The following is a 219,198-nucleotide window of genomic DNA, read 5'->3' on the forward strand; positions in this document are numbered from 1 at the left end:
GAGCGATTCAGGTGGTACCCCCCAATCTGATGAACCAGGGTTTTTATTCCCGGTATTTTCTGGTTCCAAAGAAAGGCGGCTCTCTCCGCCCTATCTTGGACCTTCGAGTGTTGAACAAACATTTGAGGAAATACACCTTCAGAATGCTGACACAGGGCGCTCTCGCCCGTGCCATAAAACAGAACGACTGGTTCACATCAGTCGATCTGAAAGATGCTTTCTTTCACATAAGCATTTATCCTCCGCACAGGAATTTTCTTCGTTTTGCTTACCAGGGCATATGTTGCGAATTCACAGTTCTTCTGTTTGGACTCAGTTTGAGTCCCCGGTCTTTCTGTCTGTGCGCGGAGGCGGGCTTTACGCCTCTGAGAATAACAGGTCTGAGAATCCTGACTTACATAGACGATTGGCTCATCATAGCTGAATCGAAGGAGAAGGTGTTGCAGGACACCGGCCGTGTGCTCGCGCACATCACATCGCTCGGGTTCCAAGTGAACGTGGGCAAGAGCAATCTCACGCCCAGTCAGAATGTCAATTTCCTGGGTTTGGAGTTGAACTCGGTTGCCATGCGAGCGCGCCTCTCTCTAGAGCGCGTTCGCTCTCTATGAGCTGTCTGTCACAGTTCAGAGAAGGGGCGAAAGTGCAATATCGCACATGTCTCAGGATGCAGGGTCTCATGGCTTCATCCACCCAAGTTGTGCCATTAGGACTCCTTAAGTTGAGGGCGTTCATGAAATGGGTTTTGTCGCTACATTTCAGCCCGATTCGCGACCTTTGCCGCTCGGTTACAGTGACGCGCGCGCGTGCACTGCAGCCCTGCGCCATTGGAAGAACGCAGACTTTTACGCACGGGGAACCCCTCTCGGGGCGGTTACGATGCGGAAAGTGGTGACGACAGATGCATCCTTAACAGGCTGGGGTGCCACCCAGGAGGGCAAAACGGTGAACGGTCTGTGGCCAAACAGACTACGTTCAGCACATATAAATTATTTAGAGCTTTTTTACCAATTGTAAAGCTCTGAATCATTTTCTGCCTCGCCTGCAGGGACATCATGTGCTGGTACGGTGCGACAATACCATGGCTGTGGCATATATCAACCGTCAGGACAGCTTGCGCTCGTCGAAACTTCACCTCCTAGCTCACAAGCTCTTGGTGTGGAGCAGACGGGTTTTCTTGTCGCTACGCGCGACTCACGTCCCAGGCATTCTGAACGTCGGCGCATCTGCTGTCAAGGGGAAACCCAATCTACGGGATTGGCGTCTTCATCCGCAGATAGTGGAAATGCTATGGATGAGATTTGGACGGGCGAGCGTAGATCTATTCGCCTCGCGCGGAAACTGCCATTGTCCTATGTTCTTCTCTCTAAGGGACGTGGACGCGCCCCTCGGGGTAGACGCACTGGCCCACCCATGGCCTAGAGTGCTCCTGTATGCTTTTCCTCCCCTGTGCCTGATATTCCCACATTGGCCAGGGTGAGAGAGCAGGGCCTGTCTCTCATTCTGATAGCACCCAGATGGCCCAAAGCACCGTGGCTGGCGGAGATAATCCCTCTGTTATACGCCGAGCCATTGTGCCTTCCCGTTCGCACGGATCTATTATCCCAAGCCAACGGTGAGATTTACCACCCCCAGCCGGACAGGTTGGCTCTCTGGGCCTGGCCCGTGAGAGGACGAACCTGAACGCACTTGGGCTTTCGCCGCGTGTGGTCACCACTATTCAGAATGCCACGGCCGTCTCTACACGGCCCTTATATGGCTGTAAGTGGCAAGTGTTCGAGGGGTGGTGCGATGGGCGCGGTTTCACATCTTATCAGTGTTCAGTTCCTGATATTTTGTGTTTCCTTCAAGACCTCATGGATAAAGGCAGGTCCTTTTCCACCATTAAGGTCCACTTGGCTGCTATTTCAGCCTTTCATGTGGGTTTTGAGGGCTCGACCGTCGGTCAGCACCCTCTAATCCGTAGATTTATGAAGGGTGCACGCCGCTCTTTGCCAGTCGTCAGGAGAACTGTCCCGGAGTGGGACCTCTCCATGGTGCTGGAAGCTCTGTCTCAACACCCTTTTGAGCCTTTGGATAGTATATCCCTTAAGCTGCTGTCTCTCAAGACAGCTTTGCTTTTGGCCTTGGCATCTGCTAAACGTGATCAGTTAGCTACATGCACTCTCGGTTCATCCTTCGTGCTCTAGTTCTCTCTTAGTGGAGATAAGGTCTTCCTTAAGCCTAACCCGGCCTTCATGCCGAAGTGCTTCCCTGCGTTCACTTCGGAGGTGTTGGAGCTGTCCGCTTTTCACCCTCCACCTTTTTACCTCTCTAGAGGATCAGAGGCTGAACGCTCTGTGTCCAGTCCGTGCCTTACAGGCATATATGACCAGGACGAATGCTTTCCGGAAGAGCGACCAGCTCTTTGTTTCATGGGCTCCCCCTCACTTAGGGAGTCCAATTTTGAAGCAACGCCTCTCACATTGGGTTGTGGATGCTATTACCATGGCTTACAAAGCAAAGAGAGTGCAGCCCCCTAGGGGCATCAGAGCTCATTCCACAAGAGGTTTAGCCACCTCTTGGGCTCTGTTTAGGGGAGTGTCACTGCAGGACATCTGCTCCGCTGCCAGTTGGGCTTCTCCTCATACCTTCGTGCGCTACTACCGGCTGGATGTCACCAGTACCTCGGTAGCACATTCGGTTCTAGGGGTCGGGTCGTCTTAGCCCCTCCCTGCTGTAACCCTGTTGGTATATATATACCATTAAGAGTGAATGGGCTGACTGGCCATGTTCATTCCTGTCACCTATCATTTCTTCCCCTTTCGGGTATAGATTATGTCTTGGTGGGTTGGGGTTACTATCTCGCATGTGTCCTATGCGTATTTCATGTCCTGCTTGTCCACATTAGTTAGGTGTGGTTTCACCATCGCAGGCTCATGATTAAGGGACGTGTCAGGCACCGCCTCCCCGAGGTGACCGTCCTTCTCTGGCTTCAGAACCTCACTGTGAGTGTATTGGGCAATCGGGGAGCTGTCCATGTCTCTCCCATAGGTGGATCTCGAACACGAGATGATGAAAGAGAACAATAGGTTACTGTCGTAACCCCGGTTCTCTGAAACATCGAGTGGAGAGATCCACCAGCTTTGCCCCGCTTGCCGCACGAGAAGCGAATATACTTACTGAGGAATAGCAGCGCGCCCAGATGTTATATGCCCGTGGGTGAGGGGTGTGGCCTCATCGGGCACTGGCCGCGCGCTTCTGTCTGTCTAGCCAGACTTGGTGCAATTGGATGCTTCTGCAGAGGTCAGGTACGGATGCCCTTCCCATAGGTGGATCTCGAACACGAGATGATGAAAGAGAACCAAAAGATATCTGGGCTTTGATGCTGTATTATTTCTTGTAAAAACTTAATAAAGCTCTAGATGTTAATGTTGCGTCATCCATTGTTTTGCATTATTCTCTACATATTTTTCTGCACAAAAAAAAAGTTGTCTGTAATACGTGTTATGAATTTGTGCGAATGCCTTCTTGAACCTGTGGAAACGGAGCAACTCTCAAGTTTCGGAGCAGAATGTTCTTCAGTACCAAAAGCACTGTGAGCATCAGCAGTCCTGTAAGCACACAAAGGACAGCCAGGACAGCAATAAGCGCTGGCTCACTGGACTGTAGTATTGTCCGAGGAGTGAATTCCACGTCTCTAGTTGTGGTCATTGAACCAGTAGTAGCTGATGCTCCTGATTGCTGAACTGTTGAATTCTCCACACAACCAGGTTCCTTTTCTGTGACTGGACTGTTGGGTATCTGGGTGTGCTGAGGTCTAAAATTAGTCAAATTTAGCAAGAGGCAGTCTTCGTAGCTCAGTCTCTCTATAGTGGGCTGGTCTGACCCAAAGAAGGACCGTGATATTGTGCTCTCGGGTAGTTGTAAAGATTTTTTACATCTAAATGAACTTGTGTTGCATGCAATATCAGATCTAACCAACATCAGTACACTTGAGCTCTGATCTATATGGCTTTCAACCACTTTTCCAGATTCTGTGGTTGTATTCACAGACGACATTCTCTCAACTGGCTTAAAAAGTTTTGGACAGATGGCCATGACTGACAGAGTTAATAGCAACCTGTGTGCAAGGTGTAAAGGAGCTGTACATACTAGATCTGATGCCATCCGTAACCTGTCCATCAGAAGCCACCTATAAAGATACATGATGTCACACTCACAAACCCACAGGTTGTTGGCTAGTTCCACGGACCGGAGACGGGACAATCCATCAAAAGCCTGCTCGGGTATAGAGCGTAAACAGTTACTGTTAATCTTTAACACTTGTAAGTTCACCAACGCACCCAACGAAGACAGATCTAGGGCAGAAATGCAGTTCACCGACACGTCGAGGTGCGTCAGCGAAGAAGGTAAGTTAGATGGCAGATGAGACAATCTGTTCCCCTTAAGAGTCAAGGTCCTCAGTTTGGTCAGACCTAGCAGCGCCCCTGGCTGAATCGCTCGTATCCGGTTATCCTCCAGGTCCAGGCGTGTGAGGTTCCCAAGCTGCCTTAGAGATCCAGCTGTGATGTAGGTGATCTGATTCTCTTGAAGCTGAAGGGTCTCAAGACTTGGCGGCAGCCCCCGAGGGAAACGGACCAGCTGGTTGTGGCTGAGGCTCAGTTCCTGCAGGCCCAAGTACGGCTGGAACACGTTATCCACATTGCAGAGCCGATTCCGGGCTACGGAGAGGACGGCGGTGCTCAGGGGGACAGAGCGAGGCAGAGTACGTAGACCAAGAGACTCACACAGAACCAGAGCACCAGAATGGGGACAGCAGCAGCCGTTGGGACAGGGTGACACAACCAGGCCGGCAAAGAGAGATGAACAGAGATACAACAAGAGACAGCAGAGACGACTAGGACGCATGGCTCACTTGAGGGAAGAAGATTAAGAGGGATGGATAAGAGAAAGAGAAATGAGAAGTTAGTAACTGCTTTTCTTTTACCGCAAATGAATCTGTTGAACAAACTTAATTACCATGATGGACTCTGCGGTTCCTCCAGGTTGTATTTCCTTTCATGTGCGACGCATTATCAAATGTGTTACTTAGGGATACATAGGGATGTGGTACTCACCATTATTGCCCATTTTCTGCTGACCCCTCGCTTTCACTTTATCTGCTTCACGTCCTTAACCTCTTTCCTCTTGTCCCTTCCAGAGAACGGTCCGTGCTCACCCTGAAAATTCTGGGTAGCAGCCCATCAAACTTTAATGGCAGCCTTAAGGTTTTGAGTTACCGGTTTTGTATCTTCTTCTCAATGTAAATTAACTGGGCACTCCAGTTGCTTTTCCCATGACACAGCTGCACTGGGTTCGTAGAGCAGGTTTCTGTTAGGAACCATTCTGTGGACGTAATGTGTTATTTTATCATCTGCAGAGCAAAACTAGTTTAACCACAAGTAAACTGTACAGTTATGTCAACCATGGCTGGCCAAAATCATATTTAAGTCAAAATTGAATCATTTGGGAGTGATGAGAGCACATTTCACTATCTTTTTTTAGCTCCTCATGGACAAAAAAGGGTAGAAATGGAGCTACGGCTCTTTTTAGTGGCTCAAGTTTCTCATTAAGGCTTCACTCGTATCTTTGAGGTTTACTCTTTGGTGACAACATGCCAAAGTACTAACACTTGACCTTGCGCCATGGCAGTGGGGTTTTAATTTCAGGTATGTGGCTAATTTGCATTTAGCTGGCTATTAATCAATGATAGGCTGATAGCATCACTGTAACAAAATCTGCATATCTGCATAGCTAACTGTTGTGAGCATTGTTTTTACTGAGAAATAACTTGCATGGAGGAATTCAAATTCAACTTGGATATTCTATATTGAGTATATGCATTCGGTTTCACGGATAAATCTTCAGCCTAGTGAAAAATGCATGTTTGGGCTGTTTCAACTGAATACAACTTGCACTGACATCTTAAAATATGCCAGTACCATTGTTTTGTCTCCAGAATTTTTTTTTTCCTAAGGCAGTTTTTATGAAAGGCAATTAAATGTCCCAATTGAACAAAGGCTCAATCCTGCCTTAATCAAAACTCTGTCTGTGGAACCAGGATATGAAGTTATCCTCAAAAAGTTTTAATACAGCATAACATAAAAAAAAAAAAGTCTGCTTCTGTCACAACCAGTACATTTCCATTAAGGCCTGACATTTCCAGATCTGTCTGACAAGCCTATTGGAATAAGCTTCTGAAATATTGATTGGATCTTGTATGGATGTGACAAAAGCTCTGTAGCTGCCGCCGTTATGCTCTGCTGGGCTTCTCGAGTTTCATATGCTTCAGCCAAGCCAACACAATTCTTTTGACAAACCACACCATTCAAGACAAACAGAGAGGACAGAAGGCTGTTTGTCTGATATCTAATCTATTGAATACAATTTTATTAAATGTATATATATTTATACTTCTGGTCTCTCTATCGAAAACATATTACAGTAAGTAAGAACTGTTTTTGTTTTTTTGAAAGAAAGTAATACTTTAATTGAGCAAGGATACTTTAACTTGATCAAAAGTCACAGTAAATACATTTATAACGTTAAAAAAAATGTATTGCCGTTTCCACAAATAATGTTAAGCAGCACAACTGTTTTCAACATTGATAATAAGAAATGTGTCTTGAGCACCAAATCATCATATTAGAATGATTTCTGAAAGATCATGTGACACTGAAGACTGGAGAAATGCTAAAAATAGAGCTACACGCTAAAAATGTAGCTTTGCCATCACAGAAAAACAACCAAGTGTATTAGAATATTTAACCAAAAAAAGCTGTTTTAAATTATAATTATATTTCACAATATATGTATTTTTTTGTATTTGTGCTCAAATAAAAGCAGCTTTGGTGAGCATAATGGATTTCTCAAACATTTATAAAATCTTACTGACCTCAAACTTTTGAACAATATTGCATCTGTATCAGAAACAATGCATTTATTTGGAGCAGAGCAGGAGAGTAAGTGTTTGGAGAGTTTATTTTCCTTTTGGAAAAATCATTTAAACATATACCTGACAAAAATCAATTAGTAATTCAGAAGTTATTTAATTCAACACTGAGAAACTGAGGAAAGTTTACAGAAAATAACAGTCTTGTACAAAACCTGACAACATCTTCAGAAAATACAGCATAAATTATGGGTTACACTTACCATGCATCTAGATATTTCATGTGTAAAATATAAATCAAAATGAAAAAGAAAAGGTTTGAAAAGACATTTTCTCAAGTCTCTCAAAACTAGTGATTCACAAAATAATTTCAAGTTTGTCATATGAATAGTAAAACTGTTAATTAGTTGTTTAATTATTTTAAGCAAAATCGTTTTTAAAGAAACTAAATAAGTTGAACAAACATTTTTCACTCTTTCTCTGATGAGTACATATGAAGAGTTCAGATGCAAAAGCCTCTAAGTGCCATTTGAAATTTTCTTCTAGAATTATCATTTTTATCAAGCTTGTATATTTAAGTTCAGTGATTTCACTTAAATGGCAATGATAACTACCTATTAATTGTTATTTAAGTGAAATTACTGAACTTAAATATCCAAGTTTGATAAAAAATCATCATTAAAGAAGAAAATTTCAAATGGCATTTAGAGGCTTTTGCATCTGAACTCTTCATATAGAGAACACAAACCAAAGAGAATGAGGGCATCATATCTACCAAAAGATTCATAACAGTAAAAAAAAGTTTGAAATCAAGGTCATTCCTGGCCATTAAAGAAAAAGCTCTCACGCTGGGGTGTGATTGGCCTTTCTGAGGTGGCACGTACAGACCATTGGCTGACTGGAAGTGGCGTTTGAGGTGGTTGGCTGAGGCTCCACTTTCTTCTTGGGCTCATCTTTCTGCATCTCCACCTCTTCAACATCCTCCACCTTTTGGACCTCTTTCGGCTTGGGCCGGGGGTCTTTTCCTTCCTTCTCCCCCACCAATGCTTTAGTAGGTTCTCGTAGGTTCTTCGCAGCGGTCGTCTTGCCGTCCTGGATCTGACTATGAGGTTTCTCCATTGCTTTACTAGGTTGGCTCATGTATTTCCTGGGTGAGTAGGTCTTCGGAGGATAGTATGCCTCGAGCTTGCGTTTGTGGCTCATCGCTGAAGCACAGCAGACGATGAAAATGATAACTACCAACAGAGAGGTCACGACAATGATGAGAAGCAAGTTCTCCTTCAGGAAGTCTACCACCTGGTTGAAGATGAAGTCTTTGATGCGAATGAAAGTTGCCGTTATGTTGGGAGATGGCGAAGGAGATGGGGGTACGTGGGTGGTACGAGCAACGGGGAAGATGAGTTCGGGTTCGTCCCCGCTGCCCTCCATGGAAACGTTGAACGGGGCCGGCTTGGCGAAGCACACGCTGCCCCAGAGAGCAGTCAAGAGAAGACAGACAAAGCGCAAAGAGAGTGACATGCTTCCTCAAAAGACCTGTAAGAAAATGGACACAAATGTGGCCTTTACTAGTCATTTCTAAACTTGTGCAAGTGTAAGTTGCACTTGTGTGTCAGTGCAAGTACTAGCCTTTACTAGAAAAAGGATCTGAGCATTTTTATGTTTCATCAAAGTGGTTACACAACAGGGTTTTTTTTTTTTACAGTAAGTTATACTTTGTAAAATAAAACAAAAAACAAAAATACATAATAATATATAATAGCTTAAAGTAGCACTATATATATATATATATATATATATATATATATATACGTATATATATATGGTATTAACATGTTTTTTTTAAATACCTTGTATCATGTAAATATTAATATTCAGTACCATGGTAGTAGCATAGTACAATAAGTATTATTGTTATTTGATTACATGTAACGTACAATCTGCACTCTTAAAGGGATAGTTCACTTTTTTGAAATTCATTTTTGGTATGTTTTAACTTACCTCAAGGGCATCCAAGATGTAGGTGTCTTTGTTTCAACAGTATTTTCAATTTTTATATTTTTAGGTCAAACCGTTCTTGTCTGTCAGTCATATAATGGAGGTCTATGGGGTCCACCTCAAAGAGCATGCACAGAGAAGTCCAAATTAAACACGATTTAATGACTCGTAAATGTAAGTACACATTGATGGCCTAAGACACTAAACGAGCTGTTTGTGTGAGAAAACGAACTGTATTTATATTGTTTTTACCTCTTGTAACCACAGCCACGTCCAAGTGATCTGAGGGCACGGGCGCTTCGGTCTGCGCAAGCGGCGGAAGTTATCTCTTGCATGGTTGCGAAAAAAAAAATAACGTTGTCTGTTATATATCAAATTCGTCTTCCGTTGCAATTTTCTGTATATCTAAATATGTTTAGATCTTCACAGTGAAGGGTAAGACTTCTGAAATCTCTGTGTAAACAATGAGTGATGTACACACAAGAGAGATCACTTCCGGGGCTTTCCGGCACTTGTGCAGACAGAAGCGCCCTCGCCCTCAACCATATAAAAACGATGTAATTATTGTTAGTTTTCTCACACAAACCGCTCGTTTCGTGTCTTACTTAGGCCATCAATGTGTACTTACATTTACAAGTCATTAAATCATGTTTAATTTGGAGATCTCTGTGCATGCTCTTTGAGGTGGACCCCATATACCTCCATTATATGACTGACAGACAAGAACGGTTTGACCTAAAAATATCAAAATTGAAAATACTGTGATAAAGGCACCTACATCTTGGATGCCCTTGAGGTAAGCTAAAACATATCAAAAATTAATTTCAAAGTGAACTATCCCTTTTAAAAATAATGGTTCTTCAATGGCATCTATGGTCCCATAAAGACCTTTTAACATCCAAAGAACTTGCATTCCACAAAAGGTGGTGGCAAAGTTTCTTTAGATTTTTTAAAAATGTTTTTCACACAAATGAACAAAAAAGTTATTAAAAAAAAAAAAATCACTGATTTTTCACGGTTCTCCTAAGTCAGACATCACTGCAAAAACTCCCGTTGGAACCTTTTTTTAAAGCGTGAACATTTTTCCACCTTCAGTAAATGTAAAGAGACATCTAGATGGTCAGCAGTCTAGCTACACGCAGAGAACTACTATCGGTATTATCTGCATCTTGGGTTTTCTTTGAGTAACAGGAAGGAAGCTGCATGTATCAAACTACACAAAGCACATTTTCGTGTTTCTGTTTCTTCGCAGGAGAGGAGCTATTCCTGTTATATCCAGTCATTACTTATTTGGGGTGGAGGCAGAGGGAGTCCAGGCCTAGTTTGTAATTTCCCTGCCTGGCTGATGCCACCCACTCACCACAGAAAAGCAAAAGCAAGGCCAGATATATATTTGTGAGGGTGCAGCAAGGAGTGGGACAGCCGCAGCTCACAGGCCTGTATTTACAGCCCAGCTGCAATGAGACTATTTCTGCTCTGCGCAAGAACATATAATGTTCATACGTGCGTCATGTTTCAGAAACACTGCATAAATGGAGGTTGGAGCAGGCTTCACTCAAAGTTTATATCTCAAATTGTTTTAAGAGTGCTGGCCTAATAATGACAATGCATGTATGGAAGAGAGAGGCCGCACTTTGCATATATAGTTTTATTACACAATTTGTGTAATAAAACTATATATGCAAAGTGCGGCCTCTCTCTTTCAGAAACACTGCATATCATAGGCAGAATTTATTACATTTTTCATATTAGTTTGTCAGAAAGAGAAGCCATTTTAACCACTACACTTTTAAGTTGCTCTTAGAAGGCAAGAACAGGGAATAGGGAAATTCCCAAATGAACACCACCAAAAATGGCAGTGGAAAAAACAACAACATATTGAGTATGATCTAATAGTCATCTATTAAAAACTTTTACTTCTTTAAAACTTAAAATAAAACATTTCCCCTTCAGTGCCAACCACACCGACTAACTCTATGACTACATTCTGCAAATAAGGTATTACACTCCAATATCTCAGCAGTGTGTAACAAGAATGTTACTGTAATCAAGAATAAGTATCTAAATAGAATATGTGGTATCTTTTGCATAGACCACAGCAAAAACCAAATACAAAAATCAATATGAGAATGAATTAAGAAAAATAGCATTTCAGATTAAAAAATAATGTATTGATTTTTGAAAATCAGATTGTTAAATATTGGCCTTTGCTAGCACAGCATTAGACAACATGAGAAACTTTATTTTATGTAAAGGGTAAATGAAGGTCAATAGAAAATGTAACAAAGGGGTAAAAAAGTAAACACTCAAGACACAAAATATCATCATCGAACCATCACAGGTTATATATAGTTAATGTGATGAATTACGTTAGTTAACACATGACTGGGTTATAGAATTAGCAAAAAGATGGTTCTAATAATCTTGCAGATTTTATATTTTGTATTTAAAACATACACATTCTTATACACTTTTTGATGCTACGATATTAGGAAAATATTAAGCTCATAATTAAAAAGCATTTTTGAGTGACACTGACATTGTAGTGTGCCAACAAATGAATTATGAATAATGTGCAAGATATCCTGTCAGTGAAGGAAATATAAAAATACTCACTGCTCGTCTTACTTCCGTTCTCTGATCCAATTTTACAGCGACACCTCAAGTTAGGCACTTCAAGGTAGGCAAAATTAATAAAGACAACAGTTGTAAAGGAAAAATCTGCCTCTGTGTTGTCCTCAAATGCTTATGGGAGCTTCTGGCCATGTGGGTTTTCCTAAAAAAAAAAAAAGATAATTGCACAAGGACATTCCCCTCCTCTCTCTCCATCTCCTCCCTTTTTCTGTCCTTCTCTTTCTCTCCTCTTGAACACATGGAAACATTTTAACATTTTATCACTGTATTCTTTCACAGTTTTATTTTTACCTGCTCAGCCTTTGATTGGTTAAAAACAGACTCTTTGTTAATTTACTTTGTTACTTTTATTAGTGCATTTATTAGTGCATGCTTTTCCAAATATTTTTTTTTCTAGCTTCACAATCTTTACTCCTTTTCAGAACCTTTTAACCAAATGTTGTTAATAATAACAATGTTCTGGTCAAATCTGGTATGTACACTGTAAAAAATTATCATGTAAAAAAAAAACGGTAAACTACTGGCAACTGTAGTTGCCAGCATCATACTGTAACTGTACGGTGTGTTACTGTTTTTGTGTTAGAGCATATCGCTGATTAATTCAAGTTTTATACTATAGCTGACAATACGGTATTTAGCTGCTAATTTCAAAAACAGTAACACACCGTATTTTTACATTCTGATGCTGGCAACCACAGTTGCCAGTAGTTACAGGATTATTTGCCCAATTTTCACTGCCCAATCTATTCCCAATGAACAGAATTAAGAAATTACTGTACATCACATTGTGGAAGTAAAATGGGTTGGATACAACAATTTACACTGACTTTAAAGTTGATTTAACATTTATTAAACTAGTTGGGTATACCATACCCATACCAACTTTATTTGTTTAGCACTTCACAACAACCAAAGTTGACCATAGTGCTGTACAGAAAACATAAATGTAAAATTAATAACCCTACATTCATTAATAACAAACATTTTATGAAGTCGACATCTTGCTAGGTGTCAAAAGCCAAAGAGAAATGATGGGTTTTAAGAAGGGTTTTAAAAACAGGTAAAGAAGAGGCCTGCTTAACATGGGTATAATTGGGTTAACAGTGCACAATGACTTTCATGTCATTTTGCACAACATTCATCAGTTAGGTGCTTTAACGCATTCATACTAGAGTCGACAAAGTATAGAATGTAAATAGAACATATAATTAGCTATACCGCATAAAATATATACAAAAGTACCACAATATAAAACCAAAGAAATTAAAGGTGAAAACAGAAAAAAAAAAAAAAAAAAAACTGTTGCTTTTCTCATTGCTAATCTTTAATTGACACGATGGAAAGTGTGTAACTTCAGCACAAGAGCAAAACATTTTTGGGAACTTGTGAAAGCATATATTTTATGTAAATTTGCAATGATAACATGTTATATTCAGACTGTGATAATCTCCAAAATCACGCTGTTCAAGAAAATTATACAGCGCTGGTTGAACCACGGGCAGGAATAGAACACATTCAGCAGTATGTCCTGCCAAACCTCACTAATGCCTGAGCTCCTCGGAGAAAGTAGCATTTCTGGAATGATTACATTAAAAGATTCAAACATGCAAAAACAATTAAAATATAAATGTTCCACTGATTAAATAAAAGATAAAAAAAAACTTAAGACATGCATACATTTATATATACTCTTAGAATAAAAAAAAAATCCCTTTTTTAAAATCCATACAAGTACAGTATGAAAGACGGCTATAGTTAAAGGGGTAGTTCACTTTTAAAAAAAACTTTTGCTGATAATTTACTCACCCCCATGTCAGCAAGATGTCCATGTCCAAAAGAAATTAAGGTTTTTGATGAAAACATTTCAGGAATTTCTCCATATGATGGACTTCATTGGGAACCAAATGGTTCAAGATCCAAATGAGAGTTTCAAATGGCTTTAAATGACACCAGGCAATGAATAGGGGGCTAATCTAGTGAAACGATCGGTTATTTAAAAAATAAACAAAAAAGTTTAAGTTTTATAAGCATGCTCGCCTTGCTGAACTCTTCTGTTTGAGCTCATTAATCAAAACGAACAAATCTTTTTTCGAGTCATTTCATTCGTTGAATGAACAAATTGACTCGAAAAGATTCGTTCATTTTGATGACAGAGTTCGAACAGGAGAGTCACAAACATGCATCACAGAACAGAGCAAGGCGACCATTTGTGCTTATAAAACTTATTTATTTTTGAAATGACTGATCGTTTCGCTAGATAAGACCCGTATTCATCATCTGGTGTCGTTTAAAGCCCTTTGAAGCTGCACTGAAACTCTCATTTGGACCTTGAACCGTTTGGTTCCCATTGAAGTCCATTATACAGAGAAAAATCCTGGAATGTTTTCATCAAAAACCTTAATTTCTTTTCAACTGAAGAAAGAAAGACAAGGACATCTTGGATGACATGGGGGTGAGTAAATTATTAGCAAAAGTTTTTAAAAAAAAAAAGTGAACTACTCCTTTAATCCCAAAATATAAAAAAGCACAACCAATCTAGATCATGCTAGAAAACATGCTATTTACATCAAATGGTTGTTTCGAAAGGCACTTCAAAGCCAGTGAAGACAACCAGTAGCACAGATATGCTGTGACATAACTTGATTTTTTGACAGTGCAAACAATTCTAGAGCTGGGTTTCTGTCAAACCTGAGCACTGACTTAAAACCAGTGTTAGAGTAAACATTTCCACACAGTGCACACAGCAGGTGAAAGGTTTAAACTTCTAAAGAGGGCCCTCAGTATCAGGAAGAAAGCTGTTTAGAGTAAGATTATCTCCGTCAGGATCTCCATCCTCAATGTTCGGGATCAGTGCTCCATTACTTTTGGGGTGTCGCCTTGGCTTTGGAACAGGGTGCTCTGTATCATTCATAAGGGCAGAAATGCAAACCATCTCAGTCTCCTGGAGAAGATGCGCCTTGTGCCTGTATTTGTATCCCGAAAGTTTTGTAGCCAGACAGATGGTGCTGACGATAAAGATGGTCGTGAACGCAGCCATCGCGGCAATGGCAATGAGGCACCGACTCACAAGTCTGTCATCTTGGGAAGAGGCAGAGGAACACGAGTGGGTCGTTACCGTGGTTGATTTTCTAGTGTCCACTGAGATAACAGCTGTGGTACGTCTATCCGTATCTGTGGACGTTCTCGCTGTCGTTTGCTTCTCTGTTACCTTGCCTGGCTCAAGCGATGCAGGAAATGTGGGGGCAGAACTTCCTGCTTGTGAAATGTGTCCATGACTATTACTTATTGTGGGAAGTTGGGTGTACAAAGTACTCTCGTTATCTGATGTCTGGTAGACTGTCAGGTTCTCAGTTCCTGCAGAGTACTTCTGTTGGGTGTGGTTCGAATCTGGAGTACCACGGTAATCTGTAGTTGCAGAGACATTTAAAGCCAATGGACCAAGAGTCGTGCTACTTGTATTCTCAGCTTCAGCTACCCCTGTTGTACTGTGTGTGACGCTGCTGTTTATCGATGTTGTGTTGTGACCAGTTTCCCTTTTCATCCTAAGATATCTTGATGTAACCAAACTACTCAAAGTCAGCAGCAAAACAAGAACTGGTAAACACCCAAGTCTGTTAGTCACCATCGCCATCTGCACAAAAAAAAGACAGAATGTTGCAATAATTCTTTTGACACAAAATATAAAAAAAATTCACAAGCATACTCGTATATTGGTAATTCCTCTTCAGACATTAAGCTTATTCAGTGGAGAGGAGGAGAACAAAACAATAATGGAAGAACAGGTTGTCGTAACATTTAAACATGTTGCTCATACTTTTGCAAGCTCATGTGGCTGTTTGTGACTCTAGCATGTGGTTGGACCATTTGGCTGAAATACTTCCTTTTAACTGTTAAGTGTAATTGTTGTATTCTTAACAACACTTTACAACTCGACTTTAAATATATTACAATTACTGTCATGGTAAAACTTTAACAATTTTCTTGTCGATATTCACCTACTCTCCACAGTTTGAAAAAATAAATAAACCACAAATTCATATAAAAATAGCATCTTATTTTAAAGACAAAGCAAATTGACAACAAAACTACGTACCATCGGTTTCTACTCCCGAAAGGATCTTGATCTGCAGTTCGATTGAAAAATCAGCTCCCCTCACACACTCAAAATGCAGGCTCAAACCTACTCAATGCACAAATACAGGAAGTCAAACCTCATGAAGCGTTAGGCTAAAGCTGGTTCAAAAACTCTGACGCAAACACGAATGAGCAAGAGATACTTAAATATCACATCTCAGTTCCTAAAACAGTAAGGTACAACTTTTAACCAACCAACCAACCTTGCTTCCACAAAGAGAGGTTTTATAATTAGAGAAAAAAAGAGAGAGACAAATGCCAAAATTTCTGTTTATTTCTTTTTTTATTTTCCTGGTAAGACTCTTTATACTTAAAGCAGATGAATGAACAAAAATGGAAGAGTTATGCACAGAATTGAATTTCTAGATATCCTTCCTTTCGAATTTTATCATTGGACAGATAAAAGGCTCACAGTGTGCATATGTTAAGGATGGGGCAAAACGGGGGGATTCCTTAAAATCATCAAACTCCAAATGATGGACAAACACCCTCAAGAAACAGCCAAAGAAAATAAAGGAAAATGAAAACTAAAAACATTTATTTACAAAGCATCGAAATCAATCACTACCATCCAGTTTTCTTCCTGCATTCTTTTTTAACCTACTTAAATCCCTTTTCACTTTATTCATTCGCTCCTTAGAAACCACACACTCGACGGTGCATCACAGATGCCTCCTGAGGCCACTTAAACACTCAATATGGATTCATCACACATCCTGAAGTTGATCAAGCTTGGCACATCCGTACCCACACGGTCCCTACGTTTTCAAACCCTTCACTTTAAAACCTCACCCAAAAGAGAGAGAGAGCAAGAAGAGCAAATGCAAATGACAGAGGTATTGAGATCTGAAGACTCGTTTGAAATGAACAACTTGTACTCTGTTGGTTCTGAGGAGAGGTGGAGGCTATTTTAGACTAAAAAACATGTGCAGAAGGAAAGGTGCTTTTTCGAACCAAGAAAGAGGCACTAGGGAGTGATACAGAAATGAGATCTGTCGAAGCGTCAACATGAAAACCACAAGAGAACATTCTGACGTAGGATGTAGCCGAATCACAGTTTCCTCTCTTGCAATGAAAAAAAATGCATAACCAAACTAAAAAAGAAAATGTCATCACCTCAACCTTGTGGCACACGTAATTCAGCCGTAAAAAATAGGACCATCTATAGACGTGAACCGCCCCTTGAGAGAATTGGTTCTGCTTGGCTAGGAGAGCGCTGTAGACATCTTTACATAGACATAGCTTGTCGCAAGATGACATTAGGAAAAGGAAGTCAGTCATGACACATTTTGCTGGTCGTCACGGTCTATAATGCACAGCAAACACATGTACAGACAGACAAAGCTGTTGAACTGAAAGTTTGGTTTCTGAGATGGTATGGACGACACAACTGAAGATGAGATTTGAAGGAAATTAGAAAGCAAAGCAAACCCAACCGTTTCTTAGACCTGAACAATGCCTGACTGGAACAAAGTCAGAGTAAAAGCGATCAAGCCGGTACACAAGATTTGCTGCTAAAGCTAATGCTATTCTGAGCTCATATCCTCATGTTTTGCTTGCATTTACCATTATGATGGACAACTGCTGCCATCAAGAAAGTGTTTGGAGTTGTGAGAAGAGTACACAATAACTGAGTTCATCATAGCAACCACCAGAACCAGAATTATTTCGCTTATTTTCCTAGTTACTATTTTTATACATACATGGGTACCTGAATAACAAAGAAACATCTTTAGTGGAATATTTTAGAGCACCTGTATTTGTTTTCCAGTAATGTTTTGTAAACTTTTCCCAATTTTCAACTTTTACATGTTTGCCAGGTTGATTAAAATCTTTATTTTTTTCTTTAGAAAGACACCTAGAACATTGACAAATGGTTCCAGTGATTTCCTCTCCTTGCATTACTAGCATATTGCTTTGTCCCTTATAAGCACTAATAGAAAAGCTAGTCAAATACTGTCAGGGAGGTGAATAACTCCTCTATAAATTTGGCAACTCAGAAGAGCGAGAGAGGAACTGCAACACTGAAGCTTCAAACCTTGAGCTCATCAAGTTTATGTAACTGCTTCATAATGCAATTTTCTTGGTCACAATTTTTAATAAGAAAAACAAAACAAAAACTTAAGACCATTCAAGAAAACCAGATAAAACACAGCCTTTGCAGAAAGAATTGGAGTGAGATTTGGAGTAAAAGCTAAACGGGTCAAATTTTGAAATAACGTTTGTAAGTTTGCCAAATGGCTATGAGGTGTAAACAGGTTTTTGGGAATGCAAAAGGAATAATTGATCATCTTGGAATGTTGGTTGGAGTCTTTGCAAGGCAGGTTTCAGACGGAACACTGTCATGATGATTGGCAGTGACGGGTCCCGCCCACCTGGCCAATGGGATATCCTGAATAGAAGGGGAGGGGATTGCAGGGCCCCTTTAGATGTCCATTTTAGACAACTGCTCCTCAAGTTTGGCAATTCTTTTTTCCTGACTGCTGACAAGCTCTCTGAGAGATTTCATTTCTTTCAAAACCTCGTCCAGCTTAGCTTCACTTTTCTGTTGAGGAAGAAAAAAAGGCAAAGACAAAATGTTAAGAGCAATTGTCTAAATTAAATATTCAAATAATAATAAAAACCTTATTGTTTTGTGCCAATATACACTGCCCTGACAAAAAAAAAAAAAAAAAAAAGGCACACTAATATTTTGTTGGATCACACTTAACTTTGATTACAGCATGTATTCACCATGGCATTGTTTCGATAAACCTTTGCAAATGTCAACTTTTATTTCAGTCCAGTGTTTTGAGGATGGCAGAGGCGAACGACAGCGACAGCGTAACGTCTTTTTTCCAGCACATTCCAAAGATTTTCAACTGGGTATAAAGACCGGGACTCCATGTGTTGATGAAAATTATGTCTCATGCTCCTTCCAATCCATTGATGGGAAAGCCTGGTCATCCACTATATTCATTTTAGAGCCACACAATGTTGCTGAACCTATGCCTGACCAGGTGATGCAACCCCAGATCATAATAACACTACCTCCACAAACTTGTACAGTAGGGACTAAGCATGATGGCTTCATTCGCCTTCCCAGATGCGCCCATGGAACAGGGTCAATCTGGACTTTTTCTCCATTGCTCCAGAGTCCAATATTTATGCTTTCTAGCGAACTACATCATGATTGATCTGCAACTGGAGCTGACGCACTACAGAATTTGACAACAACTCTGTCACCCAACGATTCAATCTCATCTACAAGCGTTCGCAGGGATACGGCCCTGATCTTAATGTCCTCAACAGTAAAGTCTAGAATTAATAAAGAAAATGCATTATTCATTAATTCTCAGTTATGCACCCCCACTAATTCTTTTGTTTTAATTCTCAGACTAAACTAAAACTAAATATGACATATATATATAAATATATCCTCTTACTTCACAATATAATATATCACAACAAACAGAATTACAGTAAGATTTAATGTACATTTCCAATAACATTTTGCTCACTGTTTGAGGGCGTTTGTGATTTCTGTCCACCTTTTCTCTTTCTGGATGCGGTTGTGGTACATCTCATGTCCAACATCATAAAGGCATTCATGCTCCTGCCACAGTTCGATTCAATTTTGATCTAAATCTTGAGTCCATTGCTTTCTTGACATGTTGCTGATCTTTCTGCAAACTCCTATCGGACGTGTTTGTTCGAAAATCGCGCATTTCGCGTATTTACCCGGTGACCTCAACCCATACCTTGCTCTGATTGGCTCTAGCTCATGACATCACTGAGATTGAGTCGCGCGACAGCTCTGGATATCTAGCATGCTAGATATTTTTCTGAGCTCGGTGACCTGTCTGCGAGGTGTCTGCGAGCTGTCTTTGATGCGTTGTTGGCTCTTTCATACTAACAGATTGGCGAGCGTTAATCGTCCGCTAATCGCCCGCGATTTGCACGCGATAACACCCTGACTTGTCGGTGACTCAACGATTTGCAAATCGGGCTTAAAATCATGTAGTGTGAACTAGGCTTTAGACAGTAGCCGTGAGTTCTACAGTCGATTTTCTATTATTTGACTTCATAAAACATTTACGTGATCACAGCCATTCAAGATTGTTTTCTGACTACACTTTTTCCACTGTGATGATGGTTCAACACAATCCTTCCAGGTTTTAATACCATACTGGACATTTCTTAATCCAATTTGAGTAATTTCAGAAATCTCCTTAGTTGTTTGGTTTGCTTGGTGCAGGCCAATAATTTGACCCTTCTGAAACGTGGTGAAATGCTGCCAGCTGAAACAATCATGGCAGGAATTATCCAATCAAAGGCTCTTGCCTATTTGCTCAGTTAAATTCCAGGAGGAAACTTTTTTTAGGCAGGGCAGTGTTTATGAGCTATGACTTTAATAACAAATGGGTACCACAATGATAACCACCCAAGTTTTCCAATTGTGCCATCTAAAATAAGTTCTTATTAAAATCACTTAAGCTTGAAATCAGCTGCCATATAAACCTATTTTGTATTTAACATCAGTTTTCATAAAAAAAAAAAAAATCTAAAAAAATTGCAGTAGCAAAACACAGGTTAATTATTGACTGTTTTTCATAAATCATTGGACAAATCAATGGCCTATATGCTAGTGTTATCAGGGTTCCAACAATTTCAAAATTCAAGGACCTTTCAAGAACTTTCCAGGTCCAAATTCAAGGACTTAAAGTGGGAACACATCTATTGTGTCCAACAACAAACGTTGAGGTACCATTGTAGTAGTTTCGTGCGCGCATGAACGTCATGGCAACGTACAACACAAAAGTACCTCACACGGGAAACAATTAATTAAGTAACGCGTAAATGCATGTAACTACCGTAAATCAAGCAAGATAGTGCACATAGGCCACGAAGTGTTGGCGAAATAAAACACATTAGTGGACCGGAAGGGAATAATATGGATTTTTTTTCCAAGAAAATTTCACATTGTGACATGTCATGGACGTTTGAAGAAGTAAGGCATTTTTGGCAGGTCTGGATCAGTGTCCAGTGTCTCCATTAGTTAAAATAAATTCTTTTTTTGGGAAACTATGTAACTCTGCAGATCTTACACAAGCATAAACAGATCCATTACACACTAAAGGAAAAGGAAAACATTACAAAGCATCGTATGACCCCTTTAATATTTTGAATTAGCATTTAATTGTCATTTTTTATATTTCTATTCAGCTTTATTTAAATTAACAAATACTACTTTTAATAGTTAACAATACCAACGCTGCCATAAGCAAATAATTAAAACTGAGATGTAGTCAGATAATCATTAGGTGTGATGAATAGCAGCTAACATTGGTGAGTTTGTAGGGTAGAGCACTGGCTCCTATGATTACAGCCATGAGCACAGAGAGCTGGGTTTAGAGGGCAGGACACACATGTGGTGATGCTGTCATGTGGTTAAAGGCATGTGGTTGGGGGTTGGTTCTGCTGTAGAACATCCTTAAAACTATAAAAACACTATATGCAAGCCAAAAAGGGAAGTTGGCCTTGAACAATACAATAATTTAGCTACATGTAGGTCACAACTGCAGGACAGTGCAAATTACAGCCCAACTTAAGAAATTGTGTTTTTATATATTTTTCAATGAATTTAGTGCAGAGAATGGAAACCGAGTGTAAAAATTGAGAGTAAAAAATGCCAGTTGACGATAAACTGAACAGGAATAAGTAAATCAGTAAATGAGTCCCACTCACGATAGATGGCGTGGAGGTGGCAGTCTTGGTGGCAGGGGCGGTATTCTCTGTATTCTTGCTCATCTTGTTGTCTAAGATGTTCTTCTTGACCACTTTGAGATCGCGGTTCTTGCCTGGGACGTATCCATTTTTCAGGGATATCGGGATAGGGTCTCCGTTCTTCCCTTCAAACCAATCCTCGGCCTCCAGGGCGGCCTCTGGACCTGCAGTGTCAGGGTAAAGGTCATCCTGGAACAAGTCCGACTGATGGAAGGAAGAGTCTTATTAGATGTTAGGATATCCAGGATATGAATCATGCAAACTATTGGAATATAAACAACTGGGATGCAGATACAGAGTTCAGTTGCTTGGTTGGTGTGACTATGAAAGCTGTTTTCTGAATGGATGGCTCTTGATCAATCTTTGGTCACGGCACTGAAAATGTTGGCCATGTATTTTTTAGATTTAAAAAAAAAAAACGACATTTCATACACTATATAGACCACCATTCAAAAGTTTGGGGTCAGTAAGAATTTTATTTGTGTGTGAAAACGTAATACGTTTAAGGAGCAAATAAATACAGTGTTTATTAACTTCTATTTATCAAATTATTAATGGCTGCTGAATATTCAGCTTATTTTACACAATAAACAAATTATTTCCAGTGAATATTAAAATACATTGCTAAAAGATTTATTGTATAACTAAAAAATTAAAATTAAAAGCAAAGGGACTGTTTTTGACACGACTCCGCCAGCATTGTTGCCTAGGTCCAGTGGTAAACAGCGGTCACCATTACTCATGAGCTGTGTTCAAATTGCCCCCTATACCCTCATTCACTATTTCCTACATTAGTCCACTTAACTAATATAGTCCAGTTGAAGGAGTGAATGACAACGAGTGAGTGAATTTGGACAGTGTGCCGATGTCCTATATAATATTACGCTGTCCCCACATTGGACCATCGGTTTGAAAACTGGATGGATGGATTCAGCAACGGGTGCCATCTTCTGGTGAGACGCTGGAATTCATTCAGCACAACCCTTACAGTGCATTATGGGTATCATCTAGCCGTTGAGTGTACATTCATTGTACACTCGTTATTGTGATGCATTATGGGATTGAATGAGTGCACTCGTTAACGTCCACCATGGTATCCCTTCAAATTGTGCCCTATTTAAGGGTAAAGGAGGCGATTTCGGACACAGCTAAAGTAATACATGTTGATGGTGTAAAACCATCAAAACCATTATAACGTGAAGAAAGATTTGCAGTGGTGGAGTGGTACTAAATAAATCAAACCCAATGTGAAAACAGGTGTCAAAACAGGAGGAAGTTGCTGTACTCTTAAAAACAAAATAGTAAAACCAATCAAAAAGGCTCACTTTTCTTGGCACGGTCATGATGATAGGCTCACACTTTCTCTCATGCAGTTTGTAAAACCTGAGAACACACAAGCACACAAGTCACACATGCTGTTAGAGCATATTCAGAAAGGTAGCATATGTTAGTGCATGACTCATTTGTCATTATTCAAAACATAACGGATAAAAGAGTGGGACAAAAATAAAAAACCATTGAGAGCATTAGATACCAGCAAACCTGAACCTCTATTCATTAATCACTCCACCTAAATCTCATAAATCTTAATCTGAAGGATCCAGCAGAGTCTAATGCTGCCCTCTCCTGGGTGGATTGGGTCAGCAGTTTATAAAAAAAAAAGAAAGAAAGAAAAAAAGTAAAACCTAGACTATACATATATATATAAAAAAAACATTGAAATGAAAAAGAAACATTTAGGTCCTATTTCACTCTAAACCAAAAAGGAATTCAAGATACATATAAATAAAAATATACACGTTTTCTTTGTTCATTTGCATCACATTAAGACATTGACATTTAAACCGATTTTCATCTCAATTTGATGAATTTCGCTATTTTAAAGGTTCATAATTTAGTTTTGGAGGTCTCCTAAGAAAGGTTTACATGCACCCAAAGTCAATAAAAACTTTAATTTTCTCATAACACACACTGCACAACACCTCATTTGTCAAAGAGTCTGAAAACAGTTTGTTCAAAGATTCAATCTGATTGGTCAGATATCACAGTCTGTTTTGATTGTGTCTGAAACGAAACACCTATTACCACCTGAATTTCAGTCTGGCATTATGTACATTTGTTACATTGTCATGCAAGTTTGTAACAGGAAGTGAGACTGGAATTACTGATTCCTCATTTCAGCAGTTCAGAATCGATTCTTTCTTTTAGGAGACAACAACCTTTTTTGTTGTGCAGTTTGATCTTCAAAACTATGCAAAGTAAAACTATTTACTTTCAAAAAAAGGTATGTTACAGTCTGCATGAAAAGTAATTCAATAAAGTATAATGGGGCACTTTAATTATTTTTTTTACAGCAATTTATCAAACAAATGCAATGTGAAAATGTTATATGGTTATAAAATTAGGATAAAATAAAAATATATTTTATTCATTTAAGTTTTGATTTTGGGGTGAAATATGACATGGTGGTCATATTACTGACGCATTGCATTAGATTTCCCACATAATTTCATTAGCTTGTATGATAATTGTTGTTGCTATACCTTGCGATCTCACACTTGTTGACGTCCAGCCCTCTCTTGGGCATGTATCCCATGCCCCTCTGAGGCTCCTTAGTGGTAAAGGTGCTGAGGTAATGGACAAAGGGAGCTTCATCCGTGATCTCAAAGTAACGGATGCTGCTGTCACCCTATTAGAAACAAATCCACAGTCAGAGACTAAAAACTAGGGACGCACCGAAATGAAAATTCTGGGCCGAGGCCCGAGACCAAAAATTCTGTGTGCACTTGGCGGAAAACCAAAACTGACTTTTACATTTTTCATTAATTTCTTATTTTAAATTAGCTTTTTTTGTATTAATATTAATTTAATTAATTCAATACTTTTATTGAATCTGAATGTAAAAAATACCAGCCAATAAAATAAAATAACACACTTTTAATGAAATTGCCACCAAAATTGGACAGAAAATATATTTTTTTTCCAATTTAAAATAATTTTCTATTTTAATATATTTTAAAATTAAATTCATGTAATGACAAGTTTTCAGTATCATTACTCCTGTCACATGATCCTTCAGAAATCATTCTAATATGCTAATTTGATGATGATAATAATAATGAGAAGAAGAAATGTTGGAGCAGCAATGTTGAAGACAGTTGTGACAGAAAATATTTGTGCTGAAAATGATATTTTTCCAGGATTCTTTGATAATTCCAAGTTGAAAATCACAGCATTTACTTGAAACTGAAATCCCTTGTAACATTATAAATGTCTGTTGTCACTTTTGATCAATTTAATGCATCCTTGCTGAACAAAAGTATTCCTTTTAAAAAATAACAAACCTGACATTCCCCAAACTTTTAAACGGTACTGTATATGCTGTGTTTACCTTTCCACACAGGTAGACCACATTAGTATCGGGATCATAGAAGGGCAGGAGGACTCCGTTACTGGTGTCCATCTCATGGACAGAGATCGGCTCATCAATATTGTCCTGAAAGACAAAAAGAGACAATTTAAAATCTATAATTACATTAAAAAGGAACATTATAGGTCACTTGTGTCAGAAACTGCAACTAAAATTAAATTTTCTTGTTCGGAAAGCATAATCGGAATAAGTTAAGGCTGGAATACACTGGAAAAGACTTTTGCACAGATTGCTGCCCTGATTTACAGTCTGGACAAGTTCTAGCCGAAGGTCAGAGCCAGTCTGCAGATTTGACAGATTTCACAGAAACTCCTGTAATGCATGATGATCACAGACTCTGATTTTTTTTTTTTATGCTTCAATGTTTGATTCCATCCAGTAGTAGGATATCAAACACGTTTGATATTTTGAGCAGATTTTTGAAAACATTGTTTTAATCGGTCATGCGTCTCCTAGCAAAAAGGCACGTGTTTCTGTGTGAGTTTGTGATGACTTGAAAGTTTGGTGGTGTGTGATCCACAGTTGCCCAGTTTTTTTCTCTGTAACCATTAACAAATTCAGCAAGTGTATGATGCCTGTTCAGATGTTAAAAGTTGTGTAGTGTTTTCCAGCCAATCTGAAGTGCATTTGTTTGTGTTCATTTAAGAGCAGGTGTTAAATTGAAATTTGCCTGCAGTTTCCATGGCAACTTACCGGATCCCAGAGGGCGAGCTGTCTCTCGCTCATGCGGCTAAAACCAGTGGTGAACACTTTTCCATCAGACAGGAAAATAGCTCTCATGGGCCTGGCACCCTCATGGGCCTTGTCCTTCTCCTGTCAGCGACACACACCATAATACATCACAACACTGCTCACACATTCTTTCAAACCTGAGCAGCCAAATACTTTTCGGATCAAGTAAACACATGAAAATACAGCGCTTCAACTGACAAAAACCTTTCAGTCCATGTAATTCACAAACTTTTGTCTGAACAGCCACTAACTTACCGCAATGATCTCCTCCTTGCGCGGGTCGATGACACGGATTTTCTTGTCCTTGCAGGCAGTGCAGATGAGACTGCCATTGCGGTTCCAGCAGGCGCTGAAGATGATGTCAGGGTGCATATCCTCCAGGGTGATCATGGACTCTCCCGTGCCCACATTCCAGATGAAAATCACATTATCACAGCCTGCAGACAAACACGGGAGAATGGGGAAATAGTCTTGTTTGAATGCTGAAGAATCTATTTATTAGAAAAAAAGCTGGATTGTTTTTTCCATTTAAAGGCAGGGTAGGTGATTTGTTCCAGAAACATTTTTTGTTATGCTGGTTGACATCCTGATCACTAAGTTGAGTGATCTAAAAGTGGATCTGTTCAAAATGTTTTAGACAGATGAACCCGAAGCCGAATTTGTCGTTTGGTCGAACAAGATGTGATGGAAACTTGCTCTTCTAGTAAAAAAAAATAAAAAAAATCTCTCTAAATTTTTCATTGCATGAAAAGAAAGTTGACCGAGTTAATAAATGACCCGAACATTATCATAAAACCTGTGGATAAGGGAGGGGCGATCGTCGTTCAAGATACGAGTAAATTTCAACAAGAAATTCTTTCACAAATACAGAATACAAAGTTACTTCCCAATGATCCCACCAATATTTATCGATCTGAGATACTGGCCTTTTTAACAAATGCTAAAACATTTGGTTGGATATCCCAATCGGAGTTTAATTTCTTGTATTGTCAACACCTGATTACACCTGTTTTTTTGTTTGCTCCTTGCTGTGCACGTTCATGTGTTTTAAAGGAGGCGTGGCTTTGAAGACGCTTTGAAGTTTTCAAATTTAGCTCGCTTTTGCTAGCCTCTCCTCTGGCTAGCTCGGTTTCTATCGATAGAGTCTGCTTGCTGGATCAGGTGACGCTTCTTACCTGCGCTGAGGAGGATGTTGCGAGCGGTTGGATGCCAGGTAATGATTCCCACTCTTTTAGAATGACCCTCCAGCACCACCACTGGCTCGGACAAGGATGTCACCAAACCATTCTCTGGGATCTGCCACACCTGAGAACAAACAAACAAAGAAAAATATATTCACATTTTTATCCAACATCTCACAAATGCAAAGATACTTGACGGTGAAGTAAATCAAACCAGTTTTCGTTAACTAAAACCATTACAAAATTGCTTTTGGTAATTCAAATGAAGCTGAAATTAAATATATATATATATATATAGTACAAAAATATTAGATGATACATTTAAATGAAAATTTGAAATCCTAACTAACTTAAAACAAAGGTTTAAATTTAAGTCCTAACTACTAAAACAAAACCAGCTGAACAGAAATATATATAAAAAAGAAACTGAAAATTAGAAAATAAATGCCAATTCAAAATATTCATAAATACCAAATAGTATAAAAATAGCACAAAAATAACACCAAATCAAACATTATGATCCAAAACCTGATAAAGCCATTTTGTATAACTTCTACAATTACATTAACATGTCTGAAGATGGCAGCAGAGGGCAAATAAATGAGTCCTGGAGAGTTTTATCAATTTAAACAAGGATTAAAAGTATTACATTTTAACTTTATTATGACAGAAATAGTAATATATGATTTTGAAGCCTCTCTCTTTAACGTCCCTTTTATCTCCCTCTACATATTGCTAATTCTCAGCATTTATTAAACAGCTATCTTACATTTTATGATGATTAGAAAAAAAAACTGCAACATTTTACATTTAAATATTTCAGTATATCGACCTCTTAATTGTGTAATAATAGACTGGATGAGTATACATTATTCTTTTACATAGATAGGAGACACTGCTAATCCTGTTCAATGTCATTATCAACATTACCATCCCCTAAAAACATAGTCAGTCACTAATAAAAAAACCATCCAGCCTATATAAAACCCATCCAGCCCAAGGCTAGGTAAAAAAAAAAAACATATACATATTGATTTCTCCACTTCAATCAATTCTCATTTTGAAGAACCGATATAATTTCTTAGAATCACAAGAATCGATCTTTCAGTTTATGCTGTTCTCAATTAAATGAACAAAACTTTGTAGCGTGCCTCCAATCCAACAAATCTCAATAAGCTTTGTTACTTACTTCTGATATGAAAAAGTCTTATCTTTCAAATTCAGTCAGTTTTATTACAAAATCCAAACAATCAATACTGTTTCTGAGCTCTTTAATGTGGTTTTAATTGCTGCTGCCGTTCAATAGAAACAGTAGCACAAAGCGCACGTGAACCAATCTGATACTAGATTAAGCACGGAATAAACATGAATGAACATCAAATGGAACATTAAAATATTGAAAAAGTTCACATTTACCTCAGAAAAGCCAATCAAATGTCCAAAAACTCATTAGTCAGCTAGATAAATAAACTATATTGCATGTTCATTGTATTTTTACTAAACATATAAAGATTTAAATTGTGGCTGCCATAAAAAAGACAAAGGATTTATTCAAAGTAGTTAAAGTAGTTAAAATCATTGAAGATTAAGGTCATTGAAAATGTATTATAATATTATAAAAACCTAATGTGAAATTTAATTTCAAGTATATTATATTATAGTGATGTACCAACTGAGGTTCCCTGTATGTAGAGTTGGGTATCGTTTGAATTTGAACGATTCTGATTCCGATTCCTTGTTTCGATTCCGGTTCCTAACGATTCTCGATTCCGATTCTTTTAAGAGGCAGGGTCAAAAAAGTTTAGCTAACCTTGCTAACCCATGGCCTTTCTGAAGGAAATAATCCTTTCTGAAGGAAATACTCCTTCTGTAAAAATACTCCTTTTGTTGATTTCGTTATTTTTAGAAAAGTGAAGCCACACTTTGGATCGCCGACGTAAGTTACTCATGTTCGACTCGCGTGGTTATGCCAACACTTCCGGTAGACGCTTCTTCGTTGGTGTTGTTCAGCGGTTTCTTCTTCCGCTCGGCGGACTGCGAATATCGAAACTAGGAATCGAAATTTTAACTTTTGAACGATTCCGGGAAAAACGAAAAGTTAGTCTCGGTTCCAATCGATACTCGATTCTCGATACCCAACCCTACCTGTATGGTTTACAACACTGAGAGATATTTTTTTCCTTATGGAAATTTGCCATATACTGATTGGCCACAATCTATCGATATCAAATCGAAAGCTTGTGAATCGAATCGTGAAATTAGTGTCAATGCCCAGCCCTAATCAATATATTTCAGATGTTATGAATCTAGGAAGATAGGACAGAGCAAAACAGCAGGAATCATCAACTTCCCGGACTCAGTATTCCCCAAGAGAGCGGGCGAGAGACATTGTCCTAATAAACTCAAGACTTGCACACTTATTACACGTACACAAGCACTGGAGTTGCGTTTTTTTTTCTTCACACTGGCCAAATAAGGGCTAGTAGTGTGCAAAAGACCAGAGCCAGCCAGACTGACCTCAGAACTATAAAATGGTAGCTGCTGATTCAATGACTTCAGGCTGGGCTTAAACTAATCTAAAACAGTCTTCAGTTGTGCTGAGATCCGATCTACTGCAGTTCGCATGAGTCATGGGGCAAACTTTGCCAGCCACACATGGACTCAATGGGTGGGGTGAGATATGATGCTGGCTATTTAAGGAAATGTATCTAGAAATGGTCAAATCCACCCATCAATAAACAAGTTTTAAAATGACAGCGCCGATTTACCAGAGTTGAATTCTGCAATCAATGCAATATGATTTGTTAATGGTCAGAATGATGTACATCAATGCATTGATTACAGAATTTTATTTAGATTTATCCATGCAATGCCATTCAAATGTCATTCTTGTGATGAGTGTTTTTAATTTTTCAGAAATGAAATTTTGATTTAGTAAAGCCCTATTCGGACGGTACTAGTTTAAATCAATGTCTGTTTTTTCTCTCAATTCGATCAGGGCAAATATCCTAGTGTTTTTCGGAAACTCAACGGTCCTCTGGGAGATCTAATCTCGTGATTGTCCATCTTTTATTATACAAACGCTTCTCATCATGTGTTTTTTGACCTACCTGAGCTACCTTTTGCACAACAATTTTCCACATATTTTTTTTTTTTTAAAAGTGTTAGTTAGCTATCAGGTTTATCTAGTTTTCCAAGGCTGTTTAAATGATGACAGTGGATGTGTGGAAGTGAAGAGAGAAAGGGTGACATACCATCACGGTGCAGTCTTCAGATCCACTAGCGATGACTTGGTCATTGTGAGGGCACCAATCAATGTCCAGAACAGGGCCAGTGTGGCCACATACTGTAGGGTATGCCTTATCTATACGGCCCGACTGCAGAGAGAAAACAGACACAAAGACAAAAATTAGATGAAAGCATTTGGTCCATTGGGTAAATGAAATGAGTTCTGACAGTGCCAGCCAAGCTATACGTATACCAAAACAAACACTTGAGGCCTGGCCTGCATTCATGAAATTGGGGGTGGGGGAAGAAGCCATTCTTCTCCAAATTGTCAAACAATAGCTTATCCGGTCATTCAAGCGAACAGCAGAAACACACGACAGCTGATATGTAATAAAAACAGATTGCGAGGCTTTTGTTCTTGAAGCTCTGTTTCAAAATGTACAGAAATACGTGTGCAACAGGCCATTGACCCTGGGAGTGAAAGGTCACACATGGAGGTTTGGGTAGTGTGAGAAAGCTAAAATGAGATGTCAAAAAAAAACAAAACATCTATGATAATGAAAATGATAAACCACAACAGTTAAATATTGAGTAAAAAATAAATACTAATTATATTTGACTGAAAATATACATTTAAACAATATTGGAAATATAAACAATGATTATTGCACTTTTTTTGGTAAATAATAAGCCTAATTAATTATTGGAGTCAGTTCTTTCAAATGGTCCATTTAAATGAATCAGTTTAGAGATAGATCGCATTTGCAAGTCAAAATAATTTATATTTATATTTTTTATAATTTATATTTTATAATAATTTATCTATTAGTGCATTTAAATAAAAAAAAAGCAAAGCAAGCCTTACCTTTAGCTGTATTTTACTACTACACTATATTTACTTTCCGAACCATATTAAAATTTTATATTTATAGATATGTACAGGTCTGCAAAAGTCCAATGCGATTGTTTGTGTATGAAAAACAGTATTATTCTTCATTTTAAGCACCTTATGTAATATCATTATACAATGCACAGGTCTGAAGACTAGAGAGAAAAAATACAACAGAAGATTTCCCTTCTCTCCCTTGTACACAGCAAACAAAGAAGCCAAATAAAGGCACGGCTGCGGTCCCATGCCCAGTCAGCTGACTTCCTGATGACATCAGTGCCCTCTGCTCACAGGTCATGACCTTTGATCTCTCGCGAGACCACAATCTCTGCACAGGGCTGTGTGATCAGGTGTCATCTGATCACATTGTTCAGTGCAGAGAGATGTCCGCACCCGCTCTTTTGTTCATGCTGGTGCTTTGCCTATGGTCCGATGACATCACAGCAGAAAGCCCAGCCCAATAGAGCACAACAGCTTGGGCTATTCTCAAAAAAAAAAAAAGACACTACCCACCTGTGCAGAAAACCACTCCACGTACACATTCCTTCTCAAGTCTGGGCATGGTTATAACAGCCTTACGTAAGAGAACCCATACCTTTTTGTAGTTATTTGTGAGCTAAACGCCCCTCATGTTTCTTTTAAAGTGCGTGTGGATGGTTTCAAATGAAAGCAGTGAAAAAGAATGTCAAGACGACAAAACCACAGTTCACAAGAAACGTTCAAAAGTAACTGGAAAGAAAAGGAGATGGAAGAATACATAAAACAGTCTCGAAACCGAGAAAATAATCCTCACGCAAAGAACTCAAAGAAATACCACCCTATTATCAGAAATACAGATTACCAATCAGTCCATGATACACACTTACACACTGATACAGCTGCTTGCCAATAAAAACAGAATTCCTAATTCAAAGTCCAGCTGTGGGCAGCGGCCTGTCAACCATCACATGGACCATAACAAGATAACAAGCCAAGATGCATTTTATAATCACTTACTGATATCGTCTGTGTAAAGTTATGACGAATCTGTAAAGCTGGTAAAGACAATACGCAAAGCGCGATATGACGCAAGTACCCGTATTGCTCTGTTGACAAGAAACGTTACCTAAAGAAAACAAAACATCACCTCACCAGAAGATAATATACCTAGGAAACTAATACATAAAATAAAAATAAAACAAAAAAGAAAAAATTTACTGCGGTTTAACTTGTATTGAGCACAGAACATTTTTTTATTTCTGTAATTACACGTCCTTATGTCGTTCCAAACCCGCAAGACCTTCGTTCATCTTCGGAACACAAATTAAGATCTTTTTGATGAAATCCGAGCGCTTTCTGACCTCCCCATAGACTGCAACGTCATTACAACTTTCAAGGCCCAGAAAAGTAGTAAAGACATCAGTTTAAACTTAATTTAAGAAGCAACGAGAATCCTTTTTGTCCTTCAACTATGACATGCAGAGGGGAAAACATACCAAGAACATTCATTATCAGTGTTGGGGAAAGATACTTTTTAAAGTAACATGTAATATTGTGTTACTCCCCTCAACTAATTATCTTAATGGAAAGAAATGTGTTTTGCTACTTTGGTACTTTTTGTCTGTTCCCATGCAAGTGACTAAGTTACAGAGAAGAAAATGAAGTAAATTTAGTAAACTGAAAAGTGTGTGAATTACATTTTTTATTGGTATACTCAAATATAAATGAATAAATCAGTAACACGATTTCGATAGCCCACTTTAAACATTCTCCTAAATACAAGTAACTTTACAGCTACATGTCAACTAATTGTCAATAGAGGATTAGTAGACTTTCTGCTTCCACTTTTTTTTGGTTCGTCCCCCAACAGACATTCCTACTGACTTTGAGTAACTTGTCCAAACCCGAACCCTAACAGTCTAATAGTCCAATGACAGTTGGTTGACATGAAGTTCAAAAGATAAATATAGTTGATTTTCTAAAGTGGACTATCAAAATAAAGTGGAGCCAATAAATCTATAAAGTATGTTACTTTACTTGTTACATCAAAAAAGTAATCTGATTACATAATGCACTTTACCTGTAATGCATTACACCAACACTGTGCGTTTTCCTATGATCATTTGCACTTGAAGAAAGGAAGCAAAGGCGGAAAAGAGGGGAAGGTGATAAAAGGGGCACAAGTTCTCTCAAGAGAACCTTCCAGTGAAAACTCGTAACTCAAACCCTCTAAACGACGAGGATGATGCACTAGCATTAGCCTCTATATTGATTTACTGACATTATTTCCAGTTGGATTTGATGGATCACAGACATTGGAGAAGGTTAGCAGCAATAATTTTGCTATGGATTGGTTTGCTTCATCAGTTATTAACACACTCAGAGACAGCATATAAAGCATGCCTATATGTGCAAGCTTGTGATGACAAGGCATTTTTAAGGGATGATCAAATTATGAAAGCAAAAGTAAAAAAATAAATAAAAAAAACCTTAAAGAAACAAAAATGCAGATGTCATGATCACCGATAGCACAAAAATGTCGCCTAGATGTCTATATGTGTGCGTTTTTGTCACCAAGATGTCTATATGTGTGCATTTTTGTCGCCAAGATGTTTATATGTGTGCATTTTTGTCGCCAAGATGTCTATATGTGTGCGTTTTTGTCGCCAAGATGTCTATATGTGTGCATTTTTGTCGTCAAGATGTCTATATGTGTGCATTTTTGTCGCCAAGATGTCTATATGTGTGCATTTTTGTCGCCAAGATGTCTATATGTGTGCATTTTTGTCGCCAAGATGTCTATATGTGTGCATTTTTGTCGCCAAGATGTCTATATGTGTGCATTTTTGTCGCCAAGATGTCTATATGTGTGCATTTTTGTCGTCAAGATGTCTATATGTGTGCATTTTTGTCGTCAAGATGTCTATATGTGTGCATTTTTGTCGCCAAGATGTCTATATGTGTGCATTTTTGTCGCCAAGATGTCTATATGTGTGCATTTTTGTCGCCAAGATGTCTATATGTGTGCATTTTTGTCGCCAAGATGTCTATATGTGTGCATTTTTGTCGCCAAGATGTCTATATGTGTGCATTTTTGTCGCCAAGATGTCTATATGTGTGCATTTTTGTCGCCAAGATGTCTATATGTGTGCATTTTTGTCACCAAGATGTCTATATGTGTGCATTTTTGTCGTCAAGATGTCTATATGTGTGCATTTTTGTCGTCAAGATGTCTATATGTGTGCATTTTTGTCGTCAAGATGTCTATATGTGTGCATTTTTGTCGCCAAGATGTCTATATGTGTGCATTTTTGTCGCCAAGATGTCTATATGTGTGCATTTTTGTCGTCAAGATGTCTATATGTGTGCATTTTTGTCGCCAAGATGTCTATATGTGTGCATTTTTGTCGTCAAGATGTCTATATGTGTGCATTTTTGTCGTCAAGATGTCTATATGTGTGCATTTTTGTCGCCAAGATGTCTATGTGTGCACATTTTTTGAATGTCTGCTCATCAGAAACAAAAAAAGGTTCAGTTACAACAAACAGGTTTTTTTTGTTTTTGCAATGTCTCTGAATGGCCAACTTAATAATAAAAAAAACAATGGCAATTATAATATATAACCACAAAGACAGTTTCTATTTCAAACATCCCTATCTGAAATGTTCATAAAAGAATGTCAACAAAAAAAGATAACATGGTTTCCACACAAAATATTTGGTGCTGAAATTCTGATTTCTGAAGAATCATTCGACACCCTGCTTGTTGAAAATTCAGCTGTCATCACATTTATAGAAAACAAAATAGAATAGTTACTTTAAATTGTAATAAATAATATTTCACAATATTTCTGCGAATTATCATTAAATCAAGCATGCAATGTGCTAAATAAACCTTACAGGAAAGCTCTGCTAAATTTGCATCATGAATATTTATGCAAGTTAATCATAGCTTACTAAAACCGGAGCAGTCCAACACCATCATTGCAGTGTAGCGAGTCTAACCTGTTGCATAGCAACAGCACTTCAGCAGATCCCTCACCTCAACTAACACAGGTTTCAACCCATTCAAATCAATAAACCATATTTAAATAAGGATTCCTCGCCTCAACAAAAGCACGTCAGGGAGCAAGAGAGAGATGCCAGTGAAGAGAGACATGAAAACCATGGAAAGAAGGAAATGAGAGCGACAGAAAGACTGGACACACTGTGGAGGAGGCCAACAGAAAGTATTACAGAGCCACAGATGCTTCCTGCAGTAGCAGAAGCAGGTCTGTCTTATCTAGTCAGCATGGAAATTTCCATTTCCTCTGCGAGTTCACGAGGACCCAGAGGCACCAGACTACTGTACAGCTGACCTGACTGAAGCACCCCAGCTGCTGTCCAACCACAATTCATGACCCACGTAAACAGCCAATCGGGGCAGAGGGGGCGGAGCCAAGAGTGTGTCAGAATGAGAGCAGGTGTATACTACGCAGTTGGCTAATGCATATGACCTGAAAGAGGAGGAGGGGGAAGAATAGGGTAAAGAAATGAGGAAGAAAGATCACAAGATAGGAGAGATCCTGAGATTTGACACTCAAATATATAAAAAAAACCACATATATTATTCTAAATACAAAAATTAAATGACGTATTAATTATTCTATTTATGATACTGTATTTGTTATATTATAAAAAAAAATATTCATGCAAGAAGTGACAGTGACTTCTGTACTGTAGTGACATTCCATCTGGATTCATTTAATTTATGTATAAATTATAAAATTGACAAACAAATTAGTCAAATTCTGTAAAAGCATTAAAATAACATCTGGATGAATAACTTAAAAAAATGTATAGTAAGTAAAAATGAAATAGTATATTATTTATAATATAATAATTATTACTATTATTATTATTATAAATATATAACTTATTTATAATAGTTTATAAATTATTATAAATAAATCACAATTAAAAGAAACATAATAAATGGCCACAATGGACTTTACACATTACCCAAAAAATTCCCTTCACATTGCCCCTTTTCTTCTATGCGTCTATCAAAGACTCCATTGGGCGCAAGCACTGCGCTTCAGCCAATGGAGAGGAAAGAGGAAATGGGTCTGGAAGGTTGACAGGCGGGGAGCTGAGGATGACCATATAAGGTAAAATCTGCAGTCAGTAGCTGCCAGAGCCCAGTCAGTGCAGCAGGAACAGTAGGGGGCTCCGGGAATACAGACTGGGAATCAGAATGACACATCCATGGCTACACACACAATTTAAGTTACATCTGTCCTTGTGGTTGTACAGAATATATAGAGGTGGACTTTGAAGTAAAGCCACTGAACTCTCACTTCCTTTGTGTGTGCCCCCTTTTTCCTGTTTCTCTCTTTCCTCATCTTTGGTGCTCTCATTCTCCAGCTTTTTCAGCAAGTGACGCATGCGCATGGGCTCAGTTCAGAGGCAGGAATCCCAACAAATATGTCCAACATATGGTTGGATCAATACGAAATATTTTGGCTTCAACATGATGCAAAATCAATACCTTAAGTAACAAATAAACAGCCTTGGGTGACTGGTGATATAAAACTATTGCAGTATAGATTTAAAATTACAGCCTTGGAGAGTATCCTAGTAAACATAGTCGGTTATGCGTTAGGTTTAGCTAACCCTAACCCCTGAATTATATCTTAAAGTGACAGCAGCCAAATATTCCTGCTGCTGTTTTTAATGCTAATCAAACAACAGACTTACAACAGAAGAAAAAAAACCTCAACTGTCTTGACTGAATAACTTTTGTAACTAAGGATTCATCTATATTTATGCAGTGAAGACTATACAGTGTTATTTCACATCTGATTACTTTAGTTAGATAAAGATTAGATAGCTAATGTACAGAAATTGAATACTGTTAGAAGATCTAGTTTGATCATTTGTTCTTATTCTATTACAGGCTGTTTAATTGATTTTAACAGTGTTTGAAATTTATATTTTATATTTATGTTTGTTTGTTTTTTAAATTTGCATTGTTCTTGCATTCCATGTAAAATTCTGGCCAGTAAAATGAAAAAAAAAATAAAAACTTACAGGCCAATGGCGACTCAAGCTTCAGTGTCCACAGAGGGTTGCCATTGGTCATTTTATTAAAGTAAAAAAAAACACGACAAACGCCAAACTCGAAACATTCCTACAAGCAGAAATGTCAGAAGACTGAATCAAATGACCAGATATTAAGTTTCAATATGAAAACTACTCACCAAATATACCCTATAAAAGTCTGCGTCGTTGTCACTTCAGGATTTGAGCTCTAAAAGGGAAACTGTTGCTAATATCATAACAAAGGTTGGCGGCATAAGAGTAAACGGCAGTTTCCTGCAGGATGGTTCATATTTCGTGCTATAAACTATTAGAGGTGGTCAGAGAGAAGGGATGAATGGAAAGTAGGAATGCAAGGCCCGCAGAAGGCTACAGCCATCCGTTTCCTAGCACTTCCTTCATATGTTAATAAGAGTATACAGCTGAGTGAAGGGGGAGGGTGTTGAGAGAGAGACAGACAGCATGTGAGTAGTTAGACACCTGATGGTCTCTTGAAGGGAAAGACAATACAAGTCTGAGTCATGCCTCCTACTCAAAGAATCTATCCACAACTCCCCCCCCCCAGACTCAAAAGACCTTACTACAGAACATCACAACTCCTTACGGCAAAACGTACTCGAATAGCCTACATACAAACGCCTTCACTTAGGAGCAAGGCATCTAGTCATGACATGCCACGTTGAGGTAAAAAACAGCTCCGTCTATCAAGGAGAAAAATCAAAAACGAGTATCTGAGCACAGAGCAGGCAAGCAAGATCTAAGACTAAAAGAACACTTAAAATGTAGTAAACGAATACAAAAATCCACAATTCAAATTGATAAATGCAATTTCTTGTTGGTTAAAAAATAAAAAAAGGCCAGTATTAAAATGAAACATTTTTATTAAATAAAAAATAAAAAAAACACTTAAGCTCAAATGAATCATTTTTATAACTTTACATTATGATGTTGTGATACCTAAATTCACCTAAAGTATGAACATTTAATTTGCTAAAGGTTATGAAATGATTAATGTTTTTAAAGGTTACATTTAAACGAGTGTCTGATGACAGCAAAGATAATCTAAAATGTTAAAAGGAGAGACATACACTGTAAAAAAAAATATTGTTGGTTTAACTTAAAATTTTAGGGTTACTTACTTTTTTAAGTTGATTGAACTGGAAAAAGTGAGTTAATACAATGAAGGAGATTGATTTAATCATCAGAAACTCAAAATAATAAGTTCTCAACTAAATAAATTAAAGAAAAAATGTTGTGATAACAAATCTTGAAAATATTTTTTACAGTGTGAACATATGCGACCAAATGACCAATATCGAATATTAACAATATTTAAAAAATTAATATTAAGGAGAATGACAGGAATTCTGTCACATGTTATCTACCCTTCTACCCTTATCACTCGCCCTCCTCTCGTCCCGAACCTGTATTACTCGAAAACACTGAGACATTTCTCAAAAAATCTTTTATGTTCCGCAGAAGTCATTCAGGTTTGTAAAAGACCTAAAAGAGGCGGAGTACATAATAAATTTAGATAAGCATACTTAAACTCCATCAGCCTTGCCACTTACACATCAAGAGCTTCGAAACACTCAACCAAAGAGCTACCATTGCTCCTTACTGGGAAACAGAAGAATAGTTGTGAGGATTTTAGGGAATCAAGTGAGGATGAAGAGTTCTCGTACAGATTTTTTTGGGGGAAACAAAGAGCCGCGCAGGACCTGGCATACACACAAGAACAATAGCTCCCCCAGAGACAGCTGTCTGATTGCAGGGGGCCGCTGGGAATGGGGTGTCCCGGGAAGACGGACCATAGACAGATGCAGTGCTGTACTAAATCCGAGTGGATACTTGGGGAGGGGTGCAAAGCAGAAGGACAGCAAGTTGAACACAACACAGACAAAAAAATCCACACATAAACTGAAGCGAGAAGCAATGCCACATACTGCAAGTTTGGAAGTCTATACTTGTCTGAAAATACTTTGCTGACAATATCCAAGCAAAACTGTGTAAACATACATTACAAAAGCACTGACATGCAGATTTCTTCACAAAAACCTTTAAAGTTTCAGCAAAAAGGTTTAATCCCAGCTCATTTGAGTCCTACGTCAAAGAAACAGACAGATGGGTCAAGCAATTTGGTTTCTTTTCACATTTTAATACATTTCCCACACACTTGCACTGCGAGTCCAACTCTGAACATTATGGTCGGCCGGAATGACAAAGGATTTATACTGGTGTAATCCATCACTTTTTAAGCTGACCTGAAACCTGGGCTTTACAAAGGCTCAAGGAAAGCAGCCTGCAGGAACCGCCAGTGAAACTAATGATGTAAATAACACGAGATAATTATAAGAGTTGGTTGTAACTGAGCTCGTCTGGCCAGGCAGGCGAGAGCTTAAGTGTGACATCATTTACGAGCTGGCGCGAGTGTTCGTGTGTGACGCTGATGACAGGCTTCAGGATCCAGGCGAGAGCCCGAAGAGGTTTGGATGTCATAGTCGTGACTGAGCGCTCTCTAATTACAGAACACTGTTCCGCTTGTCAACACCATTGCTCTGAATTGTCCTGCTAATCTTGCCAGTATTACCACAGCAATCTGAGATGTGGCAAATGCCACCATCAGATATACAAATCCAACACTTACTACAGATGGCCAGCTACAAAATACAAAACTGAAAGGATTCACCCTGACAAAAATAATGATAATACTAATAAATTAAATAAAATAAAAATACTCACATAAAATGGCAGTCAATTGTAACCATTAACCAAACATTTTTTTTTAATAAGTTCCTTTATCTCCTCCTGTGAAATATCATCTTCTTTACTCATCATTAGGGTTAGTAAATGATGTTTATTTTTGGGTGAACTATCTCCTCAAAACCAAAGTAGGGTTTACAGCTCATTCTTACAAAATACGTTCTTTGCATACAGAAAAATGTACTAAATGATTGTAGAGAAAACAACTTATTATATTACAATAAGAATTATAATCGTTATTGTTAATATTATTCATGTCATTGTATTTTGGCTAATTGTTTTCCCAATCTAAATGGCCATCAAATGCAGCTTTACATTTCTCACTTGAAAATCAGTGGCTGTGTTAAGTAAAAAAATCAAAACAATATATAAAATACGTTACTGTCGTTGGGTATCGTTCTTTGGAGAACCACCAACTGGTGCCATTATCAGTAGACCCGAAGTATTATATTAAATAGAAGTAAGTAAAAACAATTATTTGTCTTCATCTACATACAGCAGAACTGAAAACCAGCACAAAACCAAAGAAATGGGGAAGTGAAGGGCACTCCTTCAAACTATCTGGAAAAATTGGAGTCAATCACACACTTCAACATGCACGAACATGCAGACGCACTAAACCCACGAATGCTAAACCACTAAACCAAGAACACAACAGACTAGGTGACGAGCTTCATCCCGATGAATCAAAATCTCTGCATTTGTAACAAAAGCAGATGGTGGTAGTCAGCAACAGAAGGTTAGAGGATAGTGCATTAATTTTCGAGGTAACAAAATCCCTGCAGGCCCAAGATCTTCATCACACATATCAAATGACAGACCGTTGCATATCCAGCTCACAAATTCGACTGTAAAGTGGAGGGAGCAACTCCACACTCTCACCTTAGATCAAAGTTTGGGGTCAGTACGTTTTTTTTTTTATTTACTTTGAAGTAAATTTTTTGAATTGTTAAAAAAAATTGTTTCTGGAGCACTAAATCAGCATAATTAATGATTTCTTACACTCTAAACAATGCTGGGTTGTTTGAAGTTGAACCCATGGTTGGGTCAAATATGGACGAACCAAATTGTTGGGTAAAAAAAAAATTTAATTTAAAAAAATGTAAACCAACGTTTGGATTTATCCATATGGCATATTTGACCCACCCATGGGTTGAAACAACCCAGGATTTTTTTGGAGTGTATGGATCAAGTGACACTGAATGCATGAGTAATGGCTGCTGAAAATTAACAATAAACAATATTATTTAAATAGAAAACTGTTATTTGAAATTGCAACAATAACTCACAATATTATGGTCTTTCCTGTTTTTTTAATCAAATAAACTTAGCCTTGGTGAGCATAGGATACTTAATGAAAAGAAAAATCTAACAGACCCCAAACTTTTGATCGGTCGTGTACATAAACACTTCTCGACAGGACTAAAAGTCTTAGCCTGGTTAAAACCAGACCATTCTCAGACCATCTTGTAACTGAGTTATGGTCTGGGAAAGCATCATAGACAAATCATTTCCAGAGGGGTGTCAACAACGGACGTCTCGGATAGACCTAAAACCAATTGGAGCGATGAAGGAGGTGACGTATGCAGAGCGGCGGCCGGCGGTGAAACATCTCCGAGTGTTGTTTTTAACAAAAAGGAAAAGTTCAAATCGCTTGAAACAGACGTGATAGCTGATTCGAATGAGTGATGTTCGATGGCGACATCCATCTATGTAATGTAGGCTGCAAAATCTGCTTCAAAATCCCAGCGCTGTCATCATCGTGTAAATCCCGCCCCAACGTTTCTGATTGGTGCCGCGATTTCGACGGATTGGAAATGGGCTTGAATGAGGTCTTTGCCAGACTAACTTTCAGAGCAAATCTAAATTTGCCAGAAGTTGTCTGGGTTTTCCCAGGCTATAAAAGTCTAGCAAGAACATAATATTGTAACAAAAAAAAAAACATCCTGTTTCTCTCACCTTATAGTTACTATATTTTGACAAGACATCTAAAACAAATACATATATGCAATGGATATATAATCAAGAATTCCATTTAAGCACAGTGTATTTTTACAGATCTCTCACCTTATGAAGAGGCAAGACCATAAATGCACCACCTCCGCTGGCTTCCACGATTATGGCAACAAATTTGGGGTTAACCGCACAGAAGGCGCTGTCCCACGTGACCCTGGACACCCTGATGTCATCGTAGCACTGGTCATTCTTCACCGCCTGGCCGAACACATGCCGGAACTTACTCTGTCGTACAACCCGTCTGAACATATCTGCAGAGAAGAACAGGACGAGAATGATGAATAAAGCAAATCACATGACCTGGACGCTTCAGTGATTTAACTGAACAGATATGAGCAGTGTACAGGAAACACCATCTGAACTGGTTAAGATGCCATTCATTTGTTAATGACAAGTAGATGTCAGTGTAAATGTCAGTCTTACACGGTTTAAAGATTGTCTTAAATCCACTGGCTAGTTTAAATATAATCCTAAAACATGACAGCGTTTGCACAAAGTTAATAATTACCTGAGCAGAACAGAACAGAGATAGTTAAAACTGCCATATTAAAATGATTTAAAAGTGTTTGGCATGAAGAATAACGATGAAATCCATCTCAAAAAGTGCTGCTGAAAAATCAAAGCGAGTTCAAAGTGGGACAAGCTCGATTTGACATCACACATACCAGATGGGTTCACTATCCCGAATGTGGAAAAAGCTAGGATAAAACCCCACTCAGAGTACATTACTCACCCTATTTCACACAGAAACTCCACATACTCTAAGCGTCAACACAGCACATTGGTTTTTATACTATGTTTCGGCTTGTCTTGCTTTGATTTCTCAAACAAACCTGAATAACAAGATTCTGTCTTCGTGTTCGTGCCATTTCCCAACTAAAACTATTGAGGCCCAACTAAAACAGAAGAAACACTAGGGCTGGATTGAGACGAACTGTCAATGAAAAAGATAAGGTAAAAAGTAAAACAAACCCTATTGCTCAGGGGAATCAATAAACAATGTGATTAAGTTTGTAATGTAGTTCACACCCAAATAAGCCTATTTAGACCTACATTTTAATTAAATGGCTTCATAATCTTGGTGCAAAAAGTTTTGTCAGTGCTTGATTCTAGTAGCATCTTGCATGGTAGAACAATGTCTAGCCATGAAATTATTTGCACGAACATGCAGGCCACTTGGCTGACTAACAGTAGTGGTATTTCACCTTTTGTCATTGGATGAAAAGACCTGCAAATGTTTGTTGCAGAATCTGTAAAAACAAAATGCTAGTTTTATTTATTTATTTATTTTTAATGAAATATTTAAATGCAGGTATGTGTGAATATGTTATGATAAATTAAACAAATTTGATTAAAAAAAAAACATTTTTTATTGAATATGATACTTCAAGTGGACATGAAATAAATTCACCCTATCCATTTTCTAAAATTATGTTATAGATCTTATTATGAACAATTCATCCAGAAATACATTTCACTTTAAAAAAAAAAATGCTGACCTTGTAATGTTCAATCAATTGTTGTATCGGAACTTTGATCTGAAAACAGCATTTCTGTCTCTGGACTTGAGTGCAACACCAACATCTTAAAATCCAATCATTATGCATAGAAGCAGTAGTGGTCAGTAGTGAAGTGTGGAGGATAAGGGAATGACTAAAAAAGCAGTTCATGTTGGTGGGTGTGGCTGTTTGACTAAGGAAGAATTTTGAACTATTGCATGATAATAGTGTAAAGCATAAAAGGCTTGTGCTTCAAATTCTCTCTCTCTCAACACCACTCACCTAACACTATTATCTGAAGACACATTTTCAGGTGCATTGAAGTCACCATTCTGGTTTATGGACTATTGCCGTATTTATTAAAAACGTATATATGTGAGACATCGACATGACATGTAAACAATTGATCGGATTGAAAACTTCTACGCATGTGCAATGACGTAGAAATGCCATAGTGACGGATGACGCACAGAACAAGCTGTTGTTGTTGTTGAAGTGTCTAAAATTCTCATTCCACTTATCGTCTGTAAAGTGCTGCAGGACAATGTCATTCCAGTAGTCATTGCTTCGGAATCGCATCCACAGATGCCTTGTTTTGGGTGCGGAAGTTGTTTTTTTTACTGCTTGATAAATATAACCAGCACGGCGCAAATTTTCATGTGCTTGTTGTGTCCTGATCAGGGTTTGGAATAGATAAATATTAAAGGGATAATGTATCCAAAAGTGAAAATTAAGTCATCATTTACAAGTTGTTCCAAAATCCATATAATTTTTTTTTTGTTCTGCTGAACACAAAGGAAGAGATTTAGTATAGGTAATCAAACAGTTGATGGAGCCCCAATGACTTCCATACTATTTTCTTTCCATACTGTGGAAATCAATGGGGCCCTACAACTGTTTGGTTACCCATTTTCTTTAAAATATCTTCCTTTGTGTTCAGCAGAACAGAGACATTTATACAGGTTCAGAACAACTTTAGGGCGAGTAAATGACGGCAGAATAAAATGACTTTTTTCGAGTCATTTCGTTCATTTTGTTCGTTGAATGAACAAAATGACTCAAAAAAAGATTTGTTCATTTTGATGAACGAGTTCGAACAAGAGAGTCACGAATACGCATCACAAAACAGAGCAAGGTGAGCATTTGTGCTTATAAAACTTATCAAAAACTTTAATTTCTTTTCGACTGAAGAAAGAAAGACATGGACATCTTGGATGACATGAGGGTGAGTAAATTATCAGCAAAAGTTGTTTTGTTTTTTTACTCTTTTGACAGGTTAAGTCTGCTTTTTAAAACCAAGAAAAGAAAAGATGGCAGGATCGTCAGGATGCCAGGATGATGGCTAGTATATTCACACAGTGTGCACGTCAATAGACCAAAACCGATTTTAAGGACATCTCTTCCCTGGTAATGTGTTTACCAGCACAAGGGCGGGACTAGGGTTGTAACGATATACCGGTATGGCGGTTTATCGCGATATTGACATGTACGATTATCATATCGTGCACATTTGCTTATCCGCGGTTAAAAAAAAAAAAAAAAACAGAATTCACCTGCACTGCCGCATGCAACTTCTTTCAGCTTGACTGCTTATCCGTACAGCGCTGAAAATGTCCGAGACAGAGGCTGCGAATCTCTATCTCCCGCCAAAAAAATAAATAAAATCTGCAGTAGGCTACGGGAATATTTTGTAACTTATATCCGAAAAACGATCGTGATGTTGTCCTTGAAGATGGATATCCAGTTTGCAAGATATGTGGACGAAGAGTGGCTGCAAAAGGAGTAAACACGTCGAACATGTTCTCCCATATTCAGGAACACCATCCCTCCGTGAAGATGAAGGTTATTCATAACTTTTATAACTTAAGGCCATATTATTTCTGTCATGCTGAGGGAATCCCGGTCTGTCAAAAAGACGCACACATGCGTCTTTTTGCGTTACAAAACAGATGCCACGTAAAATGTGCGATTTAAAAAGATAGATGGATAAATAAAGCAAAATATAGCTATGCAGTAGCCTAAATCAAATCGCGATGTGCGTGTCTGTGAATATACAACGCAAAAAGACTGGTGTGCAAGCCCCTTCTATATTCAGCGTGTCTCTGAATGAGCAGCGCCGTTTCGTCTAGTAGATCTAGTACACACTCAAGTACGCATGACGCTCATGGTTTTTAAAGCTGTCTCAGCCACTACGAAGACGTGAACACATGAACATATCTAGACAGAGAACACTTAATGTGCACTTTATAATTATTTTTTTAAAGAATAATCATCAAATACACTGACTGAAACTCATAGGTGTTCAGTAGGTGTTAACGCGGGGTTAAATGTAACACGGACCGTTTACACAGTTCGTCAGGATCAAGCAGGCTGTCTTTCCGCTATTTTTCTCTTGCTGCCAGAAGACGGTCTCCCGCGAATTTGCGGAAAGTTTTGATTATATTTCGTGAAGATACTGGACAAAGAGTGTTTTGACACCATGAAAGTAATTTTTTTCATCATAGGTTTTTTTCGGTTTCTGAGTTGGGTGTATACGTTTCCAAATCTAACTTTATATTGCCTTAATCACCGTCTTGTTGGCTCAAACATAGCACCGTTTTGAAACATGTCAGCAATTCCTAGCGACTGTTAGCTAGGTTTAAAATATGTAATACACAGCGGGATTAATTCTAACAGAGTGGTACAACTTAAGCCTCCAAGTGTACAATGATAATCAAATGAAAACGGAGCCACACAACTTTTCAGGTTTGAGTATACATTTAACTTTGTTAGACGTTCACAAACAATGTTGGGATTTAAAATGTTTAAAATTTAGTGTTCTATGAATGATAACTTGTATATTTATTAAAAATATGGCCTGTTATTAATGCAATAAACCCTTTAAATTTTTATTTTAAGCTAATTTGTATTATCATTACTGTTATTAATAATAATAATAATAATTGTACATCATGCAGCTGCCACACACAAATCTAATTTAATTGCAATTACAATATTTATAATTTTATTTATTATTATTTATTGCAAAACTATGCAGCCCTTTTCTATGTCTCTATCCATGATATTGATCCATAATAGAAGGATGATTGGATGAGGGATATGTATGGATATCTGTTTATACAGATCCACAAACAATATCAAACTATACAAATAAAATAGTACTGAATTATGTGTGTTACAACTAACCCCTCTGTCTGTTACAATTAACGCCGCATATGGGGTAAGTTGTAACATTTGCACTTCTGTCACTTTCAGTGCAACTGTACAAAAATGGTAGGTCCTAGAAAAAAACTTTAAGTGTTCATTTGTAGCAGAGATGTGCATGTTGCTTGTGTAAAAAAAGTATTAATCTAACCTAATTATTTTTTAATTAATTCAGCCAAAAGCAAAAAGCGTTAGGTTGTGCCCCGCTCTCCCCTACAACCTGGGAAAAAAAAGTTTGGTTTAGCCTATGACTAAAATATATATTGTGTATAGTTTTTTTGTCCATGTTTTAATTTATTAAACTTCTCTTGTGTATAGACAAACTAAAGTTGTTACATTTTATCTGATTGCATTCTCAAAAATACATTTTGTATTCAATCACAGAATCCAGACCAGTTATTTCAGACAACCCAGAATTTCTGAGGAAATAAATATACATTTCATAAAGACTCTATTGAAAAAACCTTTGTTACAATAAACCATGTTCAACCAAAAACAATATCTGTTTTTATTCATTTAAGGGCCATTGTAGCTGATGCTGATTATAATAATGATAGTTTAATATCGTATACCGTGAAACCGTGAAACCGTGATATTTTCTGAGACGATTATCATACCGTGAAAATCTCATACCGTTGCAACCCTAGGCGGGACAACCAAAATAAAATCTCACCTTATATTTTTTCTTATTCGACAAGCGGTTTCACTAATGCGTCAGAATAAGGAACAACAGGCTATCACGACTTCCATATCATGCCAACTTTAACTTCCATACAGCATTGCTAAAATATGTTAATATATATTCTTATCCCTTATCTGATAGGACCATTGTTCATATAACCGACATTAATCTGCTGCGCTGCATGTCAAAACTTAACAACAGCTTCCTAAAAACATGCTATCAATCACTAGAGGAAAAAAAGAGACATCATGACTTTCTTGTCATAACAACATAGACCAGTAAGTATGAATCCAATGTAAATGGACACCAAAGATGCTGTTTCAAAGTCATGAAATGGAAGAATAGAGATATCTTTTATTGTGACGTACATCCGAGTGCAATGGATAATGCTGGAAAAAGAAAAAAATGTAAGCCGGGGACTTGCACTGAAAAGTGAAGGCAGATGAACATGAGCTTGAGGGGTTTAAGCAGACTAACTGCTTAGAGAAGTCCAGCATTTATTATTGGATTAAAAAAAAAAACATATGGATGGATAAATCGTTCGCAATAAGATAAATTCCACGCCTTTCAAAAATAGATTGGGTTCATTTTTTATTTTGTCAACTCCATCTGTAACCAACCATTCTTAATTCTTGAATATATTAATTTTAAAAAAGAAGAAAAAAAATATAAACCCCATTTTTACATTATTTTTGAACATTGTTCAAATTTATATCAGACACGGACAGTGAGATGAGACAGGAAATGATAAGTCAAGGGGGTAGGGATTAGGAAATGACAAGAGCCAAGCTCGAACTCGGGTGACCCGTATGCCTATGCCGCCATGCTTGCAATGCTAGCCAGACAATGTTCCCCTTTAGAAGAACAAACACAAACACATTAGTCAGAGACACTGTGCCTACAGTACCTTATATCAGTTATTATGATGCTACACCTCACACCACAGAAGGACTAACACAAGGCACTGCAGTAGGTTCATCCAGCTGGAGGGCTCAATACCACACTTACACCAAACAAACTCAACTGCTGCCGTTTCCTCATTCCCACCTCTTTCAATGCCTCATTTCCCATAATGCTGCTAGACATAAGTTCTGGTAACATAAATTTAGAAAGGACAGCAATGTCTCAGGGAGCAAAAGTGGAACTGAAAAGGTTTGTTTGGGCAGCAGAGATGGCTCTTCACATCAAACTTCTCTAAAAGCAGCTTTAGGTTCAACAAAGTCAAACAAACTCAAGTCTTTTGTGCAAATAAGGATGTACAGAAAGGGTCTGAGACGCAGAAGGTCACGGTTAGACCGCTTCTCTTATTGGTTACTGCCTAGTTGATTAAAGCAGCAAATGAAATGAATCATCAGATACCCCTTTTCCACCAAAAAAAGAACTGGTTCGGAACTGGTGCTGGTTCAAAGTTGGTTCGAACTTCGGAGTTGGTTCAACTTGCGAACCGCTTCAGAACCTGTGACTAGAGCGCCCAGGGAACGATGTCATTACGTCACTGTGTACGACGCCATACGTCTAGCTAGAAACGCTTGCAAATACAACATTACTTTAGGATTATCTCTAACTCGTATACCATGAAGGCTTTAAAAACAATTGAAATATGCAAGTCTTTTAATCTTTTCGTTTGATGATATATAATCTTTTCTGATAAGTTATGTACCCCTGTCTTGTGTCTTTTTTTCCTTTTCATTTATTTGTTCTATATTGTGACTGTTTTCTTCTTTGCTTATAATGTCTTCAAAAAAAATTACAAAAATAGAAACGCTTGCGTTAACTTCAAGCATAACAATTACAAAGGCGGACTCCATCGTGATTTTTTGCAAATGTTTCTTTTGGCTTTGCGATCCTTTATTATGGTCAGAAAAGATGTTTAGAACACATCTAAACCCGCCCCCAGCCCCCGACGTATAAGCATGACGTGGTAAAAGAACGGTTCTAGTCCAGCAAAGAGTTGGTGTCGCTTTGGAACCAGTTCTCCTGGCCGAGAACCGGTTCTTTGGCTGTCGAAACACAAAGAACTGGTTCGCGCGCAGGCACCGGCTCCGAAACGGCTCTCAAAATGCTTTGGTGAAAAAGGGGCTAGAGAGCTTGCATGAATGAAGAGCAGGTTGCATGATATCCACAGGATCGCGTCTAGGGAGAAAAACTCTGCCACCAACTCCATCTTTGCTACATCATGCTCGCAAAAACAGAAAAAAAATTCTAATTTCCTGCGATAAATAATTAAATGAGTAAATAAACAAGTAAATAAGTATTGATCAAATAAGTAAACTATTGCATATCCAGCAAACCCATCCCCCTACTTTGGTTATACTGTGTTTGATTCATTATTACGTTGCTTTATTTCTGAATAGTTCAGTTACAATGTCAACAGACTTGTTTCAGTTATATAATCTCCTGAGGTTCTAACTACAACGACTCGCTCCATATAAAATCCATTTAATGTCCTTCAGTGATCACTACAATACAGGTGATACAATACTTTAAAAAGGGAGCAAAACAGAAACCTCAAAAGAACAGAAAAAAAGTTCTTGATGATTTAAACTAAGTGCAAATATGATTAAAGGGGTTAAATTGAAAATGAATAAAACTGGAGCAAGTGGAGCATCTGGACCGATGGTGTAAGAATTTAAAGAAGGGGGTTATCATGCATGCCTCATCTGGCTCAGTACACTTTACATTTTCAAGCCTCTGCAAAGGTTTTGTCAAACCTTGCGGCTTGCTTGAGCATTCAGAGGCACTGCTTGCATTCTCTTGTCTGTTTTAATCAATCACTACATCAGATATACAACAATCCCACTATACAATCCAAACAGCATATGTAATGCAATATCTCACTATTGTGAAATTCATAATTCGCCAAACCCACACCTTAAAACTCAGATAAAAATCAAACCTTACACAAACGTGAATGAATCACAGTTTTACACTCAATCTACATCAGAAGCATTTGACAAAAACTACAAGCGCTGCCATTATAAATCATTGTGAGTAGGGCTGGGCGATATATCGAGTATGTACGATGTATCGTTATATTTTTTGAAACGATATGGAATGAGGCAATACCGTTTATATCGATACAGTAGTTTGATATGAGCACATCTGAAAAATAGCGGAGGTTGCAGTGTGAGCTGCTGCAGTGAAAGTAGCTAGGCTACGTAGTACAATTTGTCCTAAACATGACACAAGCTTATATTAATTGCGTCAAAATCACTTTGATATAGTTAACAAGTTTAAGGCAGCTTGCCGCCCTGTCAAATGCTCTGACAGACACTGTTGCTGACTGACAGATATACTTGCGCTGTTTAATGCGTTTGAGATGTGGTGCTTTCCTCAGTGCTCAACTTACATTTCACAGGTATATTCTCCATCTGTAAATGTTAGAAAGTAAAGCAAATATGTCCATTTCACAACAAATATGTCCATGTCAGAAGAGGACGAGCTTCTGCAAGTGAATCTCCGCTAAAATTCATGCTTCCTTGAACGAGCGCCGGCGCGCGCATGCGCGTGAATAGTACTACGTAGTACGCAATAATTCTGACTAAAATAAACATATTGCTAAAATATTTGTTGTTGGAGAAAATAAATGTGCCATATGTGGAATTTTAAACCTACAAGTATATATTTTTAATGAAAATGAAAGTGATTATAATGGGGTAATCAAATGCAGGCTAATATAATTAGTTTGTGCATTTGTTTTTGTTTTTATTTTCATTTTTAGTTTAGCTTTTAGTCAATATTAAAACAAAAGCTTTTTGCACATAATATATTGCATAGCCTATATTATATTTGTTTCCATATCCTTCAATATCAACATTGTTTGTAGGATATCATTGGGCCGAATGTGAATATATATATATATATATATATATATATATATATATATATTTTTTTTTTTTTTAAATATAAAGATTTTCTTAATCTAAATAGAAAACGTAGAAAGCACCGAGATATATATCGTATATCGCCATTTGACCAAAAAATATCGAGATATGATTTTTTGGCCATATCGCCCAGCCCTAATTGTGAGTATCCAACATTGCAGTGTAGACCGTGTGCAAGGAGAGAAGTGATTGTAGTATATTCATAGTCATTTCCTCTGCCCCATAAAGGGATAATCAGATGGTCTTACCGTGCCAGAAGGACAACCTCGCACAAACAGCTCCGGAAAAGATCTTGTCTATTGGTGTTCTCACACAATTAAAATGCTGTAAAAACTGGAGTGAACTTTAAGTGAACCTTTGTAAAAGTTCTTTCAAATTCGAAAGACCCATGGGCTTTTTACAGTGAGCCAAACCGATCATGTTCAACACTGCTAACTCTTAGATAATGAGATGAGATATTCTCCCAGTTAGAACAGCAAGGTGTTCAACCATTAAATCCAATCTAATCGGACAATGTAGCCTGGCTTAATGCCGCCTTTAACTGATTCATTGGGCAATGTACTTGCTTAAAGTAGTTCACTTTTGAAAAAACTTTTGCTGATAATTTACTCACGCCCATGTCATCCAAGATGTCCATGTCTTTCTTTCTTCAGTCGAAAAGAAATTAAGGTTTTGGATGAAAACATTCTAGCATTTTTCTCCATATAATGGACTTCAGTGGGAACCAAACAGTTCAAGGTCCAAAAGACAGTTTCAGTGCAAACTGTTCAAAGGGCTTTAAACGATTCCCTTTCACTTAATAAGGGTCTTATCAAGCGAAATGATCGCTCATTTAATAAATAAATAACAAAGCTGAAGTTTTATAAGCTCAAATGCTCGCCTTGCTCTGTTCTGTGATGCACGTTTGTGACTCTCCTGTTCGAACTCGTTCATCCAAATGAACAAATCTTTTTCCGAGTCAATTTGTTCGTTTCGTTCGTTGAGTGAACCAAATGACTCGGAAAAAGATTTGTTCATTTTGATGAACGAGTTCGAACAGGAGAGTCACGAACGTGCATCGCAGTACAGAGCAAGGCGAGCAATTGAGCTTGTAAAACTTAAACTTTGATATTTTTTTTTTTTAATGAGCGATCGTTTTGCGCTTCGTTTCATGTGATTAGCCGAACACCATTCACTAATTGCAGTAACCCCATAATTATAGGACAATTTCAGTAATGGAATAAATTAATCGTGGCTGACTTAAACGCATGACACAAGTACAAAAACTTTTCAAGTGGAATGATTCCTCCTCCTCTTTTTGTCTGTCTTGCACTTTGGCACTTCGGTGATTCTCACATGCACATGTGGAGACAGAATTTGCTCCATAAATTAGCAGAGCTGCACATGATTTGACATCTGCACCGCTCTGAAGACCCAACGTGGCATGTGGCCGTGAATCCAGACGAAACATTCTGACCTTGTGTTTAATCTGCTCACCAATATCCTGTAGCAGGTATGTAGTCTCAACAACACACTGGCACAACGCAACGTCACCAGACAACTCTTCCGTGAATGCGATACACAAGATACTTCGCCTCACATTTGCATTTGCTGTGTGAGAGGTTAGCATGGGGTCACAACTGTGGCAGTCATGCTGCAGGCCAGGTGGAGCAAGTGAAAAAAACGAGTAGGAGCGTGAGGGGAAAAAAAGAAAGGGGTGTTGAACTTTGCGTAGATTTGAATCAGCAGGTTCATGTAGTCGAACTGCGGTTGGCTGTCTGAAGGCAGAGTCTTGCTGTTGTCAAAGTAGAGCAAGGACTTACTGCCAAGTAACACATGGTGAAATCCAGCCTGTATTTACAAACACTCATGGATCGCCTAGCAACACCAGCAAAATACCACACCAGGAAAGAACGGAAAAAAAAGGTAGAACCAAGTAGAGAAGTAAATTTGGCCTTTTAAGTACAAAACGTACCCAGTTGACTCTGAGACTCAAAGCAGAGCTCTCTAATGTGTAACTGAATCACATTGAGATAATTTTCAGCCAAAAAAGGCTATAAAACAAGGGTCTATTTTAGCAGACAGGCCCACCAATATCACTCCAAGGCAAGCTATAGAATAAAGTCAAACAACTTGCCAAATGATTCCTATGAATAATTTGAGGGTTTTAGTTTCCTTTAACCAAGAACACACACACACACATACTACAAAACTGAAGCTCACCACCATTAGATGTATTAAAGGGATTGCCTAGTTCAACTTCGTGTCATTTTAAGCCTTTGGTTTATTTCAATAATATCAAAATGTGTGTGTGTGTGGTTGGGGGGTTGGGGGTTGTCTAGAAGTCAATGGTCACCCAAACTGAATTTTTACCAACATTCTTGAAAATGTCTTCTTTTGTGTTCCAAAGAAAGTAATGCAGGTTTGGAACAACCAGAGATAAATCAACCTGAATGGTTGCACCTTCATAAAAAAATTACAATTAAAAAAAAAATTCACAACTTGCACACTATACTTAGGCCTATCCTAACATATTGTTTGTTGGCATAGTAGTAAACATAGGATTGTAACTAGAGTGAACGGTTGTGACTGATGTGCAAAGTGCAACATGACAGACAACAATAAACTGACTAGTCTTGGCATCAGATGTATATCAACTCCAAATCTCCAAGATGTTATCAGTTTCACAAAGGAAAGGCTAACAAACAATGACTCCACTCAACGGCCCATGTTCCGACTAGCACAAAACACCACATGCAGCATCACTCCAGCACACAATAGCTGTCTTGACACTTACATGAGTCATAAAAAAAATCCACAGACTATCCAAGACAGTTACATAATGACATAAAACATCCATTTATACAAATAAAAGTCCCCTGTATAATTTCACCACATAATCTGGCCATAATCACCAGCTGAAAGGCTCAACGTTGTTGTCAGCACACATATGTTGAAGAATCTTATTCAGCAAGACACTGACTGGAATGAAAATGTCCCTAAAAAGGCAACAATGGGAGTCTCAGAGCACTGGAGAATGGAAATGTATAATTGTGCGAATTCATTGCCAAGCAACACAATATCAATTTACAGCAGGATGACAGAACTCCATTCTGAACTGAATCTCAAAATATAAATGCACGAGAAATGTTCCAGAGGAGAAAGCGAGGACTAAAGGAATTAGTACGAAAACAGATCCGTGATTATCCGACCTTTAGTCCGCTGAACAGGGATTTGTTGGGGAAACAAATAGCAAATGTTTTAAACATACAGTTAGAGTAAAAAGCGACCATTTCTGCAAAGTTCATCCAACATTTTTCTTTAGCTGAATCCACAATTTTTCTAAAAATATTCATTCAAAATGACATTTTGAACATTTCATAATAATGCTCTAATCGCAGGGCCAGGGCACAAAAAATAAGATGGAAACACTGACAAAAATCTCAGCAAAACATCAAGCACAGCTCAAGTAGTGCTGGGTGGTATACCGGTTCAAATGGTGTATATTTTTGTTATGATGGTCATTTTTAAAGCTACACTGTGTGCTTTTTACCCCCATCTAGCGGTGAAAAGTTATATGACCATCCAGTGAATATTAGTTTCTGTTTCTCTCAATTCCAATTTCGTTTTAACTCCTACGGTGGCCAATGCAGTCCAAGATTAATATGGCTTCCAGTTCGACCTCGTCCATGAGTGTTAACTCAAACGTAAACGCGAAAGGCGAAGCTTGAATTAACGGGTATGTCCCATTAGAACACCTTACCCGTATGCATTTTCAATGGCATATTATACACTCACGAGAATACTTTATTACTTGAACGAAGTAAATATACATTAATGAGCACATATATTTGTGAAAGAACTAAGTGTTTTTAGCTAAGAATAAACTAAAAGAGTTACACAGTGTAGCTTTAATATACCGCCATACTGATGTACTTAATTACACAACGTTCCACAATCTCTTCTCTTCCCCAGTCAATTTTAGGTTATAAGAACGTTTTCATAACGTTCCCATTAAGTTTCCATTCTACAATATTAACTAATGACAATAAAATAGCAATAAAACAACAAGTGTTGTGCTATCACGATAAAGCGATCAGACTCAACAAATCCAATTACTCATTATTTCCTGGCAGGTTAATAAGGATTGCAAGCCAACTTACTGCCAAATCAATACAGACCATAAACTGATCTTTGTGTCCATGTACATTCCAAGTGCATCCAGCAATGTTTTTCTTCACCAGAAACACAAGAAAAAGTCTGCAACTGCATCCTTGTGTGGGTCACCATTAACACGGGAATGCAAAAGACTCTATCAGAAGTAGCCAAGCAACCCTGGCAAAGACATTGAGAATTTATTGCAAAGTGAAGACAAAATGCAGATAACATCTAATAAACATACTGGGCTGGCATGGAGTTAAAAAAGTGCCAAACTAATTCACTTTGCCATGCTTGTGTTCTGGGTTATACGGTTTAAGGCTGGGAATTTTACCCTGGGCACTAAAGCATAAAACTCCACATAATGTCCAGAAAGATGCTGGACAGTTTTCCAAGGAATGTTGAACAATGAGAACAATAAGGCAGGGAAGGCATGCTCTCACACTCCTCACCCATTAAAATCTACACAAATAATACCACAAAGAACCGAGGATGGAATTTACACGGTCACACCAGCCATGTTAGTAGGCTGCCTACATGAACAAAAGTGGTTACAGATGGCAAGAAGTGTTGTCATCCAAAACAAGCTGCGGTAAAAACAAGTTTGTTGGTCTAGGACTCGAAAACAAGGGTCCGTCAGACGAAAATGTTTGATCGTAACCTGCTTCAAGATGGATACAGCTTTGCAAGGTGGATTACTGCTTATGAGGAGTGAGACAAAATAATGACGGTCAAAATCCTGAACAGGAGACCAACTAAGTACCGTGAGCAAGACACTTAATGATACACAGATCCCTGACCACAAACTCAATCCAGCTACCGTCTCCCTGTGAACAGATGCTGAGATGCTTGAATGAAAACAAATCGCTTATGCTGCAATTATATCACCTAAAGATGATCTCGATCACACTTTCATTTGACCATCAAGAGGAAAAGCCAACATCTATTTTTCTTATTGAAGCCGACTCTCACTTCACAATGAGTTCTGGGCAATGAATCAGAGTGATACCGCCTCCACAACCATCCGAGGCGATTCCTTCACTTCCTGAACTCGGCAGTGGACAAAGGAAGCCTTGTAACGCAGCACTGTGGCATCACTGGTCTACCGGATTCATGGTGAAACCGAGAGAGTGAAGGCTGGGGAGGCCTTATCCAAAAGCTGATCAGAGAATGCACGTGCTCTTCCTTTTCCGTAAAGTCTTGGTTTTGATCGGTGTGAAATAGGGATGTTAATTTACATAAATTCCCAAGATCAATGGTTGTTTAAATTAACGATCACATGCTTAGAAGCTTAACTTTACAGTGAATATAGGGAATATGGCCATCACGTAAGTGCTTTTAAATTGGTTGACATAGAAGCGCCCCATTTTCGTAGTGTGAATTTGTGGAAAAAGGACTGCTTGAAAATAAGATGTGATTTGTAAAATCCTCACAGATAGACATGTGTAGTCTTCCAAATATCTGTCAAATAGAAACAGACTTCAGCTGTGCTTGGTGACGTGGCAGCCGAGATATGCAGCCTTACTAGGACATAGCCTTCCATTTGAGAGGCACCCAATTAGATGTGTTGATCACATAGTGACATGACGCGTTGCTTGGCTAAAGCTATAGGACTTCCGGGATCCGATCACGCTGCAATCAGGACGCTGTGTTTTCCAACATCATTTAAAAGTACTGTACAACAAATGGAAACTGTATCTCGGGTGTGGTGGGTGGGTAGAAACAATATGAGAACAATCGAACACAATTTGGAGCACATTGGATCGGTTTAAAATGACATTTTTAAATATTATAGATATTATATATAGTTACATTTGTAATATTATTATACAATATTATGGTTTTAACTGCATCTTGAGATCATATAAATGCATCCTTAGCGAATTCTTAAATATATATATATATATATATATATATATATATATATATAGACTGTAAAAACCAATTAGTTCAGTTTACTTAATTTTATTATGCAAACTCATTGCCTTAATTTGGTTAAGTAAGCATGCATTAATTGCATAAATACTTAATCCAATTAAGTTTTGTCAACTTAATTCTGTACTCAAACCAGAATGGAACTCAAAAAAGTCAAGTAATGTTTACAAGGTTTTTCTGAGCTATGAAGGCATGGCATGCCAATAGTACAGATTACTAAGAAATTTTAAGTATGTTCAAAAAATTATTGGACATTAAGTAAAGTTAACACAAAAATTCTTAAGTAAGAACAATGTTAGATTTTATTTCAGACTCCAAACTTTTATAGTTTGAGGAAATATACATTATTATAAATTTTGTGTTTTCAATCATAGTGTATTTTTATATTAAAAAAAGTGGAAAATTGATGCACAAACAATTAATTTTTATAGTAGACCCCTCCCTACTGCACATGTAACTTTTTTCTAATGCAATAAAATCAGACATGATGTTGTGACAGCTCCAAATGAAAGTGTGTAAGAGTACAAGATAAGGAGAGTGTTTTTGCATGTAGTCAGACAGAGCCAATTTACCCCATACATGGCTTTGTTTAAAAAATGTATTTAAATATAATCAAAACAAGCACACCCTTCACTCCTGCCAGCCACAGCCCTGTATATCTAAAAATCATTTGACACTTTTGGGTTCATTATGTCACCCAGATGTATACGACTACAAGGATAAAAGAAAATTGTAAAGGACGTTCACTGTTGCCATATCCTGTTTGTCTCTGACATGAAGACTAAACCCAGAGGGAAGGTTGACAGTATCAAAAGTCAACATGAGTATTAGGTTGCACCAACCCAATCTGCCCTAATGTCATCACCGGAGAGGTTGACATGATGTTTCTAATCCAGATCAATGTGATCTCTGGAAAGCCATTTGAATACATTGGATCCATTTATCTGCACTGCAGGCCTGAACTTCACTGAACTATCCAGATATGGAAAGCCCATCATTCATAAAATGACACATCCCTTGGCCTTGTGAGACTATAAAATATTCTGGCTATTTTTATCATGCTTCCAAAATTCATCGCAATATTTATAATTTTCCCTGAATATATTTTACCAGAAAAATCACTTTTGAGAATACTCAGCTATATCAAACAGGGTCTATATACACTAAAATGGTGTGGTCTGGAAAGCTTTTTTGTTGTTGTTGAAAAATGTATACTTGACTTGTAATAAAATAATACAATTCTATTTCAAATAGATGCTGTTCTTTTCCTGCAAGAAAAATGTATTTTGTTTTTCTCAAAAAAAACAAACAAAAAAAAAAAAACAGTAAGGACAGAAGGACCATGACACTGAAGACTGGAGTAGGCTAACTGTTAAAAATATAGCTGACAGGAATAAATTATATTTAAAAAATATACAAAAATAGGAATGTTATTACACTTCATTTGAATAATATTTGACAATTTTACTGTATTTCTGATCTCAAAATATGCAACCTTGGTCAGCCAGAGACTTCTTTCAAAAACATTTCATTTATATATTTATTTTTTAATCATACAACCCCAAACTTTTGATTGGCAGTGCAGTGTATCTGTAGCTATGTTTCTACCCACACGTTTTCCATCCACACGTTATCTGAATTAAGTGATATCGAATGAAAAATGGACACAGTAAAATTCCATTAAATTTCATGAATAACAACTCAAATTAAATACGATATCGTATTTGATCGATATACGGCTTAATGGGCTCTATGCACGGCGGTATTTCCGGTGAAGGTTCAAGGATGCTCGATAACTTCCGCCGATCATAGAGTCCAATGCAATATCGGGAATTTATATTGAATTTTATATTCCATGGTTATACTAAAGAAACGTTAGGCACAAAAACAGATAACAGACACCCCTCATTGTGTTTATGCTTCTTTTGAAAATTATATTAAATAAAAATAACTATATATAAAATGACATCTAATTGTATGAACGTTTCATTTCAAAGACGGGAGGACAGTAAATTTGGAAAATTTCTGCCATAATCCCGTTTTCCTCGGTTTTCCTCCGCTTTAATCTCCCCAACTGGAAACTGTTGAGCATCCTTGCGTCAAATGCGGAACTTATGCGTGCATATAGCCCATTGATAGCCATTAATTGAAATGTTATTTGCCGAATAAATAATAAATTACACTTAAGTTTTAGGTCATTTCATAGTTGCAACACAGAAGTAGTTTTAGTTCATTTTTCTGCCCAGTATTTCCGTTCTATTTGCGCAAACATGGCGGATGTCAACAAAGACAGATTTAAGTGGACAAACAAAAAACAAAAAAATGCTTCAACCAAAGGGAGAACTGTTTGGAGTGCCGTCGTTCACAACACAGGCCGCCTCTGTTGTTGTCGGGCATTTACGCGCATCTGCATCATCATAGCAATGAATGTGTTGATAGCGTCGTTGTTTTCTTATTTCAGCTTGTTATTACATGGCTTGAATTCTAATGTAGAATGGGGTCTGCGGTCTCTAGATAACAGACCACTGCCATGAAAAACAGAGCGTTGCCATGGACACAGTTCAGAGACGGAACAGACTATTTTCTTTAGCGGAAGCAATACAATTGTTTTTAAATCAATAAACTCCTTTTTAAATCAATATTTTGTGTCAACTTATTGATTTATTTGGTAGGTAGCCATGTAATAAGCAGGATAAAGTATAGCAAGGTGGTTGTTATACCGAATACAACCCCTTCAGGCTAAAAACCTCCTCTCTACATTATACCTTATATGTCGCTATCAGCAGGCACATAAGGAATATTAGGCTACAACTTGTGCAATATTGATCATTTGTTGGTAGATGGCGCGATCCATTTTGTCTTTGTTCACAAATGTTTGCTTGAATGTTGTGTGATTCAGTGCCAAAATGAATGGAAACAACTTAAGTTGCAAATCAATTTGATCGCACCAATTTAAATACCAATTTGATTTTACCGAACTTTAGAGAATTCGATTGACAAGTGGATGGAAACTTGGCTTGTGTTATTAAAAGCTCTTCATGCTTTGATTTAATAAATTGAAAATTCTCACTCCTTAGACCATAAGTCAATTACACAAATTATGAACTTATTTTCCTTGTGGAAGTTTAGCTTTTTTCATCGAATTGACAGTCGACTTGTCTGAGGTTTATTAGCTTGTACTGAACGATCTTACGTTGACAGATAATTCTGTTTCCTTCCTCGTCAGACAGGGTGTGGTTCATCGCATGGTGCAACTGGTGACAGCAAGTTTCTGTTCCCTTAGGCAAGAGTTCACTTAGCAGTCCTCTTGAGTCTTGGAATGCTTTGGATAGCCGTGCCTGGCTGTAATATAAATCCCACACACCTTTCTGACAACTCATTTAAATCTTTTTTTTTTTTTTTTTTTTGCCAATCAGTGCTTCATATATGCAAATAGAAGGCAATGCATTAGCCATGCAAATTTGTCAGTAAAAATTAATAGAGAAGAAGATTAAAAGTTTTTTAAAAAGACACAGAAGCACAATTCAAATGTAATAAAAGTGGACATTATATTATAATTAAAGTGAGAATATAGAATTAGTCTTTTTGGCCACTTGTATGATGATTTCTTGTTGTTTTTTTCCAGGCTTGAATATATCGGTGAACATTGAATGCAATTGTATGAAAACATTCGTCAAAAATGTGTGTGGTTTAGTGGTAGAAAAAAGTCTACGGGTTTTGGTCCACATGAGAGCAAGTAAAATGATGAATGCATATAACAGCCTGATGAGTCACGGGCCACTCTGAATGATCCTGCCATTTGCCATTGGGAATACAGAAGGGGGTTGACACCTCCTAAATCCTCTTCTTGCTCCAGGGCAAATGTAATGGAATTTCAGCTAAGATACTGCTGCCTTTCACAAGCTCAAGCTATGAGAATCTCTGCCGCATGCGATCATCTACATTGCTTAAACAACAACAGCCAACTATTCGGCTAATAATCAGGTCTAACATTAGAGAAAGTGTTAGGTGTGTTCGACTTAAAGCAGTGCTGCACAGAGGGCGCAGACCAATTTTAACATTATTAAAACTACATACTGAGTGACGGAAACAATCTTTGTCATAGAATACACTTGTTTGTTGACATTGAGTTGACAGAGTTGACAAAATGCTTCTTTCGTTTCATTTATTTAAAAGATCTGAGGCGAATTATCCATTGCAATTTTCAATAATACATACCAGACTGATCTCATGAAATTGCGTGTGCATAACACGCCAATTCGTATTTCCATTTTTGGCGTGCTATCAGCACAAATACGCCGTTGACTTAACGTTACTATACTGTATAGACCATTTCACAAGATGTAAACAACACTGGTCCAGAAGCACTTCCTGTTTCAGTTTTTTAACACTACATAAAAGCTGGGATGAATTACAACCAACAGAACATTTAAAACTGAATCAAAAAGTTAAACAAACATCTTTAAGATGTTTTCTTTACATGTGAAATAAAGAAAACAGTTACAAACTGAAACAGGAAGTGTTTCTGGACCAGTGTTGTTTACATCTTGTGAAATGGTCTATATGACCTACCCCAACCCAGTCCCTAAACCTACCCATCACTGGGGTTAATCCCATTTATGAGTCTTCCCCTACAATCCTAGGAAAAGAAATATCGTTCCCCAGATGTAGATCTACATTTTGCTTCATTTCGCGCGGACATTTAACAGCGTGTACATACACGCGGAATCACTCGGACATTTAACGGCGTAGACAAACGCATACACGCGGATAGCTCAAAATGCGTATGGATAACACGCCACTTGACTTGAAAGTGGTGTGTATGTTTACACAAAAGTCATGATGTCATGTTGTACATACATACACTATATTATAGTCATGCAAAGCTCATGCAAAGCCATAAATAAAGCTGATAAACATTACCTGAGATACTTTTTGTGTGAGCTTAAATGCATAAATAATAAGCTGCAGTGCTACACATGAAATTCACAACGCGGACAACCAACACCAGTTTACAACGAATAAAGTGCCATGAAAGGTAACATTCAGAATAGAGCTAGATCTGTTAATCCATTGAATATCCATAGTCGCACAATCAACAACAACAACAACAAAAGTCCTCCTCTTGTAGACACGATCACATTTGAATGTGCTTTCATGGCTTGTAAAAGGTGACATTTTGACAATGCAGCTAATTGCCATGCAGGAAACAATGAATAGAAGTGAATGAAAAAAAAGGTTGAGATGTCAATACTTCCAAAACAACTCTTCTAACCTGCCATAAAAAAGTTAATCAAAGTCTTGAAAGAGTTGCATTTAACCCTGGATACCTGCCGATGATGAGATATCCATCGCAAAGCTCAACTCTGACGCATACAGCCTTAAGGACGTGCACCAAACACAAAAACCTTAACTGGTAAATGTGAAATGCAACCTGAAACTGTCTGTATTTAGAGGAAACAAGACTTCCTTAAAACTCTCAACAGATTCCCTCTGCCTATATATGTCCAGTTGTTGTTCTCTATCTCTCTTACACACACACAGCCGAAGCTGCATCCTCTCCAGCCTTGCGGCAACTTCCTGCATCTCCTGACTAATTTTACCCAGCATCCTGACCCATTTCCCAAGGAGCAAAAGGAAACAAGCACAGAGTGGCCGATGCAATGACGTCCATACGCATAAACAGCCTGATGCATTCTGACGGCCAGCCCAAACATTACCCTGTGAAGATTTCAGCGTGGCCTAAAGCTATCATGCACCAGCAATGGCTAAACAAGAACAAAGACTGGTCTAGAACTGGTTTAAAAGGGTACCATAACATACTTTTATCCTTCTCATTCTAAATTAATTTGATATTTGAAATCCATGAAATGGAATTGTAAATGCAGTCAAAACAACCAGTATATAAATACTGCAAACAGACAGCACCAATCCAAAATATATCTGTTTTTTCTTAGATTTCTCGAAAAAAAACTTTTTTTATGCCTTAAATATGTCACAGTATTTGAGGTTTCAATGTTTTTATATTCTTTCCTGCTGCCCTGGCAAGTTTTGAGTCAAACTGAAACAAGCCAGACAATATTTCAGTGTGGTTGACACATGGGTAACCACAGAAAACCCTGCACGCTACATAATATTCACTAAAACACTAACCGGGTGTAGCAGCCCAAACACTTGTTCTCCGCCTCTGAGATGACAGAAGGTTAATTTGAGAAGTAAAAAGTACAGTACAGGGATAGAAAGTAAGCTGAGGTTGTGTCATGCTGAATGGAACAATATTAACCAAAGGCTATTGTAGTTCTAATTGAAATTAAAGAAACATTTTGGCATTTCTTGCAATCATAGAAAAAAAAGTGCTGTAAAGAAAATGAAAGGCTATAAAATTTCTTAAAAAACAAAACAAAAAAAAAAAAACTAACCTGAAACCACATTGCATGAAAGGCACACTCAGCAAATTTCTGCTCACCTTTAACCGTTTTATTCAGATTTAAAAAAAATGCTCCACTTCTATTCTCAATCTCAGCTCCGTTTTATGTTAAACTCATTATTAGAAACTGTCACGACAAGACCAATAGTGTGATGTCAACATGGCAGCACCCATAAAGGGGCGACCTGCTTTTTCTAGAATACTGATATTGACTTGAGTCTTCATACCACGTTTATCATCATACCAATGACATTTCTTGACAGTCCAGTTCAGTTCTCTGTGTAAAACTTAAAAAAATTAATTACTGAGTGCACCTTTAAGAAACCCTCCACACAGACATCACATTGTATTAAGGGTTAGTTCACCCAAAAATGAAAATTCTGTCATCATTTACTCACCCTCTTGTCGTTCCGAGCCCGTAAGACTTTCGCTCATCTTTGGAAAACAAATGAAGATCTTTTTGTTGAAATCTGAGAGGTTTCTGTGCCTCCATTGACAGCTACGCAACTACCACTTTGACGCTTCAAAAAGTTCATAAAGAGGTCGTAAATCTAATCCAAATGAATTGAGTGGTTTATTCCAGATTTTCTGAAGAGACTTGATCGCTTTATATGATGAATAGATCTAATTTAGGCTTTCATCTTGTTTTTGGGTGAACTATCCCTTTAAGTATCAAAAATAGTTTATAATGCATCCGCCCTCTCAGATATGACAAGATAACCCACACCTACAGAAAAATAAATCAAATGATTTAAACAAGTCTTGGCCACTGATATAATTTACTTTATATTCATCTACAGTTCCCTCGGCATACTCACTGATTTATTAAAATAATTTGATGACTCTGTATATCTGCTGGAGATCACTTGTCCCTAGGCTTGACACTCCTGTAACGTTACTGACATAAACTTTCATGGTTGCTCTGAGCTGTAAATACAGGTCAAACCAGACTAGACTGACAGTTCCAACATAAGATAAGTTAGGCGTTGCCAAAAAAAAAAAATAAGCTATGTCAAATTCGCTTGTATATGGCAAATTAAAGTGGCTGAACTTAGCTTTATTTGTTTAGTGATCTCTATTCCTCTAATGTGCTCAGCAAATAAATACTCGCACATTTCACACTACTGATTTCAAGACTACATTATACACTAAGACACTTAAAACAGAAAAGTTATACATTTCCAACATTATATATTATTATTAGGCCTGCAATTATTATTAATTCAAATATTCTAAACTTAGAAAAGAGAGAGCCAGATGCAGCGACTTTTGCTTCCCACAAACAGAGGCAAATGAGTTACGTTACTTAATCCATCCATACAAATCAAAGCATTACATATTCACCCTGAAAGCATCAGGTTCAGTTCAGATATGAAACATGAATTTTATTAAAGCAATCCCCGTTTTGAGCATTGCAGATCAGCCCATCTGGCCTGATCCACGCTGCCATGATCCCTTCGCATGGACAGATTCTTAAACTTACGCACACCAATACAATCTTTGCCTCATGTTATAAAAATTAGGTGACAGATTGAGTTTGCGCCTATTCTTACCTTCTCAGCTGTCGTAGAAAAAAATATTTCCAAGTCCGACTTTAATTTCGCTTTCTACCGCAGCACTCCCTGATCGCGCGAATGTTCCCTATGGCTCTGCCTCACTCAACTTGTCCGAGACTCGCCGGAAGCCACGCCTTGTTTTGTTATCTCCGCCCAACAAAGAACGTGATTGGATAAACGGACACTGAGTGGCATCAAAAATCACCAATCACAAAACATACGAATCTTAGCCCTGCCCACACAGAGCGTAAACAGGTATGAACTTGAGTGTGTGGAGTCAGTGGACGACAGTGTCGACTGTCGACGTGAGTGCGCTTACTAGCAGAACCCAGTTTAGCGTGACGACGTCATGCAGTTAGTGAAGTCAGTAAACACTAAATATCGATTGGTAAGGTGATATTATCATAATGATAACACAATGAATTTTGGATAGTTGTTTGGCTTTCCCCCAAACATACAACCTATTTTGAGGTTGATTTTCTGTATGAACATTGCCACAAGATGGCACCATTGTGCTAAAATTAACAATTTCATTATTTTCCTCTATAGATACAGATACTACAAGCATATATCATATAGGTCTGGTATAATATGAAACACATTGCAACTCATGGGGTTTCTGCAACATCTCTCTATCATCCAAGCAAGGAGTCCCTGCATCACATAAACAACTCCCTTGTCAGAAATGTTCCTACCTTTTCTCACTGAAGGTTTTCTCTCTAGTGCTTTGTCAGGTGATTTCTTTGGTTGATCAAATGCTGCTTTCATCTGTGATACTTTCACAGACTGCGTTGGATCTAAGGTCAGATCAACCCGGGCATCAGCTGGCTTGGTCCATTCCTTCATCTTCTTCTGCAACTCAATAGTTTCCTTTATCATATCTGAAACATGTCTTTTCTGTGCACCCTGCGGTGGTTCCATGACGGTGGTCAGGTCGCTTTCTATTGTGTGCTTGAGGTCAAGCTGACTTATATGTTTCTCGTCTAACACATGAAAATGTGCATGTGTCGACAGCTTGTTCTGCTCTTTATCTCGTTTCTCGTTAGCTTGCATACTTATTAGGTTGCACATGGAGGAGGAATGTTGCACATCTTGTGCAACAGATGTGTTCGCTGCACTGTCTGCTAATGTAGATCCTGCATTGCAACCATCCTGGACCTGATCGGTCTGGCTTACAATGGAATAGGTTGATGCATTTGTTAAAATATTCAAAAAACAATGCTCTTGTTGAGAATAACCAGACAGAGTAACTTCTGTTTTCTTGTCCATGCCCGGCCTGTCATCTATGGGATTTGAAGCTGTCTCAGGACCAGCAATGAGCTCAGAGATGAAAGTATTTGCAGATGTTTCCTTACACGCATCCGTTTTTGAGCTGATGGTATTCTTGCCGACCTTGTCTCTTTCGGGTGTTGTCATGCCGCCCGAGTTAGCGTTAGCATCTCTCTCTAATCTCAGCTGTTTAGTAGCATCTTCTACATCAATCACAGCATTTAAAGAAGATGTACTTTCTAGATCCATCCTATGTTTAGTATCCTTCACCGTCTCTGGAAGGGTTTGTATCACTGTATGTCGACTCTCTAGACTTATCTCTGTGTGTACTTTAGCCTTTGCTGAAAGTGGGGAATCCTCTTTTTCATCTTTTTGCATAACTTGAACATCAGATTTAGAAGGGGGGTATGAATCCGTAATGGCTTCAGAGAATGTAATACATTTCTCATCTTCATAGCTTTGTAGCCAGGGTTTGTTTTCACCCAGCATACTTGCACTGGCAGTATTAGTTGTCACAAAACAACCCTCTTCCGTTTCTGTTCCACGCAGAGAAAGATCTTTTATCTCGTTTTTCTTTGCATGGGAACGATAGAGACCCTTTGAAGCAGATTCCAGATTTTCTCTTTCTTCAGTCTCTCTCATGCCATCTTTATTTTTATGACCTCCAGCGGGTGATCTCTCAAGTGAAGGTTCCTTTGTCCTAGGGCTCTCCAAGTCTGACACATTAAATTGCCTTTCTTTCTGAAGCTCATCCTGTGTGAATTCGCCTGCAGGTATTTGTCGATGGCTCTCAGTGTGACCCTGAGGTGACTTGGATGCCACTTCTAAGGGGCTGAGGTCCTCTGGGCTCTGCACGGCTCTGTTTTGTAAATCCGCACCTGCCAGCAATGAACTAGTAAATCTGGTCTTCATGACATCATCTGTTGGCTGACACCAAGTAACATTTTCTCTGGCTCCGCAGACATCCTTCATTGACCGCCCTTGGGTTTCGACGTTCTTCTGGGAAGAATGTTCAGTTTTTGGAGTTTCGGTTACAACCTCATCTGGATTCGCTGGCGATTTCTCCCTTATTCCTTCTTTGACTTGCTGAATTGCATCAGTGTCCTTTGATGTCTCCATTTGTGAGTTCATCACGAGGTTTGATGTGCTGGGCTTGTCAAACGGCCTCTTGTTATGCGACTCAGTCATGCTGGTCTTCAACTCTACATTTTCGGTAATGACCAAAGCTTTGTCTTGAACCATAAAGTGAACGTTGGTGTTGGCGTCCCCACCACATGGTTTTGAAATGTCCTTCCATTCCAGAATCTCCCAAGTAGGCCCGGCATTTGTCACCACAGCATCAAAATCTTGTTTTCTGTTCCCTTCTTGGCACTTTAGCTTGTCGTCATCTCCACAAACTGATTCCATTTCGTCCTTTACGGAAGCACTCTTCTTACTCCTGTTTTCTCCTTTGTGAGCACTTTCAACGCTGTCTTTACCAGGTGAGTCACACCCGAAGTTTTCCTGATGTTCTAGATAGTCTTCCAGCATACTCTCCGAGTCTTTTCTCTGGTGATCAGGTTCACCAGCCTTCCATGTGCCTTGCAGGCAGCTGTCAGACTGTGTGATTCCATTCGTCTGCTGTGGAGCCAGCGGTTCAGCCCTGCCTTCCTCACTACTCTTTCTTCCTCCCACTTTCTCGCCATCCCCTCCCTCCACAACCCCCGCATCCGTGGGAGCACACACCTTATCATGAGAATCCAAACTGTGCTCGGGTGTAGGTGATGGTGACTCCCTGCCTGGGCCTCCATCCAACCTTCCAGCGGCTGCTTTCTCCTCATCTGTCCCGACATCGTGAGTCTCAATGGTTGGATTTCCTTCCTCTGTTGCCCCCCCAGGGTCTGGGCTTGGTCCCTTTTCCTCTGATCCTGCAGAGCTGTTGTCCTGCACTGGCTCCCCCTCCTTGCCCTGGTTTTGTCCCATTCTGTGGAAAAAGAGAGAGAGAGAGAGATGTTATTGGGAGTGTATTGTGGCGGACCACAAGATGCTGATGATGGCATGACTCTGGCATGCAGGTTATGCCAGTGTTTATCGGAAATTCTCCCTCACTTTCACTCCCCTGTAAAAAGTTTTACACTCACTAATTGTCTCTTTCACCTTCCTGTCTCTACTTCTCATTTCAGATGACAATCACAGGCAAACATGACTTGCTCCGTTTGTGTTAACTGATTTAACTGATGTGTTTTTTGCTCTGTCTTCCTTGCCATCTTATTTCATGGCAATGAAAGACTTTTTGTCTCAGGAATGAACTGCTTATTAATTCAATGTGGTGGATGAAGTACACAAATCTTGAACTGGTGCCTGATGCTACAGACTGCAGTCTTTAGTGTACTTCTTAGCGCACCCGCCCAGTAGCACCTCATTGCAGTACACGAGATCCAGGGGGCGGAGTTGGATCCAGATATAAGGGGTGGAGATGGGTAGGATTAGGGGTGGGGTTAGGTATCAGGGGGTGGAGATGGGTAGGATTAGGGGTGGGGTTAGGGATCAGGGGGTGGAGATGGGTAGGATTAGGGGTGGGGTTAGGGATCAGGGGGTGGAGATGGGTAGGATTAGGGGTGGGGTTAGGTATCAGGGGGTGGAGATGGGTAGGATTAGGGGTGGGGTTAGGGTCAGAGGGCGGAGATGGGTATGTTTAGGTATGTAAGGTGGGAGGAGTTAGATCTGGATCCAACTCCTCCTCCTGGATTTCGTGTTCTGCAGTGAGGACCATCTCTCCCACCTCCCATGCTGGAGAAGCCGGTTCGAGTTAAACTAGGAGTGGTTCGAGTAAGACCAGCTACACATACAAATTCATAATTATTAGATATAAAATCTAAAGATGACATAATTGAAATAATAATAGATAAAAAGTCATAATTGACTATTTTTTTCAGAATTATGATTTAGCAAAGCATTGAATTTAAGATTAGAGCTATGGCATTGTTATGAATTATGAGGTGTCAGCACACACACGCTTTCAGGATCTCTTTCTTTTTTTTTGTTGATGTGAACTTGTTTTTTATTGCTTTGAGAGAAAAGGGTCATATTATCTTTGCTCATTTTGAACGAGACCACACCAATTCGGTTGCTCGTTAACAAGACTTGCTCCAATCAGATCACTGAATCTGTGAGTTGTTAATCACAGTAATCGGATCAGTTGAATTCACAACTGAATCATTCAGTGCAATTTGTGAATCAAATCTAAAAGAAGCGGATTAAAAAAAAATGATTCATTCACAAATTAGATATCATGTCTCTCTTGATTTTTTTTCACTTAAAAAAAAAGTTTCCAAACATTAAAATGCATTTTTTTTTTTTACAATGAAACACTTTGGCATAGTAACTGAGTAAATGATCATTACTATTCACCATTGTGCAAAACTAACCAAATGAAACAGCTGAGTGTATTTTACTGGAACCTTGACTTTGGTGGGAACAGTGTTTCTTTCCTCGGTATCTTGTGACTCTGAGCAGCCATTGAATGTTCATGCTTATCTTATTACATGAACTGTAATGTCAGCAGGAACAACAATTAGAGTCACAAGACTTTTCAGGAGCACTCCTGTAAAACACTGTCAATCACAGTAGGCCTACTGTACATTTTCACACCTACATTACATCAATTAGCCTAATCAAACAGAACCAACCTATCCGTCCAATCTGAAAGTATTTTGGGATAAATATGATGCTATGTCCAATATAAACAATTATAGCAGTATCTGTAGGCTACAGTTAAAAGGGATCTGAAAGTTTTCCGAAAAATAGGCATTTGGCTTCTCGCTGCACACAGCAATGAGGATGATGAGTGCGTCAGGCAAGTCAATCCCGAGACACACATTGGTTCATAAGCCTGCACTCTGTCACACATCATTTAAAGGGCTTACAGGCTCATGAAAGCCACTGATGAAATCTTACTTTGGGTCACACTATGGGATCAAACTCCCGCCAAATATATTGTGGCCACGGATCAAAAAATAATAAGCGTGATTCAAAAATGTAAAAACACATGTAAAATGTATATTGCACAAACTGGAAAAAAAATGCAAAATCACCACGAAACTTAAATGTATGTTTATGTTTTTCTCTCTTCTTTCCGTGTTCTGCGCTTGCTCTTCCAAATGTTGCAGTTCGAGTTTCATGTAAATTAGGAGTGAACATAAGCAGAGTGAACATAATATATATTTTTTTGTTTGTTTGTTCAGCAAGGACACAATAAATTGATCAAAATTGACAGCAAAGACATGACTATTGTACAATTCATTAAATTAATATATTAGCATACATATATTTTCTGTTCATCAATGAACCCCCCCCCCCCCCAAAAAAAAAAATGCATCATAATGCAGCACAGCTGTTTAAAAAAATGTTTTAAAATACTTTAAAATAAAATCAGTTATTTTAAATTGTAATAATATTTTACAGCTATTGCTGTTTTTACTGTATTTTGATCAAATAAATGCAGCCTTGGTGAACATAAGAGATTAAAAACAATAACAAAAATCTTACAAACCCTAAACTTTTGAACAGTAGTGTATGTTTTAGGGCTGAAGTTCAGTGAAGGTTTTATTTAAAAAAAATGGTCTTGCATTTCATATCACACAGTTAATTCCATCAAATAATGTGATTAACTTATGCATCCTATATTTCAATATTCATGAAGACTGCACAGACACAGCACAGAAATGCAAATTTTGTGAGAATTACCTAAATTTTAAGTGCAGCTAGAATTTTTTTCTAAATTTGTAAATTTAGAAAACGTGCAAAATAAAGGAGTCACTACAGTGACAACGTGTTTTGTGTTCATCTGCTTCACTCTCTTTTTTTTTTTTTTTTTTTTTTTTGAGACCTCCTCAACAAACACATTCACAGGAACTCACACGCAGAACTGGAGGCGTCCTTGTCATATAGTTCAGCAAAGTTGAAACGTGGCTACACAGTGATGTTTTCAATTCTGTCCTGGGACAGACTAGAATAGACAATTGATTTGCTCACAAAGCCATTGCATTGTCTCATTGCCCAATATTAAAAGCTCTTTATATAACTAAGTTTTATCTCTTTGATTTACCTTTGGTTTATAAATCAGAGAGTTATTGTTTAATGGGATGGTAGCAGTAATCATTTATCAAATGTTTACAGTCCAATTATCCTCATTTACTTCTTTGTAAAGCCCTTGCGGACACCGACAGGATTCCCTGTACAAGGCCATCTCATCTTAAACCTCCACAACTGCTCCATTGTGCTGCATCCGTCACCCTGACACTTAAGGCAAGTCACTTGATTTCCTTGTGGCTCGCTGCCTCTCCCATGCACGCAAATTCGAAAAGGACTGAACAACAACTATATGAAACATCTCTTCACCGTCTCAGAAAGTTGTATTGTCTCAATCCACAAGGGTTTAAATCAAAATCCAAGCAACTTGTCCAGCTCATTGGACGGTACATCACAGAATCAACTTCTGTGGCGACAATCTGTCTCAAGTAAAGAAGTGGATACTCACCGATACTCCCGTGACTGCAGCGTAACTCTAGGACAAGACCACTCTTTGTTGGATGGATGGATGTTCTGGCTGAGTTCTGCTGGCAAATGGGCTTTTATTACTCTCATGATGTCACAGATACATTTGCCTAATGCAGTAAGTCTGTCCCAGTGTAGAAGCACAACAACTTTCAGATTCAGTAAGATATTTAAAGAACACCTAAAATTATAGTTTTGTCATTTACTTACCCTGTATGATCTCCTTTCTACTGTGCAACACAAGATGTTTAGCAGAATGTTCACACTGCTATTTTCCATACCATGAAAATGGATGGAGACCAGCAGGGAGGCGAAAAACGAGGAAAAGCACCGTAAAATATGAAATTTACTTTTCGTTTCATTAAGATTTCTTTCTCAGTTGTTTACATTCACTTGAGACATAATGAAAAGACCGTTTCAGTGCAAACTTTTCAGTGAAACATGAGAATGAACGAATCTTTTTTTGAGTCATTTGGCTCATTCAACGAACAAAATGAACAAATTGACTCGGAAAAAGATTCATTCATTTTGATGAACGAGTTCGAACAGGAGAGTCACGAACGCGCATCACAGAACAGAGCAAGGCGAGCATTTGAGCTTATAAAACTTAAACTTTGTTTTTTTTTTTTTAAATGAGCGATCGTTTCGCTTGATAAGACCCTTATTCATCGTCTGGAATCATTTAAAGCCCTTTGAACAGTTTGCAGTTTGCGCTGAAACTGTCTTTTGGACGTTGAACCGTTTGGTTCCCATTGAAGTGCATTATATGGAGAAAAATCCTGGAAGGTTTTCATCAAAAACCTTAATTTCTTTTCGACTGAAGAAAGAAAGACATGGACATCTTGGATGACATGGGGGTGAGTAAATTATCAGCAAAAGTTTTTTAAAAAGTGAACTACTCCTTTAAGATTGAGACACTTTTCGAGGCAGGAAAGTTTCAATCTCTCAAGAAGCCTATGGACTATGGGAGGAGTGATCCAGCTCTCAGATTTCATCAAACATATCTTCATTCGTATTCCGAAGATGAACGAATGTCTTACGGGGTAACTTGGAACAACATGAGGGTGAGTAAATACTGACAGAAATTTCATTTTTGGGTGAACTACAACAGATCTGCCACTGTCCTAAGGCCTTCATTTGATTTGTTCTCAAAGCAAAGGCCTTTATTCAGCATAAAAACATGACATCACCATACTACTCTTTTATCCCACAGCAGGTTACTGGTACAGTTTATATCCTGTGCCAACTAGGCATTCTCAGTTTTATGTCTTTAAGAATCTCTCCCTCCGTGTTTAATTTAGTTCTTTGTATTTAGAGATTCAATTGTTCAGGGAGCTTTTTTAAGCTATACACTCATTTGATCAAATCCTACACACATTCCACCAAGGGTGCAATGGTACTAAGTAACAGTGTGACTGTCTTGCGGCACTGTTCTTTTTTAAAAATAGCAGTAGGCTAAGCGTAAAGACAAGTGTACTGGACCTCTAGTGTAAACTGAGACATGGTGGTAACAGAGATACATGACGTGAGGAGAGTATGGTATTAGTATGGTACCACTTTATCAGTATTACAGCCGTTGTACCAGTCTCTGAGGCCAAAGTTTAGAAGTTTCCTGATATAATTCACAGAAGGGGAGTAGACACTGCGATCGCATAAAGAGATACTGACTAAAGTTTCTCGAAAAGAAACTGCAAATACAAAGGGAACAAAGCCATATAAATCTTCCTGTTATGTGACTGGTCACCACGGCAATGATCATAACAGGATGCTCTCGTTTTTCTCTTAGATAATAAAGGAGAAATGACTTCAGCACACAGTTCACTAGGCATTGAGACTGAAGAGAGAAAACAGGCTTTTGTGGAAGAACTTGGTGACTCCTTCTGTAAGGCCATCAGGAGGACATATTTATTTCACAGACCCCCAAAAATATTTGGGCATTTCAGCCACACTTAAAAATGTATGATGTCACTGCATTATATAACAAAATAACAAACCAAGAGGCAATTACAGTAAGTAAATAAGTTACTTTTTTTTAGAACTAAAAAAGCTACATAACCAAATGTATAACGTTTTTACAAAAATATAGAGGCCAAATCAGCATATTATAATGATTGTGAAGGATTATGTGAACTAAACACTGAAACTAAATTGTAAAATAGATTAAAATAGAAAAAAAAAAATTTCATTTCCAATAATATTTTTACAATATTACTAAACCAAAACAACTTATTATGGGACAAATAAATGCAGTACTGCATTATTGTTACTGTATATCGTATTGTAACTGTAAGATAAAACAAGACATACATTATTGTTGGATACTTTGTGTCCTCAAACATATTTTAATTGTGACAAAAGTGTCCAAGTAATTGTTAGGGACCCTTCATTTGCCTTATCAATAACTAAAGCATCAACACAAAATAAAATCTGGACCAATCAGACACAAATTATTCATTATATTTAATGAATAATCCAGCAAACTCACTCTCCAAACAAAGGTCTATGAAACTTCCCCCAAAACTAACACACTGGCAGAACCCGGAGTCCTGTTTCAGGACACATTAAGACTGATAAGGCTTTTTGCAACCACAAAAGGAATTTGCAGAGACTTGTGACTCTCACTTAATTCTTTCTGAGAAGGAGAAATAAACCCTTTTAATACTATGTACTATATATAACCACTTAAGAAATGTATAAACATGCATCTAATTTTCCCATCTCATGATTTTCCTATTATGTGGTTTGGCCTGTACTATTCATTCTCTCTTTTAAACTATTCTGGATTAATGTTTCATACTTGGATATATGGTTAACCAAAATGGTCAGTCTCTATAAAAACCAATCTTCGCCCGCCATTTGTTAATTTACGTTGCATTTTCCTAACTTTGTGACGTATTAGTATTATAAGAATCTTAAATATTCTTTTGTTAAACACCCAATCAAATGACACGTTCAAAAGCCTGCTTGAACAAAAGGTTGTAAAGAAATTCGCTAGGATCCTAACAAAATTCGTCCTAATCCTAACAAAATCCTAACTTACATCCAGAGGGTGACAGCGAGCCAACTGCCATTTTGCCCGAACTTTATTTGATTGTGTTCAATCTGCTTAAATATATGTACAATTTAAGTTTACTTAATCCATTTGTGTTGGATGACATGACTGATTTGTGTTGTATTAACTGAAACTGGACGGTGCTTTTTCCCAGCATGCTTTGCATATGGTTGAATTAAGAGAGAATAAATGTTAAAATTAAGTGTTATAGTTGTTTGTTTTTAATAAATTTAGAAAAGGGAAGACTTGACAGTGTGTAATTGTGTTTAATGTAAAATGTTGAAATTATTAAACCATTTAAATTACAGTGGGTTACCATTGTGGAGAAGAATGGAGCATTTTTTTTTTTTTTTTTTGCATTTCTTTTGCATTGATTGAATGAGCATGTTAATATTAGCATTCAAGATGCTAATATGTGCTACTGATAGCAAATAGCTAGCTATAGTATATCAATTTAATTATGCATCACTGAAATAAATGAAATATAAATGAATGAATGAATATAAAATAATACCTGCATGTCAGGAAGCCATTACAAGTTCACATTGAGACTACTTAAATTGGGTCGGTTAAAATTAGTTAATTTCATGATGTTGAAGTTACATGAACAAATGATGTTTGTTTAGCGTAGTTATGTGGAATCTGTTGACGAAAAAAAAAAAAAAGTAAAGCCAACATATCATTTAATAGATTTTGACGACAGGCTTTGAATAATACCCTACAGTAGAATTAATAAACAATTAACACTGAGTGTTCAAGGCACAACGAGGTTAATTGATTGTAATATTACTTTTACTACATTAAGTTAATGCTATTAACTGATCCATATATTCATAATCAATTATAACAAATTAGTATTGATTATTAAAATTTACTACATTTACATGTCAATGATCGGTTTCTATTGTGTCTCACACAACAATAAAATGTAGGAGTGTACAGTAGGAAAATGTCTGCCAGCTTTAAAATGTGCCCATGTAACCCATTGGCCTCTTCCTTAACAGGCAACATTATCAAATGGGAGTTAACACAGAACAATGCCTCTAGTGCTTCTGGGTAAGGCACTTGATGTTGATGACATAAGACAATGCAGGCAACCAATAACATTTAATCTGTAACTGATCCATATATTCATAATCAATTATAACAAATTAGTATTGATTATTAAAATTTACTACATTTATCTCTATCCTTTGATCATAAATGACAATAATCATGTATTTTCTGCTTCCTCACTGATTTGTCTACTAGCATAACTTTATTTCTTTACAAAAGACCAGTTATAAAGTACCAGCTGCATTTCACCCCAAATGAAATGCACAGACTGATCCTGTGCACTTATTCTGAGAAGACTTGAAGGACATTAACCACCCTCTTACAACCTCAAAGCCTGCAATAAAACCTCTGACGTCATGCACACAAGGAGGTCTAGCCTGTAGTTGCATAAGCTGACTGCTCTAAAGCCACAACCGTGCCAAGAATATGAGCACAGATGGCACACTATGATGTCATAATACTATACTATGTGTTAACCAATCCAAAAAAAAGTCTAAAATGGCTTACATTAAAGTATGAAAAGAAAAACAAAAAAGATTGCATGAAAAAGTTTATTCCCATAATAAACACATACAGTACATCAACAAAATGTACAAAGTGCAATATGCATTGAAACTACAGCAAATCTGCAGTACAAAGGAAAACAAATTACTGCATACTTAATAATGAGAACCATGGTGACCTGGTGAGGAGAAGTGAGCGCTCCTATTTTGTGCATTGCTAATTCACAAAATGACGCTCAATATCCAACTAGAGGAAAATCTATGGATGATTTGGTAACAGAACCAATGTAACATTTTTTTTTAAAAAGCCACTGTCTCTCCCATGCAAATAGCTTGAATCTATGATGGTTCCATAAGCAACAGCATCACCAAATGTGTCATTTAATATCGATTCTCAGCACAAAACTTTGGTTATCACTTCATACTTTAAAAGCATAAAATCCTTCCTCGCTCCTTTGAAAAGGAAAACCTCCCCAAACTTGACAACTCTAACAGCTTTCATGAGTTTGCAGTGTCTTCATCTTTAATCAAAATGAAATGATGCCACATGTCAATGATCGGTTTCTATTGTGTCTCACACAACAATAAAATCTAGGAGTGTACAGTAGGAAAATGTCTGCCAGCTTTAAAATGTGCCCATGTAACCCATTGGCCTCTTCCTTAACAGGCAACATTATCAAATGGGAGTTAACACAGAACAATGCCTCTAGTGCTTCTGGGTAAGGCACTTGATGTTGATGACATAAGACAATGCAGGCAACCAATAACATTTAATCTGTAATCTCTTGACCTCAATATGGCATCAGACACAAAAATGGCAAAGACTTCGGTGGGAAGAAGATTGTACAGGGCACATTCAAGGAGGATGCATGTAACTGTTCATGACAGAAAACAGCTTTCTGGCTTATTTTTCCTCTTAGATTTTATATTCAGGTCCCAGAAGGAATATTAAATAGTGTTGATACTTGTCCAGTCAACCAAAAATCATTCAGGCAACCATCTATTCTACAGGATAAAGGAACTGATTCAAGTTGACTTTCAGATGGAAGTACCGTGAGCAATTCTGTTATATGACCAACATACATATTTACATACAGTGTACACGTGAGGAAGCGGAGACGAGTCTATATACTATGAGCCTGCTCATGTTTTTAACATTAAAACGCACACACATTCTCTGAAAGGGTTTTGTGTTCATAAATAGTTCACAGTAATGGTGTAGCCGCTGTTCAAGGCACCGCTCACTCGCACACACTCGCAAACGTCACATTTCTGTCGCTCAAACTCAATGTGGTGGCATAGATACGTGTACAAAATCAGTTTAAAAAATATTGGAAACGTATGCTGCATAATAATAAACCTCAAGTACTTTAACTCGAGCTGTAATCAGATCAATAAAGGGCTGTTGACACCAGGATATGAACAAACTTCATAGTTGGATTAATGGGTTTGTTATCAAAGCTTGTGTGATCACAAAAGCTGGTATGGCAAGTGTTCTCAGACACAGAGGTGATAATCACTGTCAAAAACATGTCTGGTACTTTTTTTTTCACCCCAAATATCACATAAAATCTATAAAATCAAAAACAAGGAATTATATTTTGCTTAAAAGCTTAAATTAACATTACTGTAATGCCTAATATATACATGTATGTATGTATGTATATATATATAATTCTTGGTGCATTATTTAGATTGTAAAGTATTTTAAAATCATTGTAATATTTGTTGTATGGCTTTTATTTTATGCCAATTATTCAAGTAGTAGTAGTATAAGCAGTATTTGCATTACACTGCCTTGGTATGAATTTCATTGAGAGCAATGTTTATGGTCATAAAAAGGGGGTTCAGTTACTAAATGCAAAATATAATTTAATAAAGTTTAACTTTTTTTTTTTCTTCTGATTTTTTGGGCCGAAATGTGACCTGGAAATGCTTTTGTGAGATTCACCCACACAAAAAACACACTCACAGTTTAACAGTTATTGAAACCATTCCACACCTTTCCCTTGTAATTGTAGTCTGATGTTGTTTCAGAGCGACCATCTTCAGTCCAATCTACCTTACTTTGATTTCATTATGGAAAATTGACAGCGAGTACAAAGAGGAAAAAGAGTTCGAACAGTAAAGCCATTATGTGGTGGGAATCATCTGCAAACTGCAAAATCTTCAGTTCCGGTTGGTATGAACAAGCCACTGCCTCTGCAACAAGTCCTTTAAAATAACAGTCACTCTTTACATGAGTAAATGATTCATTTGCATCACATTTGGAGCAGCTCTTCTGCTAGAGAAACTACTACGGAGGAGTTTGCAATGATATAAAATCTCTACAAGAACAAGTATGTGCTATTAGAGACTGTAACAGTAACATTTCCCCAAAACCCTACCGCCATTTTGACAGCAACATGGACAGTCACATTCGTAAGATCGGAAACTGCATCTATGAGCGTTTCAGTGGATTGAAAACAGCAGCTTGAAGTTGCCTCCGATTTGTCTTTCAATACCATCATCAAGTATTAAAAAGATGGCAGAATCCCAAACAAATCTCCTTTTGGTGGTCCTCCATCAGCTTTCCCAATGAGCCTCCACACCACACTGCGTTGAAGTGCTGCCAGTCATCCTGTTTAGTTATCTGCCTGGCTTACGAACAGTACTATACTGGTATGAGGTACTACTTTGAAACCTGTGAGTTAATCATCAGTGCTTTGTGAATGATAAAAGAGTCCATCAGCATACAAAAAAACGTTCCTAATCACGGCAAAAAGTCCATTTCCTTTCACCATCACGCCAGGAAGCAAGAGCACAGCAGGGTGTATGATTTTTTTGAAAGCCTTTTCAAATGTGTGACCATGTCCGAAGGAATATGTGACTCATACCGGGCGACAATTAAGTGATTTATGGAGCGATAAATGGGTGGGCTGATGGAAACATTACATAATAGTCTATTTTGACGCTTTCAAGTAATGGCCTCTGGGATGGCGAGTGCTTATTTTGCTTCAGAACAGCAGAGAGGAAAACCTCATGAACTGTTCGTCACTCAGTGCAATACACATCTATTGAGCCAGTCCAGAAGGTTTTGGATTCATAACAGAAAGCCATTCTTTTGTAGAAGACACTGTTTACCCAACTAGATCTGTTCTCCTCAAGAACTTCTGTGAATGGCCAATTTTCCCCAAGTGGCTGAAATGTTTAAAAAATATATAAATATAAATATCTCAGTAACATTGCTGCAGAACTCCAGGTGAAGCTGAAACCAAAGGTACTGTTGCTCTAAAACTGTTGCCCGCTGTCAGCTCTTGGACTCTTCGGGTCCAGCTTCGCCTTGGTTGAAGACCTCCATGTTGGTGGAGGACGAGGAAGAGGGGCACGGTCTGGCCCATTCCGGGCTGAGCGAGTGCTCAGGTTCTGGGGACAACGACAGCATGAGAAGGGTCCCTGCATCAGAGGAGCATGCCGAGCACAAGTCCTCAGATGAGAAGGTGAGGCTGCCTAGTTTGGCGAGAGAGTTGGAACGCTTTAGTCGAGAAGGTACAGTGAGTCCTGCAAGTCGCATTCGGGCTTCGATTTCTTGGGTACGTTGGCGCACAAGGCCTGGTTTGCCGCGTACGCTGCGGAGGCTGTCGCTGCTGGAGCTGCGGGTGAGCGTGGAACCATGCGGGGAGGAGACCGGTGTCTGGCCACCTGACCCGAGGACCGCCAACAAGACTTCATTCGTCAGTGGCACTTCTGCTTCGGGGGTGAACTCCGCCCGTGATCCAAAAGGCAATTCACTGGAATTGTTTGTTGCGTCCTCGACTTTGCTTGAACCCGCTCCCCGGTGCTCGTTTGCACGTGCACGCTCCTGGAAGAGACCGGAGAGTTTTTCCAATCGCTCTTTCCGGCGACGAACGAGGCCAGAGCGTTGCAGCTGCATCAGGGTCTCTTGTTGTTGGGGAGAACAAGCGGGCTCCACCTTCTCCAAGCCCTTCATCTCTCTCTCGTTCCTGTGTAGAGCAGAGGAACCTTGTGCATCACTCATTTTCTGTCTGAAATCTCCTTCCCCTTTGGCCTCAAGCATCGGAGTCCGGTTCTCGGTTTCTTTGTCAAGAGATTTGCTTTCTGGCTTATCTTTACGCCCCGAGGGCATTGCATTGGCATCAAGGCACAGATCTGAGGCAAGCTTGCCACACTTGGCTGTCATGGGCAAGTTGGCACAGGGTGGCGTCTGAATAGAGATATTGGGTATAGAGATAACACTGTTGAGGAGTAAAGGGGCAAGGCCTTGTCTGTTAGTCTCCAACAGAGCACTCTGGGCGGGCTTGGAAGCGAACAACATACTAGGAGCAAGCCTCGGCTTAGCGTGCTGCTTTAGATGGGCACTTTCCTGAAGAAGAAAAGACAAGAAACAACGATGTAATGCAAATAATATGTGATGCAAATGGTGCTAGGTGCTAATACTTGGTGCAAGAAACTTACAGTGAGCTTTTGTTGCGTTCTGAGGTGGTTATTGTTGTTGGAGTTCTCATTGCACAGATGGTTCAGGCTTGCAAGTTCAATCCCCTCTTTATTTGACAACTCCTCACTATCCTTCCTTCCTCCCTCATTTTCATCTCCTCCCTTCGTTCCCTCTGCTAACGCCTCCATTTCTGCTTGCTCTTTCTGAGCCTCCTCTTCATCCTCCTCCTCCACCGTGCTGAACTCCAAACGTAGACGTAGTTCCTCCAAAGGCTCCGCCCCTCGAGAACAGGTTCGAGCGGTCGTACCCTCTTCTGGGACACCGAAATGGGGTAAATGAGGGCCGGCGCGCCCTTCGATGGTTTCATCGTCGAGAAGCGCATCTTGCTCCACATCAGAAACCTCGATGAAGACACGATTTACATCCACCAGAGGCGGTGCATGGACAGGCGTGGAAGGGTTGCTGTCGAGGGCCGAGTCAGACAGGCGGCGGAAGTAGTAGTGGTAGTTTTGTGGGTGGCCGGGGTCAAGATCTAGGCTAATTGGAGAGGAGTGGGCGGTAGGCTCGCAGCATACGGTGACCCTGGGGTTAGTGGGGTCAGGGGTGACGTGATCCACAGTCTCTGCATCCACACAGCAAGGGGAAGCAGCTTGCTCACAGTCAGGGTGATCGCAATCTGAATCAGGATGCCACAGGCGGTTATGACGCTGCTTACTGAAAGAAAAAAAGACAATTCTTTTGTCGTTTCAAACCTGTGTGACTTTATTCTCCAAAACTGAAAAAGAAGATAGTTTCAGGAAAGAATGTTTCTTTGATTAATCGATTTTTGGATAAATTATTTTATATAAATTTTTAATTTATTTATTTAAAATTACTTATAATTTATAAACAAAGAAAGAAAAAAAATGTGTCGTGTCTATACAATGAAAGTCAATGTGTTCCAAAAGCAACACTGGGCCCTAACTTTTATTTTAAAAAATAAATAAAAAATGACATCTTTCAAAAAATCTGGTACAGAGAGGAAAGAAATGTATACAAATAAATATTTTAGGGTAATCCATTAACAAGTAATACACATACCAGATTACAATAAAAAAGCTAATTTCTCTTGTACCTGGCATCCAGTATGCCCTCATACTCCGCCAGCTGTCTCATGAAGCTGGCATTGGGACGGGTGATACTGCGCTTCTGTTTGACAAAGTTATATGCTTTCTCCAGAGTCCAGCCATTCTCTTTCATTGCATATGCTATTACAGTAGAGGCCGAGCGGCTTACGCCCATCTTACAGTGAACCAAGCATTTGGATTGATTCTTTCTGTAGAGTAGAGAACAAAACAGCACGGAGGGCGTGACAAATCATAAGGAAAGAGAAAAGTATGTTACTTTTTTAATAGAAAAGTGCCTTACTTTGCTTTGACAATAAAGTTGTAGGTTTCATTCCAGTGAGCCAGCAAGTCTGTGGCCTCGTCGTCATACACTCGGATGTTGTGGTAGCAGAATGTTCCTGGGAAAAAGTTATCTATTTCCCTTGTAACATTTAAGATGTAGCCCACCCTAAAAATAGCAATGAATTTAAATGAGGAGATGCCATTATTACATCTGGACAACAATAGAAATCCATACTGCATGCAAGTTTATTCCTGTTCCTTACATAAGGGACTAAAAATACACCCTGCTTCTTGCAGTAAAAGAAACTGCTTTGATGCTTTACTCTGAACTTTAGCTGAAACGGGAGAAAATGTTACCCTTTAAGAGGTGATATGATACATACTCACCTTAAACCTTCACATTTACCGAACATTAACCCATTTACAGAAGACGTCTCTTGAAAAAAACAACAATTTGGGAGGAAAACAAACTGTGGATGCCAGTAAAAGGTGAAACTCACCCAGTTTCCTGAAGTTCCTCTAGATTAGAAGCGTTCCATTCAGAACCCTGAGAAACAAACGATGCAAATCACTGGCTTTTTAGGGAAATTGGCATCTAGTGCCCCATATATGACAAATATCATCTGCTTTTCTACATACCTAACAAGCTTTACATTAATAAATCCAAACTAACTTCCTGGTCAAACTTCTTAAACAAGTGCTTCAGCTTTTTCAGCTTTTATTTTGTACATATTTAACCAGTCTGTCTTTTTATGCAATTTTTCATCATTTTTTTTTATATTTTGGATAATTAATTACTTTATTTTTAAGGATTATTTTTAATATTGGGGTAGGGTCAGCTGGGGGAGATGTGATTTGCTCATCATTATATGATAAAACAAATAAAAAAGAGGGGGAAACTATGGGGTGGTGAATAATATGGCGCAGTGAATAAGACACATGCCTTTGGTGTGAGAGACCCGGGTTCAAATCCACTGCAAGACACCAATGTGTCCCTGAGCAAGAAATTAACCCCTAATTGGTCCAGAGGCGTGCGACCTCTGACATATATAGCAATTGTAAATCGCTTTGGATAAAAGCGTCAGCTAAATGTAAATGGATCTGATAAAAGCAGCACTAACCAGATAAAGGTGGTCAAAGATGAGAGTGGCTTTGTCCATCTGCCCAAGAATAAGCAGCATCTCATTGTCTATGAACTCTTTGTACTCTTTCAGGTTGCGGTTCATCTGTTGTTCCAGCTCACTACGAATCTAAGGAAAAACACACATCATTATTGAGTTGCAGACTCAACAATTGTTGTGTTTACAACTGTTGTTAAGATCAGTCTCTTGAAATCTGATAATCTGTTCAGCCAAAACGCATTGCTGGATCCTGGAAGCAAGGTGTCTCAAATGTTTCTTCTGTGACCACTTATGATTTTGAGTCTTTCGTGCAATATATCACTCAAAATGTCAAAGTGTAACTGTGTTTTTATGCACTCTGCATTTCCCGCTGACCTCTTTGGACGTGACATTTTCAAAGTCCTGGTACATCATGATACTCCTGAGTCTGGATTTGATTAAACATTCTGTCCTCTCCCTCTCTGTTGGCCTGAGAAACAGAAACAAAACACAATGTCGATCAAGGGTTCAAGATGAGCATCATTTCAAGGTGAAGGTTGCTGTTATTTTATTAATATTATTACTGTTTAATCTTTAAAAAAATTCTAAACAAAATATATAAAAATCATATCCAAAAAAACTACCCACACAATATATTTTTAATTTTACATAGAAATTAAGAATTTTAAGAAATGTACTATTATTTGTTTGTTTGACCATCATGATTAGCTCAACACAGCAATCAATTGCTCTAGCTCACTAGCTCAACCAATTGCATTACACCCTCCTCTTTTAAAACTTTACTCAAAGTGCATCTCCTCAGTTCCTACAGATACATGAAATTGTGACAACCCTCAACAAATATGTCTAGTTTTGCTCAGTCTCAGTTGGTCACAAAAGGACAATGTACTGTAGTTTTCACAAGAGCAAAGGACTCTGCACTCACTTGTCAACAAAGACTGCAGGAGAGTCTGGTCGCAGTGTTTCCAGGTCCTGCATGGCATTCCACTCGTTGATGCAGCTCTGTTCAGAGCCGATACAGCTCTCGTAGTACCCCGTCCACGTGAGCGCCATGCCGCCGGGGAAATAGTTGTACCTTCGTGACACCTCACATGCCTTGTGTAAAATCTGCAATGCAGACCTGAAGGAAGAGCAGGTTAAAAGTGAGCAAGATGGAGAGACCTGTGCAAATGATACAAGTTTCTCTTTTTGGGGTCCATTTACTATGGCTTCACAATAAAAGAAACTATAATCTTAAAAATGAGTCTCAAATTGAGTTAAAAATGACACTGGTGAAACATAACCCTAATCTCAGTTGATTAAGGGCATTTCCCACCAGGCTCATTTGTTTCGGGACCTCGTGAGTTTTCTCCCTCGGATTCAGCTTAATTGGGGATATATGAACAGCAATTGCGCTCATATCTGCACCAAAATATTGCAACATTGTATTCCCAGCTTCAGAATGAGCAAAAGATCTACAGGTCTAAATGCTATAAAATTGCATTGGAACCAGCACTCATAACTTCTGTTCACTAAAAAGGTATTACTGTGTTTTTTGGTCAGTATGTTGGATATGGCAATCGTTCAGTAATCACTGGTTTAGTTTAATTTATTGGTATATCAAGGTGTCATGTTCAACATGGCTTATCTGATGATCTGATATACACTACCATGGTACTACCACAGTATTTGTTTGAATGAGACACCAGATGGCAGTGTGGCACTCTATTATATTTAAAGTCCCAAAGCACCTGAGGACATCTGAAAAACAGTTCACTCATGTCATCTTCAACCCCCTGAGGAGCTGTTTTTCTACCTCAGTAAAAAACAAGTGCATAAATTCACCCAGCCAAGTAGACAGTGGCTCTTGGTGAAAAAAAAAACAAAAAAACTATTTAACTTCACCTGATTAAGAGAGTTGATTGTAAGACAAATAATAACATGAAAGATTGGAAATAAGTTCTGAATGATTTTTTAAATTATTATAGAGTGGTTTAGGGTGAATTAAGCACTTAAATGACCTCTTACACAGTTTAGACAAGAAAAACTGGTAAAAGGAGAGCCATTGTTGAACATGACCACACAATCCTTCTAATAGGTCAGCATGTTCTACAGACTGAAATTTCTAAAAAGTGAATTTAAATTGCTCTAGTACATTAATTATTGACTTTATTTTCTCACCACATGGCCTGGACTGACACCGGCTTGAAGATGTGCGTGCGCCCGGCGGTAGTCATACTGAAGCCTCTGGAGACATGAGAAGAGAGGTTAACTAAGGCCATCACACGTCATAAAAGAACTACAGCATTTCTAAATAACAATATACATAATGAATGCTAGTTAATATTGCCATATTCTTCATTTCAAATCAAAACTGTTTGGAATTAATGCTATCTAGATCTGTGCATTAAATGCTGAAGTGGCCAGCAGTGCCGCATTTCCTCTCCATTCCCAGAGGGGGCAGTACTCACCCATCACCATCTAAATGAATCTTAGTGTCACTCCACAGTGGCAGCACCATCCCAATAGAGCAGTTCTTACTGTGAATGAAAGAAAAACACCCTTATTTTATGTCCTGTAATGTCCCTGCAGGAGGAAACAAAACTCCTAAACGGTTCTGTTTGAATGAAGTCACCTGTCTTTGTTGCTAAAGTCCATCCCCAGCAAGATGTTCTCCTCAGTGTCTTGACGGCCATTTGTGTAGACTACCACCATGTAACGCACACGGTCTGACCACGCACTCTCTAACCGCACCGCCTGCACATTACAGTTTTGTTTAGTGCAAAAACAGAGCCACAAACACAATATATTAAAATATATTATTAAACATATTAACATACTGAATTGTCTTACAAAAATAGATCACCTGAAAACGAAAATTCAGTCTTTATTCACTCACCCTCATGTCTTTCCAAACCCGTATGTTTTTTTTTCACTGAGTAACACACAACAGGAGCATTGTGAAGAATCTTCACAGATTTTTCACCCCATACACATGTCAAGCTTATAAAGAGCTATAAAACTATATTTTCTTCTAAACCTTTTTGACTCCAAGGCAAATATTCAAGACAATATTTGAAGACCCTCCTATCTAAGCTGATATGTACCTATGGTACTTCTATCGTAACAAAAACGAATAAACTAATTGTTTAGTATGTTAATAAAGATTGTGTTAATATAACTTTTTAATTCATACATACAGTATTGCTTTGTGTAAGGAAAAGACTGAAATCACTGACTATCCACTGGAGCTATCAAAAAGATGAATAGACTGTAAAAATGACATAATTTGACACCAAACGCCATATGTTTTTGTGATCAAAGTCATTGAATGTACATTTTTTTAATATAGAATAATGATAAAACTGTCACGCAATACTATTTTTTGCTTTCAGAATCGCATCCAAAATAAAAGTTTGTATTTGCATAATATATGTGGGTGCACTGTGTATAATTATTTTATATATATATAAATACACACACATGCTTGTATATATTTAAGAAATATTTTCATGTACATAGATTTATATATAATTTATATTATATATAAATATTTTACATATAAATTATATATTTTTTCTTAAATATACATGCATTTGTGTGTATTTATATACAAAATAATTATACACAGTGCACCCACATATATTATGCAAACACAAACTTTTATTTTTGGAAGCGATTAATCGCGATTAATCGTTTGACAGCCCTAGTCTTGAACCATTTTTATGGTGCCACCACAGATCGCATATATTTTAAAATGATTCTTTTGTAATGGGTTTGGAATGTCATGACGAGGTTTAGTTAACAATGACTGAACTTTCATTTTAAAGACAAATGCAGATGCATGCACAGAAATCGACATGTCACAAGTGATTGACACTTGTATTTGTATATTTCACCATTGAGCCCTCAGTAACAGCTACTAAGACATTTAAACGTGCCTTTACACACACGGCAAAGGAAAACAAGCTTTAGGCAGCGCGTTGACAATAAAACCCATTCAGCCTGACTGCACGTAACTCACTGCCAAAATGTTAGTCACTGACAGCTTGTGTGTTCTCTCACCAGTTTGATGCGGTCTTCAGATCGAAGAATGTTGATCATCACCTGTAGATGCTGAGGTAAGTCACCTGTTGAGTGAAACCATTGTTACAATCCAAACAAAACCATGACGACTATTTCGTTTACATTGACACCAGCGGCGTCTCAAACCCATATTGGAAATCTATTGAAGAAAAACAACCACTACAGTAAACAAGCTGACTTTAAAGTGATGTCATAAAAGTAAGGAGTGAACTAAGGTTTATAAGAGCAAGCATGCCAAGAAGAACGCCTGCTGAGTGATACGAATCAGTCTTTAAGTGTTGGGTGGGAAGACAACGGTATGCTTTTAATTAACGTTCTTTATAGCGCTGCTGATTTTACGAGGATCCAGAGTACAAGTGTCCAAAAATGCACAAAGAAAATGTTCTTGCGTTTACATGTCTCATATAATATAAATTGACATGAATAAGCAACTTTCGGTTGCATTGTGATCAGGTATGAGTAAATAAGTTCTATCCTTTGTGCCAAAGGTATCTATAATTTTAAATCTGACAACCTTGAAAGTCATCTTATTCTAGCCCCGCCCCTTTTGATGCAAGTCAATAAGAGATTCCAAGTCTTGAATACACACGATCTGTTTACATTTCCTTCTCCTCCTCAACACAGACGGACTAACTCCTCGGACTGTGGTGTGTTCCTACCCAAACAAACTTCCTCCTACTCTTGTAGGCTTTGGCAGAATCAATGAAGCTATGATGTAACTGCTGTGGGACATGTGGGAGGCCAATCAAAGTGTGCGAGGAGGTTAAGAACAAAGCCAGAAACGTGAAAACCAAATAAACTCAGATAAAAAGATAGATCTTGTCATGTATACTTAACAAAACAGATGATGTTCTCTATGGTTTATGGGCTGCTTTGCATTTGGGACATGTATGAAACGAAGGGGTATGTTTTCTCCTCCAACAGAACAAGCCTCTTGGTCTTCTGGGTCTCCGTGACAATAATTTACATAACTTTACATGCTTATCTGATAAAAACTGATACGTAAAGGAACCCCTAAGGCAGAACGGGATCCCAACGCACAGCTTTGATCAGAAGCATGCAAGACTGAGAATCATCGTTAAAGGAATAGTTTACTCAAAAAATGACATTTCATCATCTTTTACTCACATGCATGTCATTACATACCTGTTTGAGTTCCAAGAAACACAAAAAAATTCTGCCAATGTCCAGATCTTGTTCCCGCCATGCAATTAGAATGAATAGGGAGTGAAGCTTCAAGCTTCAAAATAGAAGCAAAAGTACCATAAAGGTCATGTTAAAATGATCCATATGATGTGTGTTATGATGAAATTCTTCTGAACTTCTCCACCAGCACACTGATAACTGAAGAATCATTGTGATCAAATCATTGAGTCAGGATCAGTCCAACTCATGAACAAACAGACTGCTTTTGTGAAGCAACTCATGTTTGATTCATTCAAAATTTGTTGACATTGTCGTTTCTCTCACAAGTCATATGGATCACTTTTGTTGCATTCTTTTTCAAGCTTAAAAGTCCAGTCCCAATTCACATTATGTGCACGGAAAAATGCAGCTAGTACATTCATTTAAAAAAAAAAAAAAGAATCACTTCTTTTCCTATACTAAAGAAAGTCATCAAGTTTGGACAGAATTTACATTTCTGCATGAGCTATTAGTTAAATAAGTATTGTGACTAATTGAGCACAGTTTGGCACGCAGTTTTCTCCAACAGGTATGATTTTGACAGTGATTCATCGCTTAATTTCTAAAAATAACTCTGAATGAACATAAAAAAAATCATGGAAAGGATTTCCACATGATTAACTTGCTTTATTTCAGTATTATGCAATTATGTTATTCCAACATATTGTACTTGCGTTGGGTCAACTTATTTCATTAAGGTTGATTCAACTTATTTACTATGTTTGGGCACAGCCTTATTTAATAGTGTCAGTGAATTTAAAAAGGCTCCCTGTCTCCTGATATGATTCAGGTATTCAAATTTATATATTCATTAATCCAATGCAATATCATTTATTTTAGAGTCACAGTAATCAATTACTAGACTATAGCCATCTATTGGCTATAGCACTTTATAACACTTCTTTATTTCAGTTAATGCAACATAAATCATTCATGTAATCCAACACAAACGGATTAAGTAAACTTAAATGTAACATATATTTAAGCAGATTGAACACAATCAAATTAAGTTTGGACAAAATTTGTGTTGCTTAAGCTCATTTTAATAAAGCAATTTGAACAAGCAGCAAAATTCATTTAAACAAACACAACACTTTTATCTTTGTTTAATAAAGCACTCACTATAAGAGTCATTTTTAAAATTATAAACACTTGGCAAAAGGGGTTTGAGTGCTGAAATTTATAGTATGCACTACCATTCAAAGTTTGGGGTAATTAAGTAATTTTTTAAAAGAAATAATACTTTTTTTCTGCAAGGATGCATTTAATTGTTCAAAAGTGACAGTAAAAGACTTTGATACAAAATGTTTCATTCAAATAAATGCTGTTAATTTGAGCTTTCTATACACCAAATTATCCTAAAAAAAGAATGTATCTTGGTTTACTCAAAAATAACTGTTTTCAACACTGATAACAAGAAATATTGGTAACAGTGAATATGTGTTCCCCATATTAAAGTATTACCCACCACTTTTGTCTCAAACCCATCATTAATGTAGATTTTGTAGCTTTTAAGTTTGCATATTGGGGTAGGATTAAGAGATGTAGAATAAGGTCGTGCAGAATAAGGCATTAATATGCGCTTTATAAGTACTAAGAAACCAAGCCAATGTGTTTCTTGAGCACCAAATCAGCATATTAGAATGATTTCTGAAGGATCATGTGACACTGAAGACTGTAGCAATAACGCTGAAAAAAATCAGCTTTGCAATCACAAGATAATATAAAAAAATATTAAAATAGAAAACAGATACAAACAAAATAAAACATTATTTTACATTTTGTTTAATTTTTTTTTAAAATCATTTCGGCCCCAACCTTTTGAACAGTATTGTATTTTTTAAGTACATTGAACTATTTCATCTCAAAAGATTAGGAGAAATGTAATTCCTCATATTATGACCCCTTTAATTTTGCCATTGTGTTTTGTCTCCAAGGACCTCGAAAGAACCTTTCCTTTATCTCGTTGTTTCACTCACTCATTATACACGCATTTATGGCACAGTTGCAAATATTTATGGTGTATCTTGCTTCAGGAGGTTGTACAGTAGTATTTAATACACCACAGCTGATACTATTTTAGACTGTCTGGCTCCTGGCACCATGCGAATGCAAATAGATGTGACTGATGACGTCAAATTAAAAAAAAAAAAAAAAAAACCTGACAGGACCTAAGCATCCAAAAGCAAGGATATTTAAAGAGAAGATATTTTAGAGCTTGATTTACCTTCAGAATGAGTACAGAGGATTTTCCTCATGAATAAATGTTAAACTGTGACAAGAAAAAAGCAGACCTATTCTTACTATCAGAGAACATTTTGTCCCCAGACTGCAACAGAGGAAGAGAAACCTTGCATCGTCTGGTCTAACGCAGACATCCGCTGTTTCTCAATGGAGACCGCTGACTTCTCTACCTTTTTCAAGAGTTCTAGATCTTCTAGACTGTCTGCATAAGTCACTTTATAGGAAGTGTTCATCTTGTGATTGACGGGCAGTTGAGTTAATTATTCGTACATTTCACAAAAAGCTCATGACTCAAGCGAAGCTCAAAACACTACGTGCCCCGAGACAATGTAAAAACAAAACCACTCGTCAAACCTGTGTTAACACACCTGTGGATCAGCACGTCAAATCGAAACCGCACATCCCAACAAGACGACAGTGTAATATTAGCCAACTGACAAAACAGATGCTTGATAATATCAGATGACATGAGGGGGCCATTAAAAAAAAAAAATCCGTCTAAACCTGCCGTGATATGAAAAGCTGTCTGAAAGCGTGGCGAGATAGTCAGCGCATAAAGCCTGAGGGTTTGTTGTGTCTGCATGGTGTGTAGTTTCTCTCATAACAGATTCAATTCACCCGAAGCAACAACCTTCTGTTTAGCAGTAAACATGTCTAATAAATTCAACGTGTCACACGTGTTAGATTAGAAGATGCTGGACTGATGGTGGCTGGGACATCTGTTGTCATTGTTGCTGAGGAGAAACAGTCTTTGATCGACTTATTAAATGTGGCAGAAGAATTGCACATGCTTGTTTTTCTAGAAGTGGTTTTGTATTGTAGTTTCAAACTACAGTAGATAAAAATGGTTTGTGAGTTCTGTCTTCAAAAATTAAAATCCCAATATCATTCTGTGTTTTTCATTACTGTTTGTTGACATTTACCCACAATAGGTTGTTATTGTGACAACTTACCACCACATATAATGAGAAAACAAGCTCCACTTTTGGTATGCATAACTAAAATATTTTATATGTGTGTCTATACAGATAGCCTCTCTACAAATATGTTCCTTTCTGGTGTCAACTGTCCCATAAATTATATATTTGTTTTAAATAATTAAAAAATATATATATTTTTGTGTTCCCATTCTGTGTGGCCTGTCTATAAGAAGTGATGTTCTCACAGTCCCAATGTGCTGAGCTAAACTGCTAATCTGGCTAATCCACAAACAAACACACACACACTTGTCTGGGACACGCTTAGCCAGCACTGAGTCCGTCCGTCAGCTAGACAGCATCTGCTGCAGAATTTCTGAATTTCCCTCTCAGGACAGACGGTGTTGTTTTGTCAAAAGTTAAATAGACATAGCCGAATCGTTGTCATTTAGGAACATGACTGTGTGGGTTTTTGAATCGAGAACTTTTAACGATTAATCGTGCTGCTTTGAAAGTCACCTTTACAAGAACTAAAATAGTAACCATTATTTCCACCAAAACACCATAATTCAAACTGTTTTTGTCTATAATGTAAAATGACATCAACTTCTTAGATTAATTATTGACTTAAAGGAGTAAAAAACTTTTGCTGATAATTTACTCAGCCCCATGTCATCCAAGATGTCCACGTCTTTCTTTCTACAGTCGAAAAGAAATTAAGGTTTTTGATAAAAACATTTCAGAATTTTCTCCATATAATGTACTTCATTGGGAACCAGACGCTTCAAGGACCAAATGAGAGTTTCAGTGCAGCTTCAAAGGGCTTTAAATGACACCAGACGTGTCATGACTCGAAAAAAGATTCGTTCATTTTGATGAACGAGTTCGAACAGGAGAGTCACGAACGCTCATCACAGAACAGAGCAAGGCGACCATTTCTGCTTATAAAACTTAAACTTTTTAATTTATTTTTAAATGACCGATCGTTTCGCTAGATAAGACCCTTATTCATCGTCTGGTGTCATTTAAAGCTGCACTGAAACTCTCATTTGAACCTTGAACCGTTTGGTTCCCATTGAAGTCCATTATATGGAGAAAATCCTGGAATGTTTTCATCAAAAACCTTAATTTCTTTTCAACTGAAGAAAGAAAGACATGGATATCTTGGATGACATGGGGGTGAGTAAATTATCAGCAAAAGTTGTTTTTTTTTTTAAAGTGAACTACTCCTTTAAGATTTGAAAAAAGTTATAAATTACCAGAGTAATACAGGCCCTGAAGGACAGTTAATACAGGATCGTTAATATACTGTTGACTCAAATAACAGTGAGCATTTAAAAACGTCACCTGTACTTTGGCTGCTTATATAAATTGAGGAACACACTGACGTGTGATCCAAGGGAGGAGACAGATTGTATCCAAACCCCTCAATCCCATTGAAGTGCATGCACGAACTGACCTGCATGCTTGTGGTGAGTTTGACCTCTCGGACCCTGTGGACAACTGCCCTGCTGCAAAAACAGAGCGGCCCCCTTGACCATGAAGAAGCTCTCACTCAAACTGTAAAAGATGGAGGGAAAGAAAGGGTAGAGAGGAGACAATGTGAGAAACGACAGCAACGATTGACCAATTGCTTGCATGACAGTTTAGACAACAAAACCCCAGGAAATAAAAGTTATGTAAATAAAAAATATACATGCATTTCATTTTGCGTGCATAAATTTAGGATTGTGTCAGCAATCTAAAAAGTTATCAGTAGGTTTATGATAAATATATATGGCTATGAGTCAATTCTTTCCATATGAAAACAAAACACTTTGTGAATGACCTATGACTTTTCATCTTTAATCCGAGTCTGGGTTTGAATTTTGCATGTTATACAACCCATCTCTCCATCACTCACCCATCCCGTATGCTCACGACATGTGCTTTAGGCCTGTGATTTTAGGTGGGGCAATGATTAGCCTTACATGCAGTTAAACACATAGAAATGTGAACCACCAGAGGCTTATTATTATTCTAATGCACTGTGGCAAAAGTAAGTCTTAACGGAAACTCGGTGCTGGGAAAACCAGGACTACAGCTGGTAAGGTGAGAAATGTGCTCAATATCTTGCAGAGAAGCTACTGAGCTGTAATGAAAACACTCTCGTTTGTTATCCTGCTGTCATAACAGGACAGGGATAGTTCCCATGAATTAGACTGAACATGGTGTTGTACATGACTTTGGTAGACAGTTTAATGAACTGTGTTGTGTGTATGTGTGCGTGAGTTGGGTAGGTTTCGGGGTCGGGTTAGTGTGTGTGTGTGTGTGATGGGTAAGTTTAGGGGTCAGGTCTACTTAACTATATTTTAAGGGAGTGGGACAACTTTGTACCCAGTGACCCAAAACAAAAACCTCTCTTTAGGGATGTCCTCATTTGTAAATCTGGTATAAAAATAAATCTGATATAATAAAAAATAAATGAATGGCCTCTTCCTTGCCTGTGGATTTATTGTGTCTATATATACAGTATATATATATATATATATATATATATATATATAATAACAACTTGTAAACAATACTTCTGAGACAGTCAGTGAGCAAAGAGTGAGCATAAAAAATTTTGTGACAAATGCAATACTCTTACACTACTTTATTGTAAACTACAACTGGGCACTTGAATGCAGTTGTAAAAACTACTACTAGCCACTACTACTAACCAAAATAACTAACCCATAGAACAAGTTTAAATATCACCAAAGCTGCAGTTTTATTTGATAAAAAAAAAAATACAGTAAAACAGTAATTTTGTGAAATGTTATTTAACTGTTTTCTATTTTAATATATTTAATGTAATTTATTTCTGTGATAGCAAAGCTTAATTTTCAGTCTTCAGAGTCACATGATTATTAAAAAATCCTTCTAACATGCTGATTTAGTGCTCAAGAAACTTTTTTAACGTTTGAAGACAGTTCTGCTGATTAATATTGTTTACTGTGAGATCTTTTTCATGATTATTTGATGATCAAAAAGTTTACATTTATAAATGCATTTACAGAATCAATTTAAAGCACTTGCTGAATTAAATTATTTTTTTGAAAAAATATTTTTTTGATTTCATAACCCGAGCATGGATGAGTGTAACATTAGTGCTTGACAAGAACAAAACAACCTGCAACGTAACAGATACTCACATATGTCTTGTCAGGCAACTAGTTGTTGACTGGCCTCATTCATGCAGCACACTTCATCTAAACATACTCTCTGAATCACTCTCACTCTCTTGAAAGAGGAAGGCAGTTCCACAAGTTACGGAAAGAGGTGTTCAATCTCTTTTGTAAGTGAACTGTAATCAACTGACGACTGTATTCTGCTTTTGTGGGAATACAGCCCAATTATATTGCAGTATATTGGCCAGTGTCCATTGTTCTCTCTAATTTCCATTATTGAACCTTTAAACAGATATCAGTGGACCACTACGGAGAAAACAGAATTCATGCTAAATAGGCAATAGACCATCATTTTTCTAACTACTAGTTGACTAATTCAGACAACCCAAAGGGTTGGACAACTTTGAAAATATGTAGTGTTTCACAACTTCCTTTCAATTAAATGGTACATGCTAAAAAAACAAGAAGACAAATCATGTCAAACTTAATAAAAGTAAAGTATTATAATCCCTTTCTCAAACCCACAGATGCAACACAAACGTTCAACATCAAACTTAAAATGTACATAATAGAAGTGTACATTCAGAAAGATCACTGACTGGCTATTTAGGAGTGACTCCTCAAAACCATCATGTTCGAGTCAGGACAAATATTTCGGGGTCAGATTGTTTTCTCGCCCTGCTGTGGCTGTGACCCTCTGCTGACTCATCCCTCTCATTTTCCCTGACTGGACTTCCAGTGTCTCAGCATTCAGAGAAACAACCATCACATGATTAGCAACCAGCAACAAAACTCGCATTGTGCGCCCACCCCACCCTTCTCTTTATTTCTCTCCTACTTCCTCCTCCTCCCTTTCTCTTATTCCCCTCTTCAACTTTCTCACCCTCCCTCGTAAGGCCTCGAGGGTGTCAGCGGATCACAGCGGCTTTTGTTTCCATCCTCCTCTCTTTTGTTTCTCCTCTCCCTGCTGCGCTCTCTCTATGTCCGCCCCTCTGAGCGATTTATGTGAAGGCTGGAAGCAGCTCAGTACCGTTGGGCTGATGGATTGAGTCATGACTGCGAGACAGACAGCTGAAAATGACGATGCACAAGCCTTGAGCAGAATACGCTCATATCCAAGAGTGTAATTATGATGCGAATAAGAGTTTTGAGAAGAAACCGCTCTAAAACGTCTCTGTCCACGTTTTAATTGTATGTTTAGTTGGCCCCAGATGGATACTTGGCACCTGCTGTAGGATGAACAGCCCTTTGGTAGAAATTCTGGAATCAAAACTATAGCAAAAATATAAATGTGTCAAGTTATTTTTCCTGATCCATATCACAGAAATTAACTTGAGTATGCACTTTTGTAAAAATAATCTATATATATATATATATATATATATATATATATTGGGCTGTGAAACGATTAATCGCATCCAAAATAAAAGTTTGTGTTTACATAATATGTGTGTGTGTGTATAATTATTTTGTATATATAAATATACACACATGCATGTATATATTTAAGAAAAATGTGTTATTAATATATCATATATTTATATTTATGCATCCTATTAATTTTGTATAAATATATAAAGTATATACATGCAAATATTTCTTAAATATATACATTATACACACAACACATAGATATATTATGTAAACACAAACTTTTATTTTGGATGTGATTAACCGCAGACCTAATATAAATATATTAAAAAACCTGTACATTGGTTAACTATAAAAGTTACATGGTTTAATATTGCATTACATGTCATTTTACTGTAAAATAATGTATGAATAATGGATTTTGGAAGTAAAACCTTTGAATTAACCGTAAAAAACAGTAAAAGGACATTCCCAGAATTCCCTGCATGACACAATATATGATTATATTTAATTTATATTTTGTCATCTTTGATGAACATGTTGCATTTCATGGGTGGTGATGGCGCAGTGGATAAGACACATGCCTTTGGTGTGAGAGACCCGGGTTCGAATTCACTGCGAGACACCAATGTGTCCCTGAGCAAGACACTTAACCCCTAGTTGCTCCAGAGGCGTGCGACCTCTGACATATATAGCACTTGTAAGTCACTTTGGATAAAAGCGTCAGCTAAATGAATAAATGTAAATGTTTTTTTCATTTACATTTCATCGCATCATTTAGTGTCATGGACACTTAATTAATAGACATACAGAGAGCAGGCAACATATGTTTGGCAAAGACTGTTAAATTACAACTGAATAATATATAGGCCAAAATTTTCAGCTTTCTGATATTAAAGATGCATCCTGACCTGTATAAATCAATCAATATGTATGCATTTGCAATAAATAGCTTATTTTCAACTAGAGGATCAATCACTTCGACCAAAAAAACTTGTTCGACCAAAAAAGCGAATAATTCGTAATAATAATTTGCTAATTATAAATCAAGTGCATGTATTCCAAGTGTATGTGTATGTAAAGTAATATGTATAAATGTATTCCACTGTTTTTAACAATTTTGCAATGCTATGTATAAAAATATAAGGTAATAAACGACAATATGTGAGAGATGATGCTAAAAATATACTATATTAATTGAATCTGAATGATTCTTGGATTCAAACATACAGTTTGAACTGAATAATGAAATGAATTTATCAACTCTAATACTGTTTTTGCTACTGAAGTTTAAATATAAGTTTTAATGCTCACAGACTCCTGATATACAAATTAGTATACCAATAATGGCAATTGTGACCAAATAAAGTGCATTTAAAAGTTGCAATATATGCACCCTAGAGGGACAACTTTTGAATAAACTTACTCATTTTCTCCAAAAAAATACTTTTCATATCACAGCAAAGCACAGTATCAAGCACACAGGCCGAACAACTCCACATGACAGTCAGTAAATTCATCTGAAGGTCAATTGATTTGGCCCAGCATCATCTGATAGTATTTTGATAATGACCATCTACAGGAGTGGTATGTATCTACTCTTATATAATGCACACAACAAAGGCAAATACAAAACACAAAATTGGACAACCGCATGCCTTTCATTCAAATATGCAAACATCACTGCCTCTCAGGTAACACTAAGAGCAATAATGAAAAGAAAGTTTCTGATGTGGCAAGACCAGATTTAACAGGTCAAAGCAAATCTATATGTGTGACATACTAAGAGCAAACACACATGTAAGCTGAAAACTGTACTCATCTTCAGGCCTCAGATAAATATGAGGCATGACTGTTGCCAGCAGCTGTAACTGGATCACACATCACCTGTAGTCCCGGTAGAGGTTTCCAGCTCTGTACTACACGCATCACTCACAAAACTGTCCAAAAGTTACAGTCGGATCCAAATGCCTAAGACAACTAGTCAAATTAACAAACCAATCATTAATGTCATTGATCAGCTCTACCAAACATGGATATTTTTCCACTAAGAAATGAACATTGTTATATGTTTTAATTGATAATGTGAAGCTGCTTTGATGTTATCTGCTATAAAAATACTTGACTTGACAACTAGTGAAATTACTTCTATTTTGTATTTTTCTAAAAAAAAAAAAAAAAAAAAAAAAATTTCATGTGACCGTAAGGACATTTATAATGTTACAAAAGATTTACATTCCAAACTTTTGGTAACACTTTAGATTAGGTTCCAATTCTCACTATTAACTAACTATTAACTAAAGAGTTCAAGAGTTTTGCCTTGAACTCCTGATTAGTGCTTATTAATATTTAGTAGTAGTACTAGTAAGTAGTTCAGTTTAGGAATTGGGTAGAGTTAAAGGAATACTCCACTTTTTTTGGAAATATAGGCTCATTTTACAACTCCCCCAGAGTTAAACTGTTGAGTTTTACCTTTTTTGAATCCATTCAGCCGATCTCCGGTTCTGGCGGTACCACTTTTAGCATAGCTTAGCATACATCATTGAAGTGCACCAGACCATTAGCATTTCTCCCAAAAAAAATACCAAAGTGTTTCGATATTTTTCCTATTTAAAACTTGACTCTTCTGTAGTTACATCGGGCACTAAGACCGACAGAAAATGTAAAGTTGCGATTTTCTAGGCTGATATGGCCAGGAACTATACTCTCATTCCAGCGTAATAATCACTCATGGTACGGCAGTAAAGTTTCTTGATTATTATACAGGAATGAGAGTATAGTTCCCTGCATATCAGCCTAGAAATTCTCAACTTTACATTTTCCGTCTGTCTTAGTGCGCGATGTAACTATAGAAGAGTCAAGTTTAAAATAGGAAAAATATCAAAACACATTTGGGAGAAATGCTAATGGTCTTGAGCACTTCAATGATGTATGCTAAGCTATGCTAAAAGTGGTACCGCCAGAACCGGAGATCGGCTGAATGAATTCACTAACGGTAAAACTCAATAGTTTAACTCTGGGGGAGTTGTAAAATGAGCATATTTCCCCCAAAAAAAGTGGAGTATCCCTTTAAGAGATGTAGAATATGGTCGTAGAGTAAGGCATTGATATGTGCTTTATTAGTACTAAACAGCCAATAGCAATATGCATGATAATATAAGCAACTACTTAATAGTGAGAATTGGGCCCTAAACTAAAGGGTTACCAAGCTTTCAAATTAGCCTGAGGAAAGAGTGCATCATGGTTTCCACAAGCAGTACAACTGGTTTCAACAATTATAATAATAAGAAATGTTTCTTGAGCACCAAACCAGCATTTTAGAATGATTTCTGAAGGATCATGTGACACTAATGACTGGAGTAATGATGCTGAAAATTTCACAGGAATATATTACATTTTAAAATGCATTAAAAAAACAGATATTGTTTATACTGCATATGTGATCATACATGAAGCCTTGATGAGCTTAAGAGACTTCTTTCAAAAACATATAAAAAGTCACAGACCCCAACAATGCAAGTGAAAATGGACAATTTTCAGATTAATTAGCAATTAACATAATGCCTTAGTAGCCGATTTGTCTCCTTTTTGCTCTAATGACAGCAGCACCCAAGACGAATTCCATTAGTTTGTGTAAAACCTGATGTTCATGTTCTTCAGATTGATCCATGTGACCATGTGTCAGTCCAAAGAATTCATTATCAAAGTCACAAATATGCTTACTTAATTACTAACTATAAACAGTACAGAATATTCAATATTTCATTCACATCACAATCCTAAAACAATCTGTTCATTTCCAGAATAGGAACCTATGCTTTTCAGACTTCTGGATCTTACTGTACAAGCCATGCGTCACAATCAGCCAAAGATAAAAATGCCACTGCAATCCACATCAGCTCTGATTTCCCTCAAGACTCCTGCACCAATAAATTGTTTCACTCACATGTGGTAGATCTGGCTCTGCGTGACAAAAGCATTATCCACAAAGTACGGTAGCATCTTCAGCACAACTTCCTGACAGGAGTCTAAGACCAGATGCATCCTGCTGCTGGCTACAGGGAGCTCTCCCTCGCCCGGTCTGCAGGACGCTTCGGGCAGAGCGGGAGAAAAACAGCATGCAGAGGAGAGGAGGAGTGCGTCTGCAGCCCCTACCTCGGTCTGACGCTGTCCGAGAGTGTGTGAGCGAGTTCCTACTGACGCACTCCCTCTCCCTCTCTCTCTCTCTGTGTGTGTGTGTGTGTGGGTAAATAAAGAGAGGAGGAAAAACCTGTTCCCTTCTCTTGCAGTTACAGGAAGGGACGAGGCATGATGAGATCTCGCCTCTGAAATTACACTGAAAAAAAACAAAAACAAATTCCTGCGGTTAATAAAGCGAGTTTTACAAGAAAATACTATTTCAGTTTTCTACAAAATTCACATTTAATTCAATGTGTTACTTGCTGTGTCTTTGTAATTGTTTGTGAAATTTACTTGCCAATTTCTGAGTGAAAATTGCACCAAATACCAAAAATATTTTCAATGTAGTGCACTCCAAACAGCTTTGACACCGCAAAAAGAGATCCTGGTGACTCTCTTTGAGAAATTAAACCACTTTAGGCCGGCAAAACAAACTACTGGCTACTAACAGCTGGAACAAATGTGTTGTTGGGGCTCCTGAATGCTTGCCACACCCTAAAATGATCTGTCCCAGAATCCTCTATGTGCCATCCTCAGATGGGCTAAGCATGGGGTGGCTGTGTCAGACGAATCAGGGAAGCTTCTTTAAAATCTCATTAGGATATGGGGGATGAGCTTTTCCCCCTTGAGTGGAAGGCAGTAAGTGTAGAGACTGGATGACCGTCCGTCTGTACTCCACTATCTTGTCTGTCAACACTGCGGCTTGACTGAGGAGGGCTGACTCTTTCGGTCTAAAAGCTGACAAAACAGGACAAAGAGAAAACTGAGACACCAAGGAACAGAAATAGCTGGGAGGGAATCTGCACAAAAGGGGGAGGGGGAGATGTTCAAGAAGGAAGGAAGGATGAACAGAAAGGGAGATGAAGAGAGCCGTCTTAAATAACTAAAGAAGCCAAGTGAATGGGATACTTTCTGGATTGGCGAGACCCATGAAAAAACAAAAACAGAAAATAAACAAATTGCTGCCAGGTTACACTCTTTGGGTTATATACAGTATATATGTGTGTGTAAAGAAAGACAGCATGTCACAGATGCCTTGCATTGAACCAGAGACATTCTTCAACTATTCATTGGTTTGATCAAATGATTGGGTTATGTTCGTAACTTCTCACAAATTCTTTACAAAATCCTGTAGTAGATTACAACAGATGGTACTCAAACAGGCCTCATTTCTTAGGCATATGTGCTACTGCAATATATATGACATTTAAACACATTCATGATGTATATCCAAGGCAGATCAGCCTTACGTGCTCACGCTTTGACATGCCTAGTGATGGAGCATGCATGACTACACTTACAGAGCTTCCCATGTGACTCAGCATAACCATGGCAATGCCTATCAGGCAACCTCCATAGCACCTGACAGGTGTCCCGATTCAGGACGCCTGCATGTGGAGCTCTAAGCAGATCAGGTGTGTGTGTGTAACGCAAGGTTGTGGGTTTACTGGATTATTGTAATGTGCTGAGACTGCACTGATACACAATAGTGCTACGGTTGTTTTTTTGCATGCACAGGCCCAAAAAGATAAAAAGCTTCTTTTCTGGGAGCAAATGCTATATCTTCGCAGAGGAACGAAGGAAAAATTAGGGACAAAAGGAGGGAGGGGGGCAGCGCACCAATCTTTTCTCGGGTTCTCGAGAATGATGAATCGCATATTACATCAGTGTTCTTCAATCTATTGGCCACATGCCTGTCTTTGCTCCGCCTCTCTATTAATCATCCGAATTGCCACATGTATCGGTCTTGGTTTGAATGATGTTGAACATACTCTGAAGAATACATGCATGTTCATGCATCTTGTGCACTTGTAATAGAACATGTGATTCAAAGAAAATACTTTAAAGGAGGCATCATTATTTTATTTTTTATTTTAAATAATGATGCTGCAATTTTCGAATGTCATTTTTGCCAAGCTGCAATTTGGTTCTAAATCTCGGATGAAAATTGGTATATTGACAGCCATCCACAAAATAGTGGATAACTCTGTAAATATTAATTAATGGAATTTCTTTCTTTTTTTTTTTTTTTTGCTTTAATCATAGAATGACCCGCTTGATCATTTTATCTTTGCTCAATTATGCAGACACAACTAAAAATATGATGTAGTCATGACGAATGTAGGACTTCTCCAATCATTTAATCCACTAGAAGCCAATCTTATTATTTTTTTGTTACACTCGAAGGTACATCACAATACGGAAGAAAAGATCTGCTGCTACTTCCGTATGTCTTCCAGACTGACCAGCTAAAAAGTGTCCAAAACTACACTGAAACCAGCCAACAGCACTAGCGGTGCCATGATTTTGATTGTAGGTGGGCCTTCAGAAAACTGGATGGGCCAGTAAAAATAAGCCACAAAAAAAAAAAAAAAAAACGGGTTCCCCTTCATCTGTTTCAGTGCTTTTTGCGTTTCATATTAGCTAATAGCTACCGTCTGTGTCCGTCTCATTGTCTCATTGAGCTTGCTTCATTGATCATTCATTTCATTGGATCACTTGCTGGTGACGATGCAGCCTGTGAGCAGGCTTAACAGTCCACATGTGGGGTAGAAGCCGCTGATTGGTTGAGAAGCTTTCACTCAAAGCTTTCCCCGGGCTGCTTATTGGATGAACTGCTAGAATGTAAACCTCTCACCTGTGTCAAAATGGGTCCAGACTTAAAATGGGTGGGCCAGGCCCAATGGTGGCGCCATGGGTGGCCGACAAAACAGCCAGTGCCTGACCAGGCTGGAAAACCAGAAAGCCAGCTTAAGCTGGTTTAACATGTTTTTTTCAGCAGGGTTGGTAGCCAGTTAAAGTTATCATTTGCTGAAAAAACACTTGAATATACTTTACGTGATCCATCCCTTTAAACTTTGTAAGCACCAATATAGACTAAATTATGCTTTTTTATTCAGGACAATATTGCCTCATTTTAACTTGTGTGTTCTCTAATGGATCTGAGACGTTCACACACACACACACACAAATACTCAAACTCTGCGATATGCAATATCACTACACCTAAACATAAACACAGATTGCTGTGCTTGGCTGCTCCTGCCTCTGTGTCTGTTTGTTGAAATCACCAACTGGCTCACCACTGTGCCACCTGGTTGATTTCACAGGGAAACATTTTGGCGGTTCAGCAGGCCTTCCAGGGTGCATCTCGGAAAGGCTAAGATTAGGGTTACAGTTATTGGAGGGGTCCTGTTCTATCCTGTCTATGATAAGGCAAAAGTTTTCAGGGTTAAAACTCCTCTAACTAGCGTGTTTATTCCTACAGATCACACAAAAGACATTCTTATCAAGCTATGCATGTTTCAAAGGGCTGCACAATTTTCAGGGGAAAAAAAAAAATCTAATTGCGATTTTCCTTATAAAATTGTGGTTGTGAATTCAAATTTGAAGTACAAAAAAGAAAAAAGAAAGGCATAATTTGGCCAAATATGTTGTGATTATATTTAAATGTGACTAAATAATAATAATAATTAAAAAAAGAACAATTACTATTGTAATATTTCACTCTAACGTAAAAATCAACAACAACAAAACTAATATTTCACAGTAAAACTATAAAAATAAATACTAATATTTAAATATATATCCAATTTCAGCAAATATTGTAAATAAAAAATAAATAAAACAATGGACAGTAATAATAGATATGATATATATATATATATATATATATATATATTACTTTTTTTTTAAGTGCAATAAATACAAAGAAACTGTACTTTCTTTTGCATAAACATGCTATAAACTTACAAATGAAACAAAACAAAAAAAATCAACATTCATAAAACATTCAAAGCTATGGCATTCATTAGCACATTCCACACAAACCAACAAACTGCACGTAACAGTACAGCAGATAGCACATATTTCAACATGATTTCAGCAAAATGCATGACAAGTCAGCCTTAGGTAAGAGAAAAGGAATCTGTCAGGTTCAAACAGTTTCTTACTAGCAACGGGCGTTACTTCACGAATCAATGAGCTCAGGCAAAAGGACAGGTCATTACATGTGTGCATTAACAAATTACATCAAATACTGGGAGACACAATCTGGTAATTGCACAATAACAGACAGAACAAGCTGGAATGCTCAGTCCAGGACCTCTTTAACAACTATTAGTTCATATCTTTAAAACAGTAGATAGCTTAGATGGTCCCACTTTATCTAACTGTCCTAACATTGAAATTAATAATAATGTTTTCATATTTGACATATATTTTTTTTAAATACCTGCATGTAAACAGCTGTAATTAATTTATACTGTTGACCTTCCCTTTTAATCCACCCTTAAACATACCCTTACCAGCAAACATACCCGTATCCCACCAAGTTTTTTGCAATAAGTACATATTTTCGTTCATAGTAGTTAAGAACACCTCATATTATCTGTTAGTGAGGAAGTAGTATTCTGTTTTGCTGTTCTGATTGTGTTTAGCTCTGTGCATCTATTGCACTAGTGACTTTATCCCAACCTTGTTTTTCCTCATTAAAAGAGGATTTGTTTCACATGAGCCTCTAGGACATCCTGTTCCCAACACACACAACTTCTCTGCCAGTTTTCTGCAGTCACTCTTTACAATAAGGGTCAAACATAACTTGTAAGAAACAGTGGCCTCAATATGTATTTGGGTAATTATGCAACATAAAAATGTTTGAATGTCATTGCATTAGATCAGGGATTCCTCGACTTTTTTGTCAAACCCATTTGACATAATAATTTAACAACATATTCACATGTTGGTCACATGACATTAATTATTAGAACCACAGCAGTTCCCTTGCAAACGTACAGGGATTTTCAAATCCCAGTTTGGGAAATCCTGCATAGATAAAATTCATCTACAAACAAATTATGCATTTTTCAGAACAAACCTCACTTTTCTCAGTAACTTTTGCGATGACTTAACCAACCGATCTCCGAGTGATTTTTAAGTGCACCAATACTTGTGGGCCACTGTATGTTCTTTCTAATTGGTGTTTGAAGGAACCTGTTTGGTGCTGAGAGACTAGAGTCTTATCTGTGAGTCACAGGAAGATACAAATATCAGACACAGCCTCCATTGTGTTTGCAATCGCTAAAGCTGAAATCTCAGACTCCTTTTCTCATATCCTGTTTTTACAGAAACACTGAGCACTGCTTTCTGAAACGATCACAGGGACAACAGAGCGGGATAGAGACGCAGATGGACCAAAAAGCACTTTAAATGTGCTGAGGGAACAACTACTCTTTCCCTTATCAGATGACCTTATGTAGGTCACACACGCCACATGTGCTTACATCCAGGCATTAGTGGGATCATTCGGGTAACTGGAACAGTAGTTCCTCCACACCCTTTTCTAAGCTTTATCTGAAAAAAAAATAAACAACCCGTTTCCTTTAACTCTTTAACAAAGTACTCATTATCGCGACGTTCACGCGTTCTAGGGATTAGTTTGTTTGAATGTGCTTATTGGAAGCCATTCATTTGGAGATACTTTTACCAAAAGTACAAAACAAACACTTCATTATAGTACTCTACTGTCATTTAGACAGAAAATGCTCAATTTAAACATAAAATGCTGTTGATTCAACTTGTGTTGAGTTTATAGTCAACACAAGAGCCATTTCCTGAGAAATGTGACCTTTTGAGGATGTCATGTGACCTTTGCGATGACAAATACTCCTCTGTACACATCCCCTTCCTTTAGCTCCTCAATCTGTAATGTACATAATATTTCCGACGGTCCTCACGACTTGTTATTCGACCATGTTTGGCCATTACCTAGATGGCAACACCAAAATACACAGAAAGAGTTTCAAACTTGTCTCTTAAGAACTTTTCTTTTGCTCTTACTGGTGACCCAGATTCCAAGTTTGAAAAGGACTGGGACATGAGTCCAATCTCAGTAGACACAAGCCCTAGTTTAATACGTCCTCTAAAAGACTGAATGAAAAAGTGCTGAATCTAAAAACAGTCTGGACAAATGTCCTCTCTACTTGAAATGCATTTGGCCTTACTAGTAAATACTAAGGCTTTGATGACGGTACAATTACATATATAGTGGTAACACTTTAGTTTAGGGTTAGCATACATATTAGTATTACAATGATATTGGCTGTTTATTATTACTTATAAAGCAAATATTAATGCCTCATTCTGCATCTCTAAACATAACAACTACCTTACTGGGTATTTAAGTCGTAGTTAATAGTGAGAATTGGACCCTAATCTAAAGTATGAGCATACTGCTATTGCATTTGATACTTTAAAGGAATACTCAACTTTTTTTGGAAATGGGCTCATTTTACAACTCCCCCAGAGTTAAACTGTTGAGTTTTACCGTTATTGAATCCATTCAGCCGATCTCCGGTTCTGGCGGTACCACTTTTAGCATAGCTTAGCATACATCATTGAAGTGCACAAGACCATTAGCATTTCTCAACAAAAAGACCAAAGTGTTTTGATATTTTTCCTATTTAAAACTTGACTCCTCTGTAGTTACATCGCGCACTTAGACCGACGGAAAATGTAAAGTTGCGATTTTCTAGGCTGATATGGCCAGGAACTATGCTCTCATTCCTGCTTACTAATCATTCATGGTACGGCAGTAAAGTTTCTTGTAAAGTTTCGCAGGAATGAGAGTATAGTTCCTAGCCATATCAGCCAAGAAAATCACAACTTTACATTTTCCGTCGGTCTTAGTGCACGATGTAACTACAGAAGAGTCAAGTTTTAAATAGGAAAAACGTCTAAAGACTTTTTTTTTTTTTTGAGAAATGCTAATGGTCTTGTCCACTTCAATTATGTGTGCTAAGCTATGCTAAAAGTGGTACCGCCAGAACCGGAGATCGGCTGAAAGGATTCAAAAATGGTAAAAATGAGCCTATATTTCCAAAAAAAGTGGAGTATCCCTTAAATACTTGCGTCAACATATATATTTATTGGTCAATTATAGCTTAAGTGTCATTTCTCCAGAGATTTAAAACTATTTCCTCTCTTTTATGTGTTTGCTGCAGTTTTTGTCGTGATATCCTGATGCAAGTACTGAATCGACATGAATCATATCATATCATATCAGGGCTTCAAAATGTGAGTGCGACAAGCTTTGCAAATGTGCTAAAAAACACAAATTGTCAAAAAATATAGTCGGCATTAATGACAGACAGGATTCACAAACAAATGAACCGGTTGTTTTCAAGGAGTCAGACAAAAAGTTTCACAAAGCATCCACATACTTCCTTGCAATTTCACAACTAAAAAACCAAACAAGGTTGACAACATTTCTGCAAAAATAGCATTGCGTTGCTGCTTACATGTGTTCAGTTTTATCCGAACTAAGCCCAACCCTAAACCAAACCGATAGCGTTAAAAAAAAACAGAGTGAGACAATGCATTTGCTGATTTAACTTTGCCATTTTAGCTCAAGCCTTCGAGCTCTGTTTATTATAGTCAAAGTGTCTTACTTTTCAAATAATACACTATGCTAAAAGCGTTTTGAGGTCACAGCATAGTATCGTGCAAGGAACCATGTGAAAATACATCAATCTGCCAATGTAATCATAATTTGAGGGAAAAGGAATAAAAGTTGTTGAGTGTTTTCCTGCCACTAATGTTCATTTCAATTGGAAATGGCAGTGAATTGAATGTATAAGTACGTTTTTACAAATGTATGTAGGTGGAGGCACATAAGGTAGCTCTACTAAACACCACTTCATTCATCAGTCTTCTACAGTCATTCAATTACAACGAACCAGAAAAGACTCCATTAGGAGCGATACAGCGTCCAATAGGTGAAAGTCAGCAAGATGTTTGCATCAAATGAAACCCAATTGACCTCACTTCAGTCAAGGAAGAACTGGAACTGTAATAAAAAGCCTCTGGTGTTAGAGCTGCTGTGAAAGCAGTGATCAGACGCCTGGCCTCAGATAGCCTTGATTATATGTGTTAGAAGAGTGGAGAAGAACAATCTCTCAAACTACAGGGTGCGATGAAGACTGCTCCCATCATGGAACTGACACACTCTTCATCATCTGCTTCTGACAGATTGGACCTTGAGAACACACTCACAAACACCAACAATAGAGGGAATGCGCGTGACGTCACCGTCGGCCGGCGTGCCTGCAGTTCCTCACAGTGGCAAAAAGGCTGAGCGGCTGTATGTGTTCAGCGTGAATGCCGCGAAAAACAAACACAACACACACAAATAAAGTGGGAAAGAGCTTTGCGATTGACTGTAGGCCTACAACTAGATTTTACAAAACATCTGAGGTTTATTTTTACAGACTGCTATGGAAAGAGGAGCAAATAAATCGCTGCAGTTCACAGAAACAACTGGACTCCAGTCAGCAAAAGGTGGATTTGCAGTAATCATTTTGTGTCAATATGCTGAATTTAGCTGTAAAACCATACCCATATATTTAGTATTGTTATATACATTAACAGCTAATCAATTAAATATTTATCATTGCATATTCTGCATTATTGGATGTTTTTTTAATAAACACTGACCAAAAAAACGTATAAAGTTTTAGGGCTGGACGATATTTTATATATATATATATATATATATATATGAAGAGTTCAGATGCAAAAGCCTCTAAGTGCCATTTGAAATTTTCTTCTAGAATGATCATTTTTATCAAGCTTGTATATTTAAGTTCAGTGATTTCAATTAAATGGCAATGATAATTACCTATTAATTGTTATTTAAGTGAAATTACTGAACTTAAATATACAAGTTTGATAAAAATCATCATTAAAGAAGAAAATTTCAAATGGCATTTAGAGGCTTTTGCATCTGAACTCTTCATATATATATATATATATATATATATATATATATATGTATATATATATATATATATGCAGCGGCTATATATAACACTGATATAAGTAATCACCCGGATATAGACATACCTATATTATATTTATATAAAGCGTTCACGGGCAAATTTGCTTTATGTTTAGGTCTTGCTTTTATTTCCCGGTGTCGAAATCAGGCAAACATAAATGTCAGGCAACACGATTCCTGGCTGCATGTCAATATCCATGGATCACTGGATCTTTAGTAAGTTGTAAGTAACACTATATTGAGTCCAACATTTAGTTTAAATTGATAAAATTGTTCGATTTAGTCGCATTTTCCCCTATTAAATCCAGTCACGCAGCAGATCTTTTGCCACTCGGTCAGGCTGAGGGGGGTTGTCACGCGGGAAAGTCACGTGTCAATGCATTCCCTCTATATACAAAAACTTGCATTCAAAACCAGTTGTTACCTCTGATTTAGCCGGCGCTCATCGTCACTTCCAAAGTCCTGGGAAAATAAAAAGGAATGAAACAGAAGTTAGTTATCGAAAACAAAAGAGCACTAAGACATGTCCACACTATTCTATTTTAAATTGTATTGCTTTGAGCCTCCAGATAAAGAACAGAGCAGGGTGCATCTTTTCTGATGTGATAAATCAATCGTCTTCACACATCTTCCACCAAACCAAATTATAAGTTATAAATTCAGCATCTGTTTGAAAATGTCAGCACAATACCGGGATAAATAACGGAGAGGCCAGAATCCCTGAGGCCTCGGAACTTTTCCAAATTCCACAACCTCACCCGACTCAAACCCAGCGCAACGCACAACAATCTGGCTTAAACATGTTTCTTTTTCCCCCTCGCTCTCTCTCTGCTAAATGTGTACCATTTAAATACAAGACCTATGTGTCCTATATAACAAAAAAAAGCTTTGATACTTCACTATTCACAGCGGCGTAATATGACAAAGGAGAAATGTTCTCTCAAAACTGAAACGTGAACAACGGGGCCTCTCCTTGAGATAATGTTTCATCATAACAAAGAGTGTTTTTTAAATAGTTCCTCACTGTATGAAAGTGACGGCCCTGGTTATTAGGTTACTGATGGTGGTATGTGGCACTGAATGGAGGCAGGGTGGTGTACCATGGTCAGATGTGACTGATGCCTGAAGGGGAAGAAACTGTGACAGAGGAATTGGTTGTGCCAGGGTTTCTGTCACGTACCAAAATCTGTCCCTTCATGCAGAATGCTGGGTTTATAAAACTTTAAAAGCAGGGCAGAGTGAGGAGAGGAAATAATGAGGTTTGTGAACAGAAACAGACTTTATGGAGGCATGAGGGTTTTCTGAGATTTGCTAAGTGGAAGAACAGACAGCGTGGGGCGAACGGTGAAACATAAGAAGGTAGAAATCAATATGGTGCTCCTGAAGATTCACTAACCCATTATAATTCTGTAATTTTGGAGTGAAATTCACAATACGATTGTGAATTAAAGGACTAGTTCAAATGTTGTTCCAGAAATTCCTTGTCTTCCCAATATACTGAAAGTGAATGAAGACTGGGGCTCCCAGACTTCATATAAAGCCTCATAAAATATAGGGGTGTAACAAGATCTAATTATGACTAATGATGTTATGTATCTGATACCTTTTCAAGATGCACCTATATTTTTATTTTGACACACCTATGAAAGCCACATCTACATAATTTTGCCTTTATACAACTCTACTTGGGATTGCAGCAAATAATAATAGCATAACCTTTTGGTTTCACAGGAATCTTACATTTATTGAGGAATTCTGATTATGATAAAAGTAGTCCTTGTTCATTAAGCATCTGACTAAAGCATTTCATAGTCATACCAAGTATAATTTAAGATAGACGTTTTTGTAAAAGATATCTCTATTATTCCATATAAAGTACCGATGTGGTGAAAAGTTATGTTTTAGATTAATTGTTAAGCCAGTAGTGCCTGCTTATGGAAGTTTGCCAGCTTATTTGGGATTTCTTCAATAGCAAAATTACATTTTTAAAAGTACATTAATGCCACCATTTTTCACTTTCTCTTGTCAAGTCAACTAGTAAGAGACACAACGTCATGTATTACTCACCATTTAATACATTTCACCCTGCTGATATAAAACAGGTAACTTTCCTTTGCCTTGTCTATAAGCAAGGACTAAAATAAAGCTAATTAATATGAATTAATATAGATTCTGGAATAAAGTACATTTTTAAGTAATCACAATAGTTAGGTGAATCGATCTTTCCCCCCAGCCCAAATAGATTCCCGGTCATGTTTTCTTTTAGAATCATCATTAGTAATGTACAGCGTCATTAAGAGCACTCCAAGCCCCCCGGACCCTGTGTCATTTTCAGTAAGTTCTGTAGTGTTGTCAAAAATATTGATATTTTAATATGCATCGATACTGAAATTTCTGAAACTGTTCCAATTCTCCTTCTCTGCAGTATCGATACACCGATACCAGCTGACTAAATAACTTTAGTGTCGTTTTGTAATTGTAATGTAAGCATTAATGTGTTAGCAATGAGAACTATCCAGTGTTATTTGATTAGCTCTATTTCTGTAGTATTTGTTACCTGAAAACTGATAGACCCGCCTAAAAGATTTAAAGGAGTAGTTCACTTAAAAAAAACTTTTGCTGATAATTTACTCACCCCCATGTCATCCAAGATGTCCATATCATTCTTTCTTTAGTCGAAAAGAAATTAAGATTTTTGATGAAAACATTCCAGGATTTTTCTCCATATAATGCACTTCAATGGGAACCAAACGGTTCACGGTCCAAAAGACAGTTTCAGTGCAAAATGCAAACTGTTCAAAGGGCTTTAAACGATTCCAGACAATGAATAAGGGTCTTATCAAGCGAAACGATCGCTCATTTAGAAAAAAATAACAAAGTTTAAGTTTTATAAGCTCAAATGGTCGCCTTGCTCTGTTCTGTGATGCGCGTTCGTGACTCTCCTGTAACTTGTTCATCAAAATGAACAAATCTTTTTTCGTGTCATTTGGTTCATTCAACAAACGATTTGACTCGGGAAAAGATTTGTTCATTTTGATGAATGAGTTCGAACAGGAGAGTCATGAACGCGCATCACAGAACAGAGCAAGGCAACCATTTGTGCTTAAAACATAAACTTTGTTGTGTTTTTTTTTTTTTTTTTTTAAATGAGTGATCGTTTCGCTTGATAAGACCCTTATTCATTGTCTGGAATCGTTTAAAGCCCTTTGAACAGTTTGCAGTTTGTACTGAAACTGGCTTTTGGACCTTGAACCGTTTGGTTCCCATTTAAGTCCATTATATGGAGAAAAATCCTGGAATGTTTTCATCAAAAACCTTAAATTCTTTTCGACTGAAGAAAGAAAGACATGGACATCTTGGATGACATGGGGGTGAGTAAATAATCAGCAAAAGTTTTTTTTAAAGTGAACTACTCCTTTAAAGCCATGTTTATTTCATGTTTATTGTCTCTATATATATTGTATGTTTTTTCTTCAAAATTCATCAGAAATTTGCCTTAAGTGTTTTCGTGAACAGGTTTGGAAGACGTAAAGAATGTTTTGATTTCATGTTAAATTTAATCAAAATACCACACAAAGCTTACACAGATTTTTAGACCCTTGAAACATTGAAACCAATAACAGCACTGTAATTATTTCTCAAAAATTGAGTTCTCTACACCTTCTTTCTATTAGCCCATCTATCTATCCCTCTCTCTCTCCTTCTGCATGAGATGACATCACTGCAGCTGCATGTTCCCAGTCCTCATGTTTGAGGTCGTGCTGTGAATTCTAAATAGCGTTTCCTCACTAGCGTAGCGCATTATGCTATCATTCTTAGATTTAAATACTATGTTATATATCTAAAGATAAAACATAGGAACAATTGAGGGACAAAGACAAAGGTCAGAAAGACCACATTTCCTAAGAGGTTCAAGAATGTTGTTAATCTGATCCTGATACTTGCGGCAGAAACCGAATTAAAGTGTGAAAGTGTTATGCCCTGAACTGTGTGTATATAATAAAAATAGTACACAAATATGTATAATTCATAAAGCTAGAGTTAGTACTCTCATAATACAGTATCTGATGGATGTGTTTTGTGCTTGATCATTCAAACGTGTAGAGCTAGCGCCTCCTACTGGTTGTAACTAGTACAATGATTTTCTAAGACAACTGTGATGTCAGAGGAACTATTCAGTTATGAAGGTGGGGTGCTCATGTAGGAAAGACAATTTAAAACCTACAAAAAAAGCAGGGTTTTCCTGATACTTTTCAGAACCACCTCCTGAGAATGACTAATAAAGGCCATTCAGCTCTCCCAGTGAGACTGGCTAAAAGGGTCCCGCTTCTAATGAAAAGGTAAAAACAGGAGGCCTTTCATTGCATGAGAGGAGCTTAGCTGTGCCACGACACAATGACTTAGATTTAAATTTCTGTTGAGAAGAAATGCAGTCATCGGGGGGTGGGACCTTTAACTTTCACACAAAGAACAGCAGCTCATGAAGGGCTAGTGTAACAAAAATTGACCACCTGCAGATTTGCACCACAGAGATACGGTAGCAAACTATAACACTAATTTGTGGAAGCCCAAATGAACTATGGGGAATGGGGAAGACAGTGTTCAGTTTCTGTTGTTGGACAGTTTCATTGTATACAGGAGAGACCATGACCAAAAACCTCCCCCCTTTTTGACAGTTCCTCTGTTAAAATGGCTTGACCAAATGAATGGAAGCACACAGTCCAACACAATACCATGGGATAAAACAAACTCCTCCATTTACTACTACATACAATGAATAGCAACAAGTCATTATATTTTCAATAAAAATGTAACCACAGAATGCAGTGATATAATCTGTGTGCTTATTTTTGTATCTTGCCATTTAACGGTGCACTAGCTGGTCCCCAATCTGTCCCATTAATACCAACTGTTATGACATATCTGTATATAATAATATATAAAGTGTGTTTTGTAAAGATGTGCTTGTTTTATTAAGATGTGTGCACAAATAGTAACAATATTATCTGGAACATAGTAACCTAAATGAAATATCTCATCATAGACCAAAATGAAAAAGACATACATTTTTTAATTAGTAAGTATAACCAAAGTACAAAGCTTATATTACTTTTATGTTTGTGTGTTGCAATTAGCACTTGCACGCTGACTCACTCAATTCCATGACAAGGCCGGTCATGTGATGTCAACAGCGGCAGCATACAGTGACGAGCCGCTTCATAACAGCTTTTTATAGGCTGATATGTCTTCATGTTTTGTGGGTGTACATAGTTTCAACGTATAGTATTCCCAAAAGTGTCATTCATTTGTATAAAGTTGAAGTAAAACATACTGAGTGCACCTTTAAGACTTGGCATGGTCTCCACGATAAATCCTTAGACCAGTCTGTACCAAACAAAACAGTGTTTTGTGGTTCGTTTGCTAAAATTGGACTCATTCTTTCGCAATCGTTAAACCACAAATCGCAGGACAGCCTGGAAGCAAGCCATTAGCTCAATAAAGTACAACAGCCCTGTCAAACTCTCTCTCCTGGTGACAGAATTGATCAGGATTCAAATCAAGAGCATCCCACCTCATCTAACCACATCCATAACAAAAGCAGCAAAATCACAAAAAAACACAAGATTAAGGTGACTGATCAAGAACTCAACAAATTAGGACAAAAAATATATGCATATATGTGTGACTAGTTCACGTAATAATATATATAGCTATAGTGGATAAAAAGCCCAAGGCGAATCGTGTCATCTCACAACAGAGTGACACAGCGTTCAATCCTCCATAAACCCTGGTGGCATCCCGCTAGTTAGCTCTCCAGCCTGAGCTGTATTAGCATTGGGCCTACGTGACTAATTTATATGCGTCCCTTATGTCTTTTATAAAACATTACATCATCTCATCTCAGCGTGTTTATTTCCGCTTACCTCCCCCGCGTTGTTGGTGGTGGCGGTGCTGGAAGTGGACGCCGCGCTGGGAGTGGGCGAGCGCTGCAGGGTTACCAGAGCCATGGATGGAAATCTCCCAGCACAACGGCCAGTTTAACTGTCACGAGCTAAACCGACTAGCGGATTTCCCCCAAGCAGCAACAGCGCCGGATACACGGGGACTGTGCTGCAACTCCACGCGCTCGGTGGGGCCACTGTTAAAAGGCCATCTGTCTGAGCCGCTGATCGGCGTTGTTTATGTCGCTGAATCCGCTTTGACATGAGCTGGATGATGTTTGGTGCTTTTTTTTCTCTCTCTCTCTCTCTCTCTCTCTCTCTCTCTCTCTCTCTCTCTCTCTCTCTCTATATATATATATATATTTCTCTATCTCTCTCTATTTAATAGAGTCTATTACTCACTGCCGCATGTGGCTGAAACACTGACTACTGCTGCGATTCAGTGGTTTTGAATGAATCTTTTATGTTAACGAATCGTTCTCGTTCACCAAATCTCCCTTTCGAAGCGAGAGACTGCTTTCATGACTTTAGAGACTGACGTAGCATGGGCCAATAGCATTCGAGTATGGGCTGAGTGTGGAGCATATCATTGGTTGGACTTACTGAACGAACACGCCCTTTACTGAACGAGTCAGTTTTTTGAATCCGAATCTCTTTGGATATGAATGAACTGGGTGATGTTTGTGGGAATGTAATGACAAGGAGGAGGTTACTGAAACTCAGTTTATTTATTTAGGCGATCTTTGTTTTGTTTTTTGCTTGACAAAAGCCATGCCATGCAGTAGGCCTAAGACTAAATGAACAGGCATAGGCCTACAATGGTAAATAGTAAATCGTTTTTGGCCCAACCCTAAAGCAGACTGTTTCGAGAAGTCTGACTGTTTCATGTTTTAAAGGAGTGTTGCAGTCGTAAATCTCTCAGTCCAATTACACATTGGTTGAATAGGTGATTCAATGACATCTGTGATTCAGTACAGCACAAAAAGACACCCACTTATCGCCACCCTATGGTCACCACCTGGAAAACGAGACAAGGTGCTGTGGCACTGAAATTTTGAACGAATCTTTTTTTGGGTGAATCAAAATACAATATTTTTTTTTTTTCTATATTCAAAGATGATCTAGACAAATCCATGGAAACTACCAAAAGCTCCATTAATCCCAAAGCAATGAAATCTTCTTTTTTTTTTGTTACCCTGGCAACTTATTTGTGTCTGTGTATCTTTTTGTCTTTTTTGTTTAGTTTATTTCCCATGTTTATCTGTATTGTTTTAATGTTTTGTAATGTTTAATAAAAATAAAAAGATTCAAAATATTTGAGCCCTACTAAATCAAAACACACACCATTAAGCATAAAATCCACTCAAGCCAAACATCCGGGTGGTATGAGGGATAAAAGTAATTTTAGTTAACAATAATGTGTGTGTTTGGTATATTTGATATTCTAAATATAAGTTTGATTTATGTTACATGCATTTAATATATATACTGTGTGTGCGTGTGTGTTATATGTATGTAAAATAACATTAGGCCAACTGGTAATATTTACCAAGTTTTAACAAAGTTGACCTATGAATTAAATTCCTTTAAAAATGTATTTCTCAAGTTTAATAATTAACAGACTTCAATATTGGCCACAAGAGGCTGGTTCTAATATAACCCAGTGGATTTTATCCCGTCATTCAAGATTTGTGCAAAGACTTAACGAATGCAATTAAAATTCTGGTTTCTGCTTAAATCGATCTGTCATAAGGCAGTGCATGCAGAGAGAGAGACAATAGAGTATGGGAATTCTCCTAGTTTTTTGAGAAAACATGGGCAACTTAATTCAGGTGAGTGAAACTGTGTTTCTGTGCAATAGATTCTTACATAAAGGTAACAAATAAGGAAAACAGTTCGCATATATGTATATATTTGCATGTGCAGATTTCTTCAAGATTAGTCACATGGCATCATTGGTGATTGATTGGTGATAATATTCCAAATGGAAATGGATATATTTTATTTGCACATAAGATACAAAGACAAAGCAGAAATTAATTGTAGAAATAAAAATAACTGCTGAGAAAGTAAAACAAAAAGCCTGAGGGGTTGTACAAAGAACTTTCCGAAATATACTTTTGTAATCGAAATTATTCAACCCCCATTGCAAATCAGGTTTACCTGCAAAATGTGCAGACTTTCAGCTGTTGAAAATGAACAAATCAAACAAAAGTAATTGAAATAGCTTAACACAACAAATGGTCCATCAAGTGGTTTCAAAAATTTCAACTGAAAATGCATCTTTTAATGGCGTCAAAATTATTCAACCTGCTAAATCCCTCACAACAGCATAAATCTGCAAAACAAGTGTTGTCTCAAGCACACTTGATGCAACTAATCAAGGGACTCATTAGTTGCACTAGGTGTGCTTGAGCTAGAACACATGATGACATATCTAAACTGTTTGTTGAGTGTCACTTTTGATTGCATGTTTGAAATATGGCTAAGTCAAAAGAATTGCCCAAAAAGTTGCGAGAAGATTCCATCGCCCTTCACAAACAAGGAGGATTCAAAAAGATGGCGAAGGCACTAAATGTTCCTAGAGACACTGTTGGAAGCATAGTTTGCAAATTCAAAGTCAAAGGAACAGTTGTTATAGATTACCTGGACCTTGGCAGAAAAAGGAAGCCATCAACGGCTGCAGCCAGATTTCTGAGAAGGCATGGGTTAGAAAACCCTCGAGTGACCGAAAAAGACCAGCAGCGATGTGTTTAAAGCAGCACAAAGAGTTACAAAAGACTTTTTTTCTGCAGACATGAAGGTGTGCATCATTGGAGCGGGGGTCATCGGTCTTCATGTCTTCACTCCACTCACCACCAGCGACGGGGCAGCTGGACTCTGGCAGCCGTATCTATATGACAAGGGGAACGTGCAAGAAACGTGAGGTTACATTTGAGTGAATCCATGTGAAACACCCTCATGTTTTCAGAGATGCTGTATAATCCAGTAGTGAATAAAATGTTTTTATATTATTTTCACAGTAAATGGAACAAAGAGACATTTGATTACCTACAAAGTTTCCTCAGCTCTCCTGATTCAGTGAAAATGGGAATCTTCCTCCAGTCTGGCTATAACCTGTGCACTGAAACTGTACCAGTGAGAAGCTTCACATTTCCCTCCTTAAAATGATATTTCAAATGTATAGTGTGTTTTTTTTTTTTTTTTTTTTTTGCATATAGCATGATGGCATGTCATTAAACAGAAACAATGCTACATTTTCAGGCATATTTTGCTCTCTCTCTGCTCCGCTCAAACAGGACCCCTCATTTAAAGACGCTGTGTTGGGCTTTCGCATGCAGCTAACTACACGTGAACTAGATATGTTCCCGGGATACAGGTACATATCACCTGCATCTCAATCACAAGTTCAATAACTGATATTGCTGACATTGTTTTAAATGTCAAAGACATAATATTCAGCTTAATTGGACATTCAAATTGAGTCAGGGCAGACCTATTAATTTTTGTGTTAATATAGTGCTGATGTTAAAGGTTCAGTTTGACTGATATAAGTTCAGTTCAACTGAAATGTCATTTTCCCAGCTATGGATGGTTTAACACCACTCTCATGATTGAAGGAAAGACATACCTGCCATGGCTTATGGATTGGTGAGAGACTTCAGTTACCTGAAGTTGGATGAAGTTGCAAACTAAATGCATATATTTTAATAATTTTCTGGTGTTGTCTACACAGGTTAAAACAAAGAAATGTCAAGTTCCATCAGAGAAAGATTGGTTCATTTAAAGAGGTTTGCACATGTTTTTTGGACTATAATTTCAGTAATTTAAAAGCTTTAGTTAAATTCAGGAAATTATAAATAGATATTAAATCCACAAAAAAGCTACATTTTATTTATTTTAAATTATTCATATTATACTACAGGGCTGTTGAATGACAATTTGTTCTAAGGTGTTCAATTATTTTCAAAGAAATACAGCTAAAGTAGTTCCAGGCAAGTCTTAGCCGCATTACCACCTCGGGTGTGCATTATTTTCGAATAATTCAGGGGCCCGTTGTCAATTATTCCTTACTTTGAAAGTTATAATCATGTGTAGCAGTGATCTGGAGTTTTCTGTATCACTCATACTTATATGCAGTGGAACTTCACAGTTTAGTTAGACAAGTAAAGCAACCAGTTTATGAGCTACTTACTGAGAATCTCGTCCTGGGCTCGCCCCGTTTATATTTCGAGTCTGTTACAGCAGCATGTTGCGGCTAGACCACTTAGAAGAGCTCGGTTGAAAACCAAGGGAGATCGTGCTTTCGAGGTAGCAGCACCGCGTCTTTGGAATACTCTGCCTTTACACATTAGATCTTGTGATTCCATCGAGTGTTTTAAGTCTAGGATAAAGACCTATCTTTTCTCGGCTGCTTTTAACTGTTCTTAGTTATGTGTGTATTTTGCTAATAATTGTTGTGTACAGTTGGGTCTTGTTTTTAAATGTGCTCTAGAAATAAATATGATTTGATTTGATTCCTGTTGTAAAGTGATTGTGCTCAAAATTTGCAAAAAATTGTTCTCGAGTTGGCAGATAGTGGTGCGGATGTTATCATCAACTGCTCTGGTGTCCGATCAGGAGACCTACAACCGGATCCTGAGCTCAAACCAGGAAGAGGACAGATCATTAAGGTGAGGTTTAGTGGATTGAAGGGAATCAGGGTTTGAGTTTTATACAAAACAGTGTCATCTCAGATTCTGCGTACATGTATGTCAACAGGTAGATGCTCCCTGCATAAAACACTGGATCAGCACACATAATTTCTTGTAATTCGACATACATCATACATGGGTGAGTTTCTTTATGGTCACAGTCGATGTTTGAAGACAGGTAAAGGCAAACATCCTGTGTTTGTTTACCTCATCTCTAAGTTATTTTTATTATGAAATGCAAAATGAAGTCTTGTCTTAGGTCTGATCCACTCAGTTTGTTGCGGCAGGAGTCGTTTAGTAACTGTGGGTGGAGTTTTCCAAGTAGGAAACTGGAATCTGCAGAACAGTTCTGTTGATCATAAAAGAATCTGGGAAGATGCCTGCAAGCTTGAGCCCAGTCTACAGGTAGTAGGATATCAGAAGTTGTATAGATTTGAAATCTAATTAGTGTTTTTTTTAAACGGATCTGCTCAATTACTCTCTCTAGCATGCCCGGATAGTAGAGGACTGGACTGGTCTCAGGCCCGCACGCAGCAAAGTTAGACTGGAGAGAGAGACCATGCGATCTGGACCACACACATTTGAGGTGAGCTTGTAGTGAAGAGAGCACTATTTTATTGGCTTAACACTTCCTCTTTTCACACATGCTGTTTTCATTCACCTCAGGTCATTCATAACTACGGACATGGAGGTTTTGGACTGACCATCCACCGTGGATGTGCTGAAGAAGCTGCTCAGATCTTTGGACAGATCCTGGAGCAGAAAGGCTTGCTAGCACACTCTAAATCACATCTGTAATAATAGATATGGGCTTCTGAACAGTGTTATCCATAATCTCATCAGACTTCAGCAATATTATTCTCTTAACCACTGTCATATACTGATTCCAAATAATAATGTAATAATAATAATGGATTCCATGAGTTTAAGAATCCCAAACTACTGTGATGTAAATGTTAATTTATACATTTTTAAATAGCTACTCTTTGATGGAGTTTTAAATAAAAGATGACATAACTGAATTGTAAACACTTTACTCTGCTAATAAAGAATCAGATGACATTATGCCAACATATATACTGGTTTGATGACACCTTCTATTTATATATCGGCCACCTATCAAAGTCACATTCCAACATATGTTGTATAGCTAGTTAGCTACATAAAAGGATTACACACACACACACACACACACACACACACACACACACACACACACACACACACACACACACACACACACACACACACACAATATCCAGATTTTACCTCGGAGTTAATTCAACCTAAAAGCATCACAAATGTTTCTGCCAACTCAGGGAATCACAGTAGACTGACTGTAAAAAATATGGACGACGCCCCTTCTCTCTTTTCCAGCTTTTCCAGTGTCATCTTGGGACTTGAGTCTGCGCACCTGCGTTTTCGGGACCAGACATGCGCAGTCGTGAGCAGGAAGTAAAGTCGCGAAAAGTTTGACAGAATCATGACAGAAACTATTATCTTTGGAAAAAGGATAGGCTGTGTGAAGTGTAATATAATTGTTTAACATGGACAGGCGGGGTTAATGACCTGATCGGTAACTGAGGGGCGATCGAGACGTTTTGGCTTCACTTTTTTGAGGGCTTGTGTGCGACACGCTTGGTCACCATCTACTGGAGTAACGATGTAACCCGGGTCTGAAGGAACTGAACCAACAAGGGACAAAACTTTTTTAGCGAGAAGATCCAAAAGATTCAAGTCACTCGGACTCTACCACTATGGCTGAATAAAATAGCTACTATTATTATTTCTAGTAGGCCTACCATGTAAAAATAAACAAGACTGATATTCTGAATTCAGCCCATTGTGAGCCCATACACGAATAGAGCTAACTCACGTCACAGACAGCTGACGTTACGTAATGTTGGAAAAAGTTAATTTGTAAGTTTTGCGAGCTGTCATTACATAGCTTAAGACTGTGCCTGCAAGAGATAAGAGATAACCTGCTGTTTAGGACAACGCGATCTCTTTTTGTAGGTAACAAGAAGAAAAATTTGGTGAGTAATGCTGCCCTTTTATGTAGTATGAAGTGGCAATTTATAACTTGAATGCAGTCTGACAAATGTATTAATGTAAAAGATGGAGTAAAATATGACATTACATGCAATGCATTACCTATTATTATCTTGCCATTGTGTCCTTACTGTATGGCGTTTTAATAAGCCTAATAATGTCCTTCCCGTTAACATATGGTAGCATTGGACATAGGTTTTGCACTGACCTTATTCTCAAATAAGATTGCAACAACAAAAAACATGCTTAAGTTAAAACCCTATTTACACTTGCATTACGTTTTTTTTTTACATACAGTGATTTACAGTAGGCTATTATCATTATTAAAATAGAAATAAATATGTATTCACACATTTATGGCTCTTATTTTCTGCAGACATGAAGGTGTGCATCATTGGAGCGGGGGTCATCGGCCTCTCCACAGCTCAGAGCATCTACGAGCACTTCCACGGCCGGGTCACCCCTCTCACCATAGAGGTGTATGCTGATGTCTTCACTCCACTCACCACCACCGACGGGGCAGCTGGACTGTGGCAGCCGTATCTATATGACAAGGGGAACGTGCAAGAAACGTGAGATTACAGTTGTACATTTGTCCATGGTATAAATAATGCCAAATTAATTAGTTTAAATGCATCTTTTTTAATATTGCTTCACAGTAAATGGAACAAAGAGACATTTGATTATCTACTAAGCTTCCTCAGCTCTCCTGATTCAATTCAAATGGGAATCTTTCTCCAGTCTGGCTATAACCTGTGCACTGAACCTATGGCGGTGAGAAAATATTTTTCAAATGCATGTAATGTCTTTTTTTTCAGTATACAAGATGTTCTATAATAAACTGCAAGTTTTGATGTATAGACCATGCTATATTATATTGTCAGGCCCTGAACTATAGTATTATACATTCTTTTACATTATTTTTGCACTGTACCAGTCCAGTGCATTGCATGATCAAAATTGCAGAACAGAGCATAATGAACTTTACTGCAATTCCTCTGCTCCGCTCAAACAGGACCCCTCATTTAAAGACACTGTGTTGGGCTTTCGCCAGCTAACTAAACGTGAACTAGATATGTTCCCGGGATACAGGTACATATCACCTGCGTCTAATCACAAGTTATTTCTATAATTTGATGCTGCTGACTTGCAAAATTGTAGAACAACAATTCGGTTGTTCTACCCTTTAAATTTGATTTGTGAATGTAATGTGTTGCCGCCTTTCCTTTTTCCCTCAATCCCTTTCAGTTTTGGGTGGTTCAACACTGCTCTCATGATTGAAGGAAAGACATACCTGCCCTGGCTTATGAACTGGTGAGAGATTCCTGTTATCTTATCAGTAACCCAAATTATGAATGAATTAGAATAAAGTACGGTTCATATGAGATTCAAGGTCTAGTTTAAACTTATAAATGAAAAAAAAATCTAACAATTAAACATTAGGACTTAAAATAAATTAATAGAATTTCAGATTTCTAGATTTTCTCTGTTAAAATGGAAGTTAATATTTAAATTTAACAAAAAATGTTAAGTTAAAATGTATGTATATTTTCATTTATATATATACACATATACACACAAATGGAAGAATAAGTGATACCCATCTTCCATTTTATATGCATCAGAATAACTTTTATGCATTTATTTAGCTATGTAAAATCTGTAGTGGTCTTGTCACTCATTTACAGTATGGCTTTATTTCAGGTCTAACAATAGCCGCGTTTCCATTACCCTTCAAATTGCGCAAATTGAAATTGCGAAATGAAAATAAGCTCAATGGGAAACATGTGAATGATTGAACAGTATTTGGCATGTTGGTCATGTTTCTGTGTTTTTCACAGGTTAGGACAAAGACAGGTTCAGTTTTATCAGAGGAAGATTGGTTCATTTCAAGAGGTTTGAGAAATTTTATTGTCATTCTTACACTTAAAATGAAAATATCAAGATCTTCAAATTCGCACCACCTTCAAAAAGTTTGTGGTTAGTGTGATTTTAAAAAAAGATGAATACTTATCCTAATGACTATAAAAAACATAACTACAAAAATGCTAAACAGCACAGTATTTTCTACATTGATTATATAAAGAAATGTTTCTTTAGCAGCAAATCAGCATATTAGAACTGAAGACTGAATTAATGATGCTGAAAATTCAGCTTTGACATCACAGGAATAAATTACATTTTAAAATATGTTGTAACAGAAAACCCAAATTTTCCTGCTAAATTATACTGAGAGTCTGTCTTTGTACTGTTGCAAAATGATTTTAGTCATAGAATGTGTGCATTTGTAATGACCTCAAATTGTCCTCCAGTTGGCAGATAGTGGTGCGGATGTCATCATCAACTGCTCTGGTGTCCGATCAGGAGACCTACAACCGGATCCTGAGCTCAAACCAGGAAGAGGACAGATCATTAAGGTGAGATTTAGTGAATAAAAGTCCATCAGACCTAGAGATTTTACATAGAACTATGTTGATTTCTTACCTTTTATATCAACAGGTAGACGCTCCCTGGTTAAAGCACTGGATCCTCACACATGATTCCTCATCAGGAGTCTACAACTCACCATACATCATTCCTGGGTAAGTTGAAGTACTAAAACTTAAACTGAAATAAAAATAAATTAAAGCTAGATAGATTTTTTTGGTGATGGCGCAGTGGATAAGACACATGCCTTTGGTGTGAGAGACCTGGGTTCGAATCCACTGTGAGACACCAATCCACTGTGTCCCTGAGCATAACATTAACCCCTAGTTGCTCCAGAGGCGTTTGACCTTGGACATATATAGCAATTGTAAGTCGCTTTGGATAAAAGCGTCAGCTAAATGAATAAATGTAAATGTAAAAATGTAGTCTTGTCTTAGTAGTTGCACAGGACCTCAAGTCTGGTTGTTTCTGCAGGAGTCGTTTAGTATCTGTCGGTGGAGTTTTCCAAGTAGGAAACTGGAATCTGCAGAACAGCTCTACTGACCATAGAGGAATTTGGGAAGCCGCGTGCAAGCTTGAGCCCAGTCTACAGGTAGCTTTCAGCCATTTTAGCCTTGCTAAATTATTGTTTGCTTGACTGGCATGAGGGGATTGAGTCTTCTTTTATCTCTCTAGCATGCCCAGATAGTAGAGGACTGGACTGGTCTCAGGCCCGCACGCAGCAAAGTTAGACTGGAGAGAGAGACCATGGAATCTGGATCACACGCTTTTGAGGTGAGCCTGTAGTGATCATAAAACTGAAGATCTTATGGCATCTTTCAATGAAGAGGGGTTGCTATAAACAGCCTAGATAATGTATGAGTTATGCGGAGCATTGCAATTGATATATATATAAATGAGATGGGAGAAAAAATATATATTGCAATGCTTTTTGTGTTCCCCAAAGAACCATTGCATTCGCTTGCAAAACATTTGCTCACTAAACTGTTGATGGAAATAATATGAAGTACTGTAGGAGGGAAAACTATTTTTATGTTTTTGCTAGTTTCTTGGGGGAACAGAATGCAAAAGTTTTGCAAGTGAATGCAAAGTTTCTTAGAGGAACCCATAACTTGCGAGTATATTTTTCTTCCCATCTTATATATTTTTCCCATCACCCTGTCCCTTTAGGGCTCTGTAGATTCTCCTCTTTTCACACACACTGTTTTCATTCACCTCAGGTCATCCATAACTACGGACATGGAGGTTTTGGACTGACCATCCATCGTGGATGTGCTGAAGAAGCTGCTCGGATCTTTGGACAGATCCTGGAGCAGAAAGGCTTGCTAGCACACTCTAAATCACATCTGTAATAATAGATATGGGCTTCTGAACAGTGTTATCCATCTCTTGAATTGCCACCTAATAACCAATGTCAAATTGAGATGCATAATACATTTGACTACATTTATCTGCACTAATCTACAATAAAGACATATTATTTTTCATTTTTTGAATCATAATTTATTGTTATCATACATGTACATCCAGTGCAGTGGCAAGAGATCTGTGCACAGAGACACAAAACGCGGCACTAAATCGCAAAAGGCAGGCATAGGAGACAACTCTCTGGATTCACAGGAACAACTGCACACTTCCCATCATGCCACACACAAACCCACTGTACGGTTGAAAAGGCATAAATACAAATGACCGAATATATAATTGAGAAGTGGAGCTGAAGAAACAAAAATAGTATGACAGTAATAAAAAATATACTTGGTCTACAGACCTGTTCAGATGAAAGCCACTCGGTATTGTTTTATTGTTACTGAGTTGTATTTTAGAAATCAGTAACCTTTGATATGCCAGATTATAAGGGAACAACTGGAGTTTTGTACAATTTTCCATGAGTGATTGCAGTTGGCAGCCAGTGAGAGGACAAAGGGAGGTGCTGAGTGGTATGAAATGAAGACTTTGATGCCCACTAGATAACGTCACTGGTGTCAGCCAAAGTCTAACACTATCAATGGTTTAACATTTAACCAACTAAAAGTATGGCAGATGGTCCTTTGAGAGAGAAAAAAGCAAGATAACAGAGACCAAAAACTGGTGCAATGTCTGGTTTATAGCAGCATCCGGTCTCTGCTTCGATGAATAGATAAAAGTTGTCACGACCTCCCCAATGGAATGCTGGGAGTGGAGTGTAAGGCCCTCTTAAAAAATCAAATAAAATCTTCCTACTCGCTCTCATACCAAACCTGTCACAAACACACTTTCTCTTGTGCTATCTTTCAACTTCAAGACTTCAGGACTTTGAAAGTTCAAATCTTTCTTTCTTCTCCTAAACACCCCCAAATGCTCTTCAAATCCTTTGAACATATGAGAGTGACGATGGTTTTCGTGTGTTAAACTGCATAATGCAATTATAGATCTATTTTCAACCCATTTCCTGGGAATGAAGCAAAAGGGGATTATTATGTGATGGAAATCTATTCCCCTTTATTTTTAAGGTCCGGAGGTTCATAAAGAGAAACCTTGCAACCTTTGGTGGGGGGAACGTGTCATTAATGGACTGATTTAAATCAAAACCAAGCAGTTCTTAAAACAATTAAACTGCGATTCCTTAGTGGACACATTTTATTTTACAGACAATATTCCCCACTTCCATCTTAGACCAATTTCTTCTACAGTATAAAGTCTTTCCAAACCCCTCTGTAGTGTTCCCTCAGTCCTGTGATCCAGAGCTGGAATGTGGAATCCCTCCCGGACTGTGGTCTGAGGCCCGTCCCATCATCTCCTGACCCCACTCTCTGTGACTGGACTCCTGGAGGCCCCGTCCTGTGGTCTCTATGGGCAGTGCACAGGAAGCAATAGCAGCCAGCAAACAGCAGCAACAGTACACTGACAGAGTCAGATACACCGATGATTCCAGCATCACCTTCAGGAAAGAAGCAGAGATAGATAGATTATGGGAAATTTCTCGGGATCTCACATTCACATTGGGGTTAGTTAGATTTCTTGCTGTTTTGAAGGAAGTTTCTTATGCTCACCAAGCCTGCATTTACTTGATACAGTGTAAAAACAGTAATAGTGTGAAATATTAATACAATTAAAAATTCCTGTGATGGCAAAGTTGGTGTCACATGTCCTTTAGAAATCATTATAATATGCTGATTTGCTGCTCAATTATTATTATCGCAGTGTTTTGCAGTAGCACCTCAATGCAGTACATGAGATCCATGGGGAGGAGTCGGATCAAGATCCAAGGGGTGGAGATGGGTAGGATTAGGGTTGGGTTTAGGGATTAGGGGTCATTGGGCGGAGATGGGTAGGTTTATGTGTATGTAAGGTGGGAGGAGTTGGATCTGGATCCGACTCCTCCCCGTGGATTTCATGTTCTACATTGAGAACCATCTCGTATTTTGTGTAAACTACACTTTAACTATCCTCTTTTTTTGCAGGATCCCTTGATGAATAGAAAGTTTAAAAATGATAACAGTACCTAAACCTGTGGTTTAAGTTAGTTATAGTTTTTTTCATACACTGTTTTCATACATGAAACATAATATCTTCATGAAAACATTTACACACATTTGCACACTTAGGGAATGAGCCTCATTGTTTTTTCTTCTCTCTTTTGTTAAGGTATATTTCTGGTGAGAATCTCAGTTTTAGCGAGCTGGACTCCTAATCATGTCGCCCACATGAGCAGCAAAGATCAACATATCAGATCAGGTGCCCTAACTGATTTCAAATAAATGAAGACAAAGAAAAGAAAGTATATTGGATCTCCAACATTAGGGTTAGACTATTCTGTATTTTTGAGTATTTTTCCATTTTCTAAGTAGTGTTTCCACACCTGTGCCACAAACGGTGTGATAAGAGCTCCAACTCGGGCCATCCCACTACTGGTGCCCAAACCCAGTGCCCTCGTCGCTGTGGGATACACCTGTAAACGACACCAAGAGAGAGATAACCATTATCTTCTCATTTAACATTGAACTATTACTTAACCACTGAGTGAATGGACTTACATGATCTACATGCATCCATTATTTCCCTAAAGCTTCTTCAGCATGATTTTATGCTATAAACACTTTCAAACCCAGTTAAATATCCCACACAAAGATTAATGTAGTTAAGAAAAATTCCTCTCTCCTTTAGGTAATATAGAGTCAAGTAACTATGTAACTACGCAATGAAATGACCTCAATGACAGTAATTTCAAAGTCAACATACAGACACTGTGTGTAATATTCAACCATCCAATCATTTATCTGGAGAAGAACTCCAGTAGTTTATGAAAAAAACGTAGGATGACAAAGTAGCCTGTTTTATTTCAGGTGAGTTGTTGCAATTGCTGCCAAGTGGTGGGAGTGAGCCATGAATTGGACGTTTCCCAAGGTCAAAATCCTTCTCTAGCGCAGCTGTTGCCTTGAGAGAAACATTTAACACCGCAATGATAGTCTACAGGCTTTACTCTCTTTACAATTTATCTGCCAAGAGTGTCACATTTTGCTGTGTTTCTATTTCACATTCTTTTGACATGGCAAAGAAGGATAGAGCTTTGCCTTTGAGCCTCGGTTCTTCCAAGAAATAGAAACGATATATAAACTGAGTTCTCACCTCAGGAGTATACACATATGCAGCCTGGAAACCTCCAGCGATGAAGGCCCTCGCAATGAATATAAATACTGTCAAAGAAGTCCTGCAATAAAGGGAATAGTCAGGCTATATGGCATAATGTATCAAAGATGTCACATTAGAAAGAAATACTAGTTTGATTTTCCATGACATGTGGATGTAGATGTAAATGAACAGTATGTTCACATTTGAGATTAACACAGGCTTGAGTGCTCTAGAAAAATGTCCGTAATGGATGTGCTTTCTGACCTTCCCACGCAGCCGTAGAGCGGCACAATGCAGAGGGAGAAGACAAAGAAACACAGTGCCATGGTCTTCCTCCTTCCTAAGCGATCGATTGCCCAAAGGGTCACCAGCAGGCCTGTGATGCATCGATCAATACATTCGTCACATTTTCATTTTAGCCTGCCATACGTTACGTAAAAGTTAAAGGGATACTCCACTTTTTTTGGAAATAGGCTCATTTTACCACTCCCCCAGAGTTAAACAGTTGGGTTTTACCGTTTTCAGATGTATTCAGCCGATTTTGTGATATTTAGAAGAATATCAGTAAACAGACAATTTCTGTTCTCATTGACTTCCATAGTATATTTTTTCCTACTATGGAAGTCAATGAGACCAGAAACGGTCAATATTCTTCTAGATATCAGAAAATCGGCTGAATGGATTCGAAAACAGTAAAACTCAACTGTTTAACTCTGGGGGAGTGGTAAAATGAGCCTATTTCCAAAAAAAAAGTGGAGTATCCCTTTAAAGCAACACCAAGCGACTTTTCCTCTGTGGTCGCCCTACAGGTTGGAAGCGGAATTGTCCATTACCGCTGTGGTAAATAATTTAGCTTACCGCAACCTACTGTCGCACGCGCACACACATGTTCTCTGTTTATCCAGCACTGGCTTTGGAATCAACAATGGCCACAGACAAGATAGAGTATGATGCATGATTTTATGAAAGTGTAGTTGTAGTCTACTGTCGAGTACACGCCACCTATTGGCAATTGTAACGCTTGCCGTAAAGCAAGTCAAATTTGTAGTTTTCTTATGTCTGATTCGGAATACAGAAACGCGACCTGATCTGGCAATCTTACATAGTGTGGATATATCAGATGAAGGACCGCAAAGCAGTGGCATAAATGCATTTCACCATGTCACGACTTGGTGAACCACTGAAACGATTTTGAAAACATTATTTTAAGGTAAAAATTCATACTTAATGTTGCTTTTATGGTGTAATAATTGAAAGATGTACCTGGAAACTCAGAAAGTGTGGTCCATAGAAGGTCTTTGTAATCATCTGAATTCAGATATTTGCACTCCAAACTACATCCTGGGTCCCTTTTTCTGCCCTTCCCCCCTAGGGAGTGATACACGACCAATATATGCATACAGAACACATTGGTTGCATTTGGTTCATTTTCTACCACACTATAATTTGAAATGCATAACACATACTGATTTATACTGATATAGTTTATTAAACGTGGTATTCTATTCCATACTTGGCCTTTACATTCTCACTATGCTGCTCCAGTCTGTTTTAAAACACACAATGTCTGTCACTCACCACCACAGGCGCCTCCCTCCTGGAAAAGCTCAGTGGTCAGCAAAACCACACCATAATATGAGAATGCATTAGAGAACCTGCAACAGGAAGTGTATAATTATATAATAAAATAAACAGAATATGAATGCAAGCAGCAAGAACTATCCATTGTGAAATATTTGAGTAAAATTGTGCAATAAAAGAGTGAGATCTGACAAATCTCAAGGAACAAAAAGTCCGTTTAAGGATTAGTGGACATCTACATTCATGATTTAATGACTGTTTACACAGTAATTTGTAGGAATCAGTATTGTAGGACTCTTTTACCATATGAACCAGAGCAGAACAGTAGTCCAGCGCAAGGGTGGAGAGAAAAGATCCCGAAGTTTTCCCCTGTCCTCCTAAGCGCAGAAAACAACAATTATACTCAAAATAAGGAGATTTGACTTATACATAACAATATTTATCACTAAAAATTGTGTGAACATTTTTTGTATATATTTTTCAAATGTTTAATTTATTTCTGTGATGGCAACGCCGAAGTTCAGTGTCACATGATACTTCAGAATTCATTCTAATATGCTGATTTGCTGCTCAAGAAATATTTCTTATAATTATCAATGTGTTGATAATTCGTTTTTTTCCACAAATGTAGAATAATTGTATGTACAAACATGTTAATGAATCATAAGTTATGCATGAAAACATTTAAACACAAAATAATATTATAATAATATTTTTGGTAGTAAACTCTTTCAATTCTAGTTGTTTGTAGAGTTGTAGAGCTGGACTCACAATCATATTGCCCACCAGAGTAAATGGGCAATAATATCCGAGCAGTAGCCCCCAACTGCCACAGATTCAACAGCATTGTATGTATTATAAGAAGTGTTTAAATGTTTTCCATTAAAGAAAGCCATATTGATATACATAAAGTGATATACTAATATATAAGTAGTATATTTAGTACCGTACCTGTCTGGCCACTATGAGTTTTCCCAGTGGCATGGGGACATTATTCTCTGAAGCAATGCGTTTGAGTGTGTTCAAAGCCTTCTCCTGATTTCCTGTCAGGACGTCATAACGAGCACTTTCTGGCAGCCACTGTTGATGTGCATTTGACATTTAGTTTACTGTATTGTTCAGACAATATACTGTATTGCTCACACCACAAAAAAAAAAAAAAAAAAACTTGAGAGAACAAACTGACATTTGAGAACTTCATACTTACAAAGCAAAAAAAAGCAAAAATGAAAAGTGGAATAGTGGAGAGGGCCAGCAGCCAGCGCCAGCCCAAAGTAGGCATCACCAAAATAGCCAGCAGCACTTCAAATACTGTACCCAACGCCCAGAATATCTGTAGTAGATCAGAGGGAAAGAGATTTTTAGACTAAAAACTAAGACAAGTTATCCTGGTTATGATGACTTCATATTTTGGTTCAACTTAAAACTGAAACAGTTCATTCAGGGCTTTGATATCTGTACCTAAACAATAGAATAGAATAGAATAGAATAGAATAGAATAGAATAGAATAGAATAGAATAGAATAGAATATTACCTCTATCAACAGAATGCAAGTGGCTCTGGACCGCATGGGGAGAAACTCAGCATACAATGTTACTCTTAGAGGAGAGAGCAAAGGTTTCTGTAAATCTCTAAATATTTAATGAAGTTTTTAGATGAAAGTGGCACATTCAGATTAATCACAGTAAAAAAAATATATACTGGAGAACCTACAGATTAAATGAAGCTTAAATTTTAGGTTAAGATCTTGCAAATCTCCTTATAATTCACTACATGTTTGTACACTACCATTTAAAGGTTTGGGGTCAGTAGGATGTAAATAGAAACTGATACTTTTATTTAGCAAGGATGCATTAAATTAATCAAAAGTGAAAGTAAAGACTGTGGTTCTTTCTGTTCATCAAAAAAATCCTTAAAGAAAATGTATCATGGTTTACACAGAAATATTAAGCAGTAACAACTGTTGAAAATATTGATAATAATAAGAAATGCTTCTTGAGCATCAAATCTGCATATTAGAATGATTTCTGAAGGATCATGAGACACTGAAGACTGGAGTATAACTATATATAAATAGAAAACAGTTACTTTAAATTGTATTAATATTTCACAAATTTTTTTCTTCAAAATAAATGCAGCCTTAATTTCTTTCAAAAATTCTAAAAAGTCTTACTGACTTTTGAACGGTTGTGTATGTATTTATATTTGTGCCACACTTACGATTGTGGAGCCCCTCCAATACCGAAGCCCACCAGAGCTCTGAGGAACAGGATCCATCCGTATATAGGTGCAAATGCACTGAGGAGGCCATAGAACATGGTCCACAACACACTCATCTTCAAACCCTACCACGAACACACACAGCTATATAATTAACATTTGTCCAGTGCACATACTGCTCTTTCATTTATGAACATACTCACTGTTTTTCTCCCATATTTATCAGATATGTTCCCCCATAAAGAAGAACTGATCATCATTCCAATAAACACAACCTGTTTCCGAGAAGGGGAGAAACACAGTTATTATTCATAACAATGTGGTTAATCAGGAAAACACATTTAGGAGCAGCTGATGCAAAGATTAACAGAATAAGAAAACCAATCATACTGCCAAACCTATCTAAAAAGTAAGTGAGTCAAGGAGTAGAGTACAGTACCGAAGTTAGCAGTGCCACCTGCCAGCTGGGCAGTGCCCACTCACAGTGCAGTTGAGGGGCCAATATACTGAGAATCATCATCTCCATGGCGTCGGCCATCTGCACATGAATAAAATCATCAGGAATATGGAAATAAATAGAGCAACTACTAATTCTGACTACACAATGGGTAGGTAAGCTGAAAATGTACGTCTTATAAAAAGATGATGATTATAATAGAGTGCATCAGTCAGGTTCTGGAAGTAAAAACTCCATTCATTTTCTCCATAGGGAAATAGATTTTTAACGATAACTTATAAACCTTTATAATTAACATTTGTTTATAAGTAGTTTTATAGTTCTCCATTGTTTTTAATGCAATTAGTGTTCGCAGTGCCTCATGGGATTGTAGCAGTGTTGTAGTCGAGACCACCTCACTCGAGTCCGAGTCGACACCGAGACCAGAGAGAGTCGAGTCCGAGTCAAGACCGAGTCCATAGAGAGTCGAGTCCGAGACCAGAGACGGTCGAGTCCGAGTCGAGACCAGTGAGGGTTGATTACCTAATTTACTTTTATTTACTTAGAGAAATCCTTTTTTTTTTTTTTTTTTTTTTTTTTACTGAATTTACTTAGAGTTTAAAAAATATGACCAGTTTAGGGTAAAAAGGCCACATAGTAGGTGGTGTTAAAAGTAATTTTATTACAATTTGTCATGCGCAGTTGCGCACTAGAAAATCACCAATCACTGGGCGTGTCAATCAATTTAAAGAAATATTTTATTAATATACATTAATAATCATGAAAAATATTTTTAATTGAACTCGAGTGGACTCGGGAATAATTCCAAGTCCTAAAAATCCTAAAAATGTTCGAGTACGAGTCAATTCCGAGTCCAAATGGACACGAGTCCATGACAAGACCAAGACCATTAAAATATGGTCTCGAGACCGAGTCCGAGACGAGTCCGAGTCTCGAGTACTACAACACTGGATTGTATACTTGTATATCTTTCTGTCACTATAACTTCAACTTTATTTATTTTATATAGCACATTTAATCGCAACATTGTTTCCCAAAGTGCTTCACAGTTTACGGTATAAACATACATTTCTAAAAACATTCATCAAGCCTAGCAGATGAAGGCATAACTACACAGTCACACTCTTAGACATACCCCTCACTCAACAGTATAATGAGATCAGTGTAGAGAGAAATAAAACTAACTAAAAATAAGTCATAACTACAATGTACACAACCCTTCACTAATAGATAAGATAAAAAGATACGTTTTTAACTGAGACTTTAAGATTTCTATTGTTTGCTAATCGGATATGAAGAGGAAGACTGTTCCAAAACTTGAGAGCCACAACTGAAAAAGCTCGGTCCCCCTTTGACTTTTCAGAATAGGAGACCAGCACCTCTGACTGACCAGCACACTCTATTATACAGTGTTGTGAGGGTATGGCAATTATTCCCTCTCTACATTTCGTTTTGTATTGTACAGTATTGTTACCCATGAAAGTCCAGTCAGGATGGACAGTTTCCACTGGAATGTCCCAAAGCCAATGGCTTCCACTGCATCCTCAACCATGAAGGTATCTGTTGAAAGAGTAACAGACTTAAAGATGTTCAGTGAGCTGTCTGATAATGCAAATTCACTATCCTTTGTAGGAGGCATTAACAAGCTCACAATAGTGTTATTTCAGTATTATTTATAAACTATTATAGTAATTATTCATATTGTCAATCAGCTTTTATTTTGTATATAAAATATTCATTTATTTTTAGCATTTCCTATGTGCATTTGTCATTTATTAGTTTAGTTTTATTATAGTTTTCTTTATTTCAGTTTTAATCATTTTAGTACTTCAATTTAAACTTATTTTTTATATCAGACCAAGAAAAACATCTTGAGACAATGCTTGCTGGAAGGACCTTTGTTAAGTAGTCTCAAGATGCTCTTTGTTTGGGTTTCAAACTCATATTTATAGAAAAAGAGATCCAAGGCACTTCTTCTGGTGCAAAAAAGTTTAAAAGCCTTTATTCAAATCATGGCTCGCTCTAGACACATTAAAAAATAACTAAAACACTGCACACTGATGCATTTCGGCCATTCAGACTTCCTCAGAGTGTTTCCATTTTTGTTTAATTCAGATGGTTGCCAAGGCAATGTTTCTCATTTACATTTAAACGTTTTCCTCTACTCAGATTTATTTCATTGACAAAAACTATTTTTTAATATTTTTAATTTACAATAACAAACCCAGATCAAAATCTCCAATAAATATCTTATTTAAAAAAAAAAAAAAAAACTTATTTAGAAAGAAAATGTTATGCTTTTTCTTACAAAAATGTTAGCTAGTGAGCTAAAATCAATTGGCTAATCATACCATCAGTGGGGTTGGCAAATTCCCGAGGCACCGGAGCACCATCGGCCAAGGAAACGGACTCCATATCCGTCCGTCCTCCCTCCACCTGAAAAGCCTCTTCCCTGCTGCCATACTCATCCTCTGAGCGAGCGCTTTCACCTGTACGCCGAAATTTCACCACTCTGTCAGAAAGAGACGAACAGGCAAGCAGAAAATCAGTTACAGTATCAATCAGATAATTTTGTTGCATTTTCATTTGGCTGCGACCCATTGACTAAAACAACCAGTAAGAGGAGGATTGATATATGAAATATATATTAGGGCTGTCAAATGATTAATGGCATCCAAAATAAAAGTTTGTGTTTACATAATATATGTCGGTGCACTGTGTATAATTATTTTATATATATATATATATATATATATATATATATACACACACATGCTTGTATAAATTTAAGAAATATGTTTATGTATATACTGTATTTAGATTTATATATAATTTATATTATATATAAATATTAATATTTTATATATAAATTATATTTTTCTCTTAAATATACATGTGTATATGTATATATATATATTTATAATAATTATACACAGTGCACCGACATATATTATGTAAACACAAACTTTTATTTTGGATGTGATTAATCGCGATTAATAGTTTGACAGCGGTAATATATATATATATATATATATATATATATATATATATATATATATAAAATGAAATATCCTTAATATATTTTTGCAGTGGCTGTTTTCAAAAAAAAAGAAAAAAAGAAGAAAGATCACATAATGATGCCTGGCAACTTAATCACAGGTCTAGCAATGCCTATACAAGATATAGCAGCAGCTAACACACCATGCAGCCAATGTACTATTTACTGTAAAGTGGCCGGGGAAAATAAATCATTTGACAGGACATGCATCTGCACTCTAAAAAATGCTGGGTTGTTTTTAGCCAATTTTGGGTAAAATATGGACAAACCCAGCCATTGGGTTAAAAATGTAATTTAAAAATGTAACCCAATGGCTGGGTTTGTCCATATTTTACCCAAAATTGGGTCAAAACAACCCAGCATTTTTTAGAGTGTGCATATGGAATACAGATGCAATGTGTGGGACAGAATGATGCACATAACAAGAGACTATTGCCAGGGAACTTCCTGTTTGTGCAATCCCTCTTCTGGTGTTCTAGAAAAAAAAAAGCCAGCATGATGTGTGAAGAGACAGTGGAGTGATGTATGAAACTGTGACTCACAACCGTCAGCCTTTATAGGGCAACTGGATGACAGGCATTTTCTAACTGAATGAAAACTGCTGTTTAAAACAACAGTGACAGATGCTCCAGTGGTAGTCAGGTATATTTTTACTTTACAAATATCTCGGCGGCTATGACGACAGATTGGACCAGGGAGCAGTAAGTAAGAGGAGCACGCAGATAACTGTAATTGCAGGCTCACAGCGACACTATGAGCAATAAAGCTTTCATGAGCAGACAGGCAGTGTAATTAAACAGACGACCTCTCCACACTCAGCAGAGACACACAGTATCTGGAGAGCATTCAAAAAACACAAAACTAGGATGAAGATATAAATCATCGATGACAGAATAGACCTGAGCACCATTAATGACTGCAAGCATACAGAATATGCTAAGAATGAAGGATGATTGTTAAGATTATTTCCATAAAGTATGGAAAAAGCCAAGCTGAAACAAGCTCTATCAGCAATTAAGAGCGCTGGCATCATGATTCCTGCACACCATCAGATGGCGACCGGGCCTATTGCCAAGCATCAGAAGCACAGGAATAACATCAGCATAAGCAGGCAGATTATTGAAAACTAATGAATCAGTGGAAACACATTTACTGCAAACACAGATGAATGAAAGAATGAATGATATTGGCATTGCTTTACTATACTACTGTGCCTCCCATGCACTTAATAATCATATCAGGGGGTCTCCCCTCTACCACCACCAGTGCAGCGTCACATGACTCACCACACGCCAGCTATAGGTGGAGAGGAGAGACAGTGGTAGAGCCAATTGAATGGATGGGGATTATAGGAGGCTGTGATTGATAAAGAGGGAATTTTATTTGGCCAGGACCCTGGGGTTCCACCCCTATACTCTTTATGAGAAGTGCCATTGGATTTTTAATGACCACAGAGGTCTTTAACGTCTCACCCGAAGGATGATCTTAAAAGGTTAAAGCCCAATGACACACAAGGGCAAATTTCTAGTTATTTTTAACTTGTACTGTCTTGTTAAGATGCCACTGATGCATTGAGTGATCATCAAGACCAAGATAAGTTGTTGTTCAGGATTGACCTTATTCCATTTCAAAACAGTTTGACTTTATGCTATGCTGTAAATATGTTTGTAAATTCAACAGAAAAAAATGTTACAATAAAAAGCTGATTACATAAAAGATGAAAATTATATTAGATTTAACACTCCTAGGTGTTGTTAGGACATTTTAGACAGATTTCTTTTTTTTTAAATCATTACTTCATCTGAATGGTATGAAAAAAATGGGAATTGGTGATAAAACAAATTGTCACACTTCGCAGTCAGAAATTAACACCATAGGAAATTAATGGGAAATACAAAAAATATAAAAAAGAGAGCAATTTTTGGGGGGAGGGTACAATCTATCAGCCACATTGCAGAAATAAGCACACAGTGGAGGGGTCACACTAAAATCAGGAGTGTAAAAGCCCACCCTCAAACATAAATAATATGAACTGGTTTGACTGCAACACAAAGCAAGTTTTTAGCAAATGTGCAATATAAAATCAATAGTTCAGCCACTGCTGTAAAAAAAAATTAAAAAGCAACAAGGAAGGGGTTACACTCTAAAACATCAAGGGCCCTATCTTGCACCCAGCGCAATTGACTTTGTACACCAACGCATAAAATTATTCGAAAAACTAACACTTCAAATCAACATATCAAACAAAAAATATCTAAACCTTGACAAAAAGCATGTCTTTGAGAATGTCTATATATATCCAAATCCACAGCCAAATAAAAGAAAGTTTCTGTCTAGAAACAACTATATGTAAGCCTCTTTATATAGAGATAAATATGAATCTAGTGGTTACACCATGGCATTAAAGAGGTTTTCCTTATTTTACTCCCATCAGATGACACTAATCTGCCTTCAAAAATGGGATTTTAAATGTCTCCATTTTAAAATACTGCTTTAATTTAAGGGCCCCTAAATAAATAAATAAATAAATAAATGAGGATCTTTGCAACGGAAGTGAATCAATCAAAACTAACTTTAGCTGGACAATAACTTTATTCTAGAGTTGCTGTAAAGCCAAAACAATCTCTGTTACTTTAATTTCCTATTATCACTGTAAAGTTGCTTTGAAACAATCTATATTGTTAAAAACGCTATATAAATGAAGGTGACTTTACTTGACTTTAATGGAAAAATAAAAATAAAATGTATTATTAAAATAAAAAAATGTTTATGAAAATTATCATAATTATTGCATAAATGTTAGCCTAAATTTAGTAACAAAATTCTCTCAAAATACAAAATAAAAAAATATTATTGAACAAAAATATATTACACTGATTTTACTGAAAATAAAAAAAAGTTACATTTTAGGTGTTCAGTCACTTTTTACTGATACAACACAAGTGTGACTCCCAAATAAACAATAACAGAGGGTTAACAGACAATACATTTTAGAGTAAAATACTGTTAAAGAAAGAAAGAAAGAAAGAAAGAAAGAAAGAAAGAAAGAAAGAAAGAAAGAAAGAAAGAAAGAAAGAAAGAAAGAAAGAAAGATGGGTTTTGGAAGCAAAAAGAATGTATTACCATATGTAATGTATAGTAAAAAATTAAATATGATGAAAATAACACAACATTTGACAATACAGTATAGTTAAAATATTAATAATAAATAGCTTTTTATATATATTTACAGTAAAATTAAGAAGGGATTTTCTTCAGTGTATTCTTAACCTTGGGTTAACATGTTGTTTTTTTTAACCCTGCCACATTTGTAAAGGGCTTAGCACTGTATTTAACCCTGGGTTAAGAAGCCTGAATCTGAAAAGTCACATGATTTTCATTTTCTAAAAAGCCAATCAAATTAATCTGAATAGCTCTCAAAGTGATATTGGCAGAAATGTTGGTCTGTGAGCAGAATGAGTGTCTATCAATAAAACACATAGCCTACACAAACCATTGTGTTATTTAATGGAAGGTGTCATGACATGTAATGCAAATGAACAAAAAGACGAGGATATGTTCTTTGTAACACAAGGTTACTGCTTTTACACGCATGAATAAGCTGTTTAATCTACTTGAGCTGTTTACCGAACATGCACCTCTGCCAATTCATAAATCCCAAATGTGCGTATCCATATTCTACATCAAACAGCATTATGTAAGCATTGATTTTTTTTTATTTAAAGTTGCATAAATATCAATGTCAAGTTGTTTACGGCACATTCTAGTCGCTGTAGCTGTAGGTCACTAAAAGGGCTTAAATGAACGGAAGAGTGTTTGCATGATGGCTCAGGTCGCGTGCGGATGAAAGGAAAAGGATGAAAAGAACACTCACGGGAGCTGCCTTAACTGAAACAAATCATCGTCCATTATCGGTCTGTTCGTCGGGCTGACGGAGTCTTTGTCTCATCGCCGTTACATTGCTGTCGAGTCGAGTCTGATTTCAGCACCACAGGCGTGAGGACCGTGAAGCGCTCAGAGAGGGGCGGTGTTGTGCGGAGCTGCCATGATTCCTGCGCCTGTCGTGTCGTCGTCGTATTGTTGTCGCTCCTGCTGGATCTCTGCTAAGGCTGGAACGCCCGTGTCATGCCAAAGAGCCAGTAGGGACCTGTGAATATGTTCTGGAGATGATGAATCAAGACAATTCACTTTGCCATCCATGTCATTGAATCAACCCCCCCATTCATTTTTTATTTGTAATTTGTTTTTATTTATAATTTATATAGATTAGTACACTGGCCTTCATGTTTCCAAAATGTGAATTAAATTATATTCATATTTTAAATATTCAACGAGACAAAAATGTCTGTAGGCTAATGGTTAATAAATTGCATTGAAGCACCTATGACAATTTTACTTGTGCACAAGGTCATGGCACTGTTTGAAAAATAAATTAAAGCTGATAATTCCTCAAATATCCAGTTTTCCATAATTAGCCTAGCTGTGTACATTAAGGTAACCAATTTGATTACTGAAGAACTACTGACAAATCAAACTAAATATTAGATAAAGGGATTAAAGATGCTCACTTGTCCTTGAAAGGATGATGTAATTTTAACTGATATGATGGTAAGACTTGATGCATAACAAAGATTAGATTTAACAGACAATACATTTAATTTTGCTGTAAATACTGTAAAAAAAAAAAAATCCATGTATGAAATTTGCAAATTAAAAAATAAAAATATTATGATGAAAATAATATTAGCCTAGTATTATTATTTCCATGATTTGTTGTCAAATCAACTGAGATCATTTATGTGGTTAGGATAACAATATTTTGAGTTTCTGTTGATTAAACAAATCTCCTTCATTATATTAACTAAATGTTTTAATTTCATCTAACCTAGAATTGAAAGGCAACCAGGTTACTTATTTTTTTAAGTTAAACCAACAATGTTTTTTTTTTTTTATACAGTGAGGACAATACATATACTTTAACAGTATAGTAAAAAAATATTAATATGGCATATTTTATAATAGCTTTTTATATTTTTTATTGTAAAATTAAGAGTCTTCGTTTATTCAGTGCTGTCTTTAGGCCAACAAAATCAAGTTAACAGATTTGAATATTGAAGATAAAGAAGTCTATCCAAATTTCAGATGAAGGGATGAAAAGGTACTCACTTGTCCTTAAAAAAATCAAAAATTTAATAAAGCCTTTATAACTGTTTTAATCTAATGAGTCTCTTCTGTCAGTTTATTAAGTTACCTGGTTTCACTCATTAAGACCATAATTTGGGAATTCTATCCAGCTAATTTCTTAACCCAAGAAGCGCATTTCCCCAAACAGTAGCTAAAGGTGGATGTTACAAAAAAAAACATTGAATGTTGCACTTTACAAACAAACTCTCATTATAAATACAGCCAGATAATGTCTAATATGGACGGGCTTTAATGCTTTATTTATTTTACTGTCTACGCTTTGTTTGATACAGCTTTCCCACCGTTTCCCACCAGCCTTCCACCATTTCCGCTTGCGGCAGGCTCAGTCCTACTCTTCGGAAGGTCCGTCGAACAACAATGCGCAATGTTTAGTTCCGCATATGCGGGCGCAGTGAAATATGCCTTGGTGCAAACAGGGAGCTACAGACAAGCTTGTTCGAGAGTTCTTACGCACTGGATCTGCTGCAAGGTTTGAGTTTGTATGGAAACGTGTGACGTTACGGCTAAATAGTGAACCTGTGTAGCTCAACTACACGCTGGAAAGGGCAGTAAAGTTGGTCCCAGCTGTTGCACTGAAGGCCAGCAGACATTCGCTTTTATTACTGTGTTTGTATTTCATTGATAATCACCGATAAATAAACGTGCGAATCTGCCTTTTTTGTTGTTGCTTTTAGCTAGTCTAGACCCAGTAAACATAAGTGCTGTAATAAACGTGTTCGGGTGGTTGTCTTCATAGCTTGGTAGCCAACAGTAGCTTAATCAAACTAACTGTTACTCCATCTGTCTTAACAGTAGATGTAAAATTAGCACTGATAGGTATTTAATGATCCAGAAAGCTCTAATTCAGTATGCAGGGTGAATCTGAGCACGAAGTATGGCTTTAAATGTTTAACTCCCCCCGGCCAGAAAAAAAAGTGTGTTGTACTAATGGCTTATGGGATTTTGCTAGAGACCCAGACTTAATGCAAACACAGCTGTCAAGGTCAGAGGTAGTCTGCTGTCTGCCACAGGTTTCCCTCATGTTTGTTTGTGATCAGTCTACGGTACATGTAAGGATCTGTAAATGTGCTCTTTAACTTTGTCACTTCATTTCAATCCAGTGCTGGGTGCAACCAAATTTGAAAACACATTTATTTTCTTTATGTTTCAGAAACAAGATGATGAAAAACTGGGGTGTGATTGGTGGGATAGCTGCTGCCATGGCTGCTGGAGTGTATGTACTATGGGGGCCAATTTCAGACAGGAAGAAGAAGAGAAAAGGTTTGTTTTCTTTGTGGTTAAAAGTACTCAAGGAAGTTAAAGTCACTGAATTGAAAATTGACCATTTTTTATGGAATATTGCTGTTTATTTCAAATGATTTATCCATGCAAATCATATTTGTAAATTCATGTGCTTAAATAAATAAAACATTTACTTCAAACAACATCTCTTCACTGATGACATGTACACAACCTTCCACTCACATGAGATTACAGCAATCAGCAAAAGACAACATCAAGTCCCGCCTTTGCATCTTGAAAAAGCAGAATGTAGGGCAGGGCTTGATTTTATTCAATGGGATTTGATTGGATTGTTGTGATTTGCTATTGCTGTGATTTCATGTGATTGACAGGTTGCCCCGCCCTCGCACCAGTGAACATGTCATCGGACAAGAGACGTCTCTGCAAGAGTGATGGGAATTTATTTTGATTAAAAATTATGAGGGCACATGAAATCAATACACAAAAATTAAGTAAATCCTTTATACCAAATACAGCAATAATTCATAAAAAAAAACAAGAATTGAGTTCAGGGTCACTTTAACCTTTATTATAAAACAGACGGTTCTGGTGCTGAGTGTGTATGTCAATACAGTGCCAAAAAAAGGCAAATTACTACTTGTAAGGGTCTAGATCTTGTAGTATAAGGATACCACCTCATGGATTTGCTTAATTTTTTTGTATAAAATATAAAGTAGTAACCATTTTATGAAAGCAATGAGGCTCAAGTCTCTGTTACTGTATATTATGAATATAGTAATAGCTATATGAACTGCAAGCACTGCAGTGTGTTGTGACTGTATTCATTGCTTAAATGAATCATGTCTCTCACAGTTATAGTTATTGCTTATTTAATTAAATAAGAATAAGATGTATCATTCTTAAATGTATAATTTCTCTCACAGGTATGGTTCCTGGTCTGCTTAATCTGGGGAACACATGCTTTATGAACTCACTTCTCCAGGGCCTGGCAGCGTGTCCTTCCTTCATCAGATGGCTTGAAGACTTCACGAGTGAAAGCAGTGTCCATCCAGAGAGAACAGAGAGAGAAACTCAGCTGTCCCGATCTCTAATGCAGTTACTTAAAGGTTCTTTCCCATTCACTTCAGCGCACACAAATGCATTTAATGTTAATGCACACTAAAAGGGCGATCTCTCCATTTTCCTTCCTTTATAAAGCCCTATCAAGTCCTGGTCCTGGAGAAGATAATGTTTTAGATGCAGGAGGCCTTTTAGAAGCTCTCAGACTCTATAGGTGGCACATCAGCTCTTTTGAGGAACAGGTAGGATGTTCTCAAAGAAAATGCAGTTGCATATTATGCAGGAATAGTTCACCTAAAAATGGAGGAATTCATTAAAAAACCCCTGTGGTGAAAATCAAGTGGAAATGTATTCATTTTAACTTAAAAATGACAATATAAATGAGCATTTCTTGCCTTATCTCCACAGGATGCTCATGAGCTCTTTCATGTTCTCACATCATCATTAGAGGAGGAACGGGAACGCCAACCCAGAGTTGCTCACCTGTTCGACATGCAAACACTGGAGGTAAACGAGAGCAGTCACCATTAACCCTTGTGCTGCATTAGATTTTTAACACCGTTGAGTGCATTAAGGACCAAAAATGGCCACATATTAAACATTGCCTAAAATATTATATATTATTATTATTTTCCACTTTTACCAAGTTAAATCTTTTAACCAGCATCAGTCATAACTACCAAAAATGTATTCAATTTCAGGATTTTAACCCTTTAATTACCAGTTTTGTTTGCGAAACCATCGATTTGTATAAGAGGAAAAAACACAAAAATTCAATTATTTTCAATAAACTAAATGCAAAGAGAAAACTTTAGATTTGGATTATCACAGTCCCACTTTGCAAAAAATCCCACTTAGCGCGTTAGAGACCAAAAATGGCCACCTATTAAACATTGCCTATTGCCTAAAATAAGGTGCATTTCCACCCATAGGGAATAAATATGTAGTGACGTCATCTGGTGGAATACACTATATAATGCAAATATAATGCTTTTGCTTCAAAATGAAAGGATGTTTGTGCAAAAATCATGTTTCATGTATTACTGACAGCCTCAGATTTAAACAACGTTTTAATGGGTTTCAATGGGCCATTTTTGGTCTTTATGGTGCTGAGTGTTACTATTTGATCTACACAGTGTGTGTTATACATATTTTGCAAAATGGGATCACATTTTTTACATGTATCCAAAAAGTCACAATTTTGCCAAATTTCATACCATTTGCATTAAAACAGCCAAAATGGTCAAAGAAATTAAACTGCAAAAGACCAAAAATGTCCCTAATGCAGCATAAGGGTTAATGCAAAAATAAATAGATTTTCCATAGGCATTTCTTACCACCCCACTGTAAATGCTTTCAGAAATCTGTGGAGTCCAAAGAAAAAAATATCAGCTGCAGAAGTGGTGGTAAATGAAGGCTTTCTTCTTTAAACATTTAGACAATTGCTTTTTTATTGCGTGAAATTATTAGCATTTAGTAATTTATCTTTTTTTATCTCCAGGCCCATTACATCCTATTCCAAGTTTATGGAGGACTCGGCACCCTTTTCATGGGCGGTTAACAAGTTATATGGCTTGCAAGCGCTGTGAGCAGCAGGTGACCTTTTTCAGACTTTTTTTTTCATATTCAATTTTAAATAATTGAAATATATTAATTATTTATTTGTTAACCATCTTCGTTTTTGTTTCAGAGTCCTGTGCACTATGATTCTTTCGACAGCTTGTCTCTTTCAATCCCTTCAGTACAGTGGGTAATGCAAACTTGTTCAAGAGCAGAATAGCTTCCTTAAATATTTTGTCATCGCTATATTCAAATATAATAGTTGAAGTTGTATTACTCAGCAAGCATCTTACAGACAAAAAGTATAGTTGGTGTTTCATTCTTTCAGGGCCGACCTGTTACTTTGGACCAGTGTCTAAAGCATTTCATCTCCTCTGAAACCATCAAAGAAGTGGAGTGTGAAAACTGTACCAAGGTACCATATTAGTTAAATTTAGCTGGACAAGTTAGTATCATTGTACCTCATCAAACTGATTCTCTCTGTCTCTTCATAGCAACAGGCTGGAGAGCTTGTAAATGGAGGAGTCCTTGAGAGTCAGAGGACAACGTTTGTCAAACAGCTGAAACTTGGGAAGGTATACAGTACATATTTGTAATTCTCGCATTTACACCAACAGCCTTTCCTGATGTCCGACAGTTGACTTAAATGATAAAGGCCTGAAAGATAACTATAACGATAATGTCTACATCAACTCCCAAAATCATTCGGTTTATTCTAAGTGCACACTGGAGTTTTGTCTTCTGCAGCTTTAAATGCTCGATGAATGATTGGCTGTCAATGTTTTTTTATCGTTTATTTGCTGTGAAAGTGATTCCAACTATATCGTTCCTCTGTGCTGTTATCGTTATTGTTGTGGTGTGGATTCTGCTATTCTTTTATGTATCATTATAGTTAACATTCTTGATGTGAACAGGGCTAAACAGCACTATTAAGTTGGTTTGTGTGTATGTGTGTGTTTCTTTTCATGTTTAGTTGCCTCAGTGCCTCTGCATCCATTTGCAGAGACTGACGTGGTCTAAAGAGGGCACTCCCATAAAGAGACAAGAGCATGTTCAGTTTACTGAGTATTTGTCTTTGGATCGATACAAACATTGCACTGCTGGTCAAAACCTGCAGAGGACCAGCAGAACAAACAAACCCATATCTGTCAAAGCTGCCGGAGAACAAAAAGACAAAACCATTGCCAATGGTGTTGGTAAGAGATGTGAACTTTTCCGTTGGTTATCACTGTGATGTGATGCTGTCGTTTAGATCTGTAAATATGGGTTTACTCCAGATAAAGGTTTATTTATGTTCATTGCAATCATTTTGCTATTTAGAATAATAATAATAATTATTGTTATTATTAATACTACTAATACTATTATTATTATTCTATAGAATGTATACAAAATAGAATATAAAATGAATTTTAAAGTTGTCTTTAGATTTGTCAGTATGGATTTGCTAATATAGATAGATATTAAAGCCAATCAAATATCCTTGCAATCCTTTTGCTATTTATAATAACAATAATGATGATTATTTTTATTATTTACATTTTTTATTATATATATATATATATATATTTTATTTTTTATTTAATACTAATACTTTTCTATACAATGTATACAAAATATATATCCATGCAATTTATTTGCTATTTTTATAATAGTTGTTGTTACTATTATTATGAATTGTTATTATATATTTGTACTATTGAATACACATATATAAATATATTTTTGAGTGTCTTCATTAAGATTAATTTCAATTTCTTTTGCTTATTCAGAACATTGCAACAACAATAAGCCACTGTCCAATGGAACCTTTCCCTCTGTCTTTCTACACTCACCAGGACTGAGCTCACAACTCAACCTCACTTACGACTACAGGTAGATGCATGCATGCTATTATAAAAAGATTTATTATAATCGACTGCTTCTAAGCTGAACTTTTTTTCATACTACCTTAACTTTTTTCCCCCCAGCCCCTCAGAGTACCTCTTCCGCTTAACAGCTGTGCTGGTTCACCATGGCGACATGCACTCGGGACATTTTATCACTTACCGCCGCTGTCCTGCTGCTCCCCGTGGAACTTCTCCTTTTAGCTGCCAGTGGCTCTGGGTTTCTGATGATTCTGTGAGGAAAGCCAGCCTTCAGGAGGCGCTCTCCTCCAGCGCATACCTGCTCTTTTACGAACGAGTGCGAAGGCAAGGTCTGAGGGTAGAAGAGTAACATCCCAGTTGACCCGGGTTACTTATTTTTAGTTTAAATCTAGAATGTTAACCCTTTTCAGGCCGTGCTACTATGGCCAAGTGCAATCGTGCATCCCTGTGCATGCAGTTTGCATGCATGTTTTTTTTATCTCTTTGTGAGAAAGAGATGGGAAGACGAGGGTTCTGTATTTCATAAGTTTCCACCTTAATAATGCTCAGTGTCTACGGCGGTTGTTGTTTTAGTAAACTGCATAGGAATGATGCCAGTCATGATTATTAGTTACCACTGATATGGGATTTACATTGAGACTTGAACAGGAAAACTCGACATTTCATTATAACGTTTTGTTGCAAATTGACCCAGAATTGTTGCCTTTCTCATTAAGCTAATGATTTGTTAGACAGAAAATTTTTACGCGGTTTCTCATGCAGGTTTTTTTAAATGTAATTAGCGATGATGTGTCTTTGTCAATGAATTACCCATTGTTAATAGTGTGTTGTAACATGTAAACCCCAACAAGTAGTTTTTGTTTCACATTTTGGAGAAAAGAACACACAACCATGGGATGGATCCTCATGAGGTGTTTAGTGTCTACATGTAGATCAGTTTTTCTATAAATCCACCTTATTTTTTTGTCTTGTTTTGTTGTATGGTTGACATATCATATCATTTTAACTTTAGTAAATGCTTGGAAGAGAAATTTAGCAGGGATATGAGAATGGCAACCAATGTTCCAGATCCTGAGTGTTTACCACAGATCTTCAGATGACATAAATTATTAGTCTATACGCATTTCCAGTGTTATGTAAGCTCCCTGTTATTTGTTGATTGTAAATTATGCTATTTGCACAAACAATTGTATATTTTTATGGTATTGGTGTGTATGACTGTGTGGGTGAACATTTTTTTCACATATAATAAAATTAATTCCGCAACTGTAATATATTTTTCTTTAACCGTTTTCCACTTTTTCACGTGTTTTAAATCGCATGACTAAAAAAACTCTAAAGTTTTTCAGGTATTGAAATTGTCTCCGAATCTTAGCAAAGAAGCTATGCTAGAGGGGAAGACGTACGTGGGATGTGGCGCACCAGTTATTGAAAAAATAAGCTTTTTTCTTTTTTCAACAGTTCCTGACATCATTCATATACATTACTTAAAGATGTGATTAATATTCTGCCAAATATCTTCGATTGTTTGACCGAATGTTCTATTTCTCTTACAGTCGATGTGGTTCTATCCCTTTAATAAGAATTGATGCGTCTCTCAGCTCGTGTACTTTAGGGCGTGGTCATGTTGAAGTAAACCAATAGGATTGCGCAGAGCTGTTCTGTTCTATGACGTACACGTCCACGCACGCTGCGTTCGACCCTCATCAAGGATTTTGCACTTTGTTAAGAAAACATTGGTCTGTGATGACAAGTGCACACACGTCGTACTAGTAAAGTAAACTGACGATGCCAGCCCAAAGTGTACTTGTCCGAGATCCCTCTTTTCTGGCGAGGGGACTGCAGCAATACTTGAGTTTGTTAAAGAAATATCCAATCATCACCAAATCGGTGACGAGGTCAGTTACATCTTTGTTAAAGCTAGTTGTGACTCTAGCTGTATTTTGGGGAATGCTGATCAGATCGACAGCAAAGTTTGCTTGATCGTATCGTTATCTTAGTTAAACCACTAACAAATCATTATACATTAAAACATTACACACTGATCGAATAATAACAATACGTTAATCTACATTGACGAATTCTCCTTGCGGTGATATCAGACAAGTACAATTTATTTATATATTTATTTAACTATTTTGCTCATAACAGTACAACATATAGGCCTATAATTGCAAGTCGTTTACTTTTTATTTCGCCAAAATCTTACAAGCAGTTTTTGCTTGTTAGAATTTCTTTTTAGTGATAGAATCACTAACTTAATTACATATTACATTTTTTGGTTGGTAAATGTACACCTAACGTTACTGTATGAAGATGAAATATGCCCCTAACATAAGATAATGATACTTAATCATATATTAATACAGAATCATGAATATAATTAATAATAACCATTTATACATTTCTTATAGTTATTATTAATATAACTGAGGTCAGTTTTATTTTATATATAAGTTAATTACTAAAAAACTAAGCCAGAAAAAAACAACAACTTAATTAGATAAATTCTTTGTAGCAAAATATCTGTTTACTTTACTGTATCCATACCTGTTTTTTTTTGTAAGCTTAAGCAATAAGGGACTTTGCACAGAAGTCTTTTTCCATTGGTTGTTTGGTGGGTGGGCCAATCAAGTCCTGTCAAAAGTAACCAAACACAAAAAGACAAGTGTCTTCTTCATTAGATGCAAAACCATTTGGGTACAATGATACAATGTTTGTTTTGTCCTTTCTTACAGTGGCATTCTATCTGCTTTGGGAAATCTTCTGTCTCAAGCTTTGGAGTACAGGAAGCACAGCAAAGAAAATAGCCCAAAAAAGAAAATCAACATTCTGGGACCTGTACACTTTGCAATTTATGGGTAGAATGATTTTTTGAATGAGTTAAATAATTCAATTTGAGTCTTTTTTACAAAAGGATTAAATATTTAATATCAGACCTGTTATACAATGAGTTATGAATGCTTAAATTGTCTCTTTGATGTTTTCAGATTTTTTATCACAGGTCCACTCAGTCATTACTTCTACCATCTCCTGGAGGTGCTTTTGCCAACCACTGTCCCATACTGCCTGATCAAGCGCCTTCTGCTGGAACGTCTCGTATTCGCCCCGGCTTTCCTTTTGCTGTTTTATGTGGTTATGAATGCTTTAGAGGTAATGTTTCATAACTGAACTTCTTTTTGACATTATTCAAAGTTTCAACTTCATTAGACAGAAAAATGTGTTTTCTTTGAGTGCTTTTTCAGATATTACCTTTCCTTAGGATATAAAAAATCAAAACGTTTAAATGAATTTCTCAATGTAGAGACATTAGGGAAGAATGTTCTTTTGTATTTAGAAACTCATTTCTTCCCCGAAACAAAGTAGCTTTTCATGGCTCACCTGGTGTTTATGTCCATTCGCAATTTTATCAATCTGACTGTCCTTCAAGGTTACAGAGCGCTGAAGCTGTATCTTGTACAATTAGCAAACACACACACACACACAACAGACCCAGGGACATGCACAGGAAGAGAACACAGAGAACAGAAGTTATTATAAAGCATATGCAGATAAACAAGTTAATATAAATGTAAAAGTTATGGTTAGGGTGATTACGTTTACTATGGAAGCTTGTTTCCACCACAGAATGAAAAATAAAATAAGTAATTGCGACTTTTTATCTCACAATTCTGACTTTTGCCTTGTAGTCGCAAGTTTATATCTTACCATTCTAATAAAAAAGTCTGAATTGTGAGATATAAATGTGCAATTATGACTTTTATATAGTCAGGTTCATATTTATATCTTAAGATTTATATCTTTACAAAAAATTTTTTTTACAAAATAAAGAGAATTGTGAAATAAAAAGTGTTTATTTGTTTTATTCTGTAGCGGAAACAAGCTTTCATTCTAAAGCTACTATAATGTGCACTAAACTTACATTAAACATTTTATCTTACATTTGTAATTCATGAGATATGCTGTTTATGGTTGCACAGCATCCTTGTGATCCTGAAAATAATGAAAATGAGATCTTTGCAGGGCAAGACAATCACAGATGTTCAAAAGAAAATTAAAACAAGTTACTGGCCTGCAATGAAGATGAACTGGAAGGTTTGGACCCCGTTTCAGTTTATCAACATCAACTATATACCAGTACAGGTGAAGCACAAGAGCATGACACCATTTCCTCTCTTTCAGATTAATCTCTGATTCATTATCTCACTTTCGTTTCCTTTAATCTTTTTACAGTTTCGAGTGCTGTTTGCCAACATGGTTGCCCTGTTCTGGTATGCCTATCTAGCCTCTGTTAGGAAATGAAACCACAAAACCAGTAACAGTGAGTCTAGATTGGTTTAAAATGAATCCAGTTTGTGCCTTTAAAGGACTAATGTGTAGCACTGTTTTAAATATCTTCCAGAACAACTGACAGGGAATATTGTTCGTCTTCTGTAGATCAAAATTGAGATTGTACTGCTACTTCCATTGACTGTGTATTGAATTATTGCCATGAAATTAATATTTTTAGAACTAAAATCTGTCGCTAGATTTTTTATGCTCGTGTCTTTGTGCTTGTGGAGGCACCGACAATGATGTCAGCATTTTTATTGTGTTGTATTTGATTAATAATTAAAAAAAACATTGATTACAAACTAATTTTAGCATTTACTAATAGTTATTATCTTCACTAGAGTTTATTGTAAGTTTATGTACATAAATAGCAGTGACCTTGCTAATATGTTGTGTATACTTTTATAGCCCTGATAAAATGCAGACAATGTTTTTTAATGACATTTTGTTTAAAATATTATGTTATCTATGTTTAAATATAATATTATAAAATCTCAATATTATGATTTTAAGTTTCAATACTGTATGTGTTTTAAAGGAAGGTGGGTTATATTGTAGTTTAGAGAAATGTGAAAAGCCCATTTTGCAGAGCATTTATAGCGTCTGTATGAACTAATAAGATATATTTATAAAAAAATATTAATTATTGTACAAACAAAGTTGCCTCACTCTCAAACACACTATCAGTTTGTGATTGTTTTGAAACCCACCCCCAACCTGGCTTTCCTTTTCAGTGATTATTCAGCGACTTTCTGTTTCCATACTTCAGAAAATCTGTGAGCATGACAGGCCATAAACATGACGTAGGGCACAAACATCAGGGTGTGTTCAGGGCTTTAATAAACATGCACGAGAATTACGTCATAGTGGAATCATGTAGATTGAACCAACTTCAAATAATGTACAGTATGGCCAGATCTTTGTTCCTTAATGCTTTTATTGTTGTTTAACATTTGTGTAATTTGCATTAAGTATTCAATTATATGATTTAATTTCCTTGATCAAATAATGTTCATGTTGACTTCATTTGTTGCCACAAAGTTTTGTAAAGAGCAGTGCAGTTTACTTGTGGATATTCAACATCACAAAAATGTGTTTTGTTGACAGCTACTTACACAACTTTCATTTTCCATTCTGCTCATGATGACATTGGAAAGGTATGGTATTTCCCATTGTCATGTGACGAGGGAAACCCAGGTAAGACGAAACATGCCATATAAAACAACCACGCCCAGTCCCATTTGTGCACAACAGCGTGCCAAACTGTTTTGAACACTTTCCATTTATCATTTGTCTTATAATTGCTATGTTTGGTTTCTGGAGACATGTCAACTGTTTACTTAAGAGTACTCAAGAAGACTTCTAAGCATTTAAAATAAAGAAAATGAAATATTAAAACATTATCAAATATCAGGATATTTCTTATTTGAATTCCCCCCCTTAACTTTTGGTTTTATTATTATTATTTTTTTCTGAAGAACTAGGGTTCTATTCTTGGAAAACCTGGAAAGGTCACATACCCTAATTGTAAAAGTGTGCTTTTAGACCTGGAAACAGGGACGTGCACAGACATTTTGAGGGGCAGGGGCTCAAGTGAAAAAAAGGGCACTTCTCGTATATTTTTTAAAAAAAATTTATTTTACTTTTTTTAAACAAAAAAGTATATATATTAACACAACTCTAATATTTTTTTAAAAGTTAATTAATTTTATCTCCCTCAAACTCATACAATTGTATAATTTGTATAATGTATACAATTGTATAAGATTTCTACAAAATAATCAGTTAACACAGAAATCATGGTCTCCTTAGTATTCATAGGTTTATAGAGCAGCAAAGGAAACCATACCACAGAGTGTCAATCAAGTACATATTTGATATACCTGATGGTGACATGGACTTAGTTTCACATTTGAGGGAGAAATATCATCAAATAAAACCTTAAAAATCCACATTTCGAGTTTGTTTCTGATTGCATCTGTAGATTTCTTCTAAATTCACCAATTTAGATTTCTAAACTTCAGGGGAAAGACTCTTGATGTAGCTATGTAAGTCATTAACTTTAATAATAAGAATTTTAGGCCATACAAATTCATAACAACGTCCGGATTTTCCATACAAGGCCATAAATTACATTTAGCCACGTCTTAAATTGATATGCTCATTCATTCATTATCACTAGGCACTTTATCGCGATAAAATGATATCAAGTTCGAGTCTATATCGTCAATACTCAATATCAATATAGAGTTTGATAAACGTTCGATGATGTTTATGTGGCAAAAGCACAACGAAACTCATTTGAAGCGCGCGCCTCACGGAATTTATCCGCTCGGCTCAAAGTCCAAACGGCAGCGCGAGCTCACTAGGTGACGCGTTTACTCTGATCGGCGCTTCAGAACTCATGACCTGATATTTGGATACTATGTATTAAATATATTTGTTTGACAGGAAAACTGTGCGCAAATAATATGTCTTTTCTTAAAAAATAAAATAAAAAAGCACCCCAGAAAAAAGGGCACTTTCTCTCTAAGAATAAAAAGGGCAGGTGCTCAAGCCCCCTTTGATGTCTATGTGTGCACGTGCCTGCCTGGAAACATCCTGTAAAATAATAAATATTAAATGGTAAATGAACTGCATTTATATAGCGCTTTCATAGACCTAATGGTCACTAAAGCGCTTTACATTTGCCTCACATTCACCCATTCACTCACTCATTCATACACCAATGGCGTAACGTTAAACAACTAAAATCTAAAAAAAAAAAAAAAAACATACACACAGACAACTATAGCCTACATGTTTCTGTGCCAACCTTTATAATATCTTATTGGGTAATTTTTTTATTTTTTTAACCAGTGAACCACAAACTAAATAGGGATCATGGGGAAATGATGTGGACAAATTATAAGAAGCATTTGGAGTCGATAAAAAAGTGAAACTCTGATTGGGAATAATTTAGAGCATTTATTATTTTAATTACGATGCAAAATACAATGAAATATAGGCTAAATCATAACTACAAAATATACAGTTAGGCTATTAAATGGAGATAAACACTCTGGAATTACATGAGTTCTTAAGACATAGTGACGTTTATCACACAATCAAAGTTACATCGTTAAGTAGGTGATGTCATATTTACAGCATTTAAAGAATTTAATACATAACGACAACGACACTGTTTTACAGTTTTTGCACACATTCTAACCGACTATCCTCCTCGGAGACGGAGAGTCATGTGAATAGTGCTTCCTGATGTGATCTCATAGTCTTGCAACTTCATGCCAGCCTCCAGTTGTCTGCCGTTGTAAATCAGTCTCTGCTGATCCTTGGGGACACTCTCTTTGCGGAAGATCTTAGTCTGGAGCTGATCTACGGTCTCATTTGCATCAACATCATAGGTTTTGGTCTGGCCCTTCTCGTTCCTGACGAACACTTGGAAAGGTCCAGGGTTCGTGATGAGCAGCATCACCACAGAGCCTGAGTGCAACCCGTAACTGCCGAGGCTTCTGGAATCATCATCAAGGTTGATATGGATACCGTTATTGATAGAAAGCTTCTGTTTGTGACGAGGTTCATTGAAGTCTTGAGAAATGACTTGCTTGAGTTCACCGACTGTGGCATTAGTGCTCACCACCAGCCGCTTCACATCTCCGTTCAACAGTTTTACTGTCAGTTCCATTGTCTGTCAGGAAGAGATTAATATAAAAGCATTAGACTAAACATCATAACCTCTATATATTTTTTTAAAACTAAAGATTATTAGCGTTATGTTAACATTAAATTGCAATATTTGTAGACAATAATGAGACTTACCGAGCTGGGTTGTGCAAATAGGCTGCTAAGACTTTCGTTGAATTGCTTGAATAAGTCTTGAAGTCACAACGAAATCTAACAATGTGTCTCTGGTCATATTGAGCCGAGGCATGAATATTTATAAAGCGCCAGCTCATGCTCCTCCTTGTTTCGTTCCCGAAAAACGAAACCTTACTCAGTCACTTTCTGTTTCTATTCTCACTTCATCACTGACACCATCACTGACATCACAGAAATCATTGATCAACACGATGTTCACTGCCAATAGCTGCCAAAAAACATTCTGTTTTTTTTATTATTAGGCTATATAAAAAAAAATCGCCTTTTCCTGTTAAGACTAAATGAAACAAGCAGACGACTGTTTTATGTTGATATGTTTTTTAAAATAATTTTGTTTATGAAACATCTATGTTGATAAACTAAGCACATGTTAATGTAGATCACATTAAACAGATAGTCCCGCAGCAAAAAGCCTATACCGAACGTTCTTCCATATTACATGGTCTACTAATACGAAGTTACGTTTTTGTGATAACCTTAGGCTACACAACACGTGCTCTAATAATCTAATAATAATAGGGTTTTTTTATAGCCTAGGCTACCTTTCAAGTTCTTCTAGGTTCCAAAATGTTGGATAGCCTAAAGAAAACAGATCATGGAATGAGAATTCAAGGCATTCCACATGATCACGTGATTGTGGGAAATCCAGGCGGAGCGTAGGCTTGTCGTCACGATAACAAACGATAATTTGCTGGACGATAAATTGTCCATGAAATTATTGCGATAAACGATAATATTGTCGTTCCGAGACCATTTACATCTAAAATAATGATAATGGCATAATAATGCAGGTACACCTTTTCAAAGATTAGCATTAACACAGAAAATGGAAAACATTTTAAATATCTACAATAAATGAACAAAACAACCAAAAACAATAAAAGCAATATCTCTGTTAACAAAAAATGCACTTGAATAAATACCAAAAAGCAAAAACAATAAATAAAATTGATGTAAACAAAACTCAACCCTACCCTAAATTAGCCTATTTGTTATAAAAGCATTAACACAAACCACTGTTAATTTAGCATGAAAGAAAGCTGCTACTGCGTGAATGGTTTGGCATGACTGAATGCGCTCCATTAATAATTCCTAAAAAGCTGACAGTTCATCGCGATCTCTCACATCTCTGTTATTATCAATGAAGCTGACTGCACAATGAACCTTTCATAATATCCACACTTTGTTTGTTATACTAAGAGCGAGGATTTGCCAGCAATTCATCACTGGAAAAAAAAGTCCGTTTTGAGCGGTGAAGGGAGACTATCTTAAACATAGACAGTACTCTTTAATAAGTCGATAAAACATGCACAATTGCACAGGTCTGGTATTAACATTTTATTTACAACATTAAAATATAGGCTAATGCATAACATTCATTACAACAAATGGTAGGCCAGCACATGTGACCTTAAACTGACACTGAAAAAATAAAATATGGAATAAGATTAATCTTCTCATCATATATAATCAACTGAATGGCTACTTAACAAATCTAAATATCACACATGTTAAGCCAATAGGTACATTAGGCTAGGACAATTAAAAAGTGTCTTTTGGGATTTTTAAATTTTGACATGTTTAAGTCATTAATAAAGAGTTGTTGGATCAGTAATGAATCTTTGTCGCGGATATCATTCATTAACCTCCTCGGAGAAAGAGAGTCATGTAAATATAGTGCTTCCAGATGTGATGTCATAGTCTTGCAGCATCTTTCCAACCTGCAGTTGTTTGCCGTTGTAAATCGTCTGGTCTCTGCTGATCATAAGGGGCGGAGTGGCAATTGGGAGAGTCAGGGTTTCCCCAGTGGGCCGGTAGTGTTTCGAGGCCGCGAGGGCCAGTCTGATAAAATGTAGGCCTATTCATTGTAAGTTCACCATGCGCACTTTGGGCCCAAGCGAGGAGAATGGAATTTTTTTTTTTTACATTTTCGAAAACAAAGCGTATATTTGCACTAAGTGCCTGTCTTTTTAGCAAAAAGACGGTCGTCATGAAATGGATAGTGGCGTAAGTTGCGTGAAGTGATGCGCTCGACCCGAGTTCGAATCCGCCTTTTGCCGTAGGATTACTCTCTCTTCTTCCTTTTCCCAACACATATATGTAAAATGTATAACCTAACACAAAGGTCTCTAGCACTAGTCGCTGTAAACAGGCCTAGCCCATAAAACACATTTATTCTGTTAAATCTAAAATAACTGATCTTTCTTTTGTAATCCAAATTGCTTTATTTACACAAATCTTTATTTTATGGAAACTGGATTCAGTATACCATCTTTTCCCTGTTGGACATGATGACGGACAACTATGGTAATATTCAGAGATTTGTGTTTGAAACATGGATTTGCATGTCACCTGAAAGAGTTTTACAAAGAGTTTTACACACCACTCCGTGATATTCTCTCTCCCATCTCCTTCTCTGGGTGAATTATCAATTAGAGATCATAAATATATCAGAAGTGTTATTATAGACTTCATCGAACAACATTACAATATTTTTAAAGATTTTGACCCAGAGGAGGAGAAGGAATTGAGAATGAATTATCTTACCTTTCCAGGTCTCCTTAAAGTAAAATAAATTCATTTTAAAATGACAAATGACATATACCCATCTAAAGAATTCCTGAAATCTAAATTTGATATTGGAGAAAACTCTTGTCAATTTTGTAAAACTGATAATGAAACTACAGAACATTTGTTTTATTATTGTACTTTAAGTTTGGTCTCATGTATTATTACAGGTGTAAACCTGTAACGGTCACCAGCTGGAGTGCCCTTGAGAGCCACCAGAGGGCACTCCAGATAAGACTATTATCACTCACAAACTACATTGCCTATAGACCATTTCACAAGATGTAAACACTGGTCCAGAAGCACTTCCACTTCCCCAGTTTTTTAACACTACATAAAAGCTGGGATAAAATACAACCAACAGAACATTTAAAACTGAATAAAAAAGTTAAACAAACATCTTTAAGATGTTTTCTTTACATGTGAAATAAAGAAAACAGTTACAAACTGAAACAGGAAGTGCTTCTGGACCAGTGTTGTTTACATCTTGTGAAATTGTCTATAACTCACTGCCCGGACTCACCATCACTAAAGGTCCAGGGTTGATGAGCAGCATCACCACTGAGCCTGAGTGCAACCTGTAACTGCTGAGGCTTCTGGAATCATCATCAAGGTTGATACCGTTGTCGATAGAAAGCGACAGAAAGTGTTGCGAAATGATCTGCTTGAGTTCACCAACTGTGGCATCCTCGCTCACCACCAGCCGCTTCTCATCTCCGTTCAGTTTTACTGTCAGTTCCATATCTGCCCGTATAAGATCAAATATAAGCATTAGAACTACTACAACCACATATAACTACTTTTTAAATACTTTTTTAAACTAGAGATTAGCGTTAAAAATAATGAGCGATGTTTGTAGGCAAATGCGACATACCGAGCTGCTGGGTTGTCCAACTTTCGCTGAATAGGCCGAGACCGGAAGTAGGGTAAACTTTTTTCCGGTGATAGCGTTAGCAGTTGCAGTCGGAGCCAGGACAAATGCCGAGAAAACCGGTCCGTCCCGTTGCTTACCTTTTAATCTTTCAAACCAAAGAAGAAACAACCATATCTATCACTTCTCAGCTTTTCGTGTTTTCATGGAACAACTGTGAAGAAGTTTAATCACGGCAGATGCGTGTGAAGGAGGAAGCAGATGTTGAAATGTAGTGTTGATGCATCGAGATTTGCTACTTACCGGTTATGCGCATGTGCAGACTCACAGATTTTTTTTTTTTTTTTTTTTTTTTTTTTTTTTTTACAAAAGGTACATTTTCCTGTTATAATATATAATTTCTCTTTAAAAAATGTTTACTACCATATGAATATTTGTACGGCCAGCCAGCTGAAAAAGAATAACTGAAATTTTCAGTTATGAGGAAAGGTGTACTTTGACAAGTCAAAGATGAATATTTTATGATAATTTTTACATTTCACACCGTTTTAAAAGTAAAAATAGTCGTCTACAGTATACAGTAGCTACTCATAACTTAGAATTGTATTATAATTGTATTTCATCATACGACTTTAATCGGCATTCTGTGATCAATTCGCGCTGTACGGTAGCATTTTTCGACAAGGCAGCAAAAATCGACAGAACACCGGTTTGGGACCAATGCTTTGAAAAAACATGTTTATATTGCACTTGATTATTATCCGATTTGCACGTCATGCATTTTTAACTAGGCTATTATTAATAAGTATTTACTTATTTCAGCTCTTCCTGCTGAAATGTTGTCAAACTTTTATAAAGCAGCAAATAAAGTGCCCTAGAAGTAGTCAAAAGGGGCCGCAATATGCTTTCGAAGGCTATATTCAAGACATACAGGTGAAACGCAAGAAACAACAAGGCATACCCTAACTTCAGTAAGTCACACCGAAATCAAACAATGTGTCTCTGGTCACATATGACGCGAGGCATGAATATTTATAAGCGTCAACTCATGCTCCAGCTCAATATTTCGTTTCTGAAAACTTAAGTCACTTTCTGTTTTCATTCTCAGTGACGTCAGACAGACTTGACGTGGCTGACGTAATTATTTCTGTGATCAAAAGCTGAATTTTCACCATCGTTTGTCCAGTCTTCATCACATGATCCTTCAGATCTGAAATATAAACTTTTGTAACATTATACACTAGGCTACCATTTATAAGCTTGCGGTCAGTAAGAATGCATTTTAAAAAAATGTTGGGAAAGAAATTAATACTTTTATTCAGCATAATTGAATTAACTTTTGAACTTTCTATTGATCAAGTAATCCTGAAAAAAAATGTTTATTACATAACTGTTTGTTGATCAGATCATTATTAGAGTGATTTCTGATGGATCATGTGACACTAAAGACTGGAGTAATGCTGAAAAATTCTGAAAATTTTGCTGCCCTCTAAATCCAGTATTACTTTAGTAAGTAATATAAAAGAATAATTATATATATAGCGCCTATATAATTCTTTATCAAGTGTTTTTAATAAATAGTATATATTAATGCATATTATGATTAAATATATTGTGCATTTTGTATAAATGCATATTGCAAGACCACTTTTTAACTACATCAATAACGATTAAAGGCTATCCAACATTGTTTGGATCCTAAAAAAAACTTTCTGGAAAGGAAATGTTTATGGTTATAAAAATAAAACCTACTTTTTTAAAGAACCTTCTTTGTTTGCCAAAGGTTATTTTTAGGTTATTGCAAAAACGTATGCAACCTCAGCATTTAGACCTATGGAAACTGTAGGGAATGTTCTGTAGGCTTTTTGCTGCATGGGTATAGGACTATTTGTTTAATGTGATACATCAACAAGTGCATAGTTTATCAACATATTTAAGTTTCATAAACTTAAAAATAATTAAAAAAAAACAACAACATAAAAATGATCGTCTGCTTGAGTTTCATTTAGACATAACAGGAAAACAGATCATTGGAATGAGAAAACATTCCACATGATCACGTGATTGGGGGAAATCCAGGTAGGAGAGCAGTACGTCATACAGCATGCGAAACAGGTGTGGTGCACAATAGGCCCATGACTTGTTTGTGCTTAACAGTCTATTTATAGTGCAGTTTTGTGTTTTATTTCCTGGGATAAGCTTTTCTCTAAATGTTGATAAGAGTCTTTTGATGTCAAAACAGCTTTATGGCTACAAAACTGAAGTATTAAAGTTTATTTATAAATGATTTTTGGTTGGATTATTCAATTTGTAGAGATACGTGACACTGAAATCTCCTGATTTTAGAAGTGTTTTCATTAGGCGATTTGTTCCAGAAACATTTGTTGTTAAGCTGGTTGGAAGTCTCTTCACATCCTAAGAGCAATCACTTAGTTAAGTGATCTGTATTCATATGTTACGTGGGTGCTTAGACAGACCACAACGTACTAGAACATTTTTATAGATACTTCTTTTATTATCAAAAACTCTAAGATCAGGTTTTAAAATCCATCCACTTCAGGAAAAGCTAACAACATAACTTCTTTAAAGGAAGAAAACCAAAGAAAACTCAAAATAAATCCACTCTACATAATCTAATCAATCCAAAAAAATATAGGACAAATTAAATCAAAACCGAGGCAATCTTTAAACCCATACTTTCATGCTCCGGCCGCTCTGGTTACCGGGGTTCCCGGGAGCGCTCGACGTCCAATTCTTTCTCAGCGCCGTGTTTGTGTGGCGTCTTCCCTGCATGAGTTTGGTGCATCACTTAAATAAGTCCGTGTTTGTCCCCCTTAAATATGTGCAGTTCCTCCCCCCACCCCGGTTAACCAGAGCTCAATCCCACACATATGTACATCGTCTTTGGAAGGATGCAAGGACATTCGGTCTGAATGCAATGGTACGATATTCTACCTGCATGTCTCCAACGTGTTTTTTTCAGACCTCCACACCCTTCTCATTTAGAATTCACACATCATCAGCATGCAGAGTTAGAGACGTCACTCACCGAGGTCGAGCCCACAACAGAAACAGCAGCCACCTTTTATTGTTCCTCCTGAACTAAAACAACCAGCTTATGCTGCGTTCACGCCATAACTGAACATGTGTGTCAATATACTCGGAGTGCTTTGTGACTCGAATTTATGTTTTAATGACAACACTATCAATGTTGAAATGAATCTGCACCAGTCAGGTGATACAGGTCAGTGCTCTTAAAGTTGTTTGTACATTATTGTAATGTTATGTGCTTTGAGACATGAGTTTAACGCCATCTCTCATCTCGCGGCACTTTGCTGTGTGTGATCGTGTGTTTTGAAGTGTGGCTTTGGAGAGAGCTCTGAAGGGTATAGGGACTTGCTAAATATTGCTAGCTGGTCTGAAAATTGCCTGCCCTACCTTTACCTGACACAGAAGAGCACTGTGACCCCAAAAACAACCTTTTTATTTTTAACTACATATTTCTGTCATGAAAAAGTAGTGATACTTAAAAATATAATCATTTATAATGCTGTTTTTCGTACATTTAAAATAGGTTTTACATGAAGTACAGAGTTCTAAGGACAGGACGTGATAATTTTGTTTAAATAAAAAGACAATTAAGGAATGTACACTTCTCCGATTTATTTCAAAATGGAGATACATGGACTACTATATTAATACAATTATTATATTTTACATCCAGTGATCCATAATATGAAAATGTTTGTTTGAAATGATTAGAAGTAGCCTACTGCTGTTTTGTGTTAGTTACTCCATCCATACTCAAGTCAATAAAACCTGCACAATGCACAGGACTGGTATTTACATTTTATTTACAATATATAAAAATAATGCATAACATTCATATAACAACAAAGGGTGTAGGCCAGCACATATAGGCCTATATATAACCTTAAACTAAAACTGTATGAGAAATGATTATCCTTAATCCATATTTTAACAATATATTCAATCACATAAATACTTTAAATCTTAATTTAAATTAAATATTCTAATATCAGACATTTATAAGCTATAGATAATCTTTAGATAGCGACTAAAAAGTGTCTTTCAGCATTTTTATATTTTGACATGTTTAAGTCATTAATAAAGAGTTGGATCAGAAATGAATCCTGGTCGCGGATCTCCTTCATTAACCTCCTCGGAGACGGAGAGTCATCTGAATAGTGCTTCCAGATGTGATGCCACAGTCTTGCAGCGTCTTTCCAGCCTCCAGTTGTCTTCCGTTGTAAATCAATCTCTGCTGATCCTTGCGGACACTCTCTATGCTGCAGACCTTAGTCTGGAGCTGATCTACGGTCTCATTGGCATCCACATCATAGGTTTTGGTCTGGCCCTTTTCGTTCTTGACAAACACTTGGAAAGGTGCAGGGTTCGTGAGCAGCAGCATCATCACCACTGAGCCTGAGAGCAACCCGTAACTGCCGAGGCTTCTGGAATCATCATCAAGGTTGATACCGTTGTCGGTAAAAAGCTTCTGTTTGTGACAAGGTTCGTTGAACTGTTGAGAAATGATCTGCTTGAATTCACCGACTTTGGTATCACTGCTCACGTTCACCGGCTCCGGTTCTCCGTTCATCACTTTTACAATCAGACTCAGTTCCATTGTCTGTCAGGAAGAGATTAATATAAAAGCACTTGAAATACTACAACATCGTATACTTATTCAAAGCGGACGATTAGCGTTAATATAGCCTATGTGCAGTAATTTCATAGGCCTAAAGTAAAGGCTATGCAACTTACCGAGCTGGGTTGTTCAATAGGATTTTCCCCTCAATAGTCAGGTAAATTACACCGAATAATTGTGTCTCTGGTCAGTGAGCAGATGTCATGAATGTAGGCTATATAAAGCATCAACTCAAACCCCGCCTCAAAGTAATGTTTCGTTTCCGACTGCTTACTCGTCACTTTCTGTTTACATTCTCAACTAATCGCTGAAGTATCGACAGGACGTTCAGCTCACATTTCTGAATAATTAACAATACATTCTTGTTAAGCAACATCAAATCAAATCCTGGAAATTTCATTACATATTTTGATAAATTTCTATAATAAATCCCTTTGTCATTTATAGACAAACAAGTAAAGTAGTAGCCCAACATCAGTTATCGACAGAATTCCCCACGATCAAGTGATGTAAAGGCAGATAAGCAAACCAAACTCAACATTCTCTGTTCTGTCTAGTTTTATTGCATTGACATTTATGTAAATGTTTTGTTTATTGTAAATTATGATTATTTTATTATCTCTATTTATATGCCATTATTGTTGGTTCCTTAGTTTAGGCCTATCAATTATTAATATTTGATTTGTAATTTGTTTTTGTTTTGTTAGAGGGAATGTTAATAATTTCCATAAAGTATGTTTAGAACAATGCCACTCTCTAGACACAGAACAGTTGATATACTAAATAAATATTTATTATAATGCAACATATATGAGCCAGTGTTACATATCAGTGTTTAAACATAGCAGATCTCTCTTCTCTCTTTGGTAGTGGGATGTTTCCTACATTAAAAAAGAAAGATTGATTATTTATGAGTATTACACAGATTCGGCTACTTATAAATAATAATAAAAAATGTACAGAGATCTTCCATCTCTGGTTAATTCCTTCTTTTTTACCTGGAGGTGCAACAAAGTACTCCTCTACTGTGTTTTTGGCCAGCTGGAGCAGCTCCTCGGCACATTCACCCTCCGTTACAGTATCAGCTCTCAAATACAAGTCTCTGTACACAACATGAAGTTCAAAGGAAAAGCTTAGCTTCTATAAAATGGTGACATGTTGACACTGTACTATAAACAAACATACTTGAAGTGGTCGGGCAGATCAGGGCTGAGTAACCATCATTTTGCATTGACATATTAAACAATATTATCAGAAAACCAAAGAAAACACCATCAAAAAAGGTCTTGCGTTATTTCACCCATCAAAACTGACTGGAAGTCGTATCGAGCACAACTAGCACAAATAGCTTTTATGAGTTGATGAACTTCATGAATACCTGTCCTCTAGAACTGAATCCATTGGATCTACACCATCAGTATTGATGACATGAAGTTGATCGGCAAATCGAATGGCTTTCTCCAGACAGTCCACCCCTTCTTTACTGCCGAAGTCAACAAGGGCTAATCTCTCCAACTTGTCCAGTAAGTCTGGTGAGACTCTTGTTGCCTGCAAAGAAGTGGAAAATAAACTAAATTGTAAACAAATAAAGAAAATCCTTTAAATGCAATGAAGGATTATTTCTATTACGAATAAGGCAAAATTGTGTCACAACATAAATGCTCTCATAATTAAGAAATCATATTCTTAATATTAATACATTTTTGTTTAGTCTATTTTAGGTAATTTACCATTTAACATATCATAGGAGCTGAACATTATTTTCTAGTAATTGTAGCAAAAACATTCACATAAAAAACAGACAATATGCATACATTCAGATTTAAATAAATGTATAACACAACAGCTACAAATTATAAATGACTTTTTACTCCTTTTAGAATATATTTTGCACATTAAGAAATCAAGAAGATGCAACGATTAACACCTGCTCGTATCAGATAAAGTATGGACATTAAATGCTAATTCATAGTAAAAGTAGTCTTGAATACACTTTTTACTTTTGATTTGCCTTAATATTCTTGCCTAAACTGTAATTTTTAGCCATATGTTACAGATCATGTGTGAAATATTGTAATGTACCTGATCAACCACAGGCTTCAGACCCAGGCCTGGTTTCACAGACAGTGCTTAGATTAAGCCAGGATTAGGCCTTAGTTCAACTAGGAAAGTAGCTTTATACGTGCCTTAGAAAATAAACATTACTGGTGTGCATTTTGTAACAAAACAATGGCACTGACATTAAAGGGGTGGTTCGGAATTTTGGACATCGGGACTCATTTTCAAATGAGCCTTTTAATGTTTTTTATCAGTGGAGACAGTTTAAAAAAAAAAAATCATCCAGTCGTCCTAGTTGCATAGTTCGCTGGTGCTCGCTGGTGCTAAGCTAGCTCGAGTCAACGGTAACTTTTAACATGCCATTAAAAACAGTTTTACGCACTCCACAATACGCCAAAAGCAAATCAATTATAACGCCAGACTATCGATGTAAGTCGTAAGTATCTGTTGAGATAATAATGTTAGAAATCAAACTATCATTCTCATCTCAATGATAACATTTACAGGAACTAGTTTCTCAGCAGCGGCGGATTTATACTTCACTCCGGTTAGTAGACTTGACTGCGTCAAAAAGTTAACAGGACAGAAGCGCGCAACAGTCGGGGCAAGAACAAACCTAATAAATGTTCATCGCGAAGTTTTCACAAATTTCCTTTCGAAGATCCAGAAAGGATTCAACTTTGGATTATTTCTGCAGAGCTTGGACAAGAAGACATCGGCAGAGACTAAAAAATTACGACTTTAAACGTCTTTCCAGATGCACCGACAGCTAACGTACAGATGTACAGGTAATATATTTTGTTAGGCTACTCTAGCTAGCTAATGAAGCTAGCGATAGATCGACACTGACAACGTTAGTGGAGAATATGTAACAGTCCAATGCATTAGAGTGACAGAGTGTAACTAAGAGTATGGTAACTAAGTGTATACCGTTAAACTTCAAATAATAGCCGAGTCAAATAGACACCTGTCTCTTTACACGCCTGGTGTGGCTCATAGAGGTCGGGTCTGTTTTTTAGCCGGGTTGTATTAAATCTAGTAAAATAAAAAAAAAATCTAGCAAAAAGTTGTATTAAATCTAGTGGCGGTCGCAAAAAAATAAAATAAATAAAATAAAAATTCTGTCCCGCCAAAGCCTATTTTGATCGGTCAGTTATGGAGACTGCTGCGCTTTACATCTTCACGTCTTCTCACAACAAATCACATCGTACGTGAAGTGGGTAAAACTCGTAGACAGTATAAGAAGGTAGAACTTTTAATAGCATGCTAAACGTTACCGTTGACTCGCACTAGTCTAGCACCGGCGAACTATGCAACTGGATGATATTTTTTAAACTGACTCCACAGATAAATAACACAAAGGCTCACTTGGAAATGAGGCCCGATGTCCAAAATTCCGAACCACCCCTTTAAGATTTGTCAGTGCAAATTGCTTTCAGTTAAAACAGCTCAAACATGCATTTTAGCCTGAGACCAGACTTGTCTGTGAAACCGGGGGATAGAGTGCCTTGCATATGACTTTGACTTAAAAAAAAAAAATCAATGTTAGCATATACTTCATATGGTTTGAAACTGGGGGCCAATGAGCTGGTTTGATCATTCATATGATTAATAATTCACTGTTACAACATGCAACATACAACATGTAACTAGGTACTGAGAACAATACCAATCGCTGTTCATGCAATTTAGTTTTATTTTTTTACATTTAAATGTGACGGTGCTTGGATTCTGAACTGGTATTCTGCTGCCCTCTACTGTGAAGTTCAAGAAACGTACTAAATAAGTCAAAGTAAAGTCAGAAAATTTTCCTCCTGCCCCAGCCATGCTACATTTTTGCTTCGTTTGTTGGAGAAATATTTGGTCATTAGGCAAAAATTATCGAGGTTGCAGATAACACTGCCCGCTACTGTATGTGTACAAAAAAACATATGTGCAAAAAGAGGCATTACCAGTGGAAGTTGATTTTCATCTATGGGCTCCCATGAGGGTATTTGGGGAACCTGAAAATTAGAAAGGGGTGCGATATGTTTATAAGAATTGAATACTATGTTCAAATAGTATAAGCACTGAATACTATGTTAGCAAATATTTGTTAACTTATCGATGGGTTAATTTACATATTTAACATTTATTCATCCCAAAACAACTGTCAACAAAATAATCACATTTTACCTTGGAATCACAGGCAGAGTTACTTGATTCCCGTTTTAATGTCAATCGGGACCGGGGCGGTCTGCTGGCCGATACAGTGGCGCTCAGAGCGGAGAGCTTCAATACTCCACACCGAGGATGCGCAGGCCGCAGTGCCATTGAAGCTCGTGCCGCACATTTACAGAACATGTTTAAATCACGTTCCTAAAACTGTCAACTTGCTGTGTGAAGTGAAGTCAGTTAAAAAACGCGATTACATGGATGTTTGTATTGCTAAGGACCCCTAACTACAGACATCCACCCCCTAAAACCAAAATAACCTACAAATCCGGAAGTTGTATTGTTAGAAGTTCATGACGTAATGATTTGAATGGAAATGTGTTTTAGAGTCTGTAAGAGCCCGGATAGCTCAGTCGGTAGAGCATCAGACTTTTAATCTGAGGGTCCAGGGTTCAAGTCCCTGTTCGGGCGAATAATTTTTAATTTGTCATTTTGAAAAGCAAGAACACAATTCAAGGGTAAAGATGTTTAAAAATGGAAGACTGATATATTGTATTGTATTTGTCGAGAATATGGGAGCTTGTTCCCACTACTGAAAAAATAAAAAAGGTAGCCTAGTAATTGTGATTTATCTCAATATTCAGAATTTCTTCCCCTCGCAATTGCTAGTTTATATCTCACAATTCTGATTTATAAGCTTGTTCCCTCATGGGAACCTCAATTAACCTCACCGACACACACACGATTAGATTTGTTGGAAAAATAAGAACAATTCCATTTTATTTTATTTTTTAAAGAAGTACATTTACCACTGAATATATATTTAGAATGTAACACTTTGTAGTAATTGACCACAGTGTAGCAAGAACATTCACATTAAAAAAACAGACAATCAATGTATAACAACAAATTATATATTATATTTTACTCCTTTTAGAATATACTTTGCACATGAAGAAATCAACAAGATGCAATGCAGGACAATGATTAACACCTGCTCATATTAGATCACAAATTATGTAGAGTAGATGCTAATTCATAGAGTTCAGGTAGTCTGAAATACACTTTTGATTCTGATTTGCTTCTTGCCTAAATAGTCATTTTTAGCGTTACGTTACAGATCAATCATATATGTAAAAAATAGCCTATATACTTATGATTTGATGCACATTCTGATTGCACCTCATTGTGGATACCGATTAACCACAGCTTTCAGACCCGTAGCTGTACTGGTTTGATCACAGAATCAATACTTCATTGTGTTTACAACGATTTTATAACGATACAGATAAGATAAGCTTTATAAAGTTATAACAGAGGATAGTGTGTTTGGAGGAGGATAGAGAAGCAACAATGTACATTTTATAACAATCAATTCCAAAAATGAAAAAATAAATAAGAGCACTGATGATATTAATTTCTTTGTGTGGATATTAGTGTCCATTTTGAAAACCATGTAGCCAACGACAGCAAAGTTAATAATATAGATTCTCTCTATATAATAAATATAGCATGTATTTGTCTGTACAGTCCACAAATAACAAGAATACATTAAGCAGACAAGGCCTTGCGGTAGTGATTGTGAGTTGTCCTGGTCCACACGCACACACACACACACACAAATGGAAGCCCATTTCTGCCACATAAAAAAAATCATTCTTTTGAAAATCACAATTTTGAAAAAGTCATGAAATTGACATACTAAATTGAGATTATGATGCGGAAAGTCTTAATTATCAAATAATTATGACTACGTAATAACTGACTTTTAATGTCATGAGTATGATTTACTAAAGCACGATTTGTTTTTTCTTAGGTGGTGGAAATGGGCTTCCACAGACAAACGTCAAATATGAAAAATAAATCCTAATGTCAGGTTTTCATAAGGCGACTGACACCAACGCACTGAAACACAAGACTGACTCAAACATTACATAAACCGAATGAAAAACACAAATCATTAACCAGTTCCATAACACAAAGAGAAGGAATACGCTAACTATTAACGGACATGTTTTTATTTTATTTTCTGTACTAAATCTAATACCTAGAGGCATTCCTTGGTATTGTCCAATAATATACTGTGTGAAATAACAACCTGATCTGATTTAGTGAAACAACTCACAGTAAAGACACTGACTTGGAAATAAGCAGGTTACAGAAACGCATGCGAAAGGTCAGCCGACTGAAAGCACAGCGCCCCCTACTGCTACATTTGTACACAGGAAAATCTGGATAACCTATTAAAAGTGGCACATCAGAATACAGAACAATAATTAAGTGTGCAGGTCATACAGGAGCATTAAGAGGGCAGTCACGCTGGATTTTAAGCATGCGGAGTTATCCTGAATTATTTCAGATGCCACAACAAATATCTGAATATATCATTCTAATAGAATAGAATAAATAACATTTAAATATACTATCTACTCTAGAAATTTCTATTACAGTTTCCCACGGCATTACAAAAAAAGCTTATCTTTTTCATTTCAGCGAAGGATGGGATTTTTATGAATGTACACTACTGTTCAATTTAAAAATAAAAAAAAATAAATAAATACTTTTATTCAGCAAGGATGCATTAAACTGATCAAATGTGACGGATATCTTTTGCAACTTTTTACACGTCTTTACTATTTCAAATAAACGCTGTTCTTTTGAACTTTCTGTTCATTTAAAAGAATTGAAAAAAAAAAACATCACGTTTTACACAAAAAATATTAAGCAAAATCTGCATATTAGAATCATTTCTGAAGGATCATGTGACACTGAAGATTGGAATCATGGCTACTAAAAATTCAGCTTTGAATCACAGGATTAAATTATATTTTAATACATTTTATATTTAAATAGAAAACAAGTATTTTGTTTCACAATATTACAGTTTCTACTGTATTTTTGATCAAAGAAATGCAGCTTTGGTATAAGCATGAGTCATCTTTAAAAAATAAAAAATAATAAATTCAGAGAGACCCCAAACCTTTGAAGGAGTGTTTGTGTGCATCAGCTCTGTCACTTTCGTATGCGCATAAAAGGAAGTGAATGGATCACACGGCATCTAGTGTGACCGCCCTCTTAGCAGTAAAATGCACCCGACCTGAACTTCTATTGCTCAGTTTCAAAACCTAGTGAGCTGCCTACATAGGCAGCATTTTAAGGCATCATAGGCACATCTCTGCAACATTATGCTGCCTTCTAAGATACGTTCTTTTGGTCAAATTCTAAGGCAGCATCGCATGCATGGAGAAGGCAATCCCAGAATGCACTGCAACAATACAGTAAAAAGAAAACGGTGGACAATACATTCAACTATAAATACTTATTTTCACTTAAAAGTTTCAATAAAAAGTCAAATTTGATTTTACCCAGTATTTTTGTGCACTATGTGTTGTTAGCTTAGCATCATACAACACCAATTCTATTGGAATCAAGTCACTTATGAGATTCGATTTCAGTTTATGTAGGCAGTAGACAGCAAGGCAGCACACTAGGTTGTGGAATAGAGCTCACGAGTCACTAGTGACTGGTAATCCTGTCTGCATTGTAGACATGAGAAAAAATTCATGTCATACAGTGAATGACCACTCATTAGCAGCATCGACTTGTGAAATTTGATGTACTGTGATGTTCAGTAAAACCTGATTAAAGAGCCAGATGACTCCAATTAAAACAATTGCACACTGACTGATTTCAGGTAGATCAAGATGTTTGGCATTAGAAATGTTATACTAAACTTGAAGCTCATTAAGCTTTGGCCAAATGTTCCCTGTTGTTTAGTAGCAAGGGCTGATGGGATACATTGTGAACATGAGATGGTTTCCCACGAGAGGTTTCAGAATTACTTGTTTTCTATAAGTGTCTGCACTTTGCACACCAGGTCTCTAGCTAGAGTCAGAATCTGCTTGATATTGTGGTGCTCAGCCATTTCTGGAAAAAAAAGACAATATTAAGGGAATTGAGGTTGCAATAATTCAAACTATTTTACAACATCTATATTATTCAGTTAGATGTGCTTGTAGCCAGACCAGTTCCTCTTTTCTTTTGTAATGATTTGTCTGCCCTCTAGGGGTCAGAAATGTTTGTTACCTGTGCCTGTGTCTTATTATGAGCAGATTCCCTACACTTGTGGACCGTATCAACGTGGATATAAGGAGCCTCTTTTCTACATCTGGGCAGCAGGATATTTGCGTCGGTCCAGTTGCGCTTACCTTTGTCTTTTTCCATTTTCCTGATTCATTTTCTCCCACATTTTATGTTATGATTATTGTCCTTGGGCTGAGACTTGTGTTGACCCTCTTTTATCTTATGGCTGTGACCCTAACACAGTTGCCTATTCAACTAAATAATTTAGATGCCATAAAATAATCAAACAAATAATCAATATGCAATTTCTCCAATTGTGGGTGTATTCAAAAGTAGCTAGCTAAATATAAACAAATTACTACTTAATACTTAAATTACTTACTAAATTAAATTACTAATATATATATATTAGTAATTGAATAAATAATGAATACATATTTACCATTGAAAAACTTGATGATGTCTGTGAAGTCCATATTGTTCTCTAGAATGATGTCTCTGTAGATCTCCACCAATGCAAGAGCAATGAAAAGCACAAAATGGCTGGAGGAAACACACTTGGCAGCCCAGATGGCCTCCCAAACAGCAAACACATCATCATACACCAACTCTGAGGATGTGAAATACATATGTTATGCAGTACCTGTACAATTTAATAGGCATATTATTAATGTTTCAGTATAACGTAAACATGGTCTCCATGGACAGCAGAGGGAGCTGTCATTTCTGAATTGGTTTGAAGCTTAGCCCTGGGCAGAATCTAATATTCTAGTTTTTAATATAACTGGGCTTTAATACAATTAAATGTTTCTTACATAAAGCACATGGTAATGTGAGTAGAGCCTTGTGCTTAGCCTAATATCAATGTAATATGTTTTAAATGACTGAGTCACAGTCAACAAGATGGCATTGCAATTGCTAATTAGGAGCAACAAATGGCTTAATCTCACTGCAGATGATAACTAATAGAAGAGATTTCGACTTTTACTTTTATATTCATTGTATGCAAGTTTTCAAAAGACGACGTTTCTTTTCTCTTTTATGTGAGACATCATTACCTCTTTTGAAGTCAAGAAGAAACCAGCGATAGCAGAAGTAGAAGTGGGTGTAATCTCCATTCTGATGCATTAGCTCAAACAGCTCTGCGTCTAGAATCTAATTACACACAGTGAGGAAAAGAAAAATTAAAATAACAAAAATCACATCCGCATTTTACATTTAAAGGGCACGGTGTTGGACAAACAGGTCTATAGTAGACGTTTGACCTGGATCAGAGATCTCATGTTGGCAAAGTGGGTGTCCATCACACCTCCATGAGGAAAATTTTGATTCATCCTTTTCATTAGTTCAGTGAAACAACTGAAAGCCATGGCCTCTGAAAGATTCAGAGAAAACAGATATGAGCAAAGCTAAAGACTTGTTAGTCATTGATTCTTTTTAACTAGTGGCATGCACTCTAAAACACGTGGATAATGAGGAGCAAGTTTCACAAAGACAGACTCACCATCATCTAGAATAACTAGCAAGGGAGCAAGCAGGTCACACATGCCCTGGACATATCCGATTTCAAGGTGCTGCCAGATATAACTGAAGAAACAGTCAATACAGGGAAATTTGAGCTACATCACAACACCAGATGTTCTGAGTGCTTTGCCTTGCAGTTGCTGAGGTCTTTTGGGTCGTTACTAGGGTGTTCCTATATGGTTTCAAGGGTCTTGTGGGTGGCTGCTCAATGGCCAAAGTCAAACAGCCCATCTTAAAATGTTAGAATATTCTGGCCCCTAGATATGACTTAATGTAAGTGAAGGAATGATTTTGTTCATTGAAGGAATGATTTTGTTACCTGCACATGATGTTGCGCAGTTTCTCCAAGTTAGCAGGTGTGAAGAACCAGTAATTTCGGTCACAGCGCTGAACGTCTTTATCTATGCGATGCAGATTTAAAGTGTACATGTCCAAAAGCTCTTGCTGCAATCACAATGGTCAAATGATTTAGATCATGAGTGTCTCAATTCACCTTACAAGATATAAAATCTCTAAAACATGCTTACAGAATAAGTGGTCCCTATAGAAGACACTGGAGAGGCAGCTTCATTCTTCTCAGTGTCCACAGCCAGTGAATCAAGCTGTGGGCAAAGACTCTCCATCTTTGGCTCTTCAGAGTCATTTCCTTCAGAGCTGGGCTCTACTTGAGCCTCCTCCAGCCTGAGCTCTAATACAGGTACAGATGCATGCTCGCTTATCTTGCTTTTGGGTGAACTCTTCCTTTCCCAAACCAATGACACTTTAGCTATAGGAATCTCTTCCATTTCAATGGCAGAGGGAGACTCGTCTGACTCCGTTTCATCTCGGGCCTCGCTCATCTTTCTTGTGCTAAAAGCTTCATGCACCAACGGCACCACCATCTCTTCAACTACTGGAGCATTCCTCTGCATTTCTTTATGCATGGTCTTCTTTGTGACAACCTTCCCTTCTGTTTGCTCTGCGCCAATGGTTATTGGGAGATTTGAAGCTGCAGTGGTCTTCATAGTCTTGTTTTCGTTCTCATCATCTGATCTTAACACTCTTTGTGTGGCACCTACATTGTTGGTGTCATCCATCCACGTCTCAGAGTCTTTATCTTTGCTTGTTTCATTGGTTTTCACTGTTTCTTTGTCTGTACCATCGTCCTTTGAAACAGACACCACCATGTCAGTGACAATCGTCTGCTCAAGTGCATCTGATTCCTTATGATCTTTTGTTACCAAAGGTTCCTTTCGAATTACTCTAATATCTTTAATTCCCTTTTGGGACCTTTCAATGTCCACTCTTACCCGATTCTCGTTTATCTTTGGCTCTGGAGGAGTCGATTCCATGACCTCTGTTGCTTTGGGAATATCTGGCTCAGTTTGCACTGTCAGTGCTTCATTTTCTGATGACACAGTTTTCTCTGGACATTCACCCACTTCCATTTTGGTCATGTGGCAGTGAGCTGCTTCAGGAGTCTCAAAGGCATCTCGAGCTGTTTTTAACCCCTCAGTCTTAACCTCTGCCCTTTCATCAGAGTTCTCCGTGGCCTTCTTGCTTCCCTCTGATATTGTCACCACTGCACCCAAAGACGCTCTGTTAGCCTCAATTTTGTTATATTCACACTTTTTCTCCACCTCTTTGGTCTCACCTTCCTCACCAGATGAATTCGCAACTCTTTCATTTGATACCACTAGCTGTGGTTGGGCTTTGAGGTTTGGTTCATGTATCCCACTGTCTTCTGTACTCAAGGAGTCCGACTGACCAGAAGTAACTGAGAAATTTCTGGAAGAGGGGTGACCAGAGTCTGGAGAACTGGTGCCAATTTGTGTTGTTCCATTTGAGATTTTGGAAAGATGTTTGATGTCATCACTCTTGAGCTCAGACTCAATCTGGTCGACCTCTTCAATGGATTCAAACACCTGGAAAAACAAACCAAAGGGAAGGAGGCTACTCCGGAGGAAGGGGTTTTGGGAAGTGAAGAACTTCCAGGAAAGAGTGTGACGGTGAGGAAGATCAGGCACCATTTGTACTCACATTTTTTTGGAAAATGTTAATTTATTAAACTTCAAATTTTGAAGTTTACCTGAGTGCTGCTGCTGGAGTCACTCTGCAGCCGGGAATCTCTTTGCCTGCCTGAACTACAGCTTTGCGAGGACTGAAAGACAAACACAACACATCCTTAAGTAAATATTGCATCAAATCAAAAGCAAACCTTTCACTGTGGACAAAAAAAAGTCTTCAATGCCTGCCAAAGAAGCATTTAGGTCTCAGAAAGTCTTGTACTTTATGGATCTGCACTCACCTCATTGCTGATGGTGGAGTCACGGTGCATTATTCTCTGCGTGGTGCTGTCCATACTCGTCCCAGACGAACACTTGGCTAATGCCACTGCATGCTGTTCTTTCTCTCTCTGCCTAACGATGGCCTCACACCCCAGCCATTCGCTCATGTTCTGTTCGTAGCACGCTCGCATCTGCTCATCCACCTGCAGATTCCAGAGTTTCAATGATCATATGAGATGATCTTAAAACGAAAGCCCCTCGATAACAATGGAACAAATGCTTTAATACACAAACCATCTGAAATCCAATTAACCTCGTTTTGGAAAGAAGCTGACTAAAAAAATTAAATGCTTGTCACTTTTGTCTTAGGAAAAGCAACTGAAGGATGTTTCCCATATTCAAGGACATTCGCTGGAAATCTTACAGAGAACAGAGACTAAATTTGGATTAACAATAGCATAATTTAGCAAAAGTTTGCTGCCAGAAAATACAGGGGATGGACAATGAAACTGAAACACCTGGTCTTACAACACAATAATTTGTTAGAATGGTGAGGGCCTCATTTTGCATCCAAATACAGCACCAATTGACAGATAGAAGTCCTTCACAGTGACCAGAGGGATTATGAGCCGTTCCTCTTCCAGAACAGTGTCCAGGTCACTATATGATGCTGGTGGACTCGCTCCTCCAAAACACCTCAATAATATTCAGATCTGGTGACTGTGCAGACCATGGGAGATGTTCAACGTCACTTTCATCTTCATCAAAGCCTTCTGTCACAAGTCTTGCTGTGTGTGTTGGTGCATGATCATGCGGTTTGAGCGGTTTGAGCATCAGGTGCTCATGATCCTCCAGAAGGGTTTGGTAGTCCTCGGCAGTGTCGTGTCCATCAAATACAATCAGGATTGTCATGATATTGGAGCTCAAACCATCACTGATCCACCCGTGCTGCACTCTGAAGATTGGCCGCCAGGCATATAGATGTGAAACCTCCAACATTGGCCAGTGTTTCAGTTTCATTGTCCAACCCCTGTAGGTCCACAGCCAATAGCATAGTTATGTACAAAGCACCAAAGTAATTCTCATAAAAAAGTAATTTTTGTTGTTGTTGGCCAATACATGAAAAACATAACATAACTTATTACAGAATAGCAGTAGCAAAGTACATAAAGCACTTTGGGTTCACCAGCATCATAATGAACGAAGAATAATCTTTGCTTAAACATTTTATACTGTATTACATTCGTTTTTCCTCTCAGCATGTAAATTAATCTCTGTCTTAAATGTAAATTGAGGATAACAATGAAAGTGATAGCCTTCTGTTCCCACATCTTTGATATTCTTTCAAATAAGAACAGTCAGATGTTAAGAAGATAAGAGTGTTTGAAATCCCTGTATTCAGGATGGTTCTTGATTGCCTGCTGCCACTCCCACGCTATAATAATAATAATAATAATAATACGTTTATTTTGTATAGCGCCTTTCAGAATACTCAGTCGCATTACATGGAAATCAAGGGAAACAAGCAGCAAAAAATGAAGACCATGGAGTTCCATGGACCAATAGATTACCGGTAGCCAATGAAGTCTGCGTAAAATCGGAGTAAGACGGAGTATTTTTAAATGTATATATTGGTGTAGAAGTTGGATCGGAGCAGAATATAATTCCTTACAGCAGAGTAAATCTCACAGAGCAAAGATAAATGTAAACAGCACCTTAAAACTGTTTGGCAGGAAAGTTTTAACCAAAAAACAAAACAAACACCAACCTCTTTTCTCTCAGCCTCAGACATCCCAAATTGGTAATGACCCAGCAGGAAGGGCCAGACCTCCTTGCGCAAAGAGGGCTCAACTCCACCAAAATAAACTAGCCGCAATAACTCCTTTTCTTCATAGGCCTGCAAGAGAGCAGGCACACACTGAAAGCAGGTAAACTGACTTTCAAGAGAGAAAAAAAAATATTTGAATGTGTTATTTATTTATTTTTCCATTATGTTAACTAGTCAAATCAACATCCAATATACATTAGTTTGGCTGTTTAGAGCGTAAAATAGTCTGCCAGTATAAGCACACTAACGATCACAGCCACAAGGGTACTTCTGTATGGATTTATCATTGATTTTTACCCTTTAGTGCCACCACTCTGGCACTCGGGCTCTCAGCATTAGTCATCCAAACATATTGTTTGTGTGATAAGAATGACAGAACTGCGATTAGGGACAAATTAATATTAATGAGTGTCTGGCAAAGACGCTCATTTGAATGTGGCTGCTTTGGACTCCAGGCAGGGTTGTGTATGTGCAATTACGCTGCAGTTTTGAAGAAACTTCTGCCACACTTCTGTCGTGAGGCCGCCATACGCATCACCAGGCACATCTGGTTCCACAATAGTGTGATTAACAAGGCCAGACAGGTGAGTGCGTACTGTGGACAGGTGACGGCAGTACGCCAACCCTGAGAGAGCAAAATATGTGTGTGGTTGAATAAATAAGAGAGACATTTGAGTATGTAAAGGTCACATTTGATGAAAAAAGATGGTGTTGTGAGACTATAAAATGGATGAGTAATGAATACGAACATCCGTAGAAAGCCCGGGAGATGATTTGGTTCTTCATATTGTCACATAGCAACTTCAGAGGGGCCCTGCGGATGAGATTATGGTATTTCCTTAAATATATTTTTAACAGTTTATCATTTACATTTGTTATTTGATTTATTTTAAAGTTATACATTTATACTTTAGTACAGAATATTTATTGATTTTACAAATAAACAAAGTATGCTAAGAGTGGTATTGAATGTTCAAATGAATGCTGAAATAGCAGTCCAAGTAGAGAAGGTTTACATTTCAATTTCTGATTAAATAAATCACTTAAATTTTTCTATTAACTTCTATAACTTGGACAATATTATATTCTGTCATTTTACCTTTCATGGTTGCATCCATTGGGAGGTGCCCCATCAGAAAAACTACTCTGTGAGCAGGAAGAGCAAGATGATTTCCTTGGTGTTGGGTGCCACATGTTTGCTCCCTGATCGATCAATTCCGGAGCCACTACCACACAAACACACACAGAGAAATCTGATTATGCATTGGACATCTGGTTGCAAAAAGGAGCTTATGCAAGCAGGTCAACAAGAACCCACAATTACACCCAACCTTAAAAAAAGAAGAAATAATACCAGTCTGCATGGATTTAACAAAGTAATAATGGCTGCTGTGACACTCAAAATTAACAGGATCATATTGCGGGTCAGATTTAAAAGCCACTTTTACGATTACAAACACTTATGATCATTATATAGTATACATACACTTCAAGGCTCCCTGAAAACACAACCATTAGCCCACAATTAACCAAGGGTCAAGAAATTTCACAGGAGAATGACTCCTGAACAAAACAGAAGACTCACACTGGCGACTACGTGATTGCTTGCAGATGCAGAGGCCATTAAAGCAATAAATCAGAAAGTTGGCAGATACATCATCAGACAGATACATGAACACACGAGAAGTGACAGGGAGAATTACAGCCGGGTTCAGGGGAGGATGGGGACTCTCCCGGACAGCTGCAGTGGCGCAATGGCATCACCAGGGTCTGGCGTTTAGGAGGCCATAGCCCCCTCGAGTTCAGGGATATAGATCGGGTGAGGAAGACAGTACCCAGGGAGAGATGGGAGGTGTGGGTAACAGTCACTGTAATGAGTCAAAACAGCTCAGTAAAACCAAAAGAATGTTTATGATGGATGGTACATATAAATAGACAAAAAACAAAACAAAAAAACCCCAGTAGTGACATAAAATACATTGATGGATACGAGAAGGACTTTTTTTCCATTATCCCTTTCTAAAAGCTGACCTCTATAATGGCTGTAACCATGATGGGGAAACATTTATTGGCTCAAGACAAGAGCTTGTCTGATACTATTATTTCAGTCTCTTACCAAATTCTGATTGTCTGTTTGGGAAAATAATGCGGAAGACATAATCTGTTGCTTCTTCCTCTTCTTTGTCTGAGACAGAGCCTGAGGATCCCAGTGGACATCTATTTTTTAGCTTAGGAAATACTTTACCCTGAAAAAGAAAATTGAAGCATCAGTTCAGGACTTCAATGACCGGCAGACAGGCAAAGCACAGCCTCAAACTTATTTACGGGCAAGAGTTGGCCAATTATTAACCCGTTCATAATTTATTCATAGCACACAAAATAAATTGTAATTGACAGATTAATCAATCAAGACCAATAAATAACAGCACAGTAAAGAGACTGTAATTGATCTAAATAATAAGCATTGAATCTGAATCTGTAGCTCAAACAGTGAAGAGTTTCTTATGCTCAGCAAGGCTAAATTTATTTGATTAAAAAAAACCAGTAAAATAAGTAATATTGCAAAATATTATTACAATTTAAATAAATTGTTTTCTATTGTAATATATTTAAAAATGTAATTTATTCCTATGATGGCAAACCTCAAATATTCCAATGTTCAGTGTCACATGATCCTTCACAAATCATTATAATATGCTGATTTAGTGCTCAAGAAGCATTTCTTATAATTATTGATGTTGAAAACAATTGTGCTGTATCAAACAGAGTTCTCTTAGACTAAAACAAGGGAAATGTTTTGTGTATTTCAGTCTGGCCTTTGTATATATTTGAGGAAGGTCTATACCAATGGTTTCCCATTCTGTTCTTGGAGGGCCAATATTGGGCCTGCACGATTTGGACCAAAATGATAATCACAATTATTTTGATCAATATTGAGATCACGATTATTTGTTGATTTTAACCAAAACAAATTTTATTGTCACATAGGCTAATTATAACTGCTTTCACATCCATATTGTGCTACATTCCTGCTAATGTACAACTATGTGCATCAAAATAAAATACTACCTCCATGAGTAGGATTGGATACCCCTAGTCTATACTAACATTGCATATTGTACAGATCAATTTCTTACCTTTCCTCTCTGGGACCAAAGTGGTGGGTCTAACTGGCCGTGAGGCAGGAGACCATTTTCCAGACAGGAAAGGAACTGAAGTAGGTGACCACCACGGGGAAAACGAATCGGAGGCCTTTGAATCCCATCCTGACTGACCAGAACCACTGTTCCACCACAGTCCACTGCAGACAAAAATACATACATAATGAAATTATTATCATTAAATAATGCGGTCCATATATGTTAAATGACTATTAAATGAGTTTCTTGCCATTACATATTACCGTACTAGGTTAAATACTTAATGTTTTGTACATACAGGTGAAACTCTAAAAATTAAAATATCGTGCAAAAGTTAATTTCTTTCAGTAATTCAACTAAAAGGTGAAACCATTATATCATGTAAAGTGAGATATTTCAAGCCTTTATTTGTTATAATTTTGATGATAATGGCTTACAGTTTATGTTAACCCCAAATTCAAAATTAGAATATCGTGAAAAGGTTTTCATAATCTGTAAACCATAATCAATCAAAATTATAACAAATAAAGGCTTGAAATATCTCGCTTTGCATGGAATGAGTCAATATAAAACATTAGTTTTACCTTTTAAGTTGAATTACTGAAATAAATTAACTGTATACAGTTAAAAGAGGAAATATTTTGATAAGTACAGAGTTAGCCAAGATCTAAACCGTTTTGATATTCTTAATATTGAAGCCATGACCTACAGCTTGTACAATAAGAAATTATTCATTGGCATTATTAGCAGAATTACATTGCTTTTACAATCATACAGCCTCACTTTAAATTCTCATCTCTCTCTAGAAGCAATTATGTTCTTCTGATTGATTCTGCTCTCTCTATTCGGTTCACTGATCTTGTGCATGGATGAATATGAAAAGTGCAAGTAGAATTGAGGATATTGGCTGAACATTTGAGTATACCCAAGTGGATTTACTTCATCAAAATAGACGGATACTGATTAATGTTAATGTTAGATATGCTTTTAACCTTAAGCAACTCTGTAGAATTTACTACTTACATTAAGGTCATTTTATAAGACTTATTTATACTGATCTGTAAAAATCATGGACAAATAAGAAATATCAGGATGTTTATCATTTGGGTTCCAGTTGACTGTTTCTCAAACTGGCACAATGTCACCTACCCTGCTGATGACAGTGCAAGTACACAATCTCCTCCAGGCGGATTGTCATGGCGTAGTCCCAGTAAACACTGCAGGAAAAAGGTTTAGAATAAGTGGCTTACGACCAACATAACTGAATAATATACACCAATAAGGAATAGAAATGGTGCAGTTTAAATACATATTTTCAGACCTTAAAGCTTCTCTTTTGTTGCCACCACATTTATAACCAATTCTCATTTGAAATTTAGGAAGATTTGAAACAGCGATTCAAAATGGGGAAATGAACAATCCTGTAACATTACATAATATCATATTCTGTGATAACTCCAATTCAAAGAGATAACTTAAAATACTACATATATAATTCAAAATTCAACCATTTTGTCATTGGTTTAGGCATCTTTATAATAAAATATGAACCAACCTTTTTTCCCTTTTAAAGAAAGGCTTATTCTGTTTATCTTATAAACTGAACAGAGTCCCACCTCTTCTCATAGTCGAGATCCCCCATGGAGCCGTTCATTAGCTGATTTGGCGTCCATTTCAGAGTCATGCAGTAAGCCGTCTGGTGCAGAGAGAGGTATCCTGGGATTGCTTCCATATCATCCCTCTGAAATTACCACAACAGAAGCCAACCTTTAAATCAATAATAAATTCTGCTCATACTGGTTTTGGCGAATAGTTTTGTTTTTTTGCACATTTTATTTGTTATCTATTTAAATCACGATAAAAAAGTAGTTTAATGTTTAGATAAAATATGCAAAATGCAGAAAGAACCCCAATAAAGATCTGTGATAAACCATACTGTAGCTCTGTCATGCATTTACCGGCTGCACCAGTACGTTGTTCTTGCCGAACAGGAGGGTCGCTCTGGAATTCTGATGAAGAGACTCTACGTAGTCTCTGGCAGAGGGGGAGGGAGATGGCCTCTCATCCATACTACTACTGGAGTGCCTTTTCTGAATCTGAAAACACGCAAAATGTTACATCAGCAACCTAGCACACAAAGCGTTATAGTAACTATTCATCTTGTTTTCCTAATATTATGCCTCTACATCTATCCGTTCAAGGTGGAAAAATGTTTGCCCGCAGGCAAGTCATTAGATGAACACTTACGTCTCCTCTTCCATATATCAAAAAGCCACCCCGCAGCAAAAAAAGGGCTTTTACAGCTCTCTAGCAGTTATTTGTTATACATCGGAAAACAAGCCTAAAGTGTAAATGTACTCAGATCTATCGGAGACGAAAAACAAGCACTGTGTGCCCTGCTGTTGTGTGGGTGTTGGCTATGGCCAGAGAGGGTGATCAGTCAGGAATCTGACGGATGGCTTGGTAATGGAGCTGGGTAATGATGTGAAGCACGTCTCTTGAGCAGAGGTTTATATTCTCCTCAGAAACCGCAGTCACACTCAAATACACCACAGCATGACTCTTATGGAACACAACCCTCCTCACAGGTCTTTGATGAAGGAACCGCACTGATTTCAAAGGCTAAAAAAAAGAAAGAAAATAAAACAAAATCGCACGAGGAAATCCACAAAATAAACTGGCTTGATCTGAAATGTTGAGATTGTGTGTTTTATTTTGCTTTATCATAAAAAAACAGCTTAGACAATTGATCGTACGAGTCCAGCATCCTTAAGCATTCAAAACTGCTAACCAACATACACAGTGTCGAAAGCACTGTAGAATGATACTGAAAAACAAGGCTTATTGGTTGTCACTATGTATTATGACTTTAATGTGACATGCAATTGACTGACTATAAACTGCTCTTGACTCCTGACATTTTCCAGAGGCACGGTTTGAAACGTGAAGTAAATTTTAATTGGCCTGAACGGCACTTCCATCTTGTTCCATCTTCCATCTAGAAGCTCTCAGATTTCATCAAAAATATCTCAATTTGTGTTTCGGAAATGAGCGAAGGTCTTATGGAGACCTTACATGAGGGTGAGTTCTTAATGACAGAAATGTAATTTTTGGGTAAACTAACCCTTTATTTTAAAAGTGCAAACAGACAGAAAATATCAAAATTTGCATAAGTTATAAGATTAACTTTAATTCTTGACCCTTTTTTAAGAACTCATTTAGTCACAGGTTACTCACACAGAGGGCAGGTCTCTTTGTAGGCGAGTCTTGTCGACAGTGGCCACTGTGAATACGATGCCTTTGCACCAACTCATCAGCTGAAGGATCCGTCCAGAAATGATCTGCTGTCTTCATTTTTGTGTACTCTAATGCACAGGGGCCCACTAAAGAAGAAACAAAGTTGAAAACAGATTATCTGCACAATGCCAACAACATAAAGGAGAGAAAAAGACAAAATATCTCTGTTCCAAAACCTAGTGAAAACACTGCATGGGAAACTCAAAACTGACTTCAATAGAATTCAATGTTATACTGTTGCTAAGCTAATGGCCTGATACTCATATAAGCATAAATGATGTGGCTCAAACAAATATTGGGTAAAATAATAAACTGAACTAGTGGATAAAACATTCAAATCAGCTTTTTAAAACTATACTTTTCAGTATGAAATATTTCTCTCATCCACCAGCTTCTTGGATTTAGCTTTTCCATTGAGCTTGTAAAAAAAAATGAGCCGTTTACTGACCTCACTAGGATTTAAAACAGAGTAAATGACATTATGTCACCAAATGACCAGTGGCCTTAAAGTGCCTCTATTATGCTTTTCTGATCTTACATTTTTTGTGTAATATTGCTGTTTGTGAATGTTAAAGTACTGTAGTTTCAAAGATCAATGTGCATGCTAAATTGAGTTATTGTCTCCCAAAAGAAAGATCATATTCTGAACTGCTGAAACGAGTCATCAGTAATTCCAGTCTTACTTTCTGCATGAACCTATGTAGGTTTGTAACAAATTTGTATACTGCCGTGCCAGCATGTGGTCTTTTTTGGCTGTTAGAGAGTTAGCTCTTGGAAAGGAGGAGTTTAGAGAGACAGAATACATTATCGAATGGTTTCTGACACTGTGAGAAAAGAGGTGATGCTGCAATGTATATTATGAGAGAATTAGAGTTTTTTTTATCTTGGAAGCATGTAAACCTATTGTAGTAGACCTCCAAAATAGCATAATATGGGCACTTTAAGAATAAGAAAGATTTAAAAAGCAGGTCTACCTAACAAAGAGGCGAGGATAGGGCCATCCACCGGGTCCATTAGGATAGCCTCTTTCTCATAAAACTTACTGAAACAACATTAAAAGCAACTTTAATTTAACATAATGCAATGTGGCAAATTTGATTGTACCTGAAAGAAAACTGGTCAAGCTTGGTTTCTCTTAATATCTCTATCCCACCTCTCTCACCTGCTGTTTTCCACCAGGTACAGCACGATCTTGTCCAGTACTTTCTCAATGAGCGCGGTGTGGATCCACACGTGTCTGACGGCCTGAGGTGAGAAGTTTGGGACCTTGGACATCTTACGGGTGCTCTCGCTGTATGAGAGAGACTGACTTCGCCTGAAGAAAAAAAAAAGTCAAAGTCAGCAAAAGTCAAAATCAAATTCTATGTAGACACTTCTGCTATGAAAGGAGCTGCTAGGTAACAAGGTGGTAACTATAGCATATCCTATCCTCTTTTCAGGAATGATATTTACTGGTACTTTGCCTGTAGTGGACATATGTTGGTTATATCTATGCGATGCAGAAATCTAAAAACATGCGTAAGAAAGCAAATACATTGCAGGTGTTTAGGTTCCTAACACAACATACGTGTTGTATATATTTTCAGAAAGTCTCAGTTTTGTGTTGTATTGGAGGATATCAAAGTCTGGTCTCACTTGCTCTCAAAGACCATCTCCAGCTCCTGGGCTTTTCTGCACAGCTCTTCAGCTGGAGGGAAGCTTTTGCCCACTTTGGTGAAGAGCGCAGCTATTTTGTTGCTTCTTAGGAAACCGGCAGCTCTCCGCTTCAACCCATGAAGCACACAGGCTTCAACAGCAGCTACACACAAACACACACACGCACAGAGAGAGAAAATGGACAATAGCACATTAATGGACCATTTTCCATGAAGAAGAAATAGTATGTTACCCCAATCCATGAAAGGCTTTTTGCTTATCTGAGCAACAAGAAAATAATATTTCTTTTGTGTACTCTTTCAAAAAAAAAAAAATTCTGAGAGAAATGGATCCTTTTATTCCGCAAGGACGCATTAAATTTATCAAAAGTGACAGTAATCTTTTGTAACATTATAAAAATATTCACTATTTCAAACAAATCCTAAAAACGTTGCACAGTTTCAACAAAGATATTAGGAAGTATTTTATTCAACATTGATGATAAGAAGAAATGCGTCTTGAGCACTAAATCAGCATATTAGAATGATTTCTGAAGGATCAGCTTTGACATCACAGGAATAAATTACATTTAAAAATATATTAAATTAAAAAAAATAATAATAATTTGTAATTTTTCAAAAGATGACAGCATTTTTATAAAATAAGTGCAGCTTTTGTGAGTACATGAGACTACTTTAAAAAAAAAAATGTTATCAACCCCAAATTTCTGAATGGTAGTGAACATACTGTATTTAGTAAACGATAATGTACAGTCTTTGCAAAACAATCCCTGAGACCCAGATGCAAAATGGAGGGATTCTGTAGGAAACTAAACAGGTTTATTTTGCGATAAAAAATGACTATATTATAGCTCTTATACGCCTACTTCCAAATAAATACATAAAAAGATATAAAATATCAAGTAATTATTTCATGTATGAAAAGCTATACCACAGAATGATTCTGACCAATCAAAACAGGAAAAACAGAAGGTTTTGTTATAGTTTGTGAAAAGATGAAAATGTGAATATGTAATCAAAACTAAAACACCGAGACAGTTACAAATTACAAATATGTGGACCGAGATGCACAGACGAGACACACTGCACTACGTGGCAGTGCCTGCAGAGCTGATACGGAGGCTCTCTCAGGACTAATCTTGTGGATCTGCTCGGATGGGGTCGGGGGAAAGCCTGTGTAGCCATGGTAACCCTCAGTGAGAACTGGGCATGGCTCAGAAACAACATCAGCTGTTTTATCTCTCTGCCTCTTTCCTCATCCTGTCTTTTCTTGTCTCCAATGTGTCACTTTTTGTACTCCGTGATAGTCTTGATATTTAGTTTTACTCATCAGACTACAGCACTTTATGACTCTCCTCTGTTTATAATCTCTACAATCTCCTTCTGTCTGCAAACAGAGTGCCACTTGTTTATCTCGTCCTCTTGCCCAGAATTAGTCTCCTAGTGTCTGATGTGGCAGACTGAAATGCATGAGAGGTAAACATGATAAAAACAGGTCTAAAGATCTCTTAGCAATTCAGAAGGATGCACATCGATACAAACACAGTAGCTGCTTTCATCTGATGCTGAATTCATCGCTTCTCTTTGACCAGCTAAATGGATTCATGCCAATGAGAGATGACAATGAATGAGCAGTGGATGCACGGACCATCAAACAGGTTCAAAGGTCTCATAATCAGCTACAGACCCACACTATGTAATGACAGGATCTTTAGTTGAATCACAATAGCTTTTACTTCCCATCATGCCATTCAGAACTATGTCTGCTTCTAGTAAAAGAAGTTGTTTAGATTCCTTAATTTACCAAAAAGGACAAAAAGATCAATTAAAGACACAATACAATAGGTTTGAGTAGGGAAAGAAACTAAAATGTAAAATAAATCACTGAAAATCATTCTAAAAAACGAATCATTCAAATTTTGGGGTTGGTAAGATTTTTTTTTTTTTTAAGTTTTTGAGTCTTATGCTCACCAGAGCTGCATCTACTTGATACAAAAAAATACAGTCATACTGTAAAAGAGAGAGAGAGAGAATTATTTCCAGTCAAATAAGTTCAAGCAATATTCAAGCACCAATAAAGCAGCACAACTCATTCTATGTCATAGGAAATGGCACAGGAAGCAGGCAGTCACCCCGACCCTGATCTCAAACGCTCATTAAAAATGTAATCATACCGCCTGTGCTAATGGTTTCTAATCACACCGTCACAGTGTGAACGGAGTGAAACCTGGATATATATGATCCCCTCCACTCACACTGACCAGCAATTTACACTGCAACATAATGATATAAAAGCATCTGAGTGACAAAGAGCATGCTTTTAAAGCCACACGTAGATTAGAGATAAAATTAAGAGATGTCTTACAGAATCAGTGTAAACGTTTGATAATTGTATCCTATATCTGTGATGATGAGAAATGCCATGTTTCCACCCAAAGTTCCACCCATGTTTCCACGAATTTAACTTATGCGCAAAATGTAAAAATTGCATAACACATTTGTGAATAAAGCACCGTTTCCATCCAGTGAGTCGAAGAGTATATTTCATTGTCTCACTTCCTGATAAATTGGTACTACATATCACTAAGAAAAATGAAGTAGAAGAAGAATCATTATATATAATAAATTACTTTACGCAGTTATCTAGCTTTCGGAGACAGACGTTTGGGAACACAGTCGTGTAAGAACAACCAAAACGGTATATAGTCCAGTTATGCCGCCCCATCACAAAGTCACATGACTTTGATGCGTATTCGGTAAATGTGTTTCCATCTTAGTTTATGCGCATGTTTTCTTATCAGATAAAAATTTTATCCGACTCAATTGAGTACATACATTTTTTATGCGCATTTTGCCGTTTCCATTCAGTGCTTTTATGCTACTGTATATCCCAAAATACACATACTGTAGAAATAGGTGGATGAAACATGTTGACATTCCCATCTGTAGTGTGTAAACATCACTATAATCATGATAGCTAATTACTCCCCCATGGGCAGCCAGCAAAATCTGGCTACCCTCCATTCTCCTATTATCTGCCAGTAGCACACTAGAAGAAGCAGCAATATTACATCATTACAGTACTAGCACACTTGTAATGGAATTCATCCATTAAGGCATAATGATTAGACATTCTTTCCTTTCTCTTCAAGTATTACAGATTTTTTTTATGATTCTGCTCAAGTGCCCAGAGGAAAGCCCTTTTTTAAACCAGGACAGTTAGTGGAGTTAATGAAGATTTTTTCATAATTTAATCATCCTCATGTTGTTGCTAAGCCATCTACTGCAAAGAATACATTTATATATATATATATATATATCAGTCCCTCCAGAAAAACGCGATTATGCGATCGCTGAATTCAATGCAAAATCAGCCAAAGTCCGCATATTTATGCAGGGCCGCATTTTTTCAAATACGCCGCAGTTTCGCCGCATAAATTGCCGATTTCCATGCAAAATATGCGGGGTTTGCATAATTTCATAATCCTCGCATTTTCGTTGCAAAAAAGTCACATGTATCTTAGCAGAAAGTTGAAAAATGTTGCGTTTGCTTCACACAAGAGCAGCCATTTCCCCCTGTTTCCATGGGAACGTTATGAAGTGACGCAATTACGCGACGCCAGACAGACTCACGGAGGCGATTGACATCTCACAAATCTCGTAAACTCGTATTCTGTCTGTCGCACGTTCTACTGTCACATCGTTACTTAATAAACAACATAAGATAAAAGAAGTATTATCAATCAGAAATTACCCCCACATATGGGGTGTTCGAGGCGCACATATAACACTGCAGAGAGCACGCAGCTCTTAAAGGGGCCACACCTTATTTACACTCTTACAGTCTGAAATAAAACAAGATCAGAAATTAAATATTCCCAGCACTTTCCATGATGTAGTATGCTTGTTTATCAAAGGAAGTAATAAGAAATGACTCTTACATTAACAGGATGTTGGGGGAATCACTTTTTTTCTCTTTTTCATCAAACCGCAATTTTTGCAAGTTCCCTCAATTTTTGCAAATTCCTGCAATTTCATCGCATAAAATTGCATAAATATACCGCATATTCCATTGCATTTTTATGGGGCCGCATAATCAATCAATTTTTGCCCACAACAATCACAAAAAAAACTCCACGTTTTTCTGGAAGGACTGAATACTAGTATGGTAAATGTTAAATATAAATCGCAAATTTTTTCACAAATTTTTGGAAATTACCACCACAAAATCAGTCAATTTGATCGCAAAAATCACAAAAAAAAATCGTGAAATCCTGGAGGGACTGAATATATATATATATATATATATATATATATATATATTTCACTGTCTATACAATGAAAGTCAATAGGACTCAAACAACATTGGACCACCATATAAACTTTCATGGTATGGACAAAATCCAAAATGTCAAATTACAGAATTGTTCCTTTTTTTTGTCAACTATTCCTTTATCAATTCTGTCTCAAATTCCTTAGAAGAAATAAAAAGACACAAATTAGACAGTTGTTGATCCACCAACAGATTTCTTTTTTTTTTTTTTTTTAAGGAATTTTATGAGAAATGTTTGAGTTTATATTGAAATCTTGCATACACTGGTACCTTGGCACATCTGGGCACAGTCTGAGACGTTGTGGAGACCTCATCTGGATGATACACGTGAAAATGCTTGAGTATTTGAGTCAGGAAAGAGCTATCAATTTAACCTCATTGCTGTTGTAAGATTAAAAAGATCTAATTTGGGATGTTTTCCTATACTTGTCTCTTCAATGACCTCTAGTATTTCAAGCAGCAGAGGTTCAATGAAGTGGCAGGAGACAGTTGAGTGGACTTGAGATGGAGACAGAAAAAAATCACGATGAATCAGAACTCAGTGAATTGCAGGAACAACCGGCTGAAACCAGCAATGCGCACGTGCCCTATAATCATCTACTGAATCCCACTGCCGCTACATGCACGTAATAAAACGAGTTAACAAGGCCATTTATCAAAAGGCATTTTCAAGCTACTTTGATTGGTGTTATTCAGAAACATCCCATTGTGGTTAAAAAAAAGGGCCTCCACAAGCCGTTTCTGTGAGCTTTCACTGCAAGGTTTTGTTGTATTTCTACCCCAACAAAACACTTTTGAGAACAGTAATTGCTTGGATGCAGAGAGAGAGAAAAACAGTCTAATTTACAAACACTTCTAACCAGCCAACAGCATTTGACCCCTCACAGAGTTGTGCTGATTCAATTCCACACAAGGTAATATTGCTGTCAGCAGGGTAGTGCTCAGACATTTTTAAGAGCAGAGGCCCAAACAAAGAAAAAGGGCACTAATTACCACACATTATAACTGTACACATACACACTAGTCCTCCACAATTCTTTTCTAAATACTTGAGGGTTACAAGGAAGCAACTACTTGTTATTTCCTGCTACAAATATAATAATAAAGGACTGCACATTTTTACAGTCTACACTTAATTCTAGATAATCTTATGATAAACACCATTTAAACATTAAGATGTGTTAAACATGTCACACAATTGAAATATGTAAATCTTAAAAACAGACTGATTTTCCAACCCGATCTCATGAAAGTTCGTATCTATGGCACGAATGTCATTTCTCGTGGCATTTATACGCCAAAAACAGTTTTTGCGTGTATATGGCACGCGATTTTCGCGTACATATGATACGCACTTTTTTGCATATAATACGCACAAACTCCCCACCCCCTCCCCCCTAAACCTAACCCAGGGTTTTTTAGTGCGTACCATATACACGAAAAAAACATTTTTGCCGTATAAATGCCACGAGAAATGACACTCGTGGTATAGATACGCATCTTCATGAGACTGTGTTGGATTTTCTTGTAAACAGCAGAAAATAAATGGCATAAGCTTCCAGATTGGGTGAACTTTACTGTATAGAGACTTGTTTGTGTACCATTCACTAATTGTTTAATCTGCATCAAGCCTAATAGACATCTAAGCAGTGTGTGATTATTTCACTTCAGTATTTTGAACAGTCTGCTGAGTTCAGCGTGGGCAATTGGACGATTAATACAGGACAATTAATATTAATGGTCCAGCACTGGTCACTCTGCTAGTCAATTCAAGTTCAATAATCTGCAGAAAAGGATTAACACACTACCAACAAAACAATTCACAGATTACTAAAATGTAGAATAATTGTTGACGTGCTAGAATTACGGGAGAGATCGGATTCACTCGATGCCTGGTGAGAGCGAGAAATGGAAGTACAACTCAGCACGACATCGTTGTTCGTCAGCGAACTTTTGGTTTTGTTTCCATATCACATTAACAAAACATTTTAATGACACGAATAACAATACAATTAAAAATGATCATTATTAATAACAATATTACGGTATTATTATATAGGCCTAACAGTCTTTAGGTCCGAACACAGCACAATAATTAAAGCTACACTGTGTAACTCTTTTAGTTTATTCTTAGCTAAAAACACTTAGTTCTTTCAAAAATACATGTGCTCATTAATGTATATTTACTTCGTTCAAGTAATAAAGTATTCTCGTGAGTGTAAATACATACGGGTAAGGGGTTCTAAAGTCGGTCGCCATGTTCCCCCTCCATCTTGAATGTACATTAGCCAAAAAGGGACATACCCGTTAATTCAAGCTTCGCCTTTCACGTTTACGTTTGAGTTAACACTCATGGACGAGGTCGAACTGGAAGCCATGTTAATCTTGGACTACATTGGCCACCGTAGGAGTTAAAATGAAATCGGAATTGAGAGGAACAGAAACTAATATTCACTGGATGGTCATATACCTTTTCACCACTAGATGGGGGTAAAAATCACACAGTGTAGCTTTAAACATCGATGAAGGTCAAATGCAGCTTCAAACTGACAACTTTAAAATAAATCTTTTTTAACATTTAACAAGAAAGAAACATTCTTCTCGATTTTACTCGATATTAATATTCTATTCGATATGAGTATGGAGCATATCGCCCAACACTAACCTCGACCCTTGAGGACAAAAAGGCAGTGGCTTGTGCCCTGCTTGTGACCATGAGAAATACAAGCCGTTTAGAAAATGTCAAATGCAAATGTGAATAAAGCTGGACAGGACAATAAAGCCTTCACCCAACAAGGTGAATATGACCAGAAACTGTATTATTAATGACTACTCATTTATTCTGTTTACGCACCGCTCGATCATTAAACATCATGTCATGGTACCTTGATGTGAATTTGCACAGCAACAACGGAGAAGGTGTGTGTCAGTGTGTGCGGAAGAGTGATAACTTTATTATGTGGACAGATTTACTGCTCACAAACAGTGGGTAGCACTTACTGCAGCATGCTCAATCACACATTCACTTACTGGTCTATACATGTTGAAATGATCACTCTATGTTAATCTACACTCAAACATGACTCTTCTCCTTTTACTCCCATTCTGACATTAATGCACTTTCCAAGGCCAGTTAAATGTCAAATGTTCTACCTGGGAATTAGCCAAACCATCATGCTGCCCAAGTACTGAAACACAACTGAAATTACATCTCTTTAAAGTGGTCATGAACTGCATTTTGTTATCACTTATACACAGTGTTGTGCTTGAACGCATTCATATTTTGGGCGAACGTGAACTGAACGTACTGTTTTATTACTGCCCGATGAACGTTACTGTGTTATTCATTCTGGTGTCTTTGAACGCACGCTCTCTCAGCTTAACTCCGTACAATAGGGTGCCAGATTTCTATAGAGCTTTCCAGGCGAAAACCCGGCTAACCGTAAACAGGCCTTGATATGTTGCAAAAAAGCACCCAAACTGGCAACACCAGCCACCAGTGTCGCATCGAGGCCGCCGTCGACAAAGCAGCGAGCGAGGAGGTGTCGTATGATCATTTAAACGGGTTTTATGATGAGGTCAGTGAGGATGGGAAAAATCTTACATTTCTGTGCAAACTTTGCCCGTCGATAAAATAATTGTTGTCTGTGGTTGTATATGAGCTGCATAGGCGGAAATCGCGGGGGGGTCGGGGGGGTCAGGACCCCCCCTATCTGAGGGTTGTCCCCCCAAAAAAACCCATTAAAATATGTGTATTGTAAATAATGTAATGATATATTCTTAAAATAATTAAGAAATAAAATAACACAAATGCAAACGGGGCAATTACGAAAAAAGCGTTCTAAACATTTTGAGACCCCCCTCCCTTGCCTCACAGTGCGTTGGTCCACCGCCTCCGTCCCTTTTACCTCAGACACACACATTCCGGAGGCGGGAGAGAAAAACATAGTGTTTGAATAGTTGTGGAACTCCAGTAAAGTAGGTCGCACACCGGACGAGAAGCGTAGCGTTCGTCTGTCCGCGGCGCCCAGCAACGGCTCAGGACCGTGTTCAAAACCTTGCTGCGCCACAGAGCGCCATTTACATAGTTTTATATACAATTTAAATTATTTTTGTCTCAAATCGGTGCTGACGGATCCTGACTTCGCCCTATGCTGCAATATACATTTACTTTTGCATTCATTTACAGAAATCAGCTGCTTGAATGACAATTGCTGGTGTTATTGGATTTTTCAGCTGAGATTCTCAATTCATTCAGTTAACGGATGCTCTGAGGTAAAGTTTTCAGACCGCAGACTCAGCAACGATTATATTTAATTGTACAGTACAATAATAACAGACACTATCTTCATGTCATTAAACATTACGATATTGCTGGCCATACACTGATGAGAAAGTCCGGGTGCGCTGTGCATTTAGATTCTAATGCTTTCACTGTGATTTAGTTGGTTTATATCATTTAATATATTTAAAGAATTAGTCAATGAATGAAATGAAATCGCTGCGCTGCGTGAGGAGAGTATGTAAACAGATTCGCCGCTGGCTTAAACCAGAAAGAAATTTTAAGAAGTATAATGAAATGGTCTCCATGCTACACTAATAATAGTAGTAAGGCTTTCCTCTGTATTTTTTTGCCTGTATTATTGGTGTCCCCTTCAAAATTTGCTCTTGAGAATTGGTATGTTTATTGTCCCCCCCAACATTTTGATGAAATTTTCGCCCCTGATGAGCTGTGACAATAATTAACAAAAAAAAAGAAGCTCGGAACATATGGAAGCGAAGAACTATGAACTAGTTAATTTTTTGAAGTATGAACTATGAACTGAACTAGTTCATTTTAAAATGTGTGAACTGAACTTTGAACTAGTTCATGTAGAAAGTGAACTTTTCCAACACTGCTTATACATAGAGGTATTAGCATGATTTGTTCATGAAAAGTGGTCATAATTTAGACATAAAAGGCCATTGTCTACCCTGATTTGAGTCTTCTGATTTGAATGCTGTGTTAGACGTGTCTGCTGTGAGAATGTAAACGCCCACTGGTATGATTGGCTAATATCTTTGCATATGATTATGAAATAAGTATTACATGTGGAACTCTTGAAATCTTTTACCAAGTTTTTACTATTACAGCTGTCAAAATTAGCTTGATTGTAGCACAATATTTAGTATTTAGAATCTAGATCAACTGCTGTTGCATGAAATCAGTGACAAGCATTGGAGCTGATGACGGACAGTCTGTTGAGCACATGAATACAGTGATCTCGTCATTGCAACTTGATTTCTGCACTCTCACGAATGCTTCCATCATAACTTAAAAACACAATGCAAATAAAAGATTCATTGTGTAGTGTAGTAGACAACGTCATTGATTATAATGGGAGTTTTGGATGCTGTGAGACACCTGGATATAAACTTTCTAAACGAGAATATTTGCACCAGGTAGTCTTGTAGTGTAGATGGTGCTGTTTGTAAAATGAAAATTCAAACTATGAGCAAAAAAACTTGCTTTTAAATACACAAATACATGAGTAGGGAATTGGAGGGAAATGGTTCAATGATCTTTGACTTACCACAGAATGAGACAATATGGCTGCTGTCTTCATGAACAAACTTCCTTGTGACTGCTTCCTCCATGATCTGCTTGACCTGTGTTGGACATGAAGACACAGCAGAGGCTGATTGAGTCAGCTGAATGGACACAGCATGATGAATTATTGTACAGCTTATTTATTTAACACATCGTGGATGTTCCCATTATTTGTGAATCTGTCAAACGATGTCTTATATGGAAGTAAAATAATGATGACAAATGTATTTGAAACAAAAAAGCTTGTTGAAGGGCACTAATTAAAAATAATATGCATTGCATTAACCATGCTTGCATTTTAATGCAGTGCATTTTTAGGGCTCGCATTTTTATGGGCTGAAATTTAACATCGTGAATATTTCAATTAAAAACATTTCACACATATTTTCATTATAAAAAATTTGGAGGTAATTTTATTTCACTTTACAAATCCGGAGCAAGCAGATTTTTAAAAGCAAATGAATCTTTTTTTTTTTTTTCAATTAAGGCAATTTCAATAAGCGTTGTTGTTTCAAATACATTTATCATACATTTTCTTCCATAGCCGAATAGATTTTCTCTAACAAGTATCCTCATTAATGCCATCATACGCTCAATGATAGAAAAAAAACCCTCTGCAATAAATAACAGGAAAGAGAGAGTCCATACGTGGTGAGTAGGAAGAATGCATGACTCATCTCCCCTGACTATAAAGAGGAGAAAGTGAGAGTCGGCATGCGTGATTTATGTATAAAGCACTTTCTCATTGTGACTGTGGATGGTGGTTTTACAGTAGAAGATGTTTTCTGAACATTGTCCAGTATGGAAGGGTCTGGCTGAAAGAAATTAACTTGCTGATTGGCTTCAGGAAGTGGCTAATGGAAATTTCCTGCTGTGGGTTTCTTCCGTTGATACATTGGACATGACATGAAAGTGCGGGCAGGAGATGTGAAAGTAACCCCGGGTTAAGCAATGTTTTACACTTGTAATTTTGAAAGGGGTTCAGTTTCCTTCTGTTTCGCCTCAAGATTTGCCTCATGAAATATTTATACACATCTCACAGTTGTAAAAACACTTTTCAGTGTTAACATTTGAAAGAGTCAAAAGGGCCAAAATGCCAGATTCTCCTCAGGTTTTCTTGTTTTTTGTATTGTTTTTAACAACCAGGGTGGCTTTACGTGGTAACATTTTAAGCTCAAAGGAAAAATGTGTTGCTCAAAGGATATCCTTTCTTAGCTCAGGAGACTTCAATTGATTTCTCAGTTACATTTCAGCTTTTTCTCAGGTGCTTCTACTGAAATCCCTTGCATATTGAATTAAGCTTAGCCATTACATGAATAAATTACATTTTAAAATATATTAAAATAGAACAGTTATTTTACAGTGTAATAATATTTCAGAGTATTATTAGAGGCTTCTTTCAAAACCCAAAAATCGGAGAATGAAAGAAAAGTCGCAATTTGCATTGCAGTCTAATCTAGATATAAAAGAGATCCAATTTTTCCTTATTAAAATCGATCACATTTTGTTTGTCACATGCTGCGCTTATTAAAATTTAGTAACTCAGCTTGTAAGTATGCAAATCAGAACAATAACCTAAAGTTATTGCCTCATGTTGATTTCATAATGTGCAGTTTGAAATCTTAAAACCTGATGACCCAGAATCAATTAATATTGTAAGGTAAAGCATTAACAGCGTTAAAACGAGCGACAAAAGCCCATTACTGTGCTCATAGCATCCTGCTTTAGCATTCAGTCCGTGGGTGCACTCCGATTCTGATATTTACTCCCTGACCTTCTCTTTCATTTCCCTATAACTAATGCAGCAGGACAACACAAGCTCTTCAAACCAAAACTTGTTGATTTGGGGTGACCCCACGTCCCTGAGAAAGAGTCAAGGTCTTCTTTATTTCCCTAAATCTGGCATTTAAAAATCCCAGATCAAACTATAAAAAAAAAAAAAGTATGTGTAGCAAACTACTTAATCTCGAACCACCTGCCAAAACAAGAGATTAACGTTGACTATTCTGATTACGATTTTTGAAAGTGCTTTACTTGTTGAAAAAGACTTTCTACATCCACTTGCTCGACACAGAGGTAACTGTTTCTCCTCTTCCACGCTATAGAATCACACCTATCCATACCTCCAGAGAGGGAGAAAGGATGCAGACGAAACACATTCGCTGAGAGACCAAATGACTTGCACTCAACAGATCACGACAGTATGATTCACAAAGGTGCAGATGCGTATCAGAAGCGCAACCACAGAAAAAAAGCCTGTTATTTTTAGAAACAGGCATAAGTTGTGACACCAAGAAGATTATGATGCTGCCAAAGTTTAAGGCTGGTTTGACATTTTAAAATCTGTGTCCGGTGCACTGACCATAGTTTTTCCTCTCCCTTGTAAGACACGAAATACTGTAAAGCAACATCTGAAAGACAATTTAAGAGAGAAATTTCAGTTGTCATCATCCTTAGTGCCAGTGGTGATTGCTTCATGCTATTGACCTGAATGATACTACAAAATGTGTAAGAGGTGGAAGAATGGTATAGGGTCATGCTTCATACATATTTAACCAATAGAGCCAATTGGGAGTCTCCCTACACTATAGAAGGAGAGGAGAGAGAGAAAAAACAATTCACTGGACTAATAAGTTGAGCTGGAGGAGAGCATGCCAGGCAGTTTTGTTGATGAACCCTTCAGTGCATCTTTCAGGAGGTTAAAAGTTCATGAAAGCTCTTCCTTTGTGGCTGACTTGATACACAGATAAACGAATGAGACGTTTAGCTCTCCATTACAGGGATACACAAATCCAATACCCGGACTGATACGGGCACCAAAACTGACCTTTTTTAATGGATCTTGTGACTCTAATGTAATTCAAAATAGTTTGTGTCAGTCATAAAAACCATTAAGCTTTTCCACATTTTCTTTTCCATTAAATCAATTTTTTTTCATCACCAAATTAGCATTTAAGAATCATTTCTGAAGTATCATGTGACCCTGACGAGTAATGATGTTGAAAATTCAGCTTTGCCATCACAGGAATAAATTACATTTAATATATATATATATATATATATATATATATATATATATATATATATATATATATATATATATATTTTCCTAAATTGATCTAGAAAAAAATATGTTCTGATATCAGATTTGTACTTGACTAGAGTCACTAGGCTGATTCTCGGACTTCTGTTCAGTATAAGAAAATTAATTATTGTTTGGAGCATCCCTACTCTCTGGAGCCTTTTGATAATTTATTCAGAGATAATATTTTAAGGATACCAAAAAAAAACAACAACATTCATACATCAGTGAGTGCATTGCCGAGGCTTAATCAAAGATCACTGATGCGATAAGAGCAAATAAATCCATCAATAAAGGTTTACTAATGGTGTTTAAACTCTTATCAATCAATCAGTGTGCATTGTAGAGGCTCCGTCACAACTCATGCTGTGTGTGTGTGTGTGTGGGGGGGGGGGGAAATCGGGGTCTATTTGGAGCTCAGCTGTCCCTGATGTCTCAGCAGCATGACAAAGGTTTCCATGGAGATAGTATGGAAAGTCTCACAGCTTGGGTTGCCAAGTTACTTCCCAAATGTGTTGGCACCACATTAAACTGTTGCTTAAACTGAGCAGACCCCGATGAACAAAAGCCAACAATGAATAGGAATGGCATTTGCCACTATTCATTCCACCAGCACAAAAATGATTTGCCACATATTATTACCACGCTTCATCACCTTGAGAGAGCGAATGTGTGAATTGAAAGGCTAAGAGGTTGAGTGGATTATTACACCACTCCATAAGAACATTGTAGTCCCAATCATACTTCAAAACTGTCAATGGACAACAAATCCACAGGACTACTCATTTGGTAGCATTTTCTGACATTTACTGCTGTCACGGTCTATAAAACCGAAGGCCATCCATTAAAAGTGAAAGTCCACCCAAAAATGAAAATTAGCCCACAAATACTTTGTTCAAGTTAAGTTATTTAAAAAAAATAAATGCACTGGGTGCTTCCCAGCTTTATTTAATGGCAGTAAATGCCCGTTTCGGTTTTGTCAATATTGGATATTTTTCTTACACAACCGCATCGCTTCACTTCAGAAGGCCTTTATTAAGTACTTTATGATGGATAGGTGCACTTTTATCGACTTCATAATAGAAAGAGCCATTATAAAGCTTGGAACAGCAAGGTTGTATTCGTCTGAAAGAAGAATGTCATATACACCTAGGATGACTTGAAGGAGTCCAGACACCGTTTTTTCTTTGTGCCGTTATTATTATAGTTGTTGTGTAGACTTTTACATCACGATTTTTATATAAAGATTTTTAGAATTATCTCTTTATTGTTATTGTTTTTGGTGTGAACATGCCCATGTGCTTGATGCTAAAAACGGCTACTTTCACCCTCAGCCTGACCTAGAAAGACTCCCAGCGCTCTGGAAAGGATCTTGCCCAGTGCCAGAGCCCAAACCTCCTTTTTTATTGATATCGTATTTATTATAATGTCCAATCTAGGTCTAGATGCTGTAACACCACAACCTCCTGGGAACAATGAAATATAATAAAAAAAAATGCCAAATGCTGTATTATTAAATCATATTAAGTGTGCAAATCAATTGTGTGCATAACAAAATGCATTATAGCTGCTAATTATTTAGTTATGCTGAAAAGAGACCAAAACATTGAAATGACACAAAAGTGGGCTTTAAAAAAGAAATCCACAATTAAAAGTTAGCATTTGCATGGTATATATAAAATATAGAGTTGAAGTTTCACACAATTAGAGATGCTCTGTGGGTGGTGTTGATCTAAATCAGTCCACTATCCAATATGGCTCTACAGTAATAGGTTTCATGTTTCTTGGAGAAACATTTCCCATGACACATACATGCATGGTGTTAATGCACAGCAGGACCAATCACACATATCTTGAAGCACTGTCTAAAATTGGACTACTTTACTGATACAAGAGGATACATGAACATCTTTTAGATCTGATTATTGATGGAACGGTTCCATCACTAAACATGAAATTACATTCTCTACTGATCTATTCCTTTACCTGCTACACTAAAAACAGCTACTGTATGCCCTTGTAATCCCTTATTACACAGCTCTGATAAGTCATTTGAGACATACTGCAGCCAAATATACATTTGCATAATAACCACAAAACCATATAATTGACCGTTGTTGTCCAAGGCAACCCGATTTCCTTTGCAGCTTTGCTGGTATCATTTCTCTTGTTGCACTCTGCGGTTCAATTCTTCTTCAACAACAACTAAATTCAACTCACCCAGTCATTATCTTTGTGGGTTAATTTACCAAAAAGCAGTTAGTCAGGTATTGCCCCTTACTAAAATTCCCTCCTTTCATTTTTCTGTAAACAAAAAGAAATGTTTTCGATCTTGGTCCTGAATGGGCTCATTTCATGGGCTCAGATCAATTCTCAGCACTGAACATCTTGTATGCCTTTTTTATCTGACACACTGAGCTCAGTTAATAGACCTCTCTCATAATGAGCTGATGATCTGTATCAGGTGCAGAGCTTTGCTCTGAAATTTTCCTTTATTGCCGCCAGTGTTTTAAGAAAAAAGCAAGTCATTTGCTGCATCCGAATATGCCCACTTCCATACTATAAAGGCAAAAAACGTGAGACGAGTAGTATGTCCCAATTCACAATCCTCAAAACAGTGGGCAAAAATTACTCAGATGACTTGCTACTTTTTTGAGAGATACTGAAGTGTATACGATGGACACTTTACTATCCCATTAGGCAACGGGAGAGAATTTGTGAATGGCAGTGAAGCCACGCAACTGATACCGTATAGGTCGTGACAATGGTAGTTGTAGTACATATTACAATAAAAATAGTAATAAATACTAATATTGCTATAATCATGATAATGTATTATAACATAATGTTTAATATATATATATATATATATATATATATATTATCATTTAAATAAACCACTGTAATTAATTACAAAGGAAAAAAAAATAACACATAATAATGGCAACGAGTATTGAATGATATTTTTTATAATATATTATACTGAAATGATTAAAAACAATGAATGTACAGTGGATCTGGTACCATTACAGGCATCTGACTCAGTGAGGATCTGGAAGAAACATTTCATCTCCTTAAGTTCATGTTTTGATACCAGGTGACCTGAATTCTATGCCATTTCAACTGTGCATGATCCACCATCAAAAAACATTTATACCCATTTCAACTATGCATTATTATATAAACCATAATAAATAGGGCAGTCTGAGTCTAAAGATAAGGTAACATCTTATATAATATAATTTATTATAATATACAGTTGCAATACAGTTTCAATTACTTTGTTTGATTTGTATCTTGCAAACAGCTGAAAGTCTATACATTTTGCCAATAAACCTGATTTGCAATGGGGGTTGAATAATTTCAATTACAACAGTAAATTAATAGAATATATAAATCTGAATCAAAACATTGCACATGGCTATATGTAAACCAATGTTTGATTTAACTGGAGTTGGAATTTAGAGATGCTAGACCTGGAAGATTTAATACAACCAGTCCAAATACAGCGCATTTATAAATAGTTATTATATCAACCACATCAGCATAATACGGCTTTTGTTTAATCACTTACAAATTTATTAGGTATAATGATTCTCAGTGGCTCGACACTTAAAGCTTTTTTGGTTTGCTGATATTTGGCATGAGGGTTTTAGTGTTTCTTGCAGCACACACTGAAATAACCTCTAGCAGAGTTGTTTTGTAACAACATATTTAAACACTGGGCTCTGCTCACTGAGATTAAATGGCTGATTTTATTGTTTTTCATAGAAATAGCCTATATATCCAGGAGGAAATGCAGTATATGATTTGATCTCTGAAGATACTGTCTGTTTTTAGGCATGTTACATGATTAAACTAAGGCTGAATCTTGGAAATTGTTAAAATCTCTAGAATCACTTAAGAAATATTATTTAGACTCAGACCATATGGCTATTCAATCTGTTGTTTAATAAATGCTAATCAAGCACAAGCAGAAAAACAATATTGACATGTAGGGTTTCAGTGCTGCCATGAACATTGAGAAAGCCTTAGAAATGCTCATCCCATACAAAATCTTTACTTTACTTCACTGTAGAACACATTTACCATCTGTACAATAAATACATTCCACAGAATTCCTCAAACCAGTGCATGAAATGCAAAAAAAGATGCAGATATCATGTTATGTCTGCAAGTGATCTATAAAAATTCACGATTTGCCACACCATCTAGTCTTCACTACTGTATAGCTAAAGTCTAATTGACCAATATAACGATGTTTCTATTAAAAACAACATTTTTTTTTTCAATACCAGCTTTCATAGCATTCAATAACTTTGCAAAAACATTAAGTATAAAAAAGCTATCATTCAGTTCAAGGTGGATAAAGAGGTTCTTTGAGGATACTGATAAGCATTGGATTAAACTACTGTAGCTTTGTTAAAGGAAGCTGAGAGAGAAAGATAAACAAATGGTGGGCTGCTGGGTAGTGTGGAAAGGCTTTCTGCGCATGACCCTCTGCTTGTGTCAACACAGGTGTGTGTGTGCGTGTGTGTGAGAGTGAGAGAGAGAGCGAGAGAGAGAGAGAGAGAGAGAGAAGACAACACACAGAATGAGCCTTTTTGTAGCTTTGCCTATGCTCATCATATCAGCAATTTAATAATGGCCAGCCGTAATTTTAGTCAACAGCTGCAAAAGGGTAAACATGGACTGCAAATGCCAAACGACTCTCGAAGTGGCAGGTTTCAGGAAGCTTGCCGTAAACACAGCGTGGTGGATCAAGAATACATTATCATTATGAGCCCCATACGGCGTAGGGTGAGAGTTCACCTCCCTCCACTCTTCTTGATTGGCTGTTTCAGGCTCTGCCTGCCAAAAACCTCAAGTTTGAGATATCCAACCTTTGCAAAAAAAGCCACCACGGATGTAAAATTCATATTTGATAGACTGACAGCAAATGCTGTCTTGTAGTTGTAACAGGAACTTTTTCCTCATAACTGCACTATAATTTCACATCGGGCATCACATGATGAGAACAAGGCTGGTGCATGGATGGACCATAATCTATCATTTGGCACAAAGCTAAGAGTTTTACATTTAAAAACAGAAATATATCACAGAGTGAGTCGCTGCCACACAGGACTGATAAGTACACCAGTGACTGTAATCACAACTCATAATAGTGAACCATAAATCAAATTAGAATCCATACAGGGCATGTGCAACTACTAGGAAATCATCTACAAATTCACACCCAAATTTATACAAAACCTCATCCAATGAGCAAATGCTTAAACATAGACTTACATACATGCATCCTTGCTTAACCCAAAAGGATTATTGGAACCTATTAATCAAACTAAAGAACTGAAAGGCAAAGAGATAATACAATTTGGGGAGGCAAAGGAGATAGGACTGGCCTCAAATCAATAGCACAAATCGATCAAAAAGATGCCGCGATATAGCTGAATTTTACATTTCCAAAAGAAGATAATCTATGAGTAAACAGCTATTTTTCAGTCAATCTGAGGATGTAGATTAGAAAGTGCTTATAGAATGTTTCTGGTTTGTTACACAACGTATGTCTGTATATTAAAGGCACATTAAGTCATTACGAAATGTGTTATTTTAAAACAAGATGTATAATATAACTAGTGCAAATCTACTAATCCTTACTATTTTATTAATAGAGCCATGAGTATGCTTTGCAAAGAAATACATAGTATGATAAAAGCTGGTATTAAGTTTGACAGGTGCTTGACGGGGAGGAAAGATAAACAGCTGTAGCATATTCATGAAAAAATAGACATGTAGGCTAAAAACGAATAAATAATTAATTATATAGGCTACTGTAGACTGGGGGAGAGCCGATTTTTGCACAGTGCTAACAACTCTCCAGACAATTAAATCGAATAAAGATATGCTTATTTTGCTTTCGCAGGTTTCTTTTAGATGTAAGGTCAGCTCCAGTGTTTGGTTAACTATCACACATTTTGCAGGCATGTCTTAAATATGAGTCACATTTTTAAAGGGCGTTTCAGCCTAATGTTAACTTGGTTTTATTTGTTTTTACTATCACTAACCTCCTTCTTCACGTTTCGCAGCAATCTCTGGCGGTTTTCGACTTCTAGCCGGAAAAGAAGAATGGTAGAAAATTAATTATTAAATGTGAATAAGTACAGTAAAACGTGTGATGTTATGGTTTACAAGTGTTTTGGGGGGAGGAAAAGCAGAATATTCTCACCTGCTGTTGCGGTTGCCATGATTCTGGTGTTGAGCTCTCACGCGCTTCACTCCCCTGACGCTCGACACTCGACTGGATGAAGCCAAAGCTGTTCAATCTCTCTGACTGGCGGCGAGCGCCTCTGCGAGATCACGTGACCTGCCAGAGATGTTCATAGAGGTGGAGATGACGAACTCGTTGAATCAAATATTTATAATAAACCTAGAGTGAGTTTGTTGAATCGGTGTTTTAAGCGTTACTATAAAATAGGTGTCTACAGAAATCCAAACTATCCAACCACATCTTGACCAACACATTTCTAGCCAATCAGAGTAGTAGGATTTCAGGTTTACAGACAGGTCTCCAAAGAGCATCGTTTTGAAGAAGGGATGAGGAACAAACTAGGAATAAATGGCAGATAAAAACGGCTAAAACACCATAAATGTAAACTCGAAAAAGATTAAATGCTGAATTTGTAGCAATATAATGTAAGTCCAAATCAGTTTTTACAGTGAGGTTCCAATCTGATAGTGACATTATTAACAAGAGCAGCAAGCTATTGACATGAGTCTCTACTGCATAAAAGATGGAAAAACAAAAGGAGTGTTTGCAATTTAAATCCCCATTGAAAGTGTATCCTGCTCTCTACTATTAGTCTGCTCTCTCTCTCTCTCTCTCTCTCTCTCTCTCTCTCTCTCTCTCTCCTGCTGCACAAAGACAATGACAATGGTCTCACTTTGGTATGAAATTGAACTGAGAAACAGTTCAGAGAAAAATTTGTAAAAAGCTTACAGGACCAAACCTTCAGCAGCTACATGAGTTGCTAAGCAACACTGTAGGGCACCATTAACAGCGCTAATTGAGTAAAGTCTGGGGAAACTGTGTGATCTTGTCACCATCTCTCAAGGGAAATGCCACCTAACATTTGGAAATACTAAGACATTGATTAGGCCTATAGAATATAGAGTAATATATACCCTCCTCATTCCCTCTCACTTTGTAACACTTCCTTCGCTTCGCAGGTCAAAAAATTATAAAATTACACTTTTTTTTCAGAAAAGCTTATTTTATTTCGTTTTGATAATATTTTTTGTACTTTTTATATAACTAGATTTGATCAATAATTATATAATTTAAGCACATTCCTCTTTCAACTTAAATTCAAAATAACTCACAATTTAATGCCCTTTTAATTTATCTCAAAATATCTTACATTTGGTTGTCTTTGTCGACCTCTTGTGGAAAAAAAAATATATAACATGATATTTCATGACTCTTGGCCATAGCTCTTGCCACTAGATGGCCTTATAGACCATTTCACAAGATGTAAACAACACTGGTCCAGAAGCACTTCCTGTTTCAGTTTACAACCAACAGAACATTTAAAACTGAATCAAAAAGTTAAAGGGTAACTAAACCCCTGGTCAGAGCCTGACTCCACCCACTAGCAATATTTGAAAAATGCTGAAAAAATGGGCAGACCCCAGCGGGGCTAGGGGGCGTGCACCTGAGACCCGCCGTGAGTGACAGCTGCTGTCAGACTCTAAAATAGAGCGAGACTAGTCTGGAGTGACTCAATAGCTGCCTTTGCAACAGAGCGGCCATTTGAAGTCGAGGACTTTTCTCCCTCACCTTCACCTGAAGTGGATGAGGGTGAATTGTATGTATACACAGGGCCAAATCCATTCGAGCTGCTGGCTCAAACTGCGGTCTTAACTCCCGCATCGCGACCGGCATCTGATGAGTTATGTCGTCGAGTTGATCTCAATAGCGCACGCTATTGATATTATGCCGCTATATGAAAAAATCCAGCAAAATGCACCGGCTCGTTTGTCGACCCTAGAGGATTAACTTTATCCTAACCATAAATTGTGATTAAAATATCCATGATCACTCACATCAAGACGCCGCTGCGGTGGAGGAGTCCATGCAGGACGAGCAGTGTTTGGCACTGCGTGTGGAGAAGCCCATGTCCACCTCCGTTACTATCCTGATCACTGTACTAAACACTGATAAATCTATGCTAACTTGAAGCTATCCTAACTGTACTATGCTACTAGCTACACAAAATAATCTAAATTATCTATATAATGCTATGCTAAATAGATGCAACAATACTCTATCCTGGTCGTTTTCAAAAATAATCTAAATAACTATATAAATGCTATGCTAACTAGATGCTATTATATGCTATAGTATCCTGATCGTTTTCAATATTCATAAATCCAACTCCTGACTCGCTACAGCAGTTTTGACGGAACCAGATGCTTTTATACCAGGGGCTGCCAAGGGCGTGGTGAGCTCGCACCAAGGGTGTGACAGAGTGCGTCTGAGAGTTCGCTACGTCAGCAAGTACCCCTACTGCAGGAGCTTTCCGTTTAACCTGAAGAGGGCGGCACTCAGACGTTTTTACACCATATATTTGAAAATCAAAACACTTTATACTCAATTGTCAAAAAATGTACTCGAATCAATGAACAGCATTTATGAAGCTCCATTCTTACAGATCATTAACTAAAAAAAGTTGTTTTGGTGTTTAGTTACCCTTTAAAGAACATCTTTAAGATGTTTTCTTTACATGTGAAATAAAGAAAACAGTTACAAACTGAAACAGGAAGTGTTTCTGGACCAGTGTTGTTTACATCTTGTGAAATAGTCTATAGCTCTATGGAGCAAATGAGCTGTTTCGCTGGGTCCTAAAGTCAGTTTCTTTCCGTATGCATTCAGATAGACATATAGACATTTTTTTTTTTTTTAGCATTTTTAATTTGAAATTTGAGCTTTTTTAGGTTTTTGTATGTGTACTGGAGCATTTCTCACATTCCATTCATTCGGGGATCAAATTTACCCGTGAAGGACTTTTTACTTTTTTAAATTTCAACCACAAAATAATACATTATTACCCTTTATTACATAAAAAGACCGAAAATTTACCTCTGTTAAATCTTTTCTTTTCTATTGTGACAAATATACCTGCATGTCTTAGTTTGGATTGTGTGGGGGAAAACGGAGCACAGGGAGAACAGGGAGAATATGCAAACTCCCTCTTGCTGGGCGACAGTGATCCCACTGTGCCACCATGTTCGAGCGACGAATTAGCAACAGGCATGCTATTGGTCATCATTCAAACACTGAGTCCTTGAATGCCTAATTCATTAATTCAAGGCTCTTGTGCTTGACAGCACTTAAGCTAATTGTGTGGGCTTTTTGAGGGAAGCCTCAACATTTTTTTTTTTCCCATCTTTCCTCCACTAGGGAACGGAAACCATTTTAATAGAAAAAAAATACCGGTCCCCAGCCGCTATATGATGAATGAAACATGACTCACACAGGTAGTGTCTTGCTGGGAAATATGAAATTGAATATTTCAGTTGAGTTATTCTACACTTGTTAGCTTGTGGTGAGATGGGAAAATTAGGGGTACTTCACTGCCGGCAAAATAGGCTTTCAGTAAAACTTGGCTTAAGAAGAAAGGCATTTTTTAAAGTGATTTAAAAATAAAAATCAGACCTGAAAAAAAAACTGTTGTCTTGCCTTTTGCCAAATAGGTGGGAAAACATCTCAGGTCACAAAAGTAACCATGGTTCCTGAGAGGGAAACAAGACGCTGCGTCTGATGATGATGCTATGGGGAACACCTCAGTATGATTGCATCTGAAGCATGTGTGCAACTATTCCAAACTGGGTGGATACTGAGATGTGAGTTCTCTGGAAACCGCTGCACCCTGAAAGGCCAATGTCTGTGGGGTTACCAGATCAATTTCCTGAGGGCTCCGCGGAAGAGCGGGAACATATACATTGTTGTAAGACTGGAAAAACTGGAAGATTTCATCCAAAATATATATACATTATCATACCGTTTTATGTAGTCAGAATACATTAAACCACTATGTAAATGTTGAAAATAATGTATAATAATGCAATGGGTGTAACACAAGAGTGTCCTGCATCACCTCCTTCACACCCATGTGGGGAGCTGTCTCCTGAGTAGTAACAACATTTCCCATCATGCAGCCCATCATGACTAAACACACACACCTGTTCACCACTGAATGCTCTCACACCTGTATCCCATTTGCTCATGCTCACAACCCTCATTCAGTGAGAAGTATTGTTTAGCCCTGGCTTTCTTACTGAGCGGTTATCCACGAGTTTTCTCTTACTTGTTTAGATCACAGTTTGCTGAAATCTACGCTCATTCTTCTGGCTACCTTGACCTTGGACTGTTTCCTGGCTTTTAATTATTTTCTGCAGTTTACTGCATCTCAGCCTGGCCTGGATTTCTACGCCTCTGTATCTGAGTACTCTTTGCCTAGCCCTTCTACCCTGAATGCCAAACGTCTCATGTTACCAGTAAAAAAGGCCTTCATTATTTTAAATATATCTAAACATTGAGAGAGCATGAATATTTTTATTCTGGTGTCACCATTGGCGTAGTGAAGCCTATTCATTTCCACCCCTAATCCATTTTAATAAACAGTCATTTTTTTGTTAACCTCTTACCAAATGTCTTGGAGTATCAAATAATATCGGATCTAGTTATATATGTGTTGATCCCGGGTGCAAGAATTCAAAGATTTAGCGGGAGTGGGTTCCTTTTGGTTTCCAGTGAAGGATCCAGTGCAATGTAAACAGTAGCTAAAGGCTACAAAGAATCGTAAATATGAAGAGAAGGCCGGGACGTTAAAAATGATAAACATACCCTTACAATAACTGTTCAGCATAACCCTCAGTCGATCTGACTGTCTGTGGTCAGCGATATATGAATGCGGAAGTATAATATTTCCATGAAAGCACTGGAGAATTCAAAAGTCTGCCAGATGATGCGACTTGCATAATCCAGCGGACTTTTGCTGACAAATAAATGTGAATTTCTTGGTCCAGGGGCCTGTTTCAGAAAGGAGGTTAAGTGAAAACTCTGAGTATGTTAACCCTGAAATGAGGGAAACTCTGGGTTTTCCGTTTCAGAAAGGGAGGTAAGTTAAACCTGAGACAGCAGAGTAAGTCAAGCCCATTTCTGAAAGAGAGGTAACTTATACTCAGAGTCAGTTACCATGGTAACTTACTTCGTGAACCTAACCTGGTCGGGAGCAGGTTTTCTTCAGTAAACTCAGAGTTTCTTGCGGTCTCCTCCCCTTTTTTAAAGAGGAAGTGCTGTTAAACACCAACAATAATACTAAAATGTATTTACACATTCTTTAAGGAATAAATATTGTTTGTCCATGGTTTAATTGACTAAATCTGTTTTGTAGCACTTTGCCAAAAAATAAAAGGATTTAAAACGTTTGCTAAACTTTTATTTGATTACCACCGTTTTTGATAATATATTTCTATTAAATCATTAAAAAAATTGGAATAAAAAACATTTAATAGAACTCACTTATTTTTCAAACATAATTTAATAAGTTATTAATGATAAAAAATAAGATGTTAATCTTATTCATAATCAATTATTGAAGTTAGTTGATATGTTTTATTGAACAAATGTTTAATTTATTTAACTGTCATTTTAACTGATGATAATAATAACCGTAATTTAAGAATGCAGTTTATATATTTAATAATTGTTTAATACCATAAACCGTGATATTTTCTGAGATGTTTCTCAACTCTCCCCACATGGGGGAGTCCCCCACCCCACCCCCACAAGTTACTCAGCAACTTTTACTCATGTTTTAAATTAACTACTTTTTACTTGAGTGAATTTTTAGACTGGTATTTTTACTTTAACTTAGGTAAAATTTTATCAAAGTAATAGTAGCCTACTTTAGGTTGAATAACAGTAAGTTTTAATTCTTTCAAATTCACAATATACAATTGCATGAATTATTCTTGAATTGATCAAAGTGTGTAGAGGGAGAAGGTTACATAAAAAATATACCTTTTAAAAATGTATGTTAAATCCACTATTGTTTTATACTTAATTGGTTTATGTAGTAGCCTATTTAATGTAATTGCATCATATTTTATTTTAAATTACAGAAGAATTAAGAGTAATCCCTTTAATTAAATTACAATATTTAGATTACTTGGTAATTAAAAACACCTCTTTTTGTCTGGCGCTGTTGCCATGGTGACTCATAATATCTGTGCTCCATTGATAATGGCTTTTTATAGTTGTGGTGCAAGCGCTTAACTCAGAGTCGGTCAACTCAGAGTTGATTGAACTAACTCATTTCAGCTGTTCTGTAACCGAAAACTCAGAGTTTCCCATCTCAGGGTAAGTCAACTCTGAGTTCAAGCTTTAACTCAGAGTTGGTTGAACCTCCTTATTGAAACGGGCCCCAGGGGCCTGTTTCAAAAAGGAGGTTAAGTGAAAACTCTGAGTATGTTAACCCTGAAATGAGGGAAACTCTGGGTTTTCCGTTTCAGAAAGGGGGGTATATCAAACCCGAGAAAGCAGAGTAAGTCAAGCCCGTTTCTGAAAGAGAGGTAACTTATACTCAGAGTCAGTTACCATGGTAACTTACTCTGTGAACCTAACCTGGTCGGGAGCAGGTTTTCTTCAGTAAACCCAGAGTTTCTTGCGGTCTCCTCCCCTTTTTTAAAGAGGAAGTGCTGTTTAAACACCAACAATAATACTAAAATGTATTTACACATTCTTTAAGGAATATATTGTTTGTCCATGGTTTAATTGACTAAATCTGTTTTGCAGCACTTTGCCAAAAAATAAGAGGATTAAAACATTTGCTAAACTTTTATTTGATTACCACTGTTTTGGATAATATATTTCTATTAAATCATTGAAAAAATTGTAATAAAATTTAATAAGTTATTCATGATAAAAATAAGATGTCAATCATAATCATAATCAATTATTGAAGTTAGTTGATATTATGTTTTATTGAACAAATGTTTAATTTATTTAACTGTCATTTTAACTGATGAAAATAATAACCGTAATTTAATAATGCAGTTTATATATTTAACAATTGTTTAATACCATAAACCGTGATATTTTCTGAGACGGTTCTCATACTGTGAAACTCTCATACGTTACAACCCCACATGGGGGAGTCCCCAACCCCACCCCCGCTGTTAAACAAGTTACTCAGCAACTTTTACTCATGTTTTAAATTAACTACTTTTTACTTCAGTAGATTTTTTAGACTGGTATTTTTACTTTTACTTAAGTAAAAATGTATCAAAGTAATAGTAGACTACTTTAGGTTGAATAACATTCTTCCAGTTTCACCTGATATTATAACAGTTTCTCTAAAATAGTTATGAATTATTAACAACAAATGACATCGTCAACGGTGTAGTTAGATTAATGTAATAATTACTATCTCTAGAAAGTATTGGTCTACATATTACTAAATCCTATATCAACCTCAACCACTTGATTAATACAAGGAGGAGAGACAAGAAACTGCACTTTTAATGCTTTCAAATTAACAATACAATTGCATGAATTATTCTTGAATTGATCAAAGTGTGTAGAGGGAGAAGGTTATATAAAATATACCTTTTAAAAATGTATGCTAAATCCACTATTGTTTTATACTGAATTGGTCTATAGTTTATGCAGTAGCCTATTTAATGTAATTGCATCATATTTTATTTTAAATTAAAGAAGAATTAAGAGTAATCCCTTTAATTAAATTACAATATTTAGATTACTTGGTAATTAATTATACCCAACACCTCTTTTTGTCTGGCGCTGTTGCCATGGTGACTCGTAATATCTGCGCTCCATTGATAATGGCTTTTTATAGCTGTGGTGCACGCGCTTAACTCAGAGTCAGTCAACTCAGAGTTGATTGAACTAACTCATTTCAGCTGTTCTGTAACCGAAAACTCAGAGTTTCCCATCTCAGGGTAAGTCAACTCTGAGTTCAAGCTTTAACTCAGAGTTGGTTGAACCTCCTTATTGAAACGGGCCCCAGGTAACAAAGAGAATAAGCAAACATTGTTCATTTACATACCGAAAATACAAATAACAATACGAGAGGGGCCCAGACAACATTTGTATATGAAGTCCATATGGGTATGAAAAATGGGACCTGATTTCATGTATGGATTGCACTTGGTATTAGACGGGACCCAACAAGTGGGAAAAGTGCACAAGACCCATCTCAGTCCCAGCTTGGATTGAAAATCGACAAAGTTTGATAAGCTGAAAATCAGTTGCACTGTAAATTTTTGTACAGAGGTGTTTCAAATGTCATGCAAGTCTCTGGATGCTTTAAGGACTTTCCTGTGCACAAGTGTTGACAGTAACAGAGATGGAAATACTATATCATACATAGGCCTACTTGTATGATTCTGAGCTTTGCATGTCAAATGAATAATTATAATGCTATTTTTCCAATGGCTACAGATGGTTAAACGGTTATGAGAACAGAACATTATTTGATCCTTTAGAAGAGGTATTTTAAATAGAAAAAAAATCCATGCCAAATCCATGACGTATTAGAACAGAGAACATAAAACAATTTCATGAAAACTTGCAGTAAATGATAGTGTCCACTAGGTGGTGATCTTAAAACACCAATGAGAAAATGTAACAGTCTTAGTATACATAAAAATATTAAAACTGCTGATAAATATAATCACAAAATAAATCACAAAAATAAATGAACATAAAAAATTACATTACTCCATAATGTAGAATATATATATATAAAGATAAAACAGAGATCCAAATATCCCATAACAATAAAAAAAAAATTCCAGAAAGAGCAGGAAGTTATCACGCTGCTGTGCTCCCACAGGCTGATATTGTATATCAGAAAGGTTGATCGGCCCAGTGATGATGGTCATACAGGTGAGGGCAGACCTAAAGGAGAAAGCTGTCATGTAGATTGAGCAGGCAAGAGGAGATAGGGTCGATTTAGGTGGACATGAGGCCAGACAAATCCAGTTTTCACCAGAAGACCAGAATCAACAGGCAAAAAGTTCAATCCATGCAAGATAGATAGATAGTAAAGCCTGCGCTTAATCGATCCAATGGAGGGAAGTTCTCTGTGTGATAGGCTACTGTCTTTCCATGTGGCAAAGTAATTTGATTGAATAAAATACATTTTCTCATTTCTCAAGGATTTAACAGCCTTGTTTTGATATGAGAACCTTTTTTATACCTATGATGCTGAGAGCTCCATTAAGTTTCTCAAACTACAAAAATAATATTGTATCACATATTGATCCTTTGATTCAATACCTTACTTTCAGGTTCATTCAATTAAGCTTAGGAGCGTCTTTACCATGCAAGTCTGAATGAAGATATCACACCTCCCTGGACAGCCCAAGATGATTCTAACTGGACTGTATTTCCTTCTCTAGGGGCCTTCACAGTCTCCTATTGAAAACATAATTGAATTGTCTGACAAATGCAACTGCAGAAAGGAGCTATTATACATATCATAACTCTAATATCTCTTACATAACTCGTATACCTCAAAATAAAACCCTTCCTCCTAAAAATGACACATTATGATGATATAGGCCAAGGCTAGGCAAAACGGACAGCATTTTTTTAATTATTTTTGTGGATTAAAGAATAATGGTTCTTAACAGGTAAGCTTGTAACAACAGAAGAACCAAATCCAAAAAGAATGCTGAATAAAATACTAAATACTAAAACACAAAAATTTCCATCCATAATTTGAAAGTGCCAGACAGAACCTTAATGGTGTTATGAAGAACCTTTTTAAACACACACACACACACACACACACACATATATATATATATTATATAATATATATAATGTGTAATATATATTATTGTACCCCCCCCCCCGTATAATATACGTATAATACGTATTGCACCCCCCATTTCTTTTAAAATTAGCGTTTTAAAAAATCTGACTTCAAGTCGAGGCTACTAATTTTTTATATACAAAATTGATAGTGATAGTGATCTCACAACAGTTCCTTGCTGAATACATAAATAAATAACATTTGGCAATCTAAGATAGAAACACTAAACAGATAGCCTACTGTATGTCCATCATGAGTGTATTGTGAGGTGTGACAGGTGTGTCTGGCTAGAAACATTCAAGTTTAGGCTACAGTTACATTTTGTTTGTTCCACTTGTTTCTGAAGGTAACGTTAGCCATTGTGAATGTAGCCAAACTGTAAGCTGAGCTCTTCAAAATATAACAAGGAAAAATGTCATGGAATAGCTTTAATGTTTTTGTGACTGGACATGTTTATGCATTTAAACCAAAGTAATAATTGAAAACTAAATCAAAATGGAAAGTAAATTTATTTTCTCTTTTACTTACTCGCTAACCGGGAGAAGAATCCTCAACTGACGTGGGGTGCGTTTCAGGAAAGCATCGTTAGCCAATGGTCGCAAGTTCCGTCGTTATTACTATAGTTCAACGAGTCGAGGTTTCCCGAATGTAATTTATATCAAAACATCTAGCATTAATTCGATCTCAAACAGTTTCATTAAAATAAGTTATTAGGTAGCCTACTCCACCACGTGCGTGCGTGACGTCATAAACCAAAATGGTTGAACGACCACTTTGCGACATGTTTGCTTCATGCCGTTGTATTTGAGTAGGCTACTCATGGTTGTTAATGTTATATTTAAGGTTAACTAATAAATTAATCATATATTAGGAAATAATGTATTAGAAAATCTAAATGAGATAACAGAGATAACATTGTTTTTTTTAAACTAATAACAATTAAGTTTTTAAAAACAATTCAATTAAAAATATATTCTTTAAATAGATAAAAAATATTGTTTCTCTTATTGTAGATGACCACGGATAACACCCCCCCCCCCACACACACACACACACACACACACACACACACACGTACGTTAGATACTGTTTGACATGCACACTTAAAGTTGCTAAAATGTTTGTTTGTTTTAGTTTTTTGCAGCAATGCCACAAAAGAACCATTTTTGGTTCCCCAAAGAACCTTTCAGTGAAAAAAAAAAAGTTTTCTTAGAGTGAAGAACATTTTAAAAAATCTGAAGGACCTTTTTCCGTCTGAAGAGTGTAGGCAAAAGGGAGAAAAAATACAAACAGTAAAACAACAACAAAAAAACAAAAAAATTGGAGTGATGGTTATGAATGCCATATCAAAAGTAAGAGAGAAGTCTATGATGATTACCATCATGCAGGTAGACTCGTGCAAAAGACACGATCTAATGGATAACATGCTGCAACAAGCAACAGCTGGTTCTGGACTTCATCCTTGTGTTGACACGATAAAGCAGCTGTCAGTCTGCCGTTCAGCAGCACTCTGCTTACAGCCCTGTGTGATCCAAGTAGACATTCACTGATGGGCAGCAAGGCATGTTGTGGGAGTCCCTGTCAGCCTGATGTTCTTTTAACCGCACACATAAACTCCCCCTGACAGCAGCACCCAGCAAACTTGCCTAAGCTTCATCGTAGGGGGTCTGTTACGCTCCGGGACTGAGCTGCCCTTTTAACCTGATCCCACGCCAGCTCCCCGTTCTTACATTTTGCCCTAAGTAATCACAGGAGAAACATCTAAACTATCCCTGAAATCTATGAAAGACAAGAATCAACCTTGACTGTAAGATGTATCAGGGTCAGATCCATAACGCTTTAAATCATTGCTTTTATGCACCTCTAACACAACATCAAGAGATCAATTCATAAACGACTTCATTATTTGAATGACTGGAGTAAGTACTTATATTGACTCCGAATAAATCTTAGAAAACTGGCACGCCACCCTAAACGTTCTGGTTTGTTTTGGCTATGGGAGATGTAGTTTGCATTGTAAAAAGCCCTGTACAGTACCAAAATAACTTCCTATTACATTGGCCTAATGCAGTTAGCTGCCTTTTAGCAGATACTTTTTATCCAAAGCAGCTTCAATCGTGCAATCCATCTGAAAGCAGCTTTCAGGTATTGTTTCATCTTGAACACGACCCAATAAGAACTCAAATGATGCTTGGTTTATAAGTCATGTTTACAGCTATAGGCCAAGACCTACATGGCCAATGAATAAACTCAATTGTTTGAAAAATCTTGCATGTATAGGTTGCTGATATAATATATAAAAAGGAGTGGTCTTATTTTAAGGAGGGGCAACAGTAATGAAATATAAGGCTTTAAATAGCAACGCAAGGATGATGTCATTTTTGGATTTCGTTACAGAACTGCAGACAAATGGGGTCTTTTTTTCCCAATGACAAGTTCAAGTTACAGTTAAATATCCTCTCAGGTGGGAGAAGATATCTAAGTGTCAAAGATTACAGGAAATGGTTTCAAACTAGTTCCTGTAAGAATTATTCTAGAACTAAAAGCTGTAGTTAATTGTGAGTTTGCTTCCATATTAGGGGGTAATGGTGTCTTAAAATTTAAATTATAGAAATATAAAAATGACTGGGTGATTGTATTTCATCCCTCTTATTACACAGCTACTCAACATTTTGAAACTTCCTCTATTTAAAAAAAAATAGTCTGTAAAAAATGTACAAAACAATCGGATTAGAGTATTACAGTAATATTACAGTAAGTGGATCAGAATCTTTCATCAAAGTTGTACATTAATTTTGAACAATACCTGTTCTTGTCTTAAGACAACTTTTCTGATCCACTTCAAATTATACTATTAATATACTGAAGTCATTTGAGGTCATTTTCACTACAAACTGAGACGCAAAATTAAAAACCTATACAGATATGACATGATTATTTCTCTTGCAAGTGTCAATTTTTAAATCAAGTGATTCCACCATATTTTCAGGATGGAGGCGAGTCAATGAGAATGCAGAACCACTTGACCCACTACATTTAAGGTATTTTCTGCTGTTACAATTTATGAAGCTGCAATTAGTTTCATACTATTAATATATGCCAATCAGAATGAATCAAAATAAAACTGCATGCAGTCGCACCTGTCTTATGAATATGTGGACTTCCGTTATCTTTTTCACTTGGGCATGATCCAGTGTAACTTTATTTGCTGCACTCTCTGGCCACTGGCCTACACGATTACTGCAGTCTCTATATTTAGTTAGGAATTTTTTTTTTTCGATTAGCCCGTGCTAAAAGCTGTGGATTTGATTTCAAACTCTTTTTATTAGGTTTACCTAACGAGAACAGTTAGACCACCGAGCAGATACACTCTCCTGGATCTCCTGTAAATAATATTACATCGGCCTGCAGGAAGCCAGAGAAACTCAAAATGTTATTCACACTGCTCTGCTGTCAAAATAACATGGGTCTGAAGCATCACAATCCATTCTTCATCCAATACAGTGTCCTAATGCAAGGTATAAAAGATAGGCGAAGACAATGAACAACTTGAGTAAACAAAAACAATCTGCAATCCCTAGTTTCAACACTGAAAAAACACCCTGAAATTAGAATATCATATATTTTAATTTTAATATTTGAAATGTATTTATTTATGAATGCATGTTAATTATCACAAAATTCAAGATATGGGGGTTAGAAAAAGTACATATCATATCACACGAAGAGTGAAATCTCAGTTTTTCTCTTCCAAAAATCAGCATGATTAAAATGTGATATTAAGTTACTACAAAAGTTCAATAAACAATAATTTAATTACAACTACAAAATGTGGCAGAACAATGTAATATATGAATGAATAATAGCCTATAAAAGAACCTTTGTGCCAAAAGGGTTCTTTCTTGTCATTATAGAACCTTTTTAGCATAAAAGGTTCTTTGGAGTTGAGTAAAGAACCCTATGCTTCATAAATAGAACCCCAATGAACCCTTTTTTCTAAGAGTGTGTGTGCAGACTGGTGGAGGTGGTGTAATGGTGTTGGGGATGTTTTCTTGGCACACTTTAAACCCCTTAGTGCCAATCGTTAATGCCACATCCTACCTGAGCATTGTTTCTGACCATGTCCATGTACCCATCCTCTGATGGCTACTTCCAGCAGGATAATGCACCATGTCACAAAGCTCGAATCATTTCAAATCATGACAGAGGTTCAGAAAAAATAATACAGAAAGAAGGTTTTTTCATCAGTAATACATTCAAAGTGCTGCTTATCACTAAAGTTTAAAACTTTGACATTTTTGCCCAAGAAAGTTTTAATATATAGGCCTAGGCTATTTACAGTGCATGCTAGCTGGTTTCTGGCTAATGTTGTAACATTAACTGGTTTTAAATAGTAATTATCTATCTGGTTGAGCACATATATGATCATCTTTATAATCTGTATGAACCAGTACCTGGTTTGTTACTTGTCAATAAAAATTGTATCATTTATTAATTCCAGCAGGGGTCATTAAGTAGCCTCATTAATTCATTAATTTATAAAACACAGGGAACAATAATTCTGAAACAATAATATTTCCATTAAAAGTACAAACTGACCATACTTTTATT

General features: G+C 37.2%; 15 protein-coding genes, 1 long non-coding RNA gene, 1 other non-coding gene and 2 pseudogenes across 24 annotated transcripts; 6 read left to right on the forward strand and 13 right to left on the reverse strand.

Annotated features, from left to right (window-relative positions):
* Positions 1-876: 876 nt before the first annotated feature.
* LOC120474296 (uncharacterized) lies at positions 877-2,846 on the forward strand (annotated as a pseudogene).
* A 579-nt stretch (positions 2,847-3,425) lies between these two features.
* On the reverse strand, positions 3,426-4,887 carry si:ch211-191d15.2 (uncharacterized). The gene has a single exon (XM_039658852.2). It carries the CDS (start codon positions 4,885-4,887, stop codon positions 3,484-3,486), a length of 1,404 nt encoding a protein of 467 aa, XP_039514786.2. The 3' UTR covers positions 3,426-3,483.
* A 2,133-nt stretch (positions 4,888-7,020) lies between these two features.
* tmem119a (transmembrane protein 119a) lies at positions 7,021-13,465 on the reverse strand. The gene is made up of 2 exons (XM_039658203.2): positions 11,522-13,465; positions 7,021-8,443 (listed from the first exon to the last, which is right to left on the reverse strand). The coding sequence occupies exon 2, from the start codon at positions 8,426-8,428 to the stop codon at positions 7,754-7,756; it is 675 nt and encodes a 224-aa protein (XP_039514137.1). The 5' UTR covers positions 8,429-8,443; positions 11,522-13,465; the 3' UTR covers positions 7,021-7,753.
* Positions 13,466-14,196: 731 nt separating this feature from the next.
* Positions 14,197-15,769, reverse strand: selplg (selectin P ligand). Its single transcript, XM_039658625.2, has 2 exons — positions 15,633-15,769; positions 14,197-15,170 (listed from the first exon to the last, which is right to left on the reverse strand). The coding sequence occupies exons 1-2, from the start codon at positions 15,633-15,635 to the stop codon at positions 14,304-14,306; spliced, it is 870 nt and encodes a 289-aa protein (XP_039514559.2). The 5' UTR covers positions 15,636-15,769; the 3' UTR covers positions 14,197-14,303.
* Positions 15,770-17,412: 1,643 nt separating this feature from the next.
* coro1ca (coronin 1Ca) lies at positions 17,413-65,192 on the reverse strand. Of its 3 annotated transcripts, XM_039658622.2 has the most exons (12): positions 65,059-65,163; positions 63,904-63,940; positions 41,789-41,988; positions 30,037-30,159; positions 26,777-26,906; positions 25,857-26,038; positions 25,563-25,682; positions 24,831-24,935; positions 23,983-24,128; positions 22,765-22,822; positions 21,401-21,643; positions 17,413-18,218 (listed from the first exon to the last, which is right to left on the reverse strand). In XM_039658622.2, the coding sequence occupies exons 2-12, from the start codon at positions 63,938-63,940 to the stop codon at positions 18,099-18,101; spliced, it is 1,464 nt and encodes a 487-aa protein (XP_039514556.1). In that variant the 5' UTR covers positions 65,059-65,163; the 3' UTR covers positions 17,413-18,098. The 3 variants fall into 3 exon arrangements, with proteins under 3 accessions (XP_039514556.1, XP_039514558.1, XP_039514557.1); XM_039658624.2 differs by lacking the exon at positions 63,904-63,940 and having other exon boundaries at positions 65,059-65,192; XM_039658623.2 differs by lacking the exons at positions 63,904-63,940; positions 65,059-65,163 and adding an exon at positions 62,409-62,481.
* Positions 65,193-65,619: 427 nt separating this feature from the next.
* Positions 65,620-68,292, reverse strand: LOC148981745 (uncharacterized). Its single transcript, XM_089130702.1, has one exon. It carries the CDS (start codon positions 68,290-68,292, stop codon positions 65,620-65,622), a length of 2,673 nt encoding a protein of 890 aa, XP_088986828.1.
* An 8,218-nt stretch (positions 68,293-76,510) lies between these two features.
* ssh1a (slingshot protein phosphatase 1a) lies at positions 76,511-115,735 on the reverse strand. The gene is made up of 15 exons (XM_039658794.2): positions 115,297-115,735; positions 109,797-109,834; positions 93,291-93,391; positions 87,465-87,529; positions 86,035-86,156; positions 85,871-85,939; positions 85,581-85,646; positions 84,346-84,540; positions 83,796-83,889; positions 83,421-83,549; positions 82,800-82,846; positions 82,319-82,465; positions 82,026-82,226; positions 80,932-81,625; positions 76,511-80,839 (listed from the first exon to the last, which is right to left on the reverse strand). Exons 1-15 carry the CDS (start codon positions 115,378-115,380, stop codon positions 79,766-79,768), a joined length of 3,126 nt encoding a protein of 1,041 aa, XP_039514728.2. The 5' UTR covers positions 115,381-115,735; the 3' UTR covers positions 76,511-79,765.
* A 2,376-nt stretch (positions 115,736-118,111) lies between these two features.
* Positions 118,112-120,982, forward strand: LOC120469434 (D-amino-acid oxidase-like; annotated as a pseudogene). Its single transcript, XR_016168414.1, has 10 exons — positions 118,112-118,236; positions 118,338-118,452; positions 118,614-118,693; positions 118,900-118,965; positions 119,051-119,105; positions 119,883-119,987; positions 120,076-120,147; positions 120,296-120,413; positions 120,496-120,594; positions 120,675-120,982. The product of XR_016168414.1 is annotated as a D-amino-acid oxidase-like (transcript).
* A 448-nt stretch (positions 120,983-121,430) lies between these two features.
* Positions 121,431-125,974, forward strand: dao.2 (D-amino acid oxidase, tandem duplicate 2). Its single transcript, XM_039658793.2, has 11 exons — positions 121,431-122,044; positions 122,437-122,632; positions 122,720-122,834; positions 123,076-123,152; positions 123,309-123,374; positions 123,902-123,956; positions 124,373-124,477; positions 124,560-124,642; positions 124,962-125,079; positions 125,163-125,261; positions 125,708-125,974. Exons 2-11 carry the CDS (start codon positions 122,439-122,441, stop codon positions 125,837-125,839), a joined length of 1,044 nt encoding a protein of 347 aa, XP_039514727.2. The 5' UTR covers positions 121,431-122,044; positions 122,437-122,438; the 3' UTR covers positions 125,840-125,974.
* A 15-nt stretch (positions 125,975-125,989) lies between these two features.
* svopa (SV2 related protein a) lies at positions 125,990-140,597 on the reverse strand. The gene is made up of 16 exons (XM_039658791.2): positions 140,290-140,597; positions 135,709-135,869; positions 134,832-134,917; positions 133,340-133,438; positions 133,104-133,175; positions 132,901-133,025; positions 132,215-132,278; positions 131,887-132,012; positions 131,631-131,759; positions 130,983-131,056; positions 130,677-130,753; positions 130,362-130,466; positions 129,363-129,474; positions 129,096-129,177; positions 128,329-128,418; positions 125,990-127,407 (listed from the first exon to the last, which is right to left on the reverse strand). The coding sequence occupies exons 1-16, from the start codon at positions 140,322-140,324 to the stop codon at positions 127,195-127,197; spliced, it is 1,650 nt and encodes a 549-aa protein (XP_039514725.1). The 5' UTR covers positions 140,325-140,597; the 3' UTR covers positions 125,990-127,194.
* Positions 140,598-141,935: 1,338 nt separating this feature from the next.
* usp30 (ubiquitin specific peptidase 30) lies at positions 141,936-148,621 on the forward strand. Its single transcript, XM_039658792.2, has 13 exons — positions 141,936-142,089; positions 142,771-142,880; positions 143,786-143,968; positions 144,060-144,163; positions 144,330-144,428; positions 145,282-145,327; positions 145,423-145,517; positions 145,612-145,671; positions 145,810-145,896; positions 145,976-146,056; positions 146,455-146,677; positions 147,254-147,356; positions 147,452-148,621. Exons 1-13 carry the CDS (start codon positions 142,019-142,021, stop codon positions 147,696-147,698), a joined length of 1,509 nt encoding a protein of 502 aa, XP_039514726.2. The 5' UTR covers positions 141,936-142,018; the 3' UTR covers positions 147,699-148,621.
* On the reverse strand, positions 144,080-147,618 carry LOC148981746 (uncharacterized). Its single transcript, XR_016168367.1, has 4 exons — positions 147,531-147,618; positions 145,259-145,285; positions 144,317-144,404; positions 144,080-144,215 (listed from the first exon to the last, which is right to left on the reverse strand). It is a non-coding gene; the product is annotated as an uncharacterized LOC148981746 (long non-coding RNA).
* Positions 148,622-149,074: 453 nt separating the features above from the next.
* pxmp2 (peroxisomal membrane protein 2) lies at positions 149,075-151,987 on the forward strand. The gene is made up of 5 exons (XM_039658577.2): positions 149,075-149,247; positions 150,088-150,210; positions 150,340-150,502; positions 151,373-151,492; positions 151,583-151,987. Exons 1-5 carry the CDS (start codon positions 149,138-149,140, stop codon positions 151,649-151,651), a joined length of 585 nt encoding a protein of 194 aa, XP_039514511.1. The 5' UTR covers positions 149,075-149,137; the 3' UTR covers positions 151,652-151,987.
* Positions 151,988-154,628: 2,641 nt separating this feature from the next.
* On the reverse strand, positions 154,629-155,659 carry LOC120469542 (uncharacterized). The gene is made up of 2 exons (XM_039658581.2): positions 155,501-155,659; positions 154,629-155,369 (listed from the first exon to the last, which is right to left on the reverse strand). The coding sequence occupies exon 2, from the start codon at positions 155,364-155,366 to the stop codon at positions 154,896-154,898; it is 471 nt and encodes a 156-aa protein (XP_039514515.2). The 5' UTR covers positions 155,367-155,369; positions 155,501-155,659; the 3' UTR covers positions 154,629-154,895.
* An 870-nt stretch (positions 155,660-156,529) lies between these two features.
* Positions 156,530-158,981, reverse strand: LOC148981747 (ubiquitin D-like). Its single transcript, XM_089130703.1, is given in 3 exon segments — positions 156,530-157,234; positions 157,237-157,418; positions 158,633-158,981. Coding segments are annotated over 3 exon segments (483 nt in total). The 5' UTR covers positions 158,901-158,981; the 3' UTR covers positions 156,530-157,201.
* Positions 158,982-162,836: 3,855 nt separating this feature from the next.
* Positions 162,837-164,295, reverse strand: LOC120469541 (uncharacterized). Its single transcript, XM_039658580.2, has 2 exons — positions 163,785-164,295; positions 162,837-163,650 (listed from the first exon to the last, which is right to left on the reverse strand). The coding sequence occupies exon 2, from the start codon at positions 163,645-163,647 to the stop codon at positions 163,174-163,176; it is 474 nt and encodes a 157-aa protein (XP_039514514.2). The 5' UTR covers positions 163,648-163,650; positions 163,785-164,295; the 3' UTR covers positions 162,837-163,173.
* A 144-nt stretch (positions 164,296-164,439) lies between these two features.
* On the reverse strand, positions 164,440-168,227 carry gatc (glutamyl-tRNA amidotransferase subunit C). Its single transcript, XM_039658579.2, has 5 exons — positions 167,902-168,227; positions 167,679-167,729; positions 165,047-165,216; positions 164,667-164,770; positions 164,440-164,549 (listed from the first exon to the last, which is right to left on the reverse strand). Exons 1-5 carry the CDS (start codon positions 168,067-168,069, stop codon positions 164,497-164,499), a joined length of 546 nt encoding a protein of 181 aa, XP_039514513.2. The 5' UTR covers positions 168,070-168,227; the 3' UTR covers positions 164,440-164,496.
* Positions 168,228-168,278: 51 nt separating this feature from the next.
* On the forward strand, positions 168,279-168,351 carry trnak-uuu (transfer RNA lysine (anticodon UUU)). The gene has a single exon. It is a non-coding gene; the product is annotated as a tRNA-Lys (tRNA).
* A 279-nt stretch (positions 168,352-168,630) lies between these two features.
* sgsm1a (small G protein signaling modulator 1a) lies at positions 168,631-205,089 on the reverse strand. 5 transcript variants are annotated; one of them, XM_089130496.1, is made up of 27 exons: positions 204,906-205,089; positions 204,745-204,788; positions 195,581-195,656; positions 185,655-185,817; positions 185,182-185,334; positions 184,994-185,061; positions 183,960-184,105; positions 182,681-182,818; positions 182,339-182,463; positions 181,872-181,939; positions 180,720-180,883; positions 179,699-179,828; positions 179,286-179,450; positions 178,682-178,808; positions 178,332-178,396; positions 178,062-178,207; positions 177,523-177,651; positions 175,775-175,957; positions 175,556-175,627; positions 175,121-175,391; positions 174,015-175,048; positions 173,807-173,931; positions 173,468-173,550; positions 173,229-173,338; positions 173,022-173,118; positions 172,406-172,573; positions 168,631-171,807 (listed from the first exon to the last, which is right to left on the reverse strand). In XM_089130496.1, the coding sequence occupies exons 1-27, from the start codon at positions 204,922-204,924 to the stop codon at positions 171,719-171,721; spliced, it is 4,158 nt and encodes a 1,385-aa protein (XP_088986622.1). In that variant the 5' UTR covers positions 204,925-205,089; the 3' UTR covers positions 168,631-171,718. The 5 variants fall into 5 exon arrangements, with proteins under 5 accessions (XP_088986622.1, XP_088986623.1, XP_039514510.2 ...); XM_089130497.1 differs by having other exon boundaries at positions 174,015-174,632; positions 174,777-175,391; XM_039658576.2 differs by having other exon boundaries at positions 174,015-175,391; positions 204,906-205,088.
* Between the last annotated feature and the right edge of the window lie 14,109 nt (positions 205,090-219,198).

This window comes from Pimephales promelas, chromosome 4 (assembly GCF_988280905.1).
Source record: "Pimephales promelas chromosome 4, fPimPro1.hap1.1, whole genome shotgun sequence".
Classification (NCBI taxonomy): Eukaryota; Metazoa; Chordata; class Actinopteri; order Cypriniformes; family Leuciscidae; genus Pimephales; species Pimephales promelas.

Bases quoted from the DNA above. Each gene is read 5' to 3' on its own strand.
- si:ch211-191d15.2 (XM_039658852.2), bottom strand. From the start codon at position 4,887: ATGCGTCCTAGTCGTCTCTGCTGTCTCTTGTTGTATCTCTGTTCATCT.
- tmem119a (XM_039658203.2), bottom strand. From the start codon at position 8,428: ATGTCACTCTCTTTGCGCTTTGTCTGTCTTCTCTTGACTGCTCTCTGG.
- coro1ca (XM_039658622.2), bottom strand. From the start codon at position 63,940: ATGAGCGAAAGTCTTACGGGCTCGGAACGACAAGAGG. The intron at 26,907-30,036 runs GTATGTCACCCT...GTTTGTTCTCAG, and splicing joins CTGAAGACTGCACCGTGATG to GTGTGGCAGATCCCAGAGAA. The intron at 24,936-25,562 runs GTAAGTTGCCAT...TTTGTCTTTCAG, and splicing joins AGCTCGCCCTCTGGGATCCG to GACAATATTGATGAGCCGAT.
- LOC148981745 (XM_089130702.1), bottom strand. From the start codon at position 68,292: ATGGGACAAAACCAGGGCAAGGAGGGGGAGCCAGTGCAGGACAACAGC.
- ssh1a (XM_039658794.2), bottom strand. From the start codon at position 115,380: ATGGCTCTGGTAACCCTGCAGCGCTCGCCCACTCCCAGCGCGGCGTCC. The intron at 109,835-115,296 runs GTAAGCGGAAAT...TTATTTTCCCAG, and splicing joins CCACCAACAACGCGGGGGAG to GACTTTGGAAGTGACGATGA. The intron at 85,647-85,870 runs GTGAGTACTGCC...TCATGTCTCCAG, and splicing joins ATTCATTTAGATGGTGATGG to AGGCTTCAGTATGACTACCG.
- dao.2 (XM_039658793.2), top strand. From the start codon at position 122,439: ATGAAGGTGTGCATCATTGGAGCGGGGGTCATCGGCCTCTCCACAGCT. The intron at 122,633-122,719 runs GTGAGATTACAG...ATTGCTTCACAG, and splicing joins AAGGGGAACGTGCAAGAAAC to TAAATGGAACAAAGAGACAT. The intron at 124,478-124,559 runs GTGAGATTTAGT...TTATATCAACAG, and splicing joins GAAGAGGACAGATCATTAAG to GTAGACGCTCCCTGGTTAAA.
- svopa (XM_039658791.2), bottom strand. From the start codon at position 140,324: ATGGACGATGATTTGTTTCAGTTAAGGCAGCTCCC. The intron at 132,279-132,900 runs GTAAGTGTGGCA...CTCTCCTCTAAG, and splicing joins ATTGGAGGGGCTCCACAATC to AGTAACATTGTATGCTGAGT. The intron at 131,760-131,886 runs GTAAGTATGAAG...GCACATCAACAG, and splicing joins TTTTTGCTTTTTTTTGCTTT to TGGCTGCCAGAAAGTGCTCG.
- usp30 (XM_039658792.2), top strand. From the start codon at position 142,019: ATGCCTTGGTGCAAACAGGGAGCTACAGACAAGCTTGTTCGAGAGTTC. The intron at 145,328-145,422 runs GTAAATGAAGGC...TTTTATCTCCAG, and splicing joins TATCAGCTGCAGAAGTGGTG to GCCCATTACATCCTATTCCA. The intron at 146,057-146,454 runs GTATACAGTACA...TTTCATGTTTAG, and splicing joins AACAGCTGAAACTTGGGAAG to TTGCCTCAGTGCCTCTGCAT.
- pxmp2 (XM_039658577.2), top strand. From the start codon at position 149,138: ATGCCAGCCCAAAGTGTACTTGTCCGAGATCCCTCTTTTCTGGCGAGG. The intron at 150,503-151,372 runs GTAATGTTTCAT...AGATCTTTGCAG, and splicing joins TGGTTATGAATGCTTTAGAG to GGCAAGACAATCACAGATGT. The intron at 151,493-151,582 runs GTGAAGCACAAG...ATCTTTTTACAG, and splicing joins TCAACTATATACCAGTACAG to TTTCGAGTGCTGTTTGCCAA.
- LOC120469542 (XM_039658581.2), bottom strand. From the start codon at position 155,366: ATGGAACTGACAGTAAAACTGTTGAACGGAGATGTGAAGCGGCTGGTG.
- LOC120469541 (XM_039658580.2), bottom strand. From the start codon at position 163,647: ATGGAACTGAGTCTGATTGTAAAAGTGATGAACGGAGAACCGGAGCCG.
- gatc (XM_039658579.2), bottom strand. From the start codon at position 168,069: ATGTTCTGTAAATGTGCGGCACGAGCTTCAATGGCACTGCGGCCTGCG. The intron at 165,217-167,678 runs GTAATGCCTCTT...ACTTCTTTGCAG, and splicing joins ATGAAAATCAACTTCCACTG to GCAACAAGAGTCTCACCAGA. The intron at 164,550-164,666 runs GTAAAAAAGAAG...TTTTTAATGTAG, and splicing joins GTACTTTGTTGCACCTCCAG to GAAACATCCCACTACCAAAG.
- sgsm1a (XM_039658576.2), bottom strand. The intron at 182,464-182,680 runs GTAAATGCATGA...TGGTAATTTCAG, and splicing joins ACAACGTACTGGTGCAGCCG to AGGGATGATATGGAAGCAAT. The intron at 173,339-173,467 runs GTGAGTCTGTCT...TGAATCTTTCAG, and splicing joins GCTAGTTATTCTAGATGATG to AGGCCATGGCTTTCAGTTGT.